Source organism: Paramormyrops kingsleyae, chromosome 24 (genome assembly GCF_048594095.1).
Source record: "Paramormyrops kingsleyae isolate MSU_618 chromosome 24, PKINGS_0.4, whole genome shotgun sequence".
Lineage (NCBI taxonomy): Eukaryota > Metazoa > Chordata > Actinopteri > Osteoglossiformes > Mormyridae > Paramormyrops > Paramormyrops kingsleyae.
The window spans coordinates 3125380-3412212 of record NC_132820.1 but is presented as its reverse complement, the minus strand read 5'-3'; the positions used below and the strand labels follow the sequence as shown (position 1 = coordinate 3412212).

Below are 286833 nucleotides of genomic sequence, written 5' to 3'. Positions count from 1 at the left end.
CAGTCGCTCTTTATGCATTTTCTCTTACAAGGTCAACGTCTATGCTACTTTCTCCTTTTCTCTAGCCTCGTAAAGTACGAATAAACTTAATGGAGGTAAGTGAAATCGCTGTTGGCATCCTGAGTGTTTTATAGACCTGTTGCTACGACGCCCAGGGTGGGTTATTTAACGCTAGGCGTAAACAGCGCTCCTGTTCCAATCGGCGATATAAATACACCTGCAGGCATGTAAAGGGAAAGACAGTGGGGGGGGGGGGGGGGTTACCTGGCGGTGGGGGGGGCACTATGCCAGGAGGAGGCGGAATGGCGACGCTCAGGATGGCGGGAGACACGCTGGGGCTCAGGTTGAAGTAGTTGGCCGAGGATTCCTCTTCTGCTGGAGGGGGGGGCAGAGCTGCGGAACAGACAGGGGGGTGGGGGGTTAGAGAGGCTCCCATCCTGTGAAATGCTAATTTAACCGCGGGCAGCGCAGATAAAAGCACCACTCAGAACATCCACTGTAAACGCTAAGAGATACCACCATGCAGCCAGGAGTGGCTTTGCCGTTTCTAATTTAATTAGATTAAGAACATGCTCTTCATTTGACTTAGAATGATGGAATTAGGGTGAGAGATGGATTGGCTTGCAGGTTGTGGGGAAATCAACGATGTAATTGTATGGTGATTCACAAAGCCTGCCCCTCCCAGGATATTTCAGAAACTAGATTAATAGCCGGTGAGTGGAATTAGCTAGCTGGCTAGCGGAACATACTGCTTCGGCATCCTCTAAATAAGGAACGTGTTCATTTTATATTTAGTGTAGTGACTGTTTCTGGCCCACAGGGGGCGTGTGGAGCACTTACCTCCTGGGAGGCCAGGAACCGGCTCCAGCTTCAGCCCTGCCTCTCCCACTCCGTCCCTCTCTCTGCCCCGTGCGGCCTGGGACCTGTAGGGCGGGAAGGCGTTTAGCACAGACCAAGAGTCTAGGCTGCCTTAACACTAACAAAGATAAGGAGCAAGGGCAAGCAGGTTCAAGAGGCAGCGAAATCTGTGGGAAACTTTTTATCGTTATTTAAACTAAAACATCTGGATGTTGTACATCAGGACATGGGAAGACTTGCAGGGAGGCTGACCCTTGAGATGGGTTAGCAAGCACGCTAACGATACGACTATTGTTTAGGGTTAGGGTTAGCAAGCACGCTAACGATACGACTATTGTTTAGTGTTAGGGTTAGCAAGCACGCTAACGATATGACTATTGTTTAGTGTTAGGGTTAGCAAGCACGCTAACGATATGACTAGTGTTTAGGGTTAGGGTTAGCAAGCACGCTAACGATATGACTAGTGTTTAGGGTTAGGGTTAGCAAGCACGCTAACGATATGACTAGTGTTTAGGGTTAGGGTTAGCAAGCACGCTAACGATATGACTAGTGTTTAGGGCCCAGTGTGGCTTTGTAGAGATGAGGACTCACCTGCCCCACTTGACTGTAAGGCGGCGCCCGTTGACGATGAGCTTGTTGAAGGACTTCTCGGCGGCAACCTCGGCCGACTGCCGCGTGGCGAACTGGATGAAGGCACACTGCTGCCTCTGCACGACCGTTGTGGTGCGGATCTCGCCGAACTGGTAGAAGTGGTTCCTGAGAGGAGCGCAGCAGAGAGAGCGGAAGCACGAGTGTCAGAGATAGAGGTGATAAAACATGGGAAAACGAGCAGTCAGTCTGGGAGAGAGGACGAAAACAGCAGAGCGACATCCTTGACCGGCAGGCCTGCGAAGAGGAAGTGTGAGTGATACAGAGATGTGAATCTGTTAATCGCATACTTTCAGTGACATAATCGTGAGCAAAAAGTGTTACAGTAAATGTGCTCCCTCGCTTCGAAGTATCTTTTGTTGTCAGCTTTAGATACATTGAGGTGAAATATTCTCACTGGTGATGGAGCAAATGAAAAATAATGAATATGATATAAAATACTGAGAAACATGATAAACTTGACATTTTAAGACAGGGACATTAAAACAAAAAGTACAATTAATCGCCTGATTGTGGGGAAAATTACGCAAATCTGTCATTGAATAAGAAGAGCAGAATATGCAATAAATAAGTAGATTTTAGTTTCACGGCTGAGTTGGGACTTTTGATTCCTTAACAAAGCAGCCTTAGATTGAGAGGAACCAGAATGTTGAGTCAGTCTATCCATCCATCTATAGTGTTTCCCAGCCCGGTCCGAGCAAAAATGTGGACTGTCTGTAGGTCTATGAGGACTGGATTGAGAAGCACTGATCTATACACAGACACACACAGGCCCCACCTGAGGTCAGCCTCGGTGACAGTGTCCCCCAGCCCCCCCACGTAAAGCGTGGTGATGGTCTTGTCCTCGGGGGGGTCCAGCCGTGGCATAGAGGACGCCTGTTTCAGCAGTTTGTCTGCCACCGGATCGTTGATGCCGTAGTAGCGGTCCTTGATGTTCTGGTCAGCCAGCGGGTCGTCTGGATCGGTCGGCTTCTCATGCCTGGGGGGTTCAGACATCAGGCCAAGAGTCACTCTCCAAACAGGCAGCGTTCCATGGGGGGGCTAGAAGCACATTTATTAAAGCTGCCTGCAAACACATTTTAATTATTATATCAGCTGATTCCTGGAATAACTTTAATTAATGGATCGATCACCACCCCACCTTCCCTTAAAAGGCAGCAGGAAAGTGCAACTTATGCTACGTTTATAGATCTGAGACACTTTTGCTGCCAATTCAGGCCATTTACCACTGAAGTCTAATTGCAGCGCCCCCCTACCAGTGAGGTGGATGTACTACCGCACAGAGTCCACCCCACACAATCCTCAGTCACCCACCTGTAGGGACACTCCTCGCCCCTCTTGCACTCGCCCTTCACCCAGAAGGAGCAGATGTGCGGCCGGTTCCTCTTGTAGTACGGCGTGGTGCGGGCCAGCTTCAGCAGCATGTCACTAGAGCTGGGCACCTTGCCCAGCTGACCCACGGGCCGCGTTCCGTCCGAGTTCAGGATCTGCCACAGGCCAGCAGGGGGAGACGTCACGCAGTTAATCTGCTGTCCACTACCATGAGCCAAAAATCTACATAAGTGTTTTTTTATGTAGATGCTAGCATAGCCAGTCAAGAAAAAAAACAACAACATCACCAAGCACCACCAGACAGACGAACCGATCCCAGCCGAACATGAAGATGAGTTCACAGCACAGAGTGGTGAAAACCTGAAATAACTGACGATATTTATAGACTCGGGACAGCAGTCATCTTAGTGACAGGCGGTATGCAGACTCTCTGCAGGGCTTTTCTAAGTAATGGAGACAAACCAGCTGACATCCGCGTCCAGCGGGCACCATACAGCACTTTCCAGAAGGTGTGGTCAGATAGAGAGCATCAATCCATCTGCCACCAATAAATCTCCAGGTGATGAGCTTTGTAGAGGCCCTCCTGGGAACAGCTCAGGGTTGAGGGACCAAACGTTGACCAGGGTGCGTTACCTCTCTCTCCATGCTCTGTGTGTAGTACTCCTTGTTGACGTCCGATCTGGGCATATCGTCTTTGACGGAGAGCCCCGTGTCGCGGACTTGGATGGGCAGCCCTGCGGGGGGGGGGTGAGGGAGACAGGGGCTATAAATGGCATGTTTGAGGGCATATTGTGACAGGTGAGAGCCGCCTGATGGGGGTAGTTTAAAAACGCCGTGCAGCAGCACTTGGCTGGCGCCCCGTGTCCCCGGGGCACGTGGAGAACCCGAGCCAAGGCTTGGTGGGACAATCGCCCCCCCCAGGGCACCAAACGAGACACAAACTAAACACGCCAGATCTCCCACAGAAACTTGACTTACTCAGCTGTGATACATGAAGGACAGGCAAACCAGTTTTATACTGGTAACACAGGATCACTATACACTAAGAAAAAAAAAGTACCAACCAATATGTACCTTTGAGGGTACAATCACTGGGGCTGTAACCCTTAAGGGTCTGCCAGTTATACCCTTAGCTGTAGGTAAATGTAACTTTAAAGGTACAGAAATGGGACTCAGAGGAACATTTTTGTACCACTGGGGATACTTTAATGTTGTTTGTACCTTGGGGAACAAAACCGTACCAAGGCTGTACCCTTTTTGCTATAAATACTGATTTTGTATATTTAAGAAAATCGTATGTGTTCCTTGTTTGTCTGTGCAGATATAATGTATGTGACCAATAGACACAATCTAGACCTGGGAAAATGCCGTTTGGCTTCTGTCACACAGCTGTAAGACAGAAATGGCAACAAGCAACCTTGGATTTTGAGATATTGTGCCTGATGCCGTGAGAAAGCCCAGAACGGGCATGAGGGCACTCACCGTACTCCAGGTCCAGCAGGCACGTCTGACATACGTTCTTCATCTTGCTGCAGGTCTGACACACCTCTGTCTTCTTGAAGCGCATTCGGACTCCCGGGCACCATCGGAACACCGTGAAGGGCCTGGCGCAGATCTGAGGGCCGGCAGGTGCTGTTAAATACCTTCGTCTCCCTAACACTCACGGTAAACTCAGTGGAATTCCCGTGCTAAAACTGAACAGAGCCGGTTTTTATGAAAATGTTGCTTTTCTGACTTCAGAGACTTAACTCACTGAGTTAAGTCTGTTTCTCAGCCCGGTCCTCAGGACCACCAGACAGTCCACATTTTTGCTCCCTCCCTGCCCCCAGCACACCTGTACCAGGTATTCGGCGTTCTTGATTGGCTGGGAGCTGGGAGGGAGCAAAAATGTGGACTGTTTGGGGTCCCCGAGGCCTGGGTTGAGAAACACCGAGTTAAGTTCACTCATCTGTAGTTAGGAAATACACCCCCCCCCCCCCCCACAGGAATTAATTCAGTACCACCGGATAACTGCCTGAAAACATCACACAGTGAACCAATCACTTAAATCCACAGACAAATAACGGATCATAACCGTCTCAAACCATTGAGTTTATAATTATAAACTGTTTCGATGATGCAAACTTAACAACTTACTTTGCATTCTTTGCCATACTTTTCTTTGGTCTGTTGAAAGAAAAACAAATTAGACCGGAGCATAAACAACCAGGAAACAAAGCCGTGTAAAGATGGAACAAAGAGGGTGACATTAAAGACAGCAGGAGACAAAGTCACCGCGACGATACAGGAGGGAGCACAGCCATCGTTTGCTGGCAACACAGAGGGCTGGCAAAAAATGTGAGTTGTATTCTAGAAATGCACACGGATCTCAAAATGTGCCAATTTAATTTTTTTTGTATTTAATATATAAGATCGTGTGACCTATATCATTGTGAGTTGTGGTAATTTAAAGAACAATACACTCAGGAAGTGTTACATTAAAATCACATTTTAAACTGGCATAAAAAAAATGAACACGGTATTGTGCGTGTGTGTTAATGGGTATTAACAACGTGACAGAAGGCCTAATCACTTACCATACGGATGTAGGGATTTTCACCCAGGCATGTCTGACAGAGAATGGGAAAGTCCTGCAGGAAAGATGCAGATTCTCATATTCAGAAGCCAAACACATGCTGGAGCGTCTCCCTCCCTCTCAGAATCCCAGAGGATCCTGCACCCAGAGGCTTCCAGCTCTCCGAGCGGTGACTGGTACGGCGAAGGCTCCTGACGGATTCCCTGGCCTCCCATTTGTCGTCCAGTGTCACCAGACTGAATTTACACTTGACTGATCATTTCCTCTCAGTCTCACCCGGTAGGTGGGTTTATACTAGCCGGGGCATGACATTTTAACATGTAATCTCCCCTGTGTGTGTGTCTATCTATAGAATTTAATGCACTATTACTACACATAGTGGCATTTTAGCAAATAATTCACTTAATTGTACTCATTGTACCCTATTTACTGTATTTAATCTAGCATCCCATGAACCCACACCCACTTATATTAAACAGAATGCATGCAACCACTGGCTTGTCTTAATTGCATCTATATCTACTGTACATGTCATGCAGGTCCACTGGGCAGCCATTATCAACCAGACTGAAAATCCCTTTGCCTGTGAACATACTAGATTTTCATTTGTCCATGTGTCTCCCTACAATTCACACCATGAGAAACGCTACCGGCTTCAAAGCTTACTTTAAGCCGTATGACAACATTCCTCCGTTCGAAGCGCTCCTGTATTAGCTTCCACCTTTAATGCAGAGCAGTCTAAGAGCTCCAGAAACTATTTCGACCTGTTATTAGCGCAGCTCATACCCATCAGCACTGGGAATTACACGTCGCAGGCGTCCTAAGCAGCCCATCCAGGGTTAACGCGGGTAAATATGAGTCTGGCTTTGCACCCTGGCGGACACAACCACCTGTCAACCACCGACAATGATTTACCCACCAAGCATGTGGCATTTACTTACTGAAAAAACCAACATTGAATGTTATGTCTATTTTTACGCCCATTGAAGGTTTCTCTTGGCGCAATACAGCGACATTTTAACCAAATTTACTTTCGCTGAAGCTTCAGAAAACTGTACCCGGTGTGGCCTGATTGTGATACGCTACATAAACACCGAAGACAATGACTAACTTGAGGTTTGCACAGGAGTTACGAAATCCACCATAAGCGTCGTACCAGGTCATAAGACAGACAAGCCTTCGTTTGAACAGGGCATTTAGTCAACAATAGCCGTAAAATACGAGGGGTAACCCCCCCAATAATTAAAAAAGGCCAACGCATGCCCCGCCTAGACCTTAACCCCCGCCCCCAAATGTTCAACCCCAAGTTACGCCATTGTAGTTAAGCCTAACTTAAAGGAGCATTGAAAACTTATTTTTATTGCAAAATAACAACAGAATTCCGTAGATGCCATGCGGCCCGGGACACACAAGCCCAGCCCCCCCAGATAACGCCATTACTAACGATGTTCCTTTGTACACGGCGCCTTCGGACGGGAAGCCTACATCATGTAGTATTTCTAGTGAAGTTATTTGAGTCTTTGTCTCTGTTTATAACGTCGATCTCGTGCTCAAATCCGAAATTAAAGAAGCAGCATCGTTCGGGTTTGGTTTTCCCCAAAAAGAATCAAACTATAGCTCATTTCAAACGTACCGCGTCTTCCCAGTTCTGCCTGTTGTACGTGTTCGAGCCGAGAGACGTCGCCATCTTCACGCAGGAAATACTCCCGGCATGCAGCAGCAACAGTGCAATCACGTGGGGCTTACGTCTTTAAACCCTTCGCCTGTGATTGGTTAAATTGCGGCAGTTGCGACACGTAGAACACGTAACGCAATCTCATTCATTTTAACGCGACTGAACCCTTGCACCTGTAACGAAGTTTTGGTTTTGTTGTCATGTTACATATTTTCGCCCTTAATTTTCTACAAGAATGTCTGAAATCCGAAAAGAACACTAAAATCCATTACTGCGGCGGAGAGTTACCTACATTTGGCTTAATTTACTATACTACTTAAGAGGGAGTGATACAAAAAAAATGCATTTGCTCAAATTTTGTTAGAACTTGCACTGGGGTTTAAAACCCTGAGACGATTTTTTTTTCTTTATTAATTCCCCAATCCAAAAATGCGGTCTTCACGTCAATCGGTGACTGCAAATTATCTTGAAAGCATGACACAATATTTATGTATGGCTGTGACAGAGCAAGAGAATAGGAGTTAGATAAAGACAAGAATTCATTTCCTGTTCAGAACATATGTTGCCCTTTTTATACCTTTCCCCAGGATGCACTCTGGAAGGACCTGCCATGAAGGATTTATGGCTTATTTGATTTACATTCCAAGGGAAAGTCATTCTCTCAAAACATACATGGGGGGTTACATATGATATTTTTCATATTCCATGCATAATCATTGCAAAAGGTGGAAACATCTGATTTCTAAAGCCAGGACAAGGCCAAAGACAAAAAAAAATGACGGCGTCAGTTTCTCAAATTGGAAAATGGTACTTCATATATTTTCATTGGTGAAGCACTACCTTCCAAAGACTTAATTATACTTGGCTGTGTTTTGATTATTGCTACATAATAGGCAGCATCAGATTGCCATTTACTTAGAGGACACAATTATCTAAATAAATAACCAAGTTTCAGCTTTCACAGATATCTGCTTACTGAACCATAGCACTGCTCAGACTGACGCATCAAAGCACATTTTCAAAGCATCCATATGCAAGTCTAATTTCAACACTTGTGTGCCTGGAATTCAAACGTTTATGAAATCTCAGATCAGAGTGTTTTTAAATGCAGGTTTTTGTGCTCAGCACATAAACAACTTAAACACCACCGTTGTTTAGTTACAGCGTGCTGTCCTTCTTCAGCATGCTTTCCTTCTTCAGGCTTTCATGAGCACATTGTGTTCCTTGATCACATGACCTGTAACGAGGTCCTTTCCTCATTAGCACATTGTGTTCCTTGATCATGTGACCTGTAACGTGGGCCTGGTCTTGTGAGGTCAAGACTAGGCAAATGCTGTTGTCATTTTAATTCAGCTACTGAATTCAATCTGGCATACTTACGTAGAACAGATTCACATCACCTGTTTATCATTCTAGATTCTGTGAAATGGTTTCAAAATACAAAGCAAAGCAGTTTTAAAAGATTACAGTACAAATCAGTATTTCAGGGCAGAATACATAATATGTGCTTGTGTGGCAGGAACAAAATATGCGATACAACAAAAATAGATTGTATAACTGAACAGATAATCACTCCATTAGTTAGAGACATAACCATCCACTCCACAAGAACACACGTAATCAACCAGCACAAAATTTGCCCATGTAACAGTTCTAATTGCTCGTGGAAATACAAGCACTTAGCAATGACATTTAGAGTTGGACAAAAGGCCACCTTGGGCTTATCTCACAGCAGCGAGTGAAAATAGCTCAACTAATCCCACACACACCTTAACATTCCTGGGTGTGTGAATCGTTCGTTCTCTTCATGGGTATTTCCCGAGTCGAGCAAAGACCCACACTGTTTCTGCATGATAATGACAATGCGCGACATCCATATTCACAGTCTAAGATTAGCTTTGTGCAGCGACGACACAAAGCAGAACTCAAAAGATCATTTTCACGGTGCCATTTTTTATTAATTGCGGGGGAAAATGTATTATTATTAGGAAATAGTAGGTTTGTCATTTCAAGATCATAAATAATATATTTCCTCAATGTGTGTCAGCATCCATCACCTGGAGAAATATGGGTAACTGGGGCAACAATATGCATGGGGTTGAATGCAACGGCAATTTGTGGTGTGGCTATGTCACAAAATAGAAAATGGAGGATTATTATTCATATCTAGCACCAGCACTGGGAAGTTTAATGTTGACAAGCACTTCTCCTATTTAATTCATGAGGCTTAGACATGGGTAACTCATTAACATGAGAGATTACTGACTAATGATTGTATTCCAGGCCACATGTAAAACATGACGAAGCCTGCCAGTGCGGGAATCAGAGAAACACAAATATTTTGTGATGTAATAGAGGGCCTTACAGAAGCCCCCACTGTACTCTGATTTTGGAGGATGGATGGACAGGGATACAGACAGACACAGACAGACAGACACAGACAGACAGGCATACATACTGACACACAGATAGAGGCAGACACAGACAGGCAGACACAGACAGACAGGCATACAGACTGACACACAGATAGAGGCAGACACAGACAGGCAGACACAGACAGACAGGCATACAGACTGACACACAGATAGAGGCAGACACAGACAGACAGACACAGACAGGCATACAGACAGACACAGACAGATAGGCATACAGACTGACACACAGACAGAGGCAGACACAGACAGGCAGACACTTTCTCCCCGAATGATTGAAAAGGCCCCCTTTTTGAGATTCTGAGAGACCATTTTCAATCACTGAAGATCACTGACTTAGCAGACAGCAATTGTGGTCTGCAAAACTTACCGAGGACTACTTGTCTTCCCCGGTCGAGCGCAGCTTTTCAGTCTTAATAAGCACTGTATTTAGATTCAATGTTGAAGAAAGTGCGACGAATAGAGAGAAGGACAGCACCTACTAGCGGCTTCATTTTGAACAGCAAGGACCCCTAAAAGCATCATCAACTCCAAACCGCGAAGTTTTTGGGCTCACAAGTCGTTTCGATTTCAATTCAGGTGTAACATAATAAAAGTTATATATTAGCCTTTCCAAACTTTATAATACATAAAATTGATAAATGTTAAAAAATGGAATTCATGCTTAAAAATCTGCACATTGCTTACAGGACATGAAAATAAAACCTTGTCGTTTTATCATTGTCTTTATCAGGCCATTCATCCGTCCGTCCATCCATCCATCAATCCATCCAATACAGGACCATGGGTTTTGGTGGGAGGGGCCGGGAGCCTGTTTCAGGGAGCACATGCCACAGAGTGGGGGTACACCCTTAAGTTTTTTAATTGACTCATTGATGATTCAGTTCTAGCTGAATTGTTTTTTTTATTAATTAAAACAAATGCATTATGGATAATAAATTATACAATTACGGGCCAGTTCCTCGTCTGACCTGTGGAAAATCAAACTTTATCGATATCGGTTGTAGTAAATAGTCTAAGAGGATGCTAGGTTTTAAGTCGTGGAAAAGAGTTATTAACAAGATTATTAACCGAGACGACCAGACGAACTGAACCCATTAAACGGGAGGCATCGCCAGACTTTCAGCTGATTTTGTGACATTATTGATTTTGTGACCTTTACAAATGAGAGAATACGATCCAAATCGTTTCCAGAGCCGAGCTCAAATAACAAAGTAAAACGCAGGCCTATATTTTAGTTCAATTTATCCATGTCTGGTTAGGGTTTCACATGTTTATGTGAAATAAATTGTTCTGTAAATCATTTTCTAAGGAAAGAATTTGTGTGTTATAGACTTTTCCACATGATCATTTTCCATATGTAATTGCACATAGAGCACGGACTTCTCGCATGCCTTAATTTTTCCGATTTGTTTAAACACAATCTCAGACACAAATTAATGTTGTTTTTGTCTGTATTTTCCCCAGTGAGTTGCAATAGTATTACATATAGTCACTGTAGCTGTACTGGATCAAATCCCTCATTTTACTGATGATCCATCTGTGTATTAACGTGCAAATTTAAGAAATTAATGTTAAATACAAATTGATATGCATAAAGATTGTACAAACGTCACATATTCAGCTGCTAGGAAAAACAACGGGACAGAAAACGCCAGTGGGTGGAAAATTGTTCCACATTTTCTAACTGGGTCATACATTTCTGGTATACATTCATTATATTTGTACGTTGCAGATAATCTGACGTTAATTGTGAACTGTGTTTTTAAATATATAGTCTCTCTGTGGGTGGCGTGCGTTTTCGGAATAACGTGTAATATATCAGATATGTAAGGGCATATAAAATCAGTCAGATTCCTTCTGGTGTTACAAAACTTTAAAATGCATGCTTTGTACTGTGATACAAACGTGGGTGTTGGATTCTGTTCCTAACATCTCACTCGCTGGAATGCATTTCTTTTTATGCAAACACTTCTGGAACAGCGGGGTCAGCTCACACCCTATTTTATTATCGGTGCGCATCGGGACTATACGCAGACCGAAGGGACGACTCACGGGTCTTGTTTTCCCGTCGATGATCTTAGCTGCGTGAGCAGGCGAAGCTTCTCACGTTTCGCCAAGACGATCTATCTGTGTCAGAGAAGCGGGACGCTACTATTTAAGACCCCCCAGCTTAAGTTCAGATAAACCTTTCAGCTCTACTGCGTCAAGATCTGTTACGGAAAGTGGGTGAGTAAGACCGACTGCCTTTATGGACGCATGTTGCGGTATGTGGCTTCGGAGGAGCTGCCGGGCTGGAATGCCGCTGGCTCGCCGGCTATGCGCCGTCATACGGCGGGCTCCGCCGCGCCGACTCTCTCAGTGCTGCCGCCGGAGCCGGAGCAGCCGCCGATCGGCCTCGGCTGAGCGTCTAGCCGAAATGCGAAGCCCCGCGGACCCTTTTACGGCTCTCGGGTTCGGGTCATACGCGACAATCTGCCTTTTCTCCCAACTCGCCCGTGCGGATCTTAATATGGAGTCTCGTCAGGTTTCCTTCGAAGTACACAGGCGGACAGCAGTGTGTGACAATTAAAATGACACAATTTAACAATCGGCTAGTTAATAAAAATCCATGTCCCCCCCAGAGGTATAGTTGCTTCGCTGCCTATTTTGAAACAGCTGAAAGGAATTAAAGTTGCGAGTTATGCTATAGGAATAAGCGGGGGAACGCGCACACGTACCGGGCGCAACTCCTGCTAGTTAGATAATAAATCAGGGAAGGTGCAGTCAGCGATATTCCTGCCTTTTTGTCAGCGATATTGAGTATTTACTGTTTGCATAACCAATTAAAGGCACGCACGTGTTGGAAAGTTTTTCATTTTAATGTGAATTTTGGCTTACAGACAGGGTGTGCAGTTATGAAAAGGCACCCGAATACACGTCCAGAGCAACGTGAGAGCCGCCTTTTGTTTTAATTTTTAATCAGCCAGGTTTGGTTGAGCTGTTCACCGATTTTGACTGTGGATTTATTCAGTGAATCATTGTTTTTTGTTTGTTTTAAGTGAAAAATGCAACAAAAATATATATGGCGATAAATCTAGCCTAACAATAAAACGTTACCTAAAATTACATAATTATGGTTCCTAAACAATTAAATGAATGATTATTTAATGAGATATGTACTGATAAGTACATATCTCATTGATAAGAATTGTTTTTTTAAATCACACTTTCGGTATTTGGACCAGCAACAATCATTCTATAGGGTAAACAACCATAACCGCTGCTAAATGCGACTTCCAGATTACTTCATAAGGTAACTTCATGCCTAATCAACATCATACTAAAGAGGCGTTTTGTATATGTGAGTATCTGCCGGGCTTTGTCTGCAGATTTTCTTAGCGGTCGAGCACACAAATAGTGCATCTGATTCCATCCATCCATCCATCAGTCTCACCTCTGTGTTTCACTGTTGAGTGTCTTTACATGCGCACGTAAAATGAATCGGGGGGGGGGGACTGGATCCACACCCACAGCCCGGAGCGATAGCTCAGTAACATTAAAGCCTTTTACAAGACACTGAAAGAGACTTGTCAAGATGCATTATTCTCTCACATTCAATCTTGCATGTTTTTTTGGCTAAGCGCCACGTAGTTTTCATTCAAACTAGTATGTTGTCATTGTGTATACAACGTGAAGGCAGTAACTTTTTAAAGAGATAACATGTTATAAATGTGTCAAGTTTGCAAAATACACATTTAAACATTGGAACAATGTTTTTTTGGTTTTTTTTTTGCCACATTGTAAAGCTGTTTTATCCTGGCGTGAAGCAGGTCATTTTTATAGGGTTAGAGGGGTAGAGACCAAGGATTTTTAACCATGGAACAACTACTGTGTCTTTAACAGGGAGATGACAACATGTGTGGTATAACCTATAGACGTTTTCAGAGAGGGTTTCAGCCGAAACACGATAAAATAGCCACTCCGCTGACTTACAGCCTCCCCTCACTGTCTGTTTGCCCCGGAAGTTCAGCGTTTGATCACTTTGGACTCTAGGGGCCTTGGGCTCTGCAGGATTTATTCCAGCTGGCATCTTAATTAATTTGCTTTGAAGCATCTGAAATCATTATCATACTCAGATTAGATCAAATTGAAGCCATCACTTAAAGTTGCCAATTTAATTTACTGGTTAAATTAAACACTTAAGTTTTAGAAATGCATGTAATGGAATGCGAGTTAAAGAGCTTTCAAAAATGTAGGCTTATATAAATTGTTACCTCAATGAATAATAAATCATAATAAAGTGTGTTCAGTTAATTGTTCAATTAAACACTGGTAAATAAATCATTCGTGGATTTGAGAAATGGCCGCGAGTTAATTCTGATGCAGATTCGTCAGGATTTTGCTTTCATTCAGAATCTGTGATATTGATAGCAATATAAGAGCATGTAATAACAGAGAAACAATTTTCATTGGGGCATATTTTATTGAGATGTTATGCAATCGCCCTTGGCTATTCACAAAGCCACAATACATTTTGAGGGAAAGGAGGGTTAGTTTAACCCAAAGATGTACAGCCAAACTGTGGAAGTAAGCGAAGGAACTGGATTTCAATTGTTGGCAACCAGCCTTGATTACCATAGCGGGAATCAGCTGACTGTGTTGCTAACTGTGTTTGAACTTGCATAGACAATACTTACCACAGTGTAGCGATGGTGAACTCAGAATTGCTTTATTTAAGCATGTGTTTTTCATAATGTATAGTAGATTACATCACGGTGAAAGATTTACAGATAGATGATTCTCTTTGTTGTTAAATCTGTCGTCTTGGCCAGAGGAACACATTTCATAGAGCAAATCCTGTTGTGACACTCGCGTCATTTCAGCAGCTTGTGGCTGAATGAGAGATACGGGTGTGTATGTGAACTGACTAGTCTGAACAGAACACCTGATATCGAGAGACCCCATTGTTGTTAGTCAAAATGTTGTTGCAGATCTATTATAGAATTTCCATTATGTGACATGGAATCTCAACATATCAAAATGAAATTGCTGTTACTTGCAGTTCATTTCCAGTGCATGAAAATTCAAATAGTGATATTTTATTCACAATTATAAAGATTTTTTTTTAAAATGATATCTGTGAAAGTTAAATTGTGATGTGTCAGTTGTGAGAGTCTGGTAGTTTTTAAAGTGAGGCAGCATTTTTGGCATGTTTTGGGAATTATCATTTATCATTATGTGTTATGGCAGTGATTACTCATTCTTGACAGTATTTTGCCCTGTCGCAGGTCAAATGCAGTCGTACTCCTTTAAATATCCGAAATGTAATACACTTTTGTATTTTAGTGTTTATTTAATACAAATTTAGAATCACCCTGCTGTGTTTTTTTGTGTGCAGTGAAAAAGATTAGAGACTCTAACACTGAAAAGTCTATAAAGAACATCAAAAAAATCAATTATACAAAAGACTGCACAAAAATATAAGGGATAAAAAACATCATTACGGTAGATTATTTGGTATTTTGGATAAGCGGCGTGCTCTCGTCACTAGTGAAAATCACACTGTCAGTCAGTGCATTATCTGTACTTTGTTAATGGTTTACCGTCGTGCTCAATAGACCAGGAGCCGTGTTCTCCTCTCATCTCAAGAACATTTTTTATATTAAGACAGGTACATATTATTCAGGAGTTTGCTGCATAAAGACGCCTAAGAGTTGCATAATGATATAGTAAGTACTCTAGCTCTTACTCTGTGAGTAAACTCGAGATTTAACTGGAGTTGCTTGCTAAAATGACCAGCTTCAGGGGGTCAGTAGGAGTACCTTTTATTACCGGCACTGTGTGGTATTATTTTTTCGTCTGTCTAGCTGATCAATGCAGCTGAATGGAGAATCGCTCCCCCCCCCCCCCAACCTGAATGTCCTTCCTTCTGTTTTCACTGCTTAGCTGATTGCATAACGACCTGCTTACGTAATACTCCAGTGGGTCTGAGATGGGCGTCGCAGGCTGTTACCGGCAGAGCTTAGGTGTCCGGCCGTTTACGCTAGTAAGCGCTCGCCACGTGCTGCTTAATTCACGGCTGGGGCTTGGCGGAACTTGGGGGCGGCAATCTTCCACGTGCGTGAGGTCTCGTGTGTTACGCGGATCGGGGCCTGTCCACCGCGTGGGGTCGAACCTCGTTCTCAGGAGGGGACTGAACCCAGACCGTGTCCCGGTCCCAGGCCCCCCCGCCCTTTTCGCTGCTCTGACAGCCTCCCGCCCATCGCAGCCTCATGGATGTATCCAGGGGTGGATTAACTTATCTTACTAACTTCATGATTTATCTAACCATTCCCATTTTCCTGAGGCCAGGCGGAGTCCTGATCTTTGCTGGGGGACCCTAGGCTACAGCTTAGGATATCTTATGCATTAATTCACCCCTGGATGTATCTCTGAAATGAAATGCGGCATAGTGACCCGTTCCGCAGTTCAAATGCCATCTCGGATTCACATATTCCGGCGTTTTCCCCGTAAGCCTTGTAACGTTGTGAATCCTGCTGTAGTTTTTAACTTTCCTGGTGCAATAATAGGCTCCGTTTTCTGATTGTTGACAACAGGGATCAGATTTATCATTTTCTCAAATGGAGTAGTATAGTATAATTCTGTTGCTTAGTAACATAGTACTTGACAAAGAATGTCAACCCTTTTTTTTGGCCGGTTCTGCATCCTCTGAACAAAGGAGCTCCTCCTGCCTTTGATTGCAGACGTGTCCCGTGTTCCTGTCAGGGCTCACTGGCAGCAAAGTCTGACGGTGACAAACCTGAGCGGACGGACAGGTCTACCGTCTCTCGCTCCCGCGGCTCAGTACTCAGAACTAGGCTCTGAGTTTCTGTTCCTGCCCGTGAAGTGAACCTGCCTTGGGGCCAGAGGGCGGCACCACGAGTGAAAAGTTTGCCGACGGGGTCTGTCGTGAGGCACAGAGTCTACGAAAGGATGCTGGAGCATGTTTCCGATGCTTTGCTGCTGACTTTGGCATGAGTTGAAGCGGAGAAGATGGGCAACTATTAGATTAGATTCAACTTTATTGACATTGCTCAAAGTCTAAGTACTCGGATAATAACAGGAGATCACGCCCACCCTGGCGAACTTTCGATGACTTCCTTTCTGATTTCTCTTCATCTTAATGGCATGCGGTGTTTCCTTACCTCAGGCTAAGTGTCAGAAACCAAGATCTACTGGATCAAAAACTGGCTTGATAAACCTGTAATAGAAAGTAACTATTGAAATAGCAATCTCATCCGAATGACAGAGCCAAATGTGACTGCTGTGAAGCCAGTGAAGGTGCCGTCCTCTGCATTTTTTATGTCTCATGTCCAGTGCTATGTGTCACTGCTTTAGCAAAGGCTACATAGCCGTAGGTGTACCTAGATTTATGGAAGATTTCTCTTGTTTTTCTAAGTGAAGTTTGAAAACCATGTTTTTGCCTCCCCACTGATGCCGCAACATCTCAGAGAAGCACGGCCCAAACTGAAGGTCTACACCTGTCCTCCTCTGCTGGGGCACTTCCAGTGAGCTGTGATCTCTCGTCAGGACGGCCTCGCACACGTGTACGATTTGGTCACCGCCAAGTCGCACGCCGGCAACACGGCAGCACGTTCCACTGCCATTTTTGCCTGTCATCTCTGGAGATGTACCTGGTTCAGTTCCCACCAGCTTGCTAGGAGCCGTCTGTGTCCCCGGTATCGGTCGTTTTTTCTGTTAATTCTGAGAGGATCGGGGCCTTGACGTTCTGGAAGAGGGGAATAGAGTATTAAGCGGGAGTGTACCTTTAAAGGAGAGTGTACCTTTAAAGGGGAGTGTACCTTTAAAGGGGAGTGTACCTTTAAAGGAGAATATATCTTTCAGCTCCATTAAAAGTCTTCAGCTCCACCCCAGACAACACCCCTATTAGATACATCAGTGTTTCCCAGTCCGATCCTCGGGGACTGACAGCCAGTCCGCGTTTTTGCTCCCTCCCAGCACCCAGAATGTGCGTTGTATGTGGGTACCTGAGGACTCTATTGGGGAAACTCTGAGATAGATAGTTAGGTAGATCTCAGAGGACATTTCAGGCATTACAGCATCAATATGAAAGAGAAACAATATAAATGGATACAATAGTAAATTATAAATGAATAATGACAGTGACAATAATAAACAAACAAACAGATAAGTGACTATATATCTACAAGTAACAAGAGAAAAGTACTATCTGCAAAAACAGTGTGTGTAAGACAGACAGTTATGATCTGGTGAAGGAGGGTTAGGGGAGCGACTGACTGCAGAGTCTGATAGCAGCTGGCAGGAAAGACCACAGGTTGTGCTCATGAGAACAGGGGCACTTCTGTGAGTCTGTCACTGAATGTACTCTTTTGTCTGCTCAGGGCCTTGTGCAGTGGGTGTGTGATTTGTCGTCCATGGTGTTACGTAATCTGTTGATTCTCCGGTACAACTGCTAATATGGTGCCATCGTGACATCACAGCGGGTTTCTGCTGCACCGGGAATCTCTTACTCTCCAGCTAGTTGGCAGTTCATATGAATATATATGCATTAGTGAGTCGCTCATTTTGTTTTTACGTCCTAATTCGTTGGGAAAACCTGCTGAAAATAGCAGGACGCAATTTGATCGTTAGCACACAGATTATATTGCCTGCGTAAGTATTTTCTATTGCAAGCTATATTTACTGCCAGCGGGCTGAAATTAAAGCAAAGCGATGCTGTGTGACTCAGTTTGATGTCAAGTCAATGCCTTCACCTGCTGTTTGGAACATTGTTAGGGATTATCTGCCGTTCCAAGGATGTCTTGCGTGAGATCAGGCTTCATGTGGGAAGTGAGACCATCTTCCCCGTGGGCCATTCTTCAGGAGTTCTTCATTAATGAAATGCAAAGCTGCCACGCCTCTCTGCTGCAACGTGGCGGCTCGCTTCGATTCGGCGGTATCCCCTTCGGTCTCACACATGAACCCACGGCGCCCATCAAACCAGACGGGAGTCTGTCTTCTTGCGCAATCACTTTTGGCCCTGAAATGGTTTTATGATCTGCGCACGAGCTGAAGCAGCTGTTCCTGCCTTGTAATCTTTAAACGTAACATGTTTTACGAGTACGGTTTAAGCTTTCAAATGCAGCTTAACCTTTGTCTTTTCGGAAAGGTAGATTATTAAGTTCCTCGTCTGTAGCATGCTGGGTCAATTTACTGCCGATTAAATATTAAATTGAATCTGAGATCAGTGTGTAATCCCTTTCAAATCTCGTTTTTAACTTTTTTTATTTCACGCTCAGTTCACTTAATACTGAGTTCTACGCTCTTGACTTTACTCTCCATAATACTCTGCTGGATTAAGAGCATGGGCTGACTTTATCGCTGCTGCACCATTAAAGAATCAGCCGCACGTTGAACATAAGGTATGTGAGTCTGGGTTGCTGTATTGTTCCCGTTGCCGGTTCTTCCTGCCTCGCCAGGGTGATGTTTGCTGCCAGGACTTGTGGAACAGGCCTTAGCGATATCTTTGTTTCGCTGCCCCGAGCTTGGATTGATTTACACGATATCGGCACTCCTGTTTCCCACCGTGAGCCCCCCCCACCTCCAGCTCACATTCCGGTACACAACGAGGAGAGTGCAATTAGTATGTGGGGGCAGTGGGCCAGAATAAGGGACTGTACTGGAATCTGAGTTGGGGGGGGGGGGGCTCTTATCTTCACCATTTAGCTCCCCTGTTATCCCATCTGCATGTCATTGCGCTGACTGGCAGCAGGTGGCCCGGTGAGTGAGACCTACACCGCGCATCTCCATCATACTCCATGATGTATCTCAGCGTCTCCTCTCTCCACGCCAGCGGATGGTGCAGTGACCAGTGTTCCCTTTTTTTTTTTTATTTTAACGAGGTTCCTCGTTTAGTATTCAGCGCGGTGCCGTCGTTAGCGCTTACCGCGGCCGAGCAGGGGCACGGCGAGCCACGTTCACCCCACCGCCTGCCTTCGGGCATGTGACGTGCGGCGGTCACGCCTGCACTTCCTTAAAAATGGTGCCTTTTAAATGTCGGCGACCCGTGAAAGTCGAGGTGAAGCCGACTAGGAATCAGATAGTAAGGAGCCTATTTCTAAAGTGATGTCAAAAAAGTGAAAAAACAACTTGTATGTATATATAACTATTAATCTACAAGCCTGTGCTGGAGATGTAGTCATGGAAAATATATCTGTTACAATTTCAGTTATAGTCGATCTAACAATGTTGGCTTATATGGGGATGATTCCATGATTTTTTTAAGGTGGGGCCATAATTTATACAGTGGGGGCCATCCTTATTATTAGAGAATGGCATGCTTTAAAGTGGTGAGTGACAGAGGAGAGGGCCCTCTGGGAGCCAATCAGCTTTTAGCAGGGCTCCCTGTGGCCACCCCCTTGTATATACCTCTGGGCTTATATATGATAATCCCTTATCTACTGATAAATCATATATTGACAAATCTATTGGTGCATTTAGCTCACTGGCACCTCTTGCACAAAATGCACAAAAGATCTGTGGAACTTGTCATGAAATCTGCAGTGAAATCTGCAGTGCATCTCTGACGCGCCTATCCCTCATGCATCGGCCCGCCGCTCGTGTCGTGGCATCCGCCATCCTTCCTGTTTTATATATTCCCCTCCCCTGCCCGACCAAGCAGAGTTTTCCCGCAGCAGTTAGAATTAATTAGGCAGAGGCTCGCTGGCTAATCTCTGCCGGGCGGCACTTTTGGCCGGCGAGCGTCTCCGCGCCCTGACAGATGGACAGAGACGAGAGGAAGCGCCGATCTGAGCCGAGTGGGACGTCGGCCTAGCGATCAGCCTTTAACCCGTAAGTGGTGGGGAGGCGCTGAGGATTCTGGGGTGGGTAGGGAACGCGATGGCACCACCCCTGAGCTGGCTGGCCGTACGACACGGTGACAGCTGGCGGGAGAGCTCCGACGGCGCCAGCAAACCCCGATCCCCTCCCCCGACATCACAGCCTGGCTTTAGCAGCCAGCCGGACGCAGAAAGGGTAGCTTTCTACAGGTACATCCAAGAATTCATCTTCAGACGGAGGTTTGATTTTTATGCCAGCCGATCCCAGCGGCTGGGATTTGCCTTTGTGATTGCCGTAAAAGCCCCGAGAACGACCTCCCGCCGGGCATCGGCTAACCTGTGTGACGTGGCGCTGCCTGGCCCGCTGCCCCTTTGGAGTTCGCTCCTCTGGGCGTGGGCACCATCGCCTCCTTCCTTCCCCATCTGACGACTGAAAGTGGGCTGCACTTAACAGGGCCAGAAGGCCGTGATGCCCCCCCCCCCCCCCCCTGCCAAGGAGACCGCAAGCTGCTGTTTTCAGAAGAAGGTCAGAGTTGGGGTCTTTGCTGACGGGGTGCAGGAGCAGGGATGTTAAAATGAGTCACTGGTGATCGGGGTTGCTTTCTGCAAAGTTCCCTATCTGGCTCCATCTTTGAAGGGGGGGGGGGTCGCAGACGTTTAATCCGTTTTCCGGGGAGCACCCGGTCGACAGAAATCCTGCCAGAGGTGAGTTATGCGTGTAATTCTGGAAAAACACGCCGCACGCTAAAAACACGCCGCAGGTTTGTTTCACTTTCCCTTTTGTTTTTCTTTAAAATCACCTTTATGTATGAAACTGAAAAGGGGGGAAAAAAACCCCTCTGGCCTCCTCACTCCAGCTAGTGCTGTCTCTCCTAGGATGGCTGGGATCATCACGGACCATCTTCCCCGGAACATCTCTGAAGGTGCTTTTGTAGGCTGTCAGCCGTGTCTAGCTGCCAGCTCGGCATGACCCTGTCTAAATAAAGAAATCTGTGTACCTTTCTGTTTTTCCCGACTCCTGGCTGCGTCGTTACCCAGTCAGGGTCATTATCCGCACAGGCCTCATCGGTGCACACGCCGACTCTTTCTGGTACCTGTAGTCTGGAAGAAGTGCACTGCATTTTAAACACGCCTTTATCTGTCATAGATATTCACTGTATTTATTTTCCTTTTTTCTTTATTGCATTATCTTAGCTGCTTTCAGTAATGCATGTGGTTTGTTTCTTTTTTTGTTGCTCTTTCGTTCGTCCTCTTTATGACTGAAATAGAGAGAGGAATGGCAGCAGGATAGTTTTGTTTTACTGTCTTCCCCTGAGGGGTAGACAACACCCCCAGCCTGTCCCCAGTAATTATTTATTGACACTAGGTGTGTTCATTATACCACCGTAAATTATAATGGAGTACAGTACAGTACAGTCTATAAAAGTAATATATAGATAAATGTATAGCTTCAGGTTGAATGGGGGAATCTCATAAATCGGTCGTAAGTTTTTCTGCATGCTTGCGGTTTTTAGAACGATGCAGAGTTTTGTTTCTTTTGGAGACAAGCTCTGTGCTCAGGAACGTGATGGCATGTCGGATCTTTGATCTTCAGGCAGTATGAGGTCTCGGGCTATGCAGTTGCCATGGGTACCTTAATTGTACAGTGAGCCCGAGGGCTTTCTTGCCGCCCCCGTGAGAATTCCCACCCATCTTCGGTTAGACAAGGGGGCTGCTGGTGATTCAGGAGTCCCTCCTGAGGGGCGGGGGCTGTGAGACAGAGCAGGACGGGGTGCCAGTGATAGACAGCCATGCATGGCAGACACGATTTACCTGAACTTTTGGAGTGTGGGAGGCAGCAGAGTACTGGAAGAGAGGAGGGAGGGGGTGAAATGCTCGTTTCACAAATGGCGCTTTTCCACTGGCATACAGGAACTGAGCTGTACCCTTAGGAAAGCCCAGTTATAGCGCGGTTCCGGCTCGTTTGGCGTTTCCACTGCAGAAGGGTCGCCTCGATAAAGGTGTTGCCGGGTTTGGGGAGCGACAGTGACATAAAACCGAAGAGGCGCTAATTTACTCTTCCCACGGTGTACGTCTTGGTTAACTATGTGCTAATTTCCGTTAGCACGTCTGTGAAAATCGCAGTCTCATTTTAGCAACAAATGCTAGCGGAATTAGCATTCGCTTGCGTAAATTTGCATCACAAATACATTCTATTCAGCTGTTCCATAGTACCTTCTTAAGTGGGTGCTTGGAAACTTTCGAGTTCCTAGTTATTAGGAATGCATCAATACATCACGACGTGCCATAATGTTAATAATGAATAATATATAGATTAGGCCCTTTTTCCTTCAGATAATCCATGCATATAGGCACAGATCACCAGTGCATTTTGACCAATCAGGTGGTGGTGACACAACCAGCTCGGTTTGGTCACGCATTTGGCCCTGCTAGTAAGCAGGGTGGTGTCAGCGCAGGTACGGCTCGGGTACGACAATGGGAAACTGCTGGTTCACGGTGTGGCTGGGTTCTTGGTGGCAGTGGAAAAGCGCCAACGGGCTGGGGTCCGATTCTAACCTATGACTCTGGGGTGTGAGGCGACCCTCACCCACCCTTTTGCCCATCATACTATTTAGGTACCTGTACAACCTGCTGAAGACCCCACGTTTAATCACCTTCTCATCCTTACAGCGGTGCCTGTTTGTGCTGCAGTTCTGTCGTCTCTCTTTGTTTCTTTCTCTAGTGGCACGGTTGTGTTTTTATCATTATCGGTGTTATTACGAAATAATTATAACAATAGATTATTAAGTGTCACGGGTGTTTTTTTCACGCTCCCCCTATGAATCCAATGGGGTCGGTTTGCCGCGACCGGCATGCTAATCAGCTAATACTCTTTTAGCAGTTTAAACGTGACCCTCCGTTGCTGCCGGTAACGGGACTTGCGGGGGCCGTGCGGAGCGGAGCATTCGGCCGGTTAATGGAGCGGGGATTACGCTTCGGCAAAGGGGCGCTTTCGGCTGGAATCCCAAATCCCTGTTCCGCTCCCTGGCCTGACAGTCAGCCGGGGGAGTAAAACGGCTTCTTTGAAAGTGCTGTTCTGAAGTTCGTTATTGTTCTGGCTCGAACTGGTTCCCCTTTGCTTTGAAAAGAGGCCGACTTTCGTTTTGATGGCTTTGTGTGCCCGCGCGTGCGTACGGACGCCCGCCGCCAAGACGACTGCGCCTTTGGCTCCCACCACCCTGCCTCAGCATTTTTGTGGCTAGAAAACACGAACCCTACATTTTCAGCATTTTTTTTTTTTTCTCCCAAATTTCTTTCACATTGCTTAAACTCTGTGCCACAGAAATTCCCTCTTTTACTAATTTTTTTTTTTTCCTTTGCCCTTTTCTGGAATGAAAGCAGAAAGACAGGCTGGGGAGGGTTTAAAGACACTCTCGCCCCCGCTGTGCTTCTTCATTTAGGGGAGAGCTTGTGTCGTGGTGTCTAATTGACACAGGATGGATTGAAGCAGTGATGGAGCTTCCCACATGCCTTTCAATCAGCTGCAGTGAGAATCTGTGAACTTAATCACCCTGTGACACTGCCTCCCCCACCCCCTCTTAGACGCAAGACAGATTTCTTTCCTTCGGTGCCATAATGCCTTTGGCAGCAGAAATCGCAGTGAGGACGAAGCAACTGCAAGTCGCTGACGGGCACAGTGCAGTGCCCAGGGTGGTCTGCACCCACAGCTGGCGTCGGGGACTCCCACACCAGTCAGCCAGGTTTGCATAACTGCCATCCACTTCTCATCACCCGATGAGCCACTCAAAAGGAATCTGATTGGTTTGAGCAGCATCCAATAGTCATGGTCGGTACGTCTGTACTCAAATGAGCTCAGTCATGATTTTGAAATGTTACACCAGCACGTGTGAGTATTTTTTATTATTATTTTTTTTTATCGGAGCAAATCAAGAGTTAGGAAATTACATTTTCCTGATAATATCAAAAATCAAATTTCCTGCATATATTTTCCTAAGCTAGAGATTGACCACTGGAGAGATGGCAATCTGGCACAACATGGCCGCCCCTGCAAAGGTCGTTATTTCTGCGCGCTGTTCACAGAGACCGCGAGCAAACTGTGCTCCTGTGAATCCCTGCCGATGGGGGATGCTCTCGCCCCTTTGTGTCCCCCGTCAGCCGATCCCCTGCCGTACCCAGCTTCCCCACCTGTAAAAATACAGCTGTCAGTGCCTTTCCGCTTTCTCATACCGACTCACATGTTTATTCGCGAAATGAAGCTCCTCTGGATGAGGTGTGACCTCAGGAACGTCGGGCACCTCGGCTACCAGCATCAAGTTTTCTTTTTATTCCCGAACTTGACATGAAATGATGTTTCACACGTCACTGAGACGAGAGGCAGTCTGCACTCCACTTGGTGTCTTGCAGCCGGTAAAGGGTGGGGAGGGTCACTTATGAACTTGCTTTGTTTGATATAACCAAGGCACATCTGCACTACGTACCCGTCCATTCATCCATCCGTCTAGTCATCCATCCATCCATACATTCAGTCATCCATCCATCCATCATTCAGTCATCTATCCATCCATCCCATCATTCAGTCATCTATCCATCCATCCATCCATACATTCAGTCATCCATCCATACATTCAGTCATTCATCCATCCAACCATTCAGTCATCTATCCATCCAACCATTCAGTCATCTATCCATCCATCCAAACATTCAGTCATCTATCCATCCATCCATCCATCCAATCATCCAACCATTCAGTCACCTATCCATCCATCCATCATTCAGTCATCCATCCATCCACCCACCTATCAGTCTTCCTTAACCGGGCCTGACCCCTATCCTAGTAAACACCCCCTGGATGACCTGCCAGACAATGAACCCCATTGTGTAATCTAATTATTAATTTAAATCAAGGCGTGTAATGTTTTTGCCCATTTAATGAATTAATTAATCACTGGTTCTATCAAAGAGTCTCTGATATTCACTTTAGGAATATTCAGGTAAAAGGAACTTAAGCTTCTGTGAGAAAATGTTCTTCAGAAGACCTGCTGAAGGTCAGAGAGATCTTCATCCATCCCTCCTCTTTGTACTCAGTAGGCTCTCAGGTGAGGGTGGCTGTAGACACCAGCCTCCACACCCCCAGTTGCCGCTTTCTACTGTACGATGCTCATATGTCATTTTTGGTCCATGTGCCAAAAATCTACAAAGAATCCTGTGACTAATGTTCTTCATGTGTCAGTTGATTTTTTTTTTTTATATATCAGGGAAACGATTGGGTTTTGGGTAATGATGAAATCCTGAATGTGTTAATCATCGAAAATGACATGTTAATAACGCTAAAATACTGCTGCCAGAGATAAACGTCATTGTAATAAGGTGGTGGGCTTTGCTGTGATTTAACCGCAGTTTGGTTAACAGGCTAGTCGTGAATTGGGTTTAATCGGGTCTTTGGTGAGTTTGATACTCCCTGCTGTGTTTTTTATGGACGTGCGCGATTGAGGAGGTGAAGTCCCTCCTCGGGAAATGCAGAGGCTTCTCTGAGGGAGCCGGTGACATTTCAGCAAATGTTTACGGTGGCCAGCTGTGACCGGATGTCCGAGCGGCCGAGGTGCAGGGGGGCAGGAGCGGGAGGGGGGCCTGTCATTGAGCAGATGTGGATTAGGAAGCGTCGGGTCACATCCACGGTAAACCCCCCTACAGCCACCCAGCGGTGGAGGCTCCCCAAGCAGGATGTCGAGATGGCACAAGGCCGAGATGATAAGGGCCGGATATCGCGACTTCCATGATACTCGCTTAAGTAACTTCAGTGCTCATCTCACCCCGAGGCGCCGTTCTCGAATCTGGCTGACTGCAGATTTGCAGTTCGAAATCCCCCCGGGGGTAGCCGAAATGGGAAGGAACACACAAAAAAACCTCAGGAAACGAGCGATAACACCAAGCCAGACAGCCCAGTGGGCTGAAGGATCCTCCCTCCAGTGACGGGAAGGATGACAGCTCGTTTGTTTGTTTGTTACCGTGTGTGTGTTTGTGTTCTTTATAGAATAAGGATCAGGAGAGATTTTAGACTGGGAGGACATAACAAAAAACGTATCAGCTGGTAAAATCACTGGCTGTCCGTGTGACATTTAGGAGGTGATGCATTCAGTCGGCAGCATGTTATCATCATCATCACCATCATCACAGCAAAAGCTGGCTGGCTGCTGACGAAGTTCGACAAAGTTAAACATTTTGAATCTGTTATGCATACGAATTCCCGACGTACTCGGTGAGTCTGAGAGCATCCTCTTTGGTGCCAGGACTGTGCGGAGTTTAAAATTGAGGACAGCGCACAGAAGTTCACGTAACAGGCGAGGATCACAGGAACGTGCCGACAGCTTGTGTCTGGACTAGACGTCCAGCCAAAAAGGGACGTAAGTGGAAAAAAAAAATTGGCGAGATGAGGTCGAGCTGAACTGAAAAAAGCGTGTGTGCATGCATGCGTGCGTGTGTGTGGTCGGGTGATTTTATCAACAGCTATTTCAGCACATAGTCATAACTTGGCTGGATTTGCAGTTCATGGGGAATTTACCCGAAACTGCAGACTTATATAAAAACAAAGTCAAAGAACGCATCAAAACATTGCACGGTGCCTCTGCTGTTACTTCCAAATACACAGATAGCCTATAGCCTACAGAACATCACGTGAGTTCCATATAATATGTGCCTTGCAGAATTTCTAGTTACAGACGATATGAAAAACAGCGTTTAACATGTCGATTGCGGTTCCAAACGACGTCACTGGCGTTTTGTTCAGTGCGCGTAAATTTAATTACTACATTTTAATGTCCGATATTTATTTAATTTGGCTCTGCTGATTTAAAAAAGCAGCCTAAATTGCTATCCGTTCATCTGCCCATCCATCCATCTTCCACACCGCTTATCTATAGTGCAGGGTCACGGAGAATAAATGTAGCCTAGTCAGAAAAATTATTTCACATTAACTTGAAAATTTAACTCGATCGTATAGTTTATTGCTATAGCGTTATGACTGTAGCATGTAATATTTAAGTATTCATTGAAATACATCTGTCACGTGGTATATTTTTGCAGAAATGACAGGGGGCAGCTGAATTTCACCTGTGGTTTCAGATAAATTTTTTTCCCCGCAGAATTTGGGTCAGAAAACTTTGCGATTGTAAATAGGCTACATTTCTCAAAAATAACAAATTCGTCTTTATTGCAGGTAGCCTGCTTGGTGTTGTACCGCGTGTTATTAAGACCCACCGACTGGGAGTCTGCAGGTATCTTTTCTGCTGGAGATCAAGGGAAACAATATGAAACATATCAGAGGAGAGCACTTCAATGGAAAGCGAGCGGAGGGAATATTTCAGCTCGTCTGGAAACCTGAGGCATCTCATTTGAGTGGGGGGTTTGTGGTGCAGCTATAGACTGTAACAAAAGGAGGCGGATTCATTATCCTAGGAACCGTCCGTCTTTCATCAGGTATTCTGTGTCTAAGCCGCACAGTCCTCAGACTGGTCTTCATGGGTCTATAGCGACTTTCCAGGCATCAGGAAGACACGATTCAACTAGTTTAAGGATTTTATTTTTCTGCTGTGTTGGCTGAGCTTTAAAGATTCGTAATCTGTGGCGGGATGACTTTATCATACCAAAAGGCTGCTGTGCTTTCCTTTAGGGGATTGCATTGTTGGCTATTATTATTGGGCTTTTCTTACAATGATGTTTTATGATGAAGGTATTGGTCGAATAATATGAATGTGTTGTTATGGAAAGTTTTACCGGACTGTTCTGAGGCTGCGTGGTGATTGTTGAGACCCATATGAGATCTGCTCCAGGCCCACAGAGTACCAGCATGCATGTAGTTGTAAGCAGGGCTGTCAGCTCCGCTTGTGAAGTTGCCTGATCCGGCCGCAGACCCGGCTTTCGTCTGGGCTGGAGAGGCGTGTGTTCTGCGTGTTTTACATGCCATCGGGTCCTTGCTCCTGCTCCCTGCCTTCCACGACATGAGTGAAAAATCTGAAGTATTCCGAGTAGAGAAACGCAGTTTGATTATGAAATCACAGAAAATGTCAAGCTAACGCTTCCCCTTCCGAGAAAGTGCTCTATTTTTGTTCTAATCAACAACAAAAAAAAATCCAAGAAATTAGAAGAAATTAAGGCTGAAAAACAAAAGCCCCACTGCATGCAAATTCAAGCAGGTCGCGCGTTTGCGTAACTGGTGCGCGGCTCGTTCCGCCGCCTTGACTGCAGCCGTATCGGTACTTTACTGACATTGAGCCCGATGAACTTAAAGGGTCATTAGCGACGGACAGGGAAATGAGGCTCTTTCATTTGCATTAGCCGAGAACTGCAGAGTAATTGAGGCGGCGCCTTTCAAGTTCACTGGGAGACACTCTCTTCGCTTCATTTAAGGACTGTTTATCTGGCTTCTTAATAAGGTTGTAAAAAAAACATTAATGGATATCGATTGCTTGCATTTTGGCGCTTTATCCCAAAGTAGAGTGTTTATGGCAACCTTGTAATGAGTTCTTCTGCACTGTCATTACGATTTATGAAGGAAGGTTTCAGGGGATTGTGAATAATGCAACTGTACCGCTGCATTTTGATAAACTTTTAAGTGTTCCTGATGCTTTTTATGGCTGCTTAGGTGCTGGTGCTGATTATATACTGTCAAGTAAATTTGAAGTATATTTCAGGTTATTAATGTCATTGTCCTGACAGGTCATTTTGACTTTTGTGTCACCCGAATTTCATTGTCTGCCGCATAAACCTTTCGGCCACATTTGTGTGTTTATCGGCAGGGTTTGTCAGAATCATCTTATGCAGTCGCACCAAATTATTCAACATTATTAGTCAGAGAAATCTAGGCTGGAAGGCATCCATTTTGGGTGGTATAAGCGTAAGCAGATATGAGTGATATGAGCGCCTGAAGTTGTTTATCCGTCTCTGCCTTGAGAGCAGAACCGCAAATGCCTTAACACGAGTAGCCATAAATCGAGAGTTATTGTTGTTTTCACAGCTCATTTTACTGAAATATCTTATAATCAACACTCGTCTCGCTCGCGGTAAATGCAGATGCTTGCGTTTTTTTTGCTTGTCCTAGAGTGAAAAGATGGAAAAACAAGTCATCCTTGCCGGGGACCGTGTTATTGAGACCGACTCCGCGGTGGCTTTTGCAGAAGCTGATTAAACGCATGCAGGCGATGGGGGCAATGCAGAGGGAGTCACTCCCAAGGTCCCCGGCCGAGGGGTGAAAGGGCGGCCCTCCGCTGCTCCTCTCCGCTTCGAGGGAAGGTCACGGCGTGCAAAGTAACGCAAGTTCTGTCCTTCCAGCGCTAGAGAAACAGGAGAGATGTGTGAGGTAGTGGGACTGGCTTCCTGTCAGATTCTCCTCTAATAACTTCTTTTAGACCTCTCACCTTCCTGTTTAAAACATGCGCGCTGTTTTGGGCTTGATAAGCGTACGTCTTGTATAAGAAAAAACAATCGAACTGAAAAGGAAATAAGGGATGGGGGAGCAATTATAAATGTAATTTTTCCCCAGACTACCCCTCCCCCCAGTGTAGTTTGACCATTTCAGCTAAGTTTGGTTGTTTTATACTATATTAGTGTCTTTGGGTACTGGCTCTCCTGTACTTCTCATTCCTGTTCAGTTCCTTCAAGGTTATCGGCTAGTGGGAAAGGTGTGTTGTGAATACAATCTGACTGGTGCCTTTGTCCCAGATCGCGGCTAAAAGCAACCCGAGGTAATGATGAAAATCGTGCCATTAAACATTAATCCTTGGCCGCTGGCTGTTCTTTAGCGAGCGTTTAATTGCTTTTGTAGCCAGGGCTGGTTTAACCGGTGCTGCAGATTCAACATGTCAGCCTGTCGACTGCTAAAAAAAAAGAAACACATTTCCAATTTGTCTGATAACCCGACCCAAAAGCACGATGCCGGTCTTGATGGGCTATATGTGGAAGTTGTGCAGCTCGGTGCATGTTCATCTCCGGTGAAATCTCATGACTCACAGAGCAGATGGGGACTCACGGCGATCCTCTGTATTGTCTGGCAGGAAGGTGGATTTAGGCAGAATTAATGGCGAGTCGGAATATCTCAGCGGTGCTTCGGACCGGCTCAGAGGGAGCGGCAGCTCATTCGGTTCCGGTCTGATGGTCCCAGCGGTAGTCACACTGGTCACCAGTCGTTTTTTTTTTTTTTTTTTTTGTTCTTGGAGGGATAGAGGTCTGTAACACGCCCCAAAACACACGCCCAGGTTTTCCTGCATGTTGACCTTGTATTTTCCTGCGCCTTTAGTTGCAGTGCGCTGCTGTTAAACCATAAACGAGGTCTGATTTTTGGCACAGCAGTAGTACTCTGACCTCACGCATCCAGGGATGTGGGTTTGAGTCCCACCCCCGCCCCGTGTGTCGTGTCTGTGGCCATGTGGGTCTCCTCTGAGTTCTCCTGGTTTCCTTCCACAGCTTGAAAGCCGTGTGGTTCAGGCGATGAACTGAACCCGCGATGAGCTGGCATCCTTCCCAGGGTCATACCCAGACTGATTCTGTAGGCTCAGCGTGACCCTTCATTGGATAAGCAGATAAATTATTTTGACCATAAATGGCAAAGGAGAATCACTACGCTCGTGAGAAGTGATGGTGAAGTCTGCTATGGCCACATATGGTTAATTAAGTAGCAATTCACTCACTCCGACTGCTCCTTCTGTTTGTGAGTTATCCACCACAATGGTGTATATTTCCCAGCAAATCTTTGTCTCCTCCATAAATCTCTCGGGTCCTTTGTCTCGTAGCCGCTGGGAATTTGAAAGCGCCACAGAGAAAGTGAAGCTAGGTTTTAGTCTGACAGTCCGCAATGAGTTCTGACATGTGGGTTAATACTTCATTCTTGCTCTTTGCCAGAGGAACGGCGAGTTTGCTTTCATGTTGATCAATTGTGTATTATTTTCACCTAAGTGACAATGATTTGTTTGTTTTTTATAGCAGATTGTGTTGAATCCTTCCATTTCCTTTGTAAAATTAAGATTTATGGGCTTCATACATAATAAATTAACATCACACTGCAGGAAAATGGGAATAACTAACCCCTTACTGATACGAGCCTGTCACCTATTTACAGTACAACCTGCAGTCTCATCCATCACTGCGATATGAGGCACATCCAGCCAGAATGGGGACGACACTGCGTCTCCATTTACATTCGCTTCTTGTCTCCAGCCCATGTTGCCATGGCGGCTACGCTAGGCTTCTGTGTCCGGAACAGTCTCCTTAAGCACCAGGTGGTCATTTCTCAGTGTGCGCGCTCGTCTGTCAGGACCGGAGCCACTAGCAAGCTGGGCGGCTCGTACAAGTGAGGAGTTTCAAGTGGTATTGTCACGTGTGTTCGGTGCGGCACAATGACGCCTGTGCGACACAGTTGCGGGGTAGGGACGAGGTGCATCAAGGGATATGACAACCAGTACTGCGATACAAGACAAACACGAGTGTAAATTAAAGACGGGACAGTGCAATATAAGAACACGTGAACAATAAATATGGAATGAATAGGATGCAATGGGGATAAGGATGTGCAAATAAACACAGAAGAAGTAAAATACGGATGTAGTGCAGAAGTGTAATGTTATCTGTGTGCGATAACATGCAGCGGATGGGGAGATGCAGGCCGCCGATTATTTAGTGACAGGATGGCTTGGGGACAAAGGCTGTCCCCGAGCTGGATGGTGTGGGTGGTGATGCACCGACGGAGCTTACCAGAGGGCAGGGGTGTGAAGAGGCGGGGAGCTGGGAAGCCAGCGTCCCCGATGATGGGCTCGGCCCAGTCCTGGCAGCAGGAGGGGTAGGTGGGCTGCGGGTGAGGCGGATCTGTGCCAACCGCCTGGCTTGGGGGGGGATGTTGTCAGTGGTGAGTAGCGTCTTGTGCTCTTTCCCGCCTTGCGAGTCGGACACCAAGCCGCTGTCAGGCCTTCACTCTCCCTGAATGTGGAAATTTGAAATGAAGCTTTATTTGCCGTTTGTACGAGTACAGGTACATCGCAACATGTCAGTGTCTGCATGCCGTCTTGTTCTCCTTTTTAAAGACGTAAGACATACAGAGGGGAGAGTAAAAGCTTGGGGTCTGAGCAGAGGCTCAGCTATTTATCCGGTGACCCTGGGGCATTTTTTGGGGGGGGGGTTAAGGGCCTCGCTCAAGGGCCCAGTGGAAATGTGGCTCAGATTAAGGACCTTCCGATCACAGGCCTAGCCTGCTGAGCCACGCACCTCCCTCTGTCATGTCATAGTTGATAAAATGCAGGGAATATAGAAGAGGGATTTGTTACCTGGGTGGCGCTCGGCCAGTTTGGGGCCTTAGCGGGTGGGAGGCACAGAGGAGGTGGGAGGCACAGAGGAGGTGGGAGGCACAGAGGGCAGGCTCCTGGATTTCCGCTGGAGGGTGGAACGGGGAAAGGGAAAGCGGTAATGCTGTGGATATCCTCGATAGTCCACGGAAATGGGGGAAAAAATAAAAATATTCCTGCAGTATCAGCAAGAATGGGGATGGTCTTTACAGTATTCCTGCAGGGATGGTAGTAAAATCAAGCAGGGATGGGGATAGATATCATAGATAGATAGATAGCACTGTGTGTTTGGTGACCTAGTTGAAGGTTTGCATAGTTTGTTGTGTGATTCTGAAATGCCACACCTGGGCATGTGTGTCTGCATGCATGTGCAAGTGTCTGCGTGTGTGCATGTGTGTCTATGTGTGTGTGCATGCATGTGTGTGTGTGTGTGTGTGCATGCATGCATGTCTCCATGTGTGTGTGTTTGCATGATTGTGTGTGTGTGTGTGTGTGCATGCATGTCTCCATGTGTGTGTGTTTGCATGATTGTGTGTGTGTGTGTGTGTGTGCATGCATGTCTCCATGTGTGTTTGCATGATTGTGTGCATGTTTGTTTGCATGATTGTGTGTGTGTGTGTGTGTGCATGCATGTCTCCATGTGTGTGTGCAAGCATGTGCTTTGACAGCAATGCTGTCTGTTAATGGTACCAGGGATTATTAAGTAATACCAGCAGAATTTCTTGTAAATGAAATATAATTGGTCATCCGTGGACAAGGGGTTACGCTGTTCTCACACAGACCTCGCGGGCTGTGTGTTCAGCACCCCCCAGCTCTGCATGCGTGTGGTTTAACAGTGTCTGTGTGCGGTTTTTTTTTCTTGCAATTCAGTTTCCTCCCAAACACATGCAATAAGGCTAATTGGCCTCGCTACATTTCCCTCGTGTGTTGTGGCTGTGGGCGTATATATTTGTGAGCCATGCGAACGGCTGGCATCCCATCCAGAGTGTCCGCCGCCATGTTCCATGTGCTTCCTGGATGGCTACGGACTCGCCATGACCCTGTACTGGATAACCAGTTACAGAAGATGGATGAGATGCGCCTGATCTGTGCAGTGTTTCTCTGGTCCGTAATAGCATGAGGCTTGTTTAGACAGTCATGAAAGCTGTTAATCGCCCAAGTGCCTTATGGGAAGGGTCAAGTGTGCCGGAGAGGGAACCGCTGCGGACGCTGAGCCGACGTTCAAGCTGAAGAGACGAAGAGAGGCTGCGTTTAAAGGGACAGACGAATCATGTTACTTGTATTTGCTGTATGAGAAGCCTTTTTGTGTTACAAACAAAAACACGGAGATAGACCGCTGGAGTGGAGCTGGATTTAAAGCGTGACTGCTGTTAGCCATCCACTTCCTTGCTGACACAGGCCCGCAAGCCCTAATCAGCGGACAGGGGAAGAAAGCTGTACTGCTGTAATTCAGTTATAACATTCCTAACGTGATTAAACGTAGCGGCATTTGTAGGGGAGGCGCGTTAAAAAGAAACAAATTACAATCCAGTGTGTGGTGCGTGTAGCTGGGACTTGGACCGTTATGTTGGTATCCGCGGGAACTATTTATCTCCCTGTTTTTGTCTGTGTGCTCATTGATCTGTATAAACGGTTGTGTTACCATCCGGCCAGGCTGTGTTGCAGTGTGTAGCACTAATTTTATCGCTTCGCTGTCTGTATAGCTGGATGATTAACCTGAGTGTGAAGGTTAGGTGCCTTTCTCAAGGGTAGCTGTGTTGGGTTCCCACTGGGGCTTCAGCCAATAACCTTCACAATATTACTGCACACCTTCAACCACTCCGCCACCTGCTGGACATTGCCAGCAATACACTTTGTCCCGTACTCACACCCTTTTCCCAGAAGCCTTCGATGTGCCTGACGTGCATGAAGGATAGAGTCTGACCTGTGCCTCTGCATGAGGGTGTGTGTAGGTGGTTCTCTTCACCTTACCCACACGGGAAGGACACTCGAGTGTTGGCTGTCCTCCCACTCGACTATTCGGGTGTCTAATGAGCTTAATCCCCTAAAAATGTCCTTTAAAAAGTAAAAAAAACACAAAAAACAGCTGTGTTCAAAGCCAGGGTGTAAAAATCCAGGTTCTAGGTTCTCCCGTAATGATGAAACACATTTCATATTTAAAAGATCTCAGAAACTACAGACCTATTTTCTACACATAATGAGCTCTAACTCTGATGTAATTCATATGAAAGAGTGTGGCTTCATGGTGCACAGAGGTGCTGTGCTAAGGTAACATTCACATTAGCTGTCGATAAAGTGCGGGGAAAAAACCCCCAGAAAGCACTTAAAATTAGTGTGAAAGGTTACAGGTCAAAGTCATTTTCGAGAGTCAGGTGTAATTTTCTAATACAGGAAGCGTATTGATTAAATGGAAAGGAACGCTATTATTTTGTCCTGCTTAGCGATTATCACCGACCCTGTGCCGGATAAACGGCGAGAAGGTGGATGGGGGGGATTATGTTATCACAGGTTTGTTTCGGTACTCGGTTCAGAGCTGACTGCTGTGTCTTGATCAGCCGCTTCCTCTCTCCGCAACTCCCAGATGCATGCGACCAACACAGCAGAGGATACAAGAGTAGATTCGTTAATACATTCCACCCCCCCCCTCCCCCCCAAGGGCCACAGTAGATGACGTTAGCATCTCACCAGCTGAGATTACTGGCAAGTCTAACAGTTTGTGTACAAACAGTTTCTTTCAGATCATTATCTTTTGTTAATATTTGGTACAGTGCTAGCATTTGGGCAGTAATTGCAGAATATCCTCAGCTAGTTCTGGGTCAGAGTGTGACACGCTGGTCACCTAAAACTCTGTCACAGTGCAACAGGCAGCTTTGGCAGGTGAGTTAAAGATGGAGGCGAGGAACCAGCACCTGGAACGAAGAGGGACGACGTGAAGCTGGGGATGAGCACGTTGATGATTCTTGATTATTTTCTTAGCTTGTTAGCATTAGCGTGATTCATCGTTGATTTATGTTGGCCTGTTAGCTCTACTGTGACTCATGGTTAATTTATGTTAGCCTGTTAGCATCACCGTGGTTCATGGTTGAGTTATGTTAGCCTGTTAGCATTAGCGTGATTCATCGTTAATTTATGTTAGCCTGTTAGCATTACGGTGATTCATGGATAGTGTTTGTTAGCCTGTTAGCGTTACTGTCTGCCGTTCTAGCTCTGTTCACCAAGTGAGCGTCCCTGCCCATGGTTGCGGTGGCTTCTCTGAAGGAGGAACGGCAGCATGATGCCACATGTTCGGTGGTCAGGGGTCATTGTTAGGCCCTACTTCTATTGAGCAAATGGAGACAGGCTTATTGCGGGTGTTATACTGATCAGCTGTACCTCAGCCCTTGTGGTAATCAAAATCAGCCTACCCTAATTAGTTTGGTATCTTGCATGGGTTTATATACTGTTTACTGGATGGATTTTGAGGGAGTTTGGGGCATGTGAGGTGCGTTATTTTTCTTTGTGTCTTATATTCGACTTATCCCTGCCATCCCACGACCGGTGTCCATCACTTGTGACAGACCTCTTCCACGCAACGTGCCATAATGCATCGCTCCTTCATCACGGAAGGGGCCCTGGAGCGGGGAAAGAGCGTGACGAGCCGTGACAGAATGCCGAAGTGCGATGTGCACCAGATGTAACAGACAGCCTGGCAGATACGGCCGTGGCGGAGTGAAATATCGATCTCTCCAGACTTCAGGCTATGTGACTCATCCGAGTGCCAGAAGTCTGGGTCTCCTTTTTCTAGTTAATATTGGACTTTGGGGAGAAATCTGGGAGTGGTGCATAGCTCGATGGGCTGGGGGCCCAGTTCAAATTCTGTGCTCAGCAGAGTGATTTCACCACTGGACCCCTGAGCAAGGCCCTTAAGTCCCGACTACTGCACAGTCTCACCCCCGCTCTCTCAATTGTCTGTCGCTTAGGATAAAAGCATCTTCTAAATATGTGAATTTATAAATTAATTCTATTTTTAGGTTGTTGTTCTGATTTGAAGTAACGTAGATAATCTACTTGGAGTTGAACCGGTCACATGTGAGCCCCAGAGATAAATTCGTAAAATGGCAGCATTGTGATTTGATAGTTTCGCTAATGGCGTAGAGCGGTGTGTAAACATTAAGGAGCTTTACCCTGCATGCGGCGCTTCATAAATAGAATCCATTTGTAAGGCGAGCTTATGACCATCAGCGCAACTTTGGTTCTCACTGTCATCCAATCTGAAAGATGACGAGATTTTTCTTGGGATTCAGCTGCTGGCATCCCATGAAATAAAAGCGTATCGTAGGTGGCCTTTGGCTCGTACTTGTTTTCCTACTTCGTCCAATCCCTATGAAATGCATTGTGGAGTGGAGGCTTGAACTGCTGTGATCCTTTCTGACTGGGTGGAGCCTGAGGCCTTGAGAATCAAGGCACCAGAGAGTTGCCTTATTGGACAGTGATGATTCCACAGAATTAGACGTAGCTGGAATTATCTAATCGCATTTTTTCCTTCTTACAGCGTGAGCCGTCTTCTTGCTGCTGGTCCTGGTCAGGGTCATGGGTGGCCTGGAATCTATCCCAGGTAGCACAGGGCAGAACCAAGACAGGATGCCCGTCCATCACAGGATATAAACACACACTACAAGCAATTCAGAGATGCCAGTTAGTCTAACGGGGAAAAAAAAACACATGACCCATGGAGAGCATGCAAACTCCACACACCCAAAATAGAGGGAGGATTGGAACCCATAACCCTGTATCTATGAATAAACAATGATGCTCACTGAACCACCTTTTTCATAAATCTCTGACATAATTGCAAAATAAAAACATGGTTCTTCCAGTAATGTTTTTCGTTGCAATTTGGTGTATTAGAAATGAATATAAAAATATATAATAAATTATATAACAATTATATCAGTAAAATAAATATAATTATATAATAACTATATAAATATGTTTTCAAAGTGTGCACAGTTTAGGGAATGAGTCATTGTAGACCCCTCCCTCTCTAAATACATGTGAAACATGCGTATATCACGGTGGAGGTTCACTACCGTAACGTGGCCTGTGATGCTGTGACAAATCCCACAATGCAAAGCAAAAATGGTTCCCGGCATTCTGCTGTTGTAGTCGTTATAGGTGTATATGTGCCTGTGAACATTTTTTCTTGTATTACTTTTCTTCTTTAATCTACACGAAGAAGAAAAAACATAATAACAGGTTCTGCAAACAGTAATATCAAGGAAGATAGCAGCATGTATGCATTCAAACATTCTGCGAGGGTCTGCCTCAGCATTCAGACTGGGCATCTGCGAGGGTCTGCCTCAGCATTCAGACTGGGCGTCTGCGAGGGTCTGCCTCAGCATTCAGACTGGGCATCTGCGAGGGTCTGCCTCACAGTTAGCATGCAGACTGGGCGTCTGCGAGGGTCTGCCTCACAGTTAGCATGCAGACTGGGCGTCTGCGAGGGTCTGCCTCAGCATTCAGACTGGGCGTCTGCGAGGGTCTGCCTCACAGTTAGCATGCAGACTGGGCGTCTGCGAGGGTCTGCCTCAGCATTCAGACTGGGCGTCTGCGAGGGTCTGCCTCACAGTTAGCATGCAGACTGGGCGTCTGCGAGGGTCTGCCTCACAGTCTGCATGCAGACTGGGCGTCTGCGAGGGTCTGCCTCACAGTCTGCATGCAGACTGGGCGTCTGCGAGGGTCTGCCTCACAGTTAGCATGCAGACTGGGCGTCTGCGAGGGTCTGCCTCACAGTCTGCATGCAGACTGGGCGTCTGCGAGGGTCTGCCTCACAGTCTGCATGCAGACTGGGCGTCTGCGAGGGTCTGCCTCACAGTTAGCATGCAGACTGGGCGTCTGCGAGGGTCTGCCTCACAGTTAGCATGCAGACTGGGCGTCTGCGAGGGTCTGCCTCACAGGTAGCATGCAGACTGGGTTTCTGTTAGGGTCTACCTCACAGTTAGCATGCAGACTGGGTTTCTGTTAGGGTCTGCCTCACAGTTAGCATGCAGACTGGGTGTCTGTTAGGGTCTCGCTCACAGTTAGCATGCAGACTGGGTGTCTGTTAGGGTCTGCCTCACAGTTAGCATGCAGACTGGGTGTCTGTTAGGGTCTCGCTCACAGTTAGCATGCAGACTGGGTGTCTGTTAGGGTCTCGCTCACAGTTAGCATGCAGACTGGGTGTCTGTTAGGGTCTCGCTCACAGTTAGCATGCAGACCGGGTATCTCCGAGGGTCTGTCTGAAGATACTGCCACATAACGCGGGACCTAGCCTCTCACTGTCACTACGCTATTCAGGATCGATTGACCTTATTTCAGAAGAAGCGGGATATCCGATTGTCTAATTTAATACGCTTCTCCACTGCTTCTGGGGTAGTGTTTTCACAAAGCTGCCACAGAAAGATTTGTTATTATGGGATTCCCTTATGGGACTGGTAATTGCCACAGAGGCGGTGAGAATATTAGGTGGGCGACATGATTTATTAGGGTCTGATGGAAGGGACGGAAATCTGGGTGTTTTTATGAATACGGTGTCTCTCCAGAGGGAACTGCCGTGAGAGACGTCTACAGACGAGCCAGGCTTCACCCTCTAGTTTTTTTTTAGGGGTCTGGGATCCTCAGTAGTAATTGCACTTGGCCAGTTGCATTCTGGGACATGTGACAAAGTGCAAAATGAGTTTTTGCTGCGTTTTCCCCAAAGCACACGCAGGGTTATTCAACTCAGGTCCTCGAGGTCCGAGCTCTGCTGGGTTTCCAGCCTTCCTTTACCTGTCAGTCAGGTGTGAAGCCTCTGACCAATCAGAATCAGTAATTATTAAACTAACTACCTGGGAGAACTAAAAACATGGCCTGGATTTGGAATCGAGGTCCAGAGTTGAAGAACCCTGATCTAACGTGTGTCCCCTTAGAAAGGAAAAAATAACAACATGTACAGTAACCGTTTAATGGTGAAGTGTAAGGTGTGGATGCTTTGGTGTGTAAGGGCTGGTGTTAAATCTGTAAAATGAAATCGCTAACATCTCAAAGGCATAGAGCTTGCATATCACTATTACTTTCCAAAGACCAAATGAAACCAGTAAAAGTGAGTAAATCAAATGAATCCAGAAAAAGTCTTATTTAAAACAACACACTGTTCTGTTTCAGATGATAATACGCCAAAGTTGGCGCTTTTTGCATTCTTTTCAAAAAGTGTATCATAAAAATAATATAATAAAAAATAATGCAAAAGCTATCTGAATTGGGACCCGATTATTATTGATATATCAATAGGTCACATAATACACTGAAAAGCGGACATATCTCTTTACCCCATAATTATGTATGTTGGCAGTCCATCAGGTCATTTTCATAAAAATCTAAAGAAATGGCAACATATTGAATAGCTTGAACATAAAGTTCAGCTTAAGTTCAGCTGGGACTGTTTGTTCTTCCAGGAAGTTCCTGTTCCGCGTCTCCAGGCCTTGCCTCGTCCCCTTTTCATGTTTCGCCGATAAATAAACCCTAGCAGGAAAGTGCCGGAATTGATCTTTGCAGATTGACCAGGAGAGGAAGGGAAGGGAATGACTAAAACAGGAGGCTAGGAACTAAATGTAAATGGGGTTAAAATAAAATCCATCCATCCATCTTTCAATTGTTTATCTAGTACAGGGTTGGGGGGGCAGGAACCTGTCTGACTGCCTCCCTGCCTGTATACCAATCAAACCATCTATCGTTACATAACACATGTATCAAGAATTCTTGTGTCTTTTTGTTTTTTTTATTTCCATTTATTGTCATTCATTTCATTGTCATTCTCCTTTCACATAAGACTCATGTAGTGCCAGTGCAAGACAGCAGGCAGGCAGAGAGCAGGCGTGTGCAGAAGGGGCGAGGCTGAGGGGGCCTCTTTCGACCATACGATCGAAACGGGCCACTTTGGAGGTTCCAAGTGCCCCTTTTCGATAACCGGCAATTACACAAAGTTTGCTGAGGGGGATAGCCCACCCACGGTTGACCACCTGCCCTTTAAAGGATCACTTCACAGCACTGGTAGAGAGGTACTGGAATTACTCTGCGTAAATGATTCACATTTTATTTATGGATTGTGTGTTTCATGCTATTTTATTATGTCTTCCACTCTTTCCTCTATGTTTATCTCTTGCGCCTTATCATACTTGCTTTTATAGATGTGTAAATTCTTACATTTCATAATGAGTGTTTCCATCCATCCATCCATCCATCAATTTCCTGTAACCGCTAATCCTACTGAGGGTCACTGGGGGTCCGGAGCCAATCCCGGAAGTCACAGGCAGGAGGCAGGGAACGACCCAGAGTGGGGCGCCGACCCATCGCCGGGCAATAATTGTATTTCTAAATGTTCATAAACATTATGTCTCTAGTGTGATATCTTATTGTTATCTTTACCTCTGCAGCAATAGGGTGATTGATTCATGCTACCCTGGACACACATTTCTGGCAGAAATTCGCCGCGCTTTCATAGAAATGCCGTCTAGTTTAGCCGGGGGTTTACAAATAAGGCTCTCTGGCAGGGTTACGTCTCTGTTCTGCGGGAGCGATGGTGTCGACTTTGTTCTTACAGCACAACAAGTTTTCATTCAGTTCAAACATTAATTGTATTACACGGCCCATTACAGATTCATTTAAACCCCGAAGGCTCATTCCGTTTTATTGACCACATGTTTACAGAAGTCACTAAGCAACACGTCAAAGGAGAGGCTATGAAATGTGAAAGCTGGGCACAGGGCTTGCAAGGAACAGCTGGGGTATGATAACTTAATTGGACAGCACCGTACTGATGGAAGGAACTGGGCCACAGCACCACAGCAGGCGGGATTACACCCTGTCACTCACTGTTTATAAACCAATAGGAATCAGTGACCAATACTGGCTTTTAAATGTGAACAACACAACAGGCAACCTCGTCCTTGACAAAAAGCTTCTGTTCTTGACAACCCTCTTATTTTCTTCAGCTAATTATCTTCATTTTAGCAGATAGTGTGCAGCTGTATCTTTTTCATCTGGTGGTTTTTTCTTCTATAGCTCAAAGACATCTGAAGAAAATTTAGAGATGCATTTCCACCTCGAAGGAAACGATTTTTGTGTCATTCTGTAGTTATGCCACGCCCCTCACAGGTTTTCAGAGATCCTCTCCAACTTCAAGGTGAAATTCAACCGCAGAAGTGGGTATTAAGCTGAAAAAAATACAAGCTGTTGTGGATAAAAAATATTACAACAACAGTAGCAACAACAATGATAGTAATGACAACAACAATAATAATAACAATAACAATGACAACAACAAAACAATAATAACAATGACAACAACAATAATAATGATAGTAATAATAATAGTAACAATAACAATGACAAAAACAATAACAATGACAACAACAATAATGATAGTAATAATAATAGTAACAATAACAATGACAACAATAACAATGACAAAAACAATAACAATGACAACAACAATAATAATGATAGTAATAATTATAACAATGACAACAACAAAACAATAATAATAATGATAGTAATAACAATAAGAAAAAGTGCCACAATGATAAGGGTATTTATGGATTTGTTTATCTGCTCTTTGCTCATATTAATGCGCCATGTGTCCTTCTCTTTCAGTCCCCCAGACGTGTTGATTGGCTGCTTCGGCAATGACCTGCAGCAGTAGTGCCTTTGCTCGACACCTGCTGGAGGACATCCATCTCACAGACGGTGCCTCTGCCCCTCAGCCAAGTCGCTCGACCGGAGGAGACCCCCGGCGCTGTGGCGTGGGAAGCCGGCTCGCTCAGGCAGGCTGGAGGGCCTCAGGGCAGGGCCAGTGGTGATGGGGGCCATGGCCTTTTCTGGGACAGGGTATCTGCCCAAGCGTGACCCGCTAACCTTCTGCGATGGTGACATGAAGGAGGCACACTGTGAAGCGACATACTTTTAAGTTCATCTTACATTTTTTTCGTTGTGGTCCCCTATGTATGAAAGTGATTGCTCTTTACGGTCTCGTGTGCCGTGAATCCGCGCCGGGCCAGACAATGCTGATCTGTGGGCCCGTGCGGCGGTTCCTCCGCCAGCTCAGCCTGCAGACCAGCCTGCTCCTGCTCTTCATCTTCTGCGCGGCCAGCGTCTTCATCTCGGCCTACTTCCTGTATGGCGTCAAGCGCGACCTGGAGCCGGTGGAGAACCTGCGCTCGGAAAGCCCGTCCGACTGCGACGGCTCCAGGGTCAACCCCTCGCGGCGGCCCCTCCTGAGGACCGTCGTCCCCTCCACCGCGTCCCGCACGGATCCCGTCGTGCTGGTGTTTGTGGAGAGCCTTTATTCCCAGCTGGGCCAGGAGATCGTGGCCATCCTGGAGTCCAGTCGCTTTAAATACCGTATGGAGATCTCCCCCGGCAAGGGCGACATGCCCACCCTCACAGACAAGGACCGCGGCCGCTTCAAGCTGGTTGTCTATGAGAACATCCTCAAGTACGTCAACTTGGATGCCTGGAACCGCGAGCTTCTAGACAAGTACTGCGTGGAGTATGGAGTGGGCATCATTGGCTTCTTCAAGGTGAGGAGCCGTTCTGGGGCATGTGGCTCAGCGGGTTAGGATGCCGCGCCTGTGACCAAAAGGTCATCAGTTCAAATCCCAGGGTCAGCAGAGTGATTTTGCCATCGGGCCCCTGAGCGAGGCCCTTAATCCCCAATTGCTCCAAAGACTGGCGGACCCTGCTTTCTCAGAAATGTATGTCGCTTTGGGTAAAAATGTCTGCTGAATAGGTAAGTAAAATGTCTGCAGGGAGAGTATTTTTTGTCATTATCCACAGAGCCAGGAAGAAGTAGAAGGGGAGTTGGTTCATGTTAGACCGTACTGTACGCTGTAACAGTGATCTGAAGTTGGGATTGACACTCCAGATGATGTAAGCTGAGAATAGCACTGCGGTCAGTCTCTGATCTGTCAAATTAGGCCCTCCTTTGTTCAGCCCTATCAGTTAATCTGGCCTGCAGGCCCAGCGCGGGGCAGCCTTAAACATTCCCAGGCCGTTCTCTGTCTCGCTCCGCGGTCTCTCAGTCGTGAGAACAAAGACGGCCCTTCAGCTGCGTTCTCCAAGCTCTGCTGCTTCTATCCTGACAACTTTTAGCTTTGCCTTGGTGGGGGGGGGGGGGGGAGAGCATAAACCCAAGAGAATTAATATGAGGATGAGTGTGGTTACATCTACCGCTGGATCACGCTGTCGAAGTCTGATGAGACTTAGCAAGATTCCTTAAGCTCAAAGTAATGGGGGTGATTAAAAGCGGGGAGCCAAGAGCCATCATTGGAGATAGAAATCCCGCAGATAAATTAGATTATTCTCAGAGAATAACTCCGCTTGTAAACTGTTTGATATTTTTCCAGCGGGACATCTGAGTTTTATTGCCATTTGCTTGTGGGTTCGGCGCTCCGCATTCTGTGGTTCTTGGCCGCTCGTGTAGTCTCAGAACACAGCAAGGATTTTGTTGCTCTTTAGCTTGTAACTTCTCTCACAGGCCATTATTTATGAATCAAACCATTTGACAGGTTTTGATGGCACAAAAGCAGAGCGGTGCAATAAAATTAGATGATTTGTATTCCCTGGGAGTTTGCTTGCATTTTTTACCTCTTTGTCTGTAATAATTGCCGGTCATGCGGTCATGTCTGGATGTGTTCTGTTGTCAGGATTACTGAACCACGACATCATCGTTCCCAGAAGAGTAAAGACAAAAATGATCCAAACTATGACTCTTAAACTCTTCTTTGCATCATCTTTGACTCTTTGCTCATTTGTTGCGTATGTGCTGATGAGGAATATGAGATTCAAACAAACAATCGACCTCACATTTACTTCACGGGATTGGTTCAGAGCTGTCATATGGCTCGGGTTTTCTATTTGTGACGTCTGGCCAATCATCAGTTATCTGTTATTGGCCTTTGGCCAATCATCAGATATCTGTTTATGGCTTCTGGCCAGTCATCAGTCATCTGTTTACGGCTTCTGGCCAATCATCAGTTATCTGTTTATCGTTTCTGGCCAATCATCATTACCTCTTTATGGCTTCTGGCCAATCATCATTCAGTCCCCAAATTCTGTCTTCTCCAGCTTATTTCTCATTTCATCCATGTCAATAGATGGTTGGGATGGTATGAGAAAATAAAGCTCCTCTACTGGACACCATGACTGGAGGAGGGAGGGGCGATTTCAGTGGCACCCTAGAAATGTGTTGAACAGCTTACAAGTCACCTACGTGATTCTCTAACTTTAAACAAGTCAAACTGTAAACTCCACTTGGACAGTTGCTTCTAAACACTCCCCTTAACGTAGCAGCAGACTTTCCGTACGCTTTTGATGTTCACCCTGTGTTGTGTCGCTCCCTCCACAAGCGCCAGTTTCCTCCCTCAGTCCAAGGATAGGCAGTTAGGCTAAGCGGCGTCTCTAAAGTCCAGGGGTGTCGGAAATAGGGAAGACAGGGTGACCCCCACAATAAATAAACAAGAGCACATTACTTATCTCTCATTATAAATCTGTGAGTTACAATTTGCTGCGCATGCAGTGTTCTGGATGAAACATATGTACATAATGAAGATTGTAGTCCTGTGATGGACCAAATCATTTTATCATATGGATCATTTATTTTTATATCTTTTGTGAAAGTGTACTTGGTACTAGTACTAGTGTTAGTTTTATTTTAAATGACGAAATCTTGATAATTATTTTGAAATGTTTCATTGTGTCCTTACTCAACATGACCATCGCATGTGTGCTCATTGTGATGTCATAATGCCCATCTCTGCTGCCAGGGTCCCCCCAGTAGTGAAATTCCTAGGTAGATGCTTTCCTCTCCCCCACTGCCAGGATCCTGATGGCTGAGCTCTGTTCTGCTGTCTTCTGCACTCTGACCCTCCGTTTTCTCAACGTTGCGATTCACTAGGTCTGAAAGGCTGGGAGTAGGACTGCCACTGAAGTCGAAGCGGGAGCAGGCTGTGTAGGGGGGGCGTGGTTTAACACCTATCGATCCAGAAGCTGGGTGCAGACTGTAGATGAGCAGGCGTAACAAATACGCCGCGTGGTGCAGTGCTTTGGACTTCTGGGCACTATGCAGTGCTGCACCAAATATTCGTGAATAGGTGTATTTGAGATATTCAAATATGATTTGAGAAGAAAAATCTGCATTACAATAACTGATAAATACCTGGTAAATACCTGTGCAGTTCATATTTTGACCATGGTGCCAGTACGACTCATCGCACAGGTAACAAATGCATAACATACAAGTAAGTAAACAGAAAAGACTGCAGTTATGAGCATTGCTCAGGGGGTGCCCAAGAAGCCACAAAGCATGGGAGCATTTTCAAAAAAGTTGCTAGCAGTGACGTTGTGCAAAACCCGAATAGTCGAATAATCGAGGCAGGGAAAAATCAGCCGAATATTCGAATATGAAAATGTTTGTTGCTTGCAGCCCTAGTACAACACCTTCATTGATGCTTTGTGGTAATGGTATGGCGTTTAATCTGGCCAATGAATGAAGGAACGCTGTCCCCGCCTCCCCTTTGCTCCAGGCCAATGAGAACAGCCTGCTGAGTGCCCAGCTGAAGGGCTTCCCTCTCTTCCTGCACTCGAACCTGGGCCTGAGCGACTGCAGCGTCAACCCCAAGTCACCCCTGCTGTACATCACCAAGGCCAGGGCCGCTGAGCGCGGACAATTGCCGGGGGACGACTGGACCGTCTTCCAGTCCAACCACTCCACCTATGAACCGGTGCTGGTGGCCCGGGCCAAGTCACCGGAGTCCCCCCCGGGGGTGGGTGCGAGCCCCACCCTGCACGCCACCGTGGTGCAGGACCTGGGCCTTCACGACGGCATCCAGCGCGTCCTCTTCGGCAATAGTCTCAACTTCTGGCTGCACAAGCTGGTCTTCGTGGACGCCGTGTCCTTCCTGACAGGGAAGAGTCTGTCGCTGTCTCTCGACCGCTACCTGCTGGTCGATATCGACGACATCTTCGTGGGCAAGGAGGGCACGCGCATGAAGGTGTCCGATGTTGAGGTATACATTCGCCAATACGTCTCGCCGTTGCTTCCGTCAAGTGAATGCGATCAAACATGGTTCCACTATTGCAACAGAATAGATTAATACTGCTACCTCTCAATAGCGGACTCCATTACAAATGCTTGTGGTGGATCACCACGACAACACAACTAATTAACTGATTATTATGATGTAAATAAGTAGTTGTGGCCAGTATGAGTTGGACAGAAACGGGGCAGGTGACAGCTTTCTGCTGTTCTCTTCTTCCTCTGATCCATCACTTTGAGTGTCTTGAGAACAGACGCATGTTCTTTCATGCCGAACAAGGATACAGAAAACCCGTTCACTATATATATATATATATATATATATCTTTTGATCAACAGTTATCTCGACTAGTAGAATTACCTGTCAGCAAAATCAGCGGAGTTTCAAGCTCACTCTAAACTTTCTCTTCCCTGAGCTGCTGCCCAACAGGATTTTACATCACCCGAGAGCATGAATATTTCAGAGGCACAAAACTTTCTTTCCGCTTTTGATTTTTAACAACCTGACGCTAATAATTCAGGAGGATGGGAATAGAACAGGAAAAAAAAAAACAAAAAAAATCCGACGACAGTCAACCGGCGTTACACATGACTCATGAAAGGAACTGAAAATCAAGATGGGGGGTGGGGGGGAAACAGGGCTTCATGTTCAGGTGAAAATGAACAGGCAGACTGGGAACAGAAATAGGCGCCACTGGGGATTGACAGGGGATTTGTTACCTTAGCTACACAGGAATGGTGTAAGTGCCTCTTTGTATGATGTCATTGACCCCCTGCCCCCGTCCCTAAAGGCCCTACTTCAGACCCAGAATGACCTCCGGGATTACGTGCCTAATTTCACCTTCAATCTGGGCTACTCAGGGAAGTTCTTTCATGCTGGTGAGTGACGGGGCCGTCTGGGAACCGCGTTCGTACTACAGTTCCTATTATACGTTACTATTAAGGTACAGAAACGCTCCAAGTGGCTAGTTTTCCGGACGTTCCCAGAACGTCATCCCTCTACTATAACTACTACAACAACTAAGACTAATAATGTAGAAGCAAAGGAAGGAAGCAGCGAGTGGCGCGTCAGCGGTCATGGGTTCGAGGCTGGAATGTAGAGCGCTTTTCTAACCTATTTTTCAACATTAACTGCGTTAAAAGGATGTTAAGGTAATAATGTTATGGTGTTGACATACAGTAAGAAGATTCTCTACCGTCACATAACCTTCGCTAAAGTTCTGGGAATGTTCTCTAATAGCTGAGATAATTCCTCTGTCTACCAGTTTCGAGTCCCTTTAGAGTATCTGTATTTGGAGCAGAGTGCGGTGTCTTCTGCGGGATATTTGGAACGTCTGGTGGTTCAACACGCGGAAGAATAATGAACGTGAGAACACGATATATATATAAGGCCATACAATGATTTTCGATGTCGCATAATTAGTAGGAATCTGAATATTTGAGCGCAAATGTGTAATGAAGTCTTAGACTACTTTTCTGCACATCACAGATCAGGTCCCTACAGCTGTTGGGAATGAGATGTAAAATAAGCAAAAGCAGTTGACTTGTATGTGCATATGATATGACAGCGTTACCTGCTTGTGTGTGTGTGGTGTCACCCAGGCACTGACGAGGAGGACCTGGGGGACGACCTGCTCCTGTCCTACGCCGGCCAGTTCTGGTGGTTCCCCCACATGTGGAGCCACATGCAGCCACACCTCTTTCATAACCAGACCGTGTTGGCCGAGCAGATGCTACTCAATAAGAGGTTTGCCACAGTAAGTGGGCGTGTCTCTGGGCTGGGGGCGGGGCGAGGGCTCCCTCAGCCAATCAGTGTCATGCAAGCTTGTTTGAACTTCCTGCTAAGAAAACTACAACCATATTACAAAATAATCAGTGGCCTGGGGGAGGGGCGAGGGCTCCCTCAGCCAATCAGTGTCATGCAAGCTTGTTTGAACTTCCTGCTAAGAAAACTACAACCATATTACAAAATAATCAGTGGCCTGGGGGAGGGGCGAGGGCTCCCTCAGCCAATCAGTGTCATGCAAGCTTGTTTGAACTTCCTGCTGAGAAAACTACAACCATATTACAAAATAATCAGTGCTGAGGGAGTATGGCTTAGGATCACATCGTATTCCTCTACCTACCCCCATAGGAACATGGTATCCCCACCAACATGGGTTACGCTGTGGCCCCCCACCACTCGGGGGTGTACCCTGTTCACGTGCAGCTGTATGATGCCTGGAAGAAGGTGTGGGGTATCCGGGTGACCAGCACGGAGGAGTACCCACACCTCAAACCTGCACGCTTCCGACGCGGGTTCATTCACAGAGGCATCAGCGTAAGGACGCCCGAGCCTCTCTGGGCAAATTACCGGGCCGTATCGACCAACAGCTGCAAACTCATTTATTCCATATGTTGATATGTTGTTTCAAATCGTAACCTTGACAAAACAAGTGCTTCAATAAATCCAATAGAATAGAATAGAATAGAGTGTCACAGTACATTTCCATTACAATGAAATCTCCCGTGCTTGAAATGTCATTCTTGTGTTTCTATAATGATCCCAGGAGTGAGCATTTCACATGTTTAGTGGGACTTTCTGGGACTTCTGACATTTTTACCTGCAGTCGTTCACCAAGAGAATGTAGGAGGGTGGAACATCTGACCATCAGGCAGTTTACTCAAACAGCCGTGCAGAACACAATTCAGACAGGCTTTCAGATTTCTCATAAGCCTGGAGTGCACCACAGAGCCCCCAAACATCAGTCTCCAGATAGGGTTCAGCTTTTCTCTTGGACCTCCATAGATTGCATCTCTGTAATAAAGACCACATATCCTGGGCCGATGTACAGTATCTGCCCTGCGATCGAAAGCGGGGACGTAGGAATCCACTTCTGATGTTCTAAGCTCACATATCTGCTAACATCAAAGTCCTGAGAGGTGCGAGCTGCCGTGGAGCAAAGATTGAGCATGTGTGGCAGTCTAAGACGAGGCAGGTGGAGAAGAAAATGGGAGGAGGGACTGCAGATGCGAAGCATGTCGTTTTGCGAGTGTGTTCAGAGATCCCGAGTTTTTGGGCAACACTTTCTGAATGTTGGGTGTTTCTTAGTCTTTGTAAGACTTGTTAGCACTGCGTCCCGTAAGGCTTGGTGCCTCCCCCCCCCCGTTCTGCAGGTACTGCCCAGGCAGACATGCGGCCTCTTCACCCATACCATCTTCCACAGCGAGTACCCGGGGGGGCCGAAGGAGCTGGACCGGCTGATTAATGGCGGCGAGCTTTTCCTCACCATCCTGCTCAACCCCGTGAGTGGCACAGTACCTGCGTTTGGACCAGAGGCGATCCTAGGGTCTGTTGGGGCCCCAAGCAAAAATTCACTGGGGGCCCCCCCTCTAACCAGTTTGTCATCATTTTAATAAATGATCGCCATCTAGTGGCTTGGGGGCCCCAAGCAGCTGCCTGCCCTGCCTGCTGACAAGATGCACCTCTGGTTTGGACCACAGTGCCCTGACTTGATTTTAAAATATTATCACTCGTGTACAAAGCACTAAGTGGTTATGAAGCAACAGTGTGGAAGATGAATGAAAAAAGATTGATTGTTAGAAGGTAAAATGACCCTGGATCTCAGGCAATTTGTAAGAATCTTAACAGCGGAGAATCAAAGGTGTCTCTGACTGTAATCACAGATCAGCGTCTTTATGACCCACCTGTCGAATTACGGGAATGATCGGCTGGGCCTGTACACCTTCAAGAACCTGGTGAAGTTCATCCAGACCTGGAGCAACCTGAAGCTACAGACTCTACCGCCTGTGCAGCTGGCCCAGAGGTACTTCCAGATCTTTCCACAGGAGAGAGACCCCATCTGGCAGGTGAGAATCACTGAGAACAACGATTGCTTGATTTAAAAAAAACTGGCCAAAGGTCAAACCAGTCTGCTTTATCTGGAGAGCAGCCTGCTGAGTGGAAAAATGTTTCTTTTTCTCTGAACATGATAGTTGTTTTCAGATGAATTCTTGCCTGTTTGAGTAGAATGGGAACCATCTTACCTTCTGCATGTGTCTTGGTGGTAGAGTTGTTCCCATTTTGGACTTCCATTCTCTGCACAGCCTTTACTATACATTAAGAAAAATGAAAGCAGCCATATTTGTTATTTACAGTACTTAGTCTCTCAAAGTCAGTTGCACGGTATTTTTCTCAGATGGAATAAAATTAGGGAGACATCTGTACGGCAGAAGAACAGGCGTGATGTTTTGCTGCATTACGTAACTTCAATCGGTTAATATCGCTGTATTAATCAGAGCGCCTGATCACACCATATTAACCTGGAAAGCTGTTTATCAGGCAGCAGATGGTGGGCCTGCACAGGCAGAAGATTTCATCATTTAGTCTCGATGTAAAGGACAAGAACGTTCTGTATTGTCCCCATAATTTGCAAACCCTGTAGTACTGCATGCAAATTTTTAGTGTAGTAACGTCCTTTTTTGATTACCCTTAGAGGACGTCTGATATTGAGCGCTGTTTAGGTTGGATTCAGTGTAAATTATGATAAATGTAAGACATTTATAACGGTATGAAATTTCAGATTATTAGAAATTCCAACTAGGATTAAACTATAAAACGCGCAAGTTAATTTCCAGTGTTTTCAGTCTATTGCCTGCTTCCTGTGACCATGTTGTGATTTAAGGAGTAATACAGTTACTTTATCTTAATTTTTGTGTTCTCTAGGGCACTGAGGTATTTTTTCTCAGACAAAGTCTGCTGGGAAGCATGATTTCAGGGGCTGAAATCCAACACTGATGGCTTCCATCTCTAACCCTGCCAGCTCTTTCCTACAGGATCCCTGTGAGGACAAAAGGCACAAAGATATCTGGTCCAAGGAGAAGACATGTGACCGATTCCCAAAGCTGCTCATCATCGGACCCCAGAAAACAGGTCAGGAAGGGTTACCTCCCACTGCAAACAGATGTCCCCCCCCTGCTCTCAGGGCTGAGGCCTGTCATTGCCATGTCATGTGACCGGAAGTCTCATCAGAGCCCAAACCATTAATTCTAATCAGCAACTATTACTTCATGAATCTTGATTGGTAGCATGATTCATACATCACACCAACCACGTACGCTTAGTGGCACATTTCTAAAACTCCTTCCTTTCCTTTGTTTCTTCTCTTTTACCACAGGTACCACTGCTCTTTACCTGTTTCTGGCCATGCACCCTGACATGACCAGCAACTACCCCAGCAAGGAGACCTTTGAGGAGATCCAGTTCTTCAATGGCCACAACTACCATAAAGGAATCGACTGGTGTGTTTTTCTATGATTTGACATTCCATCCATCCAACCATCAGTCCATCCAATCATCCAGCATCAATCCATCCATGAATCCATCCATCCATCATCCTTTCAACCATGACTCCATCCAATCATCCAACATCAATTCCTCCATGAATCCATCCATCATCCATCGATCCATCCATCAGTCCATTCAATCATCCAGCATCAATCCAGCCATGAATCCATTCATCCATCCATCTCCATACTGGGTGATCTTGCAGCTTATCCTAGGAAGCTCAAGGCAGGGGAATCCCCTGAAGGAGGGCCAGACTGTCACAGGGGACACTCACACACACATAATGAATAACTTATAAACATTGTTACATCCAATGGGATATAAACACACTCTGATTTGTCATCAGGATGGCCATTCTGATATTACAGGCATTCAGTGAATCGTTACAGTTGTTCCCCATAATGCAGAGTGCCTCTGCTCAAACATCAGTATAAAAATAAGAGCTGGAGTCTAATCTTGGTACTTTCTTATCTAAATGTAGCGCTGATTGTTGTGTGCCCTCTTTGCGCACTTTATTAGTGCTGTTTACTGCTCATCTTGGTGATGTTTGAGGCAGTTTTATTCCAAAAGAGGAGAAGGCTAATCAGCTTCCGTGTAAACACGCGCGTAATGATTTAAAACCAGCGGACATGCTAAGGAGAGGGCCTCCAGCCAGCCCTCCCAGCTCGGTATTTTTTAACTCCCTATTCTCTTGTTGCCTGAGGTGAATATGTAAATGAGAACGGACCTAAATTATACACGTGTATTAGGCCTATATTTGACAGGTCTCTACTCACAACTGTCATAGTTAACGTGGTCTTGTGAAGTCAATTAAAATACCGTGTTACGTGCTGCGCGAATTACGAACATCACCTTTCGACAATTAAAAGATGTAAAATTACCTATTTGAAGCTCATCAGTATAAATACGCATTCCTTACATTTGTAATAAATAGCGGCATGACCTACCTGCATTTTGACGAGTGACGTAAGTCACAAGTTGTGACAGGAATCACAATTAACTGCAGGAAATGCAATTTCATATTAAATTAGGTGACACAGCTGACTAATGGCACGCGGCTGCCAGACTGCGCGGATTTTCGCTTAATTTCATTGACTGATGGTGTCTCGCGCGCTTTATACTGAGGTCTGATTAAGCGCGCGGGCGTCGGCAGCCGCCCGGTCTCGCGCGTCTCGCTTTCCCGTCCGGTGCGTTAGTCACGCGTCGTGTTACCGCGAGCTGGCGGCGCGCGACACGCTCCGCGGAGACACTGCGAGCCGCCTGTCCTCAGGCGCCCGTCTCCGCTCTCTCTGATTAAATCTGAACAGCCTGCGATCGCAGAGCGTCCGGATTATCTCCGCTATTATGGCGTCGATCCGCCGTCAGAGCCGGATCTCTGTAATGACAGGCCCTGCCGCGCCAGGTTTAGTTCTCTTTTCTAAGGTTTTTCTCCGATGGTCAGCCAGCATCTCTCACCATCAAACACCCGCCTTATTGCCATTCATTGTTCAACAGAGGCTTGTGTCCAAAGTGACATCCAAGTGAGGAAAACATGTCAACCAGCCTCCAGCACTCATACAGCATGTAGGCTAATGCTGGGTTACTTTCAGTGTCATTTACTCTGCTAGTCATGGGATTCGAACCCATGACCGCTAGACATGGGCAGAGATACCTATGTTATAAATCTACACACCATACACAAATAATGAGACAAGAAGATACATTGCTCACAGAAAGTTTTAGGCTGCATGCTTAATTCTGTAATAATGTTAAGAATTTAACAAAAGTCTATTGCCAGCAATGTTTAACATCTGTATACATATACATTTTCTCTTTATTGTGTGTCATTTTTTTTGACTGACCCATTCAGCTCTGTTCTTGCCGTTTTGCTATTAATTGCAATTGTAGTCACTGGCTACCAAAATGATACTAAACACAAATGTTTGGTGTTTTATGTTATTGCAAAGGTATTACTAATTAAAAAGTCCCCAATGAGACTGCCTGACAATCAACTTTATAACTCAGAATGGCCTCTTTAAGAACTATAAACAAATTAATAAAGTAATGATCTTCAGTGTAAAAGCAATAGATTTGCAATAAGCAGGCGTCTCAAGGCTTTCTAGGAGCACTACATAAGATTAACACAAAGTGCCTAAATCCAGTCACAGTACTGACACTAATTCTGCAGGTGCTGTAACGTGACCAGTGCTCATGACTGCCCCCTGCAGGTACATGGAACACTTTCCACTGCCCTCTAACACCAGCTCCGACTTCTACTTTGAGAAGAGTGCAAACTACTTTGACTCGGAGGTGACGTCGAGGCGGGCGGCGGCCCTGCTACCCAAGGCCAAAATCATCACCATCCTCATCAGCCCGGCAGACCGGGCCTATTCCTGGTACCAGGTACGCCTCTCACGCATCACTGACTCCCTGACTACCAGCTGAAATGCGGAGGTGAGTTCCTCTGGGATTTCCGGCGACGACAACGGTCTCCCCATTTCCCTGACAGCACCAACGGGCCCATGGCGATCCCGCAGCCTTGAAGTACACTTTCCATGAAGTCATCACGGCAGCTCGTCACGCCCCGCTCAAACTGCGCATCCTGCAGAACCGCTGCTTGGTTCCGGGCTGGTACGCCACCCATCTGGAGCGCTGGTTCAACCACTACCATCCCAGTCAGGTGACCGTCTCCAAGTTCAATGTGGTCGAGGTCTGGAGGCCACGTGCATTGAATTAATTGCCTCTTACAGTCACTTACACGTGGACGGTCTTCTCTCTGTCTTCAGATCATGGTTCTTGATGGTCAAAGGCTGAGAAGTGAGCCTGCATCCGTGATGGATAAAATCCAGAAGTTTCTCGGTCTGGTGAACACTGTAAATTACCACAAGATTCTGACGTGAGTACTGACCTACTCTGGGTAGAACTTGTCCAAAGTGATGAGTCCCTGACCAAGTTCTCACAGCAGAAATTCTGATCTTCACCAATTATGACACCGAATTCAGAACTTACTCAGGACCAGCACTTACAGACACTTGCATGCAAGTTTTATCCATCCCCAATCTCCAGTGGCTGCTTTAGCTGCTCTGTGTTAAAAAAAAAAAAAAAAAAAACAGTTTATAAACCCAAGAACTACTGAAATATTCAATAGTTCTGGGAAGGTTTCAGTTTGTAAAAACAGTTGACAGTGGCAAGCGCAAGACAGACCATTAAAAAGGTATCAGTGTTTTAACCCAGTGGAAATCAGACCTAAAGTACACATAAATACTTTTAATCTTAATGTCTCTGTCTCCGCAATGGAAACTCCATAATCCTTAGGACAAAGACTGTTTGTTTGAGGTACCATCAGTCTGCTGGAGTTTTTTTTCTCCTGGAAGTACAACAACAACAAATTTATTTTTGTATAGTGCATTATCACAACATTACATCGTCTCAAAGCGCTTTACAGCATCCCCACCCAAAGCCCCCAGTGAGTAAGCCATAGGCGACAGTGAAGAAACCTTGGGAGGGACCAGACTCAAAGGGGGGAGCTCATCCTCCAGGGGCCGGCAGGGAGAGTCAAACACAGTAAATTTTACAGTAAATAAAGTATTTTGTATGCTAGATGTGGCGAGGCTGACGAACAGCGTGTGCAATTGTCATGAGATTTCCTAAAGTGATTGGAAGCTAAATCTTTCTGCCACGTGGATTTTGACCACATAACTAAACATCTACCAAATCATCTACTGATCACCTCTGCGGTGGGTGTTCAGAGGGTCGTCTCCTGTCAGATCTCGCACCAAAAGAAATGCTGTCCTCTTCTCTTCACCCCCCCCCCCCCCCTGCCGATTCCCAGATTTGATCCCAAGAAAGGATTCTGGTGTCAACTGTTGGATGGGGGCAAGACCAAGTGCCTGGGAAAGAGTAAAGGCAGGAAGTACCCAGACATGGACTCCGATGTAAGTCAAGGCCGCTCTGCCTCTCGTCCACAAATACCCCTCCTGAGAAAGCAAGTGCAAACTCTCTTTCATATATTATCTTGAGTCTCTTAAAAATATATTAGGTTTTTAAAAAAATCGCTCTACGAAGCTGTAATAATTTGAATTATGGAAATAGATTTTAATATCACATAGAAACCTACAAGTGTTATTCTATGATTTGCACTGGACTGACTGACTGTAGGAAGCACAGGTGATGTATCGAGACCATTTGCACCCTGTTTCATCCGCCAGTGTATCCTCTGTGCTGTTAGAGCACGGTGTAGAGGGCCAGACAGCGCGGTCGTGCCCTCGACGTTACACTGCTTGGCAGGGATATCACAGCTAATTAACAGGGAGGCCACTTGAGAGTGTTACATATTTCCCCGGGATTAGGGATGGGGGGATATGTGTGATGTAACAAGGTTTCAAGCCCTTTCTTTAATGTATCTTTAATACGGCAATGTATTTTTTTCCAATTTTGTTTTAAGTGAACCCGCTGAAATTGTCTCTGAACAATGTAGCACGTCAGTATCTGCAAGGGGTGTCATTGGGGCAGTTTAGGGGGGGGCTTTACCCCCTAGATAAATGTACACCTATTACAGGCAGTCCCCGAGTTACGAACATCTGACTTACGGGCAACTTGTACTTACGAACGAACTACCATACAGCCTATTATATTAAAAATTCAGCTTAAATATGATGGTTCGTAATAAAGAACAGACATGCTACTTTGTGAAAACATTGCGCGGCTTCAGCAGCTTGTTGGCTCAGGGTACAGTACAGTACCGTATGTTACTTTTGTTATTACTGCAATTATTATGCACTGTATTGTTATTTTTCAGACTTGGCTACGAATAAGACTTAAAGACAGACTTAGGGAACGGATCCACTTCTTGACCTGGGGACTGTAGTGTAAACAGTGTGTCCTCATTCATCTTCATTAAAATCAGACACCCCTGGTAAAAGCTTAGCCCCCCTTTTCATAAATCTCTAGCGACGCTCCTGCCGTCTGCTAAGAGTTTATGTGTGAGACCAGAGAGATTCTCGCCGTGCTGTTCGTTCCTCAGCCTGTGTGGTTTGGGAGCGTTAATCGCTCTGTTCTCTCTGCCCTGAAGTCGCGATCCTTCCTGACGGAATACTACAGGGAGCACAACATCGAGCTTTCCAAGCTGCTCTACAAGACGGGTCAGGCTCTGCCCAGCTGGCTCCGTGAGGAGCTGGTCAACGGCAGGTAGCGGGGCCGCTGCGGATGGCTGGAAGAGAGGGCGGCTCGGCGGAGAGCAGCAGGAGGCCGGGGAGGCGATCTCCCCTGGACCCGGGACCCAACGCGCCGCGGCACACGGACCAGGAGGCGGGGAGGCGCCGTCACGGGGCCCACGAGAGGCTGCCGGTCACTCTCGGTTTGCCGTAGGCTCCGGGAGGGAGAACCCGAAAGGGGAGAGACGCATGGTCCACTGGGATTCTGGATGGGGCTTTGGAAAGAATGCCAAATCCCCCCCCCCACACCCACCCCAAAAAAAACACAAGGACCCACAGTGGCATGGGCAGGTAGCACAGAGGGGGCTGATATTTATATTTCATAACAGTGACAACAGTATTCCTTCCATTTCCATCAGGCAGGGAGGCAAACATGCACATGCACATAGATAAGCCCAAGACCACTCCAGTCCCTAACTATATAAGCATTAACACACTTACAAGTTCCAGGTTGGGGAGCTCATTCCAGTTTTCTGTAAATGACTGTGACTCTGTTACTATCAAAGTTGTTTCATTTTATTTGTGGATTGCAACTGCTTAATGAATAATATTCATGTAACTTTATGTAAAAAAATGTATATATGCTGGGTTTATTTTTACCCGTACTTGTGCAGATAGATTGTGGGAGTTTTACTTACACAAAAATGTTCTGAGGTGAATGAATATTGATTGGTTCAGAGAGATAACCAATCAGATTGCAGTGGAGGCAGAACCATGCAACTAGACAAGCCAGGACTAAGACATCTGATTAGTTGGTCCCGCCTCCTCTACAATCTGATTGGTTATCTCTCTGAACCAATCACTTTTCGTTCTGCCCTCAGCATTTTCGTGTAGGCAAAACTCCCAAGAGCATTCAGATAGCTGTAATGGCTCCTTTGATCTGGACATGATGGACTATTAAATACAGAGAGAGGAGTTCATAGTAAATGGCAGTGCTATAGAGAAACAGCTTAGAGGGTGATGGATAGCCCCACACTGCACTTTGTGGTGACCTTGATGCGCATTTGAAAACCTGAAGTTGCCTTAACTTCTCTGCACTGTCAGTAATTCAGGCCCGGTGGTCACAGCCATAGGGTAAGATGTGGAATCTCAGTCTATCGAAACTCCCCATGAGATGACTGCACAAAGCTCAAAGAGACATCTGAGAAACCACGCCGTCACTGTCACGGGGTCACATGGCGGATAAGGGGAATCCGATTCGCTCCTCGCCAATTTGGGGACATTCCCCTGGATTGTGGAGCGTTGCGTTTTTAGAATGTGGCAGTGCCCTATATTTTCTGTGTAGCTGAGCTCGTGGGGCATTTATTTACCTACATCACTCCGTTAAGTGATGTGATTCAGCCCGGCCAGCTGCCCTATCCAGCAGCCCTGACTGGGAGCAGTGGGCGACAGCTTTAACTTACTTTCTCTGCAGAAGGATGAAAATAACCCACGTTTAATGGCCAACAAACGGCATTGCATCCATTTTTAACATGATTAAGTTCTAATCGTCCTCTAATGGATTTGCTTGCACAGTAAACAGGCACTTTTATTTAACTATTTAGTTTACAAGGCCTATAGCTCAAATGTGATACCACTACATTGTTGCGAAAAATCAGAGATGATTAAACAGTGGAATATAGATGATCTATGCAAAAGGGAAATATGCTTTACGTAATCAGTATCATTTTAATAAATGAGAAGATATTAGGTGGTCTAATAGAATAGATGGCCAGTCGTACAATTAACAAGTAAAAGTCACAGAGCAGGGGATTGTGGGATTCCTCCTGGCGATGTAAGCCAGCCCAGAGCGATTTAGGCCAAGACATAAAGAATGTAGTGAGTACTGATGATTGTATGTCTTTGTTCTACCTTTAAATTGTCTTTGCTCTCTGACATTTTGTTTTCCGAAAAAGTAAAATGAACTCCTCGCTTCTCTTCATGAAGTTTATTCCTCGTCTGAAGCTCGATGAATGTAATCAAATCTTGTCTTTTATTATTATTATTTTTTTAGAAGCCTTTAGTCAATGAGGAATGAATTGTTCCTCCTGAGATCCAATAAAGCAAATCCCACAGGGGGTGACATGAAAGGATAGCAGACATGATGGAGCACCTGCATGGACTGTGAGACACAGGGAGAAACCGTGGGTTTTTATACATTCAGAAAATAGACATAATAGCACATGTCAAGCCTGTCGGACATTATTAACTACTATAATTAACTAGTCTGCACAAAACACTACAACAGATAAACCTTCCTGCATTTCCTCAGACATATGAAACCAATGCTCAAGCAATTTCCTGTGCTGTCTATCCACAACTGGGTGGAGATTTTGTTTTTTTTTGTGCAGGTACAGTATGATGGTCATGGCAACAAGCTTTTATTTCAGACCATTTCTCAGTTCTCACGCCAAGCATCACACCATCACTTCTGTGTTCAGTCACCGGTTGCAGACGAGTTCACTCGTAAGGTTTAAAAGCACTTTCGCCGCTTGGAGACCCCAGAGATGCATGTTTACAGGAATGAGTGGATATGAGATGTAAATTATTTGAAGAAATTCCAAACATAACCAGTGTAGTTTAAAAGTGGCCATTATTGAACATTTTTTTTATTTGGACTTTTTTATTGTTATAATAAACAGAAATTCTGATTTAGCCCCATACTGTGAAATAAAGTTAGAAATTTAACTTCCATTACACCCTTTATCCCGTATTTAAGTTTGCAAAACTGAAAGCACAGTGGACTATGAAAAAAGCACATGGCCAGAGAGACGATTAAATTTATACCACACCTGAAAAAAAAATTAAATGAAAATTACTCTTTTTGAATTAAATCTCGAAATATAACTGGGGTTTCTCTGTTCCGGCTGTACTCAAAGAGCCAGTGAGTTTCGCAGTGCCTGTACTGCTTTCACCCCAACTGCAGTCATGATAAGTATTGATAAAGAACAGTAATGATAACACAAAGTCACTGGAATAATAAATGAACTGTACATACATACTATGATTGTTGTTAATATTTCTATTGTGTAGCTAATATTTTTGTGGACTTAATTTACAAATAAAAATCGCTGTCTAAGTTAGTTTGTCATTTTTCATTTGGACACTGGTACAGGTGGTGAAACAAGCCTACTTACATTCCGCATTGTCATGGATAGCTGTTATTTAATCTAGCCTATGTAGCGCAAATAAAACACACTGCACATTGACTAATTCTTCTTCACTGATAACAGGAATATGCAGCCTTTAAGGTAAGGAGCATGCACTGATTACAGTGTGTCACTGCACCCACCACACGACAAACCAGCTCAGGGATGAGAACCTGAGTGCAGCCGTGTGGTGGGTGATACCTCAGCACCACACTAGCCTGAATGGACCAGTGTGAGTTTTTTCCAGTGGCTGGAGTGTCAATCCTGCCACCAACCCTCACATTCTTCCCTGTGAGTTGGAGGACCTCCTTATAGGGCTGGATGTAGATTAATATCACACCCAGGATGAAGCAATTGTAGGTTAAGAACCTTGCTCAAGGGCCCAATGGAGTAGGATCACTCCAGGCATTCACGGGATTCGAACCAGCAACCTTGTAGTTGCATGGCACAGATCCCCAGCCTCAGAACCATCACTCCACCCATATGCAGCCTTTGTATGTTCCTTAATGCAACTATACCTGCAAATCAAATTAATATGCATCTCTATAGAAAATGGCTACTGGACTGATGGGAAAAATAGCTTTGACTACAGAGGTAAACTGTTTATCTCCTAACTGCATGAAAACAACCTAGTTCTGAATATATGATGGACAGATAAAAGAAGTTATAAATACATTGTGATAATTGCTTTGTTGCTATTGGAGGCTGAATTTCATTTCAAATTCCATCTGATGTACAGTCACCAATGTGGCTGTTATTATTATAAATGGCATTTTATATCGTCTCATTTAGGTATTCAAAAAAAATAAATGAATAAAACCGCAGAACTACAAAGCGTGTAAAGAAAGCACACATGCATAAATACCGCATTCATTTGTTCAATACGTTTTTTAAATTGGCTTTTGGTGCTCCTTTGTTATGGTTCAAATTTTGCGTTTATACAATAGCTTAATCATAACTGTGGAGTGCAGTATTCTAATGAATACAACGTACACACTGATTTTAACGTAACAGGGATTCGTTTTGAAGCACGATTCCTTATTAAACAAAATAGCGAGCGACTTAACTATAAGTTCTCATCGATTACTTCAGCTGTTTTATCCAACATTATTACCACGTACAGTAATCCCATATAAACTTTTCGCTGTGACAGACCACGTGTTACTTGGCCGGAAGTGGATTGTGACCTTTCACCTCTGTTCCCATTGGCTCGCTCTTTCCTGTCTCGGCGGCTGGTGCGGACTAGTGCGGGTATTCATTCTCCCATTCGGCATCCAGCTCAATCTACCCGTTTATTCTACCGCCGGTGTTCGCCGTTTGCCTTGTGTCGGCGTCTCTCTCATAGTTTTATAAGACGCGATGATTATTTTTTTTTTCGGCCGTACAGTGGCTTTCTGATGCCACAGTAGCTCGTACATATGTCTGTAGTAGCCGTCATGTTTGGGTCCCTCCCATTTAAATAAAATGTGACGTAATAAAATGTGTCCCAAGTTCCGATTTTGTCTGTAATACGTTTAGCGTCGTTTTGTATCAGTTTGCTTTGCATGCCCAGCGTTAACCCTACTTGCATTAGCAACCTGCTTTGATAGCGGTACTCAAATGCTGTAAACGTAGACAGGAACGTAAAATAATAACACATTAATTAAGGCGCTTTCTGCGCATGCAAGCTCGCCTCGCTGAACTAACAGCTGATTATAACATTTGTCAGTTTGTGCAGCTGTTAAATGAAAGTTGCCCATCCACACATATTATTAAGTTATATACTAACTGATACCAGCACGGGAGTTTATTTACAAGCCGACAGCGGTGACTAATAGTTTACGAGTTTGATTTATGTGTTTTTTTCGTGTTTTTAGCAATGGCTCCTCGCAAGGGTAAAGAAAAGAAGGAAGAACAGGTCATCAGCTTGGGTCCCCAGGTCGCCGACGGCGAGAACGTCTTTGGAGTCTGTCACATCTTCGCGTCCTTCAATGACACCTTTGTCCATGTCACTGATCTCTCTGGAAAGTGAGTCTCTTGAAATTTTTACCATTTTTTTTTAATTCGTTAGAATTTAGTGATTGATTGTCATTATTGACACACCACAGCACACAGTGCACAACAACGAAATGTGTCTTCTGCGTTTAACCCATATGTGACGTCGTGACATAGCAGGGAGCAGCTAATTCAGGGCCTGGGGAGCAGTGCTTGGGGGCGGTACCTTGCTCAGGGTACCTCAGTGGTACCTTGCTGGTCGGGGATTTGAACCAGCAATCTTTCAACTATAAGTGCACGTCCCTAGCCATTAAACCACCACTGCCCACTTTCGTCATACGTCATGCGCATCTGTGCGGTGGTGTAAATCCTTTTTTTAGAGTTTGCGTGATGTATTTGTTTTTCTGAAGGCGTACAGTTTCCCATACAGTGTTACACTGTAAGAAAAAAGCAGCTGTTTGTACCTTTGAGGGCACAGTTGCTTGTCACTGGGGCTGTACCCTCAAGAATCTGCCAATTGTACCTTAGCTGTAGGTAAATGAACTTTTTAAGGTACAGAAGGATACTGTTTGGGGTACATTAATGCTGTCTGTACCTTAGGGAACAAAACTATACCATGACTGTACCATTTTTCCTGACAGTGTAGGGGAGTAACAGTGTATAACTATGTTCATGGAAATGGATTAGCTTGTGCTATAATGGCTGCTCAACCATGGCACCCCTGCCGTCGTCCCCCAGAGAGACGATCTGCCGCGTGACGGGAGGCATGAAGGTGAAAGCGGACAGAGACGAGTCGTCTCCCTACGCAGCCATGCTGGCGGCCCAGGATGTGGCCCAGAGGTGCAAGGAACTGGGCATCACTGCCCTGCACATCAAGCTGAGAGCCACTGGGGGCAACAGGTGAGTCCTTCATGCGCAAATCTAGTATGGCACTGAATTTCTACCTGCTTTTGAGGAAGTGGGAGAATTGCACGTCAGGTTCCTGTTTGCTGCTTTCTGTTTCTACGTTGATATTGATTTGGCCAGCAGGTGGCAGAGTAGTTACAGAACTGCCCATTAAAGGATAACTTTGTTGACATACACACTTAATTTGGGCTGCGTGCCTAAATATCCGGCTAGATAAATGTATGAGATGGGGGGGAAGTGTTTTGTGGAATAAAAGTCACACAATGGCCATTTCCCGTAGTTCTGCCACATTAACAGCGGTATTGTGCACAGAATACTGGCTTTAATGAGTAACAAATGAGTTCAGATCTGATAAACATAGTAAGTGATCTTTGCACGGTGGCTATTCCATTTTGTCCCTTTAATCCCCGATAGGGTGATGTTCTGCTAGTTTGCATTTGCATTTCTAGTGCTGTCTGAGTGTCAATAGCGGCCGTGATCCTCACAAACTTTTTCTCTGTTCCAAGAACCAAAACTCCAGGACCAGGTGCACAGTCAGCGCTACGCGCCTTGGCTCGTTCTGGCATGAAAATCGGCCGCATCGGTAAGGAACAGTGATGCGATTGGTTTTCCAAACACCCCCCCCCCCCCCCCCGCAAACAGCAAGGGTTAAACAAAGGCATCCGTGTTAAACAAAACAGTCTTTACAAGGGGAGCTTTTTCTTAGCTAATACTTAGTGGGAAAAGTCCAAAGAGGTTCTTGGTTTTAGCACAAACAAAGGCCGCACACAGACAGTTAGGTTTCACATTTGTCTGCGTCAGTAGCTCTGGTGGAACATTACACTGATTGAAAACAATGGACTTCACACTTCTTCAGTTTTTTTAAAGAACCGATTCTTGGAGGTATTTTCTGTTTTGATGCTTGTGCGCATACAGGTGCTATAGTGTTGGCATCGCCAAGTGTGCTGAACACCAGAGTGCTTATCTTGGGGAGTCGCTGACTCTCCTGGGAGATGTGGCGGACCAGTGGTTTGCAATCCCGTTCCTGGTTCCCCCTCCCCCACGCCAGAATGTCTTCATTCCAACCTTATCTCAGTCAGGGTCAAATGGTCCATGAAAGGCTAATAATGAATGTGGCAGGTTGAAAACAGTGTGGATTGGAATGAAAGCATTCTGGCGTGGGGAAGGGGGCACCAGGAACAGGACTGAGAACCAATGGGGTGGACGTTTCACTGTTTGTGATGACGATGCTCATTATAGGGGGGCTGTCATGTCTAACTGTTACCTTCCTGGGTCTCTCGCAGAGGATGTCACCCCGATTCCATCGGACAGCACCCGCAGGAAGGGCGGTCGCCGTGGCCGTCGTCTGTAAAGCTGTTCTCTGCTAATAAAAAGTCTAGTGCAGATGTTTTTGTGTTTTCTGTGTTTTGGCAGGGGGGGGGGAGCTTTCAAGAGGAAAAGTCCCTTTTTAATACTGAAACTGTTGCTTTAGAGAATGGTAACGTACAACAGTGAGATCAGGGGGCTGTATTGAGAAGCAGGATGATATGTCATATTTACAGTCTGGGTTAATTGTACGTGAACAGACATAAAGTTAATTGAAAATGGACCTTAAGACCGAAAAGGTTAACTGACTAAGCAAAGCCGGCTTTGTGACACAGGCCCCAGGTTCGCGATGAGTCTTGAGGTCAGAGTGTGTGGTCTCTCTGTCCTCCTCTGGCCGGCCCATCTCCCTGTCCTGGAGACATCTGGACTTCAGAATCAGTTTATTTTCCCCAGTGTTCTGACATCTGAGGGATTTATCGCGGGGAGATGCTGTCAGGCATGTGACAACACAGAGAATAGTGAATTTAAAACTTCAAATGATCACGAAAAAAATATATGATTACATCACAATACAAAGAATCCTATAAATGGTTAGAATAAGCCCATTCTGCTGTTTTATGAAAATAAAACCAGTGCTGAACAGTTCATTAAGTACAATGCTATGAAAAAGTATTTGCCTCCTTCCTGATTTCTTATTTTTATGCATATTTGTCACGCTTACATTTTTCAGTTCATCAAACAAATTTTAATATCAAAGATCCAGAGTAAATACAAAAATGCAAATTTTAAATGATGATGTCATTTACTATGGGATCAAAGCTATCCAAACCTACCTGGCCCTATGTGAAAAAGTGATTGCACTGGTGAAGCATGACTTAACTGTAATCAACCACAATTATTGGAAAGCTGAGTTCAATTTCATTAGCCTCACCCAGGCCTGATTACCGCCAGACCCGGTCAATCAAGAAATCACTGAAATAGAACTTGTCTGACAAAGTGAAGTAGGGTTAAAGATCTAAAAAAAATTTTTAAATGTAGCACATTATGCCACGAACTAAAGAAACTCAAGCACAAATGAGAAACAGTCATTAACATCTATCAGTCTGCAAAGGGTTACAGGGTCGTTTCTAAGGCTTTGGGGCTCCTGTGAACCGCAGTGAGACCCATTATCCACTGGACAAAACTTCTTGGAGGGTTTGTGTCCCATTACATCTGGCGTAAAACTAGCACAGCATTTCATATAAAGGACATCATACCAGTAGTCAAGCATGGCCGTGGTAGTGTGCTGGTCTGGGGCTGCTTTGCTGGGTCAGAACCTGGACGACTGGCTGTGATTGATGGAACCATGAATTCTGCTCTCTACCAGAAAATCCTGAAGGAGAATGTCCAGCCATCAGTTCGTGCCCTGAAACTCAAATGCACTTGGGTTATGCAGCAGGACAACGACCCAAAACACACCAGCAAGTCCACCTCAGAATGGCTAAAGAAAATCAAAATTAACGCTTCGGAGTGGCCTGGTCAAATGCCGGACTTAAATCCAACTGGGATGCTTTGGCATGACCTCAAACAGGCTGTTCATGCTCGAAAACCCTCCAATGTGGCTGAGTTGTTTCAATTCTGCAAAGCGACCTGCAGGACTCACTGCCGGTTATCGCAAACGCTTGATTGCGGTTCTTGCTGCCAAAGGTGGCCCAACCAGTTATTAGGTTTGGATAGATTTTCTTCCCTTAGTACATGACATCATCATTTAAAAAACTGCATTTTCTATTCACTCTGGTTATCTTTGTCTGATATTAAAAATTAGTTTGATCTGAAACATGTGTGACAAATATGCATAAAAAAAATTCATCAGCACTGTAAATTTTGTATAATTTTGTGTGATCTATAGATGTATGACACAAGATACACAAGATACCTAATTAATCTAATTAAATATCTTTTCAACAGCTCAAATCTCATCATACCGTCGGGTATTAGTAGCATTTGTTTCCCCAGCCCTCTGTATTATCAAAGACAGTGATTTGTACAGCAAACATTACATCCCTTTGTAAAGTTCAGCATTGTGTGATTTTAAAAAGTATTGCGATGCTCACATTTCAAGTAGCTGCCCAAGATTATCTGCATTGTCAAAGTTGCACAGATTCAGTTTTTAAATAACTCTTTTGCCAGTAGACATACTTCCGTTTACTGTACATGAACATGTCGTTGAACATGTGAAACTAAATCCAATAGGGAAGTGCTATGAAAATCGTACGAGGGGGAACACCCTGAACAAGTGATTTGCTGTGACTATTCAGTGCTGTTTCTGTTGTTTAAATGCAGTTTTATTTGTCACATTTGGGCTGATGTTTCAGTCCCTTGTAAATAGCATCTGGCCTAAACGTAGAGTATCCTAAAGACGTCTGGCCCAGAGTTTAAACAGGGTTAATACCCTGTTGTTTAATGAAATTAATGCAAGACATTTTTTTTTTTAAAATAAATCTCCTATCAGTCATCTAACCACTTATTGCTGTCAGAGTCATGGGGAATTTAGGAATTTAATAAAAGCTGTATTCTTTTATCGGATCTGTGGCTGGATCTAGCGGATACAAAGTGTGTATAAGAAAAGAATAGAACAGAACAGAAGCTGAATTGTCATTGTTTACTAAATACACAACAACAGTAGGAGCGATGATCCTGTTCAGTGCAATAAAAGAAAAAGAAAAAGAATCATTATGCATGATAAGAAAATGTCTGAATGTCAGTGTGGTGTGATTTCACATCCCTTTTTAAGGTGCACCATGACTACGTCCACTAGCATTTTGGCTGGTTGGGGGGTTTCCAGGTACTGCCACTCTGTCTTATCTGTCTCGGTTAGATTTTCGCCGGCGATTTGTAAGCATTGGGAAATCCAGAGCCCCCCCCCCCCCCCCCCGAATGAAACAGGAACTATTTTCAGGATCATTCGTGTCATGAATATCACTATAAATGGAATATCCATCAAACATTTATACGAACCACTACAAATATGTACGGCTTTATTACAAAGGGAGGTTGCTACAGTATGTTGAAATTATTTTGTAAATGTAATCAATCTGAAATAATTTGTAAAAGACAGTATTTTGGTTTGTTACCATCTATAAGCTTCCACTGCCTGCTCCTCAACAGGCCTAATTCACAATTAAACAATTAATTTAAATTAACCACGTTTAAAGATCACCAGAATAGTTTCAGTGAAACACTTTCTAATCCCGGAAGTGACGTTTTTTGGCTCACTGGATTAAGGCAGGGGTCTCCAACTCCGGTCCTGGAGAGCTACCGTCCAGTAGGTTTTCTATCCTACCTGGCTTCTGATGAGTCACAGCTGTTCTCAGGTGAATACCAGGGCCAGGTGTGGCTCATCAGAAGCAAAGTGGGACAGAAAACCTACTGGATAGTAGCTCTCCAGGACCGGAGTTGGAGACCCCTGGATTAAGGGCACTCTACCTGTGATCAGTCTACTTTTGGCATTTTCCTATATGAACTCATTTAAAATCAGTAAGATGTGGGCTTTAGCATTTTCACAGAGGCGCGAGGTTAGCTGCACAATATCATGACAATAAAATAAAATCTAATTACAATGTTTTATTTGGGCTGCATAACAGTTCCTGCATTTTTAGTCTGTGCCACATGTAGCGCTGTAAAATAATGGTTTCTATGATCTATTTCTTACGGAAGAGGATTAGGGCCACCATGAAAATATTATTTGAATTCTGACTTTAATGTCAGAATTCTGACTTTTTCTCAGAATTCTTAAAGTCAGAATTCTGAGGAAAAAAAAGTCAGAATTCTGAGAAAAAAACTCAGAATTCTGAAATTAAAGTCAGAATTCTGAGAAAAAAGTCAGAATATTATCTGACATAATATTTTCATGGTGGCCCTAATCCTCTTTGGTTTTATTTACGTTTATCAAAAATAAATACACAGCTGAAGAGTCTCTCAGGTTCAGCCTCCGTGTCAATAGGTGACGCCGGCAGGGAGGACCAATAAAATAAAGCGCTGAGACGAGCCCCGCCCCCTTTCGACTTTCCCTTTTTACGCCCATTTAAGCCGCGCGCCCGAGGCGGAGGCCACTCAATTTCCAGACCGAAGCGAAGGAGACGAAACGGACGATGGCTGAGTCTCACAATGAGCCGCTCATCCCGCATCCCGGGGAGCAAACTATCATCGGCATGAGCGACCCCGAGAGGTAATGCGCTAATCACCTTACCTTTTCTTTATCGTTTCTTATTCAATAATATCAGTTAATTAACATTTGTCATTATGATTATTATTACTACTACTACTACTAATAATAATAATGTGGTGGTTGTTTTTGTAAGTGTTGCTAATGGATATTAAATAATAATAATAATAATATAATAATAATAATAATCTGATCTTCTCAAATGAGTAAATGTTAAGTACTTTCCAGTAGTATATTGGAATTATTTAAGAAATATACTGCGTATCATATTTCTTAAACATGCCTGACTCCAACATCCTAATGCCCAAACAATTCAACTTGCATTAGTACAAGAAAAAAAAAGAAGTTTACTTTAATAACCCGCGATGGTTTCTGGGGAATTTTGTGCATAATTTCAGGTGTTTTCTGTTCTGCTTTTTATTCGGAGAAGTTGACGCTTCAGTGGAGACATCTGCCTAGTAACTAGTGACGACGGTCTCCGAAAGTTTTACTTCTGAAAAGAAATCAATGCAATAATAATAATAATAATAATAATAATAATAATAATAATAATAATAACTTGCAGCTAACTCATCTTAAACGAATAAGAATTATTATAATTATCCGTATTATTATTATTATTATTATTATTAATTATTATTATTATTATTGGGGGCGACATGGTGGTGCAGTGATTAGCACTGTTGCCTCACACCTCTGGGACCTGGGTTCAGGTCCCCGCCTGGGTTACATGTGTGTGGAGTTTGCATGTTCTCCTTGTGTCACCTCCACACACTCCAGTTTCCCCCCACAGCCCAAAGACACACCATAGGTGTGCATGTGTGAGTGAACAGTGTGTGAGTGTGTCCTGCGATGGGCTGGCCCCCTGTCCAGGGTTGTTCCCTGCCTCCCAGAGGAAAATGGATGGATGGATGGATTATTATTATTAGGATTATTATTATCATTATTAGTTATTACATGTACAGATATTACAAAAGCTTTTATTTAATTGTATTTAAAATGTTTTCACAACATAATGCACGTTTTGGTTTTAAACAGCTTGACCACACATCCTTATAACCAAATGTCACTGTCACTGTCACGGCTGTGCCCCAACAGAGACTCCAACCGGAAGGCGTTCAAGGTGGCGGGCTTCACCGTGCTGGCCTGCCTGCTCATCGCCGGCCAGGCTCTCACCGCTTACTTCGTCCTGAGCCAGAAGAGCAGGCTGGGCGACATCGAGCAGAGCAACGAGGCCCTGAGAAAGCAGCTGCTTCACCAGACTGGAGGTGATGCCTTTCTCAATTCTCAGCATGAGCTTCTGATTCCAACCGTCTCGAGCGATTAAGAAGAACTTACATTTTACTCTTGAGTCTTCTAAATTAGATTTTCTGTTTCAGGATCTTCTGGAACCAAGAGGATCAATGTTCCCATTCACAGCATGCCCGGGATGGTGTACGATGACGTGAAGCCTGACAGCGACAAAGTTAGTCGCTCACCTTTTCTCTACTAGTAACTGCACCTGACCACTGGGTGGCAGTATTTCAGAGAAAATAACTGCAATCAGTACCTGACCACTAGGTGGCAGTATTTCAGAGAAAATAACTGCAATCAGTACCTAACCACTAGGTGGCAGTATTTCAGAGAGAAAAAAAAATACTGTGACAAGGCTTTGTTGCTTCTAACTTGATCTAAATTCACACAGTGTCTCGTTTGCATTTCAGGGCCCTTCCCTCAATCCCATGACAGGTATTTCAGCGGCTCTGCACACACACACACAAACATGCTCACTGATATAGCGCCGGGTGTGTGTCTGATGTTACAATCTCTTCTTCGAAGGATTCAAGTGTAAGAACAGCTCCTCCAACCTGCCGGGTTTCCAGCCTGTTTGTGATGAAGAGGGTAATTATCGCCCCATGCAGTGCTGGATGGACGTGTGCTGGTGCGTGGACAGCAATGGCACTGAAATTGCCGACTCTAGGACAACGGGGAGAGCACAGTGTGGAGAAGCGCAAGGTAAACAGAACCTCCAAACCACCCACTTCTGTAGAAATTTCTGCATATAACCGGCAAATATTATATGGTACAGGTAACATGTCACTGCATCAAACGACCGTCTGTTCTTTCTCTTGGTGAGAGAGCTGTAATCTTTTCTCTCTTGCTTCCTTTGTCAGGCCCACGTGACGTAAGGGACATATCCAGCATGGAAGAACTGTCTGGTGATTATTCTAGTCGCCAGTTTTAAATTAAATGCAGTACAAATTATTTTTGCTCAAGAGCATGAGTATTTATTACAGTCTACCACCTTTTTTTCTAGATCAGTAAAAATTGCCATGCTGTGACAGAAAGAGGCAAATCCACTGTTATCATCTGCAGCTAAGATCTTTATCCTGAAGCAAAAATTAATCGACTGAGATCAGCGCTTTAAGCATGTTTGACCTTTCTGGTGGAAGACATTTTCAAGTTCTTGCAAGAGTACTAACTTCTACTTGGTAGATTTTGTAATTAAAATCTGACCGGAACTTTTTTGGAAACTTTTTTTCTGGTATAGCATCGCTGACTTGATCTAAAGTAGATATAGGCAGTGTGGGTAATTTTTTGCATGTGACTCAATTGGCTGATGCTAAGTGAGTTTTTAATTCGACATTCCATCCAAAAATTTATCGGGATTTTTTTGTTCTGTTTTTATAATGCTAAGAACTGTTTTATGCACTTTCTAAGGCCGTAATTTTGTGATAATGTCAATTATCAATGATATGAGAAACTGTAAGTGTGAAAAGCCCAACAATTAAATAAACTTCTAAGCTTTTTCTAACAGAGTAAATCTTCTCGACTGTCATTTTCCTTTTGCAAAATGTTGCGTCCAATCCAGTATTTCTTTGAATCTTTAAATATGGTATGTGGACAGAAAATAATGAGTCCAAAACATTTGCTGCTCATTGATATTTAGCCTATAAATAATGTGAGCAGGCCTGTCTCTGAATGGGGGGGGGGGTGGTGAACAATTCAACTTATTTGAGGGCCCAACTGAGGCCAACATAAGCCAGGTAATGGAAATCACAGCGCCTGCTACTGCTTGGTCATGGTAATACAGATGCAATTATAATGAAGGATAATAACTCACTGATCGCTCACCGTCTACAGCATGACCTTTCTGGACTTTCAGGCAGCAGATTCTCTGGTTGAGTCTCCGCAATCCAGGGCTGAAGCGACATGCTTCTCAACAGTCAGCATTGCAAGTAGACACAACCTCTCCCGAGACAGGCATGTTCTCAAGTGGTAAACAATTAGCTAGCTAGCTGCCAAAGAACTATTTAAAAACATTATTTAGCTTATTATTATCTAGGCAAGTTTCCCCTTTGTACGGAACCCCCAAGAGGATGGGGCCTGCAGGGGGTGGGGCTTCCTAGAGGGTGGGGCCTCATAGGGGGTGGGGCTACCTAAAGGGAGAGGCCTAGTGTGGCCACACTGGTTTCATACATTAGTATGTTTGAAAAAAAGCAAAAGATTAAGAACATAATGTTCTCTCATAAACCACATGCACTGCGTGTAGAGTCACCAAGAGCCTGGAGCCTGAAACTGCAGATGGGGACGCAGAGAGCTGAGAGACACCGATCCACCCGATCATGTCCCTGAACACGGCGACTGCACACTCCCAGGGCTGGGGGCGGGGATCACAGCCCCCGGCCTCAAAGGTGTGAGGCTACAGTGCTACCAGCGCCAAGCCAAACCTATTTTATATTCCCCCACCACACACACACGGAGCTTCGGTGATAAACATGAGTGCCGTACAACTCCAGGTCTTTTGTTTCAAATAATATTATCCCATGGTCTTTGACCTTCAGCGTTTCACTGCAATAGCCGTGTAGCACGGCTTCTGTGGAGAGGAAGAGTTGAAAATCTGTAACTTGTTCAAACCCAGTACTGACTGAGCAGGTAGTTAAAATGTAATCACTGCCCAGAACTCCTTTCATTAGCGCTAAAAGCTTGTGGTGTGACTGGCACCCAACCCCATGCCAGGAAAGTACCGGGAATCATCTAAAGATCTCAGAAGATCTCAGATGCAGCTTGAGGGCAGGAGGAGCTGGAACGGCAGGAATCACAGACCCTAACTGGAAGGTCGCTCCAAACCAGAGCGGGCTGTAGCTCTGTGGGTTAAGAATCCATGCCTCTGGTAGGAAAGTTGCTGGTTCGCATCCCATTGCTGCCAGACTGATTTCACCACTGGGCCCTCGAGCAAGGCCTGTAATCTGCAGGGGCGGGCCGATCCTGCTCGCTGAAATGTGCGCTGCTTTGGACAAAAACATATGTAAAATAAATAAATGTAAAGATTTAATGCTAATGAATAAACAGGAGAGTAAGTGGGGAAAAAGGTTGGGTGAGAACATACTGCAGGAACGCAAATGTCATTATGATGGTGTGTGTACACTGTTATATTAAGGTTCAGGTTAACAAGACCAACGCAAGCTGTGGTTTGTACAGAATCCTCAGTTTCCCTGAGGAGATTCGCTACACAAGTACTTTGTGTTTTGGTTACACTGTAGTTGAACATTTACTCTGTTATTCTCAGAGGGCCACGTTCCTGCTGCGGTAAACCACGACCGAATGGAATCGCCCGTTACTGTCAGCCATCATGTACGCCGGTAACTTCACAACATCACTGGAAATCACCAGTGCCAGCTGCCACTGCCCCTCTCCTTTGACTGCCAGGCGTAGCTAAGGATTAAGGGCATGAAGAGGTCTCTCCAGTGAAGAATTAAGGTATTTGTTACGCGTCCAGCTGTGAAAGATGCTATAACAGGCAAATTGCGATATGAACCTGGAAACCATAATGCATCTAAATGGGAATTAATGCCACCGTTTCTTACAAATGACTCCAAAAATGTGATGGTACATCGTGCAAATCTTCCCTGACAAATATGGACCTGTCCAGAAGCCACGTATTTTGCTCAACTGTATTTTCTAATTGTGGACTTTATCCTCTATCCATCCTCTGTACCAGGGTTCTTCAAATCTGGACCTCGATTTCAAATCCAGGCCGTGTTTTCAGGTCTCCCAGGTAGTTAGTTTAATAATTACTGATTCTGATTGGTCAGAGGCTTCACACCTGGCTCACAGAGGGGCTGGAGCCTATGAGCAGGGAATAACCCAGGATGGGACGCCAACCCACAGTGGGCTGCACTCACACACCACTCACACTTACAGGCAATCTGGCCGCTCCAGTTCAGCTTAGTGTGTTTTTGGACTGGGGCGAGAAACTGAAGCATTACATTGAAAATGAAAAAAATGCATATGACCAAAATTTAGATAATGCTGTTCAACTTTATAGGCTGTAATACATGTAAAAGTGCTTATGATACAAAAACAAGGAGCAAACAGCGAAAGGCGTGCAGACGGAAACGTGACGGACGAAAGCGGGCAGCCAAAGGTATAACGTGACGGGGACGCGGGCCATGCCTTTGGTGCTGCTCGGAAACAGCCGGAAGATCCCTGCTGGGCCCCTCCCACAGCCATTCCAGGCTGGAGGTCCCACAGGCATAATCTGCTACGGGCATCAAGTCCGGCAGTGACAGAGACCTGGCTTTCGAACATCTTTATCCATTACGCTAAGTGCTTATCTCTAATATTGTATCTGCGTGGACCAGACTGCCGCCGGCATCTTATTGACCAGAGGAGCATGAGGCCGCAATGCCAGGGAGTATTAAGGGGCCAATGATTAATAATCTGAGGAGTGCATGGGGGGGGGGGGGGGGTAGAAAGGAGATTGATTCCCCCATTGATCACCATTTCCAGCGATCTGCTGTTCCCATGCCGATGGAACCAAAACCGAGGCCCTATATATCAGCTCTCAAATAGACATACGGGAAATGCAGTAAGACCGCCCCCCCCCCCCTCCCCCAACCACACCCCCTCCGCTCTCGATGGAGCGATGAAAGGCACCAAGCAGGCTTGATTGTCCCGATGGCTTAACGAGCACGTTTTGGTTGTCATTAAGCAGAAAATGTCCGTAAACAAACACTCAATCAGCAGCTGCACACCACAATGACAATGAAAACCTAATTCCAGCAAAACATAATATGGCCGTAGATATATAATATGGCCGTAGATATATAATATGGCCGTATATATATCCGGAAGTGAAACACCACGCCACATTCAGAAACACAAAATAAAGCCAGTCTGGTTTGCCACTTTGAGTGGACCATGTCCTTTGTTTTAAGTGAAAAGCATTCCTGTATTATATATTTTTAAATTTTCATAGTGTATGAGGTCGGGGGGGGGGGGGGGGGATGTTTATTCCAGTTGACGGATTTTCTCCAGCATCAGGACAGACAGGCATAATGACGTGTTTGTCTGCCTTTCTCGTTTTTCTTTTTTCCCCCAACAGTGAAAACATCATTTTGGTCCTTTCTTGAGGGACTGAAAGTACTCTTTCAGGGTTCTCTCGATGTTGGGCACGTCGAAGTTTTGCGCAACGTACATCCCAGTGCAGGTGCCCAGGACGACGCCCAGGATGGCGGTGGATCGGAGCCTGGACACGATGTAGCCCGCCACGAAGCCCTTGAGAAACGGCGACTGCAGCAGACTGCCACCCTGTCACGCCACAGATAATCCAGCAGGGGGCATGGTGGTTAAGAACATGGTTGTTGTACCGTCATAATGTTGTAGCCTCAAACAAAAATCTTTAATGATTTTAAATGAGTAAATCTGTGAGTTACTTTTTAAAAACTATTAGAACACAATAAGAATAAGAATAACAACAATAACAATAACAATGAAATATGATAGGCTATCCATCCATCCATCCATCCATCTCCTGAAACGCCTGCCCTGTTCGGGGTCACCAGGCTTCAGGAACCTATCCCAGAGGTTACAGGCAATAACCCAGGAAGGGGCGCCAACCTATTCCAGGAGTCTAGATATCATAGCAGGTAACGGACCTGGGGGATTCCTGCCTGCACTTCGTTCTCCACCTTCTTCTGGATGCCTTCCAGCTGGTCTTTCAGAGACGCAAGATCTTTCAGCTGCTTCAGAGGATCCTAGTAGCAGAGGCAAAAGTGCCGAGAATAGATTAACTCGTCTTGTGCAGTTAAACTCCCGAGTTACTGTCACCCGGATGAACAAATGAAGCGTTTGCAAACGAAGTCATTTACTGGTGCACCGGTGTGGAAGTTACACTAAGAAAGCGGCAGACGTCGAGCGACTTTTAAGGGGATCCATATGCATGCCGATTCGGTTCGCAGAACCGATATGCTGTTTGGATCGTAGGAACCGAATTTGGGGAACGAAATCAAGCGACAAAGCAGCAGGTCACACAAAACGTCTCTTTCCCGAACATTCATATAATACTGCTTACTGACTGTATGAAGCCTTTCAATCAATCCGCGAGAAAATAAATACGAACATGCCGCTTATTCAACGCGTAAATGGATCAAAATGAAACAACTGCATAACTCGTATTTTGCTTCCGCTTGTATCGCCCTCTTTTGCTGTCTTACCGCATTATAAGCCGCATTAGCCCGAAAACATTCTAGTCCGGTAGTTAAAGTTTGTTCAGCCTCTCCTGCGGGTGATCAGAAACGTATAAAAGCACCGGCATACTGGAAATACAATCAGTATCACCCCCGATAGCTGGAGTGACCTTTCAACATATAAATACTGGGAAGACATTCACCTTGTCATTCGCCATGTTTATTCGTAAGGCAGGGTATGAGCGTTGGTCTGCGCCGGGAGAGCTGCGCACCACAGCGGCCTCTGCCTGCCGGCTCCGCGGCGTCACCAGCCGGATCCTCCCCTCCCAGGGTGCCGCTTCTCTACCGTGCCGTTCGTTTCTGTTCTTAAAATGAAATGCAATGTGTCAGGGTCACATTGGTTAATCTATTTTTTATCACAACTATATAGAAATTTAAATTTAATAATTTTTAAATGATTATTTTTTTACCTTTTGAAATATAAAATTCTTGTTCTTATTAAATAATGTACAATTACCATCGTACATCCTGCACGCGATAAGCGGTTAGGTAAGATTATTGATATACACAATATTTTGCTAGGCCTATTTTAGGAGGGCATTTATATTTAAAACATATCTGTAATATAATACAAGAATATTTCAGATAATCATATAGGCCTGTTCATACATTTATATGAACTGTTTTATTGCCAGTTTGGAACTTTGGGCTGAAATGCAAGAAAAGAGGATACCGGATTTCTGAAAGAATTCGGGAAGTTTGAAATAGCGTAGAATGTCTACATTAACTGCATAAGAATATGAAAATATGATTTTATTTTTTGAGAAACACCCAGATATAGAGTCTAAATCCATTTTAAACGAATTATCTGTTAAGGACATGATTAAAATGTAATCACTAAACAATCAGATCATTTCGTGAAGTACATGAGTGAATGTGACAGACAGTTCACTTCAGTTCACGTTCAGAAACAAAATGACAGTCGCTTAAGCAGTGTATATATGGCACGTTTTATTACCAAAGACCTCCATCAAGTGATTATTACTTCTGCTCTTAGGGGTACCGGAAATAAATCTCAGTTCTTGCTGATGAGCTTGGATAAGAACAAAGAATGCAGTGTACAGTCTGGCTGGTCTGTGCAGAAGTCGGAAGCGACACATCGATCCTGAAACTCGCATTCTCACCGCTCGGCAGCGAGCGGCTGTTTGAGGACAGAGGGCAGGTTCTGCAGGCGCGACAGGGGAGAGAAGGCCTGCATGAACGTGTTTCCTCTTCTTTCTGGATGCTAACTGGAAAAATCTGATGCACAGGAGATTGGTAAATGTCAGCACGCCACAGACAACAGTCTGGTGTACTGATACCTACATTTTCTGTAATTCCATCCAGCTAGATGATGCTTTAAACTATTAAAGAGTAACCAAGCAGTCACCAAAGAAATCTTTAAAACATTATGCAAAATAATTTCTTTGTGTTAGCTAGTATACTTTATTAGCAAAAGCCCGTATTAAATGATTAATTGTTTTTAATGTTAATACATTTCCTATTGGATTCATTTCTGAGTGGGTCTTAAGTTCCTCTAACCTCATAACACCCAGCAAATATGATTTTTTTTTCTGCATTTACTGTAAACATGCCATATATTTGGTATTTACCGAAAATATGTAATGAGTATTCTATAACATGGGTGCTACATATCCTCTATGCCTGACTGTAATGTTTCCTTGATTTATAAGGACCCATCCAATGATCCCGGAAGGAAACGTGCGACCCGGCTCTCTGTTGCCATGGCAACACTCCAGGGTAGCATAAGAATGCTGCAGACAGGCAGAGGGATGTGAAAACCATCCGGATGTGACTGTTGGTTAAGGTGGACCGGCGGGAGATGTGGAGAGGATGCCGTACTCTCCCTGTCGTTCACTGCCAGCACACCGTTGAATGCTTGGGTTTCGTGTTTGAAGACGGTTCTGTGCAGAAATCTCCGATTCTGTAAAGCTTTACTGCAAAGCAAGAAGCAGAGGCTCAAAAAGACACAGTGCAACTGAAATGTGTGATCAGAAAGTAACAGTCTTATTTTTATTTTCCCACAAGATTTTTCTGTATTTTATTAATGTAGTTTTCATAAAAAATGTCCTCATATTAGAAGATAGATCACACGTGAAAAATCACATTCCGAGTTATATTTAATAATTTATCAGGCTTGTAAAACTCTATCACTTTAAATAAATATTGCATTCGAACATTAATCTATTTTGAAATAATATCTTTTAAGCATTGCATGCACTTCCACCATGTGCAGTTCATGTTTTGGAATGACTAGGAATTTTAAAACCGGTAAAACCTAAACACGAATGTATCAGACTTGAGAGTAGACATCCGTAGCACTGCGTAGGCTGGAACATAAGGAACCCCTTGCTGAGCAGACCGCATTTGTCCTCACTTGTCCTCGCGGTTTGATTGACTGAGCTGTCTGCTTTTTTGAATGGCTCCTACCATGCTGCTAATCTCACAATCAGTCCTCCGACATAGGGGAACACAATGAAATCCCCATTTAAACAAACTGTTCAATAAACGAGTATTGGTTCTATGCGCCTCTAGTGCAATAGGATGCTTGCGTTTCTATGTAAATTACAATAATTATAATGCATACTGGATAGTACTTGTACTGTATGTAAACATTCATACGATTAATACATTGGTTTCGATTAGCTCGCTCTCTCTCTGTGTATGTGTGTGTATGTGTGTGTTTGCGTGTGCGTGCGGGGGGGGGGGGGTACACAGCCATCCTTAAAACACACAGAACAACGGGAGGACAAAAGAGGCAAACGGAGGGGGGTGAGAGAGAATGAAGGAGCCGCGGACATCACTGATGAAAACGCGGGCATGATGAGATGAGAGGTGAGCGGACTGCAGGCTCCCAGCCACGGCGGAACGACAGGGTAGGTTCAGCGTGTACCTCGGACAGCTTGTTTTAATTGCATAGAGCCATCAGCATGATTCTGTGTCTTGGAGGGGGGGTTGATGTGAGAGTGGTGGGGGAGGGAAATGGCAGGGGGATATGGGTAGAGAGGGAGAGTGAAGCGGAGTTGTGATCCCCTCGGCACGCGAGCGCAGGGCCGGATCAGCAGCACGGCGGCGATGCGTTGAAGCGAAACTGACCGCTGCGGTTCCTGGAGCATCTTTCACCATGCTGGGGAAGGACTATATGCTGGCCATCATCATCGTCAACTATAACGGTAAATGTCACGCCGTCCTAAGCGTGCACACGTTAATTATGATTATTATTATCATGATTATTATTATTATTATTAAATCACCCTTGAGACGTGACGCTCTGCTCTCTCCCGCAAGACTCTCATCCTCGGCGGCTTTTCCGTCTGTCAGCGAAGGAGGTGTGAGGAGCCGGAAGCCAGAGCTCCGACCTTGTGTTAGAAACTCCATCACATTGTCGTATCTTGCGTTCTTTTTTGCTCTGTCTGTTTATTTCTTGACTTGGTAGCAGTTGCCGTTATTATTATCGTTGCGGTGATTATTTTTGCAAAAAATGTATTGGAAATTATTATTATTATTATTATTATTATTATTATAAATAAGGTACTAGCACCCAGAACCACCAATAATTCAGGAAAAATTTAAATCTCAGTCACAAATTAAGTTAAATTGAGAGACATTATCTGAATCTATCCATCCATCGTTGGTTGGAATGAGCATCTTTGCGGTGTAATATGCAGGATGGCCAGTGTTCGCCAATCAGAGCTTCAAAAAGTGCCCTTCAAGGAACAAGGGATCCTCACTTAGCCGAAACATGTGTTTAGCATTAATCTGTCAGTACAGACTGCGCGTGGACTCTGTGGTTAATGCACGTGCACCAGGAAGACGATGCAAACACCAGGAAAGAGACAAATAAATATACTGTACAGTGATTTTCATCATTCTGTGATGATATATCCATCCATCCATCCATCCATCCATTTTCTGTGGTTCTGCATTGCAAAAGGGAGAAAGTGAAGAAATGCATTTTCATTTGCCTGTCTTATCAACACAGACATTTTAAATACGTTTTACATGAACCAAAAAGATACATTCGCACAAGCGAATTTCAATCTACTGTCGCTAATTAATTTGCACTGTAACCAGCAGGCACTCGGGGCACCGACAGCTGAGTGAAGAAGTGCCTTTACTGATGAAATTGGAGCTGTATTCTGCCGGGGATTATCTACCCGTATCTTAGAGCATTAAGGGGGTGCATCAGTTCAGTGTAGCTGTAGGCGGTGCTCAGTACTGCAAACAACTGTATTAATGATTAGCGCTGTCTAGTTTAGAGAGTTAATTGTGCCAGTCTTGCAATTACTCTGCTCCATACCTCAGATTTTGATTTAATTTGCTTGATTTGATGTTTTAAAATTCCATAGCATGGGAAATGAAAGTGACGGCCAGTGGTCATGTGACTCTTTGACATCACTGGGAAATAGTAGTGTGATGCTACTGGATAACATACAGAGCCGCTGGGATTGTTTATATTGGCGTGCATGAGGAATGAGAGCCAGCACGTCTTTCTCGTCAGCGTACTTTTCAGGTGCATCACGTTATTTGTTGGTATGCTTGCACACTCATACACACTCATACATATGCACACGCACTTGTACACAGTCATACATACACACACACATTCATAAACACGCACTTGTACACACTTATACATACACACACGCACTTGTACACACTCATACACACGCACACGTACACACTCATACACACGCACTTGTACACACTCATACATACACACACGCATTCATAAACACGCACTTGTACACACTCATACATACACACACACACTTGTACACACTCATACACACGCACACGTACACACTCATACACACGCACTTGTACACACTCATACATACACACACGCACTCATAAACACGCACTTGTACACACTCATACATACACACACGCACTTGTACACACTCATACACACTCATACACACGCACTTGTACACACTCATACATACACACACGCACTTGTACACACTCATACACACGCACTTGTACACACTCATACATACACACATGCACTTGTACACACTCATACACACTCACTTGTACACACTCATACATACACACACGCACTTGTACACACTAATACATACACACACGCACTCGTACACCATCATACACATGCACTCTTACACATTCATACACACACACTCATACACACACACACTCATACACGCACATGCATTAATAAAACACATAAGTGCTCAGGCATATTGCTAAATGTACCAGGAGTCACAGAGAATCAAAACTGTACAAGTGTAATGCAATATAATTGCTCTTTCTAGAGTTTAATGGAGTGATATCATTACTTGTACTAGTGTATATTATGGTCAATTAATAATATGATACATTAATAATGACATACAGTGTTAGACAAAGGGATTGCCTAGAGCATGATGGCGGGAGGAAGCATGAGTTGAAGAGCCAGAAGAGACGGTCATTAGAGGATGATTCACACAGTATCCATGTGATTGTGTAACATCACAGCTCGTCAGTTAAAAACAGCTGCCCTGGTCTGACTCTCAGTCAGCAGCTCTTCTGAACAAAATGAACAAACATGCCATGCAGATGCATGAATGGAATGCAGTACAACTGACTCATGTGATTATATAGCTTGTTTTATTTTTAGCCAGGTGAGAATCTTCACGTCGGGTTAATACATCCGGACAATGCGGACTTGCAGTGGCAAGCAGACTTGTGCATATTGCTTAACCAAACGATTTGCGTATTCTCTCACTTTCACTGTAAGTATATCAGTTGCATTTGTTTCATTTCACTAAATGCAGGGTGCTTTGAGAATTTTCACTTAGGACTGAGTAAAGAACCAGAGACACTTTGGTGACTGTTGATATGGACAGCAGGTGGCGTAGTGAGTAAAGGACATTGGGGTTAGGGTTGAGGGTTAGGGTTAGGGTTGAGGGTTAGCCTACTATTCCATTCCAGCAAAGAGCCCAACCGTGTTTCCCCAGAATTGGGCAAAGCTTAAATCAAACCGGCCAATATGGCCACAAGTGTACGGACACCAGCTTGTCCAACATCTCATTTATAAAACAAAGGGCATTAATATGAAAGTGATCCACCATTTGTTGCTATAACAGCCTGTACTTCTCTGGGAAGGCTTTCCATTAGGTGCTGGTGGGATTTGCTTCCATTCAGGTTGGGTATTGATGTCGGGTGATCAGGTTCCTCTCTGTGAGCTTGTGTGGCCGACGGCTTCGCGATCTAAACCTGCTCCCAGATGTTTCCATCCACAAACACTTCACTTGGATTTGACCAAGGCAGCAGTAGCGGGGTAGACGTTTGACGGACTGACGTTGGAAAGATGGAATCCTATGATGGCGCCAAGTTGAATGTCATTAACCTTTTCCGCTTCCGGTGTTGGCTGCTGGAGATTGGCTGTGTCAGCAGTGGGCGTGGCTTCATTAGTCCATATACTTTTCAGCCATATAGCATGCATAAATAAATACTATGAGTTGTACTACTCATATATGGATGAGTAGTACAACTGAATATTGTACATGTTTATTTCAGAATACTGTCCTATTGTGTTTGTCTGGTGTGACCCTATTTCCATGAGACATACAATTTTTCAGCCCCTGTGTGAAGGAATCCCCAGTTGAGCTTGTTGTGGTGTCAAAGTGTTTTCGGAATTAGCATTGCGAAGGGGAGGGACCTTTGCTCATCATCCAGCTGTTGACAACCCACCCCAACAGGTCCAGGATCAGCACTGTACCTCAGCCAGCTAGTTACGTTGGCTATTATGGACCCCAGTAACATGCTGCTGATAAACAGGTATCAGTGAGTTAACATTGTTTTTGATTGATTGAACATAGCAATCCCATCCTTTTTCCTGCACCTGAGTCTGATGTTATTGTACAGACAGTATTCTAAGCTCCTACAATAATGTCATTCTGTAAGTCGTTCCCTCGAGTGGCTGAGCCAAGGTGATTATCGTAATAAAGATTAATAGCTTATGAGTCACTTCTACATAAAAGACTCTCTCGATGCCAAAGTTGCTGATTACACTGCAGGTGTCTTCCTATAAGGCAGTACGAGGCGAACTTTCTGACAGACTGGACTAAAACGAAACCACACAGCCTTCTGGACAAAAGGTTTTCATTGACAATGCATGTTTTAGAAACGGTGAGTTAGCATGCCATCGGTTATGAAAACTCACTGGGAAGTTGTCATCGTACAATTTCCATATGAAGTTTTCGCTGTCCATGGCTGTCCTCATATTTGCCTGCAAACAAATGTTGCATTTTTTTCATCCTTTGATCCATGAATGCTGTGAAGAAATAATGCTGGCTTTGTGGTTCTGGAAGCCTAAAAATGCAGTGTGCCAGGGTCTGGTCCAATCTGGAAGCAGTAAATGGATGGTCTGGTCCTGGTCCAGTGCAGAACAGTGAGTACAGTGACCTGGTTTCTATCCAGGAGCAGACTATCCAGTATGAGCTCCACCTCACTGCTTTTGTCCCAGCCGCCGTGGACAATGGGGGATTGTGAGAAAAGCCCCCCCTCTCCTTCCTTTTTGGACAGGTTTTGTCAAACAGGCTGCTTTCAGAACCTGCACCACTTCCATATAATTAGCTGCGACGTAATCAAAATGCTTGTTAGAATTTGCTCGAATTAATTGTGGAAGAAGCACAATAAATATATGATACAAAATCAAAAATGACAGTCTTACGACGATTTACGCCTGATCAAGTCAAATTCGATTGGATTTACGTCCAAGACCCATAGTAAATTATAAACACTGATGGAAAGACGACTGAAATCGGACGCAGTAGGACATTAGTGGGCATATCGCTTAGTGTAACATGTACAGGAGAATGAGCAGCACTGCCAGCTGTATAATGACCCACTGTCAAATCTAACTGTATACAGTATGCATACAGTGATGTCTATGTGACGGACAGCTACAACATCGAGGGACGCCCATATTGACTTGTGTCCAGGTGTCTCTGCGCCAAATGCAAACACAAGTCAACCCAAGGCTGTAGTTATAGAGGGTGTTGGAAGTATGTAATAATTTTGTTGTTTACACGTGAAAAACCATAGCTGGCAAAAACTGGACAGCAACAACTGACCGATACAGATTAACTCCATAGTCGGCACTAAACACACCTTCACATAGATGGGATCAGATTAACTGAGGAGAAAATTTTGATTTGAGATGTAAATGGATGTGGCTACGGATGCTGAACGCTGTCGAGTCACTGATGGAGTAAACTTCTGCCTGTTCGAATCTCCACATCTCCAAGAGAACAAAGTTAACAAGCGCCTTGAGTCCTACAGATCTGCTTAGAGCTTCTGCTGTGTTCTCGGACTGTATTTATTAGGTGGTATAGTTGCTTACATCTTCTACAAAAACACGATCCCATGAATGCGAAAGGGTCCATCATGGTTTACGTGAAAGTTTGAGGTGTCCCATCCACCTTGACTTTCCTATTGGTCTTTATAGATAACATCTGGAATGATCAGGACCTTGATCTGGACTCGGACTTGCCCCCTGGCTGGCGTACCATCCGGGACAGCACTGGCACATACTACTGGCACGTACCCACCGGCGCCACACAGTGGCATCACCCGTCACATGACGCCGAGGGTGACCCAAGTTCCGCCCTCACGGGCGCCAGTAAACGCAGGGTAAGGTCTGATCTCGAGGCTGAGCAGTCGGTCGCTATAGACGCGATCCGCTTCTCAACATTACTGAAATGACTCCTCCCATTTTCAGAGATTCAGCGCCAGCACTGAACAAGGTTCTGAAATAAGGGGTACGATGAGCCCAACGTCGACCCTGCGTGACAGGTAAGCCCACTTCCCCATGCGGCCAATCGCAGGACCGCAGTGCAGCACTGGGGGCACCAAGGAGACGGGATTTAACCGCAGTTCCTCTGCCCGTCTTTAGAGATCAGAAGTCACCTGTGATTTAAGTCAAATCAAGTCAAGGGGGTTTATTGTCATAACATCTATACACAGGTATTCTGTACAGTTGCACAAAATTGCACCCCCCCCCCAGGACCACAGTGAGACATGCACACAGGAAGTGACAGGGGGCTGATTTCGCAATATTTAAAGTGCAAAACACAGGACAGTGTAAAACAAGGGGGCTAGACACAAGGGGTTTATGTGCATGGTTTATATTTGACCGTGTATGTAAAGAATAAGTAATGCAGATATTCAAATGATCAAACACTCCATTATGTGCAGTTTGCTGACTGCAGTGAGAGATCACTGGAGTCGTAAACGTCCATGAAATCTGTGAATCGCTTTTTTGAATTTTTTCGTAACGGGGCGTCGTGTCACAAACTAAGTGCAGTAGTTTTGCCTTTATGCTTCCGTTCATTTTGGCTCATCTCAGAATGCATGCAACATCTCAGGAGTCACACGAACAGCACGAAGGGGGTAAAAAAGACCCTGCACGTGTAGTCGACGGAACACACGGCAACTGTGCCTGCAGTTTGTTTTTCGCCAGATCCAGTGGGAAGATGCACTGCCATACCAATGACCTGAAGACAGCATGCCTGATTTAGCTGTGATCTTCTGTCCTCCACACAGGGGAAGCCTGCCTTGGCACGAGGATCATTTTTATACCAACAACGATCCTGACTCTAAGGTACATTCACTCCCTTACGTTTGCATTCCATGCTGCTAATTTTGAGACGGTGCCTTTGAAACGTCTGACCGCACTGGCTTAAATAAAGGACTGTGTGTAACTAGAGGTCGTCAAACCACCAGATTGTGCAAAAAAAAAAACAGAGAACATTCAGTGGTGACTTTAATAGGCGCCTCTATGCAGCACCAGGCAGGAGCCTATTTTGCTTCCAGAACCAGAAAAGATTTGCGGGAGACCTACCTGCACACCATTGCTGTACTGAGCTGCCGTTTTTGCGTTATAGGTGGTGAAAACCCCAGGCAGGCTGTTTCTGAGATGAGTCACACAGATCTATAGCGTGACGCTCACACCCTTTCAGACTCCCTCAAGAAATCTTACGGCAAATCTATGATTCCATTATAAACCTAAAATTAGCCACATCGAAAGCTTTGGGGTCGTTTGCAAACCCTACAGACTATTTACAAAGTAATAAAACTGTTACATGCATGTAAATGTGTGTGCAGACTCGTCTCGAACTGAAAATCCCACTCCAGCCAGCTGATAAAAGTTGACAACATCGAAACACATCAGGTTCAGCTATTAGCCAAACAGTAACCGACTGCGTGCCTTGTGTTTTCAGTGGTAGCCACGTGATTGGCTGCTTGTAGTACCAAGGTGTACCTAATAAAGTAACCTCCTTTTCTATACCTCCTCTGCTTTTAGCTCTATATCCCGGACCCCCACTCCTCTGTATCCAGCTCTAACACACACTGATAAAAAATGTTAATAGGTCCATTGTAGCAAGGCCCAGAGTTTCCTGGTTTTCCCTAAATGGAGCAGCAATGGATTGCCGTTATATTAGGAAACTGGCTGTGTGGTTGTCTCATGTATGACGTGTCTCCCGTTCTGACCCCCCCGGGCAGTGTTTTGCTGTGCGCTCCCTGGGCTGGGTGGAGATCCCCGAGGAGGACCTGGCTCCTGGCAAGAGCAGCATCGCCGTCAACAACTGCATCCAGCAGCTATCCTACAGCAAGTGTGAGGGCAGGGACGCTGCGGGGGCATGGGGGGAGGTGAGTGAGGGGGCAGGTGTGTGTGTGTGTGTGTGTGTGTGTGTGGGGGGGGGGGGGTTGATGCAGGAGACACATCTTGATTTTGTTCAACGTGTCCCTGAGTCAACAAGGAAGGGGATTCTTTTTCAGTACTTTAACCAATCACTATCTTCATTGTATGATGTCACCACATTACCTAAACCTAACCCCCCGCCATCCCCCTCTGTACAGGGTCAGGACATGGTCATGGTGCTGAAAAAAGACACCCTGAGCCTGGTGGACCCAGCGGACCACAGCCTGATCCACTGCCAGCCCATCGTCAGCATCCGCGTGTGGGGTGTGGGCTGCAACAAGGGGAGGTCGGCTTATGTCAGGATGCCAGTCATACCAGACCACTGATCACTGTAATGAAAAGCAATCACTATATCCAGTGCAGTAGGGATGTGATACCTATATACATGGTTACAGTATGTAAATGTAGCAGAAATAGTAGGAATACATTTAGTTTAAACACTACTTGTATATACACTTTATATAATTATAATAGAAATGTTATATTTATATACACAAATAGAGCACATTAGTGTAGCAGGAAAAGTTGAAAAATATATAGCTTACACAGTATATCTTTGTACACATTTAATTATCATAGGAATGTAACTCCCGTTAATAATAAATTATATAAAGTACATTTTAGGAAGTATATCCTCTTTTAATCATATAGTGTGATGCACGTTAAATGACCACATTTCTGGCAACAAAGTTATCTGGGAGAATATCAGTGATTTACCCAAATCTAATGTAAGTTATATTGCATAAACAATTACTAAAAAACATGGAAATTTCAGAAACATGAGCTGTGCATTGGTATATTAGCATGCTGCAGTTCCACGTAATGTTCACATTTTGCAGCTTGAACAGAGTTCAGCTCCATGATTATCAACGATTAGGTGAGAAACGTTTTCTGCTGGAGGTAAATGACGCTAAAGAGTATTGTAATGCTGAAATATCTCTTTCTCTTTTATTGCCACCCTTGAACACAGAGACAGGTAAATGCATTTCGATGTTTTGATAGGCTAGCGCTCTCTGACATGGTGCTGGAGATGGGAGACACCAACTTGCATGAATATGCACTCGCCGTGCAGATATTTCTTCAGAGCGGCAAGCTTGGTACAGCTCTTTGACGGCTTGGTTAATCGCTGGTTAGCCAAACTGGGTGTTTGCTGGTGGCGGGACAGAGCAAATATCTGTAGTGGCTGCGACGTTGCGTGCTTCTGGAATTCACCAATGTGAATTTCACTGCCGCTCCTGTGTTCAACGGCATGTCGTTCCACCACTGGAACCGTCAAAAGGAGACGAGATACACGACATGGAGGGAACACTAACTGCTGACTAGATTTTCAGTCAGGCTTGTCTAACCCATCAAGAATCTTGTTTAAGAAACCATTTAATGTATGTCCGACTTGTCCGTATAAGACTGCGTGCTGTTATGCTGTCTCCATTCAGTTAATTTTCTGCATGTATATATAAATAGTTGTGTATATATATATATGTGGACCTATATATATATATATATATATATATATATATATATAGTGTAACACAGAGATCCATTGAGATCCAGATGTTGCCTTTTCCATTTATATATTACCTACTATCTGTTCATTCATCCATCCATCCTGTAACTGTTTATCCTGATCAGAGTCATGGGGGCAGAGGTGGGAACAAGTAATTGACTTTCAGGTAACAAGTCTCAAGTCTTATCGCTCAAAGTCCAAGTCGAGTCTCGAGTCACAACAGGCAAGTCTTGAGTCAAAACAGGCAAGTCTTGAGTCAAGAAAGTCTAACACCAAGTCAAGCCCCAAGTCAGCAAGCTGAAGTCAAGTCTCAAGACAGTCTAACAAGTCTGAACATAATCCTTTTTTTCTAATTCAATGCCACAACAAAGTTAGATAGTATTTGCAAGAAGCAGAAGCACAGACAGGAAGATGGATCCTGGCCTTTCTGTACTGGCCAAGTACAAGAACAAATGCCTGTTTGCTTTTCTTGAGGCTGTGGAACTGACATCAGATCGGTTCAGCTAGCTAAACTCTCTGGCTCTGTTTCCAGCAAAGGGGAGATCGTTCATCATTCCCTCTCTCTCCAGTGTTCTCCTGTAATAACGAAGAACAGTAGGCGCTTGGCTTCTTGTTCTTACTGTCAGCGCTGGCAGTAGCTACAGCCAGGTCCCATGCGGAGTCCATTACTCGTAACCTTTTGGAAGAAAGGTCCTCTGAGTTCACATGCCTCTGAGGCCAGCAAGAGACAGAACCCACAACTTCACAGCCGCTAACTGATTGCAATTAACTTTCTTGGCTGCCGATCAGGTTCCCCTATCAAGAACTGGGTTTTTACGGCGCCTAGAATGATCCGTCTTATAATAAAAAGTGGTTGGGATGAGCTTTAATGCACTGGCCAATCAGGAGCCTCTTCTCTGAGACCTACAGGTTATGGTCACCTGCATCATTCCCTCTCCCTGTTACTTGCCTCCTCGGTGAAGACGACGGTCATGGTTTATTTACAGAGCTCCTGGCATTGGTGCCTTCATGCAGACAGGGGGCGGCATGGAGCTGAAAGGCATTTTAAATGCATTTTTCATACCCTAAGGTAGACATAGTGAGGGAAACAGTGAGGTGGGAGGCTTCTCTGCCCCCCAGGTATGTTTATTTATAGCGTTTTCTCAGTCACTGATACAAAGCTGGTTGTTAATACCGCTTTACCTACCTGGTCCCTAACAGTAATGAATTACGCTCATTTCCATAAAGGCAAAGGTCAAGACAAGAACAACACAGACTATATGGACAAAAGTATGTGGACACCAGCCTGCACAACATCTCACTCTGAATCAAAGGGTATTAATGTGAAGTCGGCTGACTCTTCGTTTCTATAATAGCCGATAATTTTCTGGGAAGACTGGTGGGTAGTGATGGCCGAATGGCGCTTCTTGGACCATTTGTATTTTTTGACCACACTAGATGGTTTGGTCCGGGCCATGTATTCAGCCCTTTTTTGAACAGAGAGCACCATCTAGTGGGGTTAGAAAATATAGCAAATGGTTCATGAAGCTTCATTCGGCCATCACTGCTAGTGGGATTTGCTGCCATTCAGGTTGGGTGTTGATGCTGGGTGATCAGGTCCCACTCTGTGAGCTTGTGTGGCCCCCACTTTGCAGCTGAACTTGCTCCCAGATGGTTCCACTTCATAGTTGCCCAGGGCAACTCTGGTAGGACAGAAGTGTGGAGATCCGACACGTTGGAAAAGTGTCCAGTGGTGTCCAATGACGGTGACAGGCTGACTAACCTCTTCTGAATGACCCCCCCATTCTGCTGCCAGTGTTTGACACTGCAGATCGCATGGCTGTGTGCTTAATTATACACCTGTATGTCAGCAATGGGTGTGGCCTATTCCTGTAATTACTAGGGGTGTCCCAATACTTTTGTCCATAGAGTGTATGTAATATATGCAGTGTTCCTGATTTGTGTAAGGATAAAGAACATTTGTTTTGGGGAGCTGGTATTAATTAAGCAGATCAATTCTCCACTGACACAAACTGCTCATCAAATCCTGCATTAAACATCTTTATTTTAGATTGCAGTAGAAAGATAATAATGCACGCGTTTAACATGTATTTAGTAACTAATCCAAGTTTGTTTACTATACTTTCAGTTTAAATATTATTATTACTGTTGTTTTTGTTATTATGAACAACAATATTAACATTTAATCATTCCGACTAAGTTTGCAGAATATATGATAATTGTAAAGTCTGCTTTATATGAACGTAGCAATTCTGTAAATCCTTGATTTAATAAATTTTAGCAAGACTACATCACTATAGCAATCATATGTCTTAGTTGCACCTGATTTTATTCTCTTTCCAACTCTTTCCAGTTATTCTCTGGCTATTTTCTGGGAATAACTCAGGCCACAAAGGCAGTGAAATTCAGACACTTGTACTGTATCGAGCTGTTGGTCCCAGTGTATCTTGACAGCTGCTTGCTCTTGTGTCCTGTCTGCTACAGGGACTTTGCCTTCGTAGCCAGCGACAAAGACACATGCATGCTAAAGTGCCACGTGTTTCGCTGCAACGTCCCGGCCAAAGCCATCACGGTGGCTCTGCACGACATGTGCTCCAAGGTGACTCTACAGCTGCCGGTTAAACTCCGCCCACCCACAAACTCCGCCCACTCTGTTAGCCTCATGTACCAAGCACAGCAGTCTGTATCAATCTACAGCAGTGATTTCATTGTAAAAAATACTGTTTGCTAAATATTCTTTACAAAAAACCATCTCTGTTTTTTAACTTTGACCACTGCTTATAATTTATTAAATATAAATATAAAAAAAAAAATATGCAAAATATATAGAAAAGATTAAAAGAATGCAAATATCAAAGAATTTAGCACAGTTGATTTTCCACATCAAACATTCCAATGTATTTCAAATAAATATTACATTGTTATTGTTTATTGACATATTGGGATGTGGAGAGTGAAGTGAGCCCTGAAAAATGGCCTGATCGTTTCTTTATTCGTTGTGCAAAGCTACCCCTTGAATTTCCATCTGCAGATCATGTCAGAGAAAGCCAAGATGCAGCCGCCCATGCCGCGCTCTGTCACCATGGAGAGCATCTCCCCCGAGGATCTGCCCAGACACGGTAACTTATCCTGTGGGAGTCTGCTTTGAGAACAGAATTCATTAAGATGCCATTTCCAATGTTCTCCTTAAATGAATGATGTTCAGAATGATGCTGGACAGCGTCAGTTTTGAGCCGTGTTGAGTGTGCAGCGCGTGGAGGTCTGAGCATGCAGAAAGCAGCGCCTGATCGCTCACGGCCTGTCCGCTCACGGCCTGTCCGCCCGCGCTCCGCTACACCTGTGGCGCATGAGCTACTGCCTCGCTGAGTGTATCTGACCTCGTTTGTGGTTTCTTCTTTGTGAGGATTCCCGTTCAGCACCATAACAAGCATTCAGTGCCTAGTCACCCTGTTCTCCCATGTGCCAGATTTCTCAGATTTACCCTCCAGCATGTCCTGTGATTTGGATCCTTGCTTCCGTGTTACCCAAGGGTGTTTCACAATAAATTGCCTGGGTTTTAGACTGCAGATCTTGGACCAAGGACGTGTTTTTTTCTGTGCTGTACTGGCACGGTGCTGCAACATGGGTCATAGTTTCGGCTTGTGATCTTGATAATGAACCTCGTCTTTCTTCCTGCATCCTCACAGAAATGCTATAGCCCTGTGGCACAGAATATTCTTAAAATAATGTCTGATGAGATACCGTTTAGTTTCTAAGGGTATATATTTTCCAGAATGGCAAAATATCTCGGGTTTTCAGTACATTTAGTGTGCCATTTATACATCTGTAACCATTCATTCTTTTGTTTACATTGCGAGTCACATTCCGGACACAGAAGAAGCTGATGGTGATCTTATACAAAGTCCCCTCTTTTGGAGGAAGCCCTCAGAAGCAGCTTTGGTTTGTCTTGCAGTCGACTTCCTGGATGCAGTGAGGCAAAGGGAGCAGATGTTTCCAGTGGAGTATATCGGTCAAATGGCCGTTCCGCAGGCCATGGGTGAGTCTGGGGGTGCATCAGGGGGGTAACTAAGGGACACATCCCTTTTTATTCATACAAATTCAATCCAATTGAGGATTATGTATCAAATGCACTACGGTTCATCATACAGCTGTAGAGGTAGGCAATGGAATGAGGTTCCTTGAGTGCTTCTTATAGTAAGCAATAAATTAGTTTAGGGATAATGACAGACAGACAGACATCCATCCCTGGATGAGATACCAGTCCATTACAGGGCACAGGCTCACACGTAACCACAAACTGTGCCCAGTTCAGAAACTACGGTTCCCATGACTGTGTGTTCTTTTGAACTAAAGCGGAGCGCAGCAGCCCTGGGGCTGTGCGGCCTGCCTGCCCCTCCCTGAGCCACCGTGCGGCCCCCTGAACCCTTATCTCATTGGCTGAAAGAGGACCTCATAAGTGAACGTTTCTCAAGACACTCGTATCTTGTCTGACCATGTAGGAGTTTCCTGTTTTGTTGAAGCATTTCCAACACATGACCGGCTGGTCTTCAGCCTCTCCCTCTATATAAAAGCCAAACCATCCACGTGGCTGGGTAACTGCAATGATGGCGGTCTATATACTGTACTCTGTTATTCAAATGGATGCTGCGTCACTGACAGAGATCTACAGCTGAGGCTGACCTGGCCTGTAGCCTATGGGTCTTGTTGGGGGCCCCAAAAATTTTTTCTAGTTGTTACACAACATTTCAGGACTTTAGCCCAGGAAACCCACCCCAAATTCAGCCCTGTCAACCTGACTAACAGCAGCCTTCTCAGCTCCACCTACTATAATATCCATCACAGTGAATTACCCACAATTCTGTGTTTCCTTTGTCCTGTTGCCAGCTGTAGCAGACATTCCACGTCCCAGGGACTGGTGGACCCTGCTCTCTCAGCAGTGCTTCATTTCAGATTAAAGCATCACATGGATAAATAAGTATCCATGTAAATGGCTGCACTTGAGACACCGAGGAATGTCTGTCTGCGAGTGCTAACAGCTGTCATACCCTGCAGTCTGCGCAGTCATACCCTGAAGTCTGCGCAGTCTCATCTCACACACAACAACAAACGGACTGAGTGAGTTTGGGATCCCCGCACTGTAACATATGATGAGGAAGCCTGACTTTACTTCAATTGCAGGTATGGAGGTGCTGAACAGGGCAATCGAGAACGTCATGAACATGACGGACAGGGATGAGTGGGAGCCCACGGTTCTCCGCGTTTCGGACGCCGTGCTGTCCCTCTGGAGAGGAGAGGTGATGGGGACGTCCCGTGTGGGGGTTTTGGGGTTAGGACCAGCTACATGTACGGTACTGTGCAAAAATCTTAGGCAGTCACAGGAAATTATGTCTAAATGATCTTCATCTTGGTGTAAAACCACAAAATTATATCTGTCGAAGTGAGTCAGCTTAGCCATTTCAAAGCATCTCCTAAAGTTACCGCAGTATTTGCAGCGACCGTCCAGTGCACACATGTATTTCTGGACTCGACCACCTGCCCTGCCTTGTTTAGATAATCAATAGTAATTTAACTAATTAAGTTAATTAATTAATAGAGCTGAAGGTGAATTTAAGATATGGAACGGCTGAGGTGGCCCAGAGGAGAGGTTTGGGAACTGAGGCGATGTTCTTCTAACCATCCAGCAAGATATCCGCAAAAATTCTTGTTTGTTTTTGTCTTTTTCTTAACTTGGGTACATTATCATATTAAGTTCAGTTCTTTGCCCCGAGCAGATAAATGGCTTAAGACCTTGGACCTCCTGTCTTTCAGGATGGAGATGACCCACTCTGGGAGTCTCAGGTGCGCTACCTGACCTTCCTGGGCGTGGGCCACGACAGGCACACCTTTGCGGTGATCGTGGACGGCGGGACACAGCGATTCCAGTGTCATGTCTTCTGGTGCGAGCCCGACGCCGGGTTTATCTCGGAGGCGGTGCAGGCGGCTTGCATGGTATGCTCACTACTGGACCGCAAAGCGGACGACCACGGTCCAGAGACCCCGGCTACTGCACGTGCCCAGCAGGCCTCATAGAGGATCTGCTGGATAGCGCATCTAAACACCCACAATGAGTGCTTCATGAATAACGCAAGACATTCGTATTATAATGTACCTTATTCACCACTATGGTCAGTCCTGCTACGCGACCGATGTGTTCCTGAAAAACCTCTCGTTCACTAAAATCTCGTACTAAAATATCCAACAGGAGAAATAGGGTTAGAAGGATGTGACCGGTAAAACTTAGTAACTTAAGCCAAACGGAATTAATTAAATAATAAAAACAGTGATACCAGTGGCCAATAATGTAATTATATGCATTTTTATGAGTCTCATGAGAATTGCCTGGAAACCGCTTCAACTGAACTTGCTGAACTCGCTAACTTGCCGATTGTCGAGAGTTGGGAGTAGCAATGGCCGAAACGTGGGGTCAGAAAATACGGCAAATGGTTCATGAAGCGTTGTTTCGTCATCGTTAGTCGGGAGCAGTGAGCCACAGTCGCCGTGCGGCCGGGCTTCGCGTGCGCACAGCACAGATATAACGGATTACGGTATGTGGGGGCGCAGAAGGCAACGTAGCTACAGCCTCTCTACAAAAACAAATGTAAGAGAATTTAAAAAGGTTGCTGTGTTTTGATATGATAACTTTTTTAGATTTTTAGAATCTAAGACTTTCATCTGTGCCATGTGTGGATGCACAAAAAGTTTAATTCTTTTATATTAGACAACCAGTTCATCCAAGTCACTGAAACAAACCAGTTCAAAAGAACGATTCGTTCGCGAATCATACTGTACATCACTATCGTTCAGTTGGATAGCTGTTTTTGTGTGCAAGTAGTGTTGTAGTTTGCGGAATACTTTTCTTTCTGAACGAAAATAACTCAAATTGGACTTGGGTACTAATATATCAATCGTGTTAGAACAGATTTGTGGCGTGATATCACATGTTGTAGCAGGACTGAATGTATCTCTTTAAAAGTCTGAAAATAAGTGCAGAAACGCAGCAATAACTGCAGGCTCACCATGCAACCCCCCTCCTACCAGGTCCAGTATCAAAAATGTCTGGTGGCCCAAACCCCGCCGCTCAAGTCGAAAATGTGGCGGTCCGGCAGCAAGGTGAAACGGACCAGCTCCGTAGACAGCACCTCCCTCCTACCCCCCCACAGCGGACTCTCACCCCCAAAGTTTGGGACGACCAACGTCAGAAAGAGCATGCTGGCCTTCTTCGAGGCCTTCCGAAACAAACCCTCCCCCGTACCCGCTCCCTAGCAACCGTCGATAACGTACCGTGACTGTGACTTGGCCAACAAGGAGGACTCTTATTTTGACATCTGAGGTGATTGTTAATTGTCACGCATGAAGACCTCCTGCTTTTTTCACCTGTTTGTACATGGTTTTAAAACTATACACGTGTCTCATCAAGAAGTTTTAAAACGTAACTCTGTAGAGAGATTGCAGACCAAAAAAAAAAAGAATGTTGAAAGTGCAAAAATTAAATTATTTCATATTTTTCCCCAGTCAATCTGTTGTTAGTCTTTTATCAAGCTCGTCATCAAACTAGCATCTTTTGCAATTAAGACGCAGTATTGCATAAAGTGCAGTTCTAACAGATAAATTAAGATGCTCTCATCTGTCATTCCATACCTCTCTAGTCACAAGAAGATCCTGGGAAACGGTTCTCTCATAAATACAGAAGTGTCACAAAAAAGGGACAGCGTTATATTTGTACTGGTAATTCATACTATACGAAGCTATGCACACATTGCTGGTTTCAAAACTTTTTTTTTTTTTAGCTAATAAAGCATTTATTTTCTTGCAGTTTTAGGATGAAACACAAGGAACATATTTAAACGGTAAAAAAAACAATAGTACATAGTATCAGTTTTCCTATTAAATAAAATACATCTATTTAAGACAGCTGTAGTTGCACAGATCAACAGTGTTTTTGATGCATACATTTTGTAAGGCATATTTATGAATATTGTAAAAGCGAATCAACAGAAAGTGTATATTGCACTAAGCTTATGCACTTCATGAAGTTACATGCATGGATTTGAAAGGTAGGTTTTGACCACCCAAGCACGAAAATTTCTGTTTGAGAATTGAATATATGCACGGGAAAACATATCTCGTGAATTATGAATTATGACGCTCTAAATTATGACGCACTAAAAGGATAATGTATGATTGATGGCAGTCCCGCATTTCTGGAGATGTCAGAAAAAAATGGACAAGAAAATACGAACATGCACACGTATATAATTCTACCCTATTTACTGCACTGAATACTCACACATGCCTGGGCAAGAGAAGTGGGAGGCTATTCAAACTTTCATTTTGCAGGAGAACGTGCATTTAAACAAATGATACATGAGTTACAAGGTGCATAATATAAGTAGTGGTAGTTTGTTTATTGTATATTAAGACATATTCAGATATGTGAACTTGCCAGTTGCACATACATAAAAGTGTCATTTTTTAAATGTAGGGGCAACATATTGCCAAGAGGAAATAAACTTGAGATTATGTGGTCTGTGCGATTCTTTTGAGATGCAGATATATAGAAATGTCTAAAATGACACCACAGCCGTGCTCTTGATCACCTCTGCCCTAAAAACTATCAGGAATCAAGAACTAAATTTCCACACGTATGTTTTCCCAGCAATCGAGTAAAATGAAAACGAGTTTTGAAAACTTTGTGCCGTTTTAGACAACTACAGAGCGTCGCCTAATGATGACGTGGCACAGTGCGATGGTAGTATGCGTGGAGCCGCTTCGATCGGGAGCAGTGTGCGAGTCTTCTCGACAATAATAACAACCTTCACTCCCAACTTTCTTCCTCCACACCACAAAGGGAAGGCGGATATCCGTGTAAGAAGCGAACTGCAGTTTGGCCGGCTTTACACGTGTCCCGGATATGCTAAGACTGTGACCGGACAGGAGACGTTATGGAGGAACAGTACATTAAACCAGGTTTGAATTTGTAATTCTGGAACCGTAGTGTGTTCTGTTTTACTGCATCTCTATATACCGATAAATACGTATATGTATAAATGTTGAACATTGAACTGCCGTTGAAATGTCGACAGGTACACTTCTAATATTAACGGACATGAATGATCTTTGTAGGGAACCAGGACCGGGGCTGGAACGACCCTCCCCAGTTCTCTTACGGTCTGCAGACCCAAGCTGGACCAAAGCGGAACCTCCTCAATAAACGAGTTCCCCCACCACAACTGAGCGACTGTCAAAGTAAGTGGGATATAGTGAAGTAGCTTTAAGTATCTTATATAACAGGAGATTATGCTTGTTGTGCTTCTGAATCATGACATTTATAACCCAAATACAAAGGATCATAATTCGGTAATCAACAAACACACAAAGTTTTTTGCTTCATTAATACAAAGCACTTCATGAGCATTTAGTGTCTATTCTCGTTTTAGGTGGTTCTGCATGCACTGTATTCATGGGGGTTTGTGTTCCTTTTTTAGGTCCTGTTCCAGGTATGACTCCTCCAGCAAGTCACTCAACTCCACCCAGCAACCCTCTGGCCCCACCTCCTTGTGGGGTGGCCACACCCCCACGGTCTCTTCCAATGAAGGGACAGTCGGACACACCCACTGCCCAATCGGAGAATGAGCCCTGCGTTGATGACGTCATCACTGTGTTAACCTGCACCCTGACGTCTTGTAGGCGTACGGTGAAGGTAAACTGAATTCTTAGCAAAACGTTTCCAACATTTTAAAATTTATTTGAGAAATGCATCATTAACTGATTTTATCGTCGTGTGAACATCATACTGTGTATACGCAAACCTAAATGATATAGCTTACTGCACACCTAGGCTACATAATCTAATATTACATGCTGTACATAATTGTCTGTGCTGTATTTTATATGACCGGCAGCGCAACAAACCAGCATTACCACAAACGAGTCAGGAATGCTCTGCGCGCAGTGGCAATTTTTAACTCTGTTGTTTCCTAATCTAAAGGGACCAGCATCGTAAATGCAGTCCACTGTTGACCAAAACAACGTTATGCGGCGCCTGACAGTATTTCAGTCTAGGGCAACGTACTGTACAGTATAAAGTAACGTCGTCTTAAAGTTGCAGTTTTTTTTTTGGGAAATAGCATCCATAAAATGCTTTTCACAGTGGTAAAATTTACAGTGGTACATTTTTTTACTTTAATTATATTCCAACAGAAACAAGTGTGTGATGATGTGGCCAGAAGATTGAAGCTTTTTGAAGATGCTTGGAGAGATGGGAAGCTTTCGCTCCCTGTTAGAAGAAGGATGAACCTTCTGGCACAAGGTATGGAGGTTCTGCAGACCTTAACGTTGTGTGATTTGAATGGGGGCTGGGGGGGGTTATGTTACTCTGAATGGTTATCTGTAACAGCATTGTAAGAAAAGTTGATATACAGTAAGTTATAAATCAGGGCTCATCAACATGGTGCCCCCAAGGACCACATGAGTCGTCCGCGGATCTGTTCTAAAAGTAGCATAACTCACCAGTGAGCAGCGTCTAAAATGTAATTTTATCCTGTTGCTATTCCTCTTTAATCACATTTGCATTTATGTGGATTTGAAAATGCCAACATCTAAAAAAAAAAGCATTTAAAACATGTTTATTACACTTGAAGTTTAGATAAGTTTAGGAGGGCGTTTCAAACTGGTAGCCCTTTGTATGGCTCAGTACCCGTGAAGTAGCTCTCAGTTTCCAAAAGGTTGGTGATCCCTGGGCTAAATGACTGATTCTGTTCTGCAGAAGAGGTCGTAGGTGATGGTCGATCCTTGTCTCTATGTTGGAATTGTGTCACTCGGTGCAAACTGTTTCACATGGGGTCATGTTGGCTACTCCCTTGTCCCAGAGATGAAGAGTCAGAAGTGGGACAGTGCAGACGAGATCCACCGAAGCCTGATGGTGGACTTCGCAGGCGAGGTCAGCCAGTGGATGGTGGGAGTCAAGCGGCTGATCGCTGAGGCGCGGCGCCTTGGCCCGGATGTCCTGAACACTGCAAAGTCGGATCCGTTCCCGGACTCGTCTCACGGTGGAGATGCTGCCACAGAGTAGACTGGGACGGCATTTACTGGGAATTTCTGATGGGACGCTCGTTTTTTTTTTTTCTCTTGTTTTTGCAGTTTTGGAGCAAGGTGGGTCCTTGTCACTTGAGAAGTTGCGTCCATTGTTTTGTTTTTGTGTTTCTTCTTTGGAATAAATGTTCCTCATTCCGAGTGGATGTTAAAGGGAAGCGTAACTTAAGCATTTAACAGTTTACGGTCTACACTTTTTGTACGGTATGCAATGCACTTCTTTGTATCTGTTTATTTTTTCCCCACTGTAACTGAATCTTTCTCACCCTCAGTTTCTGCCGGATGAGTAACATCTGATGAGGAGACGGTCGTAATTGTAGCCGGTGTCATCCGTAATCTGAAGGGCGTGTTGGATGGTTTCTGCGTTTAATGTAACGGGTGCCCAGCAGTCACAGTGAGAAGCCCTGGTTTCTTTGAAACACTGAATGAGGATGTAACATTGTTTCATTCCATTGTTATTTTTTGTATATATGTAAAGCACCGTTTAGCACAATGGTGTTTTATTCATGCCTGTTCGCAGACCTAACGGCACAGTGCGCGTTTCAGATTGTTCTTTAAAGGGGAATTCCTCCAGATCTGTCTTTTGTTGTTCTGTTTGCGTTTTTATGGTAGAAATACCCATGAAGGGGGGGGGGGGGGGAGATTAGGCATTTAATTTTCGGGTTCATGCTTTAAAGTTAGCATTTGGTTCTGCGCTTTGTACCTCCCACCCCCGTGTAGATCACAGCAGGATTTCCCCCCCCTCCAGCCCCCATGCATTTCGGTGTCTCCACAGAAACCATTTACCTTTCAATGGCATGGAGCTGTGGAAGGACAGGAAGCAGAGAAGGGCATGGAGATGTGAGAGAGTCAGTGGTGCATGCAATGTCGCTGGGTTTGGGTTTATAACATGAGGTTTGGGGAACGTAGATTTTTGTATTTAATTCCCTTCCAACCACCAGCTTTCAGGATTCGGGACTCTGGGAGATTCTACATGCATCCAAGGCTACCTGAACAGATATAAATGTATTTGAATTATTTGACAAATAATTTAAAAAGCTTATAAATTATAAAAAATAAAGCAATTTAAATGGTAATTCCTCGGGGCAGTTTGTCACCATGTTTTCTGATTGTTTTTGACACCTACGTGCCTGATTTGACTCATTATAAACCACATGATTACCTGTCTTAGGCATATAAGTAGCAGGACTAGAGCAAAACTGCGGACTGGGTTCAGAACCACTGATGTACTGGGACTTAGGTGCAATTACACCCAAGTCACCTGAAGATGGCGCCTGTGTCTCACTTCACTGACACGGCACTTGGCCGCCTTATCTTCAGTGTGTTTGCGCTTCAGTCGATGCTTTGCCAGTCTTTAGATTAGGGCTGTCATCTCATCCCCTTTAAAATCCTGGACACCCAGTCATTGATCAAAAAACACTGCACATAGTGACACCATTCCGAAGGTTTATTTACGTCTGTTTGATAGGGAAATTGATTGGGACGTGTGGCTCAGCCAGTTAGGATGCTTTACAGCAGTTAGCAGGCCTGCCCTCCAAGCTAGATCTTAAAGGTGCAGGTTGAGTTTGGAGTTTTTATTAAATAAGACCTGTGGGCTGTACTACGAAGCGGGGTTACTGGCTTATCGGGGTAACTTGTCGGATTTAAGGTAGTCTGGGCAAAATGTAAGTGAGCGAATATGAAGTCCATTTAAACTGTGGTACCTTAAATCCGACAAGTTACCCCGATAAGCCAGTAACCCCGCTTTGTAGTACAGGCCACTGGTCTAGGGATTTATGACAGACTAAATAACAAAGTTTTATAAGAAGTTTTCTACTTATATTGGTTTCAATCCTGAAATAAGAAGCCAAACATTATAGTCACAGAAACAATTATATGAAGGTATGGGCTGACTACTATCACATAGAACAGTGCAGGTAAGATTGGGTCAGTGAAGAGAAGCCATCCAATGTATCTGTGCTTGTGCAAATAAAGCATGTTTGTTAAATGTAGCTCTGACACTTATTCCAGGATCCCACCTTAAGGTGTGTGGCTACTCTGTGGCTCAGTGGGTTAAGTCTCTGTGCTTGTGAGCTGAAGGTTGCTGGTTTGAATCCTGGTCCTGCTGGAGTGGCTGCTCCTGCTTGAACAAGGCCTTTAACCCCCAGCTCTCTGCATGCTGTGGCTTGTCTGACCATCCAAGATCGGGGAGGTAAAGGAAAGTGTTCCTCTACAAGAAGTTATAACTGTGTCAATGAAAGTTTTAAATTGTGCTCCAGTATACTGGAACACACACATATTAATAAACACTTATGATTTACATGAGTACAGCCATATAGTTCTTCTGTTTTCTGATCGTGCTTACCCCCCCTCAACTGTCATTGAAGGCCTTGCTTATGGGCCTACAGAAATGCAACCATTCTGGCAGGGCTGGGGTTTGAACCGGTGACCTTCAGCTCACGAGCACAGAGACTTAACCCACTGAGCCACACCAGCCCCATGTGTTAAGGCTGGATCCTGGAGTGGAACTGGTGAGGAGTCAGTCTGGAAAAAAATGAGAAAACCACATAAAACATCCTGGTACAGACCCTTTCATACTCCTTACATCTTTGGGGGAGACAGTGCAAGGGCAGCTAATGTGTACTGTTCTCGGGAGAGGCAGGGGTTTGAACCCACAAGCTTCCGATCACAAGCACAGAGCCTTAGCCCACCGAGCCACTCACTGTCGCCATTTCAGCCTGATCTGAATTTACCTTTTGACTCTGGTAGAGACACGGGCCAGATTTGGCAGCGCCGACCACAGCACCTGCATGGAGTGTCAGCTTCAGCTCTCCTCATTCAGTGTGAATCTGGCCCAGATGTGGCCCTTATCTGTTTCAAATCCAGAAAGTGGATTCAGACCAGTATTGGTCCGTCGTGCAAAAAGACACCGGGCCAGATCCGGTTTACGGACCTGCGGCGATTTCTGAACGATATTTGGCCCAGATCCGGACTGGGCTCGTCACGGCATATAGCTTTAAGAGAGAATAATACGAACAAAAAGCCGAGGCAGAAACACCAGCGACTTTCACTTCTGGTGGGGCGACGTAAGCAACGATGGACAGTTTCATTTCTTATTTGATAATTTGATAAACGGAAAGTCTTTCCAGTTAACAACAAAAAAGATCTGCAGAACAGAACGTGCCTTAGAAAACAGTGCTGCGTGGTTCTGCTTACGGAGACCCATGAGTCCAGTTCTGTGCGGAGTCTCCCCCTCAGAAAGGCAGGGTGCATCATCTTAGTAAGTTATTTTTTTTACATTTTGCAGCTCCTGAAATTGTTTACATCTGGAGGCCTCCGGCTGTCTAACTGAGATTAGACGTTCCTGGAATCTTCGGCGCTGCTGTTTTTTTTTTTTTAACCACTGCTGATCCATCAGTCCATGCGACGATCTTCCAACTGCTTACCCGGTACCGGATCGCTGGGGACCTGGGACCAGTCCCAGGAGGCGCTGAGAACAAGCCAGTGGACAGAATACCAGTCCATCTGAGGTCACTCAAGGATGCCCTTCAGGTGATTCAGAGATGCCAGTGTGGCTTTAAACTATGGGAGAAAACTAGTCATGGCCTGTAATAATAATAATAATAATTATTATTATTATTATAACAATAATTGGCAAATGAGGCAAGTGAGACAAATAGCATAATACCAACATCCCTGCTGTCAGGTAGTCGGTGAAAGCTTCCAGTGAAAGCCCAGGTGCAGGTGTGAGTAGTGTTGGAGCAGAAGGTACACAGCAACTACACAACTACACATAGTACTATTAACAAACTAAGACCCTAATATGACTATTCAAGGGCCTGGAAGTGCAATAGAAAAGCATTCAAAGGTCATAAAGCCATCAGTGTCACCATGACTATAACTACGTACAGTAAAGAGTGAACTACATGTATTCATCTATACTTTCCTGTTTCAGTGCAGCACCGAGCAAAGGATTGTGGGGCCATGACATTAAGCCAATGTATGAATTACTCTCCACCCTGGGAGGGAACATTATGTATGTTAAATATCTGGTCGGTTTCCGCACAGGAATGCATGCCTGCCAACACGCCCTGCGGCTTGTCGGTCCGGTGAGGGTTACGTGCCGCCATCATGCCGGTTTGCTGTGCTTCAGTGGTCGTATGAGGGCCCCTTTGCTGTAAACACGTACATACCGAGGCCCTTATACAATAAACACCCTCAGCAAACTCAAAGTGAAATACAACTCCTTATTCGGAGAGACAAGCGTAGCCGCGCGATACGGTAAGTCTGATTCCACCCCTTAATATTTTGATCCCTAACACGAGTGCTCTGCATTTTCAGCAGATCTTAATGGCTGTAATGAAAACAGCACAGCTTGTGTTTTTAAACGGCGTCATTGTTAAAACCACAGAGGACAATCAGGATTCTAATCCACGTTGAAAGAAAGGTCTGATTGATAAAGTGCCAATGTGAGACAGACAGTGTAAAAAAATAATTGTGGTGAATTAAAAGGCAAAACTGCCGGCTTGCTGGTATGCCCCCCCTCCCCCAAACAGGAAACACCCCCCCACCCAACCCCACAAAGATCATCTTCCCCTGACAAGCCTCAACTCCTGCTTTTCAGGGAAGGTGGTGCCCGTCTGTCAGGCTGATCTGTGATGTTTGCTGCTCCAAAAGGTTTTTTAATAACCAAATAATGTGGGACTACTCGCTCTGTTACTCGCCCTGTTACTCACCCGTTACTCGCACTATTGCTCGCCCTGTTACTCACCCGTTACTCGCCCTGTTACTCGCCCTGTTGCTGATAGAGCCTTTTCCCACTTTAAGTCAGTGCTTCTGGCAAAAGTATTATTAATAATTGGGTGTGTTTCCATAAACAGCATTTGAGCTGGCTGACTTAATATCTATGTAATCAAACCATAAAGCATTATGATAATCTCAGATTTTCATCAGTTTACAGGTATTTTCATCAATTTTATTGAAACACAGGACTTGTTGTCCCTGTCTGGAAGGCGAAGGGTGACCGCCTGGAGCAACACAACGATCCCGGCCCTTAATGACCTCTGACCTCTTGGGCACAGCCATCAGCAGTGTGTCTGTCTGAGGCGAGAATGTCGACCTCGCCGAGAGATTCACTTACCTTGGCAGCGACATTCGTGTCTCTGGTGACTCTTCCTGTGAAGTCAGCAGACGGATTGGGAGAGCATGGGGGGGGGGGGGGGGTCATGAGGTCGCTGGAAAGGGGTGTGTGGCTCCCGATATCTTTGTAAGAGGACGAAGGTCCAGGTCTTTAGAGTCCTGGTGCTTCCTGTCTTGCTGTATCGCTGTGAGACATGGACTCCAGTGAGCTGAGACGATGACTGGACTCCTTCGGTACTGTGTCTCTTCAGAGAATCCTTGGATACCGCTGGTTTGACATTGTGTTGACCGACATTGTGTTTACTCAAGGAGTCCCAAATGAAGCACATTATCTGCATCGTGAGGGAGCATCAGTTATAGAGACAATACAATAAGACAGACAACTTTAATGGCCATTTGCCTACTGGTCTTAATCTGCTTTTTGTGAAACTGGGAAACGATGACCCACCACAAGTGGCGTAATCGCCGTCTATTTAGAGCCCTCTGTCCTCACCTAAGTTACCATGAACTCCATGAGTGACAAGATAACAGTTTATGATTTAGATGCTCCGGAAAAGCTGTGCTGCAGTTAGGGCAGCAGGATATCACATTGCCATGTAATCGCTTCCATACATGCGCATGCGCAATAATCACCAGGGCTTTAGACAACGGGTGAAGCATTCGCCTGAAATTTCTTGTGAGACAGTAGCCTGTATAAAATCACCGTATCCTTATGTTTACGAAGTTCGGTTAGCGGAGCGCGCCACACGCTACTGCTTTGGTAAATCAGGGAAGTGAGAAGCACTGAAGCGGCGGTGAAGGAAGGGGCAGATCAGCAGGCACAACATCCTTAAAAAGAAGAGATATTCTGGGTAAACAGACAGCGGTACTTTTTGCAGTTTAATGTCCGACAGGTTTATTAAACCTTTTATAGGAGAAAACAAATTCATACAGACTACTAACTTCTGGGCATCACAATATGCGTCTCATTAATGTTTTAGGTGCCCTGCTAATCTGCTTACCAAACTGCGGGCGTGAGTAGCCGTCTGTATAGTACTGAAAAGCCGGCATCCGGATATAATGTTTACGGGCATCATCTAAAGCCCTGGTGATTACTGGGCATGCCCCATACATTCACGCCCAGATCTCACGCAGCCCTAAGTGGGGCCGGCCAACTTCGGCAGCAAAAAAGCAAAACTGCACGCTAAAGGTGATTTTTACGTGGATGACAAAAGACCTAAACGCACACCTTCAGGTTTAAATCAAGGTCATTCACAGGCATCTTTTAAATGAACTGATTAGTGTTAACATTCCATTGTTTTCCATTGAGAATTAAAAATTGTTTGTCAGATCTAAGGTAGTCTGGACTAAATGTAAGTCAACAAAAACAAGACAAAGTCCATCTAAACTGGGGCACCTTAAATCCATGTTATCTGGCTTTGTCATACAGGCCTTCGATTGTTTTGTATGAGTTTTTTTTTTTGGCCTTGTCCGCACGTATTAAAAATGGTGCTTTCCCTCCTCCGTTATTAAAAAAAATCCCGTCCACGCAAACGCGGATTTCCCTGTCAATGCTCAAAAGCGGAGTATCCGAAAATCATCACTCTGCATGTGGTTTTGCGAAACCTGCATTTTCAGTTACCTAATACGCCGTTTGTGTGTGGACGAAAGGCCAAAACGCATAGAAAAAGTTCCGTTTTTAAAAATACGCGTGTATGAGTGGACCTGCACTGTATCTACATTGCCGGTGGACTGACAAATTGGTTAAAACTTGCTACATGTCAAGCCATGATATAAAGAAGAAGCAACATATTTGGGCTGAAATGGCCCAATCTGTCTCCTCTCTCGCTCTGCCATTCAGAGCACTTAATTCGGTTTGGGACCATGACAGGTTTTCCGGATTGAAGGGATTGTGGAAAGAATTACAGACTTCTAGTGCAGAACAAAAAAGACATTGTTACACAAGCACTTAAATTTGATGAAATTTCAAATAGGAAAAAAATGTGTTTTCCTTGGAGGAAAAAAAAACACCCTGAAAAAAGCATTTCATTTTACCACAGGTGCACACAAATGGGTTTCAACCAACACTTGTCGGACTTAAAGTAGTCTGGACTAAATGTAAGTGAATGAAAATAAAGTCCATTTGAATCAGGGCACCTTAAATCAGACAGGTTATCTGGCTAAGCATGAAGTCCGGCTTCTTACAAGTCCCAGGTGAGCTCAAAAATCAGCATCAGGCTGCACCGATCTGGGATACGTTTCCCAACAGCTTCCATTAGTGACCTGCATAGTTGGGACTGTTCAGTTGTATACTTCCAGATATGTGATTTAGCAGTGATGGTTTTGGGAAACGTTCCCCCAACAGGAATACGTGGGACGCACAGAGGCGCACCCCCGATACGCACAGTTACTGCGCCAGGTCACCCCCTGTGTGTGGTCTGCTGTCCTTCCACATTTAAACAGGCATATTTATTATTTATAAGACTGTGCTCTCATTATGTCATTTTTCCAAAAATCCCTGTTGTTTCTTTAGCACAAATTCGCTTAACGCGACTTGATTAGGTTTATCATTAACGCGACTATTGCGTTATAGGACAACATATTTAATTTTAAAGTCACCTGATAAGAATTTATTAATATCAATAAATCTGCTTTATCGCAGATGCAACACCTTCAATGCCACTTTTACTGTTCAGAGTTTATTGCTCTAGGAATTGTGGTGCTATAGTGAACATACATGTCATATAAATTAAAGGAGTAAAGATATACTTTCATCTCATTCCTGATTTTCAAACATGCACTAAAACCTCACTGGATAAGTGGTGCTCTTTGATAGCTTTAAATGACACATAGCAAAGCACTGGAAACACAGTGACGCCTCCTTAAATTGCACAATGTCCCTCCTTAAATCATACCCATAGCCTTCTTCCCAGTTACATAATAATACAGACATTAAGCAACATAACGCTTAGTATCATATCTTGTACCTAGCAAACTATATCGGGGGGTATTCCACAAAGCAGGATTTCTCACTCAGCTGGATTACTTGTCAGATTTAAGGTAGTCTGGGCTAAATGTAAGTGAACGAAGATAAAGACAATTTAACCCAGATTACCTTAAATCCAAGAAGTTATCTGGCTAAGCAAGAAGTCCTGCTTTGTGATATATCCCACAGGGCTCTTCAAATCTGGACCTCAATTCCAAATCCAGGCCATGATTTCGGTTCTCCCAGGTAGTTAGTTTAATAACTGGCTCTGTGAGTGTGCATGTCCCCCCCGTGTCATCGCGGGGTTTCCTCTGGGTGCTCTAGTTTCCCCCCTACAGTCCCAAACCATGCTGAGGTTCACTGGACTTAGCAAATTGCCCATAGTTATGCATGTATGCCATGTGAATATGCCCTGCGATGGGTTGGTGCCCCATTCTGGGTTGTCCCATGCCTGGTGCTGTCAGCCCCCAGGATAGGCTCTGAACCCCCCACAACCATGAACAGGATTAGCGGTTACAGAAAGTGGGTGGATTCTGATTGGGCACAGAGGCTTCACAACGGACTCACAGGTAAAGGAAAGATGGAAGATCAGCAGCGCTCGGACCTGGAGGACCGTGATTTGAACAGCCCTGATTTATACTGTCCATAGCTCAACGCATAATATTAATGCTTCTAAGGCAGTTAATCCCTTTACAAAACAAATAATAAATATGTATCTACTCTTTAAAGTTAAATCAACATTCAGTTTACTCAAGCAAGTACGTTAGATGAGATGTACAAAAACATGAATGCATAAGGTTTAGTGGAAAATCTTCTGCGGGGGTAAAAGATTCAGTGTAACTTTCACATTCAGAAGCCACTGGTCTAGAGCAGGCCTGAGCAGGAAGCTTCCCCATATCAGCGGGGGCCGTTTTCTTTACGTCCCACGACAGCTACTGTACAGTAGCAAACTCGTTAGATTTGACCTTTTCTGGAAATGTATGCAGAAATCAATAGATCCAATTCATTCTCATGTTTAGCTTATATATTTATTATTAATTAAAAGAAAAAAAATCGTAGGGAAAAATCTGTTCATCGTCAAAGATTTGAACAGAAAACTTTATTTTTCTCTTATTTTAATGATCTCTCAAGCCAGTAAAAATAGCTTCGTGGACTTGTTTTGCCCAGATCTGCTCCAGATAGACAAATATATAGGATTTGCTATTATTATTATTCTTATTCTGATTATTATGATGATTATTATTATTATTACTCTCCAGTTCTAGTCGCCAGTTCCCCTCGCTGATCCCAGAACAGAGATGCCTCCCCCTCTCAGCCTGTTGCGAGGGGCTGGAAGTATGACCTCCAGTTCCTTCCTGTATCGTCTGGATGCAGCCTGCACCCCAAGGGTGGCGTTTTTACTGCACGCAGCTGGGGAGTCGCCCACTCATGGGAATGAGCACTCATACCCGGATTCCCAGGGGGGGGGACGACTTCTGTCCCACCAGGCACACAAAAGTTTGAGCGGTGCTCTTTGAAAGAAAAAAAAAAAAACCTTACATCCGGTCTCCCAGGGCAACCAAGGGTGCTGGGGGGGGGAGAGCAGCAACAGCGAGGCCAGTCAGTCCCGGCGCCCACCCCAGTTCCACTCCCCTGACCTCATGTAGTTGGGAACGCACTGGCACACAGAGGGGCTGTAGTAGTGCCCGGGGGGGCACTTCCGGCGCGGGGTCCTGCAGGGCAGCCTGTAGCAGCTGTGGCAGAAAGAAAAAAGAAAGCGGGTAGGTTTGGGGCCCTGTGGAATGCAGACCTGCCCCCCGGGGGCAGTCTGTGGTCTGAGGTGTGAGCCCAGTCCTCTTTACTGCACCCAGTAACCCTCCAAGTCACCATCACTGATGACACTTGACTTAATATCAACATCTCGCAGCGCCGACGGCAGCTTAGTCGCGTGGTCCCACATCCTGGTGACATTGGTGGCCCCGTCAGTGGTAAGTTCATCCTATAGCGATGGCGTGAGTGTGGGAGGCGGGGGGAGGGAGGACAGCCTGTGAGGGAGAGGGAAGGAGCCGTGCCCCACACTCCACCCGCGTGAGAATGCAACCGGTCCTGATAAGAAGTGCGTCTGCATTACAGGCAGGCCTTCAGGCTTAAAATACCAACTGCATGTGGATTGGCCTTCAGCCGTCGTTACTGCGTAACAGGCAGGCCTTCAGGCTTAAAATACCAACTGCATGTGGATTGGCCTTCAGCCGTCGTTACTGTGTAACAGGCAGGCCTTCAGACATAAAACACCGACTGCATGTGGATTGGCCTTCAGCCGTCGTTACTGTGTAACAGGCAGGCCTTCAGACATAAAACACCGACTGCATGTGGATTGGCCTTCAGCCGTCGTTACTGCGTAACAGGCAGGCCTTCAGACATAAAACACCGACTGCATGTGGATTGGCCTTCAGCCGTCGTTACTGCGTAACAGGCAGGCCTTCAGGCTTAAAACACCAACTGCATGTGGATTGGCCTTCAGCCGTCGTTACTGCGTAACAGGCAGGCCTTCAGATATAAAACACCGACTGCATGTGGATTGGCCTTCAGCCGTCGTTACTGTGTAACAGGCAGGCCTTCAGACATAAAACACCGACTGCATGTGGATTGGCCTTCAGCCGTCGTTACTGTGTAACAGGCAGGCCTTCAGACATAAAACACAGACTGCATGTCGATTGGCCTTCAGCCGTCGTTACTGCGTTACAGGCAGGCCTTCAGACATAAAACACCGACTGCATGTTGATTGGCCTTCAGCCATCGTTACTGCCATGTCTGTCTGAACGGGCCAGATTCACTCACAGAACCTTCATAATCGTACAGCCCACTGTGCAGCACCGTTCATCTCCGAGCCGTTACTACGGAATTCCACGCCAAACTTTCCCTGACATTATTTGCACTGTTACTGTTTATTGTCATTTATTATTTGTTGTTCTTGTCTATTAAAGTCTCTTTTACTGTGTAAATGTGTGTTGTGACAATTGGGCAAAAGCATATGATATCAACCCATTAGACAGTATTGGTAATTAATAACAAGTTTGTTTTGGCTTCTTCAACTCATTTGTTTTATTAGCAGTGAGATTTTTATCACAAATATCATCAAATATATCATGACATGAATTTTTTCCATTGTTCATTTAGGGCTGGGGGGGGAGGGTTCTCCATGATAATTTTCTATCTGTCTGTGTCTCTATCTGTCTGTCTGTCTGTGTCCATCCGTCTGTCCACCCATCCACCCATCTATTTATCCGTCCATACCTGAATGTAACACATGGTCATGTGATCTGTGGGGGCGGGGTCATCTACCTGCAGTTGTCGCGGTTGAACTTCTTGCCCTGCAGCAGGCAGCTGCGCTCGCTCTCCCTGCACTGACACAGGCAGGTGTCGGGGTTGAGGGGCTGGCTGCGTGGGCAGGTGGCTCGGCAGATGCAGCCGCACAGCTCGGGCTCCCAGCGCTGGCTGGGAGGACAGGTGCCGGGGGCGGGCAGCCCGTCGCAGACACACTCGCAGGCGGCTGCGTCCAAACGCCAACCTGCGCCGCAGCTGGCCTCCGTCAGCCCGTTCTCGCAGACGCACTCGCAGCGGCCCTCGTCCAGCACCTTGTTGGGGCCGCACAGTGCCAGCAGGGCTGCATCCAGGGGGTCTGCTGGCAGGAAGTGACACGCACATTCATTCCTGAGCATTACAGTCTTTCTACTGATGCCGAGCGACGGCAGAATCTGCTCAGCCACGATTCCCGTCTCTGTTGCGATCGCGAGCATAAACATCTCACACAGTGTTTAACAGCGTATCAGAGTGTTTTTTTTTCTGTGTTTAACCAAATAAACTTTATTTATTTTTGAATTACTGGTATTTGGTTATAGTAATTATTTACTTATTCAGTGACTAGTTATTTAGTCATATTCCACTTACAATGTTTCCCACAATGTCCATTGGAACGTAACCCCATCAACAGTCGAGGAGCATCTGTATTCTATATATTTTATCCCTTCTGCATGTCTTTTTGGAGAGAGCAGGTTGAGACAGTCCTGATTTAGGGTTAAGGGCCTTGTTCAAGGGCTCAATGGTGAAATAAGTGCAGGATTTGAACCAACAACCTTCTGTTCACAGGCACAGTGGTTTACAGTCGCACAGTGGGGCACAGTTGCAAACTTTTGCAATTGATGATGAATATTTCTGCTCCTATGGGCATCATATTAAGCAACATTTACAAACAGACCCCCACCGCGCTGACATAAAAATGAGTGCGTTTCAGGAGCACATGCTCCGGCTCACCCGGCACAGGCGCGGGGGAGGGGTGCGTACCCGCAGGTACGCACTGGCATCCAGCTGCGTTCCATTCCCACCCAGGGTCACACAGGACATCAGGTTCGGAGCACCTGGTGGGTGGGGTCCACAAACACAGGATTACTGGGGGAGACTGGAGGCAGGGACCAATTTACCTAAATCTTTTGAATAATGATACTTTGTCATATATATATGGGGGCTTTTTTACAGGCCCAACTGTGCCATCAATTTGCCTAGCCCTGGTATTCGAACCGCTGGCCACGAGCACAGTGTCCAATCTCATAGAGCAGGGTTATTCAAATCACGGTCCTCGAGGTCCGAGCCCTGCTGGTTTTCCAGCCCTCCTTCACCTGTGAGCCAGGTGTGAAGCCTCTGACCAATCAGAATCAGTAATTATTCAACTAACTACCTGGGAGAACTGAAAACACGGCCTGGATTTGGAATCGAGGTCCAGATCTGAAGAGCCCTGGTATAGAGCCACAGGATGTTGGAGGGAAATAGAGTAACCAAGAGTAACCTGCACAAACATGGGATGAACATGCAAAATCCACACACACAGTGCTGGGGTTCAAACCAACAACCTTGGAAGCATGAGGCTAATCTGCTGCCCCTACAGTTTGGTTCTGGATACTGCAGCCGCTCTCTAGCCCACTCAGCTACGTCACACGACGGGCGATATTTTCCCAGTCCGGGGCGGGATGCGTCACTCACAGAGGTCGATGGCTGACCGCTGCCCTCCGGATTATCGAGTGCAGTGGTCTCTTCCCCTGACACTCGCACGCCGTGTGGTTGACGAACGTCACCATGATCACGGACCGCTCCATCCGCGGGGGGGACAGCTCCACCAGCTGGTCAAAAAGCGGAATGGATACCCACAATATTCTGCTGCTTTTATGATAAATACAGTAAACAGTAAGCTGATGAGCTGATTCGAATGAAAAAAAGTTTCAGAATGCGTATAATTGAATTAGGTGGGTTAATCTAATTACGTCTCTAGTGAGATAGAAACGGCATCCATTAGCTGTTGTATGATGATATACTTTTCCTGGAGACACCATCGTCATCATGGTGTCACCCATTTGCACCTTCTCCCAGAATGCACTGCAGCATCCGGAACATCACTCACGGTCTTGTTGATGAGGCTGTGGCTTGTGTTGCCGCAGTACAGGGCCTCGTGGTTGCAGCAGCCGCCACAGCGGTGCACCGACACACACCTCGGCAGGTAGAAGTTGCTGGTGCTCTCGGGATTCTCCTTGGACACCTCCAGGCAGACCTCCCGAGGCCGGCACACGGTGCGCTGGATCTCCTGCATGATGACTGGGAGGGGTAGGGGAGGTTAGACAGAACGTTCCGGAAAATGCGAGGTGTGGAACAGTAAAGGTGCTCTAATACATAGATCTGACTGAAAACATGAAAATAATTTCAAACGTATCATTAATCAGGAGATTTTGCCGCAACAAACCACAAAAGATGCTGGGAAATTACATAATGAGTGTAAATCAGGAAAAAGTGTCTATCAGTCATACTATCTGCGGCATGGACTCCCAAAGGCCACTATTTGTTCCACTTGGAGTCCATTATTGGGCCCGGCGTTGTTGATTCTGGAGAACTCCGCCTTAAGTTTGCAGTGGAAAATTGCATTTGTTGGTTTGGATGTCAAGGTCTTCAGGCTGATGCAAAACTGCTGTGTGTAACAAGGCCCTTTGTGTCCTGAAAACAGCCTGTTTCTATGTTGATGTCATTTGTTTAAATCAGTTTTGCCATTTTTTTTTGGTTTGGGGCAAAACGTAGAGAAACACCAAGAGCTAATTGTGCAGCTTGTTTTCCGTTTCCTCCACTTTTTAAGTGTTAACACATTTTATTAACTGTACATTTTCCAAAATATAGAGAAATGCTCCAGGACTAGAAGGGCAAGACTTCGCTGTAATGAAGTGGTATTTCATTTACTGTCTGAGGACAGAGAGAACTGAGAGATGTGAGAACATTTCAGCTGAAAGAGAAATAACTTTTTGTGTAAGTTAAAGCCTGTAAGTGAAACTTGATTTATTGAATGTGATAGCTGAATTAATCTACAATAGACTTATATTCATATTGCCAGAGAACCCAAGTTGGCTTGAAATTAGTGCCATGTAAAAATTGTTATTCTTGGTATTGTTTTTGAAAATAGGAAATAGGAGATGTGTAGCTGTAAGCAAATAAAGAGCAAATGTGAATCAAAACTAAATTTTACACCTTTGGAATTGTCCCTGTCTGCATGTACAGTGCAAATAGTGCTGGAATTAAACCCTTTTGGTAGAATAGACTGAACACAATGCTTCATTACACGCTTACTAATTATTTCATTTGTGAAAAGTACAGGCAGCCATGAGGACAGACCGCAAGCGCGAGATCGAGATACACCCCCCTCACCCTCGAAGGTCCCGTCGAACTTGTAGAGTGCCATCTCACGAGGATCTCCCCACATGTCGTCGGGGGCGGTGTGGCTGCGCCAGGGGGCGCCGTGCATCCGTCTGCGCAGACAGTCCTGCACCAGGCTGTACTCTGGGTACAGCATCTCCAGCAGCTCATCCAGGCTGGACGCCTGCGGCGGCTGCATGCGGGAGGGATGGAGAACCTCAGAGGGAGATCCACGGCCAGGAGAACCTCCGTCCTTAACAAACATGCGATTTGTTACGGATGGAACCCAGAGATGGAGGGTGACCGAGAGGACAGAGAACATCAGAGCAGGTTAGGTTAACGATGCACATTTTTTTTTTGCAAAAGCAGGGTCAACCAGTCCCTGAAGCAACTGGGAGTCAAAGGTCTTAATCAGGGGCTTGACGGTGACCTCACTCTGTCAACTGCGGGATTCGAACCAATGACCTTCTGATCACAGGCGCACATTTCCTGAACTGAAACATAATCCATAAATACAGGTCAATTTTATACTGGGTAGGGCAAAAGACTGATGGTCAAAACACCTCTAGTGCACCTGCCTAGATACTGATCAGGTGCCATAGTGACAAACTGTGTCTCTCACAGTGGATTTTTGGCATAAATCTGTGCCCTGGCCCAACTGAAACAGAATCCCATGTAATGTGTTGTTAGAAGGTGCTGCGGTCTGGTGTCAAATCAGTGGAAGTTATGTGGGTGATGATTCATAAAAGCCAAAAGATGAAGACCGATCTAATTATTTGAGCAATTATGTAGCTTGTAAAATGAGAGTTAGTATTGTTCTTGGTGTCTTGTCAAGACGTGTGTTAAAATGTATAGTTGTGGGTTTTGTTTTCATTTGATGCATCAGTAATAATTTACTTGACGGGGCACAAATACTTATATATAATATAGTATGTTAATACTCATGTATTAATCACAAACTAAATCTATTACAAACTCATATTAATTCATCATTAATGAATCGTGATGCATGTTTTATCTCAGTGACTATATTTGTTACTGTATCAATTAATCCTGTAAACCTTTATGAGCTATTGAAGGAACTACTGAAGGAACAAGTTACGAATAACACACAGGAAATACACATCTCATATTTGTTCATCATTGATGAATCGCGCCGCATCTTTTCTCAAGTAGCGACTAGATTTGTTCATGATTTGTTCATGATTTGTTCATGATTTGTTCATGATTTGTACTTCAGTAGTAACTCAGTTATTACTAAGTATGTGTGCCCCATCAAGTAAAGTGTTTCCAATGCAGGAATAATTAGTGGAGAACGTGTGGCTGCAGTTGTACATTGCTGCCAATCGGATGTCATGCTCAGCTTAAATGAAATGAGGTCATAATTCTGATAGAATGAAGTCATCTCCCTGATGCCTGGCTTCTGATTGCTGTGAGAGAGTAACTCTGAGTATGTGTTATGCTTGGGGGGGGGGCGCGGAGTGAATAAATAATCCTTGTGAACAGCTGTGGAATCTGTGAACTGATAAGCTCCGCATCGATTATCCACAGAGGAACTATTCTCTCAGTCGGGCGCGATAATTAGGCTTTTCTTTAAGATGAGCTCCATTGTATCACACGGATGAGTTAATAGTTCCTTTTTGCCTTTTGTGAACAACCTGTTGGATCGCTAATTTCTGCCAGCCGGCGCCTAGGCAACGGTTCACTGGATCTCACGCTCACCACCGACATGTGACAAGTCGGGGGGCTGTGAGGGGTGAGGCGTCAGGAACTGAAAAGGCTCAGCCCACATTTTCAATGAAGTATCGCTATCAGATCGTAAGGGCTGAAAATTAGCGTGACCACAACCGGAAACCTTGAGATTCCAGACTTGAGCGTGGAGAAAGAAGATTATATATGAATGGCGGGGAGAAGACAAAAGTGTCATTGTAGGCTTGCGCACCAATCAGCGCAGACGGCAACGCAGACAGGCTGAAATCTGCGTTCGGACGCAAACAAAGTCAGAGGAAATGTTTCTCACTTCTTACCTCGAAGGTCGGCTCGTCTGCGTGGGACCCATGAGTGAGATTCGAAACACCAAGAATCCATAAAGCTAAAGATAACATCCACATAGTGCACTGATGCCGGGAGGGGGGCAGGGGGGGGTGGATCAACAAAGCTGCCTGCTCGACTCTTTCATCCCAGGGCGCTGAATTCCTTCATCCCAGTGTGAGACGCCCCTCCTGTGAGCCGAGATAAGGGAACCCTCTGAGGCGAGCATCGGAGCTCAGCATTCTCGCTGAAGGGTCCTGGTCTCTCGCTGTCCCGCCGGGGCAGGCATGGTTTGTTACTCCCTGTGTCTTCCCGCCTCTGCTCCGCGAGAAATCAGCGCCGTTCAGAAGGGCGTCTGCAGACAGCGACGCTCCCGCTGGCTCTCCCTCAATGCTTTCCTCTGCAAGTCCGGACGGGAGCCGAGATGTAAAAGTTTCGTCTTGAGTGTAAAAGGGAAGGAATTCCGGGCAGACGGCTGCGGCGGCAATCTTGGCAAGTCGGGTCCGCTTCCCGCTCTCGGGCTTTCTTTTGGACGCGGCTGTCCGCTGTGAGACACGCATACACACTTACACACAGGCGAGCAGGAGAATAGACCTGGGAGGGGCCTTCTTCTGCGGGTGTGAAAGTACCAGGAAAGGGGGGGGGGGGGCGTTTCAGGGCTACTGTGGCCACTTGTTTAATCCGCTTCATTTAAAAACACGTAAAAAGGCATTTTCCTCCAAAATGAAGGCCACTTTCCTCCAAAATGAAGGCCACTTTCCTCCAAAATGAAGGCCACTTTCCTCCATGAAACATGTCATGGCGATAAAACCCTCTAGGCTCGTCTTCGCCCCTCCAATAATCCTTTCCCGGGAACTACATTCCCACTTCCCCCTTTCCGTTCCTTTTGCCCCAAGGCTGTTGCACGTCACTGTGTTTTCCTATTGAGTTCTTCTCCCTCCGCTCCACTTCCCAGTTTGAGGTGAATCTGCCGGAAAACCGTCTGCAAGAGCCTAAATCTCCGGGGAAGAGAATCGATTAGGCGACAGGATTCCGTTATGGCCTTCAAGAGAAAAATGAGATTCCAGGCAGAACAAGGGACTTGGGTAACAAATGTGGAGATGCATGGGTGTGTTTTTTAATCATTAATTATGTATTTATTTAATGTGTTTGCCCATGTAGCAGAAGCAGTGTATCCGTCAGCCCTGAAGGGGGGGCTCAGGCTTCTGAATCTTCCAATTGTTTTAATTTACAAGAATTCCTCCCCCCGGGGATCATAAACTTTGTCTTATCTTTCTTTCAGTAGCTGTAATAAAAACGCACATCCCTAGAAGCCTGGATATGCTGATGTAACCAGGCATTCCTCCCCGGTAACACTATTCTGCTATTAGATTATTGCTTCCCCTTCCAGAGAACATCAAAACAAAGTCGATCAGACACTCGAAGGGAAATGAAAGGCAGCGCTTCAGTGACATAAACAACTGGCAGCATGGCGGTTTATCCCCAGAGGTCATTTTACTTACAGTATTTGTGCAATTTCTGCTCTAAGGAGAAAGCTGACAGCAGACTGGCGAAGGTGAGGACCAAAGAGAACTTGGAGTCGATTCTGGGAGACATAATCCTTATAGGAAGATGGAAGCATGAGCACAGAGCTGCAGGGCCAATACAAGCAGGGCTGCGGAGATACGTAGGTGCTCTTCCTGGGGGAGATGCTTAATTGTCGGTGATGAAGAAAGGGGACACCTTCAACCATTTGGGCATCCCCCACCCACAACGTGCCTGGTTAAAAGAGAGGGAAGACGTCTGCGTAAAAAGTAGCAGGACATGCTGAAAGAGGTGCACATTTAACATGCGTGAAACACATGTATTAGCATGTGACAAGCCCCTGTCGGCCAGGACAAGCTGCCACATGCCCTGCAGCACAGCAGAAGTCACACTGTATCCAGAGATTTAGGGAAGTGCCTCAAATCGGGAGAAGGACAGTGATCAGCTCGCTTCTGTATACATGCCCCTCTGTGTCCATCCATGTTTAGCGGGTATGGCACATTAGCGGTTAGCAGTCTGTGTTTAGCAGGTATGGCATGTTAGCGGTTAGCGGTCCGTGTTTAGTAGGTGTGGCACGTTAGCGGTTAGCAGTCCGTGTTTAGTAGGTGTGGCACGTTAGCGGTTAGCAGTCCGTGTCCAGTATTCAGACAGCCCGAGGGTAGAAACTCGTTCTGAGTCTCCCGTTGTTGGCCAGGATAGGATTTCACCTTGAGAATATACCATCTCACCTTGATGTTCCCTAAAGCACTGAAGCCCTGAAAAGATCACTGTTCATTATCACCCCCCCCCCCCCCCCCCCACCTCCTAAATGTCACCGAAACAGCCGCTCTTTTACTTGGAAGTCCACCCCGAATGGCCAAACAAGAATAGAGGAAGTGAGGAGCTGGGCAGGTGGCAGCGTCTTTCTGTAAGCTACAGGAAACGACTCTGCGGTCCCACTGGCCTTCAAGCAAACCGACGAGCACCTTCTGTAGCTGTCACTCCAAACCTACAGGAAAATTAACCCCTACGGATGCAGGGAGCTGTGTTACTCTCAGCAGGGACCTCACTGCTTGTTTCTCACAGCTAGCTATAATTACGTACCAACATGGCAATTAAGCAGGAATGATCCTCAATGCCTGTTTGAAACTTGTAGATTTTTATAGCTTCTTATATTCACTTGACTTTCAGTCAGCTGTTAATTTGTGGCTGCAATTTTTAAGAGGAGAAAGATAATCACACGACGCCAGAAAATGCTGCCGGTGATGCTCGTGCAGGTCTGCGGCATTTTAACAATTTGTTCGTTTTTTTTTTCCGTTTCTGGCTGAAGCGGAGAGTAAAATCCTTGGGCTAAACCCAACGTCACAATGAGAGGTTTTCCCAGTGCACTGGCCCGGGATGGACATGAGGGGCTGCAAGGGCAAGAGGGATGCAGTCTGTGGGCAAGAGAAGCATCAGCCTGCCAAGATAACGCTAAGGCGTGCCAAGCCTCCCTGAGGACTCGGGGCTCAACAAAAACATCTCATGACATCACTGGCTTGTGACGCTCAAGTGCATAACAAGGACACGATGGCCGTTACTCCGTCCAGCCTCTTCAGACTCCACCAAACCTCAGACGATATTTACCATCCTGCTACTGTCAATTGTGTTTCTTTATCAATGTTTTATTGGTGGGATTTTGTTCACGCTGAAGCTGCTGCGGTGAGCAACCAAAATGCCTTCTTCTGCATAAAAAATTCTGCTTTAAGATGAATTTTGCTTGTAATCCTAGACTTAATGTGACTTGGTATTCCATCGGCCCCTGCCAGTCTTTTGTTTTTAGGTAACACACCTCCACCATTCAGACGCTCCATTCTAGAAATAGAGCAGAATTGATGTCGTACCTTTAGCAACAAGGTAGGCTGTAACAGGACAAGGACAGGCCCAGCAGATAAGTAACCTAAGTAACTTAAATGGCTTGATGGATTGACTGCAGCTGTGGGTGATGATTATAGACTGAAGCTGTCTGGAGGTAGGTGTGGCTATGGAAGGTTATCTCACCTGCAGCGGGTAACTTGCGAAATGGATCCCGGACCGGATGGGACAATGTCAGACAGCCGTTTTCTCAAAAGCTCAATGCGTACGGCTAACCTGTCACAAAAATATGAATTCTTCCAAGAAGACATCTACTGTAAAAGTACAAGTGAATTATTTCCTGTGACACAGTGCAAGGGTTTGCAAGATCTATGACCTTAAAATGCTGGCAGCAATTACAATTATACATAATCCTTATTATAATCACTTATTTCTATACATCTCTAGGTGTTTAATATACCCACCCATGTGCCTTCAATGCCAATCTTCCAGAATGGGGTGCAACCATATTAATTTGCGTAAACACGTATATTTACTTTTAACATTAAAATTTGCAGCTGGCTTCATGATCAGTGAGGCGTCGATACAGGAGCCCGTCAGCTCAGACAGCTGGACTCCGAGTCGTATTCCTGAATGCTAAAGCTGTGCCGTTTGCCTGTAAGGAAACATACCAGCTGTCTGTTTGCGAAGGAAAATAAAAACAGGGCAAACAATACCATTCCAGAAGCTTCAGGACCTGCTATGGTTTGCATTATAGCCCGGTTACACTGTGCTTCATACTGCCCCCTAGAGTTATAACTAGGGATCTGCAGTTATAACAGTATTTGGCTCTACATAAAGTTTAATTTGCAAAGCATAAAATTGAAAAAAGAAAACAAGATGTGAGTTAAAAACCAAACTCCCAGGATCCGCACACAGCAACCTAATTTTAATACATTTTCACTGACAACTTGTTGACACGTGACCGTTACGTAAATTTGTTTCTCGTCTGCTGTAAGGCTGCTTCAGGTTTAGAAGACTGCTGTACTTTTTATATCTGGGGTGGTGTCATTCCTCTTTGGGGAACCCAAAGCTTCGCCAGAAAGCTGTAAAGAAGAAGTGCGTAAACACATATGTAAGGTGCAAAAAAACATTCGCCTGAAAGCAGACTGGCCATTTTTAGCCAGACGATTGAATTCGGACAAACCCAAGGGCCATTTACAGTGCAAGGTGTTGCAACAAGCAGTGCTGACCCCAATTCAATGAAATTCTCTAAAGTACAAAATTTTTGAAGCCACTTTATTTCTCAAATCTACAGTTACATCTTAACTCTCTCAAGTCTACAGTTTACAGAAATAACAACTTTTACAGTTTTACAATGCAGCCACAAATAAAAAAAATAAAGTTATGTTTTGAGTCTAGATGATAGATAGATAGATAGATAGATAGATAGATAGATAGATAGATAGACAGATAGATGAAAGAAACCCAAAGCCATGTCCTTTATTGACTGATTGGCTGATCGATAGATAACAGACAGAGAGAGAGTCTGATGCTACATTGATTCTAATGTGCAAAAAAAGAGGTGGCAAGAATATTCTGGAAAAATAGAAAACTACGTGACAAGTGGACATGGTTAGAGCAGGATGACAGCACCTCATAAAAGGTAAAGAATCAGAAACATTTTTTTTGTAACAGACAGCATATTCTCCCATCATGAGAACCATCTCCATTTATCATTAGCTGCTACTGTACCACAATAAACCCCAACCCAAATATCTGGCATCTGTTTACTTGTTAGCAGGGGTGTTTAAAATGGGGTAAATATCCAAATGTGTTGGGAGTCTCAAGTCATAAATATACAAGATGTGTAACTGGAATTGTCACTCGGAAGCAATTCTGACTGAAAGTTCATGCACATAGAAATTTAATGCTGATGTTTTGTCTTTATTGAGAATCTCATACACGCTACATGCTACACAGAGCAGGACTTGGGTGAATATTAACAATGCAGCCTAAATTTCTGGCTACGTACCACAAGACAGTGCTGATGTCTTGTGGTTGAGTAGGGTGACGAGATCCTGATGCCCGACGGTATCGCTAGATTTTGTTTTCTCGTGTGTTTCTCTGCGTCGCGAAACGGCCACCTTTTGCTTTCTGTCCGCTCTCATTCCCAAATAAAGCCTCATAGCTGCCTCCCTCCTGTGTCACATGACTCAAGTTTCACATGCTTCACGTGTCACAGGATTAATGTATCACATGATTCACGTGTCACATGCTTCGGGCATACTTCATGCCATTGACTTCATATCATTGTAACAACAAAGAACAAACAGGAAATGACAACAATGTCAATAACAATAATGCAACTGGAAAAAACACTATGTACAGAGAGATATAATGGAATGTCTGCAGTTCCAGTTCACTGAACAATAGGCAGTAAATTGTTTCCATATTTCATCAGAAAAGACATTAACGTAACAAATGGCAGTGAAATTTTTTTTGTGCAATAGAGCATTTTGGTCTTTTTAGAAACTAAAAATCTGAAAGTGTGAATATGTAACAGGTGACCAGCGACCTCATGCTTGTGTAGGAGATGGTGTTTGGTGTTTTTTTTTCCTTTTTCAATCCAAGGTTTGAGAATTTCTACAAAGTGCGGCATGTCGTATTAATGGTGGAGGCGGTTTGACCGCAGTGACGAGCAGAGACGCCATGACCTTATGGAACACCGGCGAGGTGGAGCTCTCAGCAGAACTGGTAGTTGTTGGCTGTCATGAGAGGCTGATCTTCGTGTAGATGGTGACATGACTGGTCACTGGGATCCACGCAGCCCGCTGGACAGTCACATGACAAAGGCTGCTGGCCCAGCACAGCGTGCTGGTCATTCTGGTACATCGGCTGAGAAGGGAGATGATTAATTGGAATGTCAGTCTGCTCTTAACAAAACGATTCAGAATATCATCTCAGACCTTCATATCATGCCATTTTATATACTTAGCTTTTCTAAGTGACTCGCATCACGAACAGCAAATCTTGGTGATTAAATCAAAGTTCGCGGTGGATCCAGGTCTGTATGCTATTAATGCCTCCTGAGATGGAGTGCAGACTTTTAATTTTTCTACATATGAATCCATTAATTCTATGGGTGTATAAATGTACTTGCCTGCAGTGTCTGGTCATAGAGCAGCCCCTCGATCAGCTGGATGATGTCATGGAAGGTGGGCCGACTACCAGGGTCCATGTTCCAGCACATTTTTATAATCGTGTATCTGAGGGAAAGACCGATTTGGTATGAACTTAGGACATGACCTGTCTGGACGTCTCCCTAATCCACCTTTCTAGTGTCTACAGAAGAGGGGGGGGGGGGGGGCGGTCATGGAAATGCCCTGCTGCCTTACCCCCCACTGCACGAGCAAAGCTCCTTACATCCTAACCACACATAGTACAAAGCTGTCTCACTTACATCTCCGAGGGGGCAAACTCTGGCTGGGTCATCTGGTAACCGTTTCTGATCTTCTCGTAGAATTTGGTGTCTACTGGAATTCCCGGATATGGGTTCATACCTGAACAAAGGAAATAACATAGATATAACATAGATATAACATATTTATATAACATAGATATTTCACATACACCCTACACTGTTTATTACACATACACCCTACACTGTTTATTACACATACACCCTACACTGTTTATTACACATACACCCTACACTGTTTATTACACATACACGCTACACTGTTTATTACACATACACTCTACACTGTTTATTACACATACACCCTACACTGTTTATTACACATACACTCTACACTGTTTATTACACATACACCCTACACTGTTTATTACACATACACCCTACACTGTTTATTACACATACACCCTACACTGTTTATTACACATACACTCTACACTGTTTATTACAAATACACCCTACACTGTTTATTACACATACACGCTACACTGTTTATTACACATACACCCTACACTGTTTATTACACATACACCCTACACTGTTTATTACAAATACACCCTACACTGTTTATTACACATACACCCTACACTGTTTATTACACATACACCCTACACTGTTTATTACACATACACCCTACACTGTTTATTACACATACACCCTACACTGTTTATTACAAATACACCCTACACTGTTTATTACACATACACGCTACACTGTTTATTACACATACACCCTACACTGTTTATTACACATACACTCTACACTGTTTATTACAAATACACCCTACACTGTTTATTACACATACACGCTACACTGTTTATTACACATACACCCTACACTGTTTATTACACATACACCCTACACTGTTTATTACACATACACCCTACACTGTTTATTACACATACACTCTACACTGTTTATTACAAATACACCCTACACTGTTTATTACACATACACCCTACACTGTTTATTACACATACACCCTACACTGTTTATTACACATACACCCTACACTGTTTATTACACATACACTCTACACTGTTTATTACACATACACCCTACACTGTTTATTACACATACACCCTACACTGTTTATTACACATACACCCTACACTGTTTATTACACATACACCCTACACTGTTTATTACACATACACTCTACACTGTTTATTACACATACACTCTACACTGTTTATTACACATACACCCTACACTGTTTATTACACATACACCCTACACTGTTTATTACACATACACCCTACACTGTTTATTACACATACACTCTACACTGTTTATTACACATACACCCTACACTGTTTATTACACATACACCCTACACTGTTTATTACACATACACCCTACACTGTTTATTACACATACACCCTACACTGTTTATTACAAATACACCCTACACTGTTTATTACACATACACCCTACACTGTTTATTACACATACACCCTACACTGTTTATTACACATACACCCTACACTGTTTATTACACATACACCCTACACTGTTTATTACAAATACACCCTACACTGTTTATTACACATACACTCTACACTGTTTATTACACATACACCCTACACTGTTTATTACACATACACCCTACACTGTTTATTACACATACACCCTACACTGTTTATTACACATACACCCTACACTGTTTATTACACATACACCCTACACTGTTTATTACACATACACCCTACACTGTTTATTACACATACACCCTACACTGTTTATTACACATACACCCTACACTGTTTATTACACATACACTCTACACTGTTTATTACACATACACCCTACACTGTTTATTACACATACACCCTACACTGTTTATTACACATACACCCTACACTGTTTATTACACATACACCCTACACTGTTTATTACACATACACTCTACACTGTTTATTACACATACACCCTACACTGTTTATTACACATACACCCTACACTGTTTATTACACATACACCCTACACTGTTTATTACACATACACCCTACACTGTTTATTACACATACACCCTACACTGTTTATTACACATACACTCTACACTGTTTATTACACATACACCCTACACTGTTTATTACACATACACTCTACACTGTTTATTACACATACACCCTACACTGTTTATTACACATACACTCTACACTGTTTATTACACATACACTCTACATTGTTTGTAACCTTGAGGGCGGCACTGTTGGTTAAGACTCTGTGATCCAGAAGTCACTGGTCCAATTCCCAGGACTGGCAGACTGAGAGGTGTGTATTTGTGTGTGTGTGTATATATTTTTTTCCCTTGATACTTCACTCATCATATACTGGGGTGTAACAATGCACTAGGCATAATCTCAGTTTTGCTTTGAGATTTCTGTTTTTTTTTTGCATTTTGCACTGGAGTGTGCAGAATAAGGACACAACTGCAAACAGCTTTTGCAAATATACACGCCTCGATAGGAATACATAGGAACTGGTTTCAGTCTTATTTTGTTCGATATACGGGTTAAATGCAGAGGACGCATTTCGTTGTTGTGTGCTGTGGTGATCACTAAATTCTAACTGTGTTTTATAATTACTCACATTAAAATTTTGTTTCATTCAGTTTTCAAAACGTAATATAATTTTTGAGTTATATATAATGCAGACACATGTGACCGAAACCATTTCAAACCATTTTAAACTCCATTCTCTCGCTAACTAGTTGCGTCTGACTAGCCATCTCACCCAGTGAGAATATCTCCCAGAGCAGGACCCCATAGGACCAGACGTCGCTCTGCACGGTGTACACGCAGTCAAAGATGCTCTCCGGTGCCATCCACTTAACAGGCAGGCGGGCCTGTGGAAATGAATAGCGGCTATTTATATTACAATGCACAATAGATACAATGCATAACCATAGAGTATCAAACAATAAGTAAAATATTTCTCCTGTTCCACTGACCATTAGACATAATTAAACATTAATCTGCTGCCACTTTACAATAAGGCTCCCTTCTGCCACTTATAAATGGCAGTAACTCATTAATAAAAAGAAAACAGTGTTATAACTTGTTAAAAATTGTCTATTAATAATTTACAAAGTGTTACAACCTAATTAATTAAGCAGATCATAAACCGTTCATGAACCCTTTATATGGGGAGACTTATTGTAATGTGGCGCCCAGCATTATAAGAATATTATGTCAGAAAGAGTGTTTCCAACTAAATTAATTAAACGCAGTTATTTAGAATGCACCTACAGTACTATTCCATACCAGCAAGTACCGATGTAAGGAAGGTGCCTTAGGGCAATGCTATGTGGCTAACTGAAGTATTACTGGCTAATTTCACACTGTTGTAACACAATTCACGATCTACGATTTGTGTGTCGAGAGGTATATGAGAAACATTGTAACACTAACAGGCTGTGTCTCATACATATCAAGGTGTAATATGAAGTAGGTGGACAGGTAGCCCTTTTGCATTGTAACTTTGCTCATCGCGGCGACGATGTCACGTGATTGGCAAGAAATTACATTGGGACTTTGTGGGAGCTTTTGGGAGTTTCGGGAAAGCCACAGACGACGTACGATGGCCAGCGGACAAACACAGAAAAAGTTTAGTAACTCATAAATGCTTAAAAGGTGCGCACAGTGCTAGCTTGGAGGACACCAATCATGTTACGGCAGCCTCTCGTGTGATATGTAAATATAAAGTAAATATCTTGCAATGATCTTTGTATCTTTTGTTTTTTGTGTCTTTTTCTTCACTTTTCCAGATCGTGGTGGGTCTGCGCCCCTAACCCCCGCCATGTGGAAGGGTCGACTGTATATTTGCGTATAGTGCACTGTTTCCTTACATTTCCTTTAATTACATAATTGGAGTCATTCATGATGTCCCGGGCCAGGCCAAAGTCACAGATCTTAGCCACCCGGGAGTCTGTCAGGAGCACGTTCCTCGCGGCCACGTCTCTGTGGATGCACTGGGGAAATGAGGGCGGGAGTAGCGGCCATTTTGGTTAGTCTACAGAGTGACCGGCAGAGCTCACAATGCATAGAGTCACTGTTACATCGTTTGCATAAATAACATCGAAGATAAGCAGAATGCACAGATGAGGTGCGGGCGACTTTCGTACATTTTTCAAAGCAAGGAACTCCAGTCCTTGGGCAACATGGTAGGAGAACCTCAGCAGGTCGTCCATGTCCAGCGGCCAGCTCTCCATATCGTCGTCGTCACACGAGGAACCTGGAAGGGCCGCAGGGGCGTGAGACTGCGGGCAAAGCACCATGGGAAGGTCCTGCTGAGCACTACTGCCTTGCTAAGGAATCACAAAGCTCCTTTACCCTGAGAAGATCCTGTTGACATCAATGTCGGCCTCTGATTATAACCAGAATGTAAGGAGCAGACTCCGCTGTCACTGATGAGATATGAGAGGGAAAAGGTATCTTTTTGATTAAACGTCACTCGGGTGACTCACTGCAGATGTTCACATAAGATATATTAAGTCTGCTGTATGACAGGTGTGACATCCATCCATCCATCCATTTTCTGTACCCTCTTGACCTATCCCGGGTTGGGGGGGGTGGTGGTTCTGAAGCCTATTCCAGAAGCTACAGACACAAAGCAGGGTACAACCCAGGATGGGGGGCCAACCCATCACAGGGCACACTCACACACCATTCACTCACACATATGGGCAATTCATATACTTATAGCCAATTTTGGTAACTCCAGTTAACCTTAGCATGGTTTTGGACTGGGGGGGGTGGAGGGTGGAGCAGAGCTCCCGGAGGAAACCCCACGATGACACGGGGAGAGCATGCAAACTCCACACACACGGAACCCTGGTCCCAGAGGTGTGAGGCCCTCAGCTATGACTGTCTATGATTTACATTTAACATTTCCAAGGTAGTTTAAAGGTATAATGAAGCATAACATTACTCTGTCTCCTTTCCGCCAACACCACACCAGTTACAATGGGGCCCATGTTCTCTCCACCTCCAACACCACACCAGTTACAGACTGAGTGCTGTAGGCTGTGCGATGTTCTCTTCACCTCTTGCTCGACATCCTCTTAGGGTGCACGTTCTTGTAGTCCCGTACGTTCTCTTGCAAGCTCAGGACGAAATTCAGAAAGGTGTCCGTCTTGTTTCGTAGGAAGTTCTGAAGGTCTCCGTGGCAACAGTACTCAGTGATCACCAGTATCGGGCCTAATTGCAGACAAACAAGTAGAGTTGGGGGGGGATTTAATGGCTTTTAATTTACTTGCTAGTATTTGTGTTTGGGGGGCTCTGTATCTTGTACATTTCTTGTACTGAGCTGTTTAATAGGCACTTTTAATGTAAATCTCATAAAATGTACAGATGTGAGCCTTTTCACTGAAGGAAAGCTTTCTGTTTGGCCTACCTCCATGAGTGCAGGCTCCCAGAAGGTTGACGATGTTCTCGTGCCTTCCCAGATGGCTTAAGATCTTCAACTCCGACATCAGCGCTTCCTTCTCATCAGAGCGAGCGCTCGCTGCAAGAGACAAGTCCTGGTTTTTCATGGCCTCGGCAGAATTATGCCACGCCGTTCGTTCCGTTCACAAACACCTTCCAGCCTAAACACGGCGCCTCTACGTGTGGCAAAGACTCACGCTTCAGCATCTTTACTGCGACCTGCACGATGTCGTCCTCCTTCTCCAGGCCGTAAGCGGTCGCCTCCACCACCTTCCCGAATGCTCCTGCACCCAGGATTTTCCCTGGAACGAACGCAGACCAGGCCGGAAACCTCACAAAACATCATCTTCATATGTCCTCTATAATTTGCTGTGTTGTTCTGCTAGTAACACTCTTGAGGGGGCACAAATAATGTAGTAGTACACTCTTACTTAATGTATTAATTAACCAGTAACTAAGTGTTAGTTACATACAGATCCCATGTCTGTTCATCATTAATAAATCATGACGGTTCATGTATTTCATGCAGGTGCTATATTTGTTCATGATTTGTATCTGAGTAGTAACTGAGTTACATCCCAAAATAGTTACTATACTTGTGCCCCTTGAAGTTACTGCTTTGCTATGTCACTTTATCTCATATTTTGAAAGTAGTTTTACGGGTAGGACAGACATTCCTAGCATCACACTTCTGATGTTTCTAAGAATTATTTGTCAAAGTGTTGTGACGCTCTTAGCGGAATGAATCCTACCAAGCTCCAGCTTCTCCCGGGGAAATTCCAGATGGTCATTATATGGAAGCTGGGCAGGATCGATGAAGCTCGTGCTATCGCAGGCCTCGACGATCTTCCACCGGATTTCATATCTGGGTTTCTGGAGATCAGAACACGAATGCCACTTTGAGCCTGGATGTGCTGGATTCTGAATTTCTTAGCTGCACAAATTAAACCGCAAATGGAAGATATAAACGAAATGGTACAAGGTCTGTCTTACCTGTTTGTACTTATAGAACAAGATGATCAGCAGCAGCAGGAAAAAAACGGCCAACCCAACAGCTCCAGACATGATGGGTATGAACATCTTAAACCAAGCTTTACGGGAAGACATGAAATTAAAAACAAAACAGACATGCTAATTAAAATTTTAGATTACTTGCACATTTCTGAACATTTTAGTTCAGTGTTGGCGCCGGAACTGATCTGACAGCCAAGCCCAACATTTTCATGTGGGGGTGTACATAGGGAGCAATGGTATTACCAGGATATCATAAAGGGGGGGGGGGGGGGGGCAGGTGGCAATAGCAAAGGATGGTGACCTGTTTTGGTGATTATTTTTGGGAGGGTGCAAGGCACTGACACAGTTACTAAACAAATCCACACCTTTAGCCTCCAGGGGAGAAAAAAATAATATTTATTTAAACATTTTGATTTCACAGGAAGTGGACGGCTGGCAAGTAACATGTAACGTCGTCTTAAAGCTCTAACTGTCCTCTCTAAGAAACAACAGGAATTTACAGAGGTATGTGCAGTATGAGAGATAGGAGCAAAAACATAATGTCCTCTACAGGGGACAGAGATGAACTTGCTGGACCTCTGTTAGGATTTATAGTGATATCTGGTGTAATATTCTGAAATTTACAGCCAGAAGGTTTAACTCTAAACATGCTGCCAGGTTGCATGAGGTGGCATGAATTAATTTCATGTTGCACATGGAAACTAACCGTGATGAGTGGTTGGAGGAGGGTCGTTCAGGGTGAACATGTCGCTGCTCTCTCCAACCACGTTAGAGGCCACACACTCAAAGGTTCTCTCCTGGGGGAGCCCACTCAAACTGAGCACGCTCCTCGCTTCCACTGGCCCATAGTCCTTTCTCTGTGCCGTCGTCGTCTGCGTGGCTGGGCAGTCCAGGGGCTCTCTGTCACTCTCACAGCTCCTGTAGGTCCAAGGGAAGTTTACGGCAAGGCCAGACATGCACAAACAACTCTATTGTTCCGATATGATTAGTGGCGCACAGATCCCCGATACGTACGAATTTCTGACGCCTGAGCACTGGTACCAGACCAGTTTGGGTGCTGGGTATCCAGAGGAAACGCAAGTCAGGGCGCTGTTGTACCTTCTCACACGAGTAACGGGCTTTTCTGCCAAGAACAAACCATTGGAGGTACAGTCAGAGGTGCAGCGGTGGCTATAGGCAGGCATACCACACGAGCAACCATGTAAATTAATTTTATTTGCAAAAAAATTGAACCACAGTGCTGATCATCATAGTGCACTGTATACTTGCACATGAATGTGTAGCCTATAAATAACTCTTCAGCTTTGAGTCTAGTTTGCTAGTTAGCTTACAAGCTAAGCTGTGTCTGTGTTCTAGCTTAGCTAGAGACTTTGAACCAATATGGCCGACACTGCAGCTAATGTTGTTGACTTCATTCTAAAGATGTCCTTCTATGAAGGGGAGCATAATTTACTTCAGTTGAGTATAAAGAATCACAGTCACAGAGTACTCAGCTGGTTGGTTGGAATAAAATCTTGGTCTGGGTTTTTACTTTCTGGACCTGAATTGTCCACCCCTGGCTTTTAACGTCAGCATTCCTGTGTATCATCATCACGCTGGAGCCGAAAGAAGCTTGGCAATGGTGCGGGTCAATATCAAAGTCCCTGGGTAACAGGGACAGACTTACGGTGGATCTTAATGGTGAAGGTGAGCGACTGGGTGAGGTGAAGGTTTGTAGCGCAGAAGCTGTACTGGCCTTGCTTGTCGGCAGTCATTCTCCTCAGCACCAGAGCTTCTTCATACCTGCAATGATAACATGAGTCTGTGGGGGGAGGGATACTAGGTCTCAAGCTGAAGGGAATAGCAAAGTTTATTTTTTTCATTTTTTATACTACATGCAAATTATTTCCTATATCCCTTTCTAAGGAAGTTTATTTTTGGTATCACACAGAAAAAGCCAGATTTCCCCTTTAAACCTTAAAAAAAAATGTTCCTAGAAGTAAAAAAGAACAAGATCAGGCCTCCACAGTTGGTCCACATTTTTGCTCCCTCCCAGCTCCCTGCCAGACAGTCCACATTTTTGCTCCCTCCCAGCTCCCTGCCAGTCAGTCCACATTTTTGCTCCCTCCCAGCTCCCGGTGAAAAAACATGGTCCACCAGGACCGGATTAAGAAACACTGCTGTAGTGGATGAGCAGACGGATGGTTGCAAATAAATAAATGAGTTTCCTTTAAGTAGGCTACCTGGTGCTAAGGTTGTGAAGCCTTCGCCCACTGCAGGAGATGTTGTGAGGCCCCGGTGTGGTCCAGCAGCAGCCCTCTATGGGGGGGTATGCATGCACTGCCACTCTCAGCTCCACATCCTCCCCCTCGGTCACGGTCACCGCTGTGCCATTCACAGTCAGCTCTGGACGCAGGGCAGAGGACAGCTGCACATACGGCTTTTCTGTAATGGGAGTTGGACAAACCAAGCTTTCACTTTCGGAGCACTTTTCCACGCACCCCTTTGTATCTGAAGACATCTTGTTCACATTTACAAGCCAAAAGTTAATTCATTAGCAGCACTACTTTCTTCCACCAAATAATAAACATTTCTTATTAGTTTCCGTTAAATTTTAAATTGCGGTCTACTTCTGGAACTTTACGTTAGAATCAAAGTGGTGGCCTATTGGTTAGGAAAGCACACTTGTGAGAGAAAGGTTGCTGGTTCGAATCCCCGTCCAACAAGGTACCACTGAGGTACCATGGGCAGGATAACTGCCCCAAGCACTGCTCCCCGGGTGCTGAATTAGCTGCCCCCTGCAATGTCACATATGGATTAAATGCAGAGGACACATTTTGGTGTTGTGTGCTATGGCATGTTGACAGTTAATCACTTTCACTGAGATTGTAATTGTGCGTTGATTTTCTACTGTGTTTCACCTGGCTGGATGTGTGTTTATAGAAAATTAATCGGTACCTTTCTGACCAATCAGACTGGAGAGCTTGACAATGCCTTGGTATAATATTGTAGCACCAGTAAGACGGCTCTGAATAGTGGAGTCCATTTGCATTTCCCAGCATGCTCATGATCCTTATACAGTATATAGCCCCAGATCTACTTACCTACAACCTGAAGGAATGCAGTGTATTTGTTGGTTCCAACTTTGTTTTTGGCTCTACAGGTGAAGTTCCCTGTGTCAGACATGGATACTGTTGGAATGGTCAAAACTCTGTTGACACTAAGTCCCTTATCATCCCAGTCCACATATGACCTTTCCGTTGCCTGAAAATACCACAACATTACTGAGATGAGCACCTAAGAGACATTAGAAGCTGTAGATCAGTAACCATAGGAGTCAGGAGATATTTCAGTATTTGCATTTCATACTAGACATTTCAGTTTGGGTCTGCTATCCAGAGGCACTCACGGTTTTGGATTTGTGTTCCCATCTCACAAGATAGAGGGAGTCTGGATTATGTGTGTTGCACATGATTTGCAGACTTTCTCCAACGATGCGTACGTACTCATCCTTCTCCAGGGATACGCTTGGTGGGGCTCGTATCTCTAGAAGAAATAAGCAAGTGTTTCATGTTTCGATAGGGTGCGTTATCTGCAGCGAGGGTTTGGTTGCATGTTCTGGCACACAGAGCAACGGGGGACTGTCACTCACTCGGAAAGACTTCAAGCGAGAACATCCTGGAGATGCTCTCGACCCCATGGAGCCGCGCGCTGCAGACATAGTCCGCGTTATAGCTGGGGTGGAGGTTCTGGATCGTGATTCCTTTCCTGGGGTCCGTGGTGTATCTCATGCCTGGGGGGGTGGAGCTACCGTTCTGCATGCGAAGCAAGAAGTCGGTGGCCCTGGGGTCCTTCAGTGGACACTCCAAGAGACAGCTGTCCTCCTCCGTCTTATCCACCCTCACTGGAACACCCGGGTCAAACAGAAGGGTTGGATCTACAGAGACAAGCAGGGGCTATTAGTTAAAGTTGTACATGAACTGTTCCTCTTAAGTAGTAACAGAATTACAATGAAATTCAAGATTTAATGTCAACGGCATCATTTTAAAAGAGCTGAATTAGTAAAAACCGTGTTTTCCCAGGATTGACAGCGTTTTATGTAAATTGAGCACGCGCAGGACGGATATATTTAACACGAGCGAACATCTCGGCAAAATAAAAAGTGCAGCGTAAGCGAGATGGTGGATGGCGTTTTGCAATGAAGAGGTTTTGTTATGTTTATGTCGAAACTGCAGAATCAGATGAAAAGCAGATGAACCGTTTGACCCCGATCTTCTGGGTGGAAACATCTCCCCATATAGCAGCTTGTGGAAGCAGGCGGGCCGAAAGGGGCCGGGTATGGCGTGGGGTCGCCGCCCTGAGCGACTGTCCACGCATAAGCAATGCATATGGTGGGCGGTAACCTAAGCTAACTGTTTAATAGTAACGTAGGTCTGTTTCAATATTAATGACGCTATACTCGTGTTTGACATATATGAGTATCGTCGGGATAGCTCAAATTTTATCTTAGGATTTATGATGCATTAAAAAAAACTCCATATTTTTCATATTCATCTGCTTTATTATTACTTTCAGAAAACTGTTACAACAGTTATATTTTATAGAGGTAACATATGGAAATTATATCAGAAATGCAAGGAATGTTAGCTGGCCAAAAATATAATTTTAGCTAATTAAGGCAGGGGTGATGTAATTCAAGCAGTCAGGAAAAAATCACGACATGATTCCCAAGGCAATATTGTTTTTTGTTTGTTTTTTTTTTTATCTTTTTTTTTTCATCAACAATCAACGTGCCAGAAGATTACTCTGTGCAGCGTTTAACGTTATACGGAAAGACAGGTTGCACGTCCGAAGGACATGTTCTGTAGCCTGTCTCATGCAGCGGGCCGGGCTTGTCTTTCAGCGGCCGGCCGCTTGCTCATGTCCTGCAGCTGGGTCGCGACCCGCGACACCTGCTGCAGCAGGGCCTGGTGGTTCTCCAGCAGGAGGCTCTGGTGCCGGGCCAGGTTCTGCAGGTTCATCAGTTGCTGGCCGCCCTGGTCCTTCATGGCGCGTAGGATCTTGATGACCTCGGCCTGGCCGCTGGTGGACTCCCGCTGCCCGACAATCAGCTCGGACAGTTTGTCCACCAGCGGGTCCATGTTGCAGCATGTGTGAGGTGATTTCAGCAAAGGCTGCGGCTCGTCTTTCGCGTTAGCGGCGTGGCCGTCGGACAGGTCCGATGACGGCTCTACTGCCAACACGCCTGCTTCCTCAGCTTTATCCTGAGCTGTAAAGGGTGTAAATACACAGTTACTCTGCAAGAGGTCCAGCACACTCTCCTGACTCTCTATAAAGTAAGAAAAAGCAAACATTCCATATATCCTTCAGTCATTATTCAGCCGATATGATTTAACAGTCACAACATGTAACTCTCCATTGCCGGACACTGGCATTTTCATCCAAGACAAAATGTAATATTTTAAAAGCTCTTTGTTTTTCTTCTGCAGGAATCTTGTGCATTTTGGATCTGCAAGAAAAGGAGAGTGTGTATTTAAAATAGTGTATGTTATCTTTTGATTTCTAATGATATTTTGGTGTTTATCAGAAACAGCATTAACAAGGGGTCAATTGTCCACTTACTTGGAATTCTAGCGATGAGGTAATACGCAAAATGATTTGTTTGCTGGAATTAACTTCTCTTCTGATTCAGTCTGCGGCGAGGTACTTTTCTCAGAACCCTAGATAATAAGATTGACCCCCAGTGCTTCTCACGTACCATTTATGTGGAAGCTTTGCATGCTGGAAACGGCATTGCGGAAGGCGCGAGAGCAGAGAGCACAGAGGTCAGCGGTGTGTTCGTAGCTGAGAAAACGGGAACCGAAAGCACCTGATCTGAGACCTGTAGAGTGAGCACTGAGTCGGGGGGCCCAGCCCCCCTTGGCTCCAGGAAACACATTGAGCTTCCAGAACTAACCAAAGCTTGACAGCAGGGGGGCCCTGAGCGTCTGTTTCCCACTTCCTGCTACAGTTCTGCTTTCATTGAGGAAGGATGCTCCGGAGTAACAGCGCCCCAGCCAACACGCCTCCGTATCGCTAAATCGATACTGTGTGCTACAAACGCAACTAAAATAGCGGCAAGGAAATAAAGGGAAAAGCTCGACCTTAACAAGACAACAATGCGGCTGCCATCCAGAATTGCTACCATTATTTATTGTTAATTACTATTCTATCGCTGTTATTTAAGGCAAAACGTTTCCCAACACTGACCCAAGCAAGCAGGAGCTCTATATACCATACAGGTGTGCTGGGAACTGGGATAAAACATAAATGTATATCTGTCCAGTGTGCCCCGAGGACTGGTTTGGGAAACTCTGATTTACGGAAATGCAATATATCGCTCGACAACTACATTTTTAAATGTTAATGAATTAATTTATCTTCATCTTAAACTAACCCACTGAAGTTTTATTACACAAAGTGAACGTGAGTAAATAGAATTTGTGATATTCTGGGGGCAGATGGAAACTTCCTCACACTTATCAAAGACTTATTTTTGTGCCCAAGTTCCACATCTTTTCTAGCATAACTGGTGACCTGATCATGTGAAGGAATCATCAAGCCACCCCACTCTGGTTACGGAGAGTTTAATTTACCGCTGCCAATGACAGGTACGCCCATAAATTTTTCAAAATTATAGCCACAAAGATATAAATTACAGTGAGACCACTGCACCCACCCTGATTTACGCCGACACGAGGATTCTCTCTGTTCTCTGTGATTGTGAGGAATGCCTCAGTACAGTGACATTTCAAAGAGGATGATAAAGACACAATGAAAGGCAAGATTGCACAGCTAGAGTAGAAGAGCTGCAAAAGAATGATTTATTTGATTTAAAGAATTTGCAAATCCAAGTTGGTTTTGTAAATCTTATGTCACGTCATTTTAATTCAGCACCGTCAATTTCCTATTTACTGTAGACCAATTTAAACAATGTAGCTACATCAGAATCAGAATCAGAATCAGAATCAGAATCAGAAAACACTTTATTGATCCTGCAGGGAAATTGCTTAAATGTGTCTCCATTGCGATTGGCATGGTGGTCGTGATGAAGAAGCAATTGGATTGTAGAGCGAACTGTCACCTTACCTTGCACTGCACAGTGCAGCAGACACATGATCACGACGACGCAGAACATCCTGGCAGCAGAGTCAGGGACAGCATGCAAAGTGAAGTGGCGACCTTCTCTGGCTGCGCGCTGAACTGGAACTGAGGATCGTGATGCGTCGTTACTCAGCTTTGTTCCAGCAAAGCTTCTCCTTTTCCTTGCAGCTGACCACAATTACCAAGCAGCGCAGGACCACCAAGAAGCATGAAGGTGAAACACCTAAACGACGCACTGCGTTTCATCAGGGTAGTGCAGGTATATTTATGCAGTTTCAGGCCCAGATCGACGCCACGGAGACGGATCCCTTAAAGGTTATGGATGACAGAATATTCCTCAGAAGACGTTAACATATGTTAATTAGTGGGAATGCCGGAATGCTTTGAAAATCCATTCTAGTTACACATTCAATCCTAAAAAATTCATACACAAACAGTACAGTACAAAAGTCTTAGGCAGTCAAAGAAAATGATGCTTAAATGATCTTCATATGTTGGTGTAAATCTATGATATCATGCCTGTCAAAATGCCGCAACCAGCCAACACACCCGTGGGTGTGGAAGCCTTATGTGGCCGATCAGCACCTCATCAAGTTATTTAACCCATTTAACTAATTTGTTGAACTAGTGGTTAAATTTAAGGAATAGATGAAATGGCTGGGGTGCCCCCAAACAGGGGGGTTGTAAGGGGGGAGTACTCTGGGCCATTCGAAGGGGGCCCCAAATATCAGGAACATTATTGGCTTGCTTTGGGTTGGGGGTCCGACATAGTTTGCTTCAATGGGGCCCTAAATTTCTAGCAGGACTAAATTTCTAGCCACCCCCCCCCCCCCCTCCGGGAACTGAAGTAGTGTTTTAGCCATGGAAAAAGATATTAGTAATCATGCTTGTTAGGTTTTATTATTAATTTATGCATATTCTAATTTACACTCATTACACACATGAATAGCTAATAAACATTTCCTTTGACTGCCTAAGACAGTTCATTACATTATTTGTCAAGCGATAATGTGGCCAATTAGGTAAACTAGTCAAAATAAACATCAGAAACACTCCAGAGTCCAGAGTCTCTGCTGTGCTGTGATGATCGGCTCCCATTCCGCTTGTATCTACGGTCTTTTAAGGCCCTGTGCACTTTCCTCACTCTATCAATCTGTAACCACTGTCAGGAAGCTGGGTTAACACAGTAAATAAAACTGCCATAAAATGGCCACTTTCAGTTAGTCGTGGAAATGAAGCCAGCCAGCTGTCAGACAACCTGCTCCAGGTGAAGCGGGAACAAGTGCGTATAAATCACTGGGTATAAATCACTGGCATGACCTAAACTTCCCGGCACTGATTCACTGTAAAGCTGTAGCGACACTGAGATCAAGTGGGCGCTTTGAAGAAACCGGAAGACATTGAAATTAACCCGTATTGTCCTTGGGGCACTGTGGACACATGGATCAAAGTGAGAACATCTGGAAATTGACACTGATTAACGATGTGTAATTTTTAAGGTATGGTACAGTGTCAGACAGGAAGGTAGGGAAAAGTCTACATATATCACTATCATGTTCATTTTATTTTACTGCACAGATAAATAAAAGTGGTGCAGAGCTGCAAATTACTGTGTTTTGACTTGGAAAATCGACACTCTCAACTTTCAAGTTTTATTTGTCACCAGAGATACCCTGGGTGGGGGGGGAGTTAGGATGATTTCAAGGGGCCCTCCAAAACTTAATCTATAATTGGATTGGTTTGGGTTGCGGGCTCAGTGTCATGTGATGTCACTGGGTTGAAATATCAAGTTAAGTGACATAAAGTGACTTGTTAGGTATGGCAGTCCTCGTACTATGGCAGTCCTCATACTATGGAACTCCTTGGACTATGGACGTCCTCGTACTATGGACGTCCTCGTATTATGGCAGTCCTCGTACTATGGCAGTCCTCATACTATGGAACTCCTCGTACTATGGACGTCCTCGTATTATGGCAGTCCTCGTGCTATGGCAGTCCTCATACTATGGAACTCCTCGTACTATGGACATCCTCATACTATGGACGTCTTTGTACTATGGAACTCCTCTTACTATGGACGTCCTCGTGCTATGGCAGTCCTCGTACTATGAAACTCCTCGTACTATGGACATCCTCATACTATGGACGTCTTTGTACTATGGAACTCCTCTTACTATGGACGTCCTCGTGCTATGGCAATCCTCGTACTATGGCAGTCCTCATACTATGGAACTCCTCGTACTATGGACATCCTCATACTATGGACGTCTTTGTACTATGGAACTCCTCTTACTATGGACGTCCTCGTGCTATGGCAGTCCTCGTACTATGGAACTCCTCGTACTATGCACGTCCTCGTACTATGGAACTCCTCGTACTATGGAACTCATCGTACTATGCACGTCCTCGTACTATGGCAGTCCTCGTACTATGGAACTCCTTGTACTATGGACGTCCTCGTACTATGGCAGTCCTCGTACTATGGAACTCATCGTACTATGGACGTCCTCGTACTATGGCAGTCCTCATACTATGGACATCCTCGTACTATGGCAGTCCTCGTACTATGGCAGTCCTCGTACTATGGAACTCCTCGTACTATGGACATCCTCGTACTATGGACGTCTTCGTACTATGGCAGTCCTCGTACTATGGACATCCTCGTGCTATGGCAGTCCTCGTACTATGGACGTCCTCGTACTATGGCAGTCCTCGTACTATAGAAGTCCTCGTATTATGGAACTCCTCGTACTATGGCCATCCTCGTACTATGGACGTCCTCGTACTATGGAACTCCTCATACTATGGAACTCCTCGTACTATGGACATCCTCGTACTATGGCAGTCCTCGTACTATGGCAGTCCTCGTACTATGGACATCCTCGTACTATGGACGTCTTCGTACTATGGCAGTCCTCGTACTATGGACATCCTCGTGCTATGGCAGTCCTCGTACTATGGACGTCCTCGTACTATGGACGTCCTCGTATTATGGAACTCCTCGTACTATGGCCATCCTCGTACTATGGACGTCCTCGTACTATGGAACTCCTCGTACTATGGCAGTCCTCGTACTATGGACGTCCTCGTACTATGGCAGTCCTCGTACTATGGTTGTCCTTGTCCAGGATACGGACGGCCTGAGGGTAGCAGGTTTCTCCTCAAGTTTGGCCTTGGACAGAAAAGTTGGAATGTGTGTATGCTTTCAAACTGCAAGGAACCGACTGAAGACCCAGAACCAATGCAATACAATCTGAAAAAAACAAGCTGAAGACACAACAAGGACGACGGATCTGGGTTTGGGAATAAATCTCTGAGCAGAAGTCTTGGCCTTGGACACTCTCGTTAGGAATTTTTCTTTATTTTACATTAGAGGCTGCATGGAGACGTATCTTTACATGATATGTGGCCAGGGGCGGATTAAGGTGCACAGAGGCCCCTAGGCTACAGTGGTCTGTGGGCCCCCCAACCCCGCCCCCCTCCGCGCCAATGGGGGCCCCCTTGCAGGCTGACACACGTGTGGCCCCTAGGCTTAAGCCATATCTAGCCTGTGCGTTAATCCGCCCCTGTATGTGGCACTGGACTGATGAGGAACGTTTAACACTCCTTTTTTAAAAATATTTTTATTGTTCCTTTTTGGTAAATAATTTTTAAAATCTGCCTCTGACTGCCTGTGAATAATTATCATTCTTGTCATACATTGGAAACAGGAGAATTCATATTCATTGTGCTGGAAAGACTGCTACACTTTTGAGGTGGGGGTTGGGGGTTGGTGGGGGGCAAATAACTGCCTTGTTTATTGTTGGTTTTGTTCTTTTTGGCCTGGGGTCTGGGGTGGATCCAGGGATGTGACATTGTCCTTGCATAGTGAATGAACAGCAGTCACAGAGATTCCCTCATCAGTGTGTGGTCAGTGTCTGGCCCGGCACTGATGTCATACTTAGGTGTGCAAAACCCCTGTTTTGCAAGTATGCTCAGGCTATAGTGGGGCCCGGGAGAGGGGAGGGGGGCATCGCATTCATCTGGCCAGACAAGCCGTTTGCCACTGGCAGCTGGCTTTTCCCGTTGCGACACACTCGATGGAATAGCGCAGGTCTTTCTCAAGTCTTGCTAGTTTCTCTTCCCACCAAGGATTACAAAACTGACAAACCTGCCAGACAAGCGTTTGGGGTATCGACAGGATTCCAGAATGATGCACGGGACAAAACAGAAAAAACACGAAGGAAGACAGCAAGTCAGGTTGCTGAGAGGGCTTTACGTTAATCTTCAACTTCGCTTTCTGTGAAAGGAGCTTCCCTCTTTAGAGGCCCGGCAGAGGCTGATGGACATTGTGTTACTGAGGGCCTCATTAGCAGATAGACACCTTCATAAGGCATTACAAACCATCTATAATGCATTATAATGCTATAAATTAATAAAGCATCTTCTACAGCATCTTCCATTGACAGTTAAAAGACATTATAGTTTTAATTATCAATCTTAATAAGGTCCCATGATGATACCTTCATAATGCATTGTAAAGGTTGGTATAAGAATTAATAAAGCATTGCAGCATCTTCTATTGAGAGTCATGAGGCATTACAATGTTACAGTATTGATTATTACATTATAATGGTCAATATAAGTATTAAGGATGCTTAGTAATGCATTATGAAGGTATCTATAGTGCATTATAGATGAGAGCTTCAAGTAAAGTGCAACTGATATTTTTAACTGAGCACTCCACTTATTAGCAAAAGGCATAACAGACAAAGTAAAACGTCTAATACAAAGTTTCCCTGCAAGCAGAAGTCAGAAAAATGTCATAATATTACACCCCATGAAGAGCTGGAGGTGTTTAATTGAGTATTCAGTGCAGATTTACCGATGCCAGCACTTTGGAACTTATTTCATGTTACTATGCAATGTACTGCAAAATAAATGAATGTAAATAAATGTTTTTATCCAAATTTGCCAAAATAATTTAAAGTCATAATGTGCCCTCACAAACGCAAAAGCTGAATGTTAAAATCAAACTTTAAACTTATTTTTTTTTTACAATGGTTGCCGTTTATCAAAACTGGCAGGCAGTACTGGACTCCACTGGGCACCGTCTTCACGTTACGGCCTGGAGACGCGATTGTGAGCGGCGGTGTGACCATTGTCTTTCTGTCCTTATGTCTTTCTGTCTTTCTGTCTTTCTGCCTTCCAGCTTCTGCCCACAGGTGCCAGCGACCGTGGCAGGAGGAGCCAGTGCTGTACATGCTGTCCAGACCTCCTGCGGCCGCCCCCAAACCTGCCACGGTTCTCATACTGCACGCTATGTTTCATTATCTGTCAGCAGGCTTGTTATTTTTCCCCCGTCTCTGGACTTGCATATAAACTGCAGCTTCAGGGAAGCACTTTAACTTTGTATCTTTTTGTCGGAACAGCCTTTGAAGCTGACCATGCTGCGTTTGTGCGACAGCACTATGATGTTTGTAAACAGCAACATAGTGCATAGATTGCTTTACCTAAACAACTTGTTTTTCAATTCATGTGTGCTTATGTGATATACTATTATTTGGTCACAGGTTCATTGGATGCATAGTAGTTGTCTAATTTTGTAATAATAATTGTCAAAACTAAGGTTACAATGTAAATCTCAGTAGGTGACATGTTTATATACCACACAAGGTGAAGCTGCAACGCCCTTAATTTGCACAATTGCTAAATTATTTCATTCAGACGATTTACAAAGCAAAACCAAATATCTGGTTATTAAATGCAGTGACCAAGGTCACGCTTCTGTCCTGTGGAAATGCCCGTGAGGTTTGGAATTCCTGCTTCTTTAGTTCCATTTCCCGCATAAAATTGATGCAAGAAATACGTTTTATTTTTTTATTATGCAATTTGCATAACCAGGAAAAAGGGTTTGTATAATGATCACAATTCAGGAAAAAAAAATAGGAACTGTGTATTTCAGAAACTGAGAGTGGTGACATTTCAAAACCATATAAAAATAAAAGGGAAGAGTAAATATTGGAGTAAAAGTTGTAAACTCTTCTGCTTACTCAAAAGATCTGTAATAAATAGAACATAAATTGTAAACAAAACAATGTCAAAACAAAACTGTCAAATGTAGAACGTTATGTCTTATCTACTTTGCAACATCATTCTGCATAAAGACCTGCACAGAGGTACAGAGAACTGCCATAAATACCTAAAAATTACTGTCTGCAAAAAAGCTCCGTCCCCCCGTCGCCATAAATGGCTGGAAGACTGTAGGGTGGCTGAATTTATATATGTAATAAGTGTTTATATGATTAGTGTATCCAGCACACAGCAAGTTCCTTTTCTGGGACCGGAATATGTGGCATTTGACTGCAAGTCTCATTTCTTAGTTAATACTTGATTTACTGGCAGCCCAACGTGAAGAAGCACAATTACGCTGCAGTTTCAAAGACAAGAGGAAGATAAAGAAGCCAAAGACAAGAATTACCATCTTTATTTTGTTGGGGTTTAACGTAACGATATATGTACTATCACTCAGAAAGTGTTTGAACATTTGCAGCGCTGTGTAAGGACTTTTATGTACGCACACTGCAAGCCACTGAAAAATATCCACTTTTTTCCAAAAATTGAAATGTCTTTAAATAGGTATTCAGACCCTGTACTCAGATGTATCCTATTTCCTTTTGCTGTCTCTGAAACGTCTCTAGAACGTGGTTTCATTCCATCTGTGACTAATTCACTCAACCTGCTGTGATTTATAGGGACCCACAGCTTACAGTGTCTGGCTGAGTCTAAACCAGGTCATTTAGTGCTCTATTGTCATAGTGTCTCCAAAAGTAGCAAGACTGGCAACAAAAATGTCCACCAGCCTTGGCTGTTTGACAATGAGAATTCTGATTCCGGTGAAATCCATGGAAGGCCTATCAAACTGGCAGTCTGTGACAGTTATCAGAAGTCCTACGCTAATTAATCATATTTGCACAAACAACTTACTCTATAAATATGCTAGTCTTTAAGACTGAGAAATGTGGTTTATGAGCATCTGATTGGTTACAGTGGACGGAGTTTGGGGGGGGGGGGGGGTGCAGTGCCCCCTCAGTCAAAATTGGCAAGACCAGCACTGCACATGTTCTATGCTGGCACGTCTGAATAGGCGGTCTGTTGGTATCCTGTAGGGAGACAAAATAATGAGTTACGCATGCATCAGATATGTGTGTAAAACGTAGGGTAAGCAGGATGTGGAAACATGCAAACATCAAACACTATCCCAGATTCATGACTATGGTATCTACACATACGCAAACTTTTGCAAATAGAAAAGTCAAACGTCAAACCTACTGACCCTCATTCAAGCACAGCAGCCTCCACGGTCTAACTGAGAAATTGGTGTTGGAAATGAAATATGCATCCACCATGTCTTAGAAGATTGTGATGCAGAAAGAAGAACTTACTGTTCACAAAGGGGAGAAACTACATTTGTCTTTCACATGGTGTATCTACACTAAAACAGCACTCATTCGAAGGTAAGAGAGAAAGATAATACAAATGTGCATCTATCCGCAAAACCTCACAACCTGGGTGTAAATATCCAGCGTATTTGTTGATGCATTTACATTAAAAACTTCCTGCAACATTTTCATTCGTGCACTGAATGCAATACTGAAGACTAATAAGCTGTGAGTAATTACTGACTAATGTATGAATGAATGTGAGGATTAGCAGTCTTTTTGTTGTCATTGGCATTCACACGTGTGTGTGTGTGTGTGTGTGTGTGTGTGTATACACTCACCTAAAGGATTATTAGGAACACCATACTAATACGGTGTTTGACCCCATTTCGCCTTCAGAACTGCCTTAATTCTACGTGGCATTGATTCAACAAGGTGCTGAAAGCATTCTTTAGAAATGTTGGCCCATATTGATAGGATAGCATCTTGCAGTTGATGGAGATTTGTGGGATGCATATCCAGGGCACGAAGCTCCCGTTCCACCACATCCCAAAGATCCTCTATTGGGTTGAGATCTGGTGACTGTGGAGGCCATTTTAGTACAGTGAACTCATTGTCACGTTCAAGAAACCAATTTGAAATGATTTGAGCTTTGTGACATGGTGCATTATCCTGCTGGAAGTAGCCGTCAGAGGATGGGTACATGGTGGTCATAAAGGGATGGACATGGTCAGAAACAATGCTCAGGTAGGCCGTGGCATTTAAACGATGCCCAATTGGCACTAAGGGGCCTAAAGTGTGCCAAGAAAACATTCCCCACACCATTACACCACCACCACGAGCCTGCAGAGTGGTAACAAGGCATGATGGATCCATGTTCTCATTCTGTTTACGCCAAATTCTGACTCTACCATTTGAATGTCTCAACAGAAATCGAGACTCATCAGACCAGGCAACATTTTTCCAGTCTTCAACTGTCCAATTTTGGTGAGCTCGTGCAAATTGTAGCCTCTTTTTCCTATTTGTAGTGGAGATGAGTGGTACCCGGTGGGGTCTTCTGCTGTTGTAGCCCATCTGCCTCAAGGTTGTGCGTGTTGTGGCTTCACAAATGCTTTGCCGCATACCTCGGTTGTAACGAGTGGTTATTTCAGTCAAAGTTGCTCTTCTATCAGCTTGAATCAGTCGGCCCATTCTCCTCTGACCTCTAGCATCAACAAGGCATTTTCGCCCACAGGACTGCCGCATACTGGATGTTTTCCCCTTTGCACACCATTCTTTGTAAACCCTAGAAATGGTTGTGCGTGAAAATCCCAGTAACTGAGCAGATTGTGAAATACTCAGACCAACCCGTCTGACACCAACAAGCATGCCACGCTCAAAATTGCTTAAATCACCTTTCTTTCCCATTATGACATTCAGTTTGAAGTTCAGGAGATTGTCTTGACCAGGACCACACCCCTAAATGCATTGAAGCAACTGCCATGTGATTGGTTGATTAGATAATTGCATTAATGAGAAATTGAACAGATGTTCCTAATAATCCTTTAGGTGAGTGTATATATATATGTAGATGCTGGGGGTGCAAATATAGGCTTGTGACCAGCTAAACCTTATAAACCACAGCTCTCGCTCTCTAAGACAGTGAGATGATCAAGATCAATAATGAATAGGCTGAAACTGGATGCATAAGAGTCGTTAATTAGCAGAGGGCTTTGACACAGTCTTCATTAGCACCGCCAGCAGAATCACGTGACACGAGTCTGGCCAGAGAACAGAAACTGTGGGGAAAACAGCCCTTTTCAGGTGGGAAACTGGGCAGACAAGGACTGTGCTGGTCCCTAACAGTAAGGAAACACGGAGGAAAGCGAAACGAATATCAGACTGGTGAGTTAGGCAGGAAAGATTAGGCCTGTTGGGGCAACATGGACTGGACTTGTAGGCTTCCGAGGATTGAAGCTTATTCCAAATTCCTTGGGTAAAATTCACACCAAATGACAGACAAGTGGTATCACAGTCATAAAAATGGAATTACAGTATAAATATATCTACATTCAAACAAGGACTTTTTAAAGGTCTGTCTCAGTTTACCTTGATGTTCCCAGTCCAACTCATCTGCCGCTGAGTACCACAGTGTCTATAGGTGACTCATGACCTTCCTCTTTAACGTCAGTGCTTATGTCTCACTTCTTCTTGCCATAGCTCGAAAAACAGGAAAAGACCAGGGGACATATTAAAATAGTGTTCTTACTGAGACGCTGCAGGCTACCTGCATCTCGGCTGTGAAACTGGACCCCGCCCTGCCGTCTTTTACTACGCTTTCAATGCAATATTTCACACTTCCAAGCAATTACTGTGAGATTTGTACAATACAGAACACACATTAGATTTTGTGCACTAGTAGACTGTTTTATTGCAGCCTTGTGCACTACCAGACAGATTATCGTGCTATGTTGCTGTATTGTGTTGTATTGTGGTCAGTACCTGACTGACAGCTGAAACCTCATGTAAGGTTACTTCCCACTAGGGCTGTCACACAACCGATATTCCAACACACCGTCGAACACGATACGCAAAAATTCGTATTCTAACTATAATTAACCCATTCAAATTTTAGTGTCACGGTAGCCTATACGCGCAATAGACCGCTTGTTGTATTTAGTCCGGGTAAATATTTTTTGCAATATTTTTGCGATCGCCTGCAAAGCGTTTGCGATCCCACTACACCTGCCCAAAGTGACACCATGGATAAGCGTAAACCATGCAGACACGTCCTGTGCAGTGAGCTTTAAGCATTAAACTGCGGGGGACAATGCACACTGTGTAACTTTAATATTATATGTTTTTATATAATTGCACTGTGTCCATTCACCGCTAGTGACTTTAAGCAAGACAGCTGGGCTATTTGAACGTGAAGTGACCTCTTAGGGCAGGACTGGAGTTTGACACCCCAGTTTCAGGCGCTCCACATAAATGTGACGTCGTACAGGCTGCTCTTAATAAAAAATAAATACATATATTGAAAAAAAATTGTTGTGTTTTTTGTTTTTTTTTTTGGGGGGGGGGGTGTTGTCACAGGTATTCAAATATATTCAAATTGTGTGACATCTTGATTTTTGAAGAAAGTGACATGACAGCCCTACTTCCTACCCAAATAATTACTTGTAGAAGTCGACAAAAGTGACCAAATGGACCGTGTAGGTCAAAGTCCTCTATTTACCATGGGAAAGATGAACAGATGCTGTCATGCAGTGGAATTCGGTACCATTGCTTATGGTACTCTGGTTTCCCAGCAAACATTGGTCCGACGGCGACGTTGTGTCCCCGGCCAAAAACAGTCGAGGTAAGACGGCATAAATCGGTATATACACTCACCTAAAGGATTATTAGGAACACCTGTTCAATTTCTCATTAATGCAATTATCTAATCAACCAATCACATGGCAGTTGCTTCAATGCATTTAGGGGTGTGGTCCTGGTCAAGACAATCTCCTGAACTCCAAACTGAATGTCAGAATGGGAAAGAAAGGTGATTTAAGCAATTTTGAGCGTGGCATGGTTGTTGGTGCCAGACGGGCCGGTCTGAGTATTTCACAATCTGCTCAGTTACTGGGATTTTCACGCACAACCATTTCTAGGGTTTACAAAGAATGGTGTGCAAAGGGAAAAACATCCAGTATGCGGCAGTCCTGTGGGCGAAAATGCCTTGTTGATGCTAGAGGTCAAAGGAGAATGGGCTGACTGATTCAAGCTGATAGAAGAGCAACTTTGACTGAAATAACCACTCATTACATCCGAGGTATGCAGCAAAGCATTTGTGAAGCCACAACACGCACAACCTTGAGGCGGATGGGCTACAACAGCAGAAGACCCCACCGGGTACCACTCATCTCCACTACAAATAGGAAAAAGAGGCTACAATTTGCACGAGCTCACCAAAATTGGACAGTTGAAGACTGGAAAAATGTTGCCTGGTCTGATGAGTCTCGATTTCTGTTGAGACATTCAAATGGTAGAGTCAGAATTTGGCGTAAACAGAATGAGGACATGGATTCATCATGCCTTGTTACCACTGTGCAGGCTGGTGGTGGTGGTGTAATGGTGTGGGGGATGTTTTCTTGGCACACTTTAGGCCCCTTAGTGCCAATTGGGCATCGTTTAAATGCCACGGCCTACCTGAGCATTGTTTCTGACCATGTCCATCCCTTTATGACCACCATGTACCCATCCTCTGATGGCTACTTCCAGCAGGATAATGTACCATGTCACAAAGCTCGAATCATTTCAAATTGGTTTCTTGAACATGACAATGAGTTCACTGTACTAAAATGGCCCCCACAGTCACCAGATCTCAACCCAATAGAGCATCTTTGGGATGTGGTGGAACGGGAGCTTCGTGCCCTGGATGTGCATCCCACAAATCTCCATCAACTGCAAGATGCTATCCTATCAATATGGGCCAACATTTCTAAAGAATGCTTTCAGCACCTTGTTGAATCAATGCCACGTAGAATTAAGGCAGTTCTGAAGGCGAAAGGGGGTCAAACACCGTATTAGTATGGTGTTCCTAATAATCCTTTAGGTGAGTGTATGTATAAGGCGCAACTTTTTTTTTACAGGGTCATATAACGAACACTAAGGACTCCTTTCTTACCATAATTAATTTTGAATTATTATTTTTCACACTTGTTTTTAATGTATATATAGTAGAGTCTCAGTCTCCAGTTTCACACAGAAGACAGTCCCAGCCCAGGCCAGTCCCAGAGGACACCCCAATGTGTGTGAGAAACTTGCAGTTCCATCTTATGTTATACACATTACATAATAGGCTGTTGTCATTAATGTATAAACACATACATACCCCTGGAGATACAAGGGGACCATGCTAACCACTAAGCCACTGTTCTGCCACAGAATTACACAGTGAAGTGTTCCTCCGGTCCAGAGGAAATGAATACGGCCTCCTTATTACTTCACAATTTAAAAAGATTTAGACCTGGTGTAGACCTGATTGTTTTCCAGCTATTCCTGACCTTGCAGCTTCTGATTGACGGAACACACCTAATTAATTATCAATCAGCAGTAAGTAGGGCAGGTATAGTTGGAAAGCAAGCAGGGGCGTGGCACTCGACAACCAGGGTAGAATACCTTGGATTTAGTTATTGGTAACGATAATATGGCTACAATACTTGTCTACACAGCAAATGTGCCAGTGTTAAATTAACACTGCATGGTGTCTATATGTGACCACAACATTCAGTGTTACCTTTAACACTTTTCAGTGTGCAGTGAGTGTTGTTTTTACAGTGTTAATATTTATTAACTCTTATAGTGTTCAATTTACAACCTAGAGTGTTAGGACAACGTGTCTCCACATCTTCCCAAATTGCAAGCCCATATGGGTGGCACACAAGTATAAAATGGGTGGCCCATGTCTGCCCTATTTTAATGTACTCTCATTTGAACTCATTTGGGCATTCAGCTGCTGTGTTTTACTAACCCACCATAATAAGAAAGACTTAGACCAATATAGCCTTTTTTCTTTTTATGCAAGTTTTATTTCAATTCAGCTCATAATAATCAAAAAACTGTTCTCAGAATCCTCTGTAGTATACAAGTGCGTGAACTGTATGGCACCAAACACAGATTAAGAAGCTAGGCTCTGTTAGACTGCATCACATAATTATTTAGAAGGGCTGAAGGAGTGTATTTCTGCTAAAGCAGACATAATGGGTGGTGGCCTCATTGGTTTTAGACCACAACTTGCGATAATAGAACAAATCAAATCACTTTGTTCATTTAATATTAAGATTTTCATTAAGCTTAATTTTTGGAATCCCACCACGATCGAGGCTGGTATGGCACTGATATTAGTCTTTACCACATTTCATTATCTGTATTTTTGTGGTGTCTATTGTATGTTAAATGATGTGGGCAGTGTTTTCTTACATACCTGAAGTAATTTCATTTGTAAAGATACAGAAGATCCAAATGATCTTCCTGGAAAGAGCAGACTTATAAAAGAAACAAAATGATTGGTTTTCCATAGCAATTTACTCCCAGCCAACGCCTTCTCTAGTTAAATCTCCCCACCTGGTCCTTGGCTGGAACGCAAGAGCCATTTTGGTGGTTTTTGTTCTCTTGCGTATTCATCACTATCGTGGTGGATTAAAAAAAAAATCTATTAAGTCAAAAACAGTACTGTTATGCTATGCAAATAAACATCCAGCACCATTGGTCTACAGGGTGGTACCAGGAGCTGCACAGAAAAGGGTATCACAACTGTCCTGACACTTTTCCCACATATGTTAATCATCCAAAGGCAGGACTGGCAGTCAAACATACTCCCACACTATTAATATATATACACCAATCTGGAGACACGTTCTTCAAGAGCTTTTTCTGTGATGCAACAACAACATGCTCCCAGCTCTCTAATCTTCAAGATTTGTCAGAACCAAGAAAGCAAAACTTTAATACAAAAGAAAAAGTTGTAAGGTCCTTTTTGGTCAGAGTCTTTCTCATGATGGTGGGTAAATCTGGGATGGCTCTTCAGATCCTCATAATGTCTTGTTCGCATATTAAAATGGGGCAGATATGTGGAGGTGGAGACTCTTTGACAACACTCTAGGTTGTAAATTGAACACTATAAGAGTTAATAAATATTAACACTTTAAAAACAACACTCACTGCACACTGAAAAGTGTTAAAGGTAACACTGAATGTTGTGGTCACATATAGACACCATGCAGTGTTAATTTAACACTGGCACATTTGCTGTGTAGGTTGAATTGGACCCTAAGGAGTCTAAATGTTTGTTACATCCACAAAGTAGTTCAAATAATAATACGTGGGTTGCTGTGTTTCTGTGTGTGGTGAAACATTAATAACGGCATGTCCTAATGTTCTCTTGCTTCTTAACAGCTGCATCTCTGAGAGAGCACAGAAGTGAGGGTACGTATGTATGTTAATGGTCTGTTCCAGCCATGAGCTTGTCCTATCAAAATTTGGTTTTACAATTTTTTAATTTTGTAATAGGTGGCACCAGACCCGCAAGAAGCACTTACCCCATGCCAACTGCAAGTAAGATATTATATATAATATACAGTATGTGTTGTGTTTAAAAGCCTAGCCAGTAAAATAAAATACATAATAAAGCTAAGTCAATACGCATTCAATTTGCTGTCAATGTTTGTTAGAACTACAAGTATTTGTTGTATCGAATGACAGTAATGATACCAGTGCTTCTGCTGGCTGTCAATTCAGTCTTGCACTTTGTTTTCATGACCTTATTCTCTCCGTTAATCAGCAGATGAGTGGTTGTTAAAGTGTATGATTTAACGTTGCATGCAAGTAACATGCTGATAATATTACAACTACAATCATTGTAATATTGACCTTACATGTAAATTTTCCTAATAGTGAAGTAATCCTGAGTAATTTCTTTCACAGAATCATGTCGAATGCCTTAATGGCAAAATTCAACATGAGGGGTGGTGGCCAACTGCAAAAGAAGCCATTTAGAGATACAATCATATTCAATATAATTCAAGGTAATTTTGGCCTTATGATGTGAAATTTTGTACTTTATTTTTTTTTTTTTATTGGTACCTTTTATCTGTTCAAGGAATATTGTCTTAAAGACCACAGAAATGTCCTGTTTACTTTACACTGTGTTTACCACAGTGGTTTTGAAGGGGAAGGGGACATGCTATTTTTTCATTCACCTAGCACACATTTAATGCAGAACATCTTTTATTAACCAAAGATTATTCAACAGAAAAATGTCGTGTAATGCATGTTGATTACTTTTTTCTAATGTTTCGTTAATGAAACTGATAATGTTGTTCCAAGATGTATTTTTAATGTCGTTGTAGGATCATAAAGACAATTTTGCCCTTTTTTAAATTTTTTTATATATTCAATTCCCTCAGATGCAGTAAAAAGATGGAGCGCAAATGCAACAGACTCCGAGATTGAGGCAGCAATGGCTGAACACCTAAAACATGCTCCAGGAAGAGCTGGGGGTGGGGGATATAGGAAATGAGCCCATTGACAGAAATAATTCATGTGTGTGTTCATGTTCTTGTTCTTTTCGTTCTTGTTTAATGTTTAATTGTTACTATTTACAGTTCTACTATATATTTAGCCTTTGTTTAAAAATGTTGTATACTTTTATATTTGTATGTGTGTTTGTATGTATGTGTTTATATATAATGCACTCAAATATTTAAATATATTTATTTGTATATTTATATGTATGTACTGTATATGTTATATAAATATATATTTTTTTCTTATTTAATACAAATAAGAAATGTTTTGTAATGTAAACGTGGATTAAACGTTGTATAGACGTCTTCCAGTGGTCATCAAACGTCCAAATGTTTGCTGGGTTTCTACCGGCAGCTGAATCGGCGTCTCTAAACTGAACTGGAACTGGAATGGGTCACTGGAGCTGGGGACGCAGTTTTTAACAAGTCTCTCAAACACCGTCATGATCCGGATTTTAGCACGACAGCCGGGGAGTCACTGAGACAGGAGGGCTTGTTATGCTACCCACTGAGTGATGACCAGTGTAATAATAGAGGGGTTCATACGGAGACACGAGAAGAGAGAATGAAGAACAATTCCAGGTCTTCAAGCTGAGTGGTCCCAGCTCCTTTGACTGGAGGCTGAATGTAGGCATTACATCCATTATCACTGCTGACATCGTTAAAGTTAGACTTCAAATGTAGATAATTATTGCTGTATAAGCTTAGTTTTCCTGTACATATCCGGAACGTCTGATGTTCTCTCAGCACAGAAGATCACGGGCACACAGCCCCCTGCGATCCATGACATCCTCACTACACGCTGTCTCAGGGAAAGTGAACTGTATCAGACGGGACCCCAGCCACCCTGCACTGTCACTTTCCACCCTCCTCCCATCTGGGAAGTGACTACAGTCCATTCGGACGCGCACCTCCAGGTTTAGGAACAGTTTCAACTGCAATCAGACTCATGAACAATCAGTAACCTTGTGTCACCCCCAATGCTAACTGCACATATAGTTCTGCCACTGTCTCTGTCTCTGTTTATTCCCGGAATTCTGGTCTTATTTATTTATTTACTCATTGTCTTGTTGTCTAGATGTCTTGTTGTCTATGTTCACTGTCTGCAGGAGCACATGCAAGCAAGCATTTCATTGTACATGGTACTCGTACTTGTACACACGACAATAAAGATTTGAATTTAATTGAATTTGTGGATTAATGGTGATCTACGATTTTTTTAATGCAGCCTCTGCAAGATCACAGTACATGATTGTATTCTAGGTTATTTATATGTTGGTCATGGTCAGTCTTCCAGGGTTTACTTTTATCTCTGAGAAGGCAGGAAATGCCATTAACTGAGCAGGGAATGTGCTGTGCTGCCCTCTAGTGGTGAAGTCACAATACTCCATTAAAATGAACAGGAGAGGAGTTGGAAACTTGGTGTTTATAACTCTCATCACTGCCTTCAGTGTCCTTCTCCTCCTCCATAGTCAGTTTCTCCAAGACAAATCATTTTCGGTTTTTCTTTGTATTTTTTGCACTTAAGCCTGCTAAATGAGGGCGTTGGAGGAATGGAGACATTGGCTAGAAGGGGCTCTGCATCCCTTCCAAGTCCTCACCGATCACCGTAACCTGCAGTGCCTGAGAGAGGCCAAGCGTCTGAATGCCCGTCAGGCTCGCTGGGGTCTCTTTCTTACCCGTTTCGATTTTCAGGTCTCATCTCCCAGGCTCGAAGAATGTGAAGGCTGATGCACTTTCTCGCTGTTTCATTTCCACACGGAATCCCGATCCAGTGTCCTGCATTCTACCCTCTACCCTCCACCTCTGGTCGATTTTCATTTGGGAGTTCCTGGTTCAAAAGAGTCAGAGAACCCCTCGTTTCAACCTCTCTGCAAAACCCATATTTATTAAATAAGTCACATGTGGATTGTTTTTCAGGTTTCTCTTTGGCAGTAGCTGGAATGTGGAGGGGAAGCGTGAGTACATTATCTCAGGCGTTTCCACAGAAGCCATGAAGCTGATCATCGAGTACGCCTACGCGCGCTGTCACGGCTGACAACGTGGAGCGCCTCCTGGCGGCCGCTGATGAGTTTGCCGTCCCGAGCACCATGCAGCACTGCAGCGACTTCCTGCAGGACCAGCTCTGCGTTGAGAACTGCGTTGGCCTTTTCAAAATCGCCGACATCTACCGCCTCAATGATCTGTGCCAGTCTGCCTTCTGCTTTATCTTGAAGAATGTCAAGGAGGTCACCAGCTCCTCAGAGGAGTTCCTAGAGCTCACTCAGCACCAGCTCAGTGATATTATCAAAATGGATGAGCTCAGCGTCAGACAGGAGGAGGTGGTGTTTCCGATGGATCGCGCATGAGCCTTCTAGCTACAAGGGTGACATGTCAGTACTGCTGCCCAAGGTGACTATAAAGATACACTCTTCTCACTGACATGTGGACATAAGAATAGAACGCTAACTCAGTGAACTCGCTAGTCCTTAATATTGTATCTAGAGACTAAACCTAAATTTCCTTGTTCCATAATTCTACAACTTAGACTTCCAAGTAATACCTGTTTCTTTTGAGAAGTGTCTAAGGAAGCAACATCACATTTTGAGCCCAATTTTATATTTTCAAGAAACAGGTTAATATACTTTGGTTTAAATTTTGGTTGTTTTGGTATGGGTTTTTTTTCTAATTAGTTTACATATATATTTACATTTGCATATGTCTGGTGTGATAATCATATAACATTTCACCTTTGAAATATGTGGGATTGATTTTCCTGTTAGACAGTCTGTACTTTTCTCACGCGGAGGCTGGGGAAAAGCCAAGAGAGTATTACTTAAAGTTAATTTCAGTTAATTGGTTAATTGTTGAATGACGAAGGGTCATTCTTTACTTACGTCGTTTATCTTGTTCGCTATTCGCTAAGTTCAATCACTTACGGAAAGCCATCGCAGAACACATTACTTTAGAACAATGTATTGTTCAGTAACATTTGTAATGAGAAATCTAATGTAATATCTCAAAAAATATATATTTTAGGCCACAAAAATTGACTTGGAAATGTCACTTGATGAAGTCGAATTACAAACAATGAAATGAACTGTTTCAAACAAACAGAAAAATATTGAATATATTAAAAATGGTAAAGAAAAAAATATAGGTAAATGACTCCGCAATACTTGGCAAAAATCAAACATTGCAGCGTAAAATGCATTTTTAATGCCTACATTAGCCTGTGAGGCTTGTAGCGTCTGCATAAGGTAAACACCGTAAATATAGTGAAGAACAGTAAACTGAAAATATACGTATAAAGTTTTTTTTTATTTAATTTTTATGATTTAAATAAAAAAGGGAGAAAACAGCCAATCTTAATGACATCCCATATTCATGATGCCGTTACTTGAAAAGCTACAGTAAAAATCCTCACAAATCAGTACTCTAGCGCACTGACCCATTCAGTCGTATCCAGTTCTTTCAGACACTCTAAACAATCTGAAATCAAGGAGGAGAGGCCTTGGAAATCAGGGAGAAAACAGCCTCTGTTTAATGACACCCCACAGTCCAGGAGCCGTCACTCAAAAACGCAACAGTGTCTCGTTGTCTCGTTTCACGATGTACTGTATCACTGTATATGGTGGAAATGACAATAAAAGTCACTTGACTTGAAATTTCTCATAAATCACTTCTGGCACTATCCTATTTAGTCTCATTCTCTATTCTCAAATTCTTCAGACGTTTTGAAATTGATGTCGAGGAGATTGTGAAATTCTAAAGGTAGTATACCAAGTCCTCCTGATGTTTTATTTGAAATATTTCTCAACTTATGTTGCCGCAAATTTCATGATTAAAGTCTTCTACAGTAACATTTCTTATTAATCAGTGCTGACATTTTTATATTATGTGGCGATTAACAAGCAACAGTCTCCGAGCACTTAGTGGAGATTCGCGGTTCAAATCGAGTCACTAGCTCCCTCTACTGGCGGCTTAGCGTTGCTTCAGAATGATTTATGGTGGACCGGCGAATACGTAGTCAGCTTCAGCCTTGTAGTGGATATACACCTCAAACAGATTTCTGTACAGCCACGAATATTAACACACTAATACCCAGGCACAACCACGTGACTACTAAACCAATCTAGGTTTGACAATATAATTGAACATGATGACTAGATACTTTCTGAAAGGTGAAGAATCCCAGCCAGTGCATAATGTGACGTATTCACCCATTCGCGGCACGTCAATGAACTGTGCGCCTTGTCAAAGAAACTGCTTTTCGCTTATTACAGGAATTATGAGATAATTATTAACTCAATACAAACAGATACACATCACCACTGCTGGGCCCCGTGCAACACAGGAAAACAATGCCAAGCGCCAAGTTATCCCTAAAGCACAGTTAATCGTACCTGCCCGGTTTACGATGTTTACTGCCTTATCAGCACGCTGAAACCTTGAGTCATTTTGCAACATTTCATGTTAAGAATTAGGTCAAAGTTGTATAAGACGTTTCTACATGGATGGACGGATGGATGGATGGACGAACGATACGTTGCAGGTAGCGATGAACTTCAAACATATAAATGGAATTTCGGCATTTCAATGGAGTCATAATCACAAACCCATCAACACGGATGAAATTATTGTTACTGATTTAGGAGTTACAAATATTGAATTTGCCTGCACATATATACAAACAACAATGTTTCATCTATAACATATGCAGGCATTCGAAAATAAAATCCACATTGCCAAAAACCAGTTTGTGGAACTTTTATTGATATATTTAATTAAGGACGTGAACGATCCAAGTACCAACTACGCATCTACAATGCAGATTTCTTTAAACTAATATTTAAAACTAATATTTCAACGTCATAATAGGCGTATATTATACGCATAATGTAACATCTTCATATAATCAGCAAAGTGCTTTTTTCCCCTAAGGTTGAGGTATCACAATATCTGCCTGCAAGACTTGGTTTAAGGATTTGTTAAGTGTGAACATTGTTCCAAACAGCGTAATCACAAACGTGCGTACATTTCAGATTTATAAATAATAAACTAACAAATAAGCAAATGCTTCATGAAGAGTTCCATGTCTGTGTTCCTAAAGTTAATAAACTCTAAAACGTTCAAATTAGTCAACAAATAAAAGTTTCAAAATCATTTTGTTTGGTGGCTTATATATTCGAGTGAATTTGGGCTGGAGTTAATATATATACAAGGCATATATTACCTTGCAATGGAAGGTAATGCTGGGTAAATATACATTCGCGTGCGTGTATATTACGAGCATTACCCTTTGTATTCCCGTACCCACCAAAAAGGCAAATAAAGACACGTAAATTACGTTGGTTCAGCAGCCTGAAAATTATAATCAAGCCAGCAGCTAACGGTCATTATGTCTTTTCAACATATGGTTCTGCTTTTTATTTTTTAATCTTTAAAGCATTGAACGATTGTTCCCTGGCCTGGTTAAACGACAAATTATGGTACAATTTTGTTCATGTTCCTCAATCTGGTCACATTGATGCCGGTAATGATGGTTTCTGTCATAGATCTATAAAACTAACGAAACTTTTTCGAATGGTGGCATGCGTGAGATTATTCATTATACTTATCACTTCTCATAATCTTTAGTTAACACAATATCATAATCTCTATAGTCCAAAAAAATAAATTTCATTCCGTCTTCAGGCTAAATGAACGTGCGAAATTGAGTTTTGAATATGCCATTTATTTCACATTAAAATGCATTCGATGTATTTAAATGAAAACAAACCCCCAAAATTGTGCAGATGATGGAAAAACGGCACAAATGAATAGCTAAAAATGTTGAAAACATAGATCTTCTTTTGACCATTAAATGTATACATGTTAGTTTCTTCATTTTTAAATGATACTACGTTGCTGGACTGTGACTAATCCGCCGGTACAGGTCAACTTTAGGCAGCACGTGCCGTCTTCCGCTTTACGGTTTTAGTCGTTTCTTTTTTTCATCCAAAGCAGCCCCAGTAGCAGCGATGACAGCCTTTGAAATGCAGGCCCCTTTTTTTCAATGTAAATTTAAGAGGGACGCGGAGGGAGATAAAGGCTATAAAATTCGACGTCATAGTGGCTCCGTTTAATTGGCAGTGAGTCCGTCAAACAAGAGTGCAGGTAAGGCATCCAGGAAGGACTGGTACGGTTAAAGAAAAACCAGAAGGAACGAGGCAGGATTTTCTTTTCGGAGTCACATTATGATCAAGAGATCCCAGTCGGAAAGATGTACGTGAGCTACCTTTTGGAGAAGGATACCGGCATGTACCCCAACACCGTGAGACACCCTAGCCTCAATCTGAACCCTCAAAACTTTGTTCCACCGCCTCCTCAATACTCGGATTTCACCGGATACCATCATGTCCCCGGGATTAACAATGACCCCCACCACAGCCAAAGCGCAGCTTGGAATCCTGCCTATGTCCCTCGGGAAGAATGGGTTCCTTACGGACCAGCAGCGGGTGCCTCCACTTCCAACGCCGGGCAGATACCTTTCAGCCCCCCGGAGTTCCCTCCCGTACAGCCGCCGGGGCTTCTCCCGCCGGCCATCAATCCGACTGTCGGTCAGCTCTCTCCAAATTCCCAGCGAAGGAACACTTACGACTGGATGAGGCGCAGCGTACCGCCATCAAACTCAGGTAACGCCGATTTCGTCCGTCAATCATCTCACCAAGAATGGAAATGTGAAAATCCATCTGACAGCTACATTAGGGTGGATGGGTAGGATATTTCGTTGGTATAAAATAAAGAAAACGTTTAAAGGTTTAAAGTGAACAAATATACATTTAGGTTAAATAAGGGGAACAGGTTACCAGAATTATTCGGCTATGGGCTACAGGTGAATTCGTGATAAATGTTTAGTTTCCTGTATTATTTGTCGCATTTTAGCACTCACTGTCTTTTATGTAGCAGAGAAACGTGTTAGCATGTCTACTTGTAATTTGGAATAAAATGGTGCAACTGTCATGGCGACACTGAATCATGATAAGCGGCTATGGATGGATGGATGGATGAATCAAGCTATTAATGTTATTCTTGTGTTAGGAAGTATTCACGTTGTCAACGAAAATATTTCAAAATTTCATACATATTTTGTAAAGAAATGCATTCGGGCCCGAGGAATTATTGTAAGGAAATGTAGGCCCGTTGTGTAGTTTTTACATTAAGTCATTTGTTACCTTATGAGAGGCAAGAGCCTCTTGCGGCAGTTAGTGCATCATCCGGACCTGGTAGTCGGTAAAATTTTAATCTTGCGTTATTTAATAGAAATCTTGGGTTTAAATACTTGAAACGTTCCACTTTCCGTCTTTAATGGACCATGCGATTAACTGTAAGAGCTCGTCAATTTTATGGGCACTATATCGAGCCTGTAATGGATTTACAAGGTGAGGGCGTCCAATCTTTTAACAACTTTTTACTTCGGGTAGTTATTCCCAATTATCGGATTATCCCGGGAGCTCCTGGTCCGGTAATCGTTTTACCAAAGGTTATGATGATTACAGAATTATTATTAGAACAGATATTTTAAAAATCAGGCTTTATATATTTCATTTCCACTGTTGGATGGTGATGCCACTTATATACATGGTTATAAAGCTTTTGCATTATTTAGTAGTAAGCTACCGTTCGTATAGTAGGTAGGGAAATTCTAATTGTTCTATTATAGCATTAATAAAACAAAATAATTTCACTCGCTGCTTATAGAATCGTGAAAATGGGACACATGGCAAAATGGGACAGTTAAACTTTGCATTCAATATATTTGTTTAGCAATACTTTTATTTTCGCTTCTACAGAGTGCTCAAGAGGCATTAATGCATTTAGAACGATATCAAGTTGGGATTCAGAATACTGAAATGATTTTTTTCCAGAAAGCAAATTTTCGGAAAGTGTACCATTTTAACAATACTCACCCGGGATTGTTCGTAATTTAAAAGTAGCCAGGACTAAGGAGTAGGAACGCGTCTGGGCGAAGAACCGCTTTTATTCCGGTAACTGGAAATGAGCGCCTTGTTTCTGAAACAAGCGCAAAGTAGCCTTAGTCTCAAGAGTCTGTCAAGCAAATGAGCCCCGATTTACTTTGATGTATGTCGGGTTACACCGAGTGCTCGCATCATGCTAATTGTTTTGTTGTCCTTCTTGGTTTTTCACATTGTTAGGGAGGAGATCGGCTGTATATCTATTGCTCTGAAGCTTATCTCAATTTCTTAAAATGAGTCGAGCATTTAAAAAAACTTGAAATAAAAAATATTTTTAACTTTTTAACGCTAGATTCGCATTGGGATAATCACAATAATTAGGCGTACACCTATAGAACATTAAGTAAAATTAGAATCAGAAAAAGGGAGGGAAATATATTGTAAAACATTGAAGCATAAAGCAAATCATAAAACTATCAAAATGTTTTATATTGTGACTGTTTGAATTAATTATTCAAATTATTATTAATATAAGTACATTTGTAATTGTAATCACGTGTTGCAATTGTCCATAATATAGGTCTATAATAAAAAGGCCGACAATAACAATAATAATAATTATTATTATTAATAATAATTAATTAATGATTATTATTATTATAAAATAAGCCCTAATACGATTAAACTCTTTTCAATGATATAATTTAAAAACGAAAGTATAAAATGCGCGAACATAAACAAAAGTTTGACGCTGTATATCTGTAGATATTTTGTATCCAAATAAACAAAAAGCAAAAACGGGGGAAAAAGCTATTTGGACTGAAGAAGACCAGCAAAAAAGCAATTGAAAAATATAGTAATATTTTTTCCAGCTTACTGATTTTACATAGTGGCGTACAGCATTAAATAGTTCATATAAAATTATTAAATGCATTTTTTAATTTGTTGTTGAGTTTCTCTTTTTTTAGCACAAAAATGAAAAAAAAATCTACATATGATTTTCTTCATAAAACACTTTGAACCAAATGTTTGAACCATTCATCGGTTTGATGTAGAAAGTTTTTTGTTATAGGAAAATAAAATTTCATCATTTGAAATAAACTCTTAAATTAAAATGAAAGCGAGGGTACTGAGGGCCGTAGTGGTACAGTCCATCGTCTGTTGAGTAGCTCTCTACAAGTATGCAGCTTTTGCAGAAATAATTATGTAGAACTGACCACGGGAACTTCACAAGACTGAGAAATTACAATATTTATATTTTCCCGCGACTAAAGTTGTTACAGATGTTTCTTACCCATCACTTTTTATATACAAATAAATCAACGAATTTGGACTTTTGGACTCAAAACGTATGAGACACACACATTCTGTCTTTTATAATTAAAGACAGCTGTGCACTAATTTTCGGAGCGAGCAGAGTTATACATACAGGTTTGAACGTTAATAGCTGGTAATGGTGTTCAAACGCAGAAGGGATGTGAAGACTTGGGCGTATCATAAATTTCCTAATTGCTGTCTTTTGTAAGTGGCTTCTTCCATTTACAACCCATTTTAACCCAAATTTGCTTCCCCAGTGTGCACGGTTATCTCGTTGTCCGAGACGGGGAATTTTACGGTCCGCGTTACAAATTAACCCCCAGACAAGGGCTTCGCCGCGTGCACCCTCCCGTCCCATCCCCTACCCATTTTTTCCCCCCCATGAACTTCCCATTAGCTGCAACTGCAAAAACATTCATCCGAGATTGACATGACATCATAGACATCGTGTAGTAATAACTCTGCTGTTATCGGCAGTGTCGGGATAATTAAATAAATAAACGCCAGCGCCAAAAAAATATGCAATTTCTTACGCCGTACGAGTAAATGACGGTGTCGTGTCGTGCATAATACTGTATGCATGTGCTAAATGGCAAACAGCAATAATGTAAAGCTCCCATGGCACAAGTATTAAATGCTAGGCCCACACAACAATAAGAACGACACTTTATTGACGTGGGGAAGTTCTCCGCTCGCCTACTCCCTCCTGCTCTCCCTGACACACAGACATAGAGGTGAGAGTACGCTGTCAGGAAAGGGCAGCCACCCGCAGCGGCGCCCATAGAGCTGGGGGGTTAAGGGCCTTGCTCAAGGGCCCATGGACATGCGAATATTCTGCTGAAGCCGGGACTCGAACCGACGACCTTCCGATCACAGACACAAAAGCTAAACTCGCTGATGCTACATGGGATAACTGCCTTAACTGCAGTCTCCCCGTACAAGTACCGTTTCTACACATTGCAAAATAGGAACGGAAAACCACGTTACTGCGTGAACAGTCTTGTGATTATGAGAGTTACGCGGTTTTCTAATGTCAATTTAGACTGGATTTCCACCCTCGCCAGTTCAGACTTGCCCCTCCAGTCGCTTTCTCTGACATTTATTTTAATTTTTAACTCGGTTACTTCCAGCGCACTCATGCACGGAAATCAGAATAAACTGACTTTGATATACAACCCAATTAAAAGGTAAAACAAACATTTTAAGCGTACGTCTGCGCCGGGGTTTTAATTCGGTAAATGAACCGTTCAAGGACCGTCCTTGTCATTTTAAATGTTTGCTTTTGTTGAGTAGAAAATTAAGTATTCAAGAGCATACGGGCCATTAATTTAAAAATCAATATGGTTAAATCTAGCTAAAATGCTGTACTGCTTCGTGCCCTACCCTATTATTTAACAAAAAAACATGTTAATCTCTGGATTCAATTCAATTCAATTTATTTTTTAAATGGACAATATCATGTGATTTGTTTCAGCAGGAAAGACTCGCACAAAAGACAAGTACCGGGTGGTGTATACGGACCACCAGCGGCTGGAACTGGAGAAGGAGTTTCATTACAGCCGATATATCACAATCAGGCGGAAAGCAGAACTGGCCACAGCCCTCAGCCTCTCGGAGAGACAGGTGAGCGCAGCCGATCATGTGACCCAGGAGCTGGTCCAGTAACGTTACTGCCCCTCGCCGCCACCACCACGTGCACGTGCGAGTCATCGCATCGCAGCGCACAGTTTTTCGATCTCCCCTGACACGTAATTCTGCGCCAACCGTCACCACAACCTTCCGCACTCCCTGACTTTACAAAATACCTTCGGTGCAGGTGAAAATCTGGTTCCAGAACAGGCGTGCCAAGGAGAGGAAGGTGAACAAAAAGAAAATACAACAGCCGCAGCAGGCCTCCACGACTACACCCACTCCCCCCGGCATCGGGACCCCCGGTAACGTCGCCATGGTGACCAGCAGCAGTAGCGGTCTGGTGTCGCCTTCCATGACAATGGCTATTAAAGAAGAGTACTGAAGTCGGCCCAAATTGCAAAAAGAAAATAGACTGTTCGCGGCAGAAAAGATTAAATAAAATAAAGATGTTAAAATATACAGCTCTGGGGAAAAAATTGATTTTTTCTTAAAAAAATTTAAATTCTTAAATTTTTTTTAAGTCTGCTTTGTTTAATCTTCGTTTAATCCTGGTCCTGCTGGCAGTGGCTACACTGAGCAGCAGGCTGCTTCCAGGCTCAGAGTTTCACTGGGAACGACCAGAAACCAGCCAGGTAGAGGGCAGAAGCAACTTTCTAATGCCAAAGACGACCGTCAACTTATCTGACAGTGCCTCATAAATCAGAGGATGACATCAAGTGACCTTCAGAAGGAACGGGAGACATTATGTGCAGGTGTGAAGTGCACTGCTAGGACAGTTCATATCAGGCTCCTAGAAGCAGGACTGAAGTCCCATAAAACAAGGAAGAAGCCCTTCATTAATGAGAAGCAGGGAAGAACCAGGCTGGAGTTTGCAAAGGCGCATAACCATAAATTGAGAAATCAGTGAAACTAAAAATGTTGCTGTGGTCTCTTAATTTCTTCCAGAGCTGTACTTACGGGATATAAATATTATATATAATTATGATTTTTTTAATCATCTGCTATTTCCTCTATAAATGCTGTCCTGCTATTTTCAAGCATTTGATGGACACTAAAAAATATTTGTAAATTTTTATAATTCGGTTGTTCAGTTTGCGATGTATGTTTAAAGTTGTTTGTATGAAAGGTTTTATCTTTGTGTTGCATAGTAATTCTATTTCAGTAAAATGAGATTTTACTTGAAAATGTGAAGAGCATGAAGACAGATGTTAATTATATGGAGGGGAATGAAGCTCGGACCTACAGCTCATGTTTTCCTCTGATTCCGCATGAAATTTTACTTTGCTGTTTTTGCATGCCAAGCATTTATTACACTGTGTATAATAGGAGTCTTGCATTACTTTACTGAGGAATTTTGTATGGAATCAACAGGCCTGTTATTATTATTATTATTATTATTATTATTATTATTATTAAGCTGTGAAGTATTTCAAAAACATAAATAAAGTTTAATATTTTTAAACAGAAATGTTTCCAGGTACCAAATTTGTTTATTTTTTTGGGTACATAGCACACTGATATTAAAATGTAACAATATTTCAGTTTTGTGGACAGCAGAATGTTTTTTTATGCCGGAATTTTCCAGAATGGTGTGGAAGTGGGCTGACGTGTCCAGGTCATGCTGAACCAGCGGTGTCTGTTTCGGGGGGGGGGGGGGAATGCACGGCGGAAGTAGCCGTGTCACTGGAGTTGTGGTTATTGTAGCAAAATGGAACAGAATCGGGAGAGCACAGCTATTTAATGCCCCGTATCAGGAGGACGTTTCTCAGATACCCGCTATCGTCTGTATTTTGTGTGCGGACATATTTGTCGATGTTACACTCGCTGGGAGCGGCGACCAAAGAGCACGGTGAGCACCTGAGCAAACACGGGCTGATGGATCCGCCGAACCCAAGCATCCAGGTCCCCACCAGGGGGCGTTAGAGTGGGCCCCACCCAGGGCCAGTCTACACCCTCCTCTGGACCTGGCCTGTGTCCATCACCCTACAATGAGGTGTTGATAGAACCACAGCCTGGCTTTTCTGAGCTGCTCCTCCCAACCTGCCTGCAGTAATTAGGGCAATCAGTGTTACACCCCCACCCCCACCCCCACCCCCACCCCCCCCCCAATAAAAACAGGTGTTGAAACTGGTTCAAGGGTGGAAGACCATGTAAATCATGCTAGCCATTCTTCCTCCTTGCACGTCACAAGGGGCTTCTGTTCTGACACTATAAATAAATCATGGGGGGGTGACTTCCTGTATTTGTCCAAGGGGCTGTGCTCCCATAAAGGTCAAACCCTATAATCGCCCCCCGGCTGTTTTATATACCTCGTAGGCCTACTATATACCGTTACGCGTATCTTTTTACTTTGCTCAAGGCTTCAATAGTGAATTTCTGCTGGGACTCCTTCGGTCTGTGAGCAGCGCGTTGATATACTGTGCTCTTGCCCTGCTCCGCGTTTCTGCGTTACCCGTAAATTTGAAGATGACCTTGAACTTTAAGCTAGCTTTGTGTCCGTGATATCAGCCGTCGTCAAACACGGAACTGCATCTGTGATTGATAAGCGTCACCCGCAGCCTATACGGGAAGTATTAAAAGCAATATCTGAAAATGCACAATTCACACGGACGCAAAGAAAATACCGTGCCGGTTTAATTAACGTTCAATTTACATAATCTTACATCTTATTTAATGTCAGATTACCTTTATCTATTACCATCATAGTACCTTCCTTATAAGTCAAAACAACTCGAGCAGGAGTTTATATGTCATGTTACTGTATTGCATTGAAACAAGGCGGGCTTTTACAGCATTACAAAGATTACAGCGCTTGTAAACACCAAAACCTCTATAATAAAAACCACATTACTTATTCTAACTGCAGGCTACATCCGTTGTGCAAAAGTATGAGGTGGTGCCCATTGGGTCTGTGTGGATTTCAGTATTTAGACACACTTGAAACAGTGTCAGTAACTCTAAAAAATTATTTCATATATTTGTTTGTATATCTCAGAGAAATGCGGGTATAGTCCAAATTAAGTTTTATTGTGCAACATTTTTAAATGAGGCAAATAATTGGTGCAAATAAAACAGAACCGAAGATAATCACACAACTTTCGCCAGTCCAATAAAGCTATTTATTTGACAAATTACCACGTGTTTATGGGGCAGTTCTACCATAAACTTTTGTATTTACAGTATACTTAGTGCCCCCTAATACCCTCTATATTGGTTACATTTATTCTTAAATAAACAGAGGAGCAGTAAAGCAATAGTAATCAAAACGGTGTGCGAGCAGTAACTGTCCGTAAACGGTAGCCACGCTTAAGTAACAGCATACTTACAGTACTTGATCTGACTGCAGTATAGTACTCAGGATTTATCTGAATGCATACCATCGCTCTCTGCTCATTTGCATAAGTCTTATGAAATCATAATCTACGGATTGTTTATTGTTACTTCGTATTATTATTATTATTATTATTATTATTAAGCAGTCAAGTATACAGAAATAATATTCTATGTTTTAAACAGATATGTTCGAATAAACATATAATCGAATAAATAATCTTCATGTTTAGTGTAGTTATGCGCAACATTATATGTTTCACGTCAATACAAATGGATATAGGATTTATACAGTAAAATGATTTCCTAAATTACGACAATAACTGTATGCTATCAAAATAAAAGCGTCCTAAGCATTGGTGTTTTGCTAATAATGTTATTAATATTCAGTAGTTAAGGTGTTCTCATGGTTCTTAAGCTTAAGGATGTCTGAAAGTGCTGTGCTCCGCCTGACTGACAGGGGTCACTAATGCGCTCCGGCCCTGCCTTGCCCTGTTCATGGCCCCGGTTTGTACCATCAAGGAAAACGTATTGGAAGAAAAACACTCCGAAGAATAATCATCTTGATTAACCTTTGCTTTGCTTGTACATATATATAGACTCTTCCGATTCTGTAAAAGGAAATTCAATGTTAGCACGGTTGCTGATCGCTGATATGTTAATGTTTAACCAATGAAAATATTGTCCAGTTACCCTACCTAACTACCTGCTGTATTTTGGAATAAGAGAGACTTTAACACATATTACTCGAAGTGCAGTACCTCACTTTTTTTGTGTGAGATACTAAGTGTTATTAAGTGTTAATATCCAAACCAGCATAATAATATCTTTTCGGATGCTCTCACTAATATCGTCGTGTTAGGCACGTGATCTGTCTCTGTTTTGCTTTGCAAATCTTCACAGCACGTAGGCTGCTTTAGCCAGTATCGGAGTAGTTAAGAAATTAACTTTCAACTGATAATTACCAGAGCCGATTAATGGGATACTGTGAACCAAAATATCAAACCAGCAGTTAATTTCTGATATTAGTTTTACTAATCTTACTATCATTCAGTTAATAATCCTTCAATCTATTTTTTTCCCTATTGGGCTATTAAATCTTTTGAAGATATATGTTTGTCATCTATACATCTATATATACATCTGCCGATAATACCATATAGGCCTAACTGATTATACTAAAATATATACACTGTATAATAATAATAATAATAATATACCAGTATGTTACTTATATAACACATTTACATTAGAAATCACATGTAAATTGCTCGTATGGGCCTATTTAAACATTTTGCTGAAATTCAGCAAAATTTGGTTAGTAGGCCTAAATAAATAACCACACAGAAGATTCTGGATATATGTTTAATACTTACAAAATGTAAAAAGATAGATAATTTAGAAGATGACAATTATCTTAATTAGAGGGTGATGTCCAGAATTCCCTTCAAAATCTGACTAGGTTACTTCCGCACCTATAAATAATATTTAATCTGGGTAAATACATCTCCTGATTTCAGTTAAATTTGATTCATAACATTTCCGAGGAGATTCATTTATCTGATGCCTAAACATACACAGCAATGAAAATAGTCAATGAACTAATTATTTATTTATTATGCAACTTGTGTTAAAACACGACTGTAATCGATTAATTAGCTTCAATTTGTTATTAAGGTTGTCCACTAAGTAGACTTTCATTATTATAACAGTCGTTTGCTAAAATTGTTTATTAAATAGGCCTATATAAATCGGTTTTTACCAGATTTCAAGACACATCATTTATTTAACAGCTAATTTCTTATTTTTAACTTATGTTTTGCATAAATCATTTGCAGGGATATACCAAAATATTACGCTTGTGTATTTAACTATGTATGTGTATTTGTATGTGGACCAATGTTAGTTCAATCCGATCATCTCAATTTCTAGCTATGGTCCTGAGTATTAGCCGGGTGCAGAGACGAAAGTGTCGCGAATATTGAAAACCTACTATTCGTTTCGGCAATTCATGGTATTCATTTACGTCACGTTTTTTCTCTGCATCGATCGCAACGACGCATTTCGTTATCAAAATAATTTAATCAATTACACGTTTCAAGCGATATGGGAACTTTAGATTTTAATTTTAGTTAAGGCTATTTACATCTAATGTTAATGAAAGAAATGATTTCACATCATATTTAATGGTCGTGGGAAATTTGAAAGCGCATTAGTTTTGTATTTTATTGTATTTGTTTCATTTATGGTTCAACGTCAGATAATTCAGGCTGGTTTATCAGGAATTAATGGCTATTGGGTTCTCCAACAGCTATTCACTTCGCAAACTGGATACTTTAATTGTTACGGTATGTATGTTGTTTGTTATATTAGTTGGGACATGCAGTCAAAATATCTATTTGACAAACACATAGACGCAAGTGAACACTGACATTAAAAAATAATAGTATTTTCATTAGATTTCTGGCGGGTGGCTTAAGGCGAACGTCCGACGTCATGGTTTAATCACGTGACTTACCGAGGTTCGCCTTGGCCGCTCAGGTTAAACTCACCTAGATGTTCTCGGTGCGGCTGGCAATGGGGTGGCCAATGCAAAGACACGAAAGTTTGGGACTACATTCCGCATCGATCACGAGTGAAAGCTGAACGCCTTACACCTTATGCTGCTGACGCCATGATTGTTCCCGCTAACAGGGAACGTACCCAGCACTTTACGTCACGTAGACGTCTTCTCAGAGTTGGCAGCGAACGTTCTTACTGTAACGTTAATGGAACATTCTTTTCACGTTTTACGTTTTAACAAAGGTTCTGTCAATGTCAGCATGATAGAAGTATTACCTAAATATCCTTTTAACGCAATTGAAGTTGAAAATTACTTTATAAATGTGTTTGACGTGGAAAGGGTGCTATTTAGCCTTGAACTCATGACCTTTGACATGTCAAGTGTATTATTATTATTATTAATTGTTGCAGTAATTGTAGTAGTGGGATAACATTCTGGGAACCTTAACTGTAACGTTTGCTAAACGTTCCTAGAACAAAAAATTATTAACGGAGTGGATGGAGATTTGCAGAAGCCCTGGGGTTAGTTCCAGAGAAGCACTGCATGGAGACGAGGGGCAATAACAGCAAACAGTGAATCCAGAGCTAATGGTTACTTCACTCAAGGGTTTGGAGGCCGATGGTTGGATGGATCTTTACTTCAGACCGACAAAGTCATGGGTCTTGATGTTTCAGTAAGAGCAAACAGACCATTAAAATGTCTCTGTCGTCCAGGTTTTTATTTAACAGCCTCTGTCTCCAACGTTATATTAACAAATATTTCTCAGAAAAGAAATTCACTTTTTTTCCCCCTGAAGACACGCAAACAGATGCTATTATTTAAATTTCAGGTGAGAGCATCAGTGGTGTATAAGGGCCGCATTGCATTACGTCACTGACATTAAAGCACTTTACCTTTCAGCTCAGAAACAAAGAGCACAGATGCGCTTTAGTAACCGGGGGTGAACCCTGCCTTAACCCTAATGCGCACAGATATTTTGGGTACATGAATTAAAGAGAAAGACTGCAATGATACACAGTGTGTCCAGCTGGACCATCTTCTGGCGCAGTCCCTGGCATACTGGGTGCAGGCGTGGAACACATCAACCCTTCAAATCACAAGGTCCTCGGACCTCAGCCCCTAGCAACTGAAACATTTGGAGGGTCATCCAGGCGCATCCAGCGCTTGGAGAGGCGTGGCACATTGAGCACTGCAGGCCCAATGCTCAGCCGCGATTGGGAGATGCAGCCCCTTCTCATAAGGTACGACGACCAATCGGAATGAAGAATTGCTACCAGGGAACTTCCACCGTTGTGCAAACAAGCTTTCTGCTGGCATAAGGCTTGGCAAGAACGAGACAGTGAGCGTGAAAGTCAGGTGCAGTAGGATACCTTCACGGTGAGGTACACGAAACCCCCCCCCCCCATGGAGGGCCATGCTGGAAAAGTTAATTATTTTTAACCAACTTCAAAATCTACTGACAAAGCGTTTTTTCACATGGTTAAATCTTAAGCCAAACAAGTCCTCCCCCTATTCAGATTTGTGCATTAAGCACTATGCAAACATACAAACATTTCATTAATGGGTAATGGTCTCATTAAACAAGGCCTGGCTGACATGCAGTGGCAGTTGTGGACCATTTTAAGTGGGGGGGGGGGGGGCAGACTGGGGACAGTTTTCTGTTAGGGGGGTCAGATGCATTTGACCTTACACTAGATCGCCAGCATTAAGAAGCAGAAGACAATTTTGAATACCGATACATTATTTATGCAGTGCTTTGCAGTCACATTTTACAGTTTTTACAAATATGTAATTCACTCTGATTTCTTGTTTAGACTGTCCTGCTTCCACAAGCGTGATTATTTGTATCAGTCGTTAACTGAAGCGACTCGCCCATCCGGCGCATGCGTGTTACGGGTCCGTCAAAGAAAATGCACTTGCGCCTGATCCCAGTGCACGAAGTTTTAGCACACAAATATAAATGTAAATGATAATAATAACAGTAATAATCATAATACATTTAATACATTTGTCACAGGGACACTGACACCCCCCCCCCCCCCCCCCCAGTACCGTCCCTGCCGACATGTAGTAGGTACAGGAGTAGGAGCAGTATCTAACAGGAAGTTCATAATGACAGAGGGAAACAAGTCTCATAGAATGCGTAAATAAAGAGCGTGTTTTAAAGGTCGTTGAGCAGCAAGATAAACCCCGGATGCTTAGGAAGAGTTAACTTTTAACCCGTCACAGCGGTGAACCGCTGAGGCCAAAGAGATTCTTCTCAGGGTGTGTGCGATGCCACTGATCATTATTCGCGTGCAAGTAACAAAGTCACAGATAGTGTTACAGGACACAGCAGGACGTCAAAGGGATGCTATTGAATGGAGATTTTAAAAAAACACGTCGATGCATCACAGAGACCTTTAGTCAGGCTTCCTCATCACGTGTTACAGTGCTGGGATCTCGAACTCAGTCCTCCTGTAATCCAAAGAAGAATTTTCGTCCATATACCCTGTGTCCATTACGTATTTAATTTGTATATATTTATCGGTTGTCTGTTGGCTTTTGTCTCACATTATCCCTTGTTTTATGGGAAATGCACAGTAACATCTTATCAGTTGAAGTCTCCGACGAAGGCCTCTGTTTGGGGCACAATGTCCCTACAGATAGGGTACAATGCAGCAACCTGCCCCCCCCCGCGGAAGCCGGCACTTTGCTCTGCATTGTCTGCTTGTTCCTGTGACACCTCCTCACCCCTTAACTGAGGCTGAAGGCCCTTCAGATGCACAGATCAAAGGGCTTCCTCTCCATTGATGCCTGAGTGCCGTAGGCTTGTGGGGGCCCAGGGCATTACTGGGGAGGGGGCCGTCTGCAGCCACGTGGGCCACAGTACGGCCTGGGGTGGGGGGGTTCACTGCCAAAGCCACATGCCACTGTTTACTTTCCCATGTAAACATATTTATGTTTGTATCTGGACACTTTCTGTGAAGTATTACCTTTCTGTGAAGTATTACCTTTCAAGCATCGAATACTTTTCATATTGTCTAACATGCTACTTATACATTTTATTAAGAGTTCACTTTGCTCAAGATTTGTTTTTAAGTTTGTACACGAATAATTATCACAAAGCAGAAAAAATAATCATCGTATTTACTTTGAGCACCACAATAACATAAACAATTCTACATCGGAGCCATTATCGCATTAGTAAACTGCCCAGATAAAAAATGAACACTGATTGTGCTACAATGAATTTGATATCATATATTTTACTCATTTCAAATCAGTTCTTGCATTTCTTTTTCCGTTAAGTTCCTGTACTAGTGACTCATATAAAATAATTCTCAACGCTTTAAAAATACTGCAGTCATAAAATATAGTTGAGTAGTGGAAGTGATTTAATTCTGATACGAGTAACGTTGAACATAACTTGTGATCTGGAGCGACGTTTTGGACAGTGAAAGTGACGTACATATTCCGTAAAGACATAAGAATTAAGTTTGAGTTTGAAGATGGGGAAAAAATGCAAAAGAATTAAATGACAGACTGCATGCTTATGCTGGGAAATCCCTGGAATAGTAATGAAAAACGCTATTTAGCCCCGCCCACAACTTATCGTTACCATGGAAAATAGTTGGTGGGAGGAGTTACACATTTATTTGTGGTTCCGCCCACGTTTACCTGTTGAATCGGGACCGTAGGAGGAACCGCACTGTGATTGGGCACCATGCTACAGTGCTGATATATTCATCCCCCCCCCCCCCCAGCCCTGACAATAGTGTCACCTTTGGTCCCTGTGCTGTATATTACAGACGATACAGGGGGGTTCGTTCAGGGAGCGCCGATGCTTCTGTTTACCTCTGGGTAGAGAGCTGAGGCAGCTCGGGAGGGGATCACGCCGTGGTTCCGTGATTCTCTCCTTATCACCGTCTGAGCAGTCTGCTCTGTTTGCTCTGTAACAACGAGCAAGACAGGCGGAGAAACCAAACGCCTCCCGGCCATGTATCAGCTAAGATGTTATCCTTGTAGTTTTTACAAATACGTGATTCACCGTTAATAAAGTTTCAAACTGTTATTAGAACCTTGGAAGGCACCGACCATAGCTGGTATCAGCATTTACAGAGGTAGCGTCAGGGAGAAATTAATCATTTTCACAGGGTATGGGAAGTAATGAATCAAGATCCACAAGGTTATTTGAAAGAAAACATAGAAAAGATTATACAAACGCAAAATACAATAAGAACAAAGAACAATAGGAACTCTGCTCTCATGCTAAAGACTGTTTTTATTTGGAGTGTAAGTCTGAAGAAAAGGACGTCTGTAACAAGCTCTGTAGACTGAATGGTGCGTTAGATGTTCATTGGACATTGTCCGTGCATCCTGTCACCTGTCTGTAAAATCATTAACCGAAGCAAGGCCATGAAAGCGTGTTTTATGGAAAGTTTGATTATGATGGGCTGTAAAGATTGCGCTTTATGGCCCCCCAGCGCCTCGGAAGGTCTCAACTTGACACAATTTGCATGTGATCCTGGGGCCAGCACCCCTGACCTCAGGCGACTCCCCAGTCTGGCGAAACTGCTTTGGGGGGGGGGGGGGGCTTCCATTTCCTGTCACATTTCTGTAGACTGATTGATTCATGATGCAGAACTTGATTTATTAATCTACTTTCTACATTAAATATATAACGAAAAGCAGGGAAAACAAAGTTTCAAAATTGCCTTTAAGATACATATTTGTACATATACTGTATAGGACCTGTCTACTTTATCCCATGGGGTCTCCCTGTTACCCTTAACAAGTCTGGCTGTTCTTCTTCGACTTTTCTCACGTTTTTGCTCGTTGAGCTGCGGCTTTTTGAGTGTTGTGCCGTTTTCCGTAAATCCAGACATCGTAGTACATGGAAATCCCAGTTTGCTGGCTGCTTCTGAGATGCTGGGAGCCACTCTGTGTGGCACCATTGATAATGCCATGTTTAAATTAGTTTATATCACATCTTAGCCATTTTAATGTTTGGCTACACAGTAACCGAACCTCTTACTTCTGTCTGCATGCTGTATACGCTGATGAGCCAAAACATTATGAGCACCCCCACGTGAATAATGTTGACTGCTTAATGAAAATGGTGAATGTCGGGGTCTGGGATCCATTAGACGGTAATCTAACAATCGCTACTCATAGTTGACATGTTGAAAGTGGAAGAAGTGGGCAGCGATAAAGATCCGAGTGACTCTGAGCAAAATTATTAAGGCCAGACGGCTGGGTCAGAGCATCTCCGGCTTGTGGGGAGCTCAGGCCCAGCAGTGGGGAGCTCAGGCCCAGCTGTGGGGAGCTCAGGCCCAGCTGTGGGGAGCTCAGGCCCAGCTGTGGGGAGCACCTACTGATAGAGGCCTGGGGAGGGAAAGCCCATGAAAGGCGACAGGGTGTAGAATGGCTGGGACTCGTCTACGGGAGATGTGAATGAAGGGTCAGGGTTAGGTACGACCCAACAGGAGGCTTACTGTGGCACAAACATCAGATACCTTTGATGAAGATCACAGGAGTAATGCGCCACCATCAATCAGTAATGCGTCATCATTAATCAGTAATGCGTCATTATTGATCAGTAATGCATCATCATTAATCAGTAATGCATCATCATCGATCAGTAATGCATCATCATTGATCAGTAATGCATCATCATTGATCAGTATTCGTCATTATTAATGAGTAATCCATCATTATTAATCAGTAATGCATCATTATTCATCAGTAATGAATCATTATTAATCAGTAATCATCATTATTAATGAGTAATGCATCATTATTCATCAGTAATGAATCATTATTAATCAGTAATGAGTCATAACGCCAATCAAGACCTGTTGCCTATGGTACTTCGTAGGAACAGGCCAGTCAAACTTCTTGAATCTCGAAACTTGAAATAAATGCATCTTCATACATGGAAATACCACTGATTGGCAAGAAATGTTGTACTTGGCGGAATTAAAAAGATTCCAACAATTACTGGGATGGGGAGGCTCTTTCATGGTTCTGATCTCCTTGGTCCTGCAGCGCCTGGTGTAGATGTAGGGAGGCTCAGCTGCTTTGATCACTCCCCGCAGGGCTTTGCGGTCTTGGTTGGAGCAGCTTCCAAACCACACTGTGTATCTCATGGTCAGGATGCTCTCAACTGAGGATCGTAGATGAAACCTTACACCTCCTCAGTTGCCTCAAATGATATAATTGTTGCTTCGCCTTAGTAATCTGTCCATGTATGTGTGGGGACCAGGTGAGATCTTCTGTGAGCTGAACACCAAGGTACTTAAAGTGTCTCACCCTCTCCTCTGGAGCCCCACTGATGTGGGGGGAGGGGGGGGGGTAGCAGGGGCTGCAGTTTCCTGCCCTAGCCCACCACCATCTCTTATGCTTTGCTGGTGTTCAGCTGGAGACCGTCAGCCTGGCACCACCTTTCCAGGTTCCCCACTTCCCTCAAGGAGGTCGTCTCATCATTGCTGGAGGTAAGACCCAGCACTACTGTGGCATCGGCCAATCTCACAATGGCGGTGCAGCTGTCAGTGGCCACGCAGTCGTAGGTATAGAGTGTCAGCAGCAGGAAGCTCGAGATGCATCCTTGAGGAACCGCAGTGCTAAGAGCGATGGACTCGGACCCACAGCTGCCCAGTCTAACCACTTGCGGTCGTCCTGTATGGAAGCCGGGCGTTTAGTCCTAAATCCCTCCGTTTAGTGGTTGGTCTGAGTAGGATTACGGTGTTAAATACTGATTTTATTATTTTAATTTTGAATTTATCAGTTATTCAGGCTGGACGGCTTGCTGTGCTCCGGCACTGGGGCAATGGTGGATCTTCTGAAGCATAAAGGCACAATGGAATGAGCCAGAGATCCATTAAAGATGCGGGTCAAGCCACTCCAAGATGCCGTTGGGTCCCGCAGGTTTCCTGGGGTTTCCGTGCTTTGAGGCCCTCCGCCTGTCTCGCGCTGACGTGGTCGATGCGGATCCCGCTGATGTCACCACACTCCTTTAGCAACTGGGCATAGAACCCATTTTGTTCGTCAGCGAACACAGAGTTGGCACTCCGAGTAGTGGTGTTTTTATCACATGCATTTTTTCTTATATATTTAGTTGCTTCCTTTGCTCATTTTCTTTTCTTTTTTAAATGAAAGGCTTTTTTTTAAGCCTGAGAAACAACACAAATTTTTTAAACCAGGTCAAGTTCAACTGGGAAGATGTCGTAAACCATTAGTGTTGTAAGGTTTCCACCTAGTGGTCATACTAAAAATTAATCCTTTTCCAACTGTTGCAAATATGCTTGCTCACGGCCTTTTAGTAGAGAATGTTCCTCTGAAATCAGACAGCTCCCAGCTCAGTACAACATGCATCTGAAGAACGATCACTTACAGGGTCGCCAATTTTGCTCAGCCAGCTATTATGAGAAATTTCGATTTTAGACAAGTCTACACACACATGCACATGCGCATTTAGGTATATGTAACAGTTTTATTACCTTGGGGCTCAACGGGGCTAAGCTTCTGCGCCTGTGATCGAGTCCAGCCTCAGCACATCTGCGGGACCCTAGAGGCCGACCCCTAACCCCCAGCCCCCTGGGCTCCAGCTTACTCTCAACGACAGCGAGCAAGTTGGGTGAGGCGTGATGAGAATTTCCCCATAGATAAAATAAAGTATCATTTATTATTGAACAGTATGGAAGGTTTGCAAACTACCCCAATGACTTTGATGTAGCTAATTTTATGTTTATAATGGAATAGCACGTATTTGCCGTAAGATTGCTTTCCGTGTTCGTCCGCCTCTGACATTCGGTGACTGCTGGTTTGGATTCCTACCCAGAACTTACCTTTAACTCCCACCAAACATGAGACGTCCATCAGACGTGCAGATCATGTCTAGATGGGGTCGGTCGGTCCAGAACCATATCTGGATGTCTGCACAACGTGCAAATCAGGTACAGTATCTGCACGTCTAACTCTGACCCCTCTTGGACGTAGATATGTAGTTCAAGCTGAACGTCTAGGTAGGCGACTTTTGGACATTTGTAGACAGATCGTCAATTCCATGTAAACATTGTCAGCGTCAATTCTGGTGCCTATTGTAGCTCATGCTGTTGTAATTTTAATGTTTTAAAATGTCCAAAAATAAACTGCTACACGTAAGCAAATCCCATAATCACAATTTGCCAATGCACGTCCGGTGTGTGGTTTGGCCAAGTTCTGTTACAGTAGCGCTAAAAAAAAAAAAAGACCAACACTGTCGCGCATGCGCTCTTTTGCAGTAAAGCGGTTGTGAGAAACTGCACGTCGTTGTGGACAAGTTTAAAGTTTAAGGTAAGTAGTATTTAGCATTGTTTAGTTGTGCACATTGTTTAATAATCGCATTGCTGACTTTTTTGCAAACCAATATGTCCACATAATTAATCTGAAGGTAAAACACATCTGTACATACGGAACTCCAAAGTGTTCAAAAGTATTATGAAATATATGAGAATGATATTGTGAAATACAGCTCATTTTTGTGAAATATATTGCATTCTGTTATATAAATTTACTTATTGTGAAATATGATTTCATATATTTTTAGCGCTCTTGTGAGCGCAGAACGACTTCCATTTTGCAGTAAAGCGGGAAAAGTATAGTATTTCATCATTCAGCGTCATGAAATGATGAAATAAGGCATCATGAAATGATGCAAAACGGCATTATGAAATAAATACTGACTTTGAAAAAAAATATATACATATTTCACAATAAGAAGTAGTGCTAGGCGATAAAACGATCTCGATTTTTTTTATCGATAAAAAATGAGGATGATCACGATGATACACACAGACTATAAAACTCGATCAACCAAGTTTGCTCCGTTTTATAGAATGCGCTGAGACAGACAACTTGATGGCCTATCGAGCAGAGGTTTACTGAACGCTAGCAAAACAGCCAAAAAAGAAGCAATGGTTGCGTTCTACTTGGGCTTAGGTCTGTCTGCAGCTGACGCGACGTGGAACGCGATCTGCCGGCGGCCGCAGGGGTGGAGTATAAACTGACTGCAGCCAGTTGGACTACTTATACTCCTCGTCGTCTGTGACACCTGACTGCAATGGCAGCACTGCCAGAAGGGTGTAGATAAATCTATACAAAAATCACCTGCATGCACATTACTTAAGAACATAAGAACTATACAAACGAGAGGAGGCCATTCGGCCCATCAAGCTCGCTTGGGGAGAACTTAACTAATAGCTCAGAGTTGTTAAAATCTTATCAAGCTCTGATTTAAAGGAACCCAAGGATTCAGCTTGCACTACGTTATCAGGAAGTCTATTCCATACTCTGACTACACGCTGTGTAAAGAAGTGCTTCCTTAAATCCAGTTTGAAATGTTCTCCCGCTAATTTCCACCTATGGCCACGAGATCTTGTATTTGAACTAATGCTGAAGTAACTATTCGTTTGAACAGCATCCAAACCTGTTAGAATCTTATAGACCTGGATCATGTCCCCCCTCAGTCTCCTTTGCTTGAGGCTGAACAGATTTAGCTCAAATAACCTTTCCTCGTATGACATTCCTCTAAGACCAGGAATCATTCGTGTGGCCCTACGCTGCACCTTTTCTAAGGCCGCTATGTCCTTTTTAAGATATGGTGACCAAACCTGTACACAATATTCTAGGTGAGGTCTCACCAAGGAATTGTATAATCTTAGCATTACCTCCCTTGACTTAAACTCCACACACCTGGAGATATACCCCAACATCCTATTGGCCTTTTTTATTGCTTCCCCGCACTGGCGAGAATGAGACATGGAAGCATCAACATACACACCAAGGTCTTTCTCATAATCAGCTACCTTTATTTCAGTAGGTCCCATAAAATACCTGTACTTTATATTTCTGCTCCCTACATGGAGTACCTTACATTTGTCTATGTTAAATTTCATCTGCCAGGTGTCAGCCCAGTCACTAATTAAATTAAGATCCCGCTGTAGCTGCTGAGCCGCTAGTTCAGTATCTGCTACACCACCCACCTTGGTGTCATCTGCAAATTTCACCAGTTTACTGTATATATTGGTGTCTATATCATTTATGTAAATTAGGAACAAAAGTGGTCCTAAAATTGAACCCTGCGGTACCCCACTATGAACGCAGGCCCACTGTGACATTGAGCCTCTTATAACTACTCGCTGCTTCCTATCCGTTAACCAGTTATCAATCCAGGTCACTACAGTTCCTAAAATACCTGTCGCTTTGAGTTTAAGTGGGGAACAACATCAAAAGCCTTTTGGAAATCTAAGTAGATGACATCATAGGCCTTCTTATCATCAACTTCCTGAGTAGCTTCCTCAAAAAACTCCAACAGATTTGTTAAACAGGATCTACCTCTCCTAAATCCATGCTGGCTATCCCTCAAAATGTTATTTGAGTCCAGGTAATCTACCATTTTCTCTTTGATTATAGCCTCCATAACTTTACCAGTTATACAAGTTAGACTGATTGGCCTATAGTTTGACAAATTACTTCTATCCCCTTTTTTGAAAATAGGCGTTATGTTGGCATGCTTCCAATCAGAAGGTACCACACCTTCAGATAAGGATTTTTGAAACAGTAATGTTAAGGGTCGGCAAATAATATCCCTCATCTCTTTTAACACTATAGGTAAGATGCCATCAGGGCCCTGTGATTTATTTATTTTGAGCTTAGCTAGGCTTTGCAAAACATCAGCTTCAGTTATATATATATTAGTGATAGACGATGTTGGATTAGTAATAAGAACTGGTAAATTACTAGTGTCCTCAACAGTGAATACCCGTGCAAAACTATCATTGAACTCATTTACTATGTCAATGTCGTTTTCAATTATAAGACCCTTACTATCCTGCAGATTAGTAATTTCAGCTTTTAGAGCTGAAATAACAATAACCAACTCCTGATACAAACTGTTAGCAGTGAATAAAATTATTGCGTATTGTGGCTCTGTGTAAAAAGATAGCTGCAAGGAAAATTATCAAATACATGTATTTCAAGGATTCAAAGTTATTATTGTCATGTCATGTATTATTGTCATCTGATCTGATACTCCCAATAAAAATGTATTAAGAATGCCGTGTGAGACTTTTTGTACTGAATTTGCTTAATGATACTAGGTTATTGGGGTGAAACATAATATGGTATTAGAATATATAGTGGGGATTATTTTGTAATGAATAAAGCTGTAAATACATAAATTACGTCTAAAGTAAGTCTATGTGTGACGTTAAAACGACGTCGACACCGACCATTTCCGGACTGTTTTTTCACCTTATACAGACGTCTTATAGTTGTCTGAACATCCATAACTGAACATCCAGAGGACGTCTAAAAAAGACGTCATAAAAACTTTCATTCTGCACCCTCTGAAGACGTCTTTTCTATGGTAGGCCAAGACGTCTAAAAGACGTCATTTCAACGTCATATTGTTTGCTGGGCTAAGTTGTCTGCAGCCTGTCCTTTGCAGAATTAAATAACTTGAATTAGCAAATTTTAACTTGAATGTTTTTGTTGTAACATTTACTGAGGTATTTAACTTGCTTCAGGGCAACATCTGGCTGCGTACTGGGTAAAATTCAATATTTTACCTGGATTTACCCTCAAACGGCCACTATACAGTATGTGTATCACATCTCTTCTACGGTGAAAAAAGTATGTTTTCTGTCTACACGGCCGTACATAATAAAATACAAACACATCATCTGCAAACAATATCTAAAAAAAGCATTTAAAACATGTTTATTATACATGAAGTTTAGATAAGTTTAGGAGGGCGTTTCAAACTGGTAGCCCATCGTACCCATGAAGTAGCTCTCAGTTTCAAAAAGATTGGTGACCCTGGTTTATAGTCATGTTGCACGCAGTTTGGCCTGCGGCTTCAAAGACAATGCGACTTCTAATTTTAAACTCGCAATTTCTAGTTTCATATGAGTTGCAGTATAAATGCACGTTATATCTCTGTTGCCGCAGCTCTACAAAGGGGTAGTTTTTATACCGAATGTAGCGCATGCTCCTCTTATCGATCTTTCTAGAATAACTATATCATATAAATCATATAAATATACAAGTGATATCAGTAGTATTCAAGTATAAACGTCGAATATCACGTAAGCGTCCCTCCACCTGATAAATCTGCACGCTTCACACGGCATTTACTTTAGGAAAAAAGAATTGGCTCCCTCTGCTGGATAAAGGTGAAAATGTAAAATAAATATAAATATAAAATCATGCATAATTACATAAATTCAAATCTTGAAATGTTCTACCTGTTTGGTGTAAAGATCCTGATTTTTCAGAAGTGGTGGAAAGAAAGAAACAGAATGAATGGTTAATATGCTAATTGCCGCGGATGATTTGCAGTGTTTGCCTGCAAGTTAAACATTTCACGGCGTCTTTTGGCGCAGACGGCTTTCCTTCGCTGGAAAACCCCTTATGACTTTTCGCGTATCATTCCTCAGTTGTGACCTTAATGAGCTGACAACGGCATGTCATTTACACCCCGTCTATCACTCTAGACATAGAGAAAGTCTGTGACTGACGCCTCCTGCTATTTTTGTTTTCGTTTTATGAAGGCTTTGCTTTCAGATTCAATCACCGCATTCTCCGTCCTTCCTAGCTGGAGAGCGAGCAGCAGCCGCCTGCTGAGATGCAGAGAGGAGGCCGCTGGGAGTGAAGGTGAACCAGGTCGCTCGTCTGAGTTACTGTAGGTCACACGCCGTATTTTTGGTCACACGGTTCTCTTTAACCCACAAGCTGGATTGTCTACAAAACCACTACTTCCTACACAGAAGCAAATCAACTATCTTTCGGCAAAGGTTTGAAACAGCAGCATATCAGTCCGTAAAACTGAAAAAGCACCGTGTTTCTGGCCGCAACGTAAATGCAATAATATGCGTGACATACACTGATAATCTGTAGATCCATCCATCAGTCTTTCTTTCTTTATGGTCGGTGTTTCTACTTAACACATTTTGAATAATCAGCTTTCGGTTAAAGCCAAGCATTCATATATATGTTTATTTTTAAGGCAGTTAAACAATGTAACATTAACAGATTGTATATATATATATAGACAAACACATACATGTATTTATATTTATGTATAAATATACAAAAAGCTTTATACAAAATCATAACCATTCATGAGTATGATTATATTGCACTAATTTACCAGCACCTTATTCACTGTGAATGTGTGTATATACACTCACCTAAAGGATTATTAGGAACACCATACTAATATGGTGTTTGACCCCCTATCACCTTCAGAACTGCCTTAATTCTACGTGGCATTGATTCAACAAGGTGCTGAAAGCATTCTTTAGAAATGTTGGCCCATATTGATAGGATAGCATCTTGCAGTTGATGGAGATTTGTGGGATGCACATCCAGGGCACGAAGCTCCCGTTCCACCACATCCCAAAGATGCTCTATTGGGTTGAGATCTGGTGACTGTGGGGGCCATTGTAGTACAGTGAACTCATTGTCATGTTCAAGAAACCAATTTGAAATGATTTGAGCTTTGTGACATGGTGCATTATCCTGCTGGAAGTAGCCATCAGAGGATGGGTACATGGTGGTCATAAAGGGATGGACATGGTCAGAAACAATGCTCAGGTAGGCCGTGGCATTTAAACGATGCCCAATTGGCACTAAGGGGCCTAATGTGTGCCAAGAAAACATCCCCCACACCATTACACCACCACCACCAGCCTGCACAGTGGTAACAAGGCATGATGGATCCAAGTTCTCATTCTGTTTACGCCAAATTCTGACTCTACCATTTGAATGTCTCAACAGAAATCGAGACTCATCAGACCAGGCAACATTTTTTCAGTCTTCAACTGTCCAATTTTGGTGAGCTTGTGCAAATTGTAGCCTCATTTTCCTATTTGTAGTGGAGATGAGTGGTACCCGGTGGGGTCTTCTGCTGTTGTAGCCCATCCGCCTCAAGGTTGTGCGTGCTGTGGCTTCACAAATGCTTTGCTGCATACCTCGGTTGTAACGAGTGGTTATTTCAGTCAAAGTTGCTCTTCTATCAGCTTGAATCAGTCGGCCCATTCTCCTCTAACCTCTAGCATCAACAAGGCATTTTCGCCCACAGGACTGCCGCATACTGGATGTTTTTCCCTTTGCACACCATTCTTTGTAAACCCTAGAAATGGTTGTGCGTGAAAATCCCAGTAACTGAGCAGATTGTGAAATACTCAGACCGGCCCGTCTGGCACCAACAACCATGCCACGCTCAAAATTGCTTAAATCACCTTTCTTTCCCATTCTGACATTCAGTTTGGAGTTCAGGAGATTGTCTTGACCAGGACCACACCCCTAAATGCATTGAAGCAACTGCCATGTGATTGGTTGATTAGATAATTGCATTAATGAGAAATTGAACAGGTGTTCCTAATAATCCTTTAGGTGAGTGTATGTGTGTGTGTGAGAGTGAGCGGCTTTACCTATCCTTATGGGGACATAATGTCCCAATAACGTGATAAATATCCGTTTTTTTTCCCCTTATGGGGACCGGTTTCCTGGTCCCCATAAGGGAAAACTCTATTTTATAAAAATCGGTGACTGCTATGAAAAAACTAAAACTGCAAAAACTCTTGTATTTTGTTAGGTTACTTATGGTTATGGTTAGGGCAGGGTAGGGGTTAAGGTTGTCATAGTTAGCGTTAGCATTTTTCCCATTGAAATGAATGAGTGGTCCCCATAAGGATATGTTTACCCTACATGTGCGTGTGTGTATACATATTTTATTCTTTGGATTTTATTGTAACTTTTTACTGTGTATCTGCTGGCGCACTCCAAACGAAATCTCATTGTATTTGTACAATGACAATAAAGCATCTTTATCTTTATAACAAAATAAGCAATACACAAAATTAATTACACTATCAATACAGGTTTCCAGTCCAGAACATATATTTAAATGCTTCCTTGGGTCTTTTTGTTTGTCCCACTGTTGTATATACAGACAGATAGTTAAACATATATGTCCTCTGCATCCTCTGTTTTTCCAGAGTCGTTTGCTCTTACTGGCTGAAGTGTGCACGTATCTGGAGGAAAAGAGATGGCGATGAATATGCAGTATTGTGCAAAAATCTTAGACAGTCAAAGAAAATTATGCTTAAATGATATTCATGTTGGTGGAAAACTATGATATCATGCCAGCCAAAGTGTATGAGCTTAGCCATTGGAAACCTCCCCTAATGTCACTCCAATATATGCACCAACCATCTAATACGCCCATGTATTCGCTGACTCAACCAATAGCAAACCATGCTTGGCTAATCAATATCTTATTCATTTGTCAAACTGAGCTGGAAAATGAGATGTAACGAATGCATGGAATGGCTGAGGTGGCCCTGAGGACGGGTTTGGGAACTGAAGCGGTGTTCATCTAGCCGTCCAGCAAGATATCAGTAACTTTTTGGAGAACAGAAGAAATTTTTTATTGTTTTTATGCTAATTTCCAAACATTTCCCTGAACAGATATACACTTGCTACCCATATAAATAGCTTCAAGCATTTTCTTTGACTGCTTAAGACCAGTTCATTGCACAGCTGTTCCTTGTCATAGCCGCATTTTTTATTTACTCTTAAGCGAATGGTTGCAAATACTGTACAACCACAACTGAAATAGCAGACCTGAGAATATGACCTCTGCTCTTAATCAATGACGCGTCTACTGCAGGCACAGGGTACCCGCTTGTAGCTACACTAAGACAGGTCAGCTAACCCTAATACAACCTTATTATTTGATTGTATCGTTTTTAAAGTATTACCGAGTTTGGAGATGATATCAGCCTTCGCTTCCTTCTTAGCCTCACAGGAACCTTTCATTGTGACGTAAACATCGTCTTCGAGATCTGTAAGAGTAGCAAGGCCTTCTTTACTCTGTCATCCCAAAAGCCCGCTCACACTTACTCGCATGCTGACTTACAGGTAGTGTCACAGTACTACACGAGGACACTTCTTATTCCAACTTGAAGGTTCTGGTTTTTCCCCTTGAAAATGTCATTGATACATGCATGAAGAATTATGGAGGTTTTAAAATGGCAGTACAAGTTCTTCCTGACTTACATAAATCTAACGTCCATCTATCCATCCACCTTGCATAATCGCTTATCCTCAGCCATTTTTGCACCATGGATACATCTGGTAACCTGGTGAAGCTTATGGACCTCTTTGCTGAATTTCTGTTACAGGTCACTGAAAATAAAATGGTACATCCTGGACGAGATGCCAGTCCATCACAGGGCACGGGGCCGGGGTACAGCCTGGAGGGGATGCCAGTCCATCACAGGGCACGGGGCCGGGGTACAGCCTGGAGGGGATGCCAGTCCATCACAGGGCACGGGGCCGGGGTACACCCTGGACGGGAGGCCAGTCTATCACAGGTCACGGGGCCGGGGTACAGCCTGGACGGGATGCCAGTCTATCACAGGGCACGAGGCCGGGGTACAGACTGGATGGGATGCCAGTCTATCACAGGGCAAGGGACCGGGGTACACCCTGGATGGGATGCCAGTCTATCACTGGGCACGGGACCGGGGTACAGCCTGGACGGGATGCCAGTCTATTACAGGGCACGGGGCCAGTGATTTATCATAAAAGTCATTCATAAAGAACAGTGATATTCCAGTTATTAAATAAACCATAAATATCTATCCCAGTCTTTTCTTTCCTTCACCAGGCATTCCTGTGAGGACATTCTAAAAATGAAGTCAGCGACCATGTAGCGAGCAAGTGATGAAAATGCTCCAACACACAATCATGACGGCGAAACAAACATTCACACACATCAGCATTGTCTCGTTTACATAAAAAGCCCGTTTCCGGTACCTTCCCCTTTCTTTGGCAGCTTCTTCTTGATGCTCCAAAGCGCCACGCAAAATAGGACAATCAAGACAGAAGCTCCCAGAGTGATGAAAATTGAAATATATTCTGTTTTTATTAATAAAGGGAAAAAAAACTGCATTAAAACAGATATAAAATCAAACAGCATAATGTAATATGTTAATAATTATTATAGCATTCAAATATACCGCTTTATAGTTGACTGTCATTTTAATTAATTTAAAAGACCAACCTCTGCATGTTACAGCAGCAGCCGTAGTGTTTTGACTGCTGACAGCATTTTCTACCTCACAGACGAGCTTCGCAGGTGTGAGTTTGTAAAAAGACACGTTTCGCTCTTTTGAAACGGTGCTGTTTTCGGAAGTGGCGTTCAGCGTCCAGCGGAACGTGACGTCGTCTCCCCCGGTTACAGAGCACCTAAGCGTGACCCATCCATCTACTGCGCAAGTCGCCTTGACGTTTGTACCGGAGACGGGCTCTAGGGGGCAGCAGAGTAGACATTGTCACATCGAGTCACACAGGATTTAAATATACAAGACGCTCAAAGTGGCAGACGTAAGATCTTCGAGAGCCGTTTCAATCTATATTGCATAATTGCACGAGTTTTAGTTTGTTTGGTTGTTTGCAGACTGCAAAACAAAACGGATGCAGTTGCATAAAACCACACACCACCATACATTCTGAAAAAAACAGCACGTCTACATCAGAAACCGTAAACACACTTTAACTCGGTTGACCATGTCCTGCATTTACAGTAGCTGTTGAGGTGGTTTGCCTGGTTCTGGAGCACTTAGACTCATATTTTACAGGGACCATCGACTGACTGCTTCACGAAAGTCCAGTCCAGTAAATTAGAGGTCATGTGTGGTGAAAAAGCCCAGGGAAAATTATTACTGCAGATAATATGGGAGACTGGGGCTAAAATCATGGGGGCAGGTTGTCATGCAGTAATTAATTCTGTGTTCGGAGGTGAGGTAGGGACGACCTAGAGGTGCGGAGGTGAGATAGGGACGACCTAGAGGTGCAGAGGTGAGGTAGGGACGACCTAGAGGTGCGGAGGTGAGGTAGGGACGACCTAGCGGTGCGGAGGTGAGGTAGGGACGACCTAGAGGTGCGGAGGTGAGGTAGGGACGACCTAGCGGAGGTGAGGTAGGGACGACCTAGAGGTGCGGAGGTGAGGTAGGGACGACCTAGCGGTGCGGAGGTGAGGTAGGGACGACCTAGAGGTGCGGAGGTGAGGTAGGGACGGCCTAGAGGTGCGGAGGTGAGGTAGGGACGACCTAGAGGTGCGGAGGTTAGGTAGGGACGACCTAGAGGTGCGGAGGTTAGGTAGGGACGACCTAGCGGTGCGGAGGTGAGGTAGGGACGACCTAGAGGTGCGGAGGTTAGGTAGGGACGACCTAGAGGTGCGGAGGTTAGGTAGGGACGACCTAGCGGTGCGGAGGTGAGGTAGGGACGACCTAGAGGTGCGGAGGTGAGGTAGGGATGACCTAGAGGTGCGGAGGTTAGGTAGGGACGACCTAGCGGTGCGGAGGTGAGGTAGGGACGACCTAGAGGTGCGGAGGTTAGGTAGGGACGACCTAGCGGTGCGGAGGTGAGGTAGGGACGACCTAGCGGTGCGGAGGTGAATACTGCTGCTCTGGGGCCAGGGTGCGAGTCACCGCCGTCGCTCCCTGTGTCGTCGCGGGGTTCCTCCTGGGTACTCCAGTCCTCACCCTAACCCCCACCCCCCGGCCAACTGTTCAAAAACACGCTAAGGTATACTGGAGTTATGAAATTGTGTGTGTGCTGCGATGGGTTGGCGCCCCATCCTGGGTCATTTCCTGCCCTGCACCCGCAGCCTCTGGGACAGACTCCAGGCCCCCCCCCCCCCGGAACCCTGAGTTGGGGAAGCCGTTTCAGGGAAAGGGTGGGTGGTCTGCTGGTGAGACTCCAACTCATGCCACTCATAACGACGTGGTAGCTGAAGTTAGTGCTTAGGGTAAGTTTGAATGCACATTATTTCACTGACACTCAAAAATAAATAATTTTAGGATTAAGTATATTTGCATACATATATGAAAGAATATTAATTGTTTCCAAAGTTCTCAAACGTGTTTTGAATAAGACAAAACTATCAAATGAATTCATGTAGTTTTATTGTTTTTACCGCATCATCTACGGCAGCGTAAGGTAGGTTAGGCAGCCCTGAGTGCCGGAATCCAGCAGATTTCCATCCTACCTGGTCTCCGATGAACCACACCTGATCTCAGGCAGACATTACAGTAACTGGATTACATTGATTGTGCTATTGAACTGGTTATTAAATTGTTTTTTAAAATATCAGTTAATTACACTGTGACAACTTGCCCTCATATGTGACAATTATGACCTATTATGAGTTACGTTGTCACAAAATACTAATGTGTATTGTGCAATTAAATCAATATAAATTTAGGAATGAATATTAACAGTATATTAAACTGTACATTAAACCATTATCTTTCATACGGTATGGTAATGGATATTCAGCAAGGCTGCATTTTCTGCTAGTTTTGGGAAAACTTAAAGTTAATTCGGTAACACATTACTTGGGTGGGGCAAAAGTATTCTGCTCTTATGTATAAATTAACCACAAAAAGTCTTAGTTACATACTGATCTCAGGTTCATTCATCATTAAGGAATCGTGACATTTTATCTCAAGCAGTTACTGTATTTGTTACTACACTTAATTCTGTAAACCTCTGTGAGCTACTAAAAGAGCAACTCTTGAATAACACACGTGAAATACTGATCTCATGTTTGTCCATCATTAATGAATCGTGACGCATCATTTATCTAATGTATCTATTATTATGTTTGTTCATGATTTGTACTTCATTAGTACCACAGTTACTACTATTTGTGCCCCTCAACATACCCCAGTGACAACATACCCCAGTATCCCCTACTGCTTAATGTGTATATCAGAGCTCTTGTAACAGCAGTCAGCAACAAGGCAGGTCAATTCTATAGGTGACATAGGCGGCCGCCTAGGGCGCCAACATCTGAAGGGGTGCCGACCTGCCAGCCAATTTTAATTTGTCTCGGACGTAGGGCGCCGGCGGTGATGCTCGCCTAGGGCGCCATATCGGTTAGAACCGGTACTGTGATCGCGACCGAATGCAATCACGACATAGCAAGGCCTAAAGAAACGCTTCCCCACATTTATCGAAAAATGTTAGCACAAACCTGAAATGTGATCCTTACAATCCACGTAAAATAAAACAATTTATCTATATATGCTCTGACGAAGATGACCAGTTTGAAACAGATGGATTGGCTAAAATGGGAATTTTACTATTGTGTAGTATTTATATTATAAGCAGGGATGGACATAATTGGTACGCAAGTACGCATTCACCTTTAAGAACGATACGTGCGACAATCGATTGTGGTAAGAGTGTAAATGCTGACTTATTTTATGTGCATTTGCGTTGATATGAAAACAAAGTATAATGCATTTTAATCTTTATATGCTAACTCTACTTCATTTGCGTTATACAGGTTAAAATGCAAGGTATTTTCTTGTCATAACAGCACAAATGCACATAAAGGTTGGTGACCCCTGGTCTAAAGACTATTTATTATTGTGGCAAAAAAATAAGTAATTTCGAAATGCGATAAGTAAATTTACTTTGCGAGTAACTCAGAAATTCTTTTTTGAATCAGTTATTAGAGATAAGGTGATCTGAAACAAAATGCTAAATGAATTTCATAAAAGAAAATGTCGGATATTCTTACCCAGGACCCTGAGTGTGATAGTCGGGTTCGGTATGGATCTCCCATCCTCATCAAACATGTCCAGAGAGTAAGTGCCTCCCCTCGATTTGCTGGCATTAAGTGTTAGTGTCCCATTTGGGAAAACGTTGTACCCTTCGATACACGATGCATGTCCTTTTCTGTGAGAGCACACAGATGTATCGTTATATTTCCATCTGACGTCCGCAATGCCTTCAGATAGCCGATTTTCGGGGTGTAAGGAAACGGTGTCTCCGGATCGTCCGAAAAAACTGCGTTCTGCCATTTCTGAAAATAATAATAAAAAAGACAATTTAGGCCTACTTTTACTTTCACTCACATATATGCTCTGATCGTTTAAGTTTCTGACATATGCTCCTTTGCTGTGTGAACTAAAAATATCTGAATAAATACAAACTTACCACATCGCAGGTGAAAACAAGAGAGAAACATGACAATTAAAACGAACTGGTGGAAATCGCGGGTAGGAAACATCGCTTTTACGAGATTAAGTTTGCAGGAATCGTTTTCATTCGACCCGCAGATGACGAAACCCACCCCTTTGAGGAAATGATAACTATCCAGCTTCATCATTTGTGGTCAGCAGGCACCTTCGGTCTGACACGTGATCAACAGTTATGATGCAGATTAATTAGATTATTGCATTTACGCTCTTTTTACATGTCAAAAATGAGACAAAAAACATTTTAAAAGCCTTGTTTTACCGTTGTAGATAAGCCGCAAACATGTCTAGACAGCTTTACCACTTCAAATTCTTTTAGCTACTCCGGCCACCGCTGAGCTACACGCCACATCCGCGCGTCGCTCAGTGCAAACTCGCAATATACACACTGCACACTATATATACCAAGGTTCTTCAAATCTGGACCTCGATTCCAAATCCAGGCCGTGTTTTCAGTTCTCCCAGGTAGTTAGTTTAATAATTACTGATTCTGATTGGTCAGAGGCTTCACACCCGGCTCACAGATAAAGGAAGGCTGGAAAACCAGCAGTGCTTGGACCTCGAGGACCGTGATTTGAATAATAGGGCTATATATTCAATTCAGTTTATTTTATATAGCGCCTTTCATAGCAGAGTCGCCCCAAGGCGCTTTACATGTACATTACATCATTAAGAAAGAATAGTACAAAAACAGGGAAAAGGGAGGAGAAAGAAAGAAAGAAAGAAAGGCAAATGACAGCAAAGGAGAGGAACCAAAAACTGTCAAGGAGAAAAAATAACTCTGGGGGTCCAAGTAGGGTTGCCACATCTGAGTTCTGTAAAACCGGGACGACTGGGGTGACGCACTCCCTGACACACGCACACTGCCACTGGCCCTGGACTCGGGGGGGGGTGATGCCCTCCCTGACACACTGCCACTGGCCCTGGACTCTGGGGGGGGGGGGGGGGGGGTTATGCCCTCCTGACACACTGCCACTGGCCCTGGACTCTGGGGGGGGGGGGGTGATGCCCTCCCTGACACACTACTGCCACTGGCCCTGGACTCTGGGGGGGGGGGGGGGGGTGATGCCCTCCCTGACACACTACTGCCACTGGCCCTGGACTCTGGGGGGGGGGGGTTATGCCCTCCCTGACACACTGCCACTGGCCCTGGACTCTGGGGGGGGGGGGGGTTGATGCCCTCCCTGACACACTACTGCCACTGGCCCTGGACTCTGGGGGGGGGGGGTTATGCCCTCCTGACACACTGCCACTGGCCCTGGACTCTGGGGGGGGGGGGGGGTGATGCCCTCCCTGACACACTGCCACTGGCCCTGGACTCTGGGGGGGGGTTATGCCCTCCCTGACACACTCGCCCTGGACTCTCTGCTGCTCTCCCTGTCTATATATTGAATATAGATTTTCAGACAACAATACACAGTATTTTCATTTAGCCTAATTTATCTTTTTCATCTATTTCATTAACTGAATACAAAATAATTCTCACCTCTTTCTCCATTTGTACTTCTCATCCCTTTCTGCTGCCTGCAGAAGTGACTTCTGTCCCCTTGACGGACGCTTTGAACTCCAAGCAGGACGGTTTAAAGTTCTGTCTGATCTGGAGCTCAGCTTTGACTAACCCTACTGTGACATCCTTCTCTTTTTGTCGGACCACACGGCTCCCATGTGGCTAATTACACGCTCAGCATAAGCGTTGCTAACGGAAACTGACAAAACAAACAATACCACTTTCAGCAATTCTGTCGCAGTTTTCTCCCTTTTGAAAAAAAATGCCTATTTTTTTGTCAGGGGTCAGCTCTTCTGGAATGTACAGTATAGTCCTGATACAGCTTGTGAACGTCAATATCCTTCAGTTTCAATTTCTCAACTAAGTCTTCGAGCGCATTCCATTCAATTGGAGCTCTCAGTCGCAGGCAGGTTGAGTTGTACATTATCAGGTCATCAAAATCAACGTTAGCCTCTACATACTGAACACCTTTTTTAAAGAAGCTGTCGACCAATCCAACAAACTCAGTTTGTTCTCTTGAGTTCAGTTTTCGTAATGCCTGCCTTGTCTTGCTGCCATAAAACTTGTCTGAGCGACGCGGGATTAATTGGCTGCGCAGTTGGCTCATCACCCCAAGAACATCCAGTAAGCTAACATTCTCATTTTCCAACTTTTGAATTGCACTGTCAAGTTCATGCGTGACATTATGCATGAGCAATAGGATACACTCTGACACTGTCACGTCATCACCGCTGTCTGCAACATCACCATAACAGCTGGACAATCTTTCTTCCCTAATGAAGAAAAAAATAAGATAAACTCTTTGAGACGTTCTACTTTCTTGGCTGAGTAAGAGATCTCGCTGTAGCTTTTAAGGACAATGAACTCCACATCATGTCCTGCCGAGCTTAGAATTCTGCTTCCATTTCTCCGGCTACTGTGAATCAAGTGACACTTGCAGTTGGCCTTTACGATATACGGATTGGCATCTTTCAGTTTTTGAAAAACGGAATTATGCCAAAATTGACAGGCATTGTCAGCAGCATATGCACCAATATTACTGACACTCAGCCCACATGATTCTGTGATGTCCACTATCTTTTCGTAGATGGCTCTACTGGTTTCATGGGGGTCCTCGTGAAATTCCAATAGCCCACATTTAACACCCTCTTCTTCATGGAAATATTGGACAGTGTACGGATACAGTTTGTCGTTTCCTGAATTTGATGCGTCGGAACAAACAGAAAAGAAAGGCCTTTGTTTCAGTTCTGGAGCCAAACGCTCCTGGCTATTGGGGGCTAAGATATCCTGCATTAAAGCTTCGCTTTTTGTTCGTCCACATGGCACTTTTGAGACTATTGTCACGCCCCGATCGTGCCGATCCTTCTGTGCCACGCCCCCCTCGTTAACCTCATGTGGATTCCCAGTGTTTTACGGCTGTTTCTGATTGTTGTCATTAGTTCATTGTATTTAGTCCGCATTTCTGTTTGTTTCCCCAGTCCGGTCATTGTATTGTCAATGCGTTATTGCCTACCTTTACGTCTGATTAAACCCCGTGTTCCCCGTTTCCTGGCCTCCTGCTTGTTTGTCTGCACTCCGGGCGCATACATTGTGACAACTATACTGGAGTCATGGAAGATTTTTGTATTGACTTTAATGTAGGGTGACCAGATAATCCATGTCAGGGAGGACACTCTGAGCTAGGACAGGAATTGTAAATTACCATTTCAATTAAGCGGACCTGGATTTCACTTGAGCACTCAGCTCTTGCTGTGTGCTGATTGGTCAGTCTCCTATAATCATGCATGTGTCACTAATGCTAATGTGAAACAGCTGGATGAGTCTTTCAGTCAAGGAAACAAACCAGTCAAAGCACAAGAAGAGCTAAGCTATTTAGCCGAGCACAGGAGCCTTTTAATTTGAAAGTAGTTTGTAAAATCCGAAGTAGCTCAAAGTGTCCTCCCTGACATGGATTGTCTGGTCACCCTACTTTAATGCCGCAATTTGTTGATAGGTAACTATGACCGTGAAGAACCCCGTGGTATACATTACTAAGCACTGCTGCCCTATCTTCCTCCGGGGAGCCCTTTTTAGTCATAAAAGTAGTGATGGCTCGATTTTGGCGTTTATTCAGTATAGCAGTCTGGTGCTTTTTTGTTTTTGCATGGCTGTCGAGTGCCAATTTCCCTTCATGTTTCAGTATAATTTTGTCTGGGCACACAATACGGGAGGCAGAGAACGGGTCTCCCTGGGTAGGCCTGACCCATTCCGCCAAAGTGTCTTTTTTCATCCAATCTGTGTTGAATGTGGTATATCTTTTTTTCTTCGTTGCTGGCTCCTCTGACTTTGTCTGTTGCTCCTCCTCCTCGTCCGTTTCTCCCCCCATTTTGTCAAAACCTAAAATGTTTTAATGTTTCTCTAGCCTATATCTCACACTGACTTGTCTGATACAGTTGCCTGCATGCGCGATCTGCAGCATGCGGTTGCGCGCGTAGATTTTGCAGACTACATACAGCCAATCAAATAAAAGCATGTGTCCGCTACAGCGACACATAGACCAGCAAGCATATGTAGACCTGTCAAAATACCGGGGAAGAGAACACTGCTGCAGAAACAGCAGAATTATAGGTTTATTCAAAAGTGAAAGTAATGAACATGTGGATGGAAATGCAATAGGCGTCCCGGGAAAAATTATCAATTTTCCGGGACAGACAGTAAAAAAAGTGAACAATCCCAGGAAAACCATGTGGCAACCCTATAGGTCCAAGTTCAACTGGCTGCCCCACACGCCCCCAGGCATCTTAACATGAAAGAGTGAACTTGTTTGCTAAAATCAAGGTGCAGACTGTGGCCAAGGTTACATTCTTACACTGCGCACTCACAGTATTACAGTTTTTTCCAATCATTTTCACACTTGTCTCAATACCATGTCCGCTTTTTCAAAACACTTCACACTGTGAACTTTACAAACATGTACCTGAGTATATCAGTTAACTTTTGGTGCAAAATGCACTAAAACCACCAAAACCCTTCACACTTCACCAAAAAGTGACCCATGCTGTCAAACCTATAGCACACGCACTCTCTCACAAGACGACTTTGTCACACAAAGTACAAAGCATGAAAAAACACAAACAACTTGAAGCGCTGCAAAATGCATACATATGATGTGTTGTTGTATCCTATATTTTCACACAATGTTTATTGCAAAATAAAAGAAAAATGTATGACATTTCTAACATTGTAATGCAATCAAATAATACAGTAAATAAATTTTTAGCTGCGCAATACACTGGAAAAGAAAAATACATTATAACCTTATAATCTTCAATGGGGTTGAGGAATGGAGAGTATGGTGGCAAGAATAATGACATCATCCTGGGATGGGCAGTAAACCACTCTGTGACTTAAATGATGAAAGGCCACATTGTCCCACACAATCACAAATACTGGTAAATTCTTCCTCTCCCTCCTGTGGGAGGTAAATGCTAAATCCTACAGTAGTGGGTTACAGTAAAGACAAACATGCATCGATGCGTCAGTTTTTTCCTGTAGACTTTCCTCAAGTCACACCACTATAGTAATATACATATCAATCAAATGCCTTGAGTCAGAATGCTCTAAATAGTGTATAGTACCTGTTGCTTTGCCTGAAAATCCTGACAATTGATGCCTCTGTGGATCTAGGCAGGTGGGGCTGAACTCTTACACCCGCTTCCCTCAGGGACAGACCATGATTTACAACATGATCAATTACTGTGGCTCTGATTTCATCAGTAACCATGGTTCTTCCACTTCCTCTCCGTTGATGTCTTCTTCCACTTCCTCTCCGTTGATGTCTTCTTCCACTTCCTCTGCCTCTTGCGGCATCCATTTTTCACTAGCTAAAGAAAAATAGCAATGGAAAATGCCAATCCAAAGATGCACATATGGCAAATTGGCACTAACCACACAAATTCCTAGATAGGTGCTTAGCTGAAATTACAGACAGGTGTTTTCATTCAGCTTTCCAGCGTCAAGCATTGTAAAATGCTAGGGGGATGGTGGTGGTCTAATAGTTAGGGATCTGGCTGGACTCCCATTAGGAACACCGGAAGATTGTGAGTTCACTACCTGAACAAAGCCCTTGACCCCAACTTGCTCCAGAGGGACTGTCCCTGTAGTTACTGTACTTCTCTGTGAGTAGCTTTGGATAAAAGTGTCTGCTAAATTAATAAATGTAAATGTTTTACACATGTGTTTTACACATGTATTTGGGGGCAGCGTGTGGGCTAAGCCGTGTGCCTGTAATCCCAAGGTCGCCAGTTCAAGCCCAGCCTTAGCACATCTGCGGGTCCTTGAGCAAGACCCTCAACCCCCAGCTCCCTGGGCGCTGCTACAGGTGGCTGCCCTTTGCAGACAGCTTGCTCTACATAGAGCAAGTTGAGGGAGGCATAAAAAAGAATTTCCCCACAGGGATTAATGTAGTGTAAATTATTATTATTATTATTATACCCACTGCTTTTGCACAGAATACATTGTGTTGCGATGCAAAAAGGAAAGGGGGGGGGGGACACTTTGTAAATTTGTGTAAATGGTAACAAAGCAGGAAACAAAAACAAAATTACAAAATTTCTGCTAAAAGCATAATTATTTGTGTTACAGTTTTTTCCAATCATTTTCACACTTGTCTCAATACCATGTGTTAAGTGTTGTGATAAAGTGGACATCGTATTGAGACAAGTGTGAAAATGATTGGAAAAAATTGTAAATATACATCATACCTGGACATATTGCTGCTGGAGTTCCTTCACCTGCTCACTGTTCCTTTCAAAGGGAACTGCTTAGGTCTGCCCCTCTCCTTAGGTCTGCTCCTCTGCTTAGGTCTGCCCCTCTCCTTAGGTCTGCTCCTCTCCTTAGGTCTGCCCCACCGCTTAGGTCTGCTCCTCTCCTTAGGTCTGCCCCTCTCCTTAGGTCTGCTCCTCTCCTTAGGTCTGCCCCTCTCCTTAGGTCTGCTCCTCTGCTTAGGTCTGCTCCTCTCCTTAGGTCTGCTCCTCTCCCCAGGCTCCTTACTCTCCCTTGGCCAGACATTATTTGTCTTCTCCTGTCTTATGTTTCTACACCGAACAACATCAGTCCCAAAAGTCCCACTTTTCTGCATGACAGTGTAATTGAAAGAACTTCAACACCGGCTTTTGTGTCAGATTCAGCCTGGAATCAGCTGTAGTCGGCCCAATATACCAAACATAAATCAGCTGTGTGTCAATTATTCAGTGATCGGTTTATAATCAGTCATTTTTCTCTTGTTTTTGAGCTGATGTCATTGCAGAAGTAGAGGATTTTATATGGCATGTAAGGTTTAGAATATTGGGTTTTCTATTGTGGTATGCTGTGTGTAAACATTTGTAAATAAGACAAATACGATCCATAATTTTAGTTTTGGGTATAACTGTCTGTTAAGGAAATGTAAGCGTTTTAGAAATGTGTTCACTGACTGCATATTGTGTGAAAACTACATGAAATGTGTTAATGGTGTCACAACAGACTGAAGTTGTGCTAATTGTATTTAGTTTTGAAAATGTGACTACAGATTGGACAAACGCGTGTCAGCGATAAAAAAAGTGTAATGAGAAATAGAGAAGAACCAGTTATATGCAGTTTGCGCATATATATATATATATACATACATACACAAAATTTGTCAGAAAAAAATCACACCCATACATGGAGAAATGAGTGAAAAAATTGTGCTGTGGTCTCTTAACTTCCGCTTGCCGTGCTGCCTGGCCTGGTTACATCGGATCCCCGGACTCGATGCACAGCATTGGGCCGTAGATTACAACAGTAACAGAAAAACGCAGCTTGATTATATGGGCCTGCTTGGTAACTGGAAGGTTAATGCACCGTAACATCCGCAGCTCTAATGGCTGCTTCTGGCGTGATGTTGAGCAACATGAAGATGCTGGTGATGCACCAGTGATTCCCTCTCTTTGAATGAATGTTACATTTATATAGTGTTATTTCCAGACTCCCAAAGTGCTTTACAGAACCAATGGGGAGCCACTTCCACCCCCACCACTGTGTAGCCCCCACCTGAATGACGTGATGGCAGCCATTCTGCACCAGTACGCTCACCACACAGTAGCTAAGGTGGTGAAGGGGCAGGAGAGAATTCACCAGTTAGATACTGGGGATGATTAGGAGGCCAGATTTGAAAGAGCCACAGTGGGCAATTTTAGCCAGAACATCAGGGTACCACCTCTACTCTTTTGAAAGGGATCTAACCTCAGATATTCAGGATCTCGGTTCTACGTCTCATCCAAAGGACGGCGCCACTTTTACAGCACAGTGTTACTGCACAGGGCCACTGGGACCTGCACAGGGCCACTGGGACCTGCACAGACCACAAGGCAGGCTAACCTGTTGGCCACAGTGTCCCCATCACTGCTACAGTGTCCCCATCACTGCACTGGGACCCACACAGACCACACTTCCCTGCAGGCCACAGTGTCCCCATCACTGCACTGGGACCCACACAGACCACACTTCCCTGCAGGCCACAGTGTCCCCATCACTGCACTGGGACCCACACAGACCATAGGACGGACTTCCCTGCAGGCCACAGTGTCCCCATCACTGCACTGGGACCCACACAGACCACACTTCCCTGCAGGCCACAGTGTCCCCATCACTGCACTGGGACCCACACAGACCACACTTCCCTGCAGGCCACAGTGTCCCCATCACTGCACTGGGACCCACACAGACCACACTTCCCTGCAGGCCACAGTGTCCCCATCACTGCACTGGGACCCACACAGACCACACTTCCCTGCAGGCCACAGTGTCCCCATCACTGCACTGGGACCCACACAGACCATAGGACGGACTTCCCTGCAGGCCACAGTGTCCTCATCACTGCACTGGGACTCACACAGACCACACTTCCCTGCAGGCCACAGTGTCCCCATCACTGCACTGGGACCCACACAGACCACACTTCCCTGCAGGCCACAGTGTCCTCATCACTGCACTGGGACTCACACAGACCACACTTCCCTGCAGGCCACAGTGTCCCCATCACTGCACTGGGACCCACACAGACCACACTTCCCTGCAGGCCACAGTGTCCCCATCACTGCACTGGGACTCACACAGACCACACTTCCCTGCAGGCCACAGTGTCCTCATCACTGCACTGGGACCCACACAGACCACAGTGTGGGCTCTCCCATCCAAGTGCTGGCCAGGCACAAACCTACTTAGCTTCCGGCAGATTAGCTAGTCTGGTTTGCAGGTGGTTTAGATTTGAAAAGAGTGAAATACAATCCATAGCTGAAAGAAGAACTTTTAATGCAATATAAATTATTATTCTGTGTCTAACTGAAAATATTCCTCCTTGATGCGGCTGTAATGGGAGATTCATTCATCGTGAACCGTTCGATACATCATGTTCGGTTCAGTACATCAATGAAATGAATGATTAAATTTATTGATACAGGCAGAACCTTACGGAAGCCAAGAAAGGCCATGAAATATCATTAAAATGGAATTTAAAAAATAATATTTTATGGCCTTTCTTGGCTTCTGTGAGTTGATTTAGGCTAAAACTGGTTACAGTCAGTTTCCATAGCTGGTGTAGGGAACATTTTGTAATTCAGAGCAGGTTAGAAAAAAAAAGCAACTAAAAAGGACTCAGAAATGACTAAGAATAGATGCAGGATGGGCTAGTTTATGGTCACCATACTCGGTTCCCTAATCACCCCGGGAAAACGAAAAGCGTACAACCTTACAGTTAAATCTTGTTTTACAATCTACACACAACTGACACACTACATATGCATGCAAGGCTTCCAGCAGAAGTTACTAAATGCTCAGCTAAATTTGTTAAAGTTCAAGCAAACGATGCGATTCACTGTTTACAAAAAAAAAACAAAAATGAAATGTCATAGTGCCGAAGTTCCGAGGCTCTGCTGAATTCTCGAATCTGATTGATCAAAACAGTGTTGATTAATTTTCTGTAACAGCCCATGTAGTGCTAATTAGGTGAATCACTGCAGAAAATCAATGCGCTGTTAAGTAATGGTACTCAACATGTCAGACGTACAACACAGTGTAAAGGTAAGGGAAACTAGAAAATAAAAAGGAATTGCTACAAACCGCTTAGATAGCAACCAGAAATACCAAAATGATTTACTGATGTAATGCACTTTAAGGCCAGTCAACATCACACTTCTTCACAGTGCTGTGTAACCAGCCTAAAGAGGATGATGCCCAAGTCCGCTTTTAATGATCCGTAAGCATTAAATAAGTCGGGTAGCCAAATACTAAGAGGTACATAATAATAATACAATAAAAACTTTTCCCTAACCACCCTGTAAAACAAAAATTTGCATTCTGGGAAATGCAGACATATGGTATCCTTACAGTTAAATCTTGTTTTACAATCTACACACAATTGACACATGATACAGGTATGCAAGTCTTTTTCAACAAAAGTTACAAAATGCAAAGCTAAAGTTTGTTAAACTTCAAGCAAACGACGCGATTCACTGTTCACAAGAAAACAAAAATAAAGTGTCAAAGTGACTGTGGTTTTCGGAAGCTGACGTCACTCACGAGCAGCGTGACACATTTCATTTTTATAGTAAACGTGTGGGGGGCCAGGGGGACGCTGCGCGGTGACACTGAGTGGCTGCCGTACGGTGAAAATCGGTGCCTTTTCCTTCACTTGGTTCTGCGCTGTCACTGGGTCATACGAGCCACTGGGTCACTGGGCCAAACCCGGACAAACCGAGACCTTTGGTAACTCGGGGTTAGTTGTAATAGTCGGGGTTGGTTATGGGTTAATCGCTTTGTTTTGGAGAAAACTTGTAAAACAACTTTTTACCTGAATCTCCTACACCATTCTCTCCTTCACCAGAAATAAATCAATTAACAGACAGATAAATAACTTCTGCTATAGGGCTGTTTGTCACTGCAGATATATGAGCATAATCTCTTACTGGTTAAAAAACACATGATATGGACAAAACTTAGTTCTATATGATTGTTATGATGTTATATATTCTACTTTTTGGTTAAATTTTGCATTTTGCATGTTTAGTTGTACAATGTAAATAAGCGCTGCACCGAACCGTGAATTTTGGGTGCCATTACATCCCGCCTCCTTGATAATATACAAGAACGGCACACAACCTCTCAGTCGCCTGTACTCAAAAAAACTGACAGAACAAGAGAATTAGGTTTAATGATGCGGCAACAGTGAAAGCTAACTTCCTCTTCTGAAGCTATACATCAGGGGTGACCAACCTTTTGGAAACTGAGAGCTACTTCACGGGTACTGAGTCATACGAAGGGCTGCCAGTTTGAAACTCCCTCCTAAACTTATCTAAACTTCATGTGTAATAAACATGTTTTAAATGCTTTTCTTTGTCATTTTCAAATCTATATAAATGCAAATGTGATTAAAGAAGAATAATAACAGGATAAAATTACATTTTAGACGCTGCTCACTGGTGAGTTGTGCTATTTTTCAAGTCTAGACTAAAAACACACCTATTTAGTTTAGCTTATAGGGACACTAGTTCTAGCTCTAGCTAGCTTCTCACTCCCAGTTAGACCTATAGTGTGAGGTGTAGAGCTGGGTGGGGATCGGTGCCATTGGCTTTGGATAAACTGAATTGACAGTGCTGTCACTCTAGCTTCACAATTGCTTGTGAGATTGGAGTGCTGACATTTCAGGGACTCCCCATGCCTGCATTCCCACCTGCCTCTCCCTCCTACTTATGCTGCCATAGCCATATCTGCCGGAGTATTGCACTTCATATTGCACTCATCTAACTTTTAGCACTGCCTATAGTCTCCCTTACTTTGACTAATTGCATTTATTTCCACCACCTTCTCCTGGGGGGTGCTGCCTGGAGCCCTCAATCTATCAAGATGTCCAGCACACCCTGCTACATGTGACGTCGCCACTACCAATGACGACCGTGCATCCAGCTCGCCGTTCTGCCTGTGTCATCTTCCTTGTATGACCCGCTCCCTGCCTTCTGGCTGCCTGGCGATTGGAGGGAGCGTTGGCACCGGCTTGTCATCTCCCCCCTGCTCCCCGTTTGTGTTTCAGATTTAACTGTATTTGACTCTCCCTGCCGGCCCCTGGAGGATGGGCTCCCCCTTTGAGTCTGGTCCCTCCCAAGGTTTCTTCCTTCTGGGGAGTTTTTCCTTGCCACTGTCGTCTATGGCTTACTCACTGGGGGCTTTGGGTGGGGATGCTGTAAAGCGCTTTGGGACAATGTAATGTTGTGATAAAGCGCTGTACAAAAATAAATTTGTTGTTGTTGTTGTTGTATTTTTAGAACAGGTCCGCGGGCGACTCATGTGGTCCTTGCGGGCATCCTGGTGCCCGCGGGCACCATGTTGGTGACCCCTGCTGTACAGGCTACTGCAAACTGAGGGTGCAGCTCTCAGACCCGCCCAGCAGGGGGCAGCAACGGAGCCGCGTGCCTTGGAGACCTGAGGCTACTGTGCTGATCCTGATCCTCCGTGCTGCCCTGCTATTACTCGCTAAGGATCCAACAGAAAGTACCGAGACAGGAGAAGCTCAGGCTCTCATTTGGGGCCACAGCTGTTACCCAGATAATCATCATTCAAATGGCATTGAGTTCCTGGCCTGCATTGGCCTATTCAGATTCCTCACCAGACATGAGCTTAAAACGGGTGCATATCAGACCGTGTCTGCGATGCATGTAGCAACTGGAAATGTCTCTCCTGCCGACAGGCCACAGGTCAGCTGTGCAACGTGTGCAAAATGTGATACAGTTTATAAGGACCCAAATGGAGCAAATCTCACCACTAACCACATGGATGCCCACGAGTCGGCGATGCAGTAGTTCAGAAGTTGCTCTTGCAGGAATTTCAGCTGGAGACTTGGTTCTCTTGTGTGGGGAATGTTTTATTTCTAGTTGGAAAGTGAGCACAGATCAGCAATTTCTCAGGGCAAATCGGGCCTTCGTGGGGACTCAGGTTACTGCATAATTCAGAGATACCACTGTCTAAAACTCTGCAGAACATTCTATCCCAATTTGTTGCACCTGGGGCTAACTTTGAAATTAATTTCGACTCCCTATCTTGCTATATCAAGGTTGGAATGGATAGAGAAACAGTAGGAGAGTTTTGTCTAAGTACACAAACAGGGTTACATACCTCAGCCACACTCCCTTAGCGCACTCTAGTGTGGGTGCAGGCAAAGACAACTCTAATAAAAACAATTTATAGCTCAGATACTCTCATCTTACAGCAGTGGAATTACATTAAACAGTCTTCGTATTCTAGCTGTGTTCATTTTCCTCAGTGTCTGTTTTCCTCCCACACTCTGTGACATCAGACAAACCCATAATGAAAAAACATTTCATTAAACACTTACTACTTAAATGTATCTATACCAAAGCACTGTTGAATTATTGAATCTGATTGATCAGAACGGTGTTAATTAATTTTCTATAACAGCCCATGTAGTGCTAGGTAGGTGAATCACTGCAGAAAATCAATGCGCTGTTATCTTTAATTCTAAGTAATGGTACTCAACATGTCAGACGTACAACACAGTGTAAAGGTAAGGGAAACTTGCTACAAACCGCTTAGACAGCAACCGTGCTTCAGGCTGAAGAGCAGAACCTGGGGTCAGTGACTAAATACCAAAATGACTTACTGATGTAATGCACTTTAAGGCCAGTCAACATCACACTTCTTCACAGTGCTGTGTAACCAGCCTAAAGAGGATGATGCACAAGTCCGCTTTTAATGATCCGTAAGCATTACAGTGGGGTAGATGAATATCAAGAAGTACATAGAGATACGTGATAAAAAATAATGATAATATATTTACGTACAGAACCATAGACAGAATTTTAAAAATATCGAGGTCAGGAACATTAGCCCTTCCTAGGTGTGCACCGCAATGGGTTGTATTTATTGGAGTCTCAGAAAAAATACTGAGGACTTGACCGCGGTGTCCTCAGTGGTAGATACGGGCATTTCTTTCCCCCAGTGGATTGCATTTAAAAACGTATAACGCACAGTTTGGAGTTCATTAACAAACTCGCACTACAGCTATTACCGTGTGTCGCTGAGATTAACAGGAGTGTGAGTCCAACAGGGAACTTCATTTTCCCTCGTGAATTCATGGTAAAAATCGCACGCAGGAGCGCTGGGTGAGTAACCTCCCTATCCAACACGAAATCACTGTACAAAGGGTCAGAAACAACTGCTGTACGCCGTCTGCTATATCCTCACTCTGCTGTAGATGTAACGATGCAACAAGTTTATGTGCACCTGCTCTAAGTGTCAGAACCGCTTCAAGGTGTGAATGCTGTTTGAAAATGTTAACCTACATTCAAGACAAAGGCAGCGGAAGAGATCAGGGAGACATTAAAGCCTGTGTCTTACAAGTTACAGGACACACAATATATTAACATTACTCTCTGACTATCATTACAAGAATGTCATGCATCTTTGTAGCAGTTACATACATATACATCTATTTTAGTTACATTTAATGTAATACAATAAATGTGCACCACGTACACAGAAGATCTTATTTTGTTCAATATAAATTATGGCTGCCGTTTTTTTCCATGTCCAACTGCAACTGTTGCTTCCTGATAATATACACAAAGATTCAAATGTCTATACAAACAAACCTGGCTAAATACAGCAGGATTAGGGTTAATGATGCAGGAACAGAGAAGGGTGACTTCCTCTTCTGAACTGTGCACGCTAGTGAGGAGGTCAGGTCTGTGCCCCCCCCCCCCCCCCCCCCCATGCCTTGGAGGAGACCCGAGGCTACCATGCTAACCCTGATCCTCCATGATGCTCTGCTATTGTTCGCTAACGATCACACAGAATGTACCATGACAGAACAAGCTCAGGCTCTCATTTGGGGATCATCATGACTCTGCTGTTATCTTACAGACAAACACGTCCCGTAATTTAGCCCATGTAAGACCGCACTTGCGGTGAATGTATTATAACTGAAAAAGTCTGTTCTGCTAACAGGCCACAGGGCAGCTGTGCAATGGGTGCAAAATGTGATGCGGTTTATAAGGACCGTAGCGGTAACTACAGAGAAAACCTCACGATTAACAATGTGGAGGCTCACAAGGCATCAGATGCTATGTGACATCCGACAAACTAAAAGACTCAAAAAAAATCATTTTATTAAACACTTCATGCTTAATTAAATACATTGATACCACAGTAGTTTTGAATTCTCTACTCTGAAGGGTGTTGATTAATTTTCTATGACAATCTATGTAGCCAGGTGAATCACAGTAGTAAATCGACGCACAATTATAGTCTTTAATTTTAAATAACGTTACTTGACGGAAATTGTAAAAGCAAAGAAATTGCTACAAATCCCTTAGATAACAACCGTGCTTCAGGCTGAGGACCAGAACCTGGGGTCAGCGATTAAATACCAAAATGATTTACCGATGTAATGCACTTTGAGGCCATTGCACTTCTCAGTCCGGTTTATCCTAGCTATACGAAATGGCGTACAAAGTCTGCTTTTAAGAACCGGCAGACAGTAAATAACTATGGCTTTATCTATAATGCAGCCTGATACCAGGAGGAACATGAAGCCAAATGAATAAACAATGTCTGAAAAAAAAAATTTTAAAGAAATTTTAAAAATAATAATTATATATATATATATAAAACACACACACACTATTACCAGGATAGTGCAATGTTACAATACAAAAAATACTAAGTAGGGCTGTCCGATATTAATATTGACATTGCATGTTATACATACAATTCTCACATGGTAAGGACCGCGATGGTTAGCTGAGTAAAGATCAGGCGGGTTTTACATGCCGCCATTCTGTCCATACATTATGCCGCGGTATAATGACGCAAAAAGCTTATCATACTATTTTTATGCTTTCGCTATTATTGAATTGTTAATATTATTACTGTTGTTGTGAAATGATTGCAAAATGAATAGCCTAAATCATAAGTCAATAACGTACTATCGTCACGACTGTCGTATATAGGAATAATATTACAAAATTTGTGACTTTTTGCGCGCTTTCTACTGTAAAGGCTGACCAGTCAACTCTGGGACCATTGTAGTTCGAAAACCAACATGATTCACGCTACTGTGGTACTAACAAAGTACGACAGTTTTAGAAACCAGTCATACTTCACGTTAGTTTAACGACACACCAGACCGTGTTAGTTCAATGCTGACCTGTCGATGTATGGGAAACACACCCCAGTTCGATAGAATTGGTTCTGAAAATGTAACCAAAATTCTCTTCACTATTTCATACCGCTAAATCATCCAGACACCATACCATGGTATACGGTATTTTGATGATACTTACAAAAGCAGTGCTGTTGTAGTATTCTGAAACCTTGGTGTGTGGGGTGATAAAACTTGCCGAGCAGCTAGTTTCCTAGCCAAGATTTCGAAGTAGCGCTATATTCCGTAACAGCGCCTCAAGCCTAACCTAAGGCCAAATTAATTTTAGTATCTATTTATTGAATGGAGTTTAACTGATGCACATTTCGCTGATAATGTTAAAAGTATTTTATCGGCTATTACTGACGATTTCATAAATACTCCTGTATATCTCATTCATTCATTTTCCAAGCAATATGATTTTTAAATAGGACTGTTTAACAGTAAAGATTTGGTATAAATATTGAAGTACCACAGCCGCTATCACTTTTTACCATATACATTACGGCGGATTCTAGAGAGCAAGCCTCAGAAATATTGCTGACGGTTTTTGAAACTCCTGTGTAATTCGTTTTTCTTTGAGAGGCTGTTACGGCACTATCTGGTCGCTGGCCTCGACGACGCTGTATAAAGTACAGCCCATGTCGTTACTCAGGTCAGGAACAGCGATGGCTCCGTACTCCACTGTCCAGGCGTCCGGTGTCGCTGTCTTCTTCCTCTGGCTGTTCTTCTTCTCGTGAATCCTAACCTGGGCGTAAATCAGTTCGTCCTCCTTCTTCACGTCTAGGAGACAAAGACAAAGGGGGCTGTTCAGTATGGAGGCGGCAGTGAGAGAGCAGATCTTCCAGGATGTAATATGAATCATCATGAATGCTGACCTGTGGCGTCGGATCTTTTGACCTTTGAGCAGAGACACTGCAGTCCCACCAACACGGAAAAAAGTACGAGGACTATTCCAAAATCTGCAGACAAGAAGCTGAGTGAGTCATGGGACATAACAGTTCGATAAGAGAAGCACAAACCGCAGAGAGACTGTATGGATGGTGTGTTGAGGTTTTGGCTTCTTAGACACAAGAAAGGTTTTCACATTATATTCAAATAAGATCAAGCATTTATTTATGTTGCCTGGGATTTGACCTCACAACCTTCGTGTTGTTTGTACAATGCACTACTTGATGAGCTACAGGAGCAATTTAAACCTGTAATGAATTAATAATTTAACAAATTTTCGTGTTGCTATTATTATTGTTGAGTGAAGAGAGATCTGGAAATTCTTACCCCAGAGATAATGAATGTGGCGAGTATGATGGCTGTAGCAAACTATAGCTAAAGTCTCCTCCTTATCAAAACTGACGAGTATCTCCACGTTACTCAGTGCAGGCTGGGATTCTGAGGAATTCCTCCTAACTACGACCTCTGTCCCTTCATGCAACCTGCAGGTGAAATGTTCCCCAAGTCCTGTAGGGTGAAGCACAGAGTTTAATCAAACGATCGTAACTGCAGTGAAAGGCTTTTACTTTATTTACTCGTGTCTCCAGTGATCTACCTGGGCAGGGGATGAGTTCGCGTGTGACGGCGCCGTGGCTGACATGGTTCCTAACTGAACACGTGAGATTACCCTGCACGTTCTCCTTCAGTACGACGCTGTTATTCTGATAGATCAGGGAAGATACAGTTCTGTCCAGTTTCTGGTTCCCCAGGGTCCAGCTGAATTCCTTGGCGTCTCCCTGTGAGGAACAGGACACCCTCATCGCTCTGTGCGGCAAACAGAGCTGGGAGAGAGTCACATTCGACACTGGAGCTGAGGAAGAGATGCACAGGTCACAAGCTGCTGGTGATAATCCACACACACACAGCGTAGAATTTCAGAACCTGAAATGGGCCACAATGGCAAGTTTACTCATAAGGCTTTTATATTTTAAATTATATTTTAAGAAGTGAAAAAAAACAGAAGAAAGCGAAAACATACCTTCAACATTCAGTTGTATTTTACGTGAGTTGCCTCTTCCTTTTTCATTATAAACATCTAAATTGTAAATTCCAGAATCATTTTTGAAAATTTTGTTCTTCTGTAAGGTATCATTCAAAAGGAGCCATGTAGTTTGTTTCTTTGAATCCCGAGCAATAACTATATTATCCTTCACCAGTTTCCATTCATGAATGCTGAAGTTAACGTTTACACGCAGAAGCAGCGGTTCCCCTTCAGCAGCGTAACACGGAACCGGTTCCCGTCCTCTGATGACACAAGTGACGGCAGCAGCTATGAAACCACATATGTGAAAACGTGAAAAAACGAGGAAACTGCATACAAAATATACAGGAGCTCTAACCCTTTCTGACCAAGTTAAGGCCATCTAATTTCAGTATTTCAATCACTTTAGGAACCTTATATGTTAAATAGCTCTGCAATAACCCCATCGCTAACTTTAAGGTAAAATGTCCTGTATTGTACATTAGCAGGGATAGAAGCTGCACTAATACAGAATGAACAATCTGTTTCTTACCGTGTGTCGCTGAGATTAACAGGAGCGTGAGTCCAACAGGGAACTTCAATTTCCCTCCTGGGTTCATGGTAAAAATCACACGCAGGAGCGCTGGGTGAGTGACCTCCCTGTCCAACACGAAATCACTGTACAGAGGGTCAGAAACAACTGCTGTACGCCGTCTGCTATATCCTCACTCTGCTGTAGAAGTAATGATGCAATGTGTTTATGTGCACCTTCTCTAAGTGTCAGAACCGTTTCAGGGTGTGCGCATGGTGTGAAAATGTTAACCTACATGCAAGGCAAGAGCAGCGGAAGAGCTCAGAGAGACCATAAGGCCTGTGTCTTAAGTTACAGGGCTTGTAACCTGTAAAATTAAAATTACCATTATAAGTGAATTATGCATGCAGGTAGCTTTTGCATACATACATATATATATTTTAGTGTTACATATAATGTAGTTTGTGCACGTTGTATTTTGTTACATGTTGACGTATGTTGCATCACGGTCTATGAAGAAACGTTGTTTCATCTCACTTTGTACGTGTACACAGCTGCTGATAAATTAACTGTGAACCTTGAGCATCACAATGAATCCTGGATGTGTTTGTATATAACAAGGACGTCTGTAGCTTACACCCTGTGAAATGGCCAAAATAAATGTCACCGTGCTTGTAGTGAATAAATACAGTTTTATTTATGAAAACACCATTATGTTTCTTGTATTAATACTGGCACTGATATTTCTTAATCAAAAACTAAAAGACATAAAAGCGACAAATTAACCTAAACAAATAAATAAGTAACCAGCCATCATTATGAAGTGATAGAGATCAAACTTGCAAACTTTCAGCAGACAAAAGCACAAACACTACTGATGCGGAATCAGAATGCTGTTGCATTTCCTACTGTGCATCTCCATGCTGATATTCGGAGCCTCCAGTCTGAGTGCGTCTCTGCTCTAAAGGACACTGCAGGTCGTCAGAAACACGGCGTCCGGCTCGCAAGGTGTCCGGGTGCTCAGGACGGCCGCTTGCCGGGTCGTATATGTAACCCGCTGCAGAATCTGCACTGTTCAGTAGGGCTTCCGCTTAGCCTGAATACTAACACTTACAGCAAATATGAATAAGAAGCTAAGACTGAAATAAAGGCTCTGCAACCTGAATCATGGTCCTGAGCTACTGAGGGTGATCGGTCTCACTGCCGTCAGTGCATCTCTCCATTTTCTATACCCATTGGTCTATACAGGGGTGTGGGGGTCTGGATCTCAGGAAGCGCAGGGCGGTAGGCAGGGAGGGTGCGATAGCCCTACACGCACAGCAGGGGGCAGCAACGGAGCCGCGTGCCTTGGAGACCTGAGGCTACTGTGCTGACCCTGATCCTCCATGCTGCCCTGATATTACGATCCAACAGAAGGTACCGAGACAGGAGAAGCTCAAGCTCTCATTTCAGTCAGTGTCCAGCCTGATAACGGCCTCTTCAGTTTCCTCGTCGTACTGTAACCTGCGACGCATCGATATCCTGCACTTAAAACACCCTCAAACAAATCAAATCATGCCTGTGGTTGGGGCTGGGCGACATAAATGATGCATCAGCTTATCATGGTATGACATTTAAATGATAAGAAAATGAGAATTTTCGGTAAAATGCCGATAAGGCACATTTCTTGATGGTAAACTGCTTCTCCACATTTTTGCTGCCTTCCAGCTGCCAGGACACTGGGAGGGAGCAAAAATGTGGATCATCTGGTTTGAGAAACATTGACCGAATCCAAACAAAGCGCACGACATGCGGCTGTTTCGTTAATATCGTGGAACAGATAAGCACACCCTCAGAGCAAACGTCAACTGTCGGTGAAGAAAGGGGCAACTCAGCAGCCACAAGACCTTTTGAAAAAACAAATATTGTGGTAGAGAGACGTTGGTGGTGTGGCAGTATGTTGGCACGTTAAACTACAGACTGGTGCTGTGTAGTGTAAACTCTGCCAATAGCTAGTGCCTGCTGAAACCAGGAACACTGCAAACGTAATTCAGCCCCTGAAGCAGTGCTATCCAATAGCACAAACAGAATGCAAACGCTTACCGTCACAGATACCAGCAATCGGGGTTTCCACTTTCAGTCTGACGTAATAACGGACAATTCACGTCCTGTATCACTTAAAAACGGGACACGGCGTTTTATTTTTCACTATGGGCTGCCAGCAATATCGAACCCGTCCCCTGGAATGGGCAGAGAAAAAACCCGGCAACAAACTGAACGCCGGCGTTTTCTAGTGTTACATCTTGAGAGAATTTTAAGCAAATATGAAGCCTTAAAGTAAAGAAATAATGACTTGAATTATGTCGTGACAATTATTGACATCAAATGAAAAAAAAATCTCGCTATGAAATAGTTTGCCCTATCGGCCAGCCTGACCTCTGGTGCAGGTTCTGCTAACAGACTGCAGTCCAGCGAGAAGGCCGTGCAATGCATGCAGAAGTGATGAGGTTTATATGGAGCCAGATGGTAACTACAATGAAAAGCTCACGATTAACAATGTAGACACTCACCAAGCATCGATTCAATGTCAGAAGTTGTCCTGTGATGTCAGACAAATCATAGGCCCAGGAAAAAAACAACATTTTATTGAACACGTAAATATTTAGTTGAATGTGTTTGTTCTTGACATCCAGTATATGTACAGCAGGTATTCAGACTTGCACAAAATAAACTATATACAGGCCTGAACTGGGTAGCTCGCATACTGGGCATTTTTCTGGTGCACCAGTAGGTTTTTGGGCTGTTAAAATTTATCAGGGACCGCTGTCCACCAAATCCATACTTAAAATATTTCATTTCTGTTCTCATTTGAAAAAAAACTGATGTGGTTAAATTTGCTGATGGACCCGCTCGTGAATCCTAACCTGGGCGTAAATCAGTTCGTCCTCCTTCTTCACGTCTTGGAGACAAAGACAAAGGGGGCTGTTCAGTACGGAGGCGGCAGTGAGAGAGCAGATCTTCCAGGATGTATATGAAGCGTCATGAGTCCCCTGACCTGTTGTGCCGGATCTTTTGACCTTTGTGCAGAGACACTGCAGTCCCACCGACACGGAAAAAAGTACGAGGACTATTCCAAAATCTGCAGAGAAAAAGCTGAGTGAGTCTCGGAGACATAGCGCTTCCATAAGAGAAGCGCAAACCCCAGAGAGACTGCATATGAACTCAAATGAGGTCAAGCAAACTAAACCAAGTAATGAACAAACTGATTCATTTCTCCCCCGATTTAGCTGTCATTGTGCGCCAGTTTCTAGCTGATACCAATAGGGGATAATTTCAAAAGCTGACAATGATACAGATTGTTTGGAAGGAGGGTTCTGCTTAAATAAGTTTAAAGTGACACTCCACCCAAATAAATTTACAAATTAATAAATTCCAAAAATATTAAAGTCTTTATTTTTTGGTAATAAATGCACCAACTCTGGCATGCAACAGTCCCAAAGTATGTATTTCAGAACTGTATACATTTTATACACTCACCTAAAGGATTATTAGGAACACCATACTAATACGGTGTTTGACCCCCTTTCGCCTTCAGAACTGCCTCAATTCTACGTGGCATTGATTCAACAAGGTGCTGAAAGCATTCTTTAGAAATGTTGGCCCATATTGATAGGATAGCGTCTTGCAGTTTTCAAATATTTATTAATTGATGAATTGATCAGAGAAGATACAGTTCTGTCCAGTTTCTGGTTCCCCAGGGTCCAGCTGAATTCATTGTTGTCCCCCAGTGAGGAACAGGACACCCTCATCTCTCTGTGCGGCAAACAGAACTGGGAGAGAGTCACATTCGACACTGGAGCTGAGGAAGAGATGCACAGGTCACAAGCTGCTGGTGATAATCCACACACACACAGCGTAGAATTTCAGAACCTGAAATGGGCCACAATGGCAAGTTTACTTAATTTGTAAAGGTTTTTCAGAAAATGAAAACATAACTTCAACAGTGAGGTTTAGTTTAGCTGAGAATCCTTTTCCATTTACAGCATAAATGCATATTGAGTAAATTCCGGAATCATTTTTAAAAACTTTGTGTAATATGTTTCTGTAATATATTGTTCAAAGGAGCCCATGTACTTTGTTCACGGGAATCATAAATCGGTATGCCATCCTTCACCAGCTTCCATCTGTGGATACTGAAGTCAACATTCATTTGCAGACGCAGCGGTTCCCCTTCAGCAATGTAATGCAGGACCGGTTTCTGTCCTCCGATATCACAACTGCTGGCAGCAACTATGAAATCACATGTGAAAACGTGAAAAATTAGGGAACTACATATGAAACATAGGAGAAAGTTAACACTCTGACTAACTTAAGCCCATCTCATTACTTTTTACACTATATTAATCACTTTACAAATCTTACACATTGTATAGCTCTAGTATCGTCCCATCGCTAACTTCAAGGTGAATTGACCTGTATTGTACAGTACATTAGCAGGGATAGAAGCTACACTAATCCAGAATGAACAATCTGTTTCTTACCATGTGTCGCTGAGATTAAAAGCAGTGTGACCCCAACAGGGCACTTAATTTTCACTCCTGGATTCATGTTAAAGATCACAGACAGCAGTGACGAGTGAACAAACCTCCTTCCAACACGATATGTCTGTGTAAAATGTCTTCGAATTCATAGACAACTGTAGTCTTAGGATCTCGGTTCCCCTGAGCTGAATCTAGGGTCCCCTAACTCTATTGCAGGAATGATGTAATCTGTGGCAGTTGGAGTACACTTGACTGATATCTGAACCAGCTGCTCAGATGTGTCGCCGCCCCGGTGGTACCTCTCGAACAACGCCGCTCCGGCCAGCTGCCCATCTCGGCCTTTCTCAGATCCGCCCATTGACCTAAAAAAGCTTACATGCACCTTGTCTATGTTTGTGAACCTCTTCAGGGTGTGAATGTGGTGTGAAAGTCTCAGCCTACACTTAAGATCTCCGAAAGCCTTTAAGTCAATTGTCTTGCAAGTTGCAGGACACAGACTAGCATCGCTAGCATTACATGCGTGTTAAGCATCCATGTAGCAGTTACACATGTATACAATCATTTTACAATTACATTTAATGTAATATACCAGATACAGCTAATAGCTTATGAAGCAATCGAACCATGCTTGTAATGGATTACCGCTGTGTTATTGATGAAAACACCATTATGTTTATCGTATGATATGCAAGCAACAAATTAAATAACGAAATAAATGAATAATCAGCAATCATTCTGAAGTGATACAGATCAAACGACGGACAAAAGCACAAACACTACTGATGCGGAGTCAGAATGCGGTTGCATTTCCTACTGTGCATCTCCTTGTTAACAGGCAGAGCCTGCAGTCTGAGTGCGTCTCTGCTCTAAAGGACAGTGCAGGTCGTAATAAACACGGCGTCCAGCTTAAAAAGTGTCCGAGTGCTCAGGACAGCTGCTCGTCAGATCGTTTATGTTAGAGGTTCCCAGCCCCTGGTTCCCGAAACACCGAGGGTTTACCAGAGGGGCTGGTTAATTTCCAGTAAGAAACAATACATATGTTGATGGCCTGTCCAGTTTTTTCTGTCACCAGACGATGACATGAACTCAAAACAAATGCATTTCAGACCATGCCTGAGGTGCACGTACTAACCAAAAAGTCTGTTTTGCTAACAGGCCACAGGCCAGCTATGCAGTGTGTGCAAAATGTGATGCGGATTATAAGGACCCAAACGGTGACTACTGAGCAAAGCTCACGATTAACCACGTGGACGCCCACGTGGCGTCGATTCTGTAGTACAGAAATTGCTTTGTGTCATCAGACAAACCACAGGTCCAGGAAAAAATAGCCTTCTATTAATTACATAATACTTAAACATTTAATAACAAACATTATACAGAAATTACAAACATTATAATTGAATTTTATATATACAGTATGATTGATTCTAGCTAGTTTCAGAAATATTGCTGATGATTCTAGCACAGGTTTTTAAGATTCCTGATTTCTTTTCAGTGAGAGTCAGTTATGTCCTGGACGACTGCATACAAAACACAGCCCATGTCGTTACTCAGGTCAGGAACAGCGATGGCTCCGTACTCCACTGTCCAGGCGTCCGGTGTCGCTGTCTTCTTCCTCTGGCTGCTCTTCTTCTCGTGAATCCTAACCTGGGCGTAAATCAGTTCGTCCTCCTTCTTCACGTCTAGGAGACAAAGACAAAGGGGGCTGTTCAGTATGGAGGCGGCAGTGAGAGAGCAGATCTTCCAGGATGTATATGAAGCGTCATGAGTCCCCTGACCTGTTGTGCCGGATCTTTTGACCTTTGTGCAGAGACACTGCAGTCCCACCGACACGGAAAAAAGTACGAGGACTATTCCAAAATCTGCAGAGAAAAAGCTGAGTGAGTCTCAGAGACATAGCGCTTCCATAAGAGAAGCGCAAACCCCAGAGAGACTGCATATGAACTCAAATGAGGTCAAGCAAACTAAACCAAGTAATGAACAAATTGATTCATTTTTTCTTCCCTATTTAGATGAACAGTCCCAGAGTACTCTATACAGAAGAACTGTAGACATCTTATATATTTATAACTTTAGCCACTTTGGGCTGCCATAACACATTTCAAATACCTAGTTATGTTATTTAAATTAATAACAAAAGAATCTGCCATGGGATTTACTGTAGTGTCAATTTCACAAATGTTAAAATGATTCCACACAGCAGACATTTTTCGTATTGTTTGGTATGCAGGTGTGCAAAGCAGTATGGGTCACTATTTTAAAGGGATTTTTTGGCGATAAATATCGGCTCATTTTTAACCGTCAGCCGATGGCTGATTGTTGCGGTATTGGCCGATACCAAAGAGGATTCTGGAAATTCTTACCCCAAAGATACTGAATGTGGTGAGTATGATGGCTGTAGCAAACTACAGTTAAAATCTCTTCCTTATCAAAACTGACGAGTATCTCCACATTACTCTGGGATTCTGGCTGGGATTCTGAGGAATTCCTCCTAACTACGACCTCTGTCCCTTCATGCAATCTGCAGGTATTATGTTCCCCAAGTCCTGTAGGGTGAAGCACAGAGTTTAATCAAACGATCGTAACTGCAGTGAAAGGCTTTTACTTTATTTACTCGTGTCTCCAGTGATCTACCTGGGCAGGGGATGAGTTCGCGTGTGACGGCGCCGTAGCTGACATGGTTCCTAACTGAACACGTGAGATTACCCTGCACGTTCTCCTTCAGTACGACGCTGTTATTCTGATAGATCAGGGAAGATACAGTTCTGTCCAGTTTCTGGTTCCCCAGGGTCCAGCTGAATTCCTTGGCGTCTCCCTGTGAGGAACAGGACACCCTCATCTCTCTGTGCGGCAAACAGAGCTGGGAGAGAGTCACATTCGACACTGGAGCTGAGGAAGAGATGCACAGGTCACAAGCCGCTGGTGATAATCCACACACTCACAGCGTAGAATTTCAGAACCTGAAATCAAAGCTAGTTTACTCAATTCACAAGGTTTTTTAAATGATATATTCAGAGCTGAAGAAACAGAACAAAATGAAATCATACCTTCAACATTCAGCTGTATTTTAATTGAGTACCTTCTTTTTACAGCAGAAAAATTTAAAGAGTAAATTCCAGAATCATTCTTAAAAACTTTGTTCTTCTTTAATATTTTATTCAAAAGAACCCATGTAGTTTCTTTGTGTGAATCCTTAGCAATAACTATTTTATCCTTCACCAGGTTCCATCTACGGATGCCGAAGTCAGCGTTCAGATGCAGAAGCAGCGGTTTCCCTTCAGCAACGTAACGTGCAACCGGTTGCCGTCTTCTGAGACCACAAGTAGCAGCTACAAAAACAGCATGTTAAAATGTGAGAAAAACAACAGAGCTACAAATGAAATATGCAAGAACTCGAACCCTTCCTGACCTCTTGTTACTTCTTACGCTATATTAATTGCTTTAAGAATCTTACACGTTACGTAGCACTGGTATAATCCCGTTGCTAACTTTCAGATAAAAGCTGCAGCAATGGGGGACTTTTCACACTGTCTACTGTCTCCTCAGTCTGCTGCAGAAGTAATGATGCAACAAGCTTATGTGCACCTTCTGTCGGTGTCTGAACTGCTTCAGGGTGTGATTGTGTTAACGTTCTCAGAAGGATGTTAAGACCTTTGTCTTACAAGATGCAGGGTAGTAACATTACTATCATTACATGTGATTTGTGCATCTGTGTAGCTTTTGCACACGTATACATTAATCTAATGTAGCATAATACTTTAACCTGAATGTGTATGTATATGACAAGGATGCATACGGCTTAGGAAAGTGTACACCATTCAGCAGGGCTTCCGGTTAGTCTGAATACTAACCCTTACAGCAAATATGAAAGTAAGAAGCTAAGACTGAAATAAAGGCTCTGCAGGTTCGACCTGGATCATGGTCTTGAGTTACTGAGGGTGATCAGTCTCACTGCCATCAGTCCATCTCTCCATTTTCTATACCCATTGGTCTATACAGGGGTGGTCGCTCCAAATCAGGCAGTGAGGCAGCCTGCGAACCGCTACAGCTCTGCCAGGGTAATCGGTCGGTCTCTGTCCACGCGATCCAGTTTAGAACACTGGCAATGTCTTGCAGATGGGGAAGGACCGCAGAGTTCGATGCATTTTATCAAGGTCTGTCGGACTTTATTAAAGACGAGCTGGCTACACGCGATCTCCCTGACACACCGGAGGACTTAATCTATTTTGTGCATTTCTTCATGTAGAGTATACCCACATATATATTCCATACCCACAAGCACATCTACCTTCTTACTTTTCCCCTCGGTTGCCATGAGTTTTTCAGGTTTACATCGGATGCTTAAATATGCATGAGGTGATTTGCATTGACCATGTATGGTTGAACAGGGGCGTGTAGAGGGCGGAATATGCGGCAAATCCACGTGCGTACAATCCCAGGGAGTGTGCGATTTAAAAAGCGTATATTGCTTGGAGGTGTGCGTGCGCATGTTTATATACATCTGACTTTTTCTTTGCGTACGTCATTTTCGTCGTCTGAGCGCACATACACTTTTAGTATGAGTTCTACACAACGTTTTATAAATGAGACCCCTGATCTCTCCTGAGTACCTGCTGAATATCGGGACCTACAGGGAGTATTCAGGGTCTTCATGAAGCTGGACCTAAGGAACGCCTAAAATCACCTGATCAGGATCCAGGAGGGTGATGAATGGAAGACTGCATGCAACGCACCCACTGGTCATTATGAGTACCTTGTAATGCCATTTGGCCTTACCAACGCTCCAGCCGCGTTTCAAAAATTAGTCAACGAGGTCCTTTGTGATATGCTTAATCGGTTTGTATTTCTTTACCTTGACAACATCTTAATCTTTCCACAGAATGAACAGGACCATGTGCAGCACGTCTGCAAGGTTCTCCAGAGACTTTCAGTAAATATTCTGTACGTCAAGGTGGAGAAACGTGAGTTCTACAGATGCACCATCTCCTTTTCAGGGTTTATAGGCAGTCAGACAGTGGCCGCAGACCTGCACACGGAAGGATCTGCAGCAGTTTCTGGGGTTCACTAACTTCTATCAATGTTTTATCCAGGGGTGCAGTATGGTTCCTGTTCCACTGACTGCAGTGGCTCAGCAGGGTTAGAAGCTGCACTAATACAGAATGAACAATCTGTTTCTTACCGTGTGTCGCTGAGATAAACAGGAGCGTGAGTCCAACAGGGAACTTCAATTTCCCTCCTGGATTCATGGTAAAAATCACATGCAGGAGCGTTGGGTGAGTAACCTCCCTATCCAACACGAAATCGCTGTATAAAGGGTCAGAAACAAGTGCTGTACACCGTCTGCTATATCCTCACTCTGCTGTAGAAGTAATGATGCAATGAGTTTATGTGCACCTTCTCTAAGTGTCAGAACCGTTTCAGGATGTGCGCATGGTGTGAAAATATTAACCTACATGCAAGACAAGAGCAGCGGAAGAGCTCAGAGAGACGTTAAGGCCCATGACTTACAAGTTACCATTACTGTTATTACACATGTATTACACATCCACGTAGAATTCACATTTAGTATATACATTCATTTTATGTGTCATACGAAATAATATCATATTGTATCCTGAATGAGTATGCATATTATAAGGATGTGTGTAGTTTATGACAATGAAGTAACGGTGAACCTCGAGTACCACAATGAATCCTGGATGTATTTGTATATAACAAGGATGTCTGTAGCTTACATCTTATGAAATGACCGAAATAAATCTCACCATTCTTGTAATTGATAAATACAATTTTATTTATGAAAACACCATTATGTTTATTATATCAATACTGGCACTGATATTTCTTAAAAACTAAAAGACATACAAGTGGCAAATTAAACTGAACAAATAAATAAGTAACCAGCCATCATTCTAAAGTGATACAGATCAAACTCACAGAATTACAGAAGACAAAAGCACAAAAACTATTAATGCAGAATACTGTTACATTTCTTACTGTGAATCCTCAGTAGTGTTCAGAGCCTATAGTCTGAGTGCGTCTCTGCTCTAAGCGTAAACCGCAGGTCGTAGTAAACATGGTGTCTGAATGGCCGCTCGTGGAATTATGTTACAAGCTATACAGTCTATTTATTGCACAAGAATGCATTATGTTGGCGATTGGAGGGATAGTGCAGGAATATTCTTATTAGTCACATGGGCAATAATAATATCAATCATCCTAAAGCTAATAACAATTATAGAGCAACCAACTGCAGTTTGTGCATATATTTTGCGTGGTTGCTATGTGACCTGAAGTGAAACTCAATTATTCATGTCCGGTTCTTTGAATATCTGTGTGCTTCACATAAAATCACGTTGTTGTGTTTTTACAGCTATTGGGGAGGCAGGATAAGGAACGGTGGGTTAGTACTGGAGTTCAGGGCCGGACGCTGTACTGTAAACATCCTCTTCTGCAGTTACATCAGTGTGGAGCTGAGATTAAAATGCACAGACGCCTGCACACAGACGCAGCGGCCAAAGATTGCCGGCTTTTAAATGATGCGTTAAACAAAATGTACATATTTTTTGCAAGTTACTCAGTTTCTAAAGGATAATGGGAAAACGTGGGGACGGTGACAGTGTCCGTCTCAGAAGCAATGCCGGACGCAATGTTTTGGTCCCAGAAATAACCATTAAAATCAAAATCTATCCACTAACTATATTTTTGCTTCCATTTTCTCCGATATCTTCTGTATATTAATTTGACATCATTTTCAGTGTAGATTAAAAATATTTTCATATAAAGTTCACCAATCCTCATTAAATACATGTAAAGCATCAGTACAATAATTATATACATACAAAGTAATCAAACACGGAAAAAGTATCATTTTCACTACAGTGTGCTGTAGTATTTACACAATCTGCACTAAATACTAGATATTTTACATGAGTTTAAGGTGTATCTGATCCCTTTAGTTCAACAAACACAGTACAAACCGCATGCATCAATTTAAAACAAAATATTAAACATCCTTTATGTAAGTTCTCAACAATAAATATTCTCAAATCTCAGTAATATCGTCTCAGAAAGTCTGACGAGGCGTCCACTGCCATGAGGAAGTACAAGAGCACATTCAGGAAAGCTGGTTTGATGGAAGTTCTGATACTGAATCCAGAATCTCTTTAAACCTAGCTGGACTATGTGTGAGGTTTAAAGTTAAGCTCTCCCAAAGGCCCAGTTTGGTACTTGCTATATAAATGCAGCACATATTAGACAGAATCCCTGAATCAAGTTGTTTTTTTTGTCTCTCTATTTCAAACTGGTTTGCTTCCAAATAAAAGGTTGCAGAAGTTAAACAGCTCCACAAATGTGTTGATTTCGAATTATCATGCAAAAGTCAGGCCATTGGTTTATTTTTGTGTCATGTGATTAAATGCTAATGTTCAGTTTTGTCTCACTTTTGCACTGACATCATATCAGTATCTTTTATAATGTTTAGTACTAGTTTCTCAGTGGCGTCGTGTATCTCTCCATTAGCACATAAATTTTAGCCTGTCTGGTTCGCATCGTCGTTTGCAAAACAAGCTCTCTCCGCCCCCACCCCCAGCCGAGCTGATCTGAGAACAAAATACATAACGTTTTTTTCACTCTCAAAGTCAAATTATGACTATGAAACGATACAGATAAGCAGGAAGTGGGAAAGGAAAGAGTAGCAATTGTGGACAATTTTAACACGGCCACATTCACATCTCTTCTGTTCTTCATTTAGGAAAATAAACGATAAAACTAAATAAAAGAAACATACCAGTGCTTTTATTGCAAAAAATCCAGGGTGGCCTCCAATAAATTGCTTTAAACTTTAAACCATCATCCACTGTAAGCAACAAAACACGTTCTCTCATCCAAGAATCATCGCACAGCTTGTTAACTGGAAGAATAAAGTAATAAAAGGTGGCTTTAATAACTATCCTCTGTCCGCAAAAAAAGATTCTGTGATTTTTCGAGCTTATCAGCATTGTAATCTGGGTCAGGATATGACGTCGTCATTGTGATATACTTTGCACGACAGAATAAGTGACTACTGACTTGTGTCTCTACAAATTAATTTATGAGCAATGTGCATCTAAAAAAGGAGGTCATTCTGTTTAAAAGTCAAATGAGATGCACTATCAAGTGCGTACTGCACTGAACTCAATAAACACATTCAGTACTCGCATTCAACGAAGAGGGACAGAAAGTACGTGATATCTTTGGACCGAACGGTTCGCTCGACTGATGTGTTGCAGGTAGCCCCAGTGCTAAGCAATGGGCCAATGGCAGACCTTTCTCAAGGGATACATTTAGACAGCATCGCAAGCACACTGCTGATACCATGTGGTTATATGGAAAGTGAAAACCGCAGCAGCTGAAAGGCGAGTTTACTTTCAGTAGTGTCAGGAAATGAAAGTGATTCCTGGATTGAAAAAAACCATAGAACATATAAATGTATAATCATGCCTGTATTAAGTTCTACTAAAATAGCTAAACAGGAAGGCCAAAGAAACGATATCTAGTGTATGCACCCGTATGTATACAGGATATGTGTGAATATACATCTACATGGTGACTCAAATGTGCGACTCCCATAGCATCATTCATACGGATCAAGCAGCGAAATAAACACGATTTAAGTAAGAGATGAGAAGCAGAGGGTTGCAGATCCTCGAGCTGGTGGGCGGTGCCCCCCCCCCTCCCGGACAGTCAGCTGATCACTGGCGTCATAAAGAGGCTTTTGACTCATTTCCCTTGGAGAACTTTCTTAGCTGGAAAAAAAAATGAGTACAGACAGGATGTCGTGTATACATCACATACCTTTTGGAACAATTAATGAACAGGAGGCCGCACCACCAGGTGGCGCTAGCTGAGAATGTCGATACCTACCTAGATAACTTACTTAGCTATGGCAGAAGGGGCCCCGGAGCGGTGGAAGTGCACTATCTGCCACTTGCCGTCGCGCCTGTGCCAGATCCGCGACTCCTCCGACTGGGCCGTGCGCGGCATGCCGTTGGTGTCGATGTACTGAGTGATGCGGATGTAGGCGATGCAGGCCGCCTCTTCCCCGATCAGGTGGATGTGGGGGTTCAGGATGGTGGTGTGGACCGGCTTGCTGTTTTTGGACCACACTGACAAACATAACACAGGTCGCGTTACCGGAAACCCTGGGCTATCCCCAAGCCTTTGCCTGAGAACAGGGCTGCCCTGCAGAGGTGGACATTTCAGGTCCAGAAAGTAAAAATCCAAACCAGGATTTCATGTCAACCAACCAGTTGAGTACTCTGTGACTGTGACTCTTTATGCTCAACTGGTTGGTTGAAATGAAATCCTGGTTTGGATTTTTACTTTCTGGACCTGAAATGTCCACCTCTGCTGCCCTGGGATTAACAGTCGGCTGGTTCATAATAAATCCCCGGGGCGCCGAATGGTCAGTCCTGACTTCCCTCGAGTTGACACATATTCAAACACTGAATGGTTTCCAATTCCAATTAGCATTTACCCTTTTCTGTTTTCTGAGATAGAATTCTCTTATGTCAGGTTATGCGACTCCATAATTGCCATTTTTAATGATTCACTAGACTGAATGCTTGTATTAACGGGCTTCACTCAGTGTCTCTCTCCCCATAATTGCTTTAATCAGCCCCATTGAAGCTGCCTTCCCTTCCTCGGGGGACAGGAACTGACAACAAGCCATTAAAATGGACAGTTAATGCAGAGTTTCCTACAAAAGCCCACCAGCAATTTCCCGAAGCAGGAAGGAGACGACGCCTTGCAGTGATGCATGACTGGAATCTCCATTCTGACTAATGAGAATAACATCATTTTAATTTTTGTGAGCAGATGCGTTTAACCACAATGATGTATGTTTTTCAGAAGCTGGGGTCACACAGTCCCTGGAGCAACTGGAGATTAAAGGCAGTGCTCAAGGGCCCAGGGGTGAAAACACCATTATGTTTAGTGGTCCACTGACCCCGGGATTTGAACCGACAACCTTCTGATTACACGCACAGCGTCCTAACCCACTGAGAATTTCCGGGCCAACTTTAAAGGGTGAGCTGGTATCTGCCCCTAATGCCCCCACCGAAGACCACCTACCCCACCTAAGGTTTCAACCCCAAAGCCAACAGTCATTTTAACCAGGCAAGAAACAATGAACCCAGATAATGCCACTCCACCACACCCCTTCACCCATCTGCCAATGTGCCCCCCCCCCCAAACAATTAGAGTTTAGCGATTAATTGTCATTGTTGACACACCACAGCGCACAACAACGAAATGTTGTGCACTGTTCACAAAATGCATTTAACCCACATGTGCCAATGTGACACAGCTAACTCAGCCCCTGGGGAGCAGTGCTTGGGGGCCAAACCTTGCTCAGGGTACCTCAGTGGTGCCTTGCAGGTCAGGGATTCGAACCTGCAATTTTTCAATTATAAGTGCGCTTCCCTAACCAATAAGCCACCACTGCCCAATTGACTATTTACAGGACTGCTAATTGTTAACCCCATAACTGCTGCTGATACTTTAAAAAAAAAAAAACCAAGATCTGCAGTTATTTTTAAAGCTGATAAAAAGAGAATGATTGCCCTGCTACATACTGGTTCACTATCCAGCTGTATACTGTACATTTGTATTTGAAATATTTTATTTATATAAAATAGGTTGGAAAATGAAGGTTTTGTAGGAAAGCACACAGTATCACTGTCCAACGACGATCTTCTGTTCTTACGGTTCTCAAAGTAAAAGCGATGGAAGTCCAGACCCTCGACCAAGTTCCCCAGGGCCTCGGGTTCGAAGGCTGTCACACTGGGGTCGCACATTTTCCTGGGGACAATGGTGTGAAGAAGGAGCGTGATGAGAACCGTTTCTGACCCCCCCTGTATGCCTTTAATGTGTTATGGACGTGTTAGCTATGTCGAAATACTACAAGTCAGTTTTAACCGACAAACCACAGGGGAAGTGCCCCCCCCCCCCATACGTTCTGTTCCACAGCTGCAGGCTAAAGACCTTCGCAACTAAACCCCCGTAATGCTGCCATTAATTCACACATCGACATCATATTCTGTCAGCTTGAGTGACATCCTGATCTTCAGTATATGTGTCTCTTTAAGACCGTAACAGTTCCTGCCATTAGTAATAATAATAATCCGACTGGGAAATACAGATAATTAACCATTTTTGATTTGACTCTTTCTTAATCCACCCAACTCGGCATACTCATATTTGACTGGTTTAAATCAGCACTTAATAGCTGTCATCTGAAAAAAATGGCGGGGAAATGTAAATATAATGTAAAAATAAATATGAGCGTATATGTAAATTTAAGGCCGATAACTGAAGAGCAGATTTCCGAAACTGACTCAGTCCACGGGATACTTTTTCAAATGAAATTTCTGTGGACCGAGTGAGTTCTGGAAATTTAATCAAAGTTCTTCATTGGGCTACATGAGGACTGAGTGAGTTTGGGATCCCCGCACTGTAACATATGATGAGGAAGCCTGACTTTAGGTCACTGGCGGTCTCATCTTACACACAACAACAAACGGACTGAGTGAGTTTGGGATCCCCGCTCTGTAACATATGATGAGGAAGCCTGACTTTAGGTCACTGGCGGTCTCATCTCACACACAACAACAAACGGACTGAGTGAGTTTGGGATCCCCGCTCTGTAACATATGATGAGGAAGCCTGACTTTAGGTCACTGGCGGTCTCATCTCACACACAACAACAAAGGGCCTGAGTGAGATTGGGATCCCCGCACTGTAACATATGATGAGGAAGCCTGACTTCAGGTCAGCCGTACTGTACAGTGCTGTGAACGTGGACGGTAAGTCTGTCTGACCAAAGGAGGCCCAAGTCGCGGCACGTTCAGAGGCATTTCCATCTGAATCACGATCCCCAAACTGCGCCCCAGTAGCCGTGGGAAACACTCGCGTTACCCCCCCACACGAAGGAGAAAAAAAGGGCCTGATGTGATCAAGCATGACGATCAAATGATAAGAGGACTTAAAGGAAGCTGGCTGACGTGTGTCCACCAGACGCCAAGCAGATACCCTCATAGATCACCTTCGGTTAGTCACCCAACCGTTTCTCTACTAAAACATGCAAATTAACAAACAATGTTTCACATGCCTGCACACATTTTCCACACAGATATTTTCTTTTTATTAAGAGTCATATTTTGATTGACTCGTTCATTTCTGTTCTTTCCATTTTGTTATGAATTGCAATTGTAGTCACTGGCTCCCAATGGGATATTAAGCACAAATGTTTGGTGTTTTATGTTATTGCAAAGGTAATACTAATTAAAAAGTCCCCAATGAGACTGCCTGACAATCAACTTTATAACTCAGAACGGCCTCTTTTAGAAGTATAATTTGGGTTGCAATTTATTACTACTTGAAATGAATGTTTTACTTAAATGTAGTGGTTGTTTCTATTATGATATATATTTTTTGTAAACAAATGAATAAAGTAATGGTTTTTGTTATAAAACCAATAATTTTGCAATATTTTTTCCTGAATTAAGCAAGCGTCCCAAGGCTTTCTGTGAGTGCTATATGTGTGTGTGTGTGTGTGTGTGTGTTTGGGGTTAATTATCAGATCCTGCTACGGTTTGAATGACAACATCTAAAAGTAAAACATTATTCAGAATAAATTTTCAAGGGTTCTGAAGCCCTATGGTCAGGGATTGACATAACTGGGGCACGGGTGCGTATTCGCCGTATAAAGTTTGAAAGACACATTCGCTCTGTTACAACAAAAAATTGCCATATACATCACTTTGCATGGTATCAGTTATGTTAATCCCTGCCTTCAGTCAGTGATGTCCAGAGGGTGGTTCTGCTGAGGTCAAACAGACGCTCCAAAGGTCAGTGTCCACAAAGCAAACAGTCTCTCCCATCATACTGTTCCATCATTTCATCCTACCCATCAATATGTCCTACCGCTGGCTTCTGCGTGAGCGTCTGGTGAAATTACGCCCCTTTTCTCATGCTTGAAGAAACGCCCGTCGATCTATCCTACCTTGCGCCGGAATTTGAGTCTAGTAATTTGCTTCATTTTAATGGCTAACGCATATTTAATATCTGACTCCGTGAGGTGCTTCAGACCGAGGCGCTGTGTGGGGGGGGGGTCTGACTCACGCGTAGCTCTCGAAGTCCCCATTGCTAATGGCCTCAATGAGCTGCTCCGTCACCTTGATGATTTCCTGTTTTCTCACTGAGGGACACAGAGAGTCGGCTGTCAGTTCAGAGCAGCTATAGGCCGTGACCTCAGTCTCCCAAAGCCGCTGCATAACCAAATGCCATTTTACTACATTTTACAATAATTCCGTTATAATCTCAACGGCACTTGCTCTGTACCTGTGACACCCAACCAGTGCTACTGTATGTTCCTTGTGTGCAATAATGTCCAGCAGGATGTCAGCTGACAGTCACATGATGCTGGTTATATTTAAATACGTCCACAGAAAGTACCCAAATGCCCCGGCTGGGGGGGGGGGTAAATGCCCACAGTACGAGCCTCAGCCCAATGCCACTTCCTGTTATTAGTTTCTATTAGTGTGGCACCGTTTAACTGGTTCCTTAGTCGCATTCATAAGAGACGCCTCACTGCGTTATCTTACATTATAAAACACGGCATCAGTCAAATGTTTGGACACACCTACCCATAGACAGGTTTATTTGTACTATTCTCTACGTTTTAGAATAATTATAAAGATATAAAACCTATAAAATGACATCTATGGAATTATGCACTGACCAATAAAGTATTAATTAAACAACGAAAATAATTTGTTGGAGGGGGCAACAAACTCCTCCAAAACCATTTCTGATGTTTAGGTCAGGTGCTGCGACACTATCACTCTCTTTTACTGTGTCCATACTTTTGACTGGTACTGTCTATCTGAATGATCTTCATCTCACAGCTGCTGATGACGATGAAGTAACCCTGAACTTTGCACCTTGACCTAAATGCAGGTGTTTACAACCAAGCACCGTTTTTCTGTGGGTTTGGAAAGAAAATGGGCTTGTATGTGTTTGTGCGATGTGCCTGAGTGTAACAGTGTGGGTGCGAGTGAGTGTGAGTCTTTGTAAACATCAAAGAGCATCATTTCTGTGTGGGTGTGTGTGTCTCTGATCCCTGTGTGTGTGTGTGCGTGGGTGGGTCTCTCTCTCTCTCTCTTTTCCCTGTGTGTGTGTGTCTGTGCTTCTGATATCTGTGTCTGTGATACCTCTGCCTGTCTGTGTGTGTGTGTCTCCGGTATTTCTGTGTATGATTTTGTGTCTTGAGGCTTTTCACCTGATTTTAAAACCTGGTATTGGGCAATCGGATCAAAAGTTCACAGCTGAGACACATCGGCATTCACACCTCTTATCTATTATGCATCTCTAAGATGTTCGTTACTGCACACGTTACTTCCACATGATGGTGAAATGGACCTGTGCACAGTTATTGTCACGTCCTTGCAGGGGACGCATTAGCTCGCATTAGCATTTACATTATAAAAGATATGTGGTCAATTGCATCCCAGACCACCTCGGCTAATGGTTTGATTGATCAGATCGCAATGCGTTTGGTGGTCATTCACACCTATGTTTAGCACTGGCCAATTATAATCCTATAGGCCAAGACGCATCTAAAAACAAAGTGTAAACAAGGATCTGATACCTTTGCTGCCTGTCTGTGTCTCTGATACCTCTGCTGCCTGTCTGTGTCTCTCTGTGTGTGTGTCTCTTATACCTCTGCTGCCTGTCTGTGTCTCTGATACCTCTGCTGCCTGTCTGTGTCTCTCTGTGTGTGTGTCTCTTATACCTCTGCTGCCTGTCTGTGTCTCTCTGTGTGTGTGTCTCTTATACCTCTGCTGCCTGTCTGTGTGTCTGTGTCTCTGATGCCTCTGCTGCCTGTCTGTGTCTCTGATACCTCTGCTGCCTGTCTGTGTCTCTGATACCTCTGCTGCCTGTCTGTGTGTCTGTGTCTCTGATGCCTCTGCTGCCTGTCTGTGTCTCTGATGCCTCTGCTTCCTGTCTGTGTGTCTGTGTCTCTGATGCCTCTGCTGCCTGTCTGTGTCTCTGATGCCTCTGCTTCCTGTCTGTGTGTCTGTGTCTCTGATGCCTCTGCTGCCTGTCTGTGTGTCTGTGTCTCTGATGCCTCTGCTGCCTGTCTGTGTGTCTGTGTCTCTGATGCCTCTGCTGCCTGTCTGTGTCTCTGATGCCTCTGCTGCCTGTCTGTGTCTCTCTGTGTGTGTGTCTCTTATACCTCTGCTGCCTGTCTGTGTCTGTGTCTCTGAAGCCTCTGCTGCCTGTCTGTGTCTGTGTCTCTGAAGCCTCTGCTGCCTGTCTGTGTCTCTGTGTCTCTGATGCCTCTGCTGCCTGTCTGTGTGTCTGTGTCTCTGATGCCTCTGCTGCCTGTCTGTGTGTCTCCTTTGCCCAGTTCTGTGGGGGGGGGGGGGGGTCCCTGGGGCATTTTCTGTCCATGCTACAGTAAGGGAGAGTTCAATCCTGTTTCAGTTCAGTGCTTGCAGATCATGGTCAGGTGGCATGCCCATGGTGGCGTGGGTGGGGGGTTAGTGCCCGCAGCACGCCCCCGCCCTCTCCACCCCCGCCATTAAGAACCTCAGCGCTATGCCACTTCCTGTTACTACTTTGTGATTATATCTGTGAAGTGTGGCAGCTGGTTCCTTAGTCGCATTCATAACAGAGGCCTCACTGCATTATTTTACATTATAAAATACAGCACCAGTCAAATGTTTGGACACACCTACCCATAGACGGGTTTATTGTATTATTCTATACATTTTACATAAGAACATAAAAAATTTACAAACGAGAGGAGGTTTTTCGGCCCAACAAGCTCTCAGAGTTGTTAAAATCTTATCTACCTCTGATTTAAAGGAACCCATGGTTTTAGCTTCCGCTACACTAGCAGGAAGACTATTCCATACTCTAACTACACGCTGTGTAAAGAAGTGCTTCCTTAAGCTGTATTTATATAGATATAAAAACTATAAAATAACGTATATGGAATTATGCACTGACCAAAAAAGTATTAAACAGCAAAAATAATTTGTTGGAGGGGGCAGCTCTGTGGGTTGGGACTCAGAAAGTCACTGGTTTGAATCCTCTGGTCGGCAGAGTGATCCCACCATTGAAACCTTGTCCTGAAAGAGGTCCCACATATATACTGAGCTCCCATTGGCTGCTTTTCCATCACTCTTTGGTTAAACTCCTCCCATAGCATCAGGTGGTGCGACAGGTCCCTCCCTTTTACTGTGTCCATACTATTGACTGGTACTGTCTATCTGAATGATCTTCATGGTTCTTCAGGGCCTGAAGCCTCTCACAGAGGACTCCGCAGGTTCGTAATTACACCTTTGTGTGGACTCTCCATTCATTTCTACGGGGAGAACTCTAATCGCAACATCTGGACCGTCACAGCGACCCAGCCCGAACCTTAACCACAAGTAACTTTGGTCATTTTTAGTTTTTTGATTGCATTCACAGATTTTTGTGCGGATCTGAGAATTGCTCCCCACAATGTCAAAATAACAGGTTTTTATCAAATCGTGGGGGGCAATTGATCCCTGGAGGCTGCGGGGCGACCCGCTGAACATATACTCTGTATTAATCAGAGGCATATTCCGTACATTATAAATGACACGGAATATGCATTTTATTATAAGAATGGGAGGTGATGCAATGCTGAATGATTTATGACTTCCTACAATTACTGCCTCAATGCTCTCTCTGTTCTTTCATCTTTAATCATCTATAAAACTACACAAATCTTCCACAGAAGCACAATACTGCCAAGACCCAACTAATTGATGCTAATTGCAATACCTCTGGTATCTTCATCCTCGATGGTGGTGTTGGTGCTTTCGGACGATTCCTGGAGGGAGCACAGAAAAAACAAGGTTAGGTTGCCAGGTTGGATGCCGGCAGGATGGATATCTTCTCGCCACGCCGGTTGTGACCAGAAGCCCTCGGAATCTCCAGGCACAAAGGCTCTGACCCGTTTCTGTCGCTCCTACGGGAAGTCCGCACCTTCAAAGAAAAACAGCCCCATGAATTACTTTTCAGTGCGGGAGGGCGGCCGCGTTGCATTCTGGGATACGGGCGGGGAGGGGTCACCTGCATCGGAAAGACTGTCACCCAAGGACGAGTACGAAAGCGATGGCTTGTTTACACATTGAAACACATGAAGACATTGAAAAGTCACACTGAAAAAAGAAAGTCCAGCTCCCTTATCACGGCCTGGCTTTAACGCCGGTTTGGAAACGCACGCCATTTAAGGTCACTGTTCCCAGGTAGGTGAGAGGCTGAGGGGCAGTGAGGAGTGTGTGTGTGTGTGTGTGTGTGGGGGGGGGGGTCTGGGGGCACACTCACCATCAGCTGGACACTGGAACTGGACTTCCTTTTCTGGAAGAGAAATGAGAGGAAGTTAGACAGAACGGATGGGATGAAGGAGAAGACCAGGACAGGACAAAGGGAGGAAGAGGAGCGGGACAGCGTCCCCCCCCCCCCCCCACTGCCATCAGTGCTCGTCTGTGTGTTCTTGACTGCTGTGTCCTCTTCCTGGGAGTCTTTGGATCTCAGGTACCAAGAATAATAATTGATAATATCCCCCCCCCCCCGCCCCGGCCCGCTGGCCTCCTCTGCTGGCGGCCCGAGGAATCAACATCTAGAAGGATAAAGTACTTCCTCAGACACACACACACTGAGAAGAACGCTCATACACCCGGGGGTGTCCTTCGGGGGGAGCCTGGATCAGGAAACATGCATGTGTTTATTCATAGGCCAGCAAAGACATAAGGTACACAGACCAGGTGACACCTCCTGCCACAGAACGCAGAAGTTCCCATTCTGGGGGAGGAGTGGCTGGGCTGCGTTTAAGGTTCCCCCTTTGGCAAGAACATTAAGGCTCCCTAGGCAGCGCTGTAAATATTCATAAGACGTGACATTTTCCTTTTTAAAAACTGCTATCGCAATCTCAAGCCACACGCTGGGATTTCATATAAAATTCTTAATTAAGCATCAAAACAGTTCAGAGACTTTTAAAAAATGTGTGTTCTGAAGAAATTTGCCAAATTTATGTTTAGTACTGGGAGGCGGAATACGCCGAGGCGTCTGATTCGCTGAGGCTCGTCCCCGTGGGAATGGCATGCGCTGGGGGGGTCTCTGTTACACGTATGTCTGTGCAGGAGAAGTGGCGGTTTTTGCTGTAAAGCTATGAAGGCTGTCTAACCAGCTGTCTGGATTTACTGTTCCAGGCTGGTTAGACACAGAGGTCACAGTTATCAGACCAGGAAAATATTTCACAGATTAGATTTCACAGATTAGATTTCACAGATAAGATCTGTGAAATATTAAGATCTACCTTTGCAGAAAAAACAGACCCAGCGGTTATTACATTCTACAGTGCTGCAATTACATTCTGCGGTCAATGTGGGATTTTATTAGACACGGTAAATCTTAGAAATTAAAATGAAAAAGCAATTAGAAAAGGAGACACAATCATTCTGCGGAAAGCGGGCACAAACAAGACTGGGTTACTTTGGCAGTTTCCCTGAGAAAGAGTCGCTGGTTTGGCTTGTGAAGATGAAAACGGGGTGGTTCCCTACCTTGACGCCGTCCGCCTTCTTGCTAACCCCGCTTTTTCCTCCTGAACACAAAACAAGGAAAAAGAGAAAGAGGGCGATGAAGAAGGGGACAAACGCCCCGAAAAGCAAGGAGAAGTACATGGCGAGAGCCCTGAACCGGGTCACGGGGTGTTGAGGAGAAAATCCCAATTAATAAATAAAGTCCATCGTCCGCGAGGCGGATCTCGAGATTGACCCCTGTCCACTTTTTCCACTGGTGAAAGAGGTGGCCTCACAACTTCACATATCGCGCACTCTTCAGAGCTAACGGCCCACCCGGGAAACACTATCGTCCTTCAAGGAGATAAACTATCCTGCAAACTCCTCCCAACGTCCAAGGCGGCTCTTTTAACACATTTCCTGGGCTTGTTGTCCAGCACTGTACAGGAGCTCCTTAGAGATGCGGCAACGGGCAAGAAACACAACAGTCAACAGCTCCGCTGAGCATCACGTCTGGCCGTCCTTCCTACTGAATAGTCCTTCTCGCTCGTGCCTCTTCCCACTGTGAAGTAATCCTTTCTTTTATATCTCCTACGGACCGGGACCCTGGTCTTTCCCTCTTTATTTTTATCAGCACCTTGCTAATTTTAGCCGTCCCGGGTCGGGTTACATGGAAACCATGAATGGGATGGGGGGGTTGTGGGTTGGGGTTGGGGGGCTGGGGCGGCGGCTGTTCGGCTCCCTCTGCGGCCCCCTGTTTGCTCTGGGACGGGAGATTGCGCACCACTAGGGTGTGTGGGTAGGGGAACGAGAGAGAGTGCAGGGCGAGACACCATCACGTCATTTATGGAGTTGATACTCTAGTTAGGGGGCCCTAAGGATGACATACAGCTCCTCTGCGTGAGTGACGTGTCCCCCTGCTTGCCCGGGTAAAGAGGCATTAAGGCTTTGTGGAGAGCTACGTGGGGGCTTGGATCTAGAGATGCTAAGATGGTCTCCTTTGTACATGAGCAGAATCAGCCATTCGGATGGGCGTTTAGAAGAGGGAGGAGGGACGTCTATTCTGGACTGCAAGAAATTGGAGCCTCGCACCTGGTCTGCTAGCGCCCCCCCCCCCTCCCCCTCCCCCCCCGGGCTGTATGCAAAGCCACGCGCTTGAAAACCGAGCCCTGCGGTGTGGCTTGGACTGGGGGGTGGGAATCCACACCATTACCCAGGATGGAAAGACTCCAAGGGCGTCAGTGGGAGGGGCGAGGTGTGTCCCCCACGTTTGGGGGGGGCCAAGGGGCCAGCCGGCAGCTGAGGGGTTATGATGTCACTGGCTACAGGCGCTAGTGGACGTCAGCAAGATGATGAGGTCATGCATCAGGGTGAAGGAAGGCAGACGTCAAGTGCAGGAGGAGCTAGTCTCAGCAAAATGGACACGATCAACCCGCATCTCGCACGGTTTTTCACGATCGCGGTTTCGAAAGTATATTTATACATATTAAAAAAGAAAAGCTTTAAAATTAACCACAATGCACAGCTTCAAATTGGCATGCAGTTCTGTAATCTAAGCATGATTGAAGTATATGACAGGTTGAGAACAGGTGCATATGCAAAGCATACAGGGGCTTGAGCGTATAACGCAGCGGCTTCTGGAACCAATTTACCACGGTAGATATGGGGGCACTCTGTATTTATATGTTAGCAAAAACAAATGCAATATTAAAGATCATAGCTGTTTTTTTTTTGTTTTTTTTTAAATACAATTAGCACCTAATTAGCCATAAAATGAATGCGGTGGGATTAACCGCACAAATAAAACAGGAGGATGGCAAACTATAAAAACGTGTAGTAATTACGACGCGGCCCACAGCCGGTAATCATGACCAGAACAGGCTGTTAATCATCATCGCAGCATTGCGAAATAATCACGCGCTTTGTGCAAACGGTCTCCTAGTGAAACCACCAGCCTCCACCATCTTTGCAGATTATGCTTGTGAAGTTCAGGATACTTTGCCAAACGTGCTGGTCATTCAGGAGTCCCTGTGCAGATGAACAGCTCTACCTGGAGCTGCTTTACTCTCTGTAACTGAGGCGGCTGGTCCGTAGAGGTAGAGGACGTGGTGCCTCTGCTATTTTTGAGATAAAATTATGAAAAAAGTAACTTTGAAATAACTCATTACTATAATTTTGTCATTTAAAATCACGTCTCTCTTCTTTGGAAAAATTCGCTCTTGTGATATTGTAAAATGCATTTTTTTCATACTTTCTCACTTTTTTTTTTTCCACCAGCCACTACAAATCTATCAGCAATATCATGTGCAATAGCACAGAGATACTTTATTGACCCCTGTGGGGAAATCTGTCTTTTCGCCTGTCCCGTCTCGCTCTTGATGAGACACACAGACAGGTGACAGGAAGCTTGGGGGGGCCCTAGCACAGGGTCAGCCAGTGTGCAGGAGCTGGGGGGCTGAGGGTCGTGCCCACGAAGATGTGGGTTTGTGACCAATCAGTCGAGGCCGGAGCTCGAACCCAGAGGCTTAGCCCACTGAGCCACACCCTGCATAGTACTAATGAGTAACATTATATAAACCAAAAAAAAAACACAAATTAGCCATACTAAATGCTCAACAGCATGTGCCTGACCCAAAAAAGGCCGCCGGTGACCTACGACCTCCTCCCCCCTCCTGACCGATATTTCACACTCGCATCTCTGCACATTGGAACAGAGATCGCATCTCTCTCCCCCCCCCCCCTTCCCCATGCAGCATCTATGCAGCGGTGCGGAACCACATGGGCGCGGTCATTCAGCCGCTGCGTCTGCGGCAGCAGATGGCTCCACGGCAGTAAGTAGGCCGAGGCGACAGCAAGACACCTTCGTCCAGGAAGAGTCTAAACCGAGATAAAGAGCTTCTTCAAACAGATGGTCAGCAAACCATTAAGTCTCCCGGACGCATTTTCGGATGAATCTCTGCCGATTGTTTTCTTTTCTCAGGCTGTATAAAAGCTTTCGTTGCTGCACCCAAGTTTTTCTGCTCGATTCATTTTAATTGGGGCTGATTCTCTTCCTTGAGAGGAAACTCTAAAGAGGTATTGTTGTTGTTCGCACTCACGCTGGTGAATCAGAACAAAGAGGTCTGTGAGAGTTTCACGGTGGAGTAGCTGCATGCCTAGAGAGCACTGCGGTGCACAGCCGGAAACATCTGGAAACCCTCGACTCTGTCTTCCAGAAGCTGGCGCAGCTCCGTGAGCTGCGGACCGCTCCTCGCGTACGACACAAGCGGCTTTATTCGTTTCTGTCGAGTCGAGCAAAGGAAGTCCAGGAGCAACATCAGGGCTGACATTCTGACGGAAAACTGTGTTTTTCCATAGACTTACCGGAAAAATTCCGTGTTGCCAGCATGGTGGTAAGAATAGCGCCCTGGAACAAAGCAGAGGACGACACCATGTGTTACAAGCAGGAAATGTGTGAAACGAATTATCACAATTAGCTGCTATTTTATTTTGGTGATGTTCTTAGGAATTTGGTACAGAAACACACCAGCACATGGGGTCTGTCACACATGTCAACAGTGTCAAGAGCAGAAGTTTTATACTATATACTGTACTTTTTACATATTTTATTTTTGACTTGGCGAGTTATCAGCTGACACTGTGGTTGGAGACGTGGGCTGGATCGGATTGAACCAGTGAGGTTTATAACGTTAGCTGTGGGAACCAAATCAAATCTCAAATCCAGGGTTAAAGATGACTTGTGTCTGCTCAGCTCAACGAAAAGCAAGAAGAGAAGAAAAGTGGTTTATGGCAAAAACAAGATAATACAAGATATTATAGTAAAGAGGTATTTACACAGGCAGTGTAACTATAGTTAGTGCAGTGGGGAACTTATGAGCATTTCTTATACTGTGTTGTGCTATTTAGGCGTTTGTAAGACACAACATGGTGGGTGGAGCCCTGATGCCTCCATGGTTAGGGGTTCGAGTCCCATCCTCAGCTTTGTGTGCAGTTAACGTGTCCTCTGCATGCTACCAAAGAGCAAAAGCATGTTATTGGGTAAACTGGTGTTTGCAATTGGATATTTTTGTATGAGAACAACTTACTTAAAGACAGACTTAGGGGACGGATCATCCGTAACCTGGGCACTGCCACTGTCTTTGGCATTCTGTCACACGCACGTTCAGCATGAACCTGCTTTCCAGCTCTGCTCCAATGACCCCCCCCCTGCTGCCCCTCCATGCCTCCCCACCCTCCAGTCCCTGGTACCTTCAGCTTCCTCCTGGCATTGAACTTCTTCAGGCACTCCACGGTCTCCTGCCTGTGCATGCAGGACGCCACGGTAGAGCGGTGCTGGAGAGAAGGGGCGAAACACAGGCGGTCAGCTGGCTTCCCGCTGTCAGCTTCGGGGGCATCTTCGGGACGAGGCCACACTCACTGAGATCCAGGGGTGTTTCAGAGCCTCTGAGGCGGTGATGCGCTTCGACGGGTTGATCGTCAGCATCTTGTTGATGAGATCCTTCGCTTCAGGTGTGACAGTGTCCCACTCTGGAGATGGGAACTGGGACGATGGAGAGAACAAGAAATAAGGATCAACGCTAAATTTATATATATAACGATATCTTCAATAATTTAGCTTTCATGAGTTGGGCATAAGTGTTAGGCGTATTGTTACTGATTCTGTCATGTTGTCAATATTTAAAATAATAAACATATAACTTGTAACCAGTTAAATTGTTTGTTTGATATGGTTTTAAACAGTAGGTCTTCATGCAGGGTAAACAGAACTAATCTACCCTATAGTATATAAATATACCTTGTATAAACCTATTGCGGGTTATATGGCCTAATCGGAAAATAACAGCGGGCGACATGTCAAATAGTGACCTCATTAACATGGGGTGACCAGATAATCCACGTCATCCTGGACACCTTGAGCTACTTCAGGTTTTACAAACTACCTTAAACCCCAAAGGCTCCTGTGTTAAATAGTTCAGCTCTTCTTGTGCTTTGACTGGTTTGTTTCCTTGACTGAAAGACTCATCCAGCTGTTTCACATTAACATTAGTGACACGTGCATGATTATAGGAGACTGACCAATCAGCACGCAGCAAGAACTCGGTGCTTTAGTGAAATCCAGGGCCTTTTCATTGAGATGGTCGTGGCTCAAAGTGTCATAGATGATGTGGTCACCCTACTGTAATATTGTGTTGCAATTGAAATGCATGGCATAGACATAGAAGGTTGAATCAATATTCCAGTAGTGATGTCTCTGCAACATAGAGATGCTTTGCTGACGGATTCCCAAGCATCGCAGAGACATCGTGCCAGTGCATGCGTGCAGTCTGGGTAATTATATTATTATAGTGTTGCAACTATGACAGACTGCAAGACAATACACCTGTCAAATTTTAACTATAACTGTACCAAATATCAGCTATTCATTGCGCTACTGTAAGGTCAGATGACATTAGATCATAAACAGAATATTAGTGGAATAGGCTGCATTTCTCTATTACTGTAATACTTTCCTGCAAGACAAAAGTAACGAGAACAAGCGCATTTAAATTTCAGTACTTTTAATTGCGTTATTCAATATGAAAAGGACGTTACCGCCAAAAGTAGTGGAATTACATAACGCGTTACTTGGTACACAGACAGCCCATGAGGTCATTCTTGGATTCCGGTGCCCTTTAACCACTTCCTGTCTGGAGTGTACATTACCCAGCAGACACTGGCCTGCACCATTTAGGTAACAAGTCCGAGTCCCTCAGCACCACCGTGACTGCCAGCACAAACTAACAAAGACCAGTGACTCACATCATAGGCCCCAGCCTTGATCTGCTGATATAATCGGTGCTGGTCCTCATCCCAAAATGGAGGATAGCCCACCAGGAGGATGTATAATATGACACCTGTAAGAAGAGACCGGTATAAAGGCAACGCCGACCCAATCGCCAGAGATCCATTAGTTACAATTGCACACACAGAAATTTCTACCAAAACAGAAATCAATTTGTGAAGCCGTAACATCTGTATTGCACGTTAAAACATTTCAGACTGAAATAACTAAAGATCACCCTCTGATTTACTCTGAAAACCTTAAGGAGATTGTGCGTAGATGACTGTACTTCTCCAGCCAACTTGCGCTGTGGCTGCCGTCACTGTCGTCCTGATCGCTGGAGAATCTGTCTCCAGCATCTTGCCTCTGACTCTGGCGTTGGATTTTCAGACACCATCCAGACATCTAATGATGGAGCCGCCCCCACAGGTAGTTTGGAGATCCCGTCAGGAGCAGAAGGAATGAGCGCGGCCCAATGCCAGAGCGCTAGCGACACATCCACCCGGCGCGCGGCTCAAACGCAAGCGCTGTACCCGGCGCGTCAAGGGTGTCATCATTTTCTGGCTTCCATCACATTATATGACAAAAATCTCCAAATGCAAGAATTCTGACCTGTTATCACAAGCAATGCAACAAGATCCCCCCAGAAACAAGGCACGTTGACGGGGTAAACACATGTCCTGTTTTTAGGAAGGTTGGCTGTCAAGGAAATCAGCAATGAGCCACCATCGCATGTACGGCCACGGGTACGCCCACGGGTACGGCCACGGGCTTTGCGCTTCTGAACCATCTTCCTGCAGTATCATGCCCCCGGGGCATCCAGTATCACCCTGATAGTTTCAGGATGGCGTGACGTAGCCCACAGAGGCGCAGATTTCATTAGCTGCCGTCCGGGGAAATATTATAATAGGCAGGTACTGCTACGGCTTCTACTTCTCGTCTTGTTTTTTGTAAATGTTCGTCTGAGGCAGGGGAACCGGGGCTGTTATGATTCCTTGCTCTTGCGTTTTTTTTCTTTCTTGTCCAATTACGGAGTACTTAATTGTCCCAAGGGCGTCTTACAGCGGTGCATCGGACTCCATCCTCATTGTCTCGGGTAGATCTTTCTTCTTCGCGTGGGGGTTATTCCCGTCGGCAGATCACAGGTGGAGGGACTGAATATAAGGCTGAAGCATTTATATCCTTTTACCCACCCACTCAGAAAAACTCAGAAACAGTCGAGTGCTTTTCTGAAACTCCTGTCCTGTAAATATTCGCAGAATGTTCTTCCATCACTTTATATCACTCTGTTGAAACTGTACATTTGATTACATATGCTTTGCTTGTCTAATTGAATTGCTACACTGAATCTACGCTGCCCGGCCAAAAAAAAAGTCACCATTTGAATTAATATCAGCAAATACTTAAGCGCCAATGACTGGATCATTATTGCAGCTCAGCAACGTTATGCAGCAGTAAAGTAAAGTCAGCTGAGTACCTGAATCTACTGGCCAGGTTACACCTCCATCCATCATCAATGGATGTTTTTCTTCCCTGTTGGCATGAGCATATTCCAGGACAAGAATGCCAACATTCAATGGGTTCGAACTGTCAAAGAGTGGTTCAGGGAGCATGAGGAATCATTTTCACGCATGACTTGGTCACCACAGAGTTGTGACCTTAACCTCATTGAAGGTCTCTGGGATGTGCTGAAGGAGGCTTTATGGAGGTTCAACTCACTTGTCAATACAGGATCTCGGTGAGAAATTAATGCAAATCTGGATGAAAATAAAGGGTGAGATGTTGCATAAGCTTGTGGAAACAATGTCATGACAAATATGCGCCATAATCAAAGCTAAAGGCGTCCAACAAAAAATTCAAATGGCGACTTTTTTTTTGGCCCCGCAGTGAATTTTATTCCAAAACCTGTACCTGGGTAACATACTTATGAGTCTATTTCTGACCATAACCTTCACCTGTCCGATTTTATCCTCATACCACTGATACATGGCAAGTTTAATTATCTGGATTCTCAAAAAGCCATGTAGGACACAATATTGACATTTATTGAGGATGTCAGCCATAATGCTTCTTATTGCTACAGATTTTAGAGACAGAGAGGTTAAAATTCCTCAGACAAACCACCAAATTTCCTTTCCGTGTTTGTGAGTCTGGTCTGTTGTCTTCCTATTGCATGAAACAGCAGCTCAGAGTGCACACGTGGTTCCAAAGCGGAGTTTCACTCTGAGGTTTATTATCCACCAGCATTGTGATGGGAAATAATTAGGAGTCACTCTGGGAGGGTCTGCCGTCTCAGCGAGGCGCCGCACAAACAAAACCCACAAGCCTGTCAGGTGCCTGCGGGTTGCCAGTTGCCAAAAAGACGCACCGCTACTCTCGCCAATATCAGCCGCTGCGAACAGCACTGCGGGAAAAGCAATTACCTGGACAAAAATGGTGTTAACAGAGCAGAGGTCCTGCCTTCACCTCACCCGCGGCCGACAGAGGATCCACAACGACCAAATCATGAGGAAAAACAGGCAAATGACCATTGCAACACAAAGCAAAGTCCATGAGAGCCAAACCTCCGTTTGATGTAGAAAGACACACAATCTGGCAGCCAGGTATCTATTGAGCTATCAACATATTTGCCATACAGAGAATGTGGTAACACTGTACTTGAGGGGACACAGTAGATTGCAGTGTGCCAGTTACTACTGCAGAACAAATCATGAACAAATACAGCAGCTACTTAAGAAGATGCGTCATGATTCATTAATGATGAACAGACATGACATCAGTATTTCACTTGTGTTATTCATGATTTTTTCCTTTAATGGTCCCTTAGTAGTTCCTGCAGTTGTTCCATCAGTAGTTCCTTCAGTAGTTCACTAAGGTTTACAGATTTAACAGATATACAGTAGTTCATCATTAATGTCACATATGTTTTATCTCAAGCAAGTACTCTATTACAAACATGAGATCAATATGTAACTAAGACTTAGTTTGTGGTTAATTAATACATAAGTAATAGCATAATACTGCATTATTTGTGCCACCTCAAAGTGTTACTGGGAATGTTTATGTTAATGGGAGTTTTAGTGTTTGTTTTACACTGGTTTTTGCAGGAATACGGTGCAAAGTGCCTTGGGTAGGCTATCAAACCAGGACACGGATGTCAAAACAAGTTAATACGAAAAAATAAGAACCAGTTTTCAAAAAGATGATGGTAAGTAAACAAGACGATGTCTGTGCCATGAAAGCGCCGCAGGATGCCGGTATGTGGGTTCGAGGGGAATTCTCACTCACCGCAGGCCCAGAGGTCCACTGCTTTGCCGTAAGGATCCTTGCGTAGCACCTCAGGGGACAGGTATCCGGGGGTGCCGGCAAACCCTGCGCATGCAAACATTTACATTGCAGCCATGAGTAATTCATTCCAAACGCGTGTTTTGGAGGTGCTGGATAATGACCCACAATGCACTGCCTGGATTGTCTGCCTCTACTGCTGAGTGACTAATACTTACTATTACTGAGTACTTACTGTTACTACGACATGATGCTGATACACTCGTAAGAGGCTGGATCACTTGATTTGCATGATTCAACGTTCATCCCTTTCCAGCACAAACAGGTCAGAGATCCATCTCACTGTCTAGCTGTACAGTTTCCTGTTTTGTAATTTGTTTTGTCTGCTTTGGTAATTTCTTAAGATGGACTATTTTTGTAGGATTACTGCATCCCTACAATCTTTCTTCAAACTATTTTACCTTTGAATTGCAGCAGTATAATCACTTCTGTATAGTAAGTATTATGCTGGATTGAGCAAAAATGTTCTGGAAGTTTCAACGAACAGCACTTACAGCGGGAGGAATCTTCAATAATTGTCTTTAATCTGAATGGAGGAGACTGCAATTATGTTAATCACACTCAGAGAATTACACCTCCAGAACTCTCGTGTTAATTCATTTTCGGTGTGGAATACATATTGTGTCTCTGTGTGTGAAGTGATAGGACAATTGACGTAGTTATCCTTTTGCTCAATGGAAAAAAAAACTTATTTTATCCTTAAAATTAATTTCTTCTGCCTTTTTCCCCGTCTGCCTTGCTTAACTCTTTCAGGGTAAGTGTCGTTACAATAGCAGAGGACTGCGGCAGTATCCGCATTATTCCACTGGTGGATTTTGGTACGGACGACACAGACAGCCGTCCGGGGCCGGGGTGGCACAGGGAACCCGCACAAAATAATTCAGTCGTGACATTTGCGTGATCAGTTGTCTATCACTCATTAGCACATCAAAGGCCATATTGGTCTAGTGTCATATTAGCGTTTATGACTGTGGGTCCGTTCCAAAATGAAATCAGAAACACATTCTAATGAATGGAAATAATGGGTTGCCATATGTGTGAAGCCTGTTCGCCCACAGTTGTGGGCGACGTGCTCGGCTGTTTGAGGAATCACGAGAAGGCCGCCGTCGTCTCAGCCGAAAGGCTGCAGCCTGACCTTCACGGTCAAATCTGGCAACCGGGTTTACTGTTCTTGTGTATCGGTCAGTTTACAGTATCCTGATTCTGTGTGCATTGTACAACAACACACATTACCCAGCCATCTAACGGAAAGGTAGCTCTGCTAGCATTATATGTGCATTATAATGTGCAATTTATGTGTGCATAATAATGTGCAATTTAAACGTGCAAGTTATAATGTGCAATTCTTCTGGTGCATTATTACTGTTCTTGTCATTGCCTGTCACTCCATCACGTGCCTGTCCATATATATACAGTATATATCCACTCTGTACATAAATACATACATATACTCTATGTATACACACATACATATATCAATCTAAGTTTACATATATGTATATGGTGGGTGTATACATATATATATATATACACATTTATATTTTTCAATACTCTCATCCATATTTATATTCCCAGATTGTTTGTATAATGTACTTTTTATACTGTACTGTTGGTATAGTTTTTATTCTATTGTTTATAATTTTTCATGCTCTTATCTCTTATCTTATCTTAACATTAACATTAACATTAACATTATATTGGCTGTGGTGACCTAATACTTAGGGAAGCCGAATTGTAATCAAAAAATTGCTGGTCCGAATCCCTCACCAGCAAAAGTACCACTGAATTATCCGTCCCCTGCTATGTCACATGTGGGTTAATGCAGGGGACACATTCTGTTGTCGTCACTGTGTGCCGTGGCGTGACAATTACTCACTTTCCCTTCATATGTAGATTTTTTGTGACATAGTTTAGCATTCAAGCAAACTAGTTCTAGACTAGTTTGCTAGTCTAAAACTAGAAAGGAAGAGTGTAATATATATCATATATGCACCATATATATTTTTAAAAACTGTATCCTAAAAGTGAGCATCCCAAAGCTGAAACCTGCAGATAGAAAATAAAAAATAAACAGCTATCTGACCGCGGAGCAATTCAGAAAGCCGATTGATCTTTTTTCCTTTTTCTTCATTTATTTATCTTGACCTCTGACGGTCTTTGGGATGCACGTGGGTGTACGCGGCGAGCAGGAAGACAGCCAAATGGACTGAGCGTTCCTTTTAAGACGTTTAAGATGTCAGCACCTGTCAAGGGCACTCAGAGGAAATCCTCGCGTGCCGTTTCAGTTTTGATGTAAGTAATTGCATTAAAAGGTTCCGTTTTAGAACTTGGTTGCACTTTTCTCTTTATATGTTTTCCGAGTAATGCAAATTCATTATGAATTATCATTCATAATGATCTGCAGGCACTCTAGTCACCTCCTGGAGCCCAAAGACATGGGTGTCCTATTGTCACGTCCCCTGTGCCACCTGAGATTGGCTCCAGACCCACCCTGCCACCATAACCAGGATAAGCGGTCAAGAAAATGATGGACTACCTCTTACTAAAGACGTCCTTTTATTGGTTTCACGCAGAATTTATTTCCTTAACGAAATCTTTTTTTCTTAGAGGTCACACTTAAATATCTCAAAGTCCAGTCGGTTTTTAAAACCGTATTTGACTTATTTGCAAGCGATTGTGACATTGGCCACCGTCAGTGATCATGCCCGTGTTCTCTCTGGCCAAGTTGACGGTGCATGTGCGTATTCACGAGCCGCGTCGGCCGTTACCGAACCAGGCCTGCTGCTCTCCCTCCACCTCGATGGCCAGTCCGAAGTCTGCCAGCTTCACGGCTGCTCCTTTGGACTTGGACGCCAGGAGCAGGTTCTCCGGCTGCGGGAAGACGAGTGAGGAGTCAGGAACCGCGCTGGACCGAGTCTGACTCTCCGCTAGGCGACGAGTACCGCTGCGGCCGCAACACTTCCAAATGTTAAATTTCCTCCCGCCCACCTGCCCCCGCCCACGCAGCTAAACACTGGCCCCCCCTCCCCGCTTTGCATATTGTACTTTAACACGCCCACACACACACACACACACACACACGCACACACTCATCCTCTGTTGTTGCACCGCAGTTTTTCGAGTGCAGATATATCTCCCGGCTACATTTCTGGACGCATCGAGCAGGTGGCGGTGCCCTTGCGGTCGCTCCCTGTCGTGTCCTGCAGGAATTTCCCTGAACGGGGACGGCAGCTTGCATCGAGAACGTGGCAGGCTGCTGTGCGGGACAGCGAGGTGTCTGGATCTTTGCTGTGGTTCACGCGTGGGACACATGACACAAACACCACAGGCTCAACGGCGTTTGACTATAATTCGGAAAAGCGCAATTAATAAAACAGGAAGCATGCTGATCCACCCCCCCCCCCCCATTAAACTGATAAAGGTGCTCTTCACCAAAAGTGTTCCGTAGCACAGTTGTACAGTACCACCCCCCAGGAGAGTCATGTGACCTGGTTTATCTGTAATGACTCGCTCCATATGTCTCTCTCTGATTCTCTCCCTATAACATGGAATTCAGAGTATGTACACATGCCCGACTCGTGACTCTCCATTCCTCGGTTAGTTATCTCGTTAATTATCCGTTCTGTAGCTATTTGGTTTTCGTTGTGTTGCCCTCATTCCTTCCCAGTCTCCCCAGTATAACGTTCTGGTAACCCCAGTCACAGCTGGCAGGCCCCTGTCGCCTGGCCCCATTTGGAGCTGAGGCGACTTCGCCCATCATTCGGGTAGACGCCGACCTGCATGTCATCTCCCGAGCGACCAGCCAAGACCCGAATGGCTGTCTGGGCTGCTCCGCCTGCCGGGACGGGTCCCGATGACGGGCCCCGATGACGGCGCAGAAAGGCTCCCGGAAACGCCTGAGCAGACGCGCCGCTCCGGATCGCCTCCCCTCTCCCATCGCGGCGTCCAGATGGCTGAGGAGAACCTGGCTGTTTGCCGTGTCGCCGGGAAACCCACTAAAACCTGACGCTGGCCTCCTTCCTCAGCTCCTTTGCCTCCTCCTCCACCCCCTGCTCTCTCACACAGGGAACCCCCCCCCCCCCTCCACCTTACCCCACACTCCCCACCTCGTGATCACATTAGGATGGCTCCCATAATCCCCTGCGGTTCAGCTCTCTGCATAACCTCACTCGGAGTGTTACGGGGGTGTCAGGGATGGCATGTTGGCGATGCTGGAATGTAACCCCCCTCTCCTAATTGAGGTACCCCCCCCCCCCCACACACACACACACACACAGGCAGCAAATACTTATGCTGGTACAAGCAGATGTACTTGGTTGGCGCTGAGAATGTGAGCAGTCTCTCATGCACGAGAGCATAATGTGACGTGGGACACTGTGACTCTGATGCACAGGGAAATATATACATATTCATATAAATACCTTAGTGGCACTGTGCAAAAGTCTTACGCAGTCAAAGAAAATGATGTTATGTTGATGTTTATATAATACCAGGATTTCATGTCTCTTAAAATGTGTCAGCGTAGCTATTTCAGACCCTGTCCTCCAGTAACCCAATATCTACAGTCGCTAGTACTACAGTGTGTTTGGATATGTTAATTAACTAATTAACGAATTACATGAATTAGTGGTGATATGATGGCTGGGGCACCACTTGAGGAGAACTTTGGGAACTGCAGCTGGGTTCTTCTACTCTTCCAGGAAGATATTAATACATTTTTCTGAACAAATATACAAGTACTGTCCAAATAAACAGCTTCAAGCATAATATATTGCCAACCCAAGACTGCATAGTACGGTACATGTTACTGAATGACCTAGACCAATCGTTCTGTCTTCTGCTTGGGAATTTCCCCTGTGAGCAGGTACAGAACCATCCCCTTCATCAGGCGATTGATAAAGTCATTAACCCAGATGGGCGGGTTCTGTTTTGGACGTGTTCTCTCTTTTACAGTGATTAATGTTTGGTTGTTTTAGTTTCGGGGACACATTTAAAGGGTAAAAAACACAAGGGATCTAAAACCAAAAACCCTCAAAGAAATGTTATTTTGGGTAACTCATCATAACCAAAAGCGCTGATTTCACTATCCAGCTCCTGACATACCAGCTGTACTCTCTGTGACAGGACCTTCCTAACACACACACTCCTCTCCTGACCCCCTGCGGTGACCTGCTTACTCCCCGCAGACAAGTGGGGCTGAAAACAATTCAGCAAGGTGTTCTAGATGCGATTTTCCCATCTACAGTCACACAGGCCACATGGAACCTCATTTACAGCACAGCCAGGCTACCAGGAAAAAATGACCCCAAGTCAGGCTTCCTCATCATATGTTAGAGTTCTGGGAACCAAAACTCACTCAGTCTTCTTGCAATCGAACAAAGGTTAAATTCCCGAAGCTCACGACGTCCACAGAAAACTTCTCGAAATCATATACCTGACTGATTGAATCTTGGAAATTTTGCTCTTAAATGAACTAAGATGTGAGAAATTGGGTCAATGAGAATGAGATATACAGTAGCATATAGCAACTAAACCAAACTCAAAACATTAGCCGCTGCCTAGCCGGTCCGTTTCGCTCTGTTGGGGTCTGTGAATGTAGCTTCATCACGCCATATTCCATGGCTCGAATCAATGAGCTGCTGAATACAGTTTATATATTCAATGTTTGACTTGACCAAACGCTTTTCCTAGTCCAGAGAAAAGTAGTTCTTCTCCGCTCCATTTGGATCATGCTGATTCCGCAGTTCGTTTTGCATGTGCTGACAGCCCATGACCTGCAGCGAATCTGCATTCTGTGCCTTTGCTCGTACGCGGCTGCTTGTCAGTGCCGTGTGCAGTGATGTCGGGTGGCATTTTCAGCAGAAAGCATCCCACAGCCACCGAGGGAGGGGGGCGATATCTGGGGCTCCTCTGAGGTGGAGGACGGGTTCCATGCCAAATTCATAAAAGTGCCTCCAACCCAAGCAGATGTTGTTTGTGCAGCTAGTTCACTCCCGAGCCAGCCTCCCTACAGACCACACCCAAAAGCGCCGCTCCCTAACCAGCCTCCCTACAGACCACACCCAAAAGCGGCGCTCCCTATTCAGCCTCCCTACAGACCACACCCAAAAGCGCCGCTCCCTAAACAACCTCCCTACAGACCACACCCAAAAGCGGCGCTCCCTAACCAGCCTCCCTACAGACCACACCGAAAAGCGGCGCTCCCTAACCAGCCTCCCTACAGACCACACCCAAAAGCACCGCTCCCTAACCAGCCTCCCTACAGACCACACCCAAAAGCGCCGCTCCCTAAACAGCTTCCCTACAGACCACACCCAAAAGCACCGCTCCCTAACCAGCCTCCCTACAGACCACACCCAAAAGCACCGCTCCCTAACCAGCCTCCCTACAGACCACACCGAAAAGCGGCGCTCCCTAACCAGCCTCCCTACAGACCACACCCAAAAGCACCGCTCCCTAACCAGCCTCCCTACAGACCACACCCAAAAGCGGCGCTCCCTAACCAGCCTCCCTATAGACCCCACCAAAAAGCGGCGCTCCCTAACCAGCCTCCCTACAGACCACACCCAAAAGCGGCGCTCCCTAACCAGCCTCCCTATAGACCACACCCAAAAGCACCGCTCCCTAACCAGCCTCCCTACAGACCACACCCAAAAGCGGTGCTCCCTAACCAGCCTCCCTACAGACCACACCCAAAAGCACCGCTCCCTAACCAGCCTCCCTACAGACCACACCCAAAAGCGCCGCTCCCTAAACAGCTTCCCTACAGACCACACCTAAAAGCGGCGCTCCCTAACCAGCCTCCCTACAGACCACACCCAAAAGCGTCACTCCCTAACCAGCCTCCCTACAGACCACACCCAAAAGCGGCGCACCCTAATCAGCCTCCCTACAGACCACTGAAACATTAGTCCGGTCTTTTGGATGATTTTCCTGCCAGAAACTCAACTCTGTTAACGTCACACTTTTATTTTTGTCATGTCAGTCCCAGCCATCCCAGACCCCACAGATCCTGCATAAGAAAAGCTTCGTAACAGGCGATTATGACGCTTTTCTAATCACCGCAAAGGCTCTTTATGACATGATTCTGTTTGCCATCCCAATTGAAAAAAAAAAATTAATTCCCAAAGCTTCAGAATGACATTTACTAGGTCATTCATGCCTTGTAGACAAAAAGCTTGTTCTTGATCTTTTTTCGGGATGCCACACCGCTCTAATAGGCCGACAAGGGAACAGGACTGGGAAATATCTACCACTAAGTGGACCTTCAAACAAATGAGTCACCCCAAGGCAATTTTGTGAGACTTCAGTCAGGAGGAAAAAAGTGCAGCCTGAGTGAAATGACAAAATGCATCCCGGCGAACAAACGATCTTGTTCAGCATGATGGCAAAGTCACAGCTGACCAAAGTCCAGCAAAGAAATATTGGTGGCACAACATTAATGGCTTTAACTGACTGCATGATTCAATGAAATGATTAATTTTTTTGCCTTCAGGTCCGTGTGTCACAAATAATTCTTATTCAGAAGTTTTTAGCGGTACTATGCACTTCCTGTTATCACCGTAAAAACGTTGTCATTTTGTAAATACTCAGATTATACTTTTATTAATTTCGAAAAATCGGTTAGAGGTTATAAGTAAATATTCCAGTAGCACTTCTAGATTGATGGATTCTTACATGTGAATTTTTGTTCCACGCATTTTTCTCAGAATTCCCTGTCGATTGCAGGTAAGACAACGGAAGTAGAGCGTGCCTTACTGTACCTTAAGATCTCGGTGGACCACTCCCATCTGGTGACAATGAAGAACGGCCTCAAGAATCTGCTGGATGCAATGACTAATTGAAAACAAAAGAGCTTAAATCCAGTCTGACAGTTTGACCAGTGACTCAACATTTCTACTACTGGTTAATTTGATAAACCTAAACTGTCTCTGGTTAAACTTCAGCAGATTGAGCTGGAATATGTCCTTGTACAAAATGTGCATTGTTCTAATTTACATGTGAAAACCACTGCCCATTGACCTGGAATACAGCAAGAAAGGTCTAGAAATGATAAACATGCATCTAATTATTATTATTACTATTATTATTATTAGGCGCTATCCAGTTAGCTCTGAAATTTTCGTAAAATTGGAGGTTTCTTTAAGACAGCGAGTGAAGCAGAGCTTCACCAGACAAAAAGGTAACATTTTTGACACATAAAATATTTTAATTGCTCCAAAGCTCTGGTTTTGTCTGGCCTCCCAAAGGTGCTGACATTTCACAGTTTGCATACCCTTAAATTTCACGTCTGATGTGTGGGTTTCCGGCGCAAGAAGAACATACTGTAGGCCATTTGTTACCTGGCGTCTGCTTCACTGTAGTATTCCCTGGCCACGATGTCCTCAAAGAGCTCTCCACCTGTCACACTGATGGAGAGCAGAGGGAAGAGGCAGTGAGGAGAAGCCATCCATCTACATGTGTTTGTTATTGATCGTCTGAGGCGGTTGACTGTTGCTTGGCCTGTGCTTTTCCCGACTAAAATAGATTAATAAAAATCACAATAAACATGTCACAACAATCACTAATGTTAATACTCTTTCTTCTAAGTAACTACCAGTCCCAAATTTGAGTATAAGTGTGCTTCGTTTAAAAATGACCTCCTACTTGCTGTTTGTGCATAAAGACCAAGTTTGTGGAAAGCCTGGGCTGTTGTTGACCTATGGATGGGATCTCCTTGCTGGCCATCAAATTCCACTGGCCTATCAGAGCTGGCAGAGAGCTCGTTGGTGGATCAGTCATCTCCTCTTTTCCCTGATTGGTCAGCTTGGAGGATGGCCCGCCCTAAGCAAACTCTGGGCAGACTTTTGGTAATTATTTCTCCACGCTAAAAGCTTTACCGAAACATAGCAAATCTGAATTGAAAAAGTTTTCAAATTATAAAACAAGGACATGAATGAATACAAAGCAGCAGAGCAACAGTAGACTAATAGATGTTACTTACGGTATAATTCAGACACCAGCTACCCAGTGTATTGTGTACATTTCAAATTTCTGTTTTGACAATTTGTACTCTACAGATTGCCTGAAGTACCCTCAGAATCCATTAAATGTATTGTGAGCCTCTCACACTCTTTAAACAGGACTAGTCTACCTCAGAGATTGGATCATTGTACATTCCTACCCCCCCATATCATTAGGTTCTGCCTTCCTTTGTCTCATTAGTGCCACAGGTAGTGTGTCATTCTCATAAGGTTGTGTGTTTAATGCTTACTTGGGGTGTGATGCTTTTTCTTTGGGGGGAGGTGGCTCATCTTAGTTAATTTTTCATTGCATTCAAGAAAAGTTAAAAATGAATGTTAGGGGTTTATTTAAAGCTCATCCTTCCATCCTGTTCGCATCACTCAGGGCTCTGAAGCCGAGACTGGTAGGGCATTTTGACATCCTTACCTTTTTAAGGGTAATTCCATAGTTAGGTTGCATAAAAAACTGAAACGTGACAGATTCACCTCCACCGGTGCTGATACTTTCTAACCTTGATGGAATCCAATGCTGCTGAAATGCACTGCTTCACTGCCTCTGTCCTCCACCAGTGCTGATACTTTCTAACCCTGATGGAATCCAGTGCTGCTGAAATGCACTGCTTCACTGCCTCTGTCCTACACTCATTAATTACAGCAAAACCCCAGAAACAGTTTCTTTATATCCATCTCTGTGCTACTTGGGATTTTTTTTTTTTACTTGATTCAAGATTTAATTGCTTAGTTTAAACACAGAAACCCATCAAAATGTGCCTTTTAATGCATCATTCTATTGTGGGGAAAATACTTACAGATCGAAGATGAGGTAATGATGTCCTTCCTCGGAGATGCTGTCGTGAAGCCTCACTGAAAAGACACAGGTTTTTATTGCAGTTACGTCTAATGTCATTAAGACGGGACATTTCTCCGGATTTCTTCGCGCGACAATAAACAACCATGATGCCTCAGTTCCGCCACGTGATGACAACGTCACTGAAGTGCCGCGATTTTATGAAACACGCAGTCCTCTGAATGGCTCTGGGTGCTCAGGTAACTGAGCAATTACTCTAGTCACTGACAAACCACCTAACCTCCTTTAAGGTTTACATTCAGGCATTTTTCCAGCCATTCATTTACAGTCGACATGAAGACCCAAAGTCAAGGTTAGACCCAGCCTAGTTGATGTTGATGCTGGTGCAGCTTCTGATTCTAAAGGATCGTCTTCAAATCACTCTTCCCTCCCACCTGAACTCCCCCCCCCCCCACACCTCCATTACCACCACGTGTGAATGACTCCCGCACTCCAAGTGTGTGGGCATTCCTGCACCACCAGAGGACACGGGTGCAACCGTGTGGGTGCGGAGCACGGAAAGAACAAGAGAAATAACTACGGTGCATAACTCCTTTCCCTGCCAACTGCCATCCATAGCAACGCTTCAAGGTTACATAAGCCGCAAACAGCAATTTCGTTCCTTTTAAGCAATTTGATCGCTACGTCAACGGATGCCAGGGATAAAAAAAAAAAAGAATGAAAAAAAAACACTCCCACTTCCTGGTGTTTGTGTTGCATCTCCAGCCCCTCGCACGTCCGCTTCCTCTCATCGCCGCGGCCCCTCGGCACAGGGGAGCTTCGGAGGGGAGCGGCTGTCGCCGTGGACACTTACGGCCTCTTTTCGTCTCATTTTATCACGTCGGCGAAGACGGCTACCGCAAACGGCTGAATGAGCGCTCGCCTTTATATGTCACATTCACAAAGTAACATGCAGGCTGTTCTAGGGCACGGTCAGTGCCAGGGGTTCGAGTCTTTAAAGACACCCCGCAGCTATATAAACACCAACTTGCGTAAAATATATGGCTCTGCTAATATATGCGCGCAAACTGCAAGTGATCAAAGGGAGACATTTTCTGCGATCCAGGCTCACGAAACGAATAAAGTCTGCAGGCTTACATGGAACTCATGTTATTGCCATAGGTTTTAGGACGTATTATTTCCTGTTTTTTGACTTTAACGTAGTTACAATGGCATTCTGTTCTACATTGTGTCGACACTCACTGGATATTTTTTAATGAGTCACTATCATCTGATCGATGGAGACTGTCTGTAGATGTTCATCAAGGGAGGAATCGCACACTGATCCGCAGCCCCTGGGAGTGACAATCCAGAGGTATCAAAGCAGACTGTGCAGTGCAGCTCTCTTCATTTGCCTTTCAACCCCCCAACACTATGTTCACATACTGGGTTTCAACAAAAAAAAAGGCAATTCTGTGTGATAAGGTTGTGATAAAATAACAAGTGGCCTGAGTGGGCAGGCCTTCTGGAAATGTAGCAACATTGTGGCCTGCGAACAGTTAACGAAAAATTAAATAAATATTCATCGGTACAGGGATGTGTTGAATTAGCTGACACTGACATCTACGTGCTACATTTCACGCTGTTCTTTGCCCCGTGAATCAGCAAAGGAATTGGTGTTTCCTTTGTAGGCCGGGGAACGATAGGATCAGGGAACTGTTACCTGTTTGACTCACAGAAAGGATGGTAGGAGTTCATATTTAACTGCTTATTGTGCTTTATGTTATTATAGTTCTGCTTAATCTTCTTTATATCCATTTATTTTGGTTGACAGAAAAAGTATCGGCGGCTCTCGACTTACGTAAAACTGACTTCTGTAAATCCGGACTTACGCAAAAAAAAAAAATATCAGAGATACCTGGAGTTTACGGAAATCACTCATGGAAAAAGGCAACATGTGCTTGTTAGTAAAATTACACCCACCTTTTGATTTATTTAACATGTGTTCTTTAGTACATATTACTAGTATATTTTTGGGGTTCCCCAATTCCGGTCCTTGGAGGCCAGTCCGCACCACAGTTTGCAGGTTTCCCAGCTCAAACGCACCTTATTCAGCTCACCAGCTAAGTGCCAGGTTTAGTGGGTACAAATCTGCAAACTGTATTGCAGACTGGCCCTCTAGGACAGGAACTGGGAACTCTGGTATAGGAACTTGTTCACCGGTGGGCTAAGCCTCTGTGCCTGTGATCGGAAGGTTGCTGGTTTGAGCCCGGCCTCAGCAGAATAGTTTGTGGGTCCTTGAGCAAGGCCCTTAACCCAGCTTTTATTTAGTTGCTAAATTCAACAAAAATCCGCACGACATCATGGTCTGATTATACTCCCCCGGTATTCTTACAGGACTGGTAATGTGGTCTGTACCCCAGTAAGCAGGTCACAGAGTCCTGAATAAAAGAAACTGTCAGGCTGCTTTTTATGACTTACTGGCCCTTGCATGACTGTCGACTTTGAATAATACCTCCCTCAAAGACCCCCAGGACCCTGAAAGATAGGTAGAGTACTGCAGACAAGAAATGATGTGCAAGACACGAAGTTAATGAAACCCTATTTCATAAATTTTTCATGTTAGTCATTTTGTAAATATTTATACTCTGGGGAAAAAAAACATAAAACTATAAGATCACAGAAACACCTTATATTTAAGATTATTGGTATTTTTGTACTCTCAGCATTCCGTTAATCATTGTTAACAGGCTGGATGACACTTTCACATTAAAGTAAATATTGCATGAGGCAGACTGACTGTGGGTAATGTTTAAATCACATCAGTTGCAAATTTATTAAAGACTGCTTTGGGGAATCGTATGACTACGATTACGTTAGCATTTGCAGTTCTTTTTATTAAAGGGTATCTCCTGAGCGCTTACATAATTTTAATGAAATTCTCCATGAAATTGGATTTAAATTCAATTTAGAATGATGACTCTGAGTTACTGAGTGTCTATCAATATGGCTGTGTGCGTTCCCTGTTAGCTAATGATTATTCAGCAATATCAGTTCATTGCTTATCCAAAGTTCCTTGCTAACAACACATTCAAATACTTTTTAAATGATCCTTTTCACCAAAGCCGAACAATTACTGCGTATATTAAATATACATTTGGGAATATGAACATGAGAAGTGTCACATTATTGCATTACTTGTGAACAATATTGATTAATTCTTAATAATTCTCCATGCTGCCATATTAAAATGATGTGTAATTTGAAACCTGCTCATTGCTCTCCTGTCATGTTACATGTAGGTGTTGTTATGTCCTTATGTCCTGATGTGCTGTTTTATATTTGGCATGAGGTGTCTCTCAAGGGGCCATGAAGACTACTTATGATGAAATACTATGAAATCAACACATGTATATGCCAAATTTGACAACATTGCTGGCATTTTTTAACTTTTTTCTCCCTGTGACAGGTAAATAACATTATCCATCTATAACTAAGGCTTAGCTGACACGGGGTCACGGCACTGACATGGAACTTATCTCGGGAAGCGCGAGGGGGTGCCAGTTCATCACAGAGTACATGAATACACATAGTGGGCAACTTAAAAAGACTAACTGACCTAACAGCATCAGGGGTGCCAGTTCATCACAGAGTACACGAATACACATAATGGGCAACTTAAAAAGACTAACTGACCTAACAGCATCGGGGGTGCCAGTTCATCACAGAGTACACGAATACACATAATGGGCAACTTAAAAAGACTAACTGACCTAACAGCATCAGGGGTGCCAGTTCATCACAGAGTACACAAATACACATAATGGGCAACTTAAAAAGACTAACTGACCTAACAGCATCAGGGGTGCCAGTTCATCACAGAGTACACGAATACACATAATGGGCAACTTAAAAAGACTAACTGACCTAACAGCATCAGGGGTGCCAGTTCATCACAGAGTATACGAATACACATAATGGGCAACTTAAAAAGACTAACTGACCTAACAGCATCAGGGGTGCCAGTTCATCACAGAGTACACGAATATACATAATGGGCAACTTAGAAAGACTAACTGACCTAACAGCATCAGGGGTGCCAGTTCATCACAGAGTACACGAATACACATAATGGGCAACTTAAAAAGACTAACTGACCTAACAGCATCATGGGTGCCAGTTCATCACAGAGTACACGAATATACATAATGGGCAACTTAGAAAGACTAACTGACCTAACAGCATCAGGGGTGCCAGTTCATCACAGAGTACACAAATACACATAATGGGCAACTTAGAAAGACTAACTGACCTAACAGCATCAGGGGTGCCAGTTCATCACAGAGTACACGAATACACATAATGGGCAACTTAAAAAGACTAACTGACCTAACAGCATCAGGGGTGCCAGTTCATCACAGAGTATACGAATACACATAATGGGCAACTTAAAAAGACTAACTGACCTAACAGCATCAGGGGTGCCAGTTCATCACAGAGTACACGAATATACATAATGGGCAACTTAGAAAGACTAACTGACCTAACAGCATCAGGGGTGCCAGTTCATCACAGAGTACACGAATATACATAATGGGCAACTTAGAAAGACTAACTGACCTAACAGCATCAGGGGTGCCAGTTCATCACAGAGTACACAAATATACATAATGGGCAACTTAAAAAGACTAACTGACCTAACAGCATCAGGGGTGCCAGTTCATCACAGAGTATACGAATACACATAATGGGCAACTTAAAAAGACTAACTGACCTAACAGCATCAGGGGTGCCAGTTCATCACAGAGTACACGAATATACATAATGGGCAACTTAGAAAGACTAACTGACCTAACAGCATCAGGGGTGCCAGTTCATCACAGAGTACACGAATATACATAATGGGCAACTTAGAAAGACTAACTGACCTAACAGCATCAGGGGTGCCAGTTCATCACAGAGTACACAAATATACATAATGGGCAACTTAAAAAGACTAACTGACCTAACAGCATCAGGGGTGCCAGTTCATCACAGAGTACACAAATACACATAATAGGTAACTTAGAAAGACTAACACAGATAATACTTTTCACAGGGGGCACCATACTAGGTAAGTGTATCACAGATATTACTTTTCACAGGGGGTGCTATACTAGGTAAGTCTTTCACAGATATTACTTTTCACAGGGGGCGCCATACTAGGTAAGTGTATCACAGATATTACTTTTCACAGGGGGTGCCATACTAGGTAAGTCTTTCACAGATATTACTTTTCACAGGGGGTGCCATACTAGGTAAGTGTATCACAGATATTACTTTTCACAGGGGGCACCATACTAGGTAAGTCTTTCACAGATATTACTTTTCACAGGGGGCACCATACTAGGTAAGTGTATCACAGATATTACTTTTCACAGGGGGCACCATACTAGGTAAGTGTATCACAGATATTACTTTTCACAGGGGGTGCTATACTAGGTAAGTGTATCACAGATATTACTTTTCACAGGGGGCGCCATACTAGGTCAGTGTATCACAGATATTACTTTTCACAGGGGGCACCATACTAGGTAAGTGTATCACAGATATTACTTTTCACAGGGGGCACCATACTAGGTAAGTGTATCACAGATATTACTTTTCACAGGGGGTGCTATACTAGGTAAGTGTATCACAGATATTACTTTTCACAGGGGGCGCCATACTAGGTCAGTGTATCACAGATATTACTTTTCACAGGGGGCACCATACTAGGTCAGTGTATCACAGATATTACTTTTCACAGGGGGCGCCATACTAGGTAAGTGTATCACAGATATTACTTTTCACAGGGGGCACCATACTAGGTAAGTGTATCACAGATATTACTTTTCACAGGGGGCGCCATACTAGGTAAGTGTATCACAGATATTACTTTTCACAGGGGGCGCCATACTAGGTAAGTGTATCACAGATATTACTTTTCACAGGGGGCGCCATACTAGGTAAGTGTATCACAGATATTACTTTTCACAGGGGGCACCATACTAGGTAAGTATATCACAGACAGGAGCAAGAGCAGAACATTTACTACGCATGAATCATGCTGACCTTCAGCAGAAAGACTGTTAGCTCACAGTGACCTTACAGCGTGACCCGCTGCCCCGGTCACATGTATTCTTATAATGTAATGCGCACCATGACCACAAATCTAATATAGCTGACTAAATACAACAATGTCCTCTCTTTGAAGCCGCAGATTTTAAACTGATTAATAGATGCCCCAGTTCCTTAATATCCTTTAATATCCTCAATAAATAAGGAACAGAAATCAGCAGGAAGAAGTCTCTTGTACTTAGACAGCAGCAATTACGCCTGACACACAGTACATTTTAAACCATTTCTTTAAACGACGTGATAACGGGCCGTCGAATGCTCACTAGGCGTCATTAGAGCGCTCGGCTTTGCCCTTGAGTTCCCTCGCTTGCACGTAGCTTAGCCGCTCAGTGACTTGTCTGCTCTTCTTAAAGCCGGTCATTTGCCGCCAAACCTCTACCTTCCAGCAAGTTCTCCATCCAGTACACACCTGGTGAACCCCCCCCCCCTTGCCACCCCCATGTCTCCTTCAGGGCCCCCCACCCTGTATACCCACAGACCTGCTCTCTCTAACCTGCATGCCCCCCGATCACATGACCAAAGTCACATGACCGCTTACTTCCCCATAGTGTATAAGACGTCACGGGTTCCACAGCATATAGTTGTGAGGGTCCACAGGAAGGCACCACATCTCACTGGCTGCTACTTTTAGCGTTTTATGAAAAAAATGCAGCATCTCAGAAAATACTTTGCAAAATAAATCTAAAACAATGTGTTGAGACAGCCTTAGCACCACAAATAGATGGAAACGAATCTTGTTTTATAATCACAGCTATAATTACAATGAGGCTAGTTAGCTATCTAGCTATCAACATTAAGTTGTTAAAACTGGCAATATAAAGGAATCCACATATACTGCCACCATGAGTATAAACTGTCGTTAGCGCAGTAGGTAGCATGTCAGTCTGGTACAGTAATCTGAAGGTTGTGAGTTCGACCCTCACACCGGGCCCTGTGATGCTTTCAGCAATTTTGTGGTGCAAGTAGCATCTGTGTTCTAGTATAATGACAATGAAGGCTTTCAATTTCTAAATGTTATCTAATACAGACATAAATACTAGTTAAATTGGTAACTTCATATAAAATCTTTTCATTGGTCAATCAAAAGCAATAAAGAAATAGCAATCAACCCAAACCACATGTCTTTGGAAGAATCCAGAATATTCTAAGAAAGCTTGCATGAAGGCTGGGAGAACATCAAGCACAGGGTTCCCCAATTCTAGTATCGGAGGGCCAGTCTGCACCACAGTTTGCAGACTTCCCAGCTCAGGCATATGCTAATGAGCCAATTGCCAAGTTTACCAGGTGTGTTCGAGCAGCAAAATCTGTGTGCAGATGAGCCATTCGGGACCGGAACTGGGGAACCCTGATCTAGCATACAGTACACGTATGTGTTCTGGGGTTCTCTGCTAGAGGTGCTCTGTCATCAGGAAGTAAAAGACCATAATAAAAGGTCTGAACCGGGAAGTGCAGCTAGACCACCTTCAACATCCCGAACTCTCCCAGTGCCGAGGTGAGACCATATCTGGCAACCAGCTCCTGCAGCCTCAGCTGCTGCAATGAAAATCTGAGGCGATTCATTCAATACACTGATGGCAGCTCCTGGAAACAAGTGGGTGGACTTTGGCACTCCGCAGAGTAACACGCCCTACGAGCCAAGGAGGAAGCCTGACATTAAAATGTGAGCTTCAACAAAATCACACCAAAGCTCTCGGTACATACAGAAAATGCCTGGCAACCGGAGCCGAAGATTGGCTGCGAGCGGAACCCTGCGCAGACATATATACAGAGGTGTTAAGTTCAGGTCCGGAAAGTACAAATGCAAACCAGACCAAGGTTTTATTTCAACCAACAAGTTGAGTATAAAGACTCACAGCCACTGAGTACTCAGCTGTTTGACTGAACATGTGATCAAATATAAGTGGAAATGTTCCTTTAAGGGCTGTACATCCACAAAGGACCTGGTAACAGTTGTAAACTCCCTTTTGCACGACATAATGGAGCAGGAGACAGACAGGTGTGACACTAACGTGCTTTACTGTGCCCCTTAAGTCTCGCAGAGCTCTCACCCCGCCCTGATCTGACTCCCAACCAACTGAACTACCGCTCGGTGAATCTCCCCCCATCTCCTTTCATCTCGGCGTGTCAGAACGCAGCCTCTTTATCTCTAAAGAAAAAGGGTCGAAAATACCCATAAATTAATAATGCAGCTGATCATGTCCGCAGTGCTGAGTGGCTGCATTATTTAACACGTGAGAATCTATAAAAACCCTTCCACAGATCTTTAATCAGAAAATTACGTACCCTCAACTGTCCCCCAGTGTCAGAAGTGGCTAAGAACAGCCACCTCCATCTCTAAGAGACAGCAGAACGTCAATATCTCTAATTACTAATATATGTGTCATACAGAAGAATATGTGGTGCTCAATAGACATAAGAGTCTGATCTCTGGTTGCATGACAGATTTGTGCGCTACTGCTTTCCAGACTGAGAATATCTGTCGCCGACTCACCAATGTTGGGGTGTTTCAGCAGTCTGCAGATCCTGGCCTCCCGGTCCAGCTTCTGGTGATCTGCAGGCATACAGACACTTTTCACTCAGCAGTTCTCTGCGTTTATCGGAGGAATGAGGTGAAGCTTTCGTCACTGTTAGCTTATTTCACAGCCAGGCTGAAAATCGAATCTTTTATCCAAAGCTACGTACAAGTTAACAAAGCAGGGTCAGCATTTCTCTACAGCAATTGGGGGTTAAGCAGAGGTGCAGTGACAGGACATGCAGGGCAGGCAGTGGCCTGGAGCCCCGAGCTGAGAGGGCCAGTCGATTGCATAGTACCTTGCAGCTCATGGGAGTTTTATTTACACAAAAATGTTCAGAGGGCAGAAGGGAAAATGACTGGTTCAGAGAGATAACCAATCAGATTGTACAGGAGGTGGGTCCAAGCAACTAGAGGAGGCAGGACCAAGACATCTGATTGGTTGGTCCCACCACTTCTAGTTGCTTGGTCCGACCTCCTGTACAATCTGATTGGTTATCTCTCTGAATCGATCATATTTCCTTCTACCCTCAGAACATTTTTGTGTAAGACTCCCAAAAGCTACACTGTAACAGCAAATCTGCTTTAGTTCTCTATTGATATTATAAATTCACGTGTCCCATTAAAATAAAGGTAATACATGTTACCATGCCGGGGGAGGGGGAGTTTAGAGGGCCCCATTGAGTTTTTTGCCTCGGGCCCCCAGAATCCCTAGAATCACTTTGGCGGTTAAGGGCCCATGTTCAAGGGCAAATCCCTCAACCAATAAAAACACTCAGTACCTACTCAAGTCAGCGATTGCCTGTCATTTAATAAGCACAGCCAGTTACCCAGCTGTCTCACAGGGTAGCCCTAAGATTAAATTAATGAGAGCGAATTGCCATCTGGTGCTCAAAGCCAGCCATTCTGGGCAAATTACCGCAAGCTTTCTATGAAAGAAAACGAAATGCAAGCGTCAACACTCCTTCTTCAGGTGGTGCTTTTTACTCTAACGCAAAATGTTTGCTCTGCCCTTTCTGTCATTTTTGAGCCTTCAAGGGGGGGTCACACGATGCAATAATTACAGTTATGGTGGTGTGTCGACCAACATTATAACCTCGTTATAAGATCGACATAGTTACCGGAGCCTGAAGAAGGATGTTCACCTATATTTTTATGGAAACTTTCGCCGGAAGGCATAACAAACCTTAATGCAGTTCTGATATTTGACTTCCTGGGCAAAAGATCAACGTTTTCAGTCCTTTAAGTCGGAAGAAATCTCTTGTACTTCGACAGCAGTGATTACATCCATGTGTGCAATGGAGGACACCAGACGACACTGTATTTTTTTAATTATCTATGTATTTGTTTATTGATTGTTGTTTTTTTTTTTTACGGAGGCAAATCTGGTAGGTCACAGCTTTTTAGGAAATGTGAGGGCATGTTTGTTTAGAAGAGAGTCTCATCTGCATGTTACCAGATATACCATTAATCAAATTAATCAAAAAAATATTTCCAAGTGCATTTGCTAATGGACTAAGGAGGAAAAATATCGGAATATTATTGGGAAATATTGATGCAGATTTTCTGATATGAGGTATATATTTGTTAGCAAACCCAGATTTGGCCCATGTTGGTTCACTGAAGACCTGCATCGCTCCACAAAAGTATCTGAAGATGCACTCTTGAACTCTGTTATGAAGCTGTATTGCTAACAAGAAGTACACCTGCAAATTCTCAATCTCTTTAAACTGCAATAATACAGAAACGCCTAAACTACTTTATTTTCATATTATAAAATAAGCCATTTTGAGATCATATCTGTGTTATTTTTTCTCCCTCATTGCACTGCGCTGCCAAGAGTAATATTTAGCCATAGCTATTTTGTGGACTTTGAAAAATTGCGTTGCTAGGCAACTCTGCAGATATACCAGGAATAACATAAGGTATATGAACAAACATACCAAGGGAAAAGTATCTAACCTCTCTAAATCTTTTGACTAAAAATAAAAAGCATGCCTGAAATGCCTTGTATGTGCAAAATGAAAGAAATCCCTGGTTTAAAAATATTTAAGTTTATTACCATATCTGTACTTATGTGTGTCTTTTTTAACCAGGCCAATTCATGCACATAAAGAAAGCCATCCATCCATCCATCTATCAGTTTGCAGAGCAATTGCATTTTCGATGGTGCGGAGCTATATCCAGACAGGGCGTACGCTGGAGCGGGAACATTCGCCTGTTTTTCAGTTTATACAAACACACTGATGTTTATAAGGCTGTTTAATGTCCTTCAACATCAGCGGAAATCACACAAGGTAGTTTACAGATGACAGCTTTGCAACAAACTCGGTCACACTTGAACGTCACTTCAGCCGTCGTTCATTCAGCCGTTCAGCTGCATAATTATTCTAACAAAGCAATGGGTGCAGTTTGGGTTAGCAGTAGATGCAGAGCTAGTATACAGTCAGTCACGCTTAGCTGCTCTGTGTGCAGACAGCTATTCACCCCAGACCATACTGCCTCTCCGTAGGGCAGCAACGCACCGGCACTGTGGGAAAACGGTGCCTTGGCACAGAAGGCGCCATCTGGTGGTTGACTGTGAGGCCAACGATTTGGCGCCCCATGGTGTCAAACGGAGGGCTGTGATGACACAAGAATCCCCCATCCGTTCAGGGGGCTTGGGTTCTCCTCAGTTCCCGGGTAGTTATATAGTTAATTATAGTTAATTATAACACTCAGGTGTGCGTATGTTACAGCAACTCGTAGTGCGGCCGGCAGTTTGCTCTGTACGGCAGTGAAAGCTCAGATTCAGGCCAAAAAATTGAATGGGAAATATTGAGAGCAGAGTAAGATACATATTACATAGACAGAAGTTAAGTATGATACATTGTTAGGTATTTTGTAGCTGTTAGTATTCTGTACTTAGTGCTTATTGTATTGTTATTAATTGTCTGTAGTCTGTGTGGAAGGCATTGAAGTAAGGATTTTGTTGTACTTCGTATATTGTAGCAATTAAACTTTGAATCTTAAATCAAAGATGTACTGATTTTCTGCACAATAAAAAAAATGTGACTAGACCTAACTAGACGATGTATGTGTTTGGATAGGTGCATGAGCTAATAGGCTTGCAGTTCCCTGTCGCTGATCTTTAACTGCTCATGTCTGAATACGATGCACAGCTGAAATGGAATCCAAGCTCTGGGTAATTATGGTCCCGACGGTCTGCCGTGAATGCCGGACCACCTGACTGTCGGGGACCTCAGTCTGCCTTTCGGTTGGGTTACCGTCAGTTCAGAACGCCATGAGCGCTCGCTGTATGCGACGCGGGCGATCACTGCCAGTCAACCCTTTAGGCAACATAGGCGGCTGCCTAGGGCACCATCTTCTGAGCATTTATCCACATGGGCTTCTACTGGCACTGCAGGCGATGCACATTGAATGGAGGCGTGAGGAAGCCATCTTGATTGTGCCCATCATTTGCAGTGTTTTCCATGGAGAAGCCATCTTGATTGTGCCCATCATTTGCAGTGTTTTCCATGGAGAAGCCATCTTGATTGTGCCCATCATTTGCAGTGTTTTCCATGGAGAAGCCATCTTGATTGTGCCCATCATTTGCAGTGTTTTCCATGGAGAAGCCATCTTGATTGTGCCCATCATTTGCAGTGTTTTCCATGGAGAAGCCATCTTGATTGTGCCCATCATTTGCAGTGTTTTCCATGGAGAAGCCATCTTGATTGTGCCCATCATTTGCAGTGTTTTCCATGGAGAAGCCATCTTGATTGTGCCCATCATTTGCAGTGTTTTCCAGTGGCTCTGCATTGCTTAGTAACACTATCCTGTATTTATAAATAAATCCACCTTGATGGTGGTGCTGCTGAATTTTGAATATCAATGTGACTTTTATCTAAAATAGCAAAAAGACTCCTGGTTTAACTCGCTGGGGCCGTATCCCTTTAAAACTGCTTACTGAGTTTGAGATTACAGACATAAAGAAAGTGAGGAGTTGAGTCATTCATGTGTTTTTGCCTGTGATTACCTGGAGGAAATCTATTGACGATATGGGATCCATTACAAAAATCTGTTTCTGTTGTATGGCACCGATTTGAAATAAATGTTTGAGTAAAGTCGTATTGATAAGCAACCATGCGACCCTGGACAGCATAAACAGTTGGAAGATGGATTTATGGGCTAATAACTAATATTTATGTTATTCAAAAGTTACTTTCAACCAATTTAAACAATACCCCCCCCCCCACACACACACACACACACACAAAGTTTTGTGATAATCCAGTGTCAGCATGGAAAATGGACAGATGGATATTTGGATGGATGGATGGACAGGTAGATGGATGGATGATGGATGGATGGACAGATAGATGGATGGATGATGGATGGATGGACAGATAGATGGATGGATGGATGGACAGGTCGATGGATGGATGGATGGATGGGCAGGTAGATGGATGGATGGATGGATGGGCAGGTAGATGGATGGATGGATCGATGGATGGGCAGGTCGATGGATGGATGGATGGATGGGCAGGTAGATGGATGGATGGCTCTTTGTAATGTTGTGTACTTCAATGCCTTCCACACAGATAATAAACTGGGCAGTATCCTTCTCCTACACATCAGGCGGTGAACCTCAGGCTGAGGAAACCTTTTAAGGATGTCCTGTCACTGACCAGAATGATATGGAGGTGGACAATATTTATCAAACTTCAGAAAGGACAGATGAAAGAGCCCATGTCTCATTCTCGCCAGTGCGGGGAAGCAATAAAAAACGCCAATAGGATGTTGGGTTACATCTCCAGGTGTGTGGAGTTTAAGTCAAGGGAGGTAATGCTAAGATTATACAATTCCTTGGTGAGACCTCACCTAGAATACTGTGTGCAGGTTTGGTCACCATATCTTAAAAAGGACATAGCGGCCTTAGAAAAGGTGCAGCGTAGGGCCACAAGAATGATTCCTGGTCTTAGAGGAATGTCATACGAGGAAAGGTTTGTTGAGCTAAATCTGTTTAGCCTCAAGCAAAGGAGACTGAGGGGGGACATGATCCAGGTCTATAAGATTCTAACAGGTTTGAATGCTGTTCAACCAAATAGTTACTTCAGCATTAGTTCAAATACAAGAACTCGTGGCCATAGGTGGAAATTAGCGGAAGAACATTTCAAACTGGATTTAAGGAAGCACCTCTTTTCACAGCGTGTAGTCAGAGTATGGATTAGTCTTCCTGATAACGTAGTGCAAGCTGAATCCTTGGGTTCCTTTAAATCAGAGCTAGATAAGATTTTAACAACTCTGAGCTATTAGTTAAGTTCTCCCCAAACGAGCTCGATGGGTGGAATGGCCTCCTCTCGTTTGTATAGTTCTTATGTTCTTATGTTCAATGAAACAACAGTTCAAGTATTCACCCTTTCATGCCTTCCTGCCAATTTCTAATGGAATATTCTTTTAAGACAGGCATTCACGGAGGACACCTTTCCACAATTGTGACCTGAAAAATGTACATGTGGTACCTCTACGAAATGGTGTGGTTCTCACTGTTTGCTGCACGCCTGCTGGTATACTGGGTATCGCAGCCCTAGTGACTCGGCCCGTGTGGAGTCTGGTATTGGGCCGAGTTAGAATCCTCCCGTCCTCTGGATATAGGGCTGTGAACACAGCTTCTCTGCCACAGGAAGCAGAGCCCGTTTGGCAGCGCCGTGGCCATGACGACGTGCACGCCAGCGCATTCCCGCTGCCGGATTCTTCTCCCGTCTGTGTCTCTCTCTCGCTCACTCTCCCCGCCTCTCTCGCCCTCTCTGACGGGGCGGGGCCGCCCGTGTCGCTGATTGACAGGCCCTGAGACATCCGATGACATCCGTGCACCGGTGGGGGTTCCCGGACCAGGCCGTGTATTCCTGGCGCACCTCAGAGGGGGCTCTGCTGCAGAGCGTCTCATGGAAACGGCGGGCGGGGGGTGGGGTCACAGTGGGGTTGGGGGGGGAATGGCAGTTACTGAAGAAAGGAGAAAAGCTGGCTTCACGCTCAGAGATGGGAAAAGCAATGCTTTACACATTGTGCTTCACACAGATAATGCCCCCCCCCCCCTCGGTAAGTGGTAAAAGCCACTTAAATCAGGATGCGGCTGTTTCATGGGAAGCTGGATGATGATATTTGTTTACGGAGCACTCAGACTGTAGATGTATCTCTCTCTGCCCACATTATCCCCACAATAGCTGCTTGTGGCTCATTTTTTCTTCTCGAGATCTGATCGTCCCCACGATCTCCTCGCTCGTTTAAAAACATCTCTCGCTGTGGCGATCACAATTAGCCTCATTGGTCTAATGGAAATTCTCTCATCTCCGAACTCCCTGCGCACGCAAAGGGGGTGAGGACTGGCATAAAACCCACTTAGATACTGCCTTCCGATACAGGTAGTTCTCGACTTTACAAGCGAATTCATTCCAAATTAGCGCTCATTAATCGAGAACTCAGAAAGCGTGAAGTATGTTCCCATAGAAATTATGACTTCGGTTCCAAAAAATAACACATTTTTGCCGAATAAACAAAGGAAACAAAAACATATTATTAGCATTAACATTTAGTATAAAATAATATACACGCACATTTACACAAAAAATCCTTGGAGGAAAATCAACGAACACTTCTTTGCTGAAACAGTAACATTCACAGCAAATTTTGGTGACTTTGATCTTCAGCAGATGGGGTGGCTTTTTTCGTCATGTATCGATCACAAACAGTACGTAAGATGAACGGGATCAGGTTGGGTTGTGAAATTAAGTGGTACAAATCAGGCACCGTCGTAAAATGCGCCGTAAAGTGTAATGCAGCACTTTCACTCCTATTCGCCTCCCCTGTAACCCCTCCTTTATGAATTCTGCTTTCAGCGCAGCACCCCACCTGTCTGCACGCATTAAATGCGCGCACTTCAGAGTAATGCGCTTCCACATGTTGGGTGGTTGCATTCTCTTCCGCACTGTAGACCCCATACTTATCCGCTTTATACATCTCATATTTATCATCAGGCACTGAATTGCGCCAATCAAGCCACCAGATTCCCTTTGCATATTTTTATAGCTGCTTTGGTTCCAATATTTTATTAACTTATATTTTGTCCAGCTGATTCACCCTGATTCAGCCTTCCGTGGCTCCGTGTTGCGACGCCGGTGAGAAGCATGGGACACAGCACTGCGTATCTTTGGCTTTATTGCGACGCATTATGGTTCACGGCAGAGCAATAAATCAAAAGCCACAAAGCGTTTCCGCCCCCAGAGCTGCCCCTCTCTGGGTGTTTTTTGTGTGTTTTTTGCACCCTTCTGAGTAAACTCTAGAGATTAGCAGTTACAGAAATACTCAAGCCAGCCCTTCTGGCATGCTCCTGACTCATATATATATATCCCAGTCTTACATCTAATAAGAAAATAACTTAAGCGCCTCAGATCAGTTGTTGTGAAAAAAAACGCATGCTGTTGCAATTCATTTTGAAAATGCCAATACACAGCAATGAAATATGAACATATCTCAGGACTTACTCCTTGATAAATATTCATGCCCTGGGTTGTACAATTTGTCACTTGCAAGGCGAGAAGCCCACTCAAAGTAGCTTGTTATTATAGAGACGGGGCTAATTATCAGACGAGAGGATAACCAAATTCTCCTACCTAAAGACTGGATCCCTTCGAAAGGGATTCTAAAGACGGCAGTAAGGATAAATTACCACTTGGGCGCCTGCTTTTATTCCCAATAGGATATGATTTCACAGACAAAACAGTTTTGTTTTCAGCTCATACATGGGCCCTATATTTTGCGTCAGAAGCGAATGATTGTTATCTATCGAGTTATGCAGTGAAAAATGAGCCTACATTTGATGGGTTAAGCGCTGATGTGCTTAAAGACCATGCCAGCGTCAATCATCAGTGTGAGTGACTGACTATAGCTGAAGCTTCCCCAAAACATAAGCGAGTGATATCCCTCACTGAAACTGGCGTGTTCCCTCAAGCATTAAGATACAGAGTATACACTAAATAAACAATAGAATTGGGACACTTGGCCACACCCACAGGAACTGACATCACATTCTAAATCCATCCATAAATGTGGATTTGGTTCCCCTTTGCAGCTATTACAGCTGCCACAACATTTACACAACATCCTGCAGTGTGTCTGTGGGGGTTTCTGCCCATTCATCCAGAAGAGCATTTGTGAGGTCAAGCACTGATGTTGGACGTGAAGCCCTGGCTCTCGATCTCCATTCTAGTTCATCCCAAAGGTGTTAGATGGGTTGAGGTCAGGGCTCTGTGTGGGCCAGTCAAGTTCTTCCACACTCAGACTCACCCAACCATGTCTTTAAGGACCTTGCTTTGTGCACTGGGGCACAGTCATGCTGGAACAGAAAAGGGCCTTCCCCTAATGTCTCGGTTTGCATATGAAGACCATTGATTTGTGGGCAATCTAAAGCTGAGCAACCTTAAATGTCTCTTTCATCACACCTAGTGGTTCCATACACTGCTTATACCTCATTTCCAGCACAACTGATTCACCAAATTAACTAATTATGGACTGGAGAATGACTTGATTGCGTTAATGAGATGGATCTGCAGCAGCTTTGGCCTGTTTAACTCACAGCTAAACACCCACTTAGCATAACTGACGGTTAGCAGAATAACACCGGAAAAAAAACCACATACCATTCCGGCGGAGAGAGCGGAAATGTTTATGCCATTAATTTTATTTGCCCTGTGCATTAATTATCTTTGCATCATCTGTAAAAACGAATTTTGCCATAAACAAAAGTCAATCTGACGGGAGCCACAGCTGATGGGGCCGACATGAAAGCCATCCACAATGGGCCACATTTGGCCGAGGATTTGCTGAGTGCACTCATTACGTTTCCACGGACACGTACGATCTACGGGAAACATACACTCTCGGTTCCATTTTTCGTGCCCAGACGCCCACATACTGGCATAACGGATGATGCATTCATCTCCTGCTACGCCAGCCATCCACAATCTGATCTATGTTTCCTTACATGACTCAAGCTTAAGTGCTATTCAGTTTGCGCCTCGGCCTGCAGACTAAAAAGAAAGAGTGAAACATTTTGTTCCCTGCTGTATTCTGCAACTCAGAAAAAAATCAGCTTGATCTCAGTGAAATTCTACCCGTGTTCAGGCCATTTGTGTACCGCTTTTGCCCACATTCAGAGGATGATGTAACAAAAATGATACTTTGTTTCACCATTTGCACAAGAACACCAGAATGGATTCATTTTCATGCATCCCCTCTCTCCTTTGAGGGATACCCCAGTGAGGTTAAACGTCTGGGAACAAAGGGCAAGGGCATTTTTCAGGGGGTTGATGGCTGTTCTTATTCAGTGGCAATGTGACCATTCTGTCAGCCATGGGATTTGAACCAATAACCTTCCAATCACAGGTATAATGGTCTAACCTGCTGATCCACACAAACACACCACAGCAGAACCCAATGCTTAATTCTATGTTAAAATTAAATTGAATTGTTGTATGGTGTTCCTCATTTTTTGACACACAGTGGTGCGCGGCCTGCTCTATACAGTTATGTCTATATGGCTACATCCGTGTGTATATCTGAGCGACGCCTCCACATGGAACCTTTTTGGGTCACTACACTGTCACACTCACACTGAGTCCTACTCAGTTAACTTTCCTGATAAGCAATCATCTATTTTTTCTTACTCGTGAGGTCGCAACTCCCCCCAGAGCACGTAAATCGATTCCCTTTCATTAAGTTCCATTGAATTAGTTTCAAGTAATGTGACAGATACAAGTCAACTCACAACTTTGATCGGCTGAAACACAGTTCAAGCAATGTGCTGGTATGTTGTGCTGATTGCTGTTTATGGCTGCAGTGTTTCTCTGGAACACAAGCAATCGCTATTGTAATTTGCAGAACACATCGCTCACTTGTAGCCAACCCATCAAGATTTCATTTATTCTTTGGGGGATGGATGGATGGATGGATGGATGGATGGAAAAACAAAAAGTATTTACACTTAAGAACACCACTCACGATTTCTGTTTGCAGAGTATAGTCAGAGATGTCTCATCCCACTTCCTGTTGGGGGTTAGTGTCATTTGAGGTCATCTTCATCAATGCCTTCACACATATCTTTGTCTATCTGCCTCCCAGCCCGAGCTAATCTCTGCAGAACCACTGAACGATCACAAATTCTTATAAGGCTTGCACACTTACATAAGTAAATCGACTTATAACCAGGTGGCCATAGATGATATAAAAAAAAAAAGAACAGGCTGATTCGGCATCTTGCCAGCATTCATTTTTCATAACGCTCGCCCAGTAGACAGACACAGTGTGCCTGGATCCCAGCCCAGGAAGAGCGGAGCATGAGGCAGGGATCACCCCCGACGGGATGCCAGCCCATCGCAGGTCACGCTCCCACAAGCTTTGGACAGTTTTAAGACACCGAATCCACCCAACTGCACCACGAAGCCCCCACACGCCACAAAGCCCCCACCCGCCACGGAGCCCCCACACACGGATCCAGAATCAAGAGCTGAGCATACGCTACTGTGAGGCTACAGCAGTAATATCTGAGCAACACACTATTTACTTGTCTGATTTAATAGTCTGTACAAACCTAGCATTTATTCAGGGGAACAGAGAATGCTGATTGATTCCCTTCCTTTTAGAAAAGCCTAATAATTGCGGGTTGAAAACGACCCATATAAAAGTAAAAAATTAGCAAGACTAAAAAAGCAGACTAAAATGTCTAACCAGCCACTGTCCAGAAAGAATTCATTGTGAAAAGGTGTTTCTTCCAACATGGCGCAGGGGAAAAGCTATGGGAGAATTAAGAGGCAAGAGTATTTCATAGTATATTTCTTAAGTCCTTTGCACTGAAAAGAAAAAAGTGCTACGCAAATGAAAAAAAAACACTTGGTGGTTCCAGTTGGTTCTCTTCCCAGTGACAGGCTGGGTTATACAGCTGGTATCAAGGTTCAAATCAAAATTCTGTCATTCGCTGATTCTGACGGCAGAATTTAGCAGAAGCAGTGAGTGTCTCCGGTGACAGACTGAGGAGCAAACCGGCAACGTCCGTGTTTACCGTGTTCTGTGCGGCTTCCGTGACCCGCCAGCACACTCAGAGTTGTCGCTCGGCGAGAATAACATTACCAACGTGACCACAACTCAAGCAGAACTATCATCCGGCACTCGGCATGACCACATTTCCATTATCAAAGCGATGATCTCTTCATTTCACTCGGGAGCAAAGCTACGTAGTTAGGTACGAAACTCGTAAACTGCAAGGACATTACGCATGTTCATCCCCAGGTATATTTCATTCCCAAGGTCCTGATTTAAAATAGAGAGCAAAAAAAAAAAACACTTGACAACAATGAGATACAGTGTATCTATGTTCATCAGATGGGACACAGTGTGCCCAGCAACAGTGAGTAGGAGGTATAAGCTGCTAATCACTTTGGAATTACCTTGGGGCCGTTTCACATTTCAGTCACACCCCCTCTATGACCAAACAATTCTGAAAATCTCTATGTATTTCACCCAAAAGAATACCCCTATAAAACACTCATCTAATCTAGCAATTTCATTGTTTTAATGCTTAATCCTTTATTTAACACGACAACATATTATTTTGCATGGTCAAACACTGCTGTGCTGATACTGTATTGCTATTTATTGTTAAGTTGACTTCTAGTCACTGGCCTTGTTATTAGTCAGTCATATCTGAAAATCCCATCCATAAATCCATTTTCTGCTCCTTGTCCCATGTGTTTGGAATAGATGCCGCTTTGGTCAATGATCGATTCATGATATTTTGAAACTCTCCAAACATTCTATTAATTATGTATGACAATGCATGTGCATGACAATCACAGAGCTGAATGTAAGGACTTTCAAACGATGAGCCAGGGGAAAATATCGTGAAACGCACCCTGAAATGGAAAGTGGGTGGGATTCATGAGGTTTTGCAAAATGACCTTTGGAGACTTTTTCCTCATAGTCTCACGATGATAGTCTGTATGAGTGATGACTGCTAATGCTATGGTTTGGGTGAGAACTAAACCCAGTAAGGTTTCCTCCAGTGACTCTGGACCGGCTGGGCAGCTGCTACCAGAACAAGTGGAAGACTTTGGAACATTCCAGGTTCTGATGCCCTTGGAAGTCTGCCATTGCCCCCCTTTTAAGAGACCCGGTTTCCGGACAGCAAATACAAATAGTTAATTTTGCCAAATATCTACTTACAATCACATCTATAGCCTTCTCCAAAGATATATGACTCCCTAGAGTTTGCTACAAGTCAGTTAGCAGAAAAAACATATATAAACATATTGCTCTATACCTCATGACCCTGTACTAGATTGGAAAGTGAGTAGATGGATACATATGAGTACATGGATAAATTTTATAAGCTACCTAACTTTGTGTATATTTTGGTGTCCATTATTAGTTACTTCGTGGTGTAAATCAGGTATAACTTTGGCTTATAATTTCAACCCTGTTCCCACGGCAGAAACCAGACATAAAAGAATCAGACTCTGGACAGAAGTGGAACGCTCTGAAAGGATTCTTTAAGGAAGTGTGGCTTGGGCGCAGGGTCATTAAGGAACGCAGAAGAGAGTTCCTGCAGAGGTCAGACTGAACATGCTGCTGCATTGAGTGCATCAAGGGTCTTCTCAAGCAAATAGAAAATGACCTGATAATTCTATTGGTTATACCAGAGCTTAAGACTGAGTTAGGCCATCAACCAAGTGAGGCAGTATCGCAACATGCGAGGGGAACGGGACTCCACTAGCCGAAGGAACCTGATATTTGACGGATGGGATGCTTATCCAGTCAGCATGAGCCCTACTTCATGTTCTGCTTAGTGGTGAAGTAAAATGTGACATGATGACAGGTGGTTTACGAAGAGTGAGCGAAACCTACCACGAGCGGAGAGCTTCTTGGTGTTGATGATCTTGGCCGCGTACTCCTGGCCAGAGAGCACCTTCATGCATCTGCGCACCACAGAAAACGCTCCCCTGGTAGAGAGGAGAAGACGGTTCAGCCAACACAGACAAGTAGCCCAAACGTTTTGGAAGGTTTCTTTGTCTTATATTTTGGAGCCCTTCTATCCTCTTGGTTGAGTTCAGTTGACAGATAATCATGTCGGTCTATATTTAAGTTGTAAATTATACCACCATCTTTAAATAGTAGCCAAATAAATAAATATGTATGTCAAAAGCTTGCCAGCTTGTTGTCAATATCATGTGTCACATCGCAAGGCCGATCTCTATATCCAACTTTCTTATACGTGTGGTGATTAATGGTCCAATTCCACCTGAATTTGTTAAACAAAAGTAATTAAATCTACAGAATTGCCAAAATAAAACTGTTTAATGCAGGTTAAGGGTAAGTTTGTATATGTGACACAACAGTAAAGGAACAAACAATGTAATTTCAAAGAACAACGCTTCGCATCAGAATTCTGAAGGACTGTTAACATTGAGTGCCAAACCTCAAAATGAAGGCGAAGTCCTTTTAGTAAAATGGTGCTTATTGAAGGGAAATATAGACTCCGGATTAGTTAGTAAATGATTGAAGTTTCAGGTTCTCACAATAAGACGGGTTCCGCTATAAACCTCAAAACCCCCGCTGGCTTCATTCTGCTCCTGGCATGACAACTTCTGCATTTCAGTTCTGTTTCATGCACCACAGAGACCAGGCTTGGGAGGGGAAGCCCCCAACCCCCTCTGCAGGTGGTGCTGCAGTCCTCTTGGTGAGGGAGGTTGTAGAGGGTTGATGTGTTAAAGCAGTGTTTCTCAACCCAGTCCTCAGCGAACCCCAGCCAGTCCACGTTTTTGCTCCCTCCCAGCTCCCAGCGCACCTGTACCAGCTATTCGGTGTTCCTGATTGGCTGGGAGCTGGGAGGGAGCAAAAACGTGGACTGGCTGGGGTTCGCCGAGGACTGGGTTGAGAAACACTGTGTTAAAGGAAGCTCCAGAGACGACGCATCAAATGACTTCTGATTTTGCATGGGAAGCGCTGCAGTGGTGTCAGACTGAGCATAACTGACTGCTTCTCAGACTAAGGCTACGACAGACTGCTGCTCCCGCGCCTCTAGAACAGAATGCTTTGGATTTCCTCGTCCATGTTGCTCTTGCGTAATTGTTCCAGCAGTTGTTTCCCTGTGTTGATTGCAGTCGGTAATTAAGCATTCTTGTACTCGATGTAGACGGTTGTTACCCATATGAATGATAAGAAATGCAATTTTACGCTACTCTCTGTGAAGGCCAGTGCGTTATTAATATTCAGCATGAATCACAGCCAGTCCTACATACATTTCATACCTATTTCATTTGTAATGGAGCTGTGATTTAGACTTATGCTAGAATTGTAGTGGTTTTTTTTCATGATATGTATTGATGGTTCTCTACTATGAACTCGATTAGCGATGTTAGCACAAGTTATGTTGTTTTTTTCGCTACCACAAAGTGATATCTACAGAGTAAAGTAAGGGCAGTGTTGGGCATTTCCGGTCCAGAAACTACAAATCCAGACCAAGATTTTGTTTCTGCCAACCAGTTAAGTTCTCTGTGACTCTGACTCTTTATACTCAACTGGTTGGCAGAAACTAAATCTTGGTCTGGATTTGTAGTTTCTGGACCGGAAATCCCCAACACTGATGAGAAGATCTTCACAATAGGGACTTTTAATGTTTAACTGCATTCCTTTTGGCCTTTGTAGTGCCCCTGTTGTTTAAATGGCTATATGATCAGTCCTTTAGCATGTGTGCTATCCAACCAGCCCAGCAAACTAAATGAGCATTAAACACTTTATGCAGCATGTATGTTTCACTGTGCTGGTGCACAAATGAGCGCTTGGCTTCTGGTCTTTTATTGAAGGTCAGCCTTGCTCTAAATATTACTGTGTAGTTGGGGTTCAATCACTGCTTGTGATGTGGCGTACACTTCTTTCGACGTTAATATTAGTATTCAACATTGATATTTGCAATTGATAAACATTCATTAAAAAGGATGTTAACAAAATGACTTTATCTCGTAACATCAAAATCATCAAGTACTCCAAATTCGACGAAACAAGAAATGTTTATTGATTTTGGTAGCTCCAACCCAACTTCTTCAAAAATTGAGAAACGCGACGGATTGTGATGATGATATTGATGACAATGATAATGATGAAGAGTCGCTCGGTCTACAACAACCTGTACTGAATTGGAAGGGGGGGGCGGTAGCTGAATTTTTACAGAACCGAACTAGGAATAACGATACCTACACACATGGCTGAATTTCTTTTGTTAAGTATATAAATTGTCATTCATATGGTTTGTAAATGCAGTATCCAGAAGCACCCAGGGTCAGGCTTAGCTCAGCAGTTGGATTGTGAGGAGTTTCGTCTGCCTGCTGCTGAACTGCCGTGCATGATTATGTAAGGGGATCCACTGGCTGCTGCAACACAAGGCAGAGAGTGGGAGAAGCTCTGGGTGCTGTCAGCCCACGAGGGTCAGACGCATTTCTGTAGTCCTGTTGCCACATCTCAGCTGCATATTCCTCTGCAACTGCTGGTGAAGAAGCCAGTGAAGTGGCATTGCTGGTTACCCAGCCCTCTGTTGGATCCTGCCTGGATGAATGTGACCCACTCACGGTTCCTGAGCTTTTCACAACATGACAACATGTGCAAACATGCACACACACACACACACACACATGCACCCATTCGTCACATCATCCCCCACAAACACGCGCTAATGCATACATGAACATGATCTCAGACTGCTCCGGAAAAATCCCATTCCATATCAAAACAGACACAGAAGAGGGAAAACAATAACTCGGCATTCCAGAATGGAATCACACTCCGTTGCCACGACGCCAAGAATCATTCGCGTTTACGTTTCTCTCCCTTCTCTTGCAGAGCAGAGGGAAGGTGCTGTGATGTTTATATATTTACGGCGTATGCTGTAGCCAACATGTGAAGCGGAAGCCTGCGTTCGGGTGAGAAAGGGAAGCTTGCACACGCCGTATGCAGAAGAAGACTCTTCCATACTGACAGGCATTAAATATTTAAGTTCTGTCTCCTCGTTTTGTTCCACCCCACTGACTGAAATCCCCTGTGGCTTAAATCATGGGTCAATCAGTGACCATGGTCTGGCGTAGCTTCCTGCGCAGCGCCTTGCAAAGCCTGAGAAACTGCATGATGTTTATTTGCAAACAAGGTGTCGCTCCTCCTTAACACAATGAAATATTTTTAAAGGAGGCGTGTGCGATCCTGTAACGGGGGAACTGAGCGTGCCGCGCTGTTCCTTTATGAATCAATGTCTCTCACTTCGGTTTATCTGGTCCCTGTTGTCTTTCACTACTTTTGCGTTTTTCAGCTTTTCTCTAACCTTTTAACTCGCGGATTGCCTGACGGGGAGCCATTTTTTCTCTTTGCCTGAAAAAGCTAATGCTCCCTCAAAACGAATCTTTCTATTCCCCGGCCAACTTTCCCAAATTAATGTCGGCAACTTTATCCTCCTTAAACTCCCACTCGGCACATGCAACGAATCCTGGACAGAAGAACGATTCCTAGTCTGTTTAAATAGACCATGATTGCAGCCAACACACAAATTGCTGCGTTCCTGATTGCAAGTATTTTGATACAAAAAAGAACATGAGGAAAGTGAGGATAGAAGTGAACTTACTTGCCCAGTTCCTCAAAGAGCTGGTATTCCTCAGAGAATCGAGTACAGGTGATGGTGGCCATGCTGGATTTATGTAGAACTCGATCGATCCTTTTTACGTTGCGCTAATGATGTCGGTGTTCTAGGAAGATGCCGATGTGGTTTGGAAGCCTCCCTGTCAGACGAGTGGATCTATCACTTTCCTGATCTCCAGAGTGAAACCGAGCAGAGATCCTAGATGCCAGGGTTGCTCCAGCACTGCCCCTGCCTGTCTTTCTCATCCAATCCCAGCCAACATTGCTCATGAATACACAGCCCCGTTGTCATGGCAACTGCATCCTCTCCACTCTCCTTAGCCAGGCTGCCAGACTGGCTCATATTCACACATTCGAGAAGGAGCACTCCTACGTGCACAAAACACACACACAAAAAGACACTCAAATTGTGTGCATTTATTTTCAATACATACGCATTTAAGGTACAGTTTCCTGAGCAACAGAAAGCGAGTAACAACTGTTAATTTATAGTCAAGCTGTTGCCTTGGTGACGTGAAAGAAACCAAAAATTAACTTTTAATGGCAGGATAATGATGTAACACACATATCTATAAATCTGCGCATTTATAGTGGCACCATGATTTCAGGGGTCATAAAAATTTCCAAATCACTTAAAGCCCATGATATCTGCTTCTTACAAGTAATACAAGCAAGACAAGTACTGCTGTCTTAACAGAACCAGAAAATGATCGTTTCTTCTAATGATATACCTACCCAAGGTATTCTTAACATAAAAAAACATTATGATTGATGGTACACAGAACCATATAACTAGACTTTGCTGAAGCAGAAAACTGAACCATAATTTAGTGTGAGAGGTTTATCCTGACTTTTAAAACCCACAAAGACACATCTGTTACACTTGTATAGTAGATATATCGTGTTTGTAATCTTGTATTTATTTGGCACTATGGTCTCCTAAATGCTCCTATTTCTACGGTCTAGTTCAATGCTCTACTTCTATGCTGTATTTCTACACTAAGTCTGTTCACCTATATGAGACCAATGGTTGACTGTGACCCTTAAGGATTCAGATTTTTAACAAAACGTTTAGTTGATCTAAGACGATGCTGGGATTGCAGGCCAAGGGAGCCCTTGGCGCAGAGGGAGATCAAGAGAACTTGTCCTGGCTGTATTATATCAAGCTCTCTGTCCCGTCGATATCGCCGTACTCCATGGATCTGGTGCTGGAGACATCCCCTTTCATTGTGTTCAAAACCTTACCTTCCTTCGTTAACTTTGCCCCAATGCAGTGCTTCTTCTTCGTGCTTTAATTGCTGGTTAGAATAGAATAGAATAGAATAGAATAGAATAGAATAGAATAGAATAGCTACTTTTATTGTCATTCAGAACATACACCGGTTAGTGCACATCAGAATGAAATTACGTTGCATTGACTCACCATCGGCCTAGCAGAGTGTGTTAATACTAAAAATATTCAACTTAAAAATATAAAAACTAAATAGAAAATACATGAAAAAAAATAGAATAGTTCAGTACAATTCACCTGTAGTGAAAAAAGTCACCATCTCAGTTGTTTAAATGTTCTATTGGAAACTGCAATCAGAAACCTCATTGCGGATCGTTAATTATTTTAATTTCACTCTGCGGCAGAATTTGCTTTAATGCAATGACCTGGAGGTCCGTGGATCTTCGAGGTGTGACCTGATGGTGAGCTGAAGCCTCAATGGCTTATTGAGTTTTTCATCAATGCATCACAATTGAGAAGAGGAGCGCATCATTTGGGAGAGGGGAGTGAGTCAATGCAGCTAGTGAAAGGCTTTAAAAGCAGCTTGTCTTTTGTCAAGGCATAAATACGCATCTGAAAAACAAACATTTAAAAAGACAAAGGGAGAAGCCTGACCATTAAGAGAATCTGAATCAGCAAACCACAGGCTGTTACACATTACAACTGCATACAGATTACAACTGGATACATGTTACAACTGGGTACACATCACAATTAGATACATGTTACAACTGGATACACATTACAACAGAATACACATCACAATTAGATACATGTTACAACTGGATCCTCCCCAATTAGAAGAATGTGTGTGATAAAAATTGACAAATTATATTATTTGCTTTATATTTCATTTAAATATATTGAAAGTATCCCTTTAGAGTACCATCAGATTTTGTTAAATATTCATGCAATTATTCTGAAATTTATATTTTTGGTAACAACACATTTCTATACATTTTATTAAGCAGATTATTTTATCCAAAATAACACACATTTTTAAGAAATCGGGGTCACACAGTTCTCTGAGCAATTGGCCATTAGGGTCTTTGCTCAAGTGCCTTTTGGTGAAATCACTCTGCTGACCCTGGGATTTGAACCAGCGACCTTCCAGTGCATTCATTCTATAAATCTATATCTTGTCTAATTGTCAGGAACAAGGGGACCTGAAGGAGTAGCAGCAGGGTCAAAGCAGGATGGATTGTTTTGGAAAAAGGTCAATCCAATTCTGAGCATAAGTGCACATTCCCACACTAGGGGAGGTTCAGAATCGCTGATATACCTGAATGCCTTTGGACGGTGGCAGGAAAGTGGAACACTGCAAATCTGCCCACGCAGACACCAGGAGAATATGCAAAGCCCCCCACGGACAGAGCTGGGGCCAGACTCACGCTACGAAACCTGAGGCAGCCGAACTGCCTGGCGACCCATGCATTTCCCCGTCCCGCAAAAGTGCAGCATGAAATGCGATGCAGATTGTGCCGCAAATAATCAGTATACATCAGATTCAACTCATCTGAGAATTCACACATTTCGAATCGCCTCGTCGCCCCACCACGCATAGCAGTTATTTCAGTCAACAATGACCATGAAAATGTTACTTAATATTCATTCAGTCTGCATCCATCAGTGGATTCTGCTCGTCTTTATTGTTTCAAGAAGCCTTGACACATAGCTCCCTTTGAGCCTTGGTGAGAAATTTACACACGTTAGGGCGTCTTGTTCAAAGAAAATTCTGAAAAGTCCATCATTTCGTAGCTGGTGCCGCATCCAAAATCGGTGCCTCGGTGAGATCACCAGAATCATACGCTCCAACCTCTGATTTTAATTATTCTTTATTATTGTTAGTTGCTTGTACAGACCCATTAAATATGAATGAGTTTCGGACTCTCTTGAACAAAAGCGGCTGCCTTTGGTCTCTGCAGGGAGCCGTTTCTGTGCTGGCTTCACGGGCGATCGGCTCGGCGATTCTGGAGCACGGGGAGCTGCAGACCAGTTTGGCCTACGGCTCTGCCTTTGGCTGCGGACCTTTCTGCAGTGCTAATATACTCTGCTGAGAAAAATGTGTGGAACTATTAGAGACACTACTATGTGTTCCATAGTAAAGGCGACTCGAGTGGACGCTGGCATTCGTGCCACGTGATGCCCTCAGCCATAATTACATTAATGGGTATCAGTTTCAGAAGCCCAATTATTTAATGCCAGCTCCTTACTGCCCCCTAGTGTCACCTGTCAGTATAGCAATTCGGTCACCTGATTTTATGCATTCTCTCTGTTTTTTTTTCCCGTCCAAATCTGCGTAGCCTTAAAGTGGCTTAAATTGAAAGAGCCAAGATCAGTGTGAAAAATTGCTCCCATAGTTTGGACACAGAGATAAAATGGAGGCAGCAAAACTGAAATGAAAGGAAATTCGGTGTGAACTGTAAGCAGGGCTTTTGTAGAATGCACCCCCCCGATCCCAGCCTGCAGGCCACCAGTCAGCCGCCTGGAATGCAGATCGGCAGCCTGAAGCCGTTTACATGGCAACGGCTCACCTGACCTCGCCATCCCCCCCCATTCCTCTTTCCGGATAAAACCGACATCGCCGTGGCAACATAAAAGTTTGAGTCATAGAAGGGGGGTACGACTGGCCTTGGTTGTGCTTGTGAGCCACACAAAGGGAAGCAGTGGGAGCAGTGTACGGGGTGGGGGGGGGGGGGGGGGTAGCTAATCCCTAGGCTTGAAATTCTAGAAGAAAAAAATCAGTGACCTTTAGGTTCAGGTCACAGGGGCCATCGAGTGACAGCAGCCAAGCTCCAGACTCTGCTTAGTGACATTTACTCTTAATCTGCCCCCTTCGGAGCCTTACCCTTGGTTTCTATGCTATCTTCCAGTTTAAATTAAGTGGAACACAGGAAATAACAAAAATCCCCGTCAAAAACCATGTCGTGTATAGAAATGTGTGTTTACAACATACAGCAACAGCCTATGCCGCAGTGCTCGGCGTGTCTGTTAGTTACCCTCGGCCTTCACTGGATCTGACGGCCAGAACTACATCGCAGTGAGCCAGCTGCAAACGAGCTTCATTTGCTGAGAACTTAGCCGTGCATATCAGAGACAAGCATTATGGGACTCGTGCCGAAAACGAGCCAACGGCCACCCTAATGCGCCATGACAGAGAGTTTGCAGCAGTATAAATGATGGTGGGGTGGGAAAGGGGGGGACTTGATGATGTTTGTCAACTAATATTATTATTGAGCCCCTCCCACCCTCACTGCTCTACATTACAGTCTGTTACTGCTCAATAACTGGAAGTAATGCTGTTAGACGTAGTGTCTGGCTTGTGGGGAAAGACAGAAGCGAGCATGGGAATAAAACAGATTCTGGAGATGTTTGGACGGTGTTTCAGAGAGCACCGGGACGAAGCTGCGATTTCATGCAAAGGTGGGATAGCGATGTAGCTCAGTGGTTAACATTATGACCTCAAACATTGTGACTGACGTTCCAGTCCACAGCTCTCTGTGTCTGCGGAGCTTGCACACCCTCCCAGTCTCGTACTGGGCTCCTCCAGAAGCTCCAGTTCCTTTCTGCAATCTAAAAGAGACCAGCGGGGTGTTCCACAGAGCAGGATTTCTCCATTAGCCAGGTTATTTAGGCCAAATGTAAGGATTGTCCAAAAGAAATGTCACTTAGCTTACAGTTTTCACATTAGGTTTAAGTTAGCCAGCTAACTAGGAAATCCTGCTTTGTGAAACAGCCCCCTGGTTTATAGACTTAATCCCTGTGGTTTGACCCAGTAAAACACATGTTACCTCATAGTGCAGACATAGCAGTATACGTCGGGTCACCCAGGTGTCTCTAAATTGCCAGTAACTCCCTCCATTGGACTGGAATCCCATCCAGGGTCTCCCCGTGTTGTGCCCTGTTGGCTTCACCTTGAATCCATGCCGATGAAATTGTATGAAAAATGGATGGATGGGGGAAAAAAAGTATTTTTTTCCATTGCGATTGTTTACTTTGGAGAAGGAACCGGTTTTAGTGTGGGAGCACAAACATGAAAAACACTGCGGTTTTAAAGCCATGCTGAAATACTGTTCCAGTAAATAAAGCGAACTGAGGCGAGAATGAAAAGTTTGAAGCCAATATTTATTGTCTATAGCACTGCCATAAGGACTTAATGGGCTCCACTGTGGTGTTTTGTTACATCAAAATATGCATATTGCCTAAGGATAGGGATGACAGGTCTTTCTGTGGTAAATAGGCGAATTATAAATTAAATTATAACCTGATAAATGCACTGGAAATAAGGAGGTAATATGCTTTGCAAGATGACCTGATATAATCTCAGATTAATGGTTACTAATTATGCTTAATTTGCATAGATTTATTGTACTTGCTCGGCAGAAGTTAAGAAAACTGGACACTGAGTAATTATTGAATACTGATTATTCAAGTGTGAAACCCAGTTATAACTGCATGAGAGTTACAGGGTAAACATCTGTTTTACTGTATTACTGTATACAGTTGTCCGGGTAATAATTACAGTCCAATCACAGTCCATGAATGTTTTTAACACTCATAATCGCAAGACATCTCTCTTATGAAAGCACTGTATTGCACTGTAAGCACAGCTGGGTTGAAACTGTAAAATGGGTCACCGGATATAGATTGTCCTGCAGTCTCTCATGATTTATGAAGATTTTCCATTTGGACAAAGAAGTCCAAAGGCTCATCTTTGTATGTTGCAGCCTGACCTCTGCTACTTTGCGTTGCCAGTAATTACAAAGTGAGGTCATGAGTTAAGGTCAAAGGTCACAGTCCAAGCCCCCGTTAATTAAATTCCGCCACCAGCCCAACACCTCGTTCATCACACTCTACTGGGCTGAGGTGCATCGCTGTGCTGTGGGACAGGAAGGTCTCAGCCCTCCTCCTGTGTCACTGGGACAGAAAAGCCCCGTCTTCATCGCTCACAAAAGCCCCGTCTTCATCGCTCACAAAAGCCCCGTCTTCATCGCTCACAAAAACCCTGCCTTCATCGCTCACAAAGAGCCCTGCCTTGCCTTGGCAAAAGGCAATTTTCTTGTATAACCCGAGAGAAAACCAGTCTGGGTTTGCCAGCAACTACTGAGCAGTTTTCATATGGGATCCTCATTGAAGCAGAAGAGTGAGATGAAGACATTTTATCAGAGAGGGAGTAGCTGAAATAATATATAAAACAAGCCTGCATGCTCAGTGTCTTTTGATGAGTTAATACTGAATGAATTAGTTTCTTGGTAAAAAACTTTACAGTGTTGTCTTTAGTACTTGCATGACTAGTTTCCAGGTAATGTTGTAATGAATCCCAGTGACTGGTTAAATATCCGTAAGAACACTAGAGAGCACTATGTCCAAAGCATGTGTTTTATATAGATGTTTCTAAGGGAATAGCAGAATATGGGTGCAGTAAGTGGAATTAAAATTCACCGCCTGGTTTCGTTCATCTCAGCACATCCTGGGTCTCTGCAGTCCTGGACACAGAGGTCAGCACCTGCCAGAGTGGAATGTGGTCAGCCATGCAACCCCCACCCCTGTCCTTCTGTCCTGAGCGTCAGATAATTGGCAGCATTAGAGAGATCATGGTGACTGTCTGTAAATCTGTGGCAGTTGCTGGGAAGCGCGGTGGCTTGGTGCGCAGTCGGGGGTGAATTCCCTAGCTTCGAGAGTCCCGCAATGCACTTCCACAGCTGGTTTAAGGCCCGGCTTGACGAAAACACCTCCAGAACAAGGTTTACCGTCCTAAAAACGATGTTTATTATCAAAATCTATTGGCACAGTAAGTAGTGCTCCGGGTGGATTCCATTACACATTCAGTGTAAGCAAATGGAGGACAAGCAGCAGCTCCCTGTGATTCAGGGCTGGAAACCCCGTCTGATTTTGGACCCCCCATACAGACTCAGACTTTCTTTCTCCTGAGTCACGCAACTCCTTTTGGTGTCCCCCCAGTAGCGAGAGTCACGTGCCCTAAACTGACAGCAAGCTTAGTTAACTCTGTGTTTATTAATCCAGATCCATTTCATGTGACACTTATTAAAATTACACTGGTCCCAGTTAAAGCAGTGGTTGGTGTTTTTACCTGAGCATTGAGTGTTTGACAGCTCTGTGTCTTCTGACCCGAGCAGGGTCAGGTTTTCAGGGTGACAAGGGGAGCAGAGGTTAAAGGTCAACAGGAACACCAGACACAAGCTTGTTTCATTACTGTGTTCAGCATTGTTAAAAAGCAGAAAACATAAAGTGGGAGTTTAGTAACGCTTTATACTAACAGTTGAGTGTAAATCAAGCGTTCCTTGCCTTTTTATTATGTGATCTCTCATGAACAATCATCTTGAAGACTAGCGTACAAGGTCCTCAACAAGCAATTGTTAGATAATAAGTCTCATCCAAGGTTTAATGCCCTGTGATTCCTGCAGACTCAGCATAGCCTTGTGTTGGATGAGCAGATATGGCTTGATTGATTTATGGCCAATATGAATGATTTGTGTGTAAATAATATCTAGCCATTGAAAACCTATGGATCAGATTTAAACATGCTTCTAAAAAATCGAGGGGAACTCTAAGCAACCAGCGCATGAAATTAAAAAGCCTGTGATCTGTCAAAATCCGGGATGTATGAAAAAAAAAACAAATGTAAACTTTATCTTGCACGTCGTGCATGGAGGATGCACTGTAAGCACGGGAATACAACGGAGTTTTCCTTTATGCCACTCAGACATACACAAGTGACTCAGATAATAGATTCTTTGTGTTTCTTGCTGGAACAACAGGGTTCAAAACCTGAAGATCTGATTGTATAAAAGCAGCAGGATATATCATCCAGCACTTTATTGAACGCCACCCTGGAGTTTGTCATCCTGAAAGAGCAGTTTTCTTTTTTTCTCTGGTGTTTACCTCCATTTTGCCAGCTCATCACACACATAATACCCTCTACCAATCCGAGAAACACACAGCGTCAGTAGGGGACTGGAATCTGCGCAGGTCAGTGCCCCAGAATCATAGGTGCACCAGCCACAATATCACACCTAATCTTGGCTCTGGCATCTGTTCCTGCTGATCCTGAAGATGTCTGGACATCAGTGAAACGCTCCATCTGGATTCAACCCCCCCTCACAATATTTAAATAGTGCAGGTCAGGAGTTTCAAGTCACCTAATTGGATGAAGACAGTTCCAGATGCAGCCGTCATGCTTGGTGCGGCTGTTGGGCAGGCTCACGTCATGCAGCACCTGTCACCATGGAAACCCCGCGGCCATGACGATGGCCAGACTTCGGAAGCGTCCTCCGCACAATGAGCCCTTTTTTCAAGCTTCCAGTTCATGCCAGTTTCATGATATTCACTGGAGGCCGGCGGATCCAGAGCGATGCCCCGCCTCTTACTGCACTTACTGCCCGCCACAGGATTCCTGCTGCAGTTCTGGGAAGTTACAGAGAAATGACTGCTGGGAAGAACAAGAAAACGTGGGCGGTTTGTCCCGGATTGTGGCGGGGGGTGCGGGGGGTGCGGGGGGTGGAGTCCACACTCCCCAATAGCATCTATTAGTCAGCCTCAGATCGTTGTAGGAGAGGGGATCTGTAGGCGACCCTACAGGTGAAGAAGCCGGGGTAACATGGCAAAGCAGCATGGAGCTGACAGTCAGCTTCCTTATCAATGCTGCACAGCCCCCTTCCTGCAGCTGGGGTGTGGGAACGTTACGGCTCGTTAGGTGGTCAGTAAATTCCACAGAACCTTCCATGGGATAGTGACAAGTGGGGAAGCCGTAGGAGCTGACGGGGGGGGGGACGCATGGACACCAGGAACACCCAGCCCAAGAGGATTTTTCTTTCTCCCTACTTGGGAGTTTTTGGTTCCTCTCCTCTGTTGACATCTGCTTTTCTTTTTCTTCCTTTCTGTCTTTCTGTCTTTCTTTCTCCTCCCTTTCCCCTGTTTTTGTATTATTCTGTCTTATTGATGTGGTAATGTACCACAACACACCCATGTAAAGTACCTGGGGGCGAGTCTGTTGTGAAAGGCGCTATATAAAAATAAATTGAATAGAACTGAATTGAATATTTATCACCAACATGCCCCATCAAAGATTGAACGTCCTGCGATTCCCAGGATAAGCTGCAGCCTCAGCATGACCTTGTGTTGGATGAGCAGTTAATGTCTTCATTGATTTATTGCCAATATGAATAATATATGTGTAAATAATATTTAGACAATGATAATAAAGGTTTTCTAAAAATTTTGTAAACCTATGCACCCGATTTAGACATACTTAGAAAAAATCTGGGGGAATTCTAAGCAACCAGTGCATGAAATTAAAAATCCTGTAATCCATCAAAACCTGGGATGCATGAAAAAAACAAATGTAAACTACATGTTGCACATCATGTGAAGGACGCACTGTAAATACAGGAATACAATGGAGTTTTCCTTTATACCAGCCATGGACACCAGGACCACACAGTCTCGGTGGAAGGTGGAAGCAAGGCCAAATGAGATGGTCCACAGCTGAGGAGATGTCTGGAGAGTGGGTTGTATGCTGAGGATTCAGAGCCTTACAGAGAGACAGGGTGTTGGTGGAGTGCTCACCTGCTCGCCCTTGAAACGAGGACCTCCTCCTCCTTTTATGATGATTTGGTTGGTGGTTCATGTGTCCTGAGGTGACAGTTGGTCACTCTCCATGGTGCTGAAGTGGTGCGCATTTACAGTGACTAAGGAAGCCCTCGTGTGACCTTACATACCTAATAATCAACTATTTGTTACAGTAACACCTTTAAACTGGAACCTTAAAATAATTTCTAAGACCAAATTAATCCATCTTCCATCACTGCTTATCCAGTCCAGGGTTGCGGTGAAACTTAGGCCTTTCCCAGAATCCTTTGCATGCCAATTCATGTGTTTGTGTGTAGACTGTTACATACTCTAACTACATGCTGTGTAAAGACGTGCTTTCTCAAATCCAGTTTAAAATGTTCTCCCGCTAATTTCCACTTATGGCCACGAGTTCTAATATTTAAACTAATATTGAAATAGTCATTTGGCTGAACAGCATCCAGACCTGTTAGAATCTTATAGACCTGGATCATGTCCCCCCTTAGTCTCCTTTGCTGGAGGCTAAACAGATTCAGCTCAGTTAACCTCTCCTCATAAGACATTCCTCTAAGACCAGGAATCATTCTCGTAGCCCTACGTTGCACCTTTTCTAAGGCAGCAATGTCCTTCTTAAGGTAAGGTTATTAATAGGTACTGTCAGGTTGATGTCAATAAACGGCAATTAATCAGACAGCATTCTTCTAAAGCTTTCCGCCTTCTGTCTGACTTTTCATGCTAAAGGAGACTCTAAACACCTTCTAAAATGCAGAAAAACAACAATTGAAACCTTTTAAATCTCACAGCTACCCCTGTGGAGTAATGCAGCATGACGAAAATCAGTGCAGACTGACATAGTATGTCAGTTTCGGCTGTATTTATGGATCATTAGTAAGAAGAGAAGAATCGAACCCGAAGTATAATTGCAGTGAGGCCTTGCATTTCTCCGGAGACCCCTGTTTCAGGCTGCTCATTAGTTATTTATTAATGAGCAGTGGTACCACAAACCTCTAATTGGCTGTTGAAATGCAGAATTTGCCATAGCGCATTAGGCTGTTTATAAATTATGAACAGTTTAGCCAGTATGTGGCGGGTGAGGGGGGGGGGGTATGGTGAACTCCTGATCTGAGTCAGTAAAACCT

The 286833-nt window shown here is 44.0% G+C and overlaps 13 protein-coding genes and 6 long non-coding RNA genes across 37 annotated transcripts in view; 8 read left to right on the top strand and 11 right to left on the bottom strand.

The window, feature by feature from the left end:
- The window catches only part of LOC111850792 (pre-mRNA-splicing factor RBM22), a 7996-nt gene extending 844 nt beyond the window's left edge, over positions 1-7152 (bottom strand). Inside the window, exons 1-10 of the mRNA XM_072706478.1 lie at positions 7047-7152; positions 5415-5468; positions 4975-5004; positions 4321-4453; positions 3472-3572; positions 2821-2993; positions 2285-2485; positions 1450-1614; positions 841-923; positions 265-393 (exon numbers count right to left, since the gene is read on the bottom strand). Of these exons, the coding sequence (XP_072562579.1) occupies positions 265-393; positions 841-923; positions 1450-1614; positions 2285-2485; positions 2821-2993; positions 3472-3572; positions 4321-4453; positions 4975-5004; positions 5415-5468; positions 7047-7100 (1123 nt within the window). The 5' untranslated portion in view covers positions 7101-7152. The remainder of the gene's footprint in view (positions 1-264; positions 394-840; positions 924-1449; positions 1615-2284; positions 2486-2820; positions 2994-3471; positions 3573-4320; positions 4454-4974; positions 5005-5414; positions 5469-7046) is intronic.
- A 4196-nt stretch (positions 7153-11348) lies between these two features.
- On the top strand, positions 11349-60332 carry LOC111850329 (bifunctional heparan sulfate N-deacetylase/N-sulfotransferase 1-like). Of its 4 annotated transcripts, none has more exons than XM_072706811.1 (16): positions 11349-11749; positions 37195-37257; positions 42312-43237; positions 46241-46723; positions 47544-47631; positions 48355-48509; positions 48887-49072; positions 49909-50037; positions 50419-50601; positions 51568-51664; positions 51909-52032; positions 54286-54460; positions 54567-54737; positions 54844-54953; positions 55890-55992; positions 57129-60332. In XM_072706811.1, exons 3-16 carry the CDS (start codon positions 42662-42664, stop codon positions 57246-57248), a joined length of 2700 nt encoding a protein of 899 aa, XP_072562912.1. In that variant the 5' UTR covers positions 11349-11749; positions 37195-37257; positions 42312-42661; the 3' UTR covers positions 57249-60332. The 4 variants fall into 4 exon arrangements, with proteins under 4 accessions (XP_072562912.1, XP_072562913.1, XP_072562911.1 ...); XM_072706812.1 differs by lacking the exon at positions 37195-37257 and adding an exon at positions 12403-12451; XM_072706810.1 differs by lacking the exon at positions 37195-37257.
- Positions 29357-53541, bottom strand: LOC111850344 (uncharacterized). 3 transcript variants are annotated; one of them, XR_002839774.2, is made up of 7 exons: positions 53026-53541; positions 50779-50844; positions 50440-50611; positions 32646-32751; positions 32080-32301; positions 30343-31124; positions 29357-29666 (listed from the first exon to the last, which is right to left on the bottom strand). It is a non-coding gene; the product is annotated as an uncharacterized lncRNA (long non-coding RNA). The 3 variants fall into 3 exon arrangements; XR_011985434.1 differs by having other exon boundaries at positions 29357-31124; XR_002839775.2 differs by lacking the exons at positions 29357-29666; positions 30343-31124; positions 32080-32301; positions 32646-32751 and adding an exon at positions 40240-41872 and having other exon boundaries at positions 53026-53525.
- On the bottom strand, positions 47373-48413 carry LOC140582462 (uncharacterized). The gene is made up of 2 exons (XR_011985435.1): positions 48327-48413; positions 47373-48086 (listed from the first exon to the last, which is right to left on the bottom strand). It is a non-coding gene; the product is annotated as an uncharacterized lncRNA (long non-coding RNA).
- Positions 60333-61492: 1160 nt separating the features above from the next.
- On the top strand, positions 61493-64661 carry LOC111850194 (small ribosomal subunit protein uS11). Its single transcript, XM_023823836.2, has 5 exons — positions 61493-61649; positions 62255-62405; positions 63111-63272; positions 63785-63861; positions 64562-64661. The coding sequence occupies exons 2-5, from the start codon at positions 62257-62259 to the stop codon at positions 64627-64629; spliced, it is 456 nt and encodes a 151-aa protein (XP_023679604.1). The 5' UTR covers positions 61493-61649; positions 62255-62256; the 3' UTR covers positions 64630-64661.
- A 3404-nt stretch (positions 64662-68065) lies between these two features.
- LOC111850103 (H-2 class II histocompatibility antigen gamma chain-like) lies at positions 68066-71590 on the top strand. The gene is made up of 8 exons (XM_023823648.2): positions 68066-68099; positions 68652-68790; positions 69886-70055; positions 70167-70252; positions 70491-70515; positions 70606-70782; positions 70941-70985; positions 71084-71590. The coding sequence occupies exons 1-8, from the start codon at positions 68081-68083 to the stop codon at positions 71089-71091; spliced, it is 669 nt and encodes a 222-aa protein (XP_023679416.1). The 5' UTR covers positions 68066-68080; the 3' UTR covers positions 71092-71590.
- A 2478-nt stretch (positions 71591-74068) lies between these two features.
- LOC111850620 (SLC35A4 upstream open reading frame protein-like) lies at positions 74069-76792 on the bottom strand. Its single transcript, XM_023824695.2, has 4 exons — positions 76709-76792; positions 76442-76603; positions 75708-75806; positions 74069-75360 (listed from the first exon to the last, which is right to left on the bottom strand). The coding sequence occupies exons 1-4, from the start codon at positions 76763-76765 to the stop codon at positions 75163-75165; spliced, it is 516 nt and encodes a 171-aa protein (XP_023680463.2). The 5' UTR covers positions 76766-76792; the 3' UTR covers positions 74069-75162.
- On the top strand, positions 76592-78481 carry LOC140582213 (uncharacterized). Its single transcript, XR_011985158.1, has 2 exons — positions 76592-77555; positions 77972-78481. It is a non-coding gene; the product is annotated as an uncharacterized lncRNA (long non-coding RNA).
- A 537-nt stretch (positions 78482-79018) lies between these two features.
- On the top strand, positions 79019-96071 carry apbb3 (amyloid beta (A4) precursor protein-binding, family B, member 3). 3 transcript variants are annotated; one of them, XR_011985157.1, is made up of 13 exons: positions 79019-79174; positions 79350-79471; positions 84757-84941; positions 85030-85103; positions 85854-85911; positions 86814-86960; positions 87171-87298; positions 91001-91115; positions 91548-91635; positions 92469-92552; positions 93695-93810; positions 94325-95153; positions 95594-95730. XR_011985157.1 is itself a non-coding variant. In XM_023824667.1 (13 exons), exons 2-13 carry the CDS (start codon positions 79423-79425, stop codon positions 95816-95818), a joined length of 1449 nt encoding a protein of 482 aa, XP_023680435.1. In that variant the 5' UTR covers positions 79019-79174; positions 79350-79422; the 3' UTR covers positions 95819-96071. The 3 variants fall into 3 exon arrangements, 2 of the variants coding, with proteins under 2 accessions (XP_023680435.1, XP_072562450.1); XM_023824667.1 differs by having other exon boundaries at positions 94325-94504; positions 95594-96071; XM_072706349.1 differs by having other exon boundaries at positions 94325-94452; positions 95594-95809.
- A 1212-nt stretch (positions 96072-97283) lies between these two features.
- Positions 97284-100722, top strand: sra1 (steroid receptor RNA activator 1). 2 transcript variants are annotated; one of them, XR_002839717.2, is made up of 6 exons: positions 97284-97522; positions 97679-97801; positions 98041-98255; positions 98756-98864; positions 99424-99706; positions 99919-100722. XR_002839717.2 is itself a non-coding variant. In XM_023823662.2 (5 exons), the coding sequence occupies exons 1-5, from the start codon at positions 97498-97500 to the stop codon at positions 99624-99626; spliced, it is 675 nt and encodes a 224-aa protein (XP_023679430.2). In that variant the 5' UTR covers positions 97284-97497; the 3' UTR covers positions 99627-100722. The 2 variants fall into 2 exon arrangements, 1 of the variants encoding a protein (XP_023679430.2); XM_023823662.2 differs by having other exon boundaries at positions 99424-100722.
- A 7736-nt stretch (positions 100723-108458) lies between these two features.
- Positions 108459-117870, bottom strand: LOC111850116 (vascular endothelial growth factor C-like). Of its 5 annotated transcripts, none has more exons than XM_072706657.1 (8): positions 116456-117870; positions 114441-114681; positions 113158-113348; positions 112743-112879; positions 112441-112548; positions 112020-112123; positions 111051-111390; positions 108459-109462 (listed from the first exon to the last, which is right to left on the bottom strand). In XM_072706657.1, exons 1-8 carry the CDS (start codon positions 116537-116539, stop codon positions 109330-109332), a joined length of 1338 nt encoding a protein of 445 aa, XP_072562758.1. In that variant the 5' UTR covers positions 116540-117870; the 3' UTR covers positions 108459-109329. The 5 variants fall into 5 exon arrangements, with proteins under 5 accessions (XP_072562758.1, XP_072562759.1, XP_072562760.1 ...); XM_072706658.1 differs by having other exon boundaries at positions 111051-111387; XM_072706659.1 differs by having other exon boundaries at positions 114441-114621.
- Positions 117871-121003: 3133 nt separating this feature from the next.
- Positions 121004-191757, bottom strand: csf1rb (colony stimulating factor 1 receptor, b). Its single transcript, XM_072706396.1, has 21 exons — positions 191668-191757; positions 189722-190006; positions 133351-133635; positions 133108-133244; positions 132803-132962; positions 131942-132143; positions 131386-131501; positions 130734-130842; positions 130426-130637; positions 129699-129796; positions 129458-129578; positions 128903-129007; positions 128674-128784; positions 128324-128477; positions 127611-127684; positions 127403-127512; positions 127127-127249; positions 126013-126124; positions 123259-123358; positions 122959-123064; positions 121004-122693 (listed from the first exon to the last, which is right to left on the bottom strand). The coding sequence occupies exons 1-21, from the start codon at positions 191690-191692 to the stop codon at positions 122541-122543; spliced, it is 2898 nt and encodes a 965-aa protein (XP_072562497.1). The 5' UTR covers positions 191693-191757; the 3' UTR covers positions 121004-122540.
- Positions 143103-169208, bottom strand: LOC140582464 (uncharacterized). Its single transcript, XR_011985437.1, has 3 exons — positions 169082-169208; positions 146351-146461; positions 143103-143983 (listed from the first exon to the last, which is right to left on the bottom strand). It is a non-coding gene; the product is annotated as an uncharacterized lncRNA (long non-coding RNA).
- cdx1b (caudal type homeobox 1 b) lies at positions 157930-164602 on the top strand. 3 transcript variants are annotated; one of them, XM_023824443.2, is made up of 4 exons: positions 157930-158969; positions 163045-163190; positions 163384-163501; positions 163764-164602. In XM_023824443.2, the coding sequence occupies exons 1-4, from the start codon at positions 158558-158560 to the stop codon at positions 163895-163897; spliced, it is 810 nt and encodes a 269-aa protein (XP_023680211.2). In that variant the 5' UTR covers positions 157930-158557; the 3' UTR covers positions 163898-164602. The 3 variants fall into 3 exon arrangements, with proteins under 3 accessions (XP_023680211.2, XP_072562669.1, XP_023680202.1); XM_072706568.1 differs by having other exon boundaries at positions 157931-158969; positions 163042-163190; XM_023824434.2 differs by having other exon boundaries at positions 157932-158969; positions 163042-163190; positions 163384-163898.
- On the bottom strand, positions 183284-186698 carry LOC111850510 (uncharacterized). Its single transcript, XR_011985163.1, has 3 exons — positions 186191-186698; positions 184884-186045; positions 183284-184154 (listed from the first exon to the last, which is right to left on the bottom strand). It is a non-coding gene; the product is annotated as an uncharacterized lncRNA (long non-coding RNA).
- Positions 191758-204483: 12726 nt separating the features above from the next.
- Positions 204484-211267, bottom strand: LOC140582370 (uncharacterized). Its single transcript, XM_072706738.1, has 7 exons — positions 209290-211267; positions 208402-208526; positions 207867-208157; positions 207444-207698; positions 207176-207355; positions 206776-206859; positions 204484-206680 (listed from the first exon to the last, which is right to left on the bottom strand). The coding sequence occupies exons 2-7, from the start codon at positions 208466-208468 to the stop codon at positions 206487-206489; spliced, it is 1071 nt and encodes a 356-aa protein (XP_072562839.1). The 5' UTR covers positions 208469-208526; positions 209290-211267; the 3' UTR covers positions 204484-206486.
- Positions 211268-214291: 3024 nt separating this feature from the next.
- On the bottom strand, positions 214292-218304 carry LOC111850358 (uncharacterized). 2 transcript variants are annotated; one of them, XM_072706179.1, is made up of 6 exons: positions 218080-218304; positions 215948-216229; positions 215535-215789; positions 215264-215446; positions 214679-214762; positions 214292-214582 (listed from the first exon to the last, which is right to left on the bottom strand). In XM_072706179.1, the coding sequence occupies exons 1-6, from the start codon at positions 218144-218146 to the stop codon at positions 214392-214394; spliced, it is 1062 nt and encodes a 353-aa protein (XP_072562280.1). In that variant the 5' UTR covers positions 218147-218304; the 3' UTR covers positions 214292-214391. The 2 variants fall into 2 exon arrangements, with proteins under 2 accessions (XP_072562280.1, XP_072562281.1); XM_072706180.1 differs by lacking the exon at positions 218080-218304 and adding an exon at positions 216355-216678.
- On the top strand, positions 217086-218676 carry LOC140582159 (uncharacterized). Its single transcript, XR_011985079.1, has 2 exons — positions 217086-217639; positions 217780-218676. It is a non-coding gene; the product is annotated as an uncharacterized lncRNA (long non-coding RNA).
- A 1999-nt stretch (positions 218677-220675) lies between these two features.
- Positions 220676-276169, bottom strand: camk2a (calcium/calmodulin-dependent protein kinase II alpha). Of its 4 annotated transcripts, none has more exons than XM_023824158.2 (19): positions 275822-276169; positions 272065-272159; positions 259108-259167; positions 250480-250534; positions 249011-249076; positions 248432-248504; positions 243437-243539; positions 240612-240695; positions 237302-237396; positions 235920-236042; positions 235751-235834; positions 234866-234908; positions 231545-231585; positions 230310-230342; positions 229764-229812; positions 226065-226140; positions 223648-223742; positions 221818-222046; positions 220676-221686 (listed from the first exon to the last, which is right to left on the bottom strand). In XM_023824158.2, exons 1-19 carry the CDS (start codon positions 275881-275883, stop codon positions 221683-221685), a joined length of 1470 nt encoding a protein of 489 aa, XP_023679926.1. In that variant the 5' UTR covers positions 275884-276169; the 3' UTR covers positions 220676-221682. The 4 variants fall into 4 exon arrangements, with proteins under 4 accessions (XP_023679926.1, XP_023679917.1, XP_023679936.1 ...); XM_023824149.2 differs by having other exon boundaries at positions 221805-222046; positions 275822-276168; XM_023824168.2 differs by lacking the exon at positions 230310-230342 and having other exon boundaries at positions 221805-222046; positions 275822-276168.
- Between the last annotated feature and the right edge of the window lie 10664 nt (positions 276170-286833).

Bases quoted from the DNA above. Each gene is read 5' to 3' on its own strand.
- LOC111850103 (XM_023823648.2), top strand. The intron at 70,253-70,490 runs GTTAGTCGCTCA...TTTGCATTTCAG, and splicing joins TGAAGCCTGACAGCGACAAA to GGCCCTTCCCTCAATCCCAT. The intron at 70,783-70,940 runs GTAAACAGAACC...TTCCTTTGTCAG, and splicing joins ACAGTGTGGAGAAGCGCAAG to GCCCACGTGACGTAAGGGAC.
- LOC111850116 (XM_072706657.1), bottom strand. From the start codon at position 116,539: ATGTGGATGTTATCTTTAGCTTTATGGATTCTTGGTGTTTCGAATCTC. The intron at 112,880-113,157 runs GTGAGTGATGTT...CTTTTTGACCAG, and splicing joins ACAGCCTCATCAACAAGACC to CTGGTGGAGCTGTCCCCCCC. The intron at 111,391-112,019 runs GTGAGCCGGAGC...ACTTCCTGCCAG, and splicing joins CTCCCCCGCGCCTGTGCCGG to CAGACCCCCTGGATGCAGCC.
- LOC140582370 (XM_072706738.1), bottom strand. From the start codon at position 208,468: ATGAACCCAGGAGGGAAATTGAAGTTCCCTGTTGGACTCACGCTCCTG. The intron at 208,158-208,401 runs GTAAGAAACAGA...GTGGTTTCATAG, and splicing joins GTTAATCTCAGCGACACACG to CTGCTGCCGTCACTTGTGTC. The intron at 206,860-207,175 runs GTAAGAATTTCC...TCTTGTCTGCAG, and splicing joins CCACATTCATTATCTCTGGG to ATTTTGGAATAGTCCTCGTA.
- LOC111850194 (XM_023823836.2), top strand. From the start codon at position 62,257: ATGGCTCCTCGCAAGGGTAAAGAAAAGAAGGAAGAACAGGTCATCAGC. The intron at 62,406-63,110 runs GTGAGTCTCTTG...GTCGTCCCCCAG, and splicing joins GTCACTGATCTCTCTGGAAA to AGAGACGATCTGCCGCGTGA. The intron at 63,862-64,561 runs GTAAGGAACAGT...GGTCTCTCGCAG, and splicing joins CATGAAAATCGGCCGCATCG to AGGATGTCACCCCGATTCCA.
- apbb3 (XM_023824667.1), top strand. From the start codon at position 79,423: ATGCTGGGGAAGGACTATATGCTGGCCATCATCATCGTCAACTATAAC. The intron at 91,636-92,468 runs GTAACTTATCCT...TTTGTCTTGCAG, and splicing joins CGAGGATCTGCCCAGACACG to TCGACTTCCTGGATGCAGTG. The intron at 92,553-93,694 runs GTGAGTCTGGGG...CTTCAATTGCAG, and splicing joins GGCCGTTCCGCAGGCCATGG to GTATGGAGGTGCTGAACAGG.
- LOC111850329 (XM_072706810.1), top strand. From the start codon at position 42,662: ATGAAAGTGATTGCTCTTTACGGTCTCGTGTGCCGTGAATCCGCGCCG. The intron at 47,632-48,354 runs GTGAGTGACGGG...GGTGTCACCCAG, and splicing joins AGGGAAGTTCTTTCATGCTG to GCACTGACGAGGAGGACCTG. The intron at 48,510-48,886 runs GTAAGTGGGCGT...CTACCCCCATAG, and splicing joins TCAATAAGAGGTTTGCCACA to GAACATGGTATCCCCACCAA.
- sra1 (XM_023823662.2), top strand. From the start codon at position 97,498: ATGGAGGAACAGTACATTAAACCAG. The intron at 97,523-97,678 runs GTTTGAATTTGT...TGATCTTTGTAG, and splicing joins GGAACAGTACATTAAACCAG to GGAACCAGGACCGGGGCTGG. The intron at 98,865-99,423 runs GTATGGAGGTTC...CCCTTGTCCCAG, and splicing joins GATGAACCTTCTGGCACAAG to AGATGAAGAGTCAGAAGTGG.
- cdx1b (XM_072706568.1), top strand. From the start codon at position 158,558: ATGTACGTGAGCTACCTTTTGGAGAAGGATACCGGCATGTACCCCAAC. The intron at 163,191-163,383 runs GTGAGCGCAGCC...CCTTCGGTGCAG, and splicing joins TCAGCCTCTCGGAGAGACAG to GTGAAAATCTGGTTCCAGAA. The intron at 163,502-163,763 runs GTAACGTCGCCA...TCCTGCTGGCAG, and splicing joins CCCCGGCATCGGGACCCCCG to TGGCTACACTGAGCAGCAGG.
- LOC111850358 (XM_072706179.1), bottom strand. From the start codon at position 218,146: ATGAATCCAGGAGGGAAATTGAAGTTCCCTGTTGGACTCACGCTCCTG. The intron at 214,763-215,263 runs GTAAGAATTTCC...TTTTCTCTGCAG, and splicing joins CCACATTCAGTATCTTTGGG to ATTTTGGAATAGTCCTCGTA. The intron at 214,583-214,678 runs GTCAGGGGACTC...TTTGTCTCCTAG, and splicing joins CAAAAGATCCGGCACAACAG to ACGTGAAGAAGGAGGACGAA.
- csf1rb (XM_072706396.1), bottom strand. From the start codon at position 191,692: ATGAGAAGTACAAATGGAGAAAGAG. The intron at 129,797-130,425 runs GTTAGTTTCCAT...CTTCCCGTAAAG, and splicing joins TCCTCCAACCACTCATCACG to CTTGGTTTAAGATGTTCATA. The intron at 128,785-128,902 runs GTGAGTCTTTGC...TGTCTCTTGCAG, and splicing joins CGCAGTAAAGATGCTGAAGC to CGAGCGCTCGCTCTGATGAG.
- LOC111850620 (XM_023824695.2), bottom strand. From the start codon at position 76,765: ATGTACGATGGTAATTGTACATTATTTAATAAGAACAAGAATTTTATA. The intron at 76,604-76,708 runs GTAAAAAAATAA...TTTCATTTTAAG, and splicing joins AGAATTTTATATTTCAAAAG to AACAGAAACGAACGGCACGG. The intron at 75,807-76,441 runs GTGAATGTCTTC...CTCTGCTACTAG, and splicing joins TAAACATGGCGAATGACAAG to GATCCTCTGAAGCAGCTGAA.
- camk2a (XM_023824158.2), bottom strand. From the start codon at position 275,883: ATGGCCACCATCACCTGTACTCGATTCTCTGAGGAATACCAGCTCTTT. The intron at 234,909-235,750 runs GTACCAGGGACT...GCTTTGTTCCAG, and splicing joins ATGCCAGGAGGAAGCTGAAG to GGCGCTATTCTTACCACCAT. The intron at 223,743-226,064 runs GTGAGTCAGACC...CATTGTCCCCAG, and splicing joins GGGGACTTCGAGAGCTACGC to GAAAATGTGCGACCCCAGTG.